A 273029-nucleotide genomic window follows, 5' to 3' on the forward strand; every position below is an offset into this window, starting at 1 on the left:
TTTTCTATAGAAATAAAATAAAATAAAATGTTGACAAAATTTTCTATAGAAATAAAATTTTAACAAAATTTTCTGTAGAAATAAAATTTTGACAAAATTTTCTATAGAAATAAAATTTTGAAAAAATTTTCTATAGAAATAAAATTTTGAGAAAATTTTCTATAGAAATAAAATTTTGAGAAATTTTTCTATAGAAATAAAATTTTGAGAAAATTTTCTATAGAAAAAAATTGACAAAATTTTCTATAGAAATAAAATTTAGAGAAAATTTTTTTATAGAATTAAATTTTTGAGAAAATTTCAATAAATTCAATATCTTTTTAAATATAAATTAAATTAATTAAAACATTTAAAACTCGACACATTTATATTTCTAGGGATATTTGTACACTCAAAAAAATTACGCTAATAGGAGAGATCATGCAAATACTGAAATAAACTTCTTAACTAAAATAATAAAACATTTCTTTAAAAGAAAAAAAAAAAATAACATCGTTTTCATACTGACCGCAACATTTTCAAAAAAGGATTTTTTAAATATAGTAGACTTTTGGTAAAATTTTCTTCAAATTTTCGAAGACGTGAAATAAGACAGGAATATACAAAAAATGTGTTTGGTTCTTAACAATATGTTTGGGCCACCATTTTAAAACCTACGCACTTTACTTTAGTCTGTTTTAGCAGACTTTATTCCATGAGTGTACTTTATATAAAAGTGTTTGACCGAAAAATTATCCAAATACCTATTATCACTTACCAGAGAATTATAACCTTTTGAGAAAACACACATTTTTTTAGTTTTAATGTTGGGGACTTTTTATTGCTTTTTTCAAAAATTTATTTTTACATTTTTTTGTAGGATTTCTTTTCTATTGGATTTTTTTTGGCTTCTTCATTTTATATATATATATACCTTTTGCTTTTTCCATACAATTGATTTTGTATATATAGGTGTTTATATAACATGTTAGTTGTTATCATTATATATGAATATATGGTTTCTGTTGTTGTATATATATGCATTTTTGTTTTAATATAATGCAAAGGCAAAAATAAAAAATTTTAAAAAGTAATAGAAGACATTAGTTTTATATTTATTTTTTCACATATTTTATTCGTATATTTATATTTTTGTTGGAAGTTAGTACATCTGTGTATTTTTGGGAGATTTTTTGGGGAAAACAAAGAATATTGTTTTGCTTACAGCGTCAGTATATGACACATATGAAGCTCTATTAGTTTTGATTTTTGTTTAATAGAAAAATTTTACTAACTAATAATTAAAATAAATAATAGTTCACATTTATAGTTTTATAGTATGCAAATGTTGTTAATTGTAAAAAAAAGAAAATTATAAAATAATTAAAACAAAAATTCAATTATAAACAATCAATTCAATAGCTTGTTTTATAAAAATAAAAACTTAACATAAATGTTCGTAAGACTAAATTCATCAACCTTGTTAACAGAAATTAGATATTGCAAAACAGATAGTTATAATGTTTAAAAACTTTTAGTTATAGTTTTCTTTTTTTTTTTTGTATTTCTCTATGAGCAATTAGAACTTTTTAAAAAAGTGTGTGATTTGTTGGTTTAGTTGTAGTTGTTTTTTTTTTTGTTTTTTTGTAAAAAAAATGAGCACATTCATTTTAATTTACAATCGTTTTATTAAATTATATCGTTCGTTTAGTACTTGTTTTTTTATTTAATATTTACTTTATAAAAATCAACAATAAAAATGTTAATTTCCCTGTGTAGAGATAAACAGGTTTAATAAACCCAAAATAAATGGTTTTACTTCTCTTGTTAAATTAATACTTCAATCAATTTCTTTAAGAAATGTTTACAATGTTTTACAATTGGGTTTTGTTTTATAGGTCTTGTCAATAGAATTTCGAAAATTTTGTTGTTTTCTTTTTAGACTACCAAAGAGAAAGCAGTAGTTTTACTACATAAATATTAGCTGCTTCTTTCAATTATTTTTTATTTTTTTAATATAGGTACAAATACACATATTTTTTATATAAAAAAAAAAAATTAAAATATGTATCATTTCTTATGGCTAGATATTTTTTTATTTTCAGTTTAATTTGTTTTTCGTTTCATTGATTTGTATAGGCATCCTCTATAACCGTAACCTCATATAAATAGGCTTTTTATTTATAAATATCGTTTTGTTTCACTAAGAATTAGAAAGAAAAGAAGTTATTTTTCACAAAAATACTTCCAAGAAATCATTTTCATATATCTTTCAATTTTATCTATCACACATATTTTTTTTTTTACAAATAAGAAGAAAATTTTTAGATGTTATTCACAAGCTTTTTCATCTTATAAGCAATTTCTGCTATTTTTTCTTCTTCTGTAAATTTTCTCTTCTTTGTTTGTATTTTGTATCGAATTTTAGAGTATAGTTTTAGGCGGCATATTTAAATTTGTCCCTTCTCTTGTTCTATATATCTCTATTTCTCTTTTTTGCGTTTGTCATTATAAAAGAGAATTAATTATATCTTCTCTTTTCATATATATTTTTTTAGTCTTATTGCTGTCATATCTTGGAAGCATAATAGATTTTTGATTATCTTGTGTCGTTTTTCTTTTTTTTATAAAAACAATTTGGAAACCTTTATTAATGTTATTATTTTTTAGTATGAAATATGAGGAAAATTATAAGGCAAAAATATTAAAACAAATCTATAAGATTCGAAATTTCGATTTAAAAGTTCACATAAGTCATAATTTATATGTAAAATAAAAAAAAATAAAAACAATTTTAACAGGATATTTTCTGCTAAATAAAAAAATTATCTCTGGTGAAATATTACGATTTATTCAAAAAATATATAATTAAAATTTTTGTAGAATTTGAAAAAATAAATTCTCAGGCTTTATTTCCACACTTAAAAAGTAGAAAATTATAGAAAAATTTATTTTATTATTATTTTATTTTTATTATTTATTATTATTTTATTTTTATTATTTATTATTATTTTATTTTTATTATTTATTATTATTTTATTTGTTTGTTTCCATACAAAACATAAAGGTTTCGAAAATTCCTTCTATATATTTCCACACTTAGAAAATAGAAAAATATAGAAAAATTTATTTATTTTTTTATTATTTATATTTTTTATTATTATTTTATTTTATTTTTATTATTTATTAGTATTTTATTTTTATTATTTATTATTATTTTATTTTTATTATTTATTATTATTTGATTTATTTAATTATTTTCCATACAAAACATAAAGGTTTCGAAAATTGCTTCTATATATTTCCACACTTAGAAAATAGAAAAAATATAGAAAATTTATTTATTTTTTTATTATTTATTATTGTAATTTTATTATTTAATTTTTATTATTATTTCATTTATTTATATATTTTCCATACAAAAGGCTTCGAAAATTGCCTCTATATTTAAAAAGAGAAATGTCGAGATATATTTATTATTATTTTATTTTTATTATTTATTATTTTATGTATTTAATTATTTTCCATACAAAACATAAAGGTTTCGAAAATTCCTTCTATATATTTCCACACTTAGAAAATAGAAAAATATAGAAAAATGTATTTATTTATTTTTTTTATTATTTATTTATTTTTTTATTATTTATTTATTTTTATTATTTATTATTTTATTTTATTTTTATTATTTATTAGTATTTTATTTTTATTATTTATTATTATTTTATTTTTATTATTTATTATTATTTGATTTATTTAATTATTTTCCATACAAAACATAAAGGTTTCGAAAATTGCTTCTATATATTTCCACACTTAAAAAATAGAAAAAATATAGAAAAATGTATTTATTTTTTTTATTATTTATTATTGTAATTTTATTATTTAATTTTTATTATTATTCCATTTATTTATTTATTTTCCATACAAAAGGCTTCGAAAATTGCCTCTATATTTAAAAGAGAAATGTCGAGACATTCACAAATTTCGTATTTTATTTTTTTATTACTTATTATTTTATTTTTATTATTTACTATTATTTTATTTTATTTCTATTGTTTATTTTTTTATTTATGTATTTTCCATACAAAAAAATAAAGATTTCGAAAATTGCTTCTATATATTTAAAAGAAAAATGTCTCGAGATAATTCACAAATTTCATGTGGAAGATTAACTTCGATAAATGTAAAATAAATACATTTTCATTTTATAATATTTTAGTTCCTGTACCATTTATAAAAAAAAAAAAAAAAAAACATTTATAGTTTTCTAAAAGAAAATATCCATTGAAAAAACTTCTCTTATTCAAAGGCCTATAAATTTATTGGCTTCACATTGCCCCATTAGACCACAGTTGATATATATAAGATTCTTTTAGAAAAAATTTACAAAAATTATTATAATCATCAAACATTTACAAATAATCGCTTTGGAGTACATGTTCTTCAAAAGTACTGTCTCCATTCATCACATATTGGTTTTAAAACCATAAAAAAAAAAACTCACCGGAATTTCACAAAATTCTGCAAAATCCTTAAAACGCCATTTTAATTCTTTTCTCATATCATTATAGCATTTTTTGTTTGTCTCAAATATATCATTATAGATTCTCTTGTGTTTCAATTTTTCCTTTTTGTGTTTCTTCGAAGATATTTCTCTTCTTGCTCTTTCTTCTGGAGAGCCTGGGCGGCCCTGGGGAAACACAATAAGGTTTCATTTTTCATTTCTTTGCATTTTATGCAAAAGACATTTGTTTATTTCATTTGTTTTTATTTGCTCCACTTTTTGTTTTACTAATGTTCTTCTTCTTCACCATTAGTTTGAGTTTCTAATGTTGTGGCCTGATCTGGTTCAAAACCATTTGCTGTAAGGGTTCCCAAACCACTGCTGTTGTCATTGCTTGTGATACCACCACCACCACCACCATTTTTGATTAAATTCTGTATCTCATTTATTATATTCTTATCCTGATAAAACAAACGAACTATATTCAAAGATTCACTTGATTTTAAAAATTCTAATTGGAATGTTTCGGAGAAACGCATATCAACAAAGTGGGAGAATTGTTGTTGCACCTCTACTGTTTGGGGACAGGTGGAGTCCAATGAACAATGTTTGCTATAACGTTCAAATTTCATTAAATCTTCGGGCAATTTACGGAATTTATCGGTTACAGAATTATTGCCAAAATCTATGTAATGAACTTCACATTTATTATCATCTAGACACGATACGATTTCGGCCCTGTAATATGCCCCATCTTCGGGAAATTCTGCTGCACACAAATCTCCAATGGTTAAATCGGTAAATGGTTCAAATGCCGTCTCAGCATCCAATAGAATATCAGTAACTTTCTCCAATGCGGTCACATCTTTGGACATTTGCACAAAGAATGATTGTGGTGAATTCACATGAATTATGCTACAATCATGTAATTCGGGTAGTGGTGAGAAAGCTTCCTCGATATTTACATCAGTGCTTTCGACAGCCTTCTTTAATTCTTCAGCCAAATCTTTGTAGTTTACTTGCAATTTCACCGTATGAAGACGTTCTTCCCCATTCACTTCATGTTCTTCAATGTCAAAGTAATCACCAAAATGACTTTCGAGTAATGTGGCAAAACGTTCTTCCAACACCGATTCACTAACATTTGCGGGTATTACATTCAGTTGACATTTCAAGGCCATTGAGGGTATGGTTCTTAAATCTTCAGACATTTCACGTATCTCTGTTGTGGTTATGGTATTGCCATAGTCCAATAGGAATACCTCATAGCCATTATCAGCAGCCAAGATTTTTTCAATACGACCTCTATAATAGCAATTATCTTCAGGGGCATAGGCTATGCATACGTTTTGAAGCTCGGCTTGTTTTATGACATTGCATTCCGCCTTAATTTTCGAGACATTCAAAGATTTTGCCAATTGTTCCATTTTGGGTAGACTCGATTTTAGTTGTATATAAAAATGTGAAGGCGATATGGCATGGGTTATTAAACAGATCTTGGAGGCCTTTAGTAATTCTTCTTCTGTCATCGTGGCAGATGGCGATGATGATTCTTGAGTCACTACAGTCTGCGTGTTACGATCCAGACCCAATTGTTTGTTCAACAAATCACATAGATTATCCGAAGTATTCAAAGCCAAAACCTTTACAATAGCTGGAGTATTTTTTGCCTCTGATTCATTAATTATACCCACACGAGCTTGACCTTCCCATTGATTTATTAGATTGTTAAATATTTCCGTGGCTATCGATCCAAATTGTAAAAATTTCGAATAATTCTCCAATTGACAGTGTTTGGCCAATTGTTGGATATTAAGCAAATCTTGGGGTAATGCCTTAAGTTCAGTGGTTACAGCCTCATTACCAAAATCAATAAAGAGTACACGATATTGCTTCTCCGGTAAACACTCCAAGATTCGAGCTCTATACAAAGAATTATCTTCGGAATAAACTGCAGCACATAGCTGATCCTTGCTGGGATTTTCCAATACTTCCATATGGGTAGAATTTATAGTCTGGGTCATATCCTCCAAACGTTCAGAATCACTAGCAAATTGTACATAAAAATCACATGGAGAATTGACATGCGAAATATAGGCATGTAGACATTCTATCTCACATACCGATGTCTGAAGACTGGAGGTATTAAAACTGGAACTCATCACCATTACATCGGATATTATTTCAGGTTTTTTCTCACACAACTCTTCCAATTCGTCATTGATGTTTTGGCCATCAATGAGAAGATGTACAAGGGCATGATCTTTGGCAGGTTCTCTTAGTTCAACACTGAAAATTGTCTCTCCCGTAGCTGCAATTTCCATAAACTTCTGCTCTGCCGATTCGGACCAACATTTACAGCCTTCGGGTACCTCTAGAGCACATTTCTTTGATAATGGTGGTAATTCAGCGATTTCCTTAGATATTTCACGACACTCTGGACTAATACTTGTATTACCATAATCGATGAATAACACCTCATAACCATCACCAACCTGCTTCAATAACTTGGCCCTATACCACATTTCATCGTCAGGAAAGAGGGCAGCCACAATCTTATATTTCTCGAATTTCTCCAGTTTCTTTAGATTTTCATTGTCTGCCAAATAGATTTCAATTAATTCCAAACATTTTGAATCCTTTTCGTATTGTATGTAGAAATCTGCGATGCCATTGACATGGGAGATATAACACAACAATCCTGATTCCACCGACTCCAAAGGCTTGGCATATCCATTTTGTATGAGATTTTCGGTGATATTGACCCCATCAATGAAAAGATTTACATAACTCTTCTTTGACTTTCCACCATGTGTTATGAATTCATAGTTCAAGACCTTGTTATACGAATCGTTGAATATGCCATTGGCAGCATCTTGCCAATCCAAAGTGGAATTGGGTCTGATTGGCAAAGCACAAGCAATGCATAAAGGTTCGACATCGGGGAAACAAAGCATTTCCTTTAGATCTGTGGTATCGGTCACACAGTCGGTGTTACCGAAATCGATAAACTGTAAAACCATTAATTCAGCATCCAAGATTTTTGCCCGGTACCATTGTTTATCCACGGAATACATGGATATGCAAAGGGCTCCATTAATAACACGCATTAGTGGTGGCAAAGAGCTGGCAACAATTTGTAGATTTTCCTGGAGTTTTTGTAATTCCTTAACCTTATCCATTGGATGAATGAAAAATTGTGCTGGATTATCACAATGAGCCAAAACGGCATGTTCCCAATCGGCGAAGGGATCTACAACAGGTTCGGGTACAGGTTCTTTAACTGGCTCCTCTACAATGGCTACTGGTTCTTTAGTAGGCGATTTAGGTGGAGCTTCCTTTTCCACATTCTTTTCAATGGGTTCGGCTTTAGGAATTTCTTCAGGTTTATTGGCTTTACGAGGTACTTCTATTGATATCTGTGATTTCTCCTTTTTAACGCTCTTTTCTTCAGCTTTAGTGGTCACTGCCTTATCTTTCTCGCTTTCTGTTTCTTTGCCTGCAGCCTTCTTTTTCTTGGGTGAAGCTGTCTTGGATTTCTTACCACCTTTATCACTCGAAGACATTGCCGAAGATGATAACTCATCTTCTTCATCCTCAATGGTTAGATCGACACATTCTATATATTCCAATTGATTTGGTTTCTCTTTCTCCAACAACTTGCGCATATAATCCAAATCACGAGATTTGATCAATTTCTGCTCCTTCAATATGTCAATCATATTTTGTCCATCTGCCATTATAAGTTCTGCAATTAAGTGATTATTCTTGACTTCCAAACACTTGACTGTAATCTCTTGGTCTAAAGTTAAGCTGGTCAATTGATTTATTACAGCTATGTCCGTCTCATTGTTGGCTGCAGAGCCAGTATTTGCATTGTTTCCTGATTTTTTACCCTTTTGTTTATGTTGTGCCTCAGCCGATAATGTCTTCAGGGGTAAATTTATTTCCAAACCATAAGCATTCCTGTTTGCATAAAATTTCTCATCCAATTGCTTGAGATTATTCTTCTCCACAGTTTCAGTATTACCATAATCGATGTAGTAAACCTCAACGGGGCCCTCAGGAGTTTTATTACTTACAATACGTCCACGATACCAATTACCATCGCTACCTTTGGCAGCACAAATCTTTTCGGTTTCAAAAGATTGCAATGGAAGACCTTAGAGAAGAATGGAATGAAAGTTGGGAATCATAGAAAATATATGAAATATTTGCAAAAATACCTTCATTTTCATAGTGATTGTACATATCATCCAAAAGCTGAGCCATTTCCATTTCTATTGCCACAATTTGCCCGTATACTCTATACGCGGATGGTACAAAAACAACACGTATTTTAAAAGTCTCCAAAAGTATGGGTGTGGTGCAAATATACCAGGGTATATCTTCTTTCAGCAGGGGCAACAAAGGTCGTAGATGAAGCCTGCAAGGAAAATAAAAACAAATAGTATTTTAAAAATTAACTAAAATCGACGACCCACATTTTATAAAAATTTAAACAAGATTCTAATATTTACATCTTTTCTAAAACACGGCCCAATGAGATAGAAAAGACAAATTTTAACCAAAAATAAACTGAAACAAAAAATTGCCAAAAATCTTCCGGATCGCTGTATACAAACAGAAAGGAATGTCTCCACTGTGGCCAAATGGAAAAAGATGGGGTTCCAGATTTATATGTGAAAGATACATCTTTTATTCCTCTATCCGATGGTAAAAACGGATATGGCATAATATGTTTAAGAGTCTCAATATATGGGCTCGAAACAAAATTGAGGCAATGCTCCTCAAAAGAAATGTGACTACTGTGGCCAAACGGAAAATTATAGGGTTCCAGATTTATATGTGCTTTATCCTATGGGGTATGGTACGCATATTCCAAAATGTGTTTGGGTTTCTCAATATATGGCCTGGAAAAAAGTGGAGGCACTGTTCCTCGGGAGATTTGTGACCACTGTGCCCAAATGGAAAAAGATGGGTGTTCTAGATTTATATGTGAAATATAGATCTTTTGGTCCTCTATCCGATCATAAAAACTCATATTCCAAAATGTGTTTGCGAGTCTCAATATATGGCTTGGAAATAAGTAGAGGCATTGCTCCTCGAGAGATATGTGACCACTGTGACCAAATGGAAAAATGTGAGTGTTCTAGATTTATATTTGAAAGATAGATCTTTTGGTGTTCTATCCGATGGTAAAATCGTAGAGGCACTGTTCCTCGAGAGAAATGTGACTACTGTGACCAAATAGAAAAAGATGGGATTACAGATTTATATGTGAAATATAGATCTTTTGGTCCTCTATCCGATCGTAAAAACTCATATTCCAAAATGTGTTTGCGAGTCTCAATATATGGCTTGGAAATAAGTAGAGGCATTGCTCCTCGAGAGATATGTGACCACTGTGACCAAATGGAAAAATGTGAGTGTTCTAGATTTATTTGTGAAAGATAGATCTTTTGGTGCTCTATCTTATGGTAAAAACGCATATTCCAAAAAGGTGGGTGTTCTAGATTTCTATTTGAAAGATAGGTCTGTGTTTGGGAGTAGTAGAAGTAGAGGCACTGCTCCTCAAGAAAAATGTGGCAACTGTGGCCAAATAGAAACAGATGGGATTGCAGATTTATATGTGAAAGATAGACCTTTTGGTCCTTTATACGATGGTAAAAACGCTTATTCCAAAATGTATTTGTGAGACTCAACATATGGCCGGCAAAAAGTGGGGTCACTGCTCCTCGAGAGAAATATGACCACTGTGGCTAAATGGGAAAAAAAGGAAAGATATATCGTTCGTTCCTCTATCGGATGGTAAAAACGCATATTCCAAAATGTGTTCAGTAGTCTCAATATATGACCTCGAAACAAAATGGAGGTACTGCTCCTCGAGAGAATGTGACCAACTGTGGCCAAATGGAAAAAGGTGGAGTTCCAGATTTATATGTGAAAGATAGGTCTTTTGGTCCTCTATTCTATGGTAAAACAAGTAGGGAAAGTCTAAAGTCGGGTGGGGCCGACTATATTATACCCTGCACCACTTTGTAGATCTAAATTTTCGATACCATATCACATCCGTCAAATGTGTTGGGGGCTATATATAAAGGTTTGCCCCAAATACATACATTTAAATATAACTCGATCTGGACAGAATTTGATAGACTTCTACAAAATCTATAGACTCAAAATTTAAGTCGGCTAATGCACTAGGGTGGAACACAATGTTAGTAAAAAATATGGGAAACATTTAAATCTGAAGCAATTTTAAGGAAACTTCGCAAAAGTTTATTTATGATTTATCGCTCGATATATATGTATTAGAAGTTTAGGGAAATTAGTCATTTTTACAACTTTTCGACTAAGCAGTGGCGATTTTACAAATGGAAGGAAAATGTTCGTATTTTGACAATTTTTGTCGAAATCAGAAAAACATATATATGGGAGCTATATCTAAATCTGAACCGATTTCAACCAAATTTGGCACGCATAGCTACAATGCTAATTCTACTCGCTGTGCAAAATTTCAACTAAATCGGAGCAAAAAATTGGCCTCTGTGGTCATATGAGTGTAAATCGGGCGAAAGCTATATATGGGGGATATATCCAAAACTGAACCGATTTCACTAAAATTTGGCACACTTAACTACACTACTATTTGTACTCCTAGTGCAAAATTTCAACCAAATTGGGGTAAAACTCTGGCTGCTGGGTCCATATTAGTGCATATCGGGCAAAAGATATATATGGGAGCTATATCTAAATCTGAACCGATTTCTTCCAAAATCAATAGGGTTCTATTCTGACCCAAATTAGGAACATGTGCAAAATTTGAAAGCGATTGGACTTAAATTGCGACCTAGACTTTGATCACAAAAATGTGTTCAAAGACAGACGGACGGACAGACGGACATGGTTATATCGACTCCGGGACCCATCCTGAGCATTATTGCCAAAGACACCATGTGTCTATCTCGTCTCCTTCTGGGTGTTACAAACATATGCACTAACTTATAATACCCTGTTCCACAGTGTGGCGCAGGGTATAAAAACGGATATTGCAAAATGTGTTTGTGGGTCTCAATATATGGCCTGGAAAAAGTGGAGGCACTGATCTTCGTTTCTGTTTATATTCACAGAAAAATATTTCAAAAAAATTTTTCCAATTTAACCCTCTAATGCCCAATCCCGCCTTTAGGCGGTCTTCATTAAATCAGGAAGCTTTTAGCTGTTCATGAGGCTTTGCAGGATACACTGAATTTTTTTCTTGTTTAGTTTTCTTGCTTTTGTATCGTTAACATTGAATATTTAATTAGCTGGCAAAAAATTGGGGCATTCTAAAAAAAATATTCTATTAAAAATTTAATTGAATCAACATTTTTTTTTTAATTGAAACAAAATTCAATCACTAAAATTAATAGTATAATTTAATTTAATTGACTGTCAATTAATTTTTTAATTGATACTATCATTTCTGTGGTTGAAGACATTTCAATTAATTTCGTGATTGAAGACAAAAAATATTTTTTTTGTGTGTTTAATTAAAATTTATGTCAAAAAATTTTGTATTCATTATATAATTCATTTTTTCACATATAGGTGGCGCTGAAACGAGTATTCATATACGGATTTATTTCCCCCTTACATCTTTTTCCTTGGGATTATATACTTACACTTTATTATCATTGACATCTTTGACATTCAAAACACACGATTTGCCAACATAGAACTGTTTAAATTTCTTGGCCACATCCTGATTGGATTTAACAAAACGTACATCGTCATAGGAACACAAAACCTCAATGTGTTTCATATTATCACAGCCATAAAAAGGTATTTGAATTTTAAAATTAAGCATATCTTTGATATAAGATATTTTAGCACGTATTTGTTGGCCAGCCAATAAATCCAAACGTAGTTCTGTAAAAAGAAGAAAAAAAAACAAAACTTAGTCAGCACAAAGAAAAAATACACAAACTAGAAAACAAACCTGGACAAATTTCAGTAATCAAGCCTTCTGTCTTCAAAGTTTCCTTTAGCGATACCTTATTCACAATAACATTAACAAAATACAAATCACTTTGGCTATTCTTTTCAATGTATTCACATTGTAATGTGATACCATGAGGTAAATATTTATCCATTCGATCAATGATATACAAGTGATCATAGTTGGAAACAATGCCATCGAATCCACACAAATAGGCCATTATGGGATATTCAGAGAATTTCTTTTCCACAGGCCATATATCCTCAGAGGTAACGGTGTACATGTTACCAAAATCAACAAAATGTACTTTGTACTTGCGTAACATTTGATTACAGGCCACAACGCGAGCCCGATAGATAATGTTGTCCTTACGTTGACGGGCCATTACATAGGAGCCAACACGCAATTGCAATTGTTGCAATGGTAATTTGCTATAGAACTGTTGGATTTCTTTCATAAAACGCTCAAAATCGTTAGATCTCGATTTCAATTGAGTATAGAATTGATGTGGTGATATCCACCATGATATAATGACATCTTCACGGCATGGTGTATCCAATTGTTTTACGGGGAATGCTTTATTTAGGGGAACAAAATTGTGTACGGATTGTTGGGCTGGTGCCTTGTCCTTTGGAGCAGCTGTATTATTTTCTTGAGATTTCTTAGATGTTTCACTGGCAGTATCAGTGGATTTTTTGGAAGTTTCACTGCCATTGAAAGATTTATTTTGTTGAGATTTCTGCTGTTGTTGTTGTTGTTGATTGTTGTTATTTGCATTTGCCACAGGCTTCTGTGAAAATCCTTGTGGGGCATTTTGAGGCCTTTGTTGTTTTTGTTGTTGCTGCTGTTGATTCTTGTGTTTATTTTGGAATCTTGGCGGAGTATTGGAGGATATTGATTTATTATGACTATAATTACTAGCCGTGCTTCGTTTATCACTTCCTATGGAATTATTGGAACTGGGCAAATGTTGTTGTTGCTGCTGCTGCTGTTGCTTATTGGGATAATTTTTGTAGTAATTATGTTTACGTTGCTGCTGCTGCTGATTTTGATGATTGCCATGTTGTTGATTTTGGTTTCTAAACTCACTAGAAGTGGATCGTGAATCTCTGGTATCAGTCATTGAACTATGCGAACTATTTTTATCCCACTCTGTAGTAGACATGGAGCCCTGATAGCTTTGATTATGCCGTTGATTTTGTTGTGGCTTTTGTTTATTTTGTTGTTGTTGTTGCATACGCAATTCTTCACTATGAACTGTAGTCGAATTTAATATATGACCCCCTTTGCCCTTGCTGCTGGAATGTACCGAAGTAACATCGGTGGACGATGCTATTGAAGGTGTCTTGTGATGGCCATTTTCCCCCAAAGATTTTGGATGATGATTGCTATTCAAATTGAAATCTTCCTTTTCCAATGATAGATACTGTTCAAAGGGCATGGACAATTTATACAATTTCTTCATGACATTCAAATCTTTGGTACAAAGATTAACAAGATTTACACCGTCGGGTTGTATGCGAAATACTTTGACAGTAAATGATCTACGCTCCCGATTCGATTCTTCGGCCAACATTTCAAATTGTGTTGTGGCCAAGGCTTTGTTTAATTCGTTGTTTTCGAAACCCTTAAGGCAACATTGTACCGCCTGACGTGGCAACTTCAAATGTTTCTCCGCTATGGTACTCAAGAGATTTTTGGTTACTTGTTGTTCATAGCCAAAATCAACATGTCTCACAATAATTGCTGTAGCATCGGCTCTCATGACCTCAGCACGATACCATTCATTCTCGTATTTCACTATACAAGGAGCTCCCAAGGGCAAATGATTGGGAACATTTTGATTTTTATTGTAGTACAAAAACATATCGTCCATTAGCTTTTCAAACATGGGTATGTTGTCAACTTTTTGAACATAGAAATTCTTGGGAGAATCGATATAACGAATTTCCACTATCTCATTGGATCTTAAGGGTTCAGCCTTGGCATAGACCAAACGGGTCTTCTGTATTTGCTTCAGGACATGCAGAATATTTTTATCCTGCAAATAAAGTTCACAATATTGAACCAAGGGTGGACCTTCCAATGGCATAACTTTTAATTTGCAATTCTTATAGATAACCAACTCCCTGAAGGCCTTCTTTAAACTGTCATCTATGGGCTCTAGCTCCTTATGACTGGACAGGGAAAAACGTATGGCAAAAGCTTTGTATTTCAAAAATTCATCGGGTATTTCATATAAATCACTATAGCGCACAATTTCAGCATTGCCATAATCGATATAGGCTACCTTACAGGCGGGTGGTTCAACGCCCGTTATTAAGGCCCTATACAATTGGCCATCTTCAGAGTAACGTGCTATACATGCCGTCCCAAGCATGGGTTTGTCGGTAAACTCTTTCAATTCCACCTTTTCGATACGGTTCATCATGTCGGTTAGATCATCTTGATGCGACATTAATTGGACGGAAAATAGGAAGGGACCATTTTCGACAAAACTAACACTGACATCATACACTTGACCGACAACCAAATGATTTGATTTGAATGTAGCCGGCGATGTACGTCTTGGCGGTGAAAGTGGAGTTGTTACAGTCGCTGTATGGGGTACACCACTTATGGTACTGAGGGATTGTTGTTGGTGCGAAAGATGTTGGTGTGCCTGTGGTGGTGGAGGTCTTTGGTAGCGTGCATTATATACATTAAATTGTGGCACAGAGTTTGGCATAATACCAGGCAAACCATTGTAGCTGGCGGGTGTGGCAGTGACTAATGACTGATGATGTGGTTGTTGTGGTTGGGAAAAATGAAGACCCGTAAAAGGAATGCGATTGTTTTGTACATGAATGCCTAAAAGAAATACAATGCATTTTTAAATAAAAGTCTTAATGAAATAGAGATTTTCAGATATGCTGGTAATAGTTACCTTGCATCATTGATCGTAAGTTACCAATGGATTGTGGCATACGTGGTTGAACTGGTCCAGACTGGAAGAGAAAAACAATGTATTAGTTTCAAAGGAAGGAAGTGTTAGGGTCGCAAGAGCTGTAGATAATCACCTAAAACAAGACGAAATTTTATTTTGAGCCTAATTTTGTGCAGCAAACACACATTTGTTTAGTGTGATATTTTACAATGTTTCCGATAGCTCAGACGACATTTTTCGAAATACACGAGTACAAACAAGAAAACTTGCTAATATTCATTGGAATAATATTTGTGCAAAGCAAGTACATTTTTTTTGGTTTAGATTCAGAGAGAAACGCATGGGTCTTACAAGGGAGAGTATAATAGTTGAGGCAGCAATTCCAATCCATTTCAACCTATTTCTATAGGGTGGTGAATATTTATTTTAGGAATTCTAATCTAACGATATTTTTTGGGTGTATAAATATGTGCCGGGAGAATTTACTCACAATGGCTCGTATGAAATGACACGAAAATTTAAATTTTTAAAGAAATTGAATTTTGTCTATAGCAAAAATTTTGTCAAAAGTGAAGATGGTGGAGCGGTAGGCATTGTAGGGTAATTTATGTATTAATGATTAGTATTGATAACTTTACAATTACTATTAATGTATTACTACTTTTAAGAACAATTTTGACAAAATTTTCTATAGAAATAAAATTTTGACAAAATTTGCTATAGAAATAAAATTTTGACAAAATTTTATTTCTATAGAAATAAAATTTTTGACAATAGAAATACAATTCTGACAAAATTTTCTATAGAAATAAAATTTTGACAAAATTTTCTATAGAAATAAAATTTTGACAAAATTTTCTATAGAAATAAAATTTTGACAAAATTTTCTATAGAAATAAAATTTTGACAAAATTTTCTATAGAAATAAAATTTTGACAAAATTTTCTATAGAAATAAAATTTTGACAAAATTTTCTATAGAAATAAAATTTTGACAAAATTTTCTATAGAAATAAAATTTTGACAACATTTTCTACAGAAATAAAATTTTGACAAAATTTTCTATAGAAATAAAATTTTGACAAAATTTTCTGTAGAAATAAAATTTTGACAAAATTTTCTATAGAAATAAAATTTTGACAAAATTTTCTATAGTAATAAAATTTTGACAAAATTTAGTATAGAAATAAAATTTTGACAAAATTTTGTATAGAAATAAAATTTTGACAAAATTTTGTATAGAAATAAAATTTTCTATAGAAATAAATTTTTGACAAAATTTACTATAGAAATAAAATTTTGACAAAATTTTTTTATATAATTAAATTTGGAAAAAATTTTCTATAGAAATAACATTTTTACAAAATTTTCTACAGAAATAAAATTTTGACAAAATTTTCTATAGAAATAAAATTTCATTTCTCTAGGAAATTTTGTCAAAATTTCATTTCTATAGGAAATTTTGTCAAAATTTCATTTCTATAGAAAATTTTGTCAAAATTTTATTTCTATAGAAAATTTTGTCAACATTTTATTTCTATAGAAAATATTGTCAAAATTTTATTTCAATAGAAACTTTTGCCAAAATTTTATTTCTATGGAAAATGTTGACAAAATTTTATTTCTATAGAAAATTTTGATAAAATTCCATTTCTATAGAAAATTTTGTCAAAATTTTATTTCTATAGAAAATTGTGTCAAAATTTTATTTCTATAGAAAATTTTGTCAATTTTTATTTCTATAGATAATTTTGTCAAAATTTTACTTCTATAGTAAATTTTGTCAAAAATTTATTTCTATAGAAAATTTTATTTCTATACAAAATTTTGTCAAAATTTTATTTTTATAGAAAATTTTGTCAAAATTTTATTTCTATACAAAATTTTGTCAAAATTTTATTTCTATACAAAATTTTGTCAAAATTTTATTTCTATAGAAAATTTTGTCAAAATTTTATTTCTATAGAAAATTTTATCAAAATTTTATTTCTATAGAAAATTTTGTCCAATTTTTTTTTCTATAGAAAATGTTGTCAAAATTTTATTTCTATAGTAAATTTTGTCAAAATTTCATTTCTATAGAAAATTTTTATAAAATTTCATTTCTATAGAAAATTTTGATAAAATTTCATTTCTATAGAAAATTTTGTCAAAATTTTATTTCTATAGAAAATTTTGTTAAAAATTTTATTTCTATAGAAAATTTTGTCAAAATTTTATTTCTATAGAAAATGTTGTCAAAATTTTATTTCTATAGAAAAATTTGTCAAAATTTTATTTCTATAGAAAATTTTGTCAAAATTTTATTTATAGAAAATTTTATTTGTATAGAAACGTTTGTCAAAATTTTATTTGTATAGAAAATTTTATTTCTATAGAAAATTTTGTCCAATTTTATTTTTATAGAAAATTTTGTCAAAATTGTATTCTATAGAAAATTTTGTCAAAATTTTATTTCTATAGAAAATTTTGTCAAAACGGCTACTGTTGTTTTGTAAACTTTTTCTGTAAAAGTACCCAAAACATTTTTTGCACTTTTTCTATAACTTTAAGGAAAAATCTCATGAGTTGTAAAGAATCGTCTCTTTGTATTTCTATAGAAAATTTTGTTAAAATTTTATTTCTGTAGAAAATTTTGTCAAAATTTTATTTCGTGTTTGTTGTTGATATTGTTGACCTTGTTATTTTAATTTTTATGATTTTTTATCTCATAATCTCGGCTATAGGTCTATAAATTAAACTTGAAATTGTTGGTTTCTTGTTTTTTTTATTTTCCGATATTTCGGTTGACTTCGTCAGAAACGTTTTCAAGGCTACAAATTACAAAATTGTACAAAAATTAATTACAAAAATGTCTTGTTACTTCGCTGTCTGTTTTTCTACTGGTGATTACTTTCTCTTGTGTGTTTGTATCGTATGCCGATATATTCTCGCGCAGTTCTCAATATCTTTCTTATAATTTATTTCTATAGAAAATTTTGTCAACATTTTATTTTATAGAAAATTTTCTCAAAATTTTATTTCTATAGAAAATTTTCTCAAAATTTTATTTCTATAGAAAATTTTGTCAAAATTGTATTTCTATAGAAAATTTTTTCAAAATTTCATTTCTATAGAAAATTTTGATAAAATTTCATTTCTATAGAAAATTTTGTCAAAATTTTATTTCTATACAAAATTTTGTCAACACGACTACTGTTGTTTTGTAAACTTTTTCTGTAAAAGAACACAAAAACATTTTTTTCCACTTTTTCTATGACTGTAAAATCTCATGAGTTGTAAGAGTCGTCTCTTTGTTTCTAATTGTAAATCCATAATGCCTTCAATTCAATGTGGTATGCGACAGTGCAATTAAGGAAATTACTACTTCCAACTCCGGAAACCCCTAAATATTTCAACACAATACCATCATATTTACTATTCATATGGCATTTTGTTTAGAAATTTTACATCTGTGAATCATTTGAATCCACACAAATTATCAAAAAATAAATAGAAAAATATGTGTAGTTTTTCCACAACACTTACCATCATAATACTTCGCATATTACCATGCTGAGCTGCTGCAGCCATATGCATATGCTGTTGTTGGTGTTGCAAATGCGGATGTTGCAATTGCTGTAGACGAGCCGATAGTGGAGTCCCAGCAGGAATTTGTTCGCGCATCTGTGGCTGATGACTTACACCTGTTGCTCCAATGCCAATTTTGTTGGAAGCAGCCGCAGCTGCTGCGGCCACACCAACCACTCCATTGTTATTATTGGCAGCAGGCGTCTTGTGTTGTATTGGCATCTGATGATTATGATTTTTGTTGTAATAATTATTATTGTTATTATTTGTGGTCTTATTACTACTAGGATTATTCGTATTCATATTTAGTGTTGACATATTATTATTGTTGAGAACAGCCGCAGCAGATGTTTGGGGATTTGGTTTAAAAATTTTCATAAAATTTTCAAATAATAAATCGTTGGTAATGGGTGCACCCATTTTCTTCTGATGTATTAGAAATTCAGCAATATTGAAGTCTTTCCATTTCATTGTAATGAATTTAAATTGATTAAACTATTAAAATAAAATAATTACGATTTCGATTAGATTCTCATTAGAATTGCTGGTTTGTTTGTAATGTTATGGCGCACTTACTTCCTTTATAATGGAAACTTCTACTGTATGATGGGAAATCATGCGTGTCAATTCATCCAATTGTGATTTCTTCCAATCTTCGCAAATACCCAAAACTATGTATTGTGAAGACATAGCTGGTATATTCATCAATTGTTCGGGTTGTTGTGGAAATAGCAACTGTAATGAGAACGGCAAACAAATTATAAAATCAATCAAATGATCATTAGCACAATTATATCTATGTCTATCGAAAGATTAAATTAATCAATTAAGTAACGCGGAGAAAAACCTTCAAATGTTTAAAAAAAAATAAAAATAATGACTAAGTAGGTGTGTGTAGCTAGAAATTTGGAAACTGTATTTCTAGATTTTTTTCCTCCGACTTAAATTTAATTTTTTTTAATAATAAAATTTAAGTTTTTTGATATGTGGCATTGAAAGACTATGGCCAAATGGACCTATGGGTGTAACATTGAGAGTTGATTGACTGATTCAGCTTCTGAACGCTTTTACTTACGCCAAAACGAAATCAGGACTAAAGAACTGCTGATAGAGTAAGACGAGTTGGCCCATTCAGAATTCTTACCACACTACAGAACGGTAAGAATTCTGAATGGCGCCAACTGAGTTGAAGGAGATAAGATAAATAAATAATTGAGTCAATTACTACCTTTGCAAGCACTTTACCCTTTTCAAGTCATAACGTTCCAAGTTGAGCACTAGACCCACCTCTAAATATGCTCGAAGTGAGCTTGGAAAGGCAATTTACCAGGCAAACCGATATGAAGTGAGCGTCAAGATACAAATGTCTCGATAGCGTGGATTATCCCACCTCAGTAATGCTGGTGACATTTCTGAATGTTTCAAAGCTTCTCTAAATGGTTTCACTGCAATGTAGAACGCCGTTCGGACTCGGCTATAAAAAGGAGGTCCCACGTGATTGAGCTTAACATAGAATTTGGCAGCACTCAGTGATAAGAGAGAAATGTTCACCACTGTGGTATCACAATGGACTGAATAGTCTAAGTGAGCCTGAAATATCGGGCTGCCACTATACCTAACCCAACCTAATGCTTCACGACTTAAAAAAAAAGGATTTATACTCCGTCATAATTATAAAAATATGTTATTATCTTGGAATTTTAAAACTGACATATTGTACAAAAGTCTATTGTGTTAATTTTATCTTACTTTTAATTTGAAGTTTATTACGTCAAATCTTGATTATAATTATTGTAGCACACACACATTACCCTTTTTGTCTTCCCAATGCATACGACATCGAAATTATCGCATTTACATTGAGGATGACGACAACATAGTGGCATTCGTTGCCATTTAAAGTTTGGTTTCATGCAATCTCAGAGTGGGTGCATAAAATCTATGGCGCAAGTATTTTTTGTTGCTCAACGTGGCTTGTTTCCTCCTATTTCTTTGTCACATACCATTGCCAATCATTTTTGTCGGAAGTTTTGAATTTCATTAAGGGGAAAAAATTTTCAGTTAGCCACATATGGATGTGTACCTAAAAATTTTATACAATGTGGCCACTGAGCAAGCAATATGAAATAGAATAAAATATTTCCAACTATTTTATTCAATGCAATCTATATATAATCACAAGTTAATTGTTTTTATTCGTCTTTGTATTGTTTAGGAACTTTATATCAATCTATATTGTAACGTTGAAGCAAAAAGTGAAATAGAATAAAATGTTTCCAACTATCCAAAGCAACCTACATATAATCACATATAATTATTTTTATTTGTCTTAGTACACAGAAAAAAAATCACGAAAATTTTTCCAACTAAAGTCTTAAGTGAGTTGTAAAAAATATTCAATTCAATATTTAATTGATTCAACAAATTTTTCAATTGAAACAAAAATCAAATTGAATCAATTAATTTTTTAATTTATACTATCATTTCTCTGGTTAAAGACATTTCTATTAAAAAATGTAATTGGATCAATTAATTTAGTGATTGAATCAGAAACAATTTTTTTGTGTGTATTGTGTAGCAGGGATGGAAAATACAATTTTTAAGAAAGTACAAAAAATGTATTTTTTTGAGCCAAAAAGTACTTGTCACTAAATTTCAACAAAAATTCCATTGGAAGATTATTGCCAAGAGCTCCTTTAGACTGAATTTTAAAGAAACTAATAATGAATTTTGAAGAAAACTTACAAGGACTAGTATTGTAATCACGGTTGCCACAGTTGTACTTCATGGTAGAGGTGTGCGCGTGACACGAAATTCTCTTGACACACGGGTGCATCACGTGAGTCGTGAACAAAATCTAAAGCAACTCTCTCTCTGAATGGGACTAAAACAGATATGTCGTGCGTGAGAATTAAAATCGGTTCGTGAATGTGCGTGAATATAATCAAGGTTTAATTCACACTCGTATGTGAACTGAAATTAATTTAGCTCTCAAACTGTATTCTATATTTTAATTTTGTTTATCTTTGCTGATATCAGTTTGGAAAATATCGTGGGTCTCGTCAATTTATCGTGAATCACGTGAATTGTCGTGAATCGTGCGTGAACGTGAGTCTTTAAAAGTAGTTCGTGCGTGAGTACAGGGTTTCATTTCGTGAATGTACGTGAGTGGGATTGGCTACCACTCGTGTCGTGCGTGAGCGTGCGTGAATAAATATTTTGCTTCGTGAATGTGCGTGAGTGTGAGAGAAATTTCAGTCACGCGCACACCTCTACTTCATGGTACTTCATAAATTTTCTGTAGATAAATAAAAATAAATTTCTAAAGAAATACAATTTTGACAAAATTTTCTATAGAAATAAAATTTTGACAAAATTTTCTATAGAAATAAAATTTTGACAAAATTTTCTATAGAAATAAAATTTTGACAAAATTTTCTATAGGAATAAAATTTTGACAAGATTTTCTATAGAAATAAAATTTTGACAAAATTTTCTATAGAAATAAAATTTTGACAAAATTTTCTATAGAAATAAAATTTTGACAAAATTTTCTATGGAAATAAAATTAACATTTTTTTTACCGATTTGCATTTCTACCGATTTGCACACTTGGCAGTAGTACAGCCAGTACAATTAGATTCCTCGTGCAAAATTTTAAGCAAAACTTTGGCTTCTTTCTGCAGAACCAAAGTTTTGCTTAAGGAGTCTAATTAGTAGTACAGTCAAGTGTGCAATATTTGGTGGAGATCGGTTCAGATTTACATAGCTCCCACATATACATATCTATTGTCCGATATACTTACATGGCCACCGGAAACTAAATGTTCACTCTGAGACCACAGTTTTACTCCGATTTAATTGATGCACAGGTAGCAAAATTAACATTCTAGCTACACATGCCGAGTTTGATTGAAATCGGTTCAGATTTAGATATATGCCTCATATATATCTTGCGCCCGATATGCACTTATATGGCTTCAGAAGCCAGACTTTTTCTCTGATTTCCTTCAAATTTTGCACAAGAAGTATATTTGATAGTGTCGTCAAGTGTGCCGAGTTTGATTTAAATCGGTTCCGATTTAGTTATACCCCCAATTTAAACCTTAAACCTTAATAACCTTTGAACTAATTGTGATATCATTGACTTTTATTGATTTTTGCAGGGTAAATTGCTTTAAGAAATATTGCTGAATATACAATTCCCAAAATTGGTATCAAAAATTCCCAAAATCCCAAAGTAGGGGATTTTGGAGAGTAGTTGGAAAAACGTTATTTTTGTAATTTGCATATTTCTCAGCTGTTTATTGCATATTTCTCAGCTGTTTATTGGTTACGACAGAAAGAATGTATGTGCCTTTTTCCAAAAAAATGGTCAAATTTCGATTTTTTTTGATATTCTAATTTGTGGACTTTACAACTTTTAATCTAAAGCACAATCCCTACAAAATTCTACGAATGAAGAAAAAAAATTACAAATCCCCTCAAAAATGGAACAAAAAAATAAATTGTGTGGCCCATATCTTTCGAACAGTAAAAGATAAACGCACACGCACGCACGCGAACTTTTTTGTAGAGCTTTACAAGTTTTATACAGCAAAGAAAAAAAATCATCGAAATCGGTTCAAAATTGCGGAGTTGACAGCTAAGACAAAATTTCATACCCCCGAGATGACCAACTTTCAACGCCTACAGGTCAGCCCGTGGACCCACTAGGGATCCACAAATTTGCAACTTTAGAGGAAAACACCTCAGCTCTCATACATCTATTGATATATTTGTGCGTTCAAAAGTTGCATAATTATTAAAAAAAAAAAAAACATTTGGAACCATCGTGTATTGGTAGATTATTTTTGTCTGAAGCTTCGACCGTGACTGTAATGGTTCGCATTATTTTTGTACGCGATCGATATAGAAAGAACACAATTGTCGTCTTCATCTTCAATGGCAACCTTCAGAGCCTGACCAAGGCCCATAGCTCTCCAAAAGTGGATGAGGCAGCAAAACCAATTCTGAAACATTTTGTTTATTCAGGGATCCAGAATCTGTGTATGACTCCTGCTAACTCATACACTCTTAGGGCAGACAAATATTTGACCAAAAGGAGTGACAAATATTTCACCAAAAGCATTTTTGAAATATCTGGGATACCATTTTAGGAAAACACTCCTATCTTGATGTTATAAAGGGTGATTCTTTTGAGGTTAGGATTTTCATGCATTAGTATTTGACAGATCACGTGGGATTTCAGACATGGTGTCAAAGAGAAAGATGCTCAGTATGCTTCGACATTTCATCATGAATAGACTTACTAACGAGCAACGCTTGCAAATCATTGAATTTTATTACCAAAATCAGTGTTCGGTTCGAAATGTGTTTCGCGCTTTACGTCCGATTTATGGTCTACATAATCGACCAAGTGAGCAAACAATTAATGCGATTGTGACCAAGTTTCGCACTCAGTTTACTTTATTGGACATTAAACCAACCACACGAATGCGTACAGTGCGTACAGAAGAGAATATTGCGTCTTTTTCTGAGAGTGTTGCTGAAGACCGTGAAATGTCGATTCGTCGCCGTTCGCAGCAATTGGGTTTGTGTTATTCGACCACATGGAAGATTTTACGCAAAGATCTTGGTGTAAAACCGTATAAAATACAGCTCGTGCAAGAACTGAAGCCGAACGATCTGCCACAACGTCGAATTTTCAGTGAATGGGCCCTAGAAAAGTTGGCAGAAAATCCGCTTTTTTATCGACAAATTTTGTTCAGCGATGAGGCTCATTTCTGGTTGAATGGCTACGTAAATAAGCAAAATTGCCGCATTTGGAGTGAAGAGCAACCAGAAGCCGTTCAAGAACTGCCCATGCATCCCGAAAAATGCACTGTTTGGTGTGGTTTGTACGCTGGTGGAATCATTGGACCGTATTTTTTCAAAGATGCTGTTGGACGCAACGTTACGGTGAATGGCGATCGCTATCGTTCGATGCTAACAAACTTTTTGTTGCCAAAAATGGAAGAACTGAACTTGGTTGACATGTGGTTTCAACAAGATGGCGCTACATGCCACACAGCTCGCGATTCTATGGCCATTTTGAGGGAAAACTTCGGAGAACAATTCATCTCAAGAAATGGACCGGTAAGTTGGCCACCAAGATCATGCGATTTGACGCCTTTAGACTATTTTTTGTGGGGCTACGTCAAGTCTAAAGTCTACAGAAATAAGCCAGCAACTATTCCAGCTTTGGAAGACAACATTTCCGAAGAAATTCGGGCTATTCCGGCCGAAATGCTCGAAAAAGTTGCCCAAAATTGGACTTTCCGAATGGACCACCTAAGACGCAGCCGCGGTCAACATTTAAATGAAATTATCTTCAAAAAGTAAATGTCATGGACCAATCTAACGTTTCAAATAAAGAACCGATGAGATTTTGCAAATTTTATGCGTTTTTTTTTTAAAAAAAGTTATCAAGCTCTTAACAAATCACCCTTTATTTCGAGTATGAGCTAAAAATCTTCGCTGGTTTGACTGTGGTGACGAATTCTTCTTTTTATTTCAGTCAAATATTTGCCCATTGTGACCATACCGTTAGACTTATTAATATTCTCATGTTGTCAGTCAGGTGAAGTTTGCAAAAAAAAAAAAAAGACGGATAACAAGATAATCAATCACTTCTGGTTCGGCTCCGGCCGAAAGTATGCTAAATAGTGGAGCCCCAACATTCTTGTGGTCACAGCTTTTGGTGTTCGGTGGTAAATTATGTATGAGAGCTCAAAAGCAATCATCCAATAATAAAAAGATTTCATATTGGTAGACTATCATCATGTGGAGGCTGGGACCCTGAGGTCTGTGACATTTTTACTACGTTGGTTTAGGTGGTATAGGGGCAGCCCGTTATTTCAGGCTCCCATAGATTACTTTATGTTTAAATCAATCGCAGGGAACCTCAATGTTATAGCCGAGTCCGAACGAGATGTCACATTAGTCATGAGACCTCTTACAAGTTTGACACTCAATGTATTTGGTTCGGCACGAACAAGAGATTCCTAGTTTTTATTTTTAGATAACATTAGCCAAAACATTTGAAAGGGCTTTTTTTGGCAGCTAAATTCTGTAATTCACGAAGACGGGAAGGATAACATACCGATGGAATAATCAAGTTGCGACAAGTTTCAAGCTGTCGAACAGTGTAGAATATTCAAGTCAACTAAAACTCTAAAGATTCTCCATATTATAAAAAATTGGTTGTCAAAAAAAAAAAACACAGCCTGCCTTTTTAAACTATGTCGATACTGATAATTACCAAAGTTCATACTATAAAAACAAAAGCAAAAAAATAGTATTTGATCTATTTCTTTCAAAATACCTATGTTATGTTATGGCATATTTTAAACCATTAAAGGTAATTAAAAGGTTTCGATAACAACAATACGACAGACCATGTTTCCGAAACTACTTAAAACATAAAAGCATTAAAGATATTCAAAAAAGGCCATTGAAAGTTCGATTTTCATAATCAAAATGCTCACACGACAAACGAAGGTGCAATCAATATGTTCACGTCACATACAATCACCCAATACGATATAATTGTGAACAGCAAAGATATATACAAAAGCACTAGAAAAGAGCAGACTTAACTAAACAGTACACAATACGAATATTAATTAATAATTGAGTCGATGATGCATAACAGCAACTATTTACACACATCGGCTATATGAGACGAACGAACACAATCAATCAATTGTTACTAAATTTAAAGTCAAGCTGTAAATATGATAATCCGGCAATGATTAATAATAAATTTACAAAAATAGAAACAAACTCTACTCATAGTATCAAACACCAAGAAATTTTCTATAGAAATGAAATTTTGACAAAAATTTCCTATAGAAATGAAATTTTGACAAAAATTTCCTATAGAAATGAAATTTTTATAAAATTTCCTATAGAAATGAAATTTTGACAAAATTTCCTATAGAAATGAAATTTTTATAAAATTTCCTATAGAAATGAAATTTTGACAAAATTTCCTATAGAAATGAAATTTTGACAAAATTTCCTATAGAAATGAAATTTTGACAAAATTTCCTATAGAAATGAAATTTTGACAAAATTTCCTATAGAAATGAAATTTTGACAAAATTTCCTTAGAAATGAAATTCTGACTAAATTTCCTATAGAAATGAAATTTTGACAAAATTTCTTATAGAAACGAAATTTTGACAAAATTTATTATAGGAATCAAATTTTGACAAAATTTACTATAGAAATGAAAATTTGACAAAATTTCCTATAGAAAAATGAAATTTTGACAAAGTTTCCTATAGAAAAATGAAATTTTGACAAAATTTCTTATAGAAATGAAATTTTGACAAAATTTCCTATAGAAATGAAATTTTGACAAAATTTCCTATAGAAATGAAATTTTGACAAAAATTTCCTATAGAAATGAAATTTTGACAAAAATTTCCTATAGAAATGAAATTTTGACAAAAATTTCCTATAGAAATGAAATTTTGACAAAATTTCCTATAGAAATGAAATTTTTATAAAATTTCCTATAGAAATGAAATTTTGACAAAATTTCCTATAGAAATGAAATTTTGACAAAATTTCCTATAGAAATGAAATTTTGACAAAATTTCCTATAGAAATGAAATTTTGACAAAATTTCCTTAGAAATGAAATTTTGACTAAATTTCCTATAGAAATGAAATTTTGACAAAATTTCTTATAGAAACGAAATTTTGACAAAATTTATTATAGGAATCAAATTTTGACAAAATTTACTATAGAAATGAAATTTTGACAAAATTTCCTATAGAAAAATGCAATTTTGACAAAATTTATTATAGAAATTGAAATTTTGACAAAATTTCCTATAGAAATGAAATTTTGACAAAATTTCCTATAGAAATGAAATTTTGACAAAATTTCCTATAGAAATGAAATTTTGACAAAATTTCCTATAGAAATGAAATTTTGACAAAATTTCCTATAGAAATGAAATTTTGACAACATTTCCTATAGAAATGAAATTTTGACAAAATTTCCTATAGAAATGAAATTTTGACAAAACTTCCTGTAGAAATGAAATTTTGACAAAATTTCCTATAGAAATGAAATTTTGACAAAATTTCCTATAGAAATGAAATTTTGACAAAATTTCCTATAGAAATGAAATTTTGACAAAATTTCCTATAGAAATGAAATTTTGACAAAATTTCCTATAGAAATGAAATTTTGACAAAATTGACAAAATTTCCTATGGAAATGAAATTTTGACAAAATTTCCTAAAGAAATGAAATTTTTCAAAATTTCCAACAGAAATGAAATTTTACAAAATTTCCTATAGAAATGAAATTTTAACAAAATTTCATATAGAAATTAAATTTTGACAAAATTTCCTATAGAAATGAAATTTTGGCAAAATTGACAAAATTTCCTATAGAAATGAAATTTTGACAAAATTTCCTATAGACATGGAATTTTGACAAAATTTCCTATAGAAATGAAATGTTGACAAAATTGACAAAATTTCCTATAGAAATGAAATTTTGACAAAAATTTCCTATTGAAATGAAATTTTGACAAAAATTTCCTATAGAAATGAAATTTTTATAAAATTTCCTATAGAAATGAAATTTTGACTAAATTTCCTATAGAAATGAAATTTTGACAAAATTTCCTATAGAAATGAAATTTTGACAAAATTTCCTATAGAAATGAAATTTTGACAAAATTTCCTATAGAAATGAAATTTTGACAAAATTTCCTATAGAAATGAAATTTTGACAAAATTTCCTATAGAAATGAAATTTTGACAACATTTCCTATAGAAATGAAATTTTGACAAAATTTCCTATAGAAATGAAATTTTGACAAAACTTCCTGTAGAAATGAAATTTTGACAAAATTTCCTATAGAAATGAAATTTTGACAAAATTTCCTATAGAAATGAAATTTTGACAAAATTTCCTATAGAAATGAAATTTTGACAAAATTTCCTATAGAAATGAAATTTTGACAAAATTTCCTATAGAAATGAAATTTTGACAAAATTTCCTATAGAAATGAAATTTTGACAAAATTGACAAAATTTCCTATGGAAATGAAATTTTGACAAAATTTCCTAAAGAAATGAAATTTTTCAAAATTTCCAACAGAAATGAAATTTTACAAAATTTCCTATAGAAATGAAATTTTAACAAAATTTCATATAGAAATTAAATTTTGACAAAATTTCCTATAGAAATGAAATTTTGGCAAAATTGACAAAATTTCCTATAGAAATGAAATTTTGACAAAATTTCCTATAGACATGGAATGTTGACAAAATTTCCTATAGAAATGAAATTTTGACAAAATTTCCTATAGAAATGAAATTTTGCCAAAATTTCCTATAGAAATGAAATTTTGACAAAATTTCCTATAGAAATGAAATTTTGACAAAATTTCCTATAGAAATGAAATTTTGACAAAATTTCCTATAGAAATGAAATTTTGACAAAATTTCCTATAGAAATGAAATTTTGACAAAATTTCCTATAGAAATGAAATTTTGACAAAATTTCCTATAAAAATGAAATTTTGACAAAATTTCCTAAAGAAATGAAATTTTGTCAAAATTTCCAACAGAAATGAAATTTTGACAAAATTTCCTATAGAAATGAAATTTTGACAAAATTTCCTATAGAAATGAAATTTTGACAAAATTTCCTATAGAAATGAAATTTTGACAAAATTTCCTATAGAAATGAAATTTTGACAAAATTTCCTATAGAAATGAAATTTTGACAAAATTTCCTATAGAAATGAAATTTTGACAAAATTTCCTATAGAAATGAAATTTTGACAAAATTTCCTATAGAAATGAAATTTTGACAAAATTTCATATAGAAATGAAATTTTGACAAAATTTCCTATAGAAATGAAATTTTGACAAAATTTCCTATAGAAATGAAATTGTGACAAAATTTCCTATAGAAATGAAATTTTGACAAAATTGACAAAATTTCCTATAGAAATGAAATTTTGACAAATTTTCCTATAGAAATGAAATTTTGACAAAATTTCCTATAGAAATGAAATTTTGACAAAATTTCCTATAGAAATGAAATTTTGACAAAATTTCCTATAGAAATGAAATTTTGACAAAATTTCCTATAGAAATGAAATTTTGACAAAATTTCCTATAGAAATGAAATTTTGACAAAATTTCCTATAGAAATGAAATTTTGACAAAATTTCCTATAGAAATGAAATTTTGACAAAATTTCCTATAGAAATGAAATTTTGACAAAATTTCCTATAGAAATGAAATTTTGGCAAAATTTCCTATAGAAATGAAATTCTGACAAAATTTCTTATAGAAATGAAATTTTGACAAAATTTCCTATAGAAATGAAATTTTGACAAAATTTCCTATAGAAATGAAATTTTGACAAAATTTCCTATAGAAATGAAATTTTGACAAAATTTTCTATAGAAATGAAATTTTGACAAAATTTCCTATAGAAATGAAATTTTGACAAAATTTCCTATAGAAATGAAATTTTGACAAAATTTCCTATAGAAATGAAATTTTGACAAAATTTTCTATAGAAATGAAATTTTGACAAAATTTTCTATAGAAATGAAATTTTGACAAAATTTCCTATAGAAATGAAATTTTGACAAAATTTCCTATAGAAATGAAATTTTGACAAAATTTCCTATAGAAATGAAATTCTGACAAAATTTCCTATAGAAATGAAATTTTGACAAAATTTCCTATAGAAATGAAATTTTGACAAAATTTCCTATAGAAATGAAATTTTGACAAAATTTCCTATAGTAATGAAATTTTGAAAAAATTTCCTAGAGAAATGAAATTTTGACAAAATTTCCTATAGAAATGAAATTTTTGAAAATGTTGTCTATATAAATGAAATTTTGATGAATTTCTTATAGATATGAAATTTTGGCAAAATTCCTACAGAAATAAAATTTTGAGATAAATGAAGAATGGATTTATGGTGAATGCTATATGCCATAAGTTAATATTTTTCTATCGCAACCATTAGCTATAGTGTGTATCTGAAAATCACAAAAATGTATTGGGGTGTGAAAAATGTTTTCAAGTTTTCTACATCGATACCATTTTTTTTATAAAAAAACGCAGTCCGGAATTTCTACTCTATTTTAACAAAGTGTCTTCTATTTTCTTGCTGTTTACAACTAATAAATGCAATTTAATTTATAATTCTTTGTTTTCCCAGTTTACAGTTCATATTGGTGCCATCATTATTACCTAGTTTCCCATATTTGCACATCTAATACAAACACGTATGCACAAAAGTTTTTTTTTGTTACCAATTTAAATAACAAAAGAAATCCGCCATTCATTTACACTTACCTCAAAACTGACCGCTGTGGCAGTGCAGCCGTAATCGATAATATCTAATTCCACTTTTGGTGGTGTTTGTGCTGTTGGGGTGGCTGTGTTGATGACTTTTGTAATGCGTGAACGGACAAATTCAAAATCTGCCGGTGCGGCACCGTTGACACGTTTGTATAGACACATGGCACCCGGTAATAGAAGGGCCTGTTGTCTAGCCACTGGCCATGACGGTTCAATTGTATAGCATGTTGTTAATACCTTTTGCACCTGTAACAAAAAACAAAAAGGTTCACTTTATTAACTATCATATATAAAATTTGTCGCAACAGATTTGATAATGTATTCTATTAATTTGGAAAACGAATGAGTCGAGTCACAAATAATAAATACCAAAAATCTACCAAATTAAAAAAAACTAAAAAAATCATTTATATGGGAAATTTTGTCAAAATTGCATTTCTATAGGAATTTTTTGAAAAAAAATCATTTCTATAGGATTTTTTTTCAAAATTTCATTTCTATAGGATTTTTTTAAATGTCATTTCTATAGGAAATTATCGAAAATTTTCATGTCTACAGGAAAAATTTCATTTTTATAGGAAAATTTTGAAAATTTCAGTTTTTTAAAGACCTGTCAGCATGCTGCTCTCAGAACTGCAACAGGATCCGGGCCAACATCAAACCACAATTAGATGTTGTCAAAGCAGTAAATCCTGGGTTTCTATCGCAGCAATCATCCAAAATACCATCTTATGGATAGACAACCACCACCCAGGAATGTAAGTGTGGGAAGCTACAATAGTACAATAGAGACCTCCAACGACAGACAAGAGTAGTTTTGGCCCAAATGAGATCAGGCAAGTGTGGCCGCCTTAATTCGTCTGCTATAAATGGTGAATAGCAATATAAGACAAATGGTCACCAAAAGCAAGTTTACAAGACCTACTCTTTTTCATTAAAATTCACATAACCAAAACTTAAAGCTGCTGCTCACAAATTCTTTATTTGACGTCTTCAATCGAGATCTAACATTTACATCACTCTGATAATCGATATAGGTTGGATGAAATTTGATAGATCCCGCCATAATTCATAGGCATACATCGAATTGCCATAACTATTTATTAAACACAACAACACTCACGACCTTATTGATCCCATAAGAATATCCAATCTGGCTGTATACAATCGACCTCAATTTCATGCAACAACAATAACAGAATATTATTTATTTAATCAACCAACATCCTTCTGGACAACATGTTATCAACATATTATCGCTCAAAATATTGGAGCTTTTCACAAAAGACCGCCCATATTGACACACATCCATTGATGACAATCAGAAAAGCAACATAGACTGCATAGGTATTTTGACAAAATTTTCTATAGAAGCAAAATTTTGACAAAATTTTCTATAGAAGCAAAATTTTGACAAAATTTTCTATAGAAATAAAATTTTGACAAAATTTTCTATAGAAATAAAATTTTGACAAAATTTTCTATAGAAATAAAATTTTGACAAAATTTTCTATAGAAATACAATTTTGACAAAATTTTCTATAGAAATAAAATTTTGACAAAATTTTCTATAGAAATAAAATTTTGACAAAATTTTCTATAGAAATAAAATTTTGACAAAATTTTCTATAGAAATAAAACTTTGACAAAATTTTCTATAGAAATAAAATTTTGATAAAATTTTCTATAGAAATAAAATTTTGACAAAATTTTCTATAGAAATAAAATTTTGACAAAATTTTCTACAGAAATAAAATTTTGACAAAATTTTCTACAGAAATAAAATTTTGACAAAATTTTCTACAGAAATAAAATTTTGACAAAATTTTCTACAGAAATAAAATTTTGACAAAATTTTCTATAGTAATAAAATTTTGACAAAATTTTCTATAGAAATAAAATTTTGACAAAATTTTCTATAGAAATAAAATTTTTACAAAATTTTCTATAGAAATAAAATTTTGACAAAATTTAGTATAGAAACAAAATTTTGACAAAATTTAGTATAGAAATAAAATTTTGACAAAATTTTCTATATAAATAAACTTTTGACAACATTTTCTATAGAAATAAAATTTTGATAAAATTTTGACAAAATTTTCTATAGAAATAAAATTTTGACAAAATTTAGTATAGAAATAAAATTTTGACATTTTCTATAGAAATACAATTTTGACAAAATTTTCCATAGAAATAAAATTTTGACAACATTTTCTATAGAAATAAAATGTTGACAAAATTTTCTATAGAAATAAAATTTTGACAACATTTTCTATAGAAATACAATTTTGACAAAATTTTCTATAGAAATAAAATTTTGACAAAATTGTCTATAGAAATAAAATTTTGACAACATTTTCTATAGAAATACAATTTTGACAAAATTTTCCATAGAAATAAAATTTTGACAAAATTTTCTATAGAAATACAATTTTGACAAAATTTTCTATAGAAATAAAATTTTGACAAAATTTTCTATAGAAATAAAATTTTGACAAAATTTTCTATAGAAATAAAATTTTGACAAAATTTTCTATAGAAATAAAATTTTGACAAAATTTTCTATAGAAATAAAATTTTGACAAAATTTTCTATCGAAATAAAATTTTGAAAAATTTTCTACAGAAATAAAATTTTGACAAAATTTTCTACAGAAATAAAATTTTGACAAAATTTTCTATAGAAATAAAATTTTGACAAAATTTTCTATAGAAATGAAATTTTGACAACATTTTCTATAGTAATAAAATTTTGACAAAATTTAGTATAGAAATAAAATTTTGACAAAATATAGTATAGAAATTAAATTTTGACAAAATTTTCTATATAAATAAACTTTTGACAACATTTTCTATAGAAATAAAATTTTGATAAAATTTTGACAAAATTGTCTATAGAAATAAAATTTTGACAACATTTTTTATAGAAATACAATTTTGACAAAATTTTCCATAGAAATAAAATTTTGACAACATTTTCTATAGAATTAAAATTTTGACAAAATTTTCTATAGAAATAAAATTTTGACAAAATTTTCTATAGAAATAAAATTTTGACAAAATTTTCTATAGAAATAAAATTTTGACAAAATTTTCTATAGAAATAAAATTTTGACAAAATTTTCTGTAGAAATAAAATTTTGACAAAATTTTCTATAGAAATAAAATTTTGACAAAATTTTCTATAGAAATAAAATTTTGACAAAATTTTCTATAGAAATAAAATTTTGACAAAATTTTCTATAGAAATAAAATTTTGACAAAATTTTCTATAGAAATAAAATTTTGACAAAATTTTCTATAGAAATAAAATTTTGACAAAATTTTCTATAGAAATAAAATTTTGACAAAATTTTCTATAGAAATAAAATTTTGACAAAATTGTCTATAGAAATAAAATTTTGACAAAATTGTCTATAGAAATGAAAATTTGACAAAATAAAATTTTCTTGATAGTTTTTGGTAAATTTTTTTCCAAATTTTGGTAAATATTTTCAGGTAGCTACGATAGGCTTTTAATATCAGCTAACAGTAAGTGAATATATCTTCTCCCTAGTTAACTTGAAGTTCGAACTAGCTTATGGAAAATTTAGGCAAGTTGACAAATAGCTCCATGCTACGGTTTAAGCCTTTGACTACCCAGCAAAAAAAAGTGTCGCCAAAAAAGTAATGAAAATGTTCTTTTTGGATCCAGAAGTGGTGCAAAATTGACGCAGAAGCGATGAATTTAACATGGGCTTGTCATAAGACGGAAGTCCTCCATTTCAACAGCCGATGCACTGAATTTGCATCACTTCTTTAGGTGTGATCCGAATTCAATGCTTTGGATGTAAATTAAAAAATTCTGTGATATTTTGTCAAATAAATAATTTTTATAACTTTTAATGGATTCTAATGCTTGTCGGAAACGTTAGACTTCAAATATTTTCAAAAATTCACAATTTTTTCAGATTGGATTTAGCATTTTTTCAACAAAATTTAAATTATTTGTATCATTTTATGAATTCTTACTCTATTTTTAACATATTTGAAACAAAAAAAAATTTAAATTACCCATTAAAAGTATGAAAAAACCAAGTTATAAAAAATTGAATCAAAATAACTTCCTGGGTAGTTAAAATAAAGAACATCATTGGGAGTGCATCTTCTGGAAGTGCTTTTAAAGTTGAGCTTTTGGAAGAACTTCCAAATTTTTTTGGTGGGTAGCTGATGGAAAATTTAGGCAAGTTGACAAATAGCTCCATGCTACGGTTTAACCCTTTGACTACCCAGCAGAAAGTGTCGCCAAAAAAGTATTGAAAATGTTCTTTTTGGATCCGGATGTGGTGGAAAATTGACCTCAAATATTTTCAAAAATTCACAATTTTTTCAGATTGGATTTAGCATTTATTCGACAAAATTTAAATGATTTGCATCATTTTATGAATTCTTACTCTATTTTTAACATATTTGAAACAAAAAAGTTAAAATTACCCATTAAAAGTATGAAAAAAACCAAGTTATATAAAATTGAATTAAAAGAACTTCATGGGTAGTTAAAATAAAGAACATAATTGGGAGTGCATCTTCTGAAAGTGCTTTTAAAGTTGTGCCTTTGGAAGTACTTTCAAATTTTTTTGCTGGGTACCTATGTCCATTTAAGAGAACTTTCGAAAACGACACCAAACTTAGTTTTGATTTATTTCTCGTTGTTATTTTAAAGTAGAGGGTCTTTAATCTAAACGACCTATAAATATTTCCTATAGTGCTCACTAAACTGAAATGCATTTTTATAAACTTCTTTAACAATAAACGAAAAATACGAATTTTGAGACTATTTTTCCACTGTAAGACTATGGTAAAGGGACATTCATGGAAGTGTTAAACCAATATTTTTACGGATTTCTTTTATTTTTTCTCAACCTTTGATAGATATAATAGCGGAAATAGCGCCTATTTTCGTAAGGTCGTTTGGTCATAATTCAAGAATTAAGTTCTCAGAACAAACTCATATAGCGCTTGAACTAATTCAGGTAGGTTTTCAAAGTTATAATTTCTTCTACATGTTGTTATTACTAGATAAAAAAAGAAGACAAATTTAAGTTTTTAATATTAGGTAGTGAAAGGATCGTGTTCGTTATCTAAAGTAGCACTAACGGAGCCTCATGAAAATGGGGGTTAGACTTTCCAATCCGTTGTTATATCATAGATGGTGCAGTTCTCTCTTATCTATGAGTGTTACCCGATTCTATTGTACATTACAAAACAATTTGGATACAAAAATATTCATCCTGTTCTATACTGCAGTTGTCTTATGATTATGACCTTATATTCTCATATCAAAAACCGATCAGAAAAAAATATTACGAATTGATCTACATACCTGGTTACGCACTACAGTCATGGCATCGGGGTTAAGGTGACCGTTGATCTTCAAATACGGTCCCAAAGAGTCGACGTGTGTAATATAGAGACGTTGTTTGCGCTCATTGCTGCTACTTGCCGTCATCGAAGACGATGCTGATGATGACGTTGATGCAGAGACTGGAGGTTGTACCGCCGCCGTGCCAGCCGACGATGGTGCTGTTGCAGTTAATCCCTGGGTGGTGCTCATTGTAGAAGGGGGATATGAAGTTGCGGTCGTCTTGCGATCTCAAAACGAACTGTTCTTTTGGTGAAGTTATTTCTGGCTTCGATGCAAGAATATGAAAATTATTTTCTTTTTAGTTTTTTTTTTTCTCAACAGTATAATATGCTTCACGTTTCACGTTATCCAGCAAGCATTCTTTATACATATAAGAGAACAAGGAAATGTGATGCCTTCGTTTTTAATGGAAAGCAAGAAACTCGGTGAGCTGAGCTGTTATTGCTTTTCTCAAGTGCGTCGTTTTGAGATGATCGTCCCCCAGTTTGTAGTCGTTGATTTTCTGCTAAGTTTGAGTTTTTTATGCTTCGTTCGCTTCTTTTTCTCTGCAAAAACAACAAAAACAAATAACACAATGAATTCAAATTGTTATAGCAATGGAAGAAACCGCAAATGTTTAAACATACTTTATGTTTACGTCTACTAATAAAACCAAATAAATTAAACAAACCGTTTGAATTGAAAGAATGTAGTTCTTTGGACTTCTCTAAATACTTTTCTAATATTTGCTTAAAACTCCTTTGGCATGCCACTATTGACAAAATTTTACCCGAAACTAAAAAATTTAAAAAGTACCGTTTGATTTCGAACATCTATATCGAAATTGAAACGATGACGGATGAATAACAGGAAATTAAGAATTGTGACATTTTAATATAGAGCAGCAAAATTATGTCCAGGTAGTGTAAATGGCTCATCAGATTCGAAAAAGAGTGCATAATGTGAACGTAATATAAAATCTAAATTGTAGCCCATTCACATTAGGCTCGAAATCTGATTTGAAATTCCCTTTTTATCAAGCAAATTAAATTTGAAATCTAGTTAAAGCGGATTTTGAAGTGTAATCTGAATGTTTTCTGGTATTTGAAATCTTTTTGTGTTAAAAACGGCAATTTTAATATCTCGATAATTTATATTTTGTGCATAGTGCGACAGAATCCCTTATAACCAAAAAAAATTAAAAGAAATATCGCAACGTAAGTGGCACTACAACAAACGCCAACTATGATGGAGAAATGTACCAAAAAGTACGAAATGTACATGAAAATATTTTGCATCACTACTGTTACAAGAGCCACTTTGATATTTTATGAAATACCAAGAGCAACACTACCAGCATTTCAAAGTTTGATTTCATCCAATCGCTACCACAGACTCGTAAGTGGCACTACAACAAACGTCAACTGTTATCCGCTTTACATATTATCAGTTATTCCGACGGAATGTCGGTGTTTGTAAAGAATCTTACAGTGTGTCGGATCTATAGGACTTGTCGGCGATGACTAAATAATCGGTAAATGTGTTATCGATCCCATAAACATGCAGCAGTATCGATTATGCCTTTGGACTTAACTTATAATGTGTACAATATATGGAATATGTTCGACACGAGCACTGTCGTCCAGAATAACTGATAGTCCGTAAAGCGCATAATGGGGAAATGTAACACAAGTATTTTGCCATCACTATTGTTACAAGAACCATTTTAAGATTTTGTAAAACACCAAGCGCATATAGCTTCTTATTGTAAAAAAAATAATAAATAAAAAATAAATTATTTCCCTGCCAACATTTTTTGAATTTGGGGGCGCTTCAGAGAATCCCCACTACGTCGAAAACAGTCGTATACGAGATCCAAAACTCCTCGGAAAAGCGCCGTCACTATTGAGAAGTTGTACCACGCTAAGTTACTTCAAAAAAGTATCGCATGAGTGCAATTACTAGGAGCCCTTCTGGATACATTTAGAAGGACGCCAATAAGAGCCCCTTCAAACAATCAGAGCAAGTGCATTTTAGATAGTTGTAAAAGAATCATTGTGGTCAAGTAAAACACGATTGTGTAGATGTTTATTAATTTTATGAAACATTTATAAATTCTCATAAATATAACATTTATACGGCTATCATATCACATTTAACACATTTTTATGCATAAATAAGAGATTGATGTTGAGTTACAAGTTGTAAGTTAAATGTTGTAGCGTCTATCAGCCAGTACTTTTATTCCCAATGGAGGCAGCGTGTCTGGAAAAATATTTGAAAACTATCAATTTATTCCATTTGGAAAGTCAAAAATTGTTCACCAATTTACTTTTCACAATTTTAAGCGTAATAACTATGTTTTCAGCACTTTATTTTCGTTTTCATTGAAATAAATTATAATAAGCCAGTTGCGCTTGGTGTTTTACAAAATATAAAATTGCTCTTGTAACAATAGTGATGGCAAAATACTTTCATGCGAATAGTGATGGCAAAATACTATCACAGTTGGCGATTGTTGCAGTGTCACTTACGAGTCTGTGGTAGCGATGAGGATGAAATGGAACATTGAAATGCTGGCAGGGTTGAATAAAAACCACAACTAATTAGTTACGTTTAAAATTGTAAAACCAGATAACCGGCTATTCGATGTAAAGGTACTAAATAACCGATTGTATTGTGTAGCTAACACTTCTACCTATTCGTCAAAGTCAAGCAGCTATCTCTAGAATAACCGGAGATATTAGTCATTATATATTCATATCCGGCTTAAAAAATTATAAATTAAAAAAAATAGCGCGAATTTTTTGGAAAAAAATCTCCTACGGCGTTACGGAGTAAGATACTCCTACAATTAGAAATATTGACCTGATACTACCCACGTCCGGTTTAAAAAGAAAAATTTTAAATGTTGTAATTTTATACTTTAATTTTATTTCACATTTAAAAACAAAAAAAATATTTTTTGAAGCGCATTGTTGCATTTATAGACACAGCCGATGTTATAACAGCATTTTTCAAATTTCGTGTACTTCCCCATTTTTGCTTAGTGATGTGGCTTTAGGAACAATCAGTTCATTCAAACCCGCATTCCATAACCGGTTTAAACCATATCTTTTTCATTCAACATTTCAACTTCAACTTTCAAACAAAATTGAATATCCCTGCCAACATTTTTTGAATTTGGGGGCGCTTCTGAGAATCCCCACTACGTCGAAAACAATCATATACGACATCAAAAACTCGTCGGAAAAGCGCCGTCACTATTGAGAAGTTGTACCACGCCAAGTTACTATGAAAAAGTTTCTCATCAGTGCAATTATTAGGTGCCTATTTAGATCAATTTCGAAGGACGCCAATAAGAAACCCTGCAAACTATCAGAAAAAGTGCATTTTAAGGTAATTGTAGAAGAATCATTGTGGTCAAGTAAAACACGATCGTGTAGATGTTTATTGATTTGATTAAACATTTATAATTTCTTATAAATATAACATTTTTCGGTTTATCTCATCACATTTAACATAATTTTTTGCATTAATAAAAGAATGATGTTGAGTTTTAAGTAGCAAGTTACATATTGCAGCGTCTATCAGCCAGTTTGTTTATTTTCGATGGAGACAGCGTGCCTGGAAAAATATTTGAAAAACGATCACTTTATTCTATTTGGAAAGTCGAAAATTGTTCACCATATACCTTTAACAATTTTAAGCGTAATATCTATGTTTTCAGAACTTTATTTTCGTTTTTATTTAAATAAAATATAACAAGCTGGTTGCGCTTGGCGTTTCACAAAAAAAATGGCTCTTCTAACAGTAGTGATGGTAAAATACTTTCATGTACATTTTGTACTTTTTGATATGCTTCCCACATCATAGGTCGCGATGGTTGTGGTGACATTTACGACTCTGTGGTAGCGATGAGGATGAAATGGAACTTTGAAATGCTGGCAGGGATAATGCGTTTTGTAAAATTCTTTTTTTTCACGGCTAAAATTAAATTCATCATCAAATATCTCCGCTTCTAACAGAGATATCAGCCTGAACTTGACTTTCACGGATATGTAGAAGTTTTAGCTTTCCCTCTTTCCAGCTTCAATTGCTTTGCTTAGTCGACAACCCTGCCAATATTTTTTGAATTTGACGGCGCTTCTGAGAACCCCCACCACGTCGAAAAGAATCGTATACGACATCCAAAACTCGTCACTATTGAGAAATTGTACCACGCCAAGTTACTGAAAAAGAGTACCGAATGAGTGCAATTATGAAGTGCCTTTTTTAATAAATTGAGAACGACGCCAATAAGAGCCCCTTCGCACTATCAGAAAAAGTGAATTTTAAGGTAGTTGTAAAAGAATCATTGAGGTGAAGTAAACACGATTGTGTAGAAGTTTATTAATTTAATTAAATATTTATAAATTTTTATGAATATAACATTTATACGACTATAACATCACATTTAACATATTTTTTTTGCATTACTAAAAGAAAGATGTTGGGTTACAAGTTGCAGCGTCTATCAGCCAGTGCGTTTATTCTCGATGGAGGCAGCGTGTCTGGAAAAATATTTGAAGAACTGTCACTTTATTCCATTTGGAAAGTCAAAATTTGTTCACCAATATACCTTTCACAATTTTAGGCGAAATAACTATGTTTTCAGCACTTCATTATCGTTTTTATTTGAATAAATTATAAGAAGCTAGTTGCGCTTGGTGTTTCACAAAAAATAAAATTGCTCTTGCAACAATAGTAATGGCAAAATACTTTCATATACATTTCATACTTTTTCATACGCTTCCCCCATCACAGTTGGCAATTGTTGCAGTGTCACTTATGAGTCTGTGGCAGGGATGGGAAAATGCAGTACTATAGTACTTTTTTCAAACCTTTTTCACCCCGGTCAGTACACTAGTACCCCCGCGAATGATTTAGTACCTTTTGTGTAGACATTTTTGAGTCGATATCAGATTTATGGTACAATAGCTTTGACAAAATATTTTAATATTTTGAGAAAGTCTTTATCAACCTTATTTGCTAATAGTCTTTTACAAATGTGGCATGTGGGAAGAAAATCTAGATTTTGTAAAAGACATAGTCAAAAACAGGATTTTATTGAACTTCAAGAAAGTTTTAGTCGAAAAAAGAATGCGATTCTATATTATCGATTTTTTATTTCGGTAGAAAATGTTGTCAAAATTTTATTTCTATATAGAATTTTTGCAAAATTTTATTTTCATAGAAAAGTTTGTCAAAATTTTATTTCAATTGAAAATTTTGTAAAAATTTTATTTCTATAGGAAAATTTTGCAAAATTTTATTTCAGTAGAAAAAATTTTGCAAAATTTTTTCTATAGAATTTTTTTGCAAAATTTTTTCTATAGAATTTTTTTGCAAAATTTTATTTCTATAGAAAATTTTTGCAAAATTTTATTTATATAGAAAATTTTGTCAAAATTTTATTTTCTTTAAAATTCAGTCTCTTGACAATAATCTTCCAGTGAATTTTTTGTTGAAATTTAGTAAAAAGTACCTTTCCGCTCAAAAAATACCTTTTTTGTACTTTCTTAAAAATTGTATTTTCCATCCCTGGTCTGTGGTAGCGATGAGGATGAAATTGAACTTTGAAATGCTTGCGTTCCTTAAATCTCTTTCATGAGGGAGTACCTCCTTTTGATGTCGTTACCTTAAGGCCGGTGCTCTGTTCGGTTTTCGCATTGAGACTCCATACAAAACCAAAAAAATGCGAAAAACTAGCGAATTTTTTTCCATTTGTAGTGCTTTGTTTTTTTCGATTTGAAAATCTGACGTTTACAGCATGGCGCCATTTGCAATGTGAATAAAGAAATAATTTATTAAAACTATTTGTGTGAGTTTAAAACGCAAAAACGTATCACATTTTTGTTCCGAAAATATACAAAGGATCAAAGGAGTAGCAGATCAATTGCCAAAGGAAAAATAATATGTTAATTTTGTAAGAGCAAGCAGCAACCACCAACCACATTACCTAAATAAACACCGCTTTCTATGTGCGAAATAATGATTTCTATAAATTTTTTCGCCATAATGAACATAGTACCGGCCTTTAGGGAAGGTTCGACTTGTCAAATTATCGCAACCTGTCGATTCGTTTACTGGTCTACTAATTTGGCCTAACTCTTCGTCATTGCCCAAATTTATAACTTCAGCCGATACCCGTCGACAAGGCCCTGAAGTTAGCAACCCCGTGGATGACTTTGAATTTCGCTGGATGGTGACTTAATTTACCACCACACTTGAAAGTCGTAATAAGTACTTATTACGATGAAATAATCCGCAATTAAAAAAAGTCCGTTCAGTTCGAAGATTGAATGACGAATCCCATAGACAATAATAAAGAATTACTCCCCGTGATCTGTTTTCGAATCTCAAAACCCAAAAATTTCAATTTTTGTATTATCTTCGATTCAATTATTTGCCTAGAAGAACATTTGCTTTTCCTATTTGGAAAATAAAAACCAGAACACTTGTCAAGAAGATGACTTAAAGATGTAAATATCAATTAGTGTAGAATAACCATTGATGTAAAATTTCCACACAAATAAAAAACTCTTGATATTTGAATATTGACCTCAATATACATGTGTACAAGTACATATGTCTTTATATCGATGAAAACAAATGTATGCGTGCATATAAAGTTCTTTGTATCAAAACCAGCAAATACAGAATTCGTCATCGTGTAATCTCTATAACATGTTTACAAACATTACAAAGCTATCGTAAACAGCTGATCAAAGCATCGAGATATGCATACAAACAAATGATCTTGACACGAAGAGAAGAAGTAGAGAGTAATTGGAAAACACGCCCGAATGACCGACCTACTCTTTTTTATATTACTTAATTCATTCACATATTTGTGAAGAGTTGCGTTTATAAACCATGCTCCCCGCATAGTTTTTGTGTCTGTGTTTGTTTTCCCTACCCATAGATACTCTCGCGCTCGACGTTTCCCTTGAATGTCATATAAAAACATGTGTATGGGTTTCCACATTTTTTTAAATATAACAAATAATAAATTGGTGATTTTGCTTATTTACTATGGCGAGTAAAAATTACTTTTTGTGTAAAGGTCAGTATTATATTAGCTTTTTGCGTTCATATTTTTGAGGTTACTTTATAAAAAAAGTTCAATATAAAGCATATAAATTAACTCAATTGATGTGCAGTTTCTTGTTCCTCTAGATTTCAGCAAAACTTTACAGGAATATGTTTGTTTTCATTTATAATTTTGATTATTTCCGGAAAAGTAATCGTGAAAAAAAGCGATTTTCAGCTCGAAAACCGAACATGGTACCCATCTTATGCGCTAGACTATAAGTTCATCCGAACGGAGTGTCTGTGTTTGTAAAGAACCTTACAGTGTGTCTAATTGCTAGGAATTGTCGGTGTTAACTAAATAATCGAAAAGTGCGTTATCGATCACATTAGCAATAAACTTATAATCTGTACGGCTCAGTTCTGTCTATAAATATATGATTTATATATTTTTAAGAAACTTTCATCGAAAAGGGGGCTAATCACGGCATTCGATATCGAGAACTTTTAATCGAAATCTAAATTTTTCGGATCACGGTATTCGATATCGAGTTTTTTTTTTGATCGACAATTTTTTCGATTGGTAAATTGCAAATTCCGTGACAACATAACGATTCTGGACCACCTTGTAAGAATAGTGAATGATGAAGGATTCCACAGGCAAAAAGTTTTAAGACGGCAGACAATTGTAAAGCGATATAATTGACGTTGACGTGCCACCAAAAATTATTTTCCATTTGAACGCTTCCTTCGTCAGCCGAAATCGTCCATTGAGCCTCCAAAGGTGACTTTTTAACAAGTCCACACCATTCCAAACCCATGTACTTACACCAATAACAATGCGCACTTTTATTCCTTATTTGTCGCCGAATTATTTTATATTTATCTCATCCTCCAATTAGGAAGGAATTCGGAGGAATGTAAAAAGAGATATGGGTCCATAATATATAATGCAATACAATTTACTTTTTACTTTGAAATCTTCATTCTATTTTGTGCCGCTAACTTAATTTTATCATTTCATTTTGTTCTGCTTCGTTTTTTGCTGTTGGCAATGCTAGAGAAATTGCATCAAATTTCGATCGAATGCCGTGATCCAAACTTTTAATCGTATCGACAATTTTTTCGATACGATTATGAATTCGATATCGAATGCCGTTATTAACCCCCAGATCATATAGTGCGGCGTATATCTGGGATATGTCTCGAAAAGCTAGGGTTCGGTAAAAAAGAGTTATACGAAACCGGCGAAAAGGAGTTTGTATGTGAATGCGTGAAAGACAATAATACATACATTTCTGGGCAATATCTGAATGGTATTATTTTAGCCAGAAAACTGAATTAGAGCCTGGGAAGGTAAACATGCTAGCGAAAAAGGGATATTAATCCAAATATAACGCTATGTATACACGAGAAACTAATTAGATCATAGTGGATGGGAAGTGGAACAGAAGAATTTTGATACACGAAGAAAATTAAGTTTTTCAATTAAATAATAACGAAACACAAATAACGAAAAACAACAAAAAAATTACAAACATGTGTGGAAAAAGCACCGTCAATGCAACATTTGGTGTGACGCTTGTCAGACGCATTCAGAAGGTTTCAGCTTTCTCGAAGCGCATTTGAACAAAAATTCGTTCAAAACCCACCTTAATTAAGTGTACAACTGCAAACAGTGTGTTTATTTTCATTGTAGATGTAATGTTTTCACATATTTTGCCATGTTCCTATATATGGAACGAGATCTTTCTTTCGCAATTCAAAGGAAAGGAAATTGACTTGGGTTCCTCTATGTCGAAAGGCAAGCCACTTCATATCCCAATAAACACAGAATGAGCGTTTTTCAAATGGAACAACTTTTCAGTTTGAGGGTAAATATAATTTTCAACATAAATTCAACTTGACTTGAAATAGCTCATCTGCAATACATCTTCAAATTGTTTGCGAATTACTTCCAATTTGCCAAAATGTTGACGAAATCTTTGAAAAGGTGTTGAATATGAATTGAGAAAACTTTGACAAAACACTACCCTAAAATGCAACGAAAAAACCATGTGGTTTTCAATACTTATTTGTGCAACGAAGTTCGTGGTCAATTGCAAGAAATAAAAAAAATTGGAAAATTTTAGACAAATAACCAAATAGTATATAAAAATAGGTAAGTGAAAATAAAAAATGAAATAAAACTTTAAGGAAGTCACTAAATGTATATCTCTTTGCAGAAAACTAAAATTATGGATTCTACGTTCTTGAAAACATTAAAAAGCTGAACAATGAAAAAAAGGTGGACAATTAACTGGAACTGCTTCAAATAGTTTATAATAATTGGTACGTCAATACGAAAAACTAAATCAACACTTTAAAGAAGTCACTAAATTTAAATCTCTTTGCAGAAAACTAAAATCCTTGGATGCTACATTCTTGCAAACAATAAGAAGCTGACCAATGAAAATTGAGTGGCTTATCGACAAGAAAAAGTTTCCAGAAACATTACAAGTGCAACCAATTAAAATTGTTAAAAACAACAAATTGTTGAAATCAACAACTTCTGGATGAAAATGTGCATCACATCGTCAGTTTAATTCATATGCTATTATCAGTTTAAAATGGATAGTTTGTGAATTCCTTCTGCTGAAAATCAATTCTCACACGCGGTCCAGTACGTTCCTAATTTCAAATTGCTCGCATGTTAATAAAACGAAGGAACCAAAAGGAAGGAAACCGAATTATCAATGCAAAAGTGTTTACTATATTTAAGATATTTAAAGTTTTGTTGTTTGTTTTTTTTTTGTTCTTATTTGTTGACGAAAAAACCACATGGTTTTCAACACTACTTTGGACAACAAAGTTCGTGGAAGAAATAAAAAAATATGGAAATTTTTTAATAATCAATTGAAATTGCTTATAATAATTGGTAAGTAAAATTAAAACACGAAATGAAAACTTTAAGGAAGTCACTAAAATCAAATCTCTTTGCAGACAACTAAAATATTTGGATGCTGATTCTTGGACACATTAAGAGACTGGCCGATGAAAAATGATAGTGGCTTATCGAGAAGAAAAAGTTTCCATAAATCAAAGTGCAACCAAAAAAACTTGGTATTTATTCTTTTCCATATCAACAACTACTGGATGATAATTCGCATCACATCGATAGTTTAATTTACATCGCATCATCGGTTTAATTTGTTATTTTGTGAATTGAAATTGCTGGAAATTTATTCCAATTATCTAGTCATCAAGTTCCTGAAAATTGCCAGTATTTTAATAACAACAATTTTGTAAAACCAACGTTCTTGAGGAAAACACGAAGTACGTGGTCAGTTGGAAGAAATACAAATTGGTAAGTCAAAATAAAAAGTGAAATGAAAACATAATGGAAATCACAAAACTCGATTGTTTTGCAGAAAACTAAAATTATTGGATGGTATATTCTTGGAAGATGTTGGCCGATGAAAAACCGATGAAGGGAACAACAAAGAAAAGTTTTCAGAAAACTTACAAGGTGCAACCAATTAAAACAAAGTGCAACAATTCCTATATCAAGAACTTCTGGATGAAAATGTGCATTACATCAATTTACATCCCGTCATCAGTTTGATATTTTGTGATTTCCTCTTGCTGGAATCTATTCTAACACACAAGCCAGCAAGTTCCTCGATAGTAATTATTTCAAATTGCCAGGATATTAATTAATAGTTATTTGACACCAACATTATGGAGGAAATGGAATTATACATGTAAAAATGTTTAAGATATTTAAAGTTGTATTCATAGTTTTATTTATTAACACGTTTAATAAGATAATTACATTTTTTTTGGTATTATATTATTATTTTTATATATTATTAATGTTATTTTTAAGATTATTATATTTGTTAACGAAAAAAATAATAAAATTTACAAAATCTCTAGAAATTTAGTATTGACTTTCAGTTAGAACTAGGATTGACTTTCATACAAATTGTGGTTTGAAAGTATTCGCAACAATGCTATTTTTTTATTTTTATCACATTGAAAACTGTTTGAGAAATTATTGAGTAGCGATGCATTTCAATTTGAGGATTACAATTGAGAAATTATTGCTATTGTGTTGAATTTTACTGTTGAGGGTAATGTCTGTTTTTTGTTGAGAACGCGATTTTCTCAACAATTTCTCAACTTGAATGTTACCCTAATCCTTTGAAAAAATGTTTGAAAAATTATTGAATTTTAGTATTTTTCAAACGTTTGTGTTTATTGGGATATTGTTGATGAGTAGGAAATGATCATTGGAATAAATTTTCAGAAAAATTTGAAAATACACATTTTTGAAAATCAACGTATTCCCATAAAAACGAACGATCCAAAATAGAAAACCCCAAATTGATTCGAATTGGAGTGACTGGTTTTTTGTTCGATTTACATAAACAGGGTATTTATGTTGACGAAAAACCAATGGAACCCAATTGTTTTATCCAATTTATAGCCCATTCACATTATTCGCCGTCCACACAATAAGTTTATCCGGAAGACAGTGTTCGTGTCGAACATATCCCAGATATTGGCCACACCATAAGTTATGTCCGAAGACATAATCGATACTGCTGTATGTTTATGGGATCGATAACACATTTACTGATTATTTAGTCATCGCCGACAATTCGTATCGATTGGCCACACTGTAAAATTCTTTACAAACACTGACATTCCGTCCGGAAAAACTTATAACCTGGACGACGCATTACGCTCGAAATCTAATAAAAGTAGATTTGAAATCCCTTTTTTTTTTTGAGGCAAATGAAATGTGTATGAGGTTTTAGTTTAAAAGTCGGTATTAATTGTAATTATTAATTAAATTTAAAACTATCGTATACGACATCCTAATCTCGTCGGAAAAGCGCAATAGTGAAGTTGTACCACGCCAAGATACTACAATAAAGTATCGCATGAGTGCAATTATTAGGAGACTTTTTGGATTTATTTAGCACGAAGCCAATAAGAGCCCCCACGAACAGTCATACCAAGTGCATTTTATGATAGTACAACTATCAATGTGGTCAACTAAAACAGGATTATTTAGAGCTTTATTATTTTTTTATTAATGTAAAAATTCTTCCATGTATAACATTTATACGTCTAAAATCACATTGCACATAATGTTTTGTATTAATAAAGGGATGTGTTGCGTTAAAAGATGCAATTCTGCTGATGTACCATCGCCAGCCAGTGTGTTTATCCTTCATCAATGCAGCGTGCCTGAAAAAAAAATCACTTTATTCCATTTGGAATGTCGAAAATTTTTCACTAATATACCTTTCACAATTTTAAGCGTATTAACTATGTCGGCACTTATTCTTTTGTTTTTATTCAAGTAATTTACAAGGAACTAGTGATGGCACTAGCGAAACAATAATTGAGGGGAACTTTTTTCGCACCAACAAACAGAGTACCGGCCTTAATGTGTTATCGAACATAATTTCCCTACCAGCATTTCAAAGTTCCATTTCATCCCCTTCGCTATCACAGTCTCGTAAGCGACACTGCAACAATCACCAACTGTGATAGTATTTTGCCATCACTATTCGCATGAAAGTATTTTGCCTTCACTATTAGGGCTGTTTTCTTTTAGCACTGGATACCCTAAGCCTTGAAGGACTAAAAGAAAACAGCCCTGCCAACATTTTTTGAATTTGGGGGCGCTCCTGAGAATCCCCACTACGTCGAAAACAGTCGTATACGATAACCAAAACTCCTCGGAAAAGCGCCGTCACTATTGAGAAGTTGTACCACGCCAAGTTACTACAAAAAAGTATCGCATGAGTGCAATTATTAGGAGCCCTTCTGGATACATTTAGAAGGACGCCATAAGAGCCCCTTCAAACAATCAGACAAAGTGCATTTTAAGATAGTTGTAAAAGAATCATTGTGGTCAAGTAAAACACGATTTTTAGATGTTTATTAATTTTATGAAACATTTATAAATTCTCATAAATATAACATTTATACGACTATCACATCACATTTTTATGCATTAATAAGAGATTGATGTAGCGTTACAAGTTGTAAGTTAAATGTTGTAGCGTTTATCAGCCAGTACTTTTATTCCCAATGGAGGCAGCGTGTCTGGAAAAATATTTGAAAAACTATCACTTTATTCCATTTGGAAAGTCAAAAATTGTTCACCAATTTACTTTTCACAATTTTAAGCGTAATAACTATGTTTTCAGCACTTTATTTTCGTTTTCATTGAAATAAATTATAATAAGTCAGTTGCGCTTGGTGTTTCACAAAATATAAAATGGCTCTTGTAACAATAGTGATGGCAAAATACTTTCATGCGAATAGTGATGGCAAAGTACTATCACAGTTGGCGATTGTTGCAGTGTCACTTACGAGTCTGTGGTAGCGATGAGGATGAAATGGAACATTGAAATGCTGGCAGGGAGAGTACTCGTTTATCCAGGACATCTCCAAAAATATGCAACACTGTCATCAGCTGTTCAAAAACAATCACAGAAAAGAAGTGAAATCTTGCATTTTTAATTTATGAAATGCTCAAATTAGTAATAAATATTTACTGATGCGATTATTTATGACACTATACCACTTTGAATTTCATGTTTTTCGATAAATTAGTCACAATAAAGTGCTATTGTGAATCGATGAAGCGTCACTTTATCAAAACACAATCTGGCAAGATCGGCGCGACTTGCACTGATGAGATGTTCTGGATAGAACACCAGTGCAACGATGTTCTGGATAGCCCTATTGTTACAAGAGCCCTATTGTTACAAGAGCCATTTTATATTTTGTGAAACACCAAGCACAACTAGCTTCTTTTAATTTATTTAAATAAAGATGATAATGAAGTGCTGAAAACATAGTTATTTCGCTTAAAATTGTGAAAGGAATATTGATGAACAATTGTTGACTTTCCAAATGGAATAAAGTGATAGTTTTTCAAATATTTTTCCAGACACGCCGCCTCCATTGGGAATAAAATCACTGGCTGATAGAAGCTACAACATGTAACTTGCAACTTGTAACTCAACATCAATCTTTTATTAATGCATACAAATATGTTAAATGTGATAGTCGTATAAATGTTATATTTAAGAGAATTTATAAATGTTTAATAAAAATAATAAACATCAAAACAATCGTGTTTAACTTGACAACAATGATTCTTTTACAACTATCTTAAAATGCACTTTGTCTGATTGTTTGAAGGGGCTCTTATTGGCGTCCTTCTAAATGTATCCAGAAGGGCACCTAATAATTGCACTCATGCGATACTTTTTTGTAGTAATTTGGCGTGGTACAATTTCTCAATATTGACGGCGCTTTTCCGAGGAGTTTTAGATATCGTATACGACTGTTTTCGATGTAGTGGAGATTCTCAGAAGCGCCCCCAAATTCAAAAAATGTTGGCAGGGATGTTATGAAAATACTGACTGATCGATTTACGTCAGCTTTTCAACTCGAAAAAAAAACAAAGTATCACATGGAAAAAATTTCGCTAGTTTTTCGCATTTTTTGGTTTTGTATGGAGTTTCAACGCGAAAACCGAACAGAGTACCGGCCTTTATAAAAAAATCTTCCAATGTTTACTGTTTTGTTTGCAATCAAATCAAACTGTTACATCCGCAAATGGACGATATTTCAATTTTTTGCAAATGTGAACACTTGAAATATTGGTTCAAAACATCGAAATTTCGTCCCTAGTGTGAACGTTATATAAAATTTCATCAAGCCTTTTATTGTGACCAATAATTTGCACATGTTTTTAATTTGAGTTATTGGCAACCCTATGACAATGCAAGTGTCATATGTTTGTTTACTTACCGTAAGCCTAAGCGAAGATAGAAATTCTGAATATAAAGCAGATAATTGTTATCAATGTAGTAATGATATACTATGATTGGGTGGATGCTGAATCGTTGTTTATTTTTTGTGTATATGAGACACCTTATCGAAACTGCAACAACGAAGGGATTGTTGACTTTAAGACACGGATGTGGGTAGCTTTTGTAAGCTCGCCCACAGATGAATATTACAAATACAAAAGTACGTAAGTATTCCTCCAGTTGAGTTTTTTCCAGATACTTTACTAAGTGCAATCGTACACTCAGATTGCTACAGATCTTTTCACCAAAAATATGCACTGATTTTATCGTATATTTTGATTAAGATATGTAGTTAGATCTTTGATCTCTATATTATATCTTTTGTTCACTTCTTTTTTCTAATAGATTTCACAATTTTCGAACAATTATATGCATAATTTTTTTTAGGATTATTATTAAAAATATTTTTATTTTATTTTCTTTTGTTTTTTTTCGTTTAACTCGCTTTTTTGTTATTGTTTATCAATTGATTTCACACGCACACACTCTCGCATAGTTTGTTTCTTTGCTTGTTTGGTCAATTTGGTCATTTATGTGTGGGTTTTGTTATGATGAATATTTTGGAAGTATCTGCCTCCTCTCGCACAGCTGTAGATTTTTTGTTTTGTGGTTTGGATTTCTCTCTCTTGTTTTTGCCTTATTACTTTTTCTTATATTTTTCTTCTTATTTAGCTGTGCTAATTATTCATCATTTCTCGCGTTTCGTTTTGCTGGTGTGTGTGAGTGAGTCGAAGATGAAAAATGTCGTCGTGGATTAAATATTTCACTAAAATTAATTCAGTTTTTTTGTTGTTGTTCTTGTTTAATAATTCAGTCTTTTAAGTTACAGTTATAACAAACAAAAATAAAAAAGCAATCGCACAAATATCACGTTTCGTCTTTCACGAAAGTATTTTTTAGATTTTCTTTGATTTTTTCTACATCAGCCAAAGAAAAAAAGTGAAACGTACGTTTAAGAGACCCCGACCCGTACAATTAGAGCGCCTCTACAACAAAACTCTTCATCACTGCACATATACACTGATCATATATCGTTACGTGCAAATGGTACGTTTTCTTTTTCGATACCGCAAGGCGTAGATAAATGGTTGCTCCCACTTTCACGTGGAGTTAATAAGAAAAAAATTCTCGTAGTTTTTGTAGTTTCATTAATGCGTTATTGTGTTTTCTTCACAACACTTCTTGGTGCTCTTCGTTTGTTGTCTTTCTTAAATAACACACGTTTATGCGAGATATAAAATGCAAAGTCTTATTAGATTTTTGGTTAGAAAAATGAACGAACTAAAAAAAGAAATGTAAAAAACTCCGTTTTTTGTTTTTTAAAGCGCAAACTATTAACACACGTCTCCCCTTCTCATAGAAAAATTGAAAGACGACTGACTTTCAATATTGAGAACTACTATCTGGTTGGTCATGAATTGTTACGGATGATGGGCGAATTACACTAACACATATAAGCGAAAATGCCACATAGATACAAATTTTCACAAATACCTTAGCCCAAATGCCACATAGATACTCATATTTACAACTACATATTCTTTCTGTATGTCATTTTAATGTATAGTTAGTCGAACGGAAATCATGTCAAGTAAATGCATAACGGGGATAACGTAATGTAATTTTTGATATATATAAAACCGATATACGTCAAGTCAGAATAGTTTCAATTTTCTTTTAGGGGCGATTTAAAAACTACTGCTCATATTCATTTCATTTATTAAACAATTTAGTAGTAGCTTAATTCCCTTATTTACTATTGTCCAAAAATATTGTTTCTGAGTGTGAAGGGAGCAGATTCTAGAAAAGTTGAGTAAGAGAAATAGGTAATCGCTTCCCTGTCTCATAGAAATAAATAAATAGAGCAAAAAAAATTACTGACAACATTTCAGACAGATAGGGCTTAGATTTTGGAAGCAGAATGGTCTCCGGATTTATTATGGCCATCCAAAAATGGCTATCACTGAGGATAAAGTGACAAAACTCCACGATTTCAAATTGGCGGAACTTATGTATGCGATGGGGAATAGTCTAAAGCAACTTTTTTTAAAGTAAATATTCTTTAAAATGGATTAAAACGGCCAAACTTGAAATTAGTAGACTGAATAAATAAATGCCCACCTTATTAGATCATTTTAAAAGCAAAACAACGAAATCAAACCTCGGATCGTAAAGACTTCCCCTTTCACAGTATTACCTGTTCTCAGATCTTAAAATAATGTTAATTGCAAAGAAATTTCCGAATGCAGAAAAACAGAAAACAAACTTCATAACAGGTTGGCTGATAAGTCCCCGGTCTAACAAAGAAAAACACATAGTTCCTTTCAAGAGCGATACAACAATAATAACGACCTTCCAAAGTTTTTGATACAATTTTGGTAGTACTCCTTCGGTTTTGCCTCAAAATAGTCCTCAGTTTCGGCGATCAGTTCATTCATTGCAGCCAAATTTTTTCCCTGCGAGCATCCTTTTGAGTTCTGAGAACAAGAAAAAGTCGCTGGGGCCAGATCTGGAGAATACGGTGGTTGGGGAAGCAATTCGAAGCCCAATTCATGAATTTTTGCCATCGTTCTCAATGGCTTGTGGCACGGTGCGTTGTCTTGGTGGAACAACACTTTTTTCTGCTTCATATGGGGCCGTTTTGCCGCGATTTCGACCTTCAAATGCTCCAATAACGCCGTATAATAGTCACTGTTGATGGTTTTTCCCTTCTCAAGATAATCGATAAAAATTATTCCATGCGCATCCCAAAAACAGAAGCCATTACTTTGCCAGCGGACTTTTGAGTCTTTCCACGCTTCGGAGACGGTTCACCGGTCGCTGTCCACTCAGCCGACTGTCGATTGGACTCCGGATTGTAGTGATGGAGCCATGTTTCATTCATTGTCACATATCGACGGAAAAACTTGGGTGTATTACGAGTTAACAGCTGCAAATACCGCTCAGAATCATCAACATGTTGTTGTTTTTGGTCAAATGTGAGCTCGCGCGGCACCCATTTTGCACAGAGCTTCCGCATATCCAAATATTGATGAATGATATGACCAACATGTTCTTTCGATATCTTTAAGGCCTCTGCTATCTCGATCAACTTCATTTTACGGTCATTCAAAATCATTTTGGGGATTTTTTTGATGTTTTCGTCGGTAACCACCTCTTTCGGGCGTCCACTTAACATGCGGGCAATTTGAAATTAGGAACGTACTGGACCGCGTGTTAGAATTGATTTCCAGCAGAAGGAATTCACAAAATATCCATTTTAAACTGATAATAGCATATGAATTAAACTGGCGATGTGATGCACATTTTCATCCAGAAGTTGTTGATTTCAACAATTTGTTGTTTTTAACAATTTTAATTTGTTGCACTTGTAATGTTTCTGGAAACTTTTTCTTGTCGATAAGCCACTCATTTTTCATTGGTCAGCTTCTTATTGTTAGCAAGAATGTAGCATCCAAAGATTTTAGTTTTCTGCAAAGAGATTTAAATTTAGTGACTTCTCTAAAGTGTTGATTTAATTTTTATATTGACGTACCAATTATTATAAACTATTTGTAGCAGTTCCAGTTAATTGTCCACCATTTTTTCATCGGCAAGATTTTTAATGTTTTCAAGAACGTAGAATCCATAATTTTAGTTTCCTGCAAAGAGATATACATTTAGAGACTTCCTTAAAGTTTTATTTTCACTTACCTATTTTTATAAACTATTTGGTTATTTGTCTAAAATTTTCCATTTTTTTATTTCTTGCAATTGACCACGAACTTCGTTGCACAAATAAGTTTTGAACACCACATGGTTTTTTCGTTGCATTTTAGGTTAGTGTTTGGCCAAAGTTTACTCATATTATCTTCAACGCCTTTTCAAAGATTTCGTCAACATTTTGGCAAATTGGAAGTAATTCGCAAACAATTTGAAGATGTATTGAAGATGAGCTATTCAAGATGAATTTATGTTGAAAATTATATTTACCCTCAAACTGAAAAGTTGTTGCATTTGAAAAACGCTCATCCTGTGTTTATTGGAAAAAATATCTGAAAAACAATCACTTTATTCCATTTGGAAAGTCAAATTGCGTTGGGAAGCTATGTTTTATACTACAGAACCATTTATTATAATATAGCATTTCTGATGAAAACTTTTAATAATAACGTTGACAACACTGTTAAAGTCGAATGGTTGCAAAAAATCGGCACATGGAAAATTGTTATGAAAAGGAATGATATACAAAAAGAGAATCAAAAGAAGGGAAAAACTAGTGTTGCCATTACAGTCGATGAAATTTTGACGTTTTTGGGAGATTTTGTGCGAAAATTGTGCGGAATTCCACAAACCAAAATTGCTGGCAACAGTGAGTGTAACACATATTTCTCGAATATTTTTTATAGTTGAAATCCGAAAACAACAAAAACTATTGGCAAATTGAATTGCAAAATTTTTCTGCTGTGAATTAATAACATGACAGCACCACGTCGTTTACGCAAGGAACTAACAGATTTGCAGCAATGTCAATTGAAATCCTTTCGTGAAATTAACACCGACGATGATAACCTCTTGCGTTGGACGGGTCTCATTGTTCCCGACAACCCACCCTATAACAAGGGAGCTTTTCGCATCGAAATCAACTTTCCGGCCGAGTATCCCTTCAAGCCGCCAAAGATCAATTTCAAAACAAAAATCTATCACCCCAACATAGATGAAAAGGGCCAAGTATGCCTGCCCATCATCAGCACGGAAAATTGGAAACCTGCCACACGTACAGATCAAGTTATACAGGCTTTAATAGCTCTCATTAATGATCCGGAGCCGGAACATCCTCTACGTTCCGATTTGGCCGAAGAATTTCTGAGGGATCGAAAGAAATTCATGAAAAATGCTGAAGACTTTACACGGAAGAACAGTGAGAAGAGACCAGCTGATTAATGTTGAACCAGAAACTTGAAGTGACAAAGAAATGAAACAAACAAATAAAAAAATTAATTACTTAGAAAAAAGACTTCATAAGAAAATGCAAGTAACAAAACCACACAAGAAAAACAAAACATTTGCAAATAAAATGTAAGCTAGCTTTGTCCTTGGATGTGAGTGTATGTCTCACCAACCCTCTTCAGTCAGTCCAATTATTATTATTTGTTTTAGAAATCAATACTGATTAAGAGAATGCTAAGAAACAAAATCATCGTCATCATTTACTTAGTCCCCCCTCCTTCTCATGGAATACAACTACCAAGCCTCGTATGGTTTCTTTTGCAAAATTTTTCCTAAACTTAGAAATTATATATACCCCTCCATTCTTTGTATGATTATTTTATAATTGTATCGTAAAGTTTAACAAAATTCAATACAATTCAGTAAAAAAGAAGAAAAACCAAATTGTATTACAAAATACAGTTCACAAAAGTAATGAAACAAACTACAAATAATAAACAATTTTAATAAAAACTAATCTTGTGATCTCTGTATTATGCCATAAAAAACAAACGAAAATTTCTTTGAGGTTATTTATGTCGGGATTTTGTGGGTGCCAAGAATGAATGATGGACGGGTCCGGGAAGTACTTTTCGCAGTGAAGGTGAATGACTTCAGGTACGAGTGATTCTATTATCTGAACTCATCATAAGAACAGACCAAAAAGACACAGGCATACATAAACATACATTGATGATGACTAAGCCATTTTCATACAATTATTTGCGTATGAATTATAAAAGAGCTGCATAAAATTGTCTCGCAAGATGGTGAGCAATATACATGAGCGTATTGATAGACGTCATCCTCTTTTGAAATTTCATTTGTGAAAAACCATTTGGAGATGTCAAGGTGATTATATTTTCTTTTTGCACCGTGACAAACTTATTACAACAGTTGTTTTATTTTCAAGGTCATTTCAATCAAACTTGTCCCCTGTGTATGGGAAAACCCACAATCAACAAAAGCACAAAATGGACATCCTCCTCCTTGCTGATCTTAACGGTTATTTTATTTCCTAGAAATTTGAGAATATAGGCCACCAAATCCTCATCAACACTGCCCACTCCACTGCAATTTGTTATAAGGTCCGCGGTAAAGTGAAGGTTCCCATGTCGTTTTGCCGGCAGCAGTTGGGGTGCTGACACAGAAACTTTGTTGACTACCTATAAGGCAATTGGCCGGTCAGTGGTACACAAGTGTGGACACCTCAGACAAATGGCACGCAGTGATATAACATACAAACCAGCCAGTATGTTGCCCTTGCAACAGGATGTCTCCGCACTACACACCTAGATCATTTTTGTATATGGAGACCGAAGGAGGATCGCAATGCGAAGATACAACTATGTAATATGTTATCAAAGCTGTATCTCTTCGGTTGTTATCGTAGTAATTATGCAAAGTGCCATCCTACGGTTGATCTCTATTATCTAGAGCGTGAGATCCAGCGCTACAAACAGAGCAATAGATTAGTTACCATACCAGGCAAGTCTGAACAGGATTCATAAGGTTACTGTAGCTGAAGCGGTGATATGCTACAAGGTTAATCTTGTTCTCGGTGCCACCGTCCATAGCACCGGAGAGAAGACACTTTCCACGGCAGTTTTGGCCCAATTAAAATGAGGCAAATTTCGACAAAATTTCTTATAGTAAATAAATATTGATAAAATATTGAAAAAAAAAATCATATAGAAAAAAATTTTAGCAAAATTTTCTATAAAAATGAAATTTTGACAAATAATCCTATAGAAATTAAATTTTAAAAACATTTCTTTTAGAACCGAAATTTTAGCCAAATTTCCAATAGAACTGAAATTTTGACAAAATTTCCTAAAGAAATGAAATTTTGACAAAATTTCTTATAGCAATGAAATTCGACAAAATTTCCTTTAGAAATTAAATGTTGACAGAATTTCCTATAGAAATTAAATTTCGACATTTCCTATAGAAATGAAATTTTGACAAAATTTCCTATAAAAACGAAATTTTGACAAAATTTCCTATAGATATGAAATTTTGAAAAATTTCCTAAAGAAATGAAATTTTGACAAAATTTCTTATCGAAATGAAAGTTTGATAAAAAATCCCATAAAAACTAAGTGTTGACAAAATTCCCTATAGAAATTAAATGTTGACAAAATTTCCTATAGAAATTAAATTTCGACAAAATTTCCTATAGAAATTAAATTACGATAAAATTTCCTATAGAAATGAAATTTTGACAAAATTTCGTATTGAAATGAAATTTTGACAAAATTTCCCACAGAAATGAAATTTTGACAAAATTTCCTATAGATATGAAATTTTGACAAAATTTCCTATAGAAATTAAATTTTGACAAAATTTCCTATAGAAATGAAATTTTGACAAAATTTTCTATAGAAATGAAATTTTGACCAAATTTTCTATAGAAATGAAATTTTTACAACATTTCCTACAGAAATGAAATTTTGATAAAATTTCCTGAAGAAATGAAATTTTGACAAAATTTCCTAAAGAAATGAAATTTTGACAAGATTTCCTAAAGAAATGAAATTCTAACAAAATTTCTTATAGAAATAAAAGTTTGAGAAAAAATCTCATAAAAACTGAATGTTGAATTTCCTATAGAAATAAAATTTTGACAAAATTTCCTATAGAAATTAAATGTTGACAAAATTTCCTATAGAAATTAAATTTCGACAAAATTTCCTATAAAATGAAATTTTGACAATCTTTTCCTATAAAAATAAAATTTTGATAAAATTTCCTAAAGAAATGAAAATTTGACAAAATTTCTTATAGAAATGAAAGTTTGAGAACAAATCCAATAAATACTAGATGTTGACAAAATTTTCTATAGAAATGAAATTTTAGTAAAATTTCCTATAGAAATGAAATTTTAGCAAAATTTCCTATAGAAATGAAATTTTGACAAAATTTCCTATAGAAATGAAATTTTGACAAAATTTCCTATAGAAATTACATTTTAACAAAACTTCCTATAGAAATGAAATTTTGACAAAATTTCCTACAGAAATGAAATTTTGACAAAATTTCCTATAGATATGAAATTTTGACAAAATTTCCTATATAAATGAAATTGTAGCAAAATTTCCTATAGAAATGAAATTTTGACAAAATTTCCTATAGAATTGAAATTTTGACAAAATTTCCTATAGAAATGAAATTTTCACAAAATTTCCTACAGAAATGAAATTTTGACAAAATTTCCTATAGAAATGAAATTTGGACAAAATTTCCTATAGAAATGAAATTTTGACAAAATTTCCTATAGAAATGAAATTTTGACAAAACTTCCTATAGAAATGAAATTTTGACAAAATTTCCTACAGAAATGAAATTTTGACAAAATTTCCTATAAATATGAAATTTTAACAAAACTTCCTATAGAAATGAAATTTTGACAAAATTTCCTATAGAAATGAAATTTTGACAAAATTTCCTATAGAAATGAAATTTTGACAAAATTTCTTATAGAAATGAAATTTTGACAAAATTTCCTATAGAAATGAAATTTTGACAAAACTTCCTATAGAAATGAAATTTTGACAAAATTTACTACAGAAATGAAATTTTGACAAAATTTCCTATAGAAATGAAATTTTGACAAAATTTCCTATAGAAATGAAATTTTGACAAAATTTCCTATAGAAATGAAATTTTGACAAAATTTCCTATAGAAATGAAATTTTGACAAAATTTCCTATAGAAATGAAATTTTGACAAAATTTCCTATAGAAATGAAATTTTGACAAAATTTCCTATAGAAATGAAATTTTGACAAAATTTCCTTAGAAATGAAATTTTGACAAAATTTCCTATAGAAATGAAATTTTGACGAAACTTCCTATGGAAATGACATTTTAACAAAACTTCCTATAGAAATGAAATTTTGACAAAATTTCCTATAGAAATGAAATTTTGACAAAATTTCCTATAGAAATGAAATTTTGACAAAATTTCCTATAGAAATGAAATTTTGACAAAATTTCCTATAGAAATGAAATTTTGACAAAACTTCCTATAGAAATGAAATTTTGACACAATTTCCTACAGAAATGAAATTTTGACAAAATTTCCTACAGAAATGAAATTTTGACAAAATTTCCTATAAATATGAAATTTTGACAATATTTCCTATAGAAATTAAATTTTGACAAAATTTCCTATAGAAATGAAATTATGACAAAATTTTCTATAGAAATGAAATTTTGACAAAATTTCCTATAGAAATGGAATTTTGACAAAATTTCCTTAGAAATGAAATTTTGACAAAAATTTCCTATAGAAATGGAATTTTGACAAAATTTCCTATAGAAATGAAGTTTTGACAAAATTTCCTATAGAAATGAAATTTTGACAAAATTTCCTATAGAAATGAAATTTTGACAAAATTTCCTAAAGAAATGAAATTTTGACAAAATTTCCTATAGAAATGAAATTTTGACAAAATTTCCTATAGAAATGAAATTTTGACAAAATTTCCTATAGAAATGAAATTTTGACAAAATTTCCTTAGAAATGAAATTTTGACAAAATTTCCTATAGAAATGAAATTTTGACGAAACTTCCTATGGAAATGACATTTTAACAAAACTTCCTATAGAAATGAAATTTTGATAAAATTTCCTATAGAAATTAAATTTTGACAAAATTTCCTATAGAAATGAAATTTTGACAAAATTTCCTATAGAAATGAAATTTTGACAAAATTTCCTATAGAAATGGAATTTTGACAAAATTTCCTATAGAAATGAAATTTTGACAAAAATTTCCTATAGAAATGGAATTTTGACAAAATTTCCTATAGAAATGAAATTTTGACAAATTTCCTATAGAAATGAAATTTTGACAAAATTTCCTATAGAAATGAAATTTTGACAAAATTTCTTATAGAAATGAAAGTTTGCGAAAAAATCCCATAAATAATAAATGTTGACAAAATTTCCTATCGAAATGAAATTTTAGCAAAATTTCCTATAGAAATGAAATTTTGACAAAATTTCCTATAGAAATGAAATTTTGACAAAATTTCCTATAGATATGAAATTTTGACAAAATTTTCTATAGAAATGAAACTTTGACAAAATTAAATTTCGATAAAATTTCCTATAGAAATTAAATTTCGACAAAATTTCCTATAGAAATGAAATTTTGACAAAATTTCCTATATGCTTAGTACTAAGTTCGTTTCTGCGAAAAACGAATATCTTCATATATCTCCGTAAATAGGGTCTCAAACCCACGGATGTTAACTTATTTATGCGAAATAATATGCCTGCCTATTTTTTCGTGCGAAAATTCCAGGGTTGTTTAAATATGTGTCTGAAAATGCTTAAAACCAAGATTTCGCACATATTCCGCGCTAACGTTTTTTATATGTAGTATAAAAGTTTTTCGTACGAAAACGTGATCTTAGTACTAGGCTATAGGAATGAAATTTTGACAAAATTTCTTAAAGAAATTAAATTTTGACAAAATTTCCTATAGATATGAAATTTTGACAAAATTTCCTACAGAAATGAAATTTTGACAAAAATTCCTATAGATATGAAATTTTGACAAAATTTCCTAAAGAAATGAAATTTTGACAAAATTTCTTATAGAAATGAAAGTTTGAGAAAAAATCCCATAAATACTAAATGTTGACAAAATTTCCTATAGAAATGAAATTTTGACAAAATTTCCTATAAAAATGAAATTTTGACAAGATTTCCTACAGAAATGAAATTTTGACAAACTTTCCTAACGAAATGAAATTTTGTCAAAATTTCCTAAAGAAATGAAATTTTGACAAAATTTCCTAAAAGAAATGAAATTTTGACAAAATTTCTTATAGAAATAAAAGTTTGAGAAAAAATACCGTAAATATTAAATGTTGACAAAATTTCCTATAGAAATGAAATTTTAGCAAAATTTCCTACAGAAATGAAATTTTGACAAAATTTCCTACAGAAATGAAATTTTGACAAAATTTCCTACAGAAATGAAATTTTGACAAAATTTCCTACAGAAATGAAATTTTGACAAAATTTCCTATAAATATGAAATTTTAACAAAACTTCCTATAGAAATGAAATTTTGACAAAATTTCCTATAGAAATGAAATTTTGACAAAATTTCCTATAGAAATGAAATTTTGACAAAATTTCTTATAGAAATGAAATTTTGACAAAATTTCCTATAGAAATGAAATTTTGACAAAACTTCCTATAGAAATGAAATTTTGACAAAATTTCCTACAGAAATGAAATTTTGACAAAATTTCCTATAGAAATGAAATTTTGACAAAATTTCCTATAGAAATGAAATTTTGACAAAATTTCCTATAGAAATGAAATTTTGACAAAATTTCCTATAGAAATGAAATTTTGACAAAATTTCCTATAGAAATGAAATTTTGAAAAAATTTCCTATAGAAATGAAATTTTGACAAAATTTCCTTAGAAATGAAATTTTGACAAAATTTCCTATAGAAATGAAATTTTGACGAAACTTCCTATGGAAATGACATTTTAACAAAACTTCCTATAGAAATGAAATTTTGACAAAATTTCCTATAGAAATGAAATTTTGACAAAATTTCCTATAGAAATGAAATTTTGACAAAATTTCCTATAGAAATGAAATTTTGACAAAATTTCCTATAGAAATGAAATTTTGACAAAATTTCCTATAGAAATGAAATTTTGACAAAACTTCCTATAGAAATGAAATTTTGACACAATTTCCTACAGAAATGAAATTTTGACAAAATTTCCTACAGAAATGAAATTTTGACAAAATTTCCTATAAATATGAAATTTTGACAATATTTCCTATAGAAATTAAATTTTGACAAAATTTCCTATAGAAATGAAATTATGACAAAATTTTCTATAGAAATGAAATTTTGACAAAATTTCCTATAGAAATGGAATTTTGACAAAATTTCCTTAGAAATGAAATTTTGACAAAAATTTCCTATAGAAATGGAATTTTGACAAAATTTCCTATAGAAATGAAGTTTTGACAAAATTTCCTATAGAAATGAAATTTTGACAAAATTTCCTATAGAAATGAAATTTTGACAAAATTTCCTAAAGAAATGAAATTTTGACAAAATTTCCTATAGAAATGAAATTTTGACAAAATTTCCTATAGAAATGAAATTTTGACAAAATTTCCTATAGAAATGAAATTTTGACAAAATTTCCTTAGAAATGAAATTTTGACAAAATTTCCTATAGAAATGAAATTTTGACGAAACTTCCTATGGAAATGACATTTTAACAAAACTTCCTATAGAAATGAAATTTTGATAAAATTTCCTATAGAAATTAAATTTTGACAAAATTTCCTATAGAAATGAAATTTTGACAAAATTTCCTATAGAAATGAAATTTTGACAAAATTTCCTATAGAAATGGAATTTTGACAAAATTTCCTATAGAAATGAAATTTTGACAAAAATTTCCTATAGAAATGGAATTTTGACAAAATTTCCTATAGAAATGAAATTTTGACAAATTTCCTATAGAAATGAAATTTTGACAAAATTTCCTATAGAAATGAAATTTTGACAAAATTTCTTATAGAAATGAAAGTTTGCGAAAAAATCCCATAAATAATAAATGTTGACAAAATTTCCTATCGAAATGAAATTTTAGCAAAATTTCCTATAGAAATGAAATTTTGACAAAATTTCCTATAGAAATGAAATTTTGACAAAATTTCCTATAGATATGAAATTTTGACAAAATTTTCTATAGAAATGAAACTTTGACAAAATTAAATTTCGATAAAATTTCCTATAGAAATTAAATTTCGACAAAATTTCCTATAGAAATGAAATTTTGACAAAATTTCCTATATGCTTAGTACTAAGTTCGTTTCTGCGAAAAACGAATATCTTCATATATCTCCGTAAATAGGGTCTCAAACCCACGGATGTTAACTTATTTATGCGAAATAATATGCCTGCCTATTTTTTCGTGCGAAAATTCCAGGGTTGTTTAAATATGTGTCTGAAAATGCTTAAAACAAAGATTTCGCACATATTCCGCGCTAACGTTTTTTATATGTAGTATAAAGGTTTTTCGTACGAAAACGTGATCTTAGTACTAGGCTATAGGAATGAAATTTTGACAAAATTTCTTAAAGAAATTAAATTTTGACAAAATTTCCTATAGATATGAAATTTTGACAAAATTTCCTACAGAAATGAAATTTTGACAAAAATTCCTATAGATATGAAATTTTGACAAAATTTCCTAAAGAAATGAAATTTTGACAAAATTTCTTATAGAAATGAAAGTTTGAGAAAAAATCCCATAAATACTAAATGTTGACAAAATTTCCTATAGAAATGAAATTTTGACAAAATTTCCTATAAAAATGAAATTTTGACAAGATTTCCTACAGAAATGAAATTTTGACAAACTTTCCTAACGAAATGAAATTTTGTCAAAATTTCCTAAAGAAATGAAATTTTGACAAAATTTCCTAAAGAAATGAAATTTTGACAATATTTCTTATAGAAATAAAAGTTTGAGAAAAAATACCGTAAATATTAAATGTTGACAAAATTTCCTATAGAAATGAAATTTTAGCAAAATTTCCTACAGAAATGAAATTTTGACAAAATATCCTATAGAAATGAAATTTCGACAAAATTTCCTATAGAAATGAAATTTTGACAAAATTTCCTATAGAAATGAAATTTTGACAAAATTTCCTATAAAAATGAAATTTTGAAAAAATTTCCTACAGAAATGAAATTTTGACAAAATTTCCTAGAGATATGAAATTTTGACAAAATTTCCTATAGAAATGAAATTTTGACAAAATTTCCTATAGAAATGAAATTTTGACAAAATTTCCTATAGAAATGAAATTTTGACAAAATTTCCTATAAAAATGAAATTTTGACAAAATTTCCTACAGAAATGAAATTTTGACAAAAATTCCTATAGAAATGAAATTTTGACAAAATTTCCTATAGAAATGAAATTTTAAAAAAATTTTCTGTAGAAATGAAATTTTGACAAAAATTCCTATAGAAATGAAATTTTGACAAAATTTCCTATAGAAATGAAATTTTAACAAAATTTTCTGTAGAAATGGAATTTTGACAAAAATTCCTATAGAAATGAAATTTTGACAAAATTTCCTATAAAAATGAAATTTTGAAAAAATTTCCTACAGAAATGAAATTTTGACAAAATTTTCTGTAGAAATGGAATTTTGACAAAAATTCCTATAGAAATGAAATTTTGACAAAATTTCCTATAAAAATGAAATTTTGAAAAAATTTCCTACAGAAATGAAATTTTGACAAAATTTTCTAGAGATATGAAATTTTGACAAAATTTCCTATTTATTTATTTGACAAAATTTCCTATAGAAATGAAATTTTGACAAAATTTCCTATAGAAATGAAATTTTGACAAAATTTCCTATAGAAATGAAATTTTGACAAAATTTCCTATAGAAATGAAATTTTGACAAAATTTACTACAGAAATGAAATTTTGACAAAATTTCCTATAGAAATGAAATTTTGACAAAATTTCCTATATAAATGAAATTTTGACAAAATTTCCTATAGAAATTAAATTTTGACAAAATTTCCTATAGAAATTAAATTTTGACAAAATTTCCTATTGACATGACATTTTAACAAAACTTCATATAGAAATGAAAGTTTGACAAAATTTCCTACAGGAATGAAATTTTGACAAAATTTCCTATAGATATGAAATTTTGACAAGATTTCCTATAGAAATGAAATTTTGACAATATTTCTTGTAGAAATGAAAGTTTGAGAAATCCCATAAAAACGAAATGTTGACAAAATTTCCTATAGAAATGAAATTTTGACAAAATTTCCTATAGAAATGAAATTTTGACAAAATTTCCTATAGAAATGAAATTTTGACAAAATTTCCTATAAACTTGAATTTTTGACAAAATTTCCTACAGAAATGAAATTTTGACAAAATTTCTTATAGAAATGAAAGTTTAAGAAAAAATCCCAAAAATACTAAATTTTGACAAAATTTCCTATAGAAATGAAATTTTGACAAAATTTCCTATAGAAATGAAATTTTGACAAAATTTCCTACAGAAATGAAATTTTGACAAAATTTCCTATAGATATGAAATTTTGACAAAATTTCCTATAGAAATGAAATTTTGACAAAATTTCTTATAGAAATGAAAGTTTGAGAAAAAATCCCATAAAAACTAAATGTTGAAAAAATTTCCTATAGAAATGAAAAATTTCCTATAGAAATGAAAAATTTCATTTCTGTAGGAAATCTTGTCAAAATTTCATTTTTATAGGAAATTTTGTCAACATTTAGTATTTATGGGATTTTTTCTCAAACTTTCATTGCTATAAGAAATTTTGTCAAAATTTCATTTCTATAGGAAATTTTATCAAAATTTCATTTCTATAAGAAACTTTGTCAAAATTTAATTTCTGTAGGATATTTTGTCAAAATTTTATTTTTATAGGAAATTTTGTCAACATTTTGTATTTATGGGATTTTTTCTCAAACTTTCTTTTCTATAAGAAATTTTCTATAAGAAATTAAATTTTGACAAAATTTCCTATAGAAATGAAATTTTGACAAAATTTCCTATTGAAATGACATTTTAACAAAACTTCCTATAGAAATTAAATTTTGACAAAGTTTCTTATAGAAATGAAATTTTGATAAAATTTCCTATAGAAATCAAATTTTGACAAAATTTCCTATAGAAATGAATTTTTGACAAAATTTCCTATAGAAATGAAAATTTGACAAAATTTCCTATAGAAATGAAATTTTGACAAAATTTCCTATTAATATGAATTTTTGACAAAATTTCCTACAGAAATGAAATTTTGACAAAATTTCTTATAAAGGGTGATTTGTTAAGAGCTTGATAACTTTTTAAAAAAAAAAAAACGCATAAAATTTGCAAAATCTCATCGGTTCTTTATTTGAAACGTTAGATTGGTCCATGACATTTACTTTTTGAAGATAATTTCATTTAAATGTTGACCGCGGCTGCGTCTTAGGTGGTCCATTCGGAAAGTCCAATTTTGGGCAACTTTTTCGAGCATTTCGGCCGGAATAGCCCGAATTTCTTCGGAAATGTTGTCTTCCAAAGCTGGAATAGTTGCTGGCTTATTTCTGTAGACTTTAGACTTGACGTAGCCCCACAAAAAATAGTCTAAAGGCGTCAAATCGCATGATCTTGGTGGCCAACTTACCGGTCCATTTCTTGAGATGAATTGTTCTCCGAAGTTTTCCCTCAAAATGGCCATAGAATCGCGAGCTGTGTGGCATGTAGCGCCATCTTGTTGAAACCACATGTCAACCAAGTTCAGTTCTTCCATTTTTGGCAACAAAAAGTTTGTTAGCATCGAACGATAGCGATCGCCATTCACCGTAACGTTGCGTCCAACAGCATCTTTGAAAAAATACGGTCCAATGATTCCACCAGCGTACAAACCACACCAAACAGTGCATTTTTCGGGATGCATGGGCAGTTCTTGAACGGCTTCTGGTTGCTCTTCACTCCAAATGCGGCAATTTTGCTTATTTACGTAGCCAACCAGAAATGAGCCTCATCGCTGAACAAAATTTGTCGATAAAAAAGCGGATTTTCTGCCAACTTTTCTAGGGCCCATTCACTGAAAATTCGACGTTGTGGCTCGTTAGTCAGTCTATTCATGATGAAATGTCAAAGCATACTGAGCATCTTTCTCTTTGACACCATGTCTGAAATCCCACGTGATCTGTCAAATACTAATGCATGAAAATCCTAACCTCAAAAGAATCACCCTTTAGAAATGAAAGTTTGAGAAAAAATCCCATAAATACTAAATTTTGACAAAATTTCCGATAGAAATGAAATTTTGACAAAATTTCCTATAGAAATGAAATTTTAGAAAAATTTCCTATAGAAATGAAATATTGACAAAATTTCCTATAGAAATGAAATTTTCGCAAAATTTCCTATAGAAATGAAATTTTTACAGATTTTAACAAAATTTCCTGTAGAAATAAAATTTTGGCAAAATTTCCTATAGAAATGAAATTTTGTTATTTGGAGAATACAACAAAATCAGTTGAATCAGTTGAAATAAATAACTTCTCAATTCGATTATAAAACTTAACCTATAGGCTTTGATTTTATTTATTATTAAAAAAAAATACTCATTATGTATATGACTAAAATTATATACACAAGAATTGCTATTCATAAAAGTAACTATATACAATAAAAGTTTTTATAATCAACAAGATGGTGTTTTTATAATGGCAGATAGTTGCCCTTCGATTTTTAAGTCCTTATGTACACGCCTACGCATAGGCACGAATATAGATCTCCATCGTTTTAAATAAAAATATCGTCGTTTTCCCACTGTGGTGAAAAAAGCTCTCTTCTAAAATACATCACAACGTTCCATTATACTTTTTTTAATAGATCAAGTATTTGTTTTTATTCATATTTCCTTGGAATATCACACATTTGATGTGGTCTGTGTAAGACTGCTTGATACAACGGCTGCCGCAAAAAGGGGAGGCGGTGCTGATTGTGAGTGTGTTGGGAGTGTTGAATCAGACGAAGGCGTGGCTGTGGCCATTAAACTTGAAGCATTTAGAGATGTTGAAGATGCATTTGGATCAATTTCAGAGTATGGGGGCACTGATAACCTTGTTTCAGTTGTATTAACACTGGCATTTGAGGCTCCCATTTCGGCTGTGTTTGTTGTTGTTGTTGGCGGTGGTGGATTCATGCTGGTCATACGCATGACTTCTTCATAGGAGGGTAAATCCTTATCATCCTTTTCCAATTGTGCTCGAATGCGTGCGGCCTCTACACTGTTGGGTTCAATGAAGAAGATATCATTGTAACGGCTCTCTCGACTATTCTCATCGTGTATGGTGAATACGTTGCCTTGGCGATCTGAAATGAGAATGAACAATAAAAATGGTGAGTAAGTGGTTTTGAAGGTGAAGTTTTATTACAAAATAGGAAGGTTAATACAGCAGTCCGATAGTTCTTCCTATTCTTTTGTGAAAATTATCCCATATTAAGCACTAAATATCACAAAATAGAATGCTCGGATTTGTTCTCACCAGCAATTTTTTTGTTCGTTTCAAATCAAAAGAAAACAGAGCTAAAGCATAGGTACTCATACAATATTACAAGATAGGAAAAAATAATCAACTTTTTTATTAAAACAATCAAAAAATTCATCACAAAATAGTTAAAATGATAATAATAAATAGAAAAAAAAGAGATCAATTACTTGTTTAATCAAGTATATTTTTATACCCTCACACAATAGCATAGGTGGTATATTAGGTTAGGTTAGGTTATGTGGCAGCCCGATGTATCAGGCTCACTTAGACTATTCAGTCCATTGTGATACCACAGTGGTGAACTTCTCTCTTATCACTGAGTGCTGCCCGATTCCATGTTAAGCTCAATGACAAGGGACCTCCTTTTTATAGCCGAGTCCGAACGGCGTTCCACATTCCAGTGAAACCACTTAGAGAAGCTTTGAAACCCTCAGAAATGTCACCAGCATTACTGAGGTGGGATAATCCACCGCTGAAAAACTTTTTGGTGTTCGGTCGTAGCAGGAATCGAACCCACGACTTTGTGTATGCAAGGCGGGCATGCTAACCATTGCACCACGGTGGCTCCCTAGGTGGTATATTAAATGTGTCATTTCGTTTGTAACATCGAAATAGTGGTCTCAGCCACCATAATTATATACACTCAAAGCGATTGCCATCAAAAGAATAATCCGTCCGCCAAGCTATCGACTTGAAACTTGTTTTTATTGTAGGTTGGATGGTATTGCAAATGGCCTTGACAGACATAATTACATATATGGCAGATATCGGACCATAATTACATATATAGCTCCCATATAAACCGATCCCCTAGAGCTTCCACAAGGAGCAATTTTCATCCGATCCGGTTACGAAACAGTTTTTGCAAGAATTATTCAAAACGTCTTTATATAGAAATGCCTAAAAACTATAGAATATTTTGTCAAAATTTTATTTCTGTAGAAATGTCAAAATTTTATTTCTATAGTAAATTTTGTCAAAATTTTATTTCTATAGACAATTTTGTCAAAATTTTATTTCCATAGAAAATTTTGGTCCATATCGATCCATAATTTATATAGCTCCCATTCAAACCGATCCCCTAGATATGATTTCCGGAGCTTCCACGAGGAGCTATTTTCATCCGATCCGTTTACGATACAATATTTGCAAGAATTATTAAAAACGTCTTTATATAGAAATAAGAATCGAAAAGTTAAGAAAAAATTATTTTTTTTTAGTTTATCCACATTCATTTAAATGAAATTGGACATACTGACATTTCATCACATCTCAAGAACAGATGAGAGATGAATTAAGCGGATGCCTAAAAACTATAGAAAAATTTGTCAAAATTTTATTTCTATTGAAAATGTTCTCAAAATTTTATTTCTATAGAAAATTTTGTCAAAATTTTTAATTCTATAGACAAATTTATCAAAATTTTACTTCTATAGAAAAATTTGTCAAAATTTTATTTCTATAGAAAATTTTGTCAAAATTTTATTTCTATAGAAAATGTTCTAAAAATTTTATTTCTACCGAAAATTTTGTCAAAATTTTATTTCTACAGAAAATGTTCTCAAACTTTTATTTCTATAGACAAATTTTGTCAAAATTTTATTTCTATAGACAAATTTATCAAAATTTTATTTCTATAGACAAATTTATCAAAATTTTATTTCTATAGAAAATTTTGTCAAATTTTTTTTTTCTATAGAAAATTTTTTAAAAATTTTATTTCTCTAGAAAATTTTGTCAAAATTTTATCACCATAGAAAACTTTGTCAAAATATTATTTCAATAGAAAATTTTGTCAAAATTTCATTTCAATAGAATTTTTTGTCAAATTTTTTTTCTATAGAATTTTTTGTCAAAATTTTATTTCTACAGGAAATTTTGTAAAAATTTTATTTCTATAGAAACCTTTGTCAATATTTTATGTCAATAGAAATCTTTGTCAAAATTTAATTTCTATAAAAAATTTTGTCAAAATTTTATTTCTATAGAAAATTTTGTCAAAATTTTATTTCCATAGAAAATTTTGATCCATATCGGTCCATAATTTATATAGCTCCCATTCAAACCGATCCCCTAGATATGATTTACGGAGCTTCCACGAGGAGCTATTTTCATCCTATCCGGTTACGATATAATATTTCCAAGAATTATTAAAAACGTCTTTATATAGAAATAAGAATCGAAAAGTTAAGAAAAAATTATTTTTTTTAGTTTATCCACATTCATTTAAATGAAATTGGACATACTGACATTTCATCACATCTCAAGAACAGATGAGAGATGAATTAAGCGGATGCCTAAAAACTATAGAAAAATTTGTCAAAATTTTATTTCTATTGAAAATGTTCTCAAAATTGTATTTCTATAGACAAATTTTGTCAAAATTTTTAATTCGATAGACAAATTTATCAAAATTTTACTTCTATAGAAAAATTTGTCAAAATTTTATTTCTATAGAAAATTTTGTCAAAATTTTATTTCTATAGAAAATTTTGTAAAAATTTTATTTCTCTAGAAAATTTTGTCAACATTTTATTTCTATAGAAAATTTTGTCAAAATTTTATTTCAATAGAATTTTTTGTCAAAATTTTTTTCTATAGACAAACAAATATAATTTTTTTCTATAGAATTGTTTGTCAAAATTTTATTTCTATAGGAAATTTTGTAAAAATTTTATTTCTATAGAAAATGTTGTCAAAATTTTATTTCAATAGAAACCTTTGCCAAATTTTATTTCAATAGAAATCTTTGTCAAATTTTTATTTCTATAGCAAATTTTGTCAAAATTTTATTTCTATAGAAAATTTTGTCAAAATTTTATTTCCATAGAAAATTTTGATCCATATCGGTCCATAATTTATATAGCTCCCATTCAAACCGATCCCCTAGATATGATTTACGGAGCTTCCACGAGGAGCTATTTTCATCCGATCCGGTTACGATATAATATTTCCAAGAATTATTAAAAACGTCTTTATATAGAAATAAGAATCGAAAAGTTAAGAAAAAATTATTTTTTTTTAGTTTATCCACATTCATTTAAATGAAATTGGACATACTGACATTTCATCACATCTCAAGAACAGATGAGAGATGAATTAAGCGGATGCCTAAAAACTATAGAAAAATTTGTCAAAATTTTATTTCTATTGAAAATGTTCTCAAAATTGTATTTCTATAGAAAATTTTGTCAAAATTTTTAATTCGATAGACAAATTTATCAAAATTTTACTTCTATAGAAAAATTTGTCAAAATTTTATTTCTATAGAAAATTTTGTCAAAATTTTATTTCTATAGAAAATTTTGTAAAAATTTTATTTCTCTAGAAAATTTTGTCAACATTTTATTTCTATAGAAAATTTTGTCAAAATTTTATTTCAATAGAATTTTTTGTCAAAATTTTTTTCTATAGACAAACAAATATAATTTTTTTCTATAGAATTTTTTGTCAAAATTTTATTTCTATAGGAAATTTTGTAAAAATTTTATTTCTATAGAAAATGTTGTCAAAATTTTATTTCAATAGAAACCTTTGCCAAATTTTATTTCAATAGAAATCTTTGTCAAATTTTTATTTCTATAGCAAATTTTGTCAAAATTTTATTTCTATAGAAAATTTTGTCAAAATTTTATTTCCGTAGAAAATTTTGGTCCATATCGGTCCATAATTTATATAGCTCCCATACAAACCGATCCCCTAGATATGATTTCCGGAGCTTCCACGATGAGCTATTTTCATCCGATCCGGTTACGATACAATATTTGCAAGAATTATTAAAAACGTCTTTATATAGAAATAAGAATCGAAAAGTTAAGAAAAAAATAATTTTATTTTTAGTTTATCCACATTCATTTAAATGAAATTGGACATACTGACATTTCATTACATCTCAAGAACAGATGAGAGATGAATTAAGCGGATGCTTAAAAACTATAGAAAAATTTGTCAAAATTTTATTTCTATAGAAAATGTTCTCAAAATTTTATTTCTATAGAAAATTTTGTCAAAATTTTTAATTCTATAGACAAATTTATCAAAATTTTATTTCTACAGAAAATTTTGTCAAAATTTTATTTCTATAGAAAATTTTGTCAAAATTTTATTTCTATAGAACATTTTGTCAAAATTTTATTTCTATAGAAAATTTTGTCAAAATTTTATTTCTAAAGAAAATTTTATCAAAATTTTATTTCCATAGAAAATTTTGTCAAAATTGTATTTCTGTACAAAATTTTGTCAAAATTTTATTTCTGTAGAAAATTTTGTCAAAATTTTATTTCTGTAGAAAATTTTGTCAAAATTTTATTTCTATAGAAAATTTTGTTAAAATTTTATTTCTATAGAAAATGTTTTCAATTTTTTTTCTATAAAAAATGTCAAAGGTTACACGCAGAGAAGGAATATGATCACCTCAAACATGTTTCAAGAGCAAAATGTTATTTTTGTATGGTGACCATGTAACATGTTTGTCACTAAAATGTTATTTTCTCCTCAAATATAACCTACTTGCCGAAATCAGATACATGATTTCCGAGAAAATAACATGGTTGCGAAAACCATGTTACATGGTCACCACCCAAAAATAACATTTTGCTCTTAAAACATGTTTGAGGTGATCATATTCCTTCTCTGGGTGTAGTTTTATAGAACATGTTGTCTAAAGTTATTTGTATAGAAAATGTTATAAAAAATTTATTTCTATAGAAAATTTTGTCAAAATTGTATTTCCATAAAAGATTTTGTCATCATTTTATTTCTATTCTATAGAATACCAAAATTTTATTTCTATAGAAAATCTTGTCATTTTTGTTTCTATATAAAATTTTGTTAAAATTTTATTTCTTTAGACAATCCTGTCAAAATTTTACTTCTATAGAATATTTTGTTTATTTTTACACAAATTATTGTCAAAATTTTATTTCTAAAGAAAATTTTCTCAAAATTTTACTTCTATAGAAAATTTGTCAAAATTTTTTATGTCAAAACTTTATTTCCATAGAAATTTTTATTTCTAAAGAAAATTTTGTCAAAAATTTATTTCTACAGAAAACAGTTTACCAACATGGATTACGCGATATTATTCAAATCTACGGATACTCCCGATTCCGTACGCGAAAAAACAATCTAGGTGATATATTTAATATATACTATACGATGACAAAATTCTCTTTCAATACTCTTGCATCAGACTAAGAATTTATCTGACAACCCTTCTAGTAACAACCATTGAGCCCATTAGCAGAATACATATTTGCACCAGTTTCAATATGTCTCTGTGAAAACGGAACATAGAGAGAAACATATGGTTACAAAACTACCCATTTTATCCTTTTTATTTTTTTAAGAAAAAATATCCTCATATTAAAGTTAATTTGAGTGGGATATTTACTTTAATTAATTTTTCCATTCCGATGGCAGGCCACAAATATTTAAAAATCAATATCTCTCCCGGAACATTCACTATATTGCTATTTTTGTTTTATCGTCGATATCCAATTTGTCAATCATTTATCTTACTTAGTCTTTCTCTAGCCCGAGCTTCCAATTTGGAACTTTTGAATACGGCCAAATAACCGAAATAACAAAAACATGGCAAAATTAATAGCACCATTACAGCACAAATTGTATAGATGTTGAAAAAGCCCATTACTCTTGCACATGGACCCTTATCGACTGATCCTAGAATAGCAACCCAGTAGAATTTCGTAGAAGGTAGAGGTCGTTGTGCAGTGATAATAAATCGTTTCATTATTGTTTTTAAATTGTACAGCTTTGGTAATCTTCAGATAAGATTAGTTATTTATGGCATTCTGGTAAATTTGTGTTCTCTTAAATGTTGTATGGTCTCTTTTTGGGTCTTCCTATCTCTTAATCGAGTTTTTATTTATCAATGAATAATAGGTGTGTTTTTGGGTTAAACGCGAGATATTTATACTGGCAATCAACTTCAGGTTGCTATCATTTCTAAAGCGCTCTGAGAGATATATTTCAATGACAGTCCATTTCATTGCTTAGCAGCTAACACGCAAATTTTTTTTTTTTCTGATTCAATCACCAAATTAATTGATCCAATTAATTTTTTAATTGAAATGTCTTCAATCACGAAAATTATAGTATCAATCACAGTTTTAATTGGGCATAGAAAAAATTCTTGATTAAAAAATTAATTGATTTTGTCAGCAAATTTCAATTAAGTTTTTAATTGATTCAATTAAAAATTTAATTGATGTTGATTGCAAAACTCAATTAATTTATTAATTAAAAAAGGTAACTATCTTTAATTACTTTTTGAACTGGCTTAGAGTTTTTATTTGGATTAACAAATGATTGTTTGAAATACATTTTTAATTAAAAATTAAAAAAAATCAGCACTTTTTTTAACTGAATTAGTCTTCCGAATTTGATTAAAAAGTTAATTGTATCAATTAATTTTTTAATTAAAAATTTTAAAATTTTCTATCATTGACTTAATTAACTTAATGTTTCTATCATGATTAAAAAGTTAATTGTATCAATTAATTTATTAATTGAAAACATTTTCAACTTCAATTAACTTTTTAATTGGAAATATTTTGGTGATATTTTTTTCTGTGAACAAAAGCATTTTGATCTATTGTATTTAAAAATAATGTTATTCGTGATGAAATTCAAGGAGTTGTTTTGCTTTCATTGAAGTGGTCAGTTATCGAATTTGGGTTTCTTCAATGAGAAGCCATTCCAAATTGAACAGTTTGTTAAAAAGGACAATGATCGGCAAAGAGGTCAGTTAAAAATTTACCCCTTCAATTGGCCACCAGAACTTCAGCGAGCTAATTAAAATTATAATTTAACACTTAGGCCCCCAAAATAAAGTTCTGTGTCAGTTTATATCCCAAATGACACATTCCAAAAGGATTTTTTTTAAATTAATTTCTATAAGAAATATTGTCAAAATTGCATTTTTTTAGGAAGTTTTCTCAAAATTTCATTTCTATAGAAAATTTTTTCAAAATTTCATTTCAAAATGAAATTTTGTCAACATTTCATTTCTATAAGAAATGTTGTCAAAATTTAAATTCCATTGGAAGTTTTCTCAAAATTTCATTTAAAAAAAAAATCTAAAACTTGCATTTCTATAGGAAATTTTGACAAAATTACATTTCTATAAGAAATTTTTGCAAAATTTAATTTTTATAAGAACATTTTGCAAAGTTTCATTTCTATTAAAAATTTTTACAAAATTTAATTTTTGTAAGAAATTTTTGCAAACTTTCATTTATATAAGAATTTTTTGCAAAATTTCATTTCTATAGGAACTTTTTGCAAAATTTCAATATTTTCAAAATTTCAAAATTTTGTCAAAATTTCATTACTAAAGGAAATTTTGTCAAAATTTCATTTCTATAGGAAATTTTGTCAAAATTTCATTACTAAAGGAAATTTTGTCAAAATTTCATTTCTATAGGAAATTTTGTCAAAATTTTATTTCCATAGGAAATTTTGTCAAAATTTCATTTCTATAGGAAATTTTGTTAAAATTTCATTTCTATAGGAAATTTTGTCAAAATTTCATTTATATGGGAAATTTTGTCAAAATTTCATTTTTAAAGGAAATTTTTACAAAATTTCATTTCTATAGGAAATTCTGTCAAAATTTCATTTCTATGGGAAATTTTGTCAACATTTCATTTCTATAGGAAATTTTGTCAAAATTTAATTTCTAAAGGAAATTTTTTTGTCAAAATTTATTTTCTATAGGAAATTTTGTCAAAATTTCATTTCTATAGGAAATTTTGCTAAAATTTCATTTCTATAGGAAATTTTGTCAAAATTTCATTTCTATAGGAAATTTTGTCAAAATTTCATTTCTATACGAAAATTTGTCAAAATTTATTTTCTATAGGAAAATTTGTCAAAATTTATTTTCTATAGGAAATTTTTTGTCAAAATTTCATTTCTATAGGAAATTTTGTCAAAATTTCATTTCTATAGGAAATTTGTCAAAATTTCATTTCTATAGGAAATTTTGTCAAAATTGCATTTCTATAGGAAATTTTGTCAAAATTTCATTTCTTTAGGAAATTTTGTCAAAATTTCATATCTATAGGAAATTTTGTCAAAATTTTATTTCTGTAGGAAATTTTGTCAAAATTTAATTTTTATAGGAAATTTTGTCAAACTTTCATTACTATAGGAAATTTTGTTAAAATTTTATTTCTATAGGAATTTTTGTCAAAATTTCATTTCTACAGAAAATTTTGTCAAAATTTCATTTCTATAGGAAATTTTGTCAAAATTTCATTTCTATAGGAAATTTTGTCAAAATTTCATTTCTATAGGAAATTCTATAGGAAATTTTGTCAAAATTTCATTTCTATAGGAAATTTTGTTAAAATTTCATTTCTATAGGAAATTTTGTCAAAATTTCATTTATATGGGAAATTTTGTCAAAATTTAATTTCTAAAGGAAATTTTTTTGTCAAAATTTATTTTTTATAGGAAATTTTGTCAAAATTTCATTTCTATAGGAAATTTTGCTAAAATTTCATTTCTATAGGAAATTTTGTCAAAATTTCATTTCTATAGGAAATTTTGTCAAAATTTCATTTCGATAGGAAATTTTGTCAAAATTTCATTTCTATAGGAAATTTTGTCAAAATTTCATTTCTATGGGAAATTTTGTCAAAATTTCATTTCTATGGGAAATTTTGTCAAAATTTCATTTCTATGGGAAATTTTGTCAAAATTTCATTTCTATACGAAAATTTGTCAAAATTTATTTTCTATAGGAAAATTTGTCAAAATTTATTTTCTATAGGAAATTTTTTTGTCAAAATTTCATTTCTATAGGAAATTTTGTCAAAATTTCATTTCTCTAGGAAATTTTGTCAAAATTGCATTTCTATAGGAAATTTTGTCAAAATTTCATTTCTTTAGGAAATTTTGTCAAAATTTCATATCTATAGGAAATTTTGTCAAAATTTCATTTCTGTAGGAAATTTTGTCAAAATTTCATTTTTATAGGAAATTTTGTCAAAATTTCATTTCTATAGGAAATTTTGTCAAAATTTCATTTCTATAGGAAATTTTGTCAAAATTTCATTTCTATAGGATATTTTGTAAAAATTTCATTTCTATCGGAATTTTTTTTCAAAATTTATATAGGAAATTTTGTCAAAATTTCAATTCTATAGGAAAATTTGTAAAAATTTCATTTCTATAGGAAAGTTTGTCAAAATTTAATTTCTATAGGAAATTTTGTCAAAATTTCATTTCTTTAGGAAATTTTGTCAAAATTTCATTTCTATAGGAAATTTTGTCAAAATTTCATTTCTATAGGAAATTTTGTCAAAATTTCTTTTCTATACGAAAATTTTTCAAAATTTCATTTTATAAAAAACTTTGCCAAAATTTCATTTCTATAGGAAATTTTATCAAAATTTCATTTTTAAAGGAAATTTTTACAAAATTTCACTTCTATAGGAAATTTTGTCAAACTTCCCTTTCTATACGAAATTTTGTCAAAATTTCATTTCTTTAGGAAATTTTTTCAATATATAGGACATTTTTTTATTAAATTTCTAAAGGAAATTTTGTCAAAATTTCATTTTTATAATTTAGTTTCTATAGAAAATTTTGTGAAAATTTAATTCTATAGAAATTTGTCCACAATTCATAGACAATTTGTCAAAATTTAATTTTTATAGAAAATTTTGTCAAAGTTTCGTTTCTATATGAAATTTTGTCAGAATTCCGTTTTTATAGGAAATTTTGTGAAAATTTAATTTATTGATCATATGAGTTTGTGCCTGCTAGCGTTTATCTGAATTCTGTGTTTCACACTCCATATGTACTTGATTTAAAATTCTATTCTTTCAGGATTTGCGTGGAATTTTCGAGGTTTTGGGGGGTGGTCACGAATTAACGATTTTTTCGCTGTCCTACGAGTTTAGCAGATACGAGCAAAACAAGTGTTTCATATAGCAATTTCGTTTTTTTTACGAGTTGGATGGAATTTTCGAGTTTACGAATTAACCACATTTGTGTTCTACGATGTTTCTTTTAGGTCAAATTTCTATAAAAAAAAAAACAAAATATCATGTATTTTGTTTTTAAATAATGTAATTAGATTTCCACTAAAAAGTGTCTCCATTTTTGGTTAAATTACAATATTTACCATTTGCTTGTATTTTTTTCGCACACGCATTATATACACACAATGCCAAAACGAGAATAACGATCAATAGAGTAAAAAATGTCAATAATATTGATAAGGATGACGAAACTTCAGATGTGTCAGTCATTTTCTTCTGCTTTGGAAAAAATCCAAAATTATATCCACACTCTTGGCCGAGTTAAATCGTTGTACTATTTTGCTAAAAATGTCATTATTAATCATTGGCTGCAATAGGTAGAATTTGCTTTCTATTCTCGTGATAAGATTAAAATTTAGAACTTGCCAAAATAGAAAAAAAACATCAAATCGTATATCAAAATTAAATATTGGTCATTGTATTAGAAATCTGTGTAATTGGTTTTTGATAAGTGTTCGTTGTGAGTGGGAAAACTCCTTTGAAGTAGGCGAATATACACTAAAAAAAAAAAATCATGGAGCTCAAAAAGACATTTGTATTTATATCAAACAATTTTGGTATTGATTGTGAGTCAAAGAGAGAATTAAAAAAGTTGTTGAACCAATTAAATTTTGAATTGAAAATTTTTTAAATTCATTTAAAATTTTAATTGGAAAAATATTGGTGACATTTTTTCTGTGTGGGGAATTACGTTCAAGAAAATTTTATAACGCTAATAGATATTAAACTAAACGAAGAGATTCGACTTTAAAATGTGTTTTTTGAATGAAAGAAAATGTTGCTGAATCGAGTTCAAATTATCATAAAAGATTGGAAATAAATCTTCAATAAAATTAAAATTGTATTTTTTACTTTACTATAAACCTAAAACATATCTAACAAGTATATACAGCAGTAAGTTCGGGCAGGTCGAATTTTAAATACCCACCACCATGAATCACATAAAACAGTTACCTTTGAAAACTCTTAATATATAGGAATGATTAAACAATGCCCTGATTTGAAATCTAAAATCTATAGATTTGGAAATTTTACTTTCAGTTTCTATACCCTCAAGAAGTGAAATCGGTCTATATGGAGGTCTTACCAAATGGAGCGATAAAAACTAAATCCGTTACAATTTCAAGCAAACTAGGGTTTATATAAGCCCAAGGAGATAAACCAGGAAACCAGTCCATATGGGTGCTATGCCAAAAATATGCACCGATACACAAAATTCAGCACACCTAGTTGTGGTTCTGAGTAACCTACAGAATTTAGACCCAAATCGAAGGGCGGGTTTATAAGGGGGATTTATCAAAACCAATACCGATACACAATTTATTCAGAACACCTTTTTATGGTCCCCAAAACCCTCTAGATTTCAAATTTCAAGCAAATAGAATAAAAACTACGGTTTCTAGAAGCTCAAGAAGTAAAATCCATGAGATCGGGCTATATGGGGGCTATATCAAACCATAGACCGATACACACCATATTCGGCACACCTGTTTGTGGTCCTAATATACCTTCAGATTTCCAATTTCAGGAAAATCGAATTGAAAATGCGGTTTCTAGAAGCCCAAGACCCCAAATCGCGGGGTCGGTTTATATGGGGGCTATACCAAAACATGGACCGATATAGCCCATCTTTGAACTTGACCTGCTTGGAGACAAAAAACGAGTTTGTGGAAAAATTAAGCGAGATATCTTTATTATTGAAAGCTGTAGCGTGATCACAACAGACATCCAGTTAGACAGACGGAAAGAAGGACTTGGTTATATCGTCTTAGAATTTCTCCCTGATCAAGAAAATATATACTTTATATAGTCGGAAATCGATAGGGAGCCACCGTGGTGCAATGGTTAGCATGTCCGCCTTGCATACGCAAGGTCGTTGGTTCGATTCCTGCTTCGACCAAACACCAAAAAGTTTTTCAGCGGTGGATTATCCCACCTCAGTAATGCTGGTGACATTTCTGAGGGTTTCAAAGCTTCTCTAAGTGGTTTCACTGCAATGTGGAACGCCGTTCGGACTCGGCTATAAAAAGGAGGTCCCTTGTCATTGAGCTTAACATGGAATCGGGCAGCACTCAGTGATAAGAGAGAAGTTCACCAATGCGGTATCACAATGGACTGAATAGTCTAAGTGAGCCTGATACATCGGGCTGCCACCTAACCTAACCTAACCTAACCTAGTCGGAAATCGATATTTCGATGTGTTACAAACGGAATGACAAACTTATTATATCCCCATCACCATTCTATGGTGGTGGGTATAAAAATGGGAGATGTCCTTCAAGACTCTAACCTAAATTTCAGGATGCGCAATTTACACAAAATTAAGTTATTATAATTATTAAACAAATGCAATTTTAATTGAAAGAAATCATTTTATAATCATTTTTGATTTAAAGAAATTGCCCTTAAATTAACTGAAATATAGAATCTTTCGATTTAAGATAAAAACGCTTCAAATATAGGCTAAGACTTGTTTTGAGGATGTTGTATCTTTGGTTTAAATTTTTTTGAAATTAAGAAAACAATTTTTCCATTGAAGTATGTGTTATTATTTGTAATTTTAAAGCTACGAGTACATGGGTCCCTAAGAAAATCATATTTTTTATTTCAAATAAGTCGAATCTTTAGCTCGGAATCAATACCAAAATCTTTAAGGTAAGGTCAAAATCTTTGTATCCAAGTAATTTTTTTTGAGAAATTTCCTAAAAATTGATAAAAATACAATATTTACCATTTTCTTGAAGGTTTTTGCAACACAAATGATATACACACAATGCTAAAGCGAGAATAACTATCAATAGTATGAAGAATGCCGATAATATTGATAGGAAAGAGGGAACTTCAGATGGGTCTGCCATTTTCTTCTGGTTTTTTGAAAAAATCTGAAATGATACACTGATAGGCCGAGTTAAACCGTTGTACTATTTCGCTAAGAACGCCATTATTGTTCATTGGTTGCAATAAATAGAAAATGCTTTCTACTCTTGCGATAAGATTAGAATTTGGAACTGACCAAAAATATATAAATATCAAATCGTACATCAAAATAAAATATTGGTCATAGTATAAGAAATCAGTTTAATTGTTCTTTTTTTTTTTTTTTGATAAGTGCCCTTTGGGAAAACTCTTTGGTGTGGGTGTATCTAAACTGAAAACTGATCACAGAGATCTAAAGAAGTTTGTATTTATTTTAAACAATTTAAAGAAAGATTTGGCTCATAATCCATACCAAATCAAGACAATTTTAAAACGCTAAGGGTATTGTCACAGTAGACAAATATTTCACCAAACTGAGTGTCAAACATGTTTCAAGGACCATTTCCGAAATCTACCGTTGTATACCGTTTCTGGAAAATATTTCTATCGTGATGTTATAAACCGACGAATTCTTGAAATGAAATACAAATACTTTTTCGATATTTTTCTATAAGAATTAAATTTTTACCACACACAGTTCTCTCATATTTACCATTTCGTTGTATTTCTACGTTACGGTAGTAGTACAGGCATGCTGTTAGTATAAATAAAAGTCCTACAATTATTAATATAACGGCTACAAATGTATAGTCAGACATTTAAATATTTTCTCGAAACTTGATATATCGGTTAAATATCAACATGTTACTACAGTACATTGAATTATATATTGTGTATATATATAAGAATATTTAATAAAATTTTATAAACTTGGTCTATTCCCTTTGACGATAAGGGAAATTACCTTACATTTCCAAAGAGTGGTATTAGCCCAAACCGCGATAACTTCTATAATTATTCGTTCATTGCAGCGACATCTAGAGCAAATAGAGGCCATTAGTAAAGGCAACAACCACATAACTGAGGAGAATTGCGATAAGCGAGTGATCGATTGCAACATTTATCGATTATCGACCAGTACAAGCAATATTAGGGCTGTTTTCTTTTAGCACTGGATGCAACATTTGTATGGGCTATCCAGAACATCGTTGCACTGGTGTTCTATCCAGAACAACTCATCAGTGCAAGTCGCGCCGATGTTGCCGGATTGTATTTTGATAAAGTGATTCACAATAGCAACTTATTGTGACTAATTTATCAAAAAACATGTAATTCAAAGTGGTACAGTGTCATAAATTATCGCAGCAGTAAATATTTATTACAAATTGGAGCATTTCATATATTAAAAATGCAAGATTTAACTTCTTTTCTGTGATTGTTTTTAAACAGCTGATGACAGTGTTGCATATTTTTGGAGATGTTCAAACTTTTATTTATATAGAAAATTTTCTCAAAATTTTATTTCTATAGAAAATTTTCTCAAAATTTTATTTCTATAGAAAATTTTGTCAATATTTTATTTCTATAGAAAATTTTGTCAAACTTTGATTTGTATAGAAAATTTTGTCAAAATTTTATTTCTATAGAAAATTTTCTCAAAATTTTACTTCTATAGAAAATTTTGTTAACATTTTATTTCTATAGAAAATTTTGTCAACATTTTATTTCTATAAAAAATTTTACCAAATTTTAGTTTATAGAAGTTTTTGTCAAAATTTTATTTCTATAGAAAATTTTGTCAAAATTTTATTTCTATAAAGTATTTTCTCAAAATTTTATTTCTATAGAATACGTTGTCAAAATTTTCTATAGATAATTTTGTCAACATTTTACTTGTAAAAAATGTTCTCAAAATTTTATTTCTATAGAAAATTTTCTCAAAATTTTATTTCTATAAAGAACTTTCTCAAAATTTTATTTCTATAGAAAGTGTTGTCAAAATTTTCTACTGAAAATGTTGCCAAAATTTTCTACTGAAAATGTTGCCAAAATTTTCTATAGAACATTTTGTCAAAATTTTATTTCTATAGAAAATTTTGTCAAAATATTATTTCTATAGAAAGTTTTGTCAAAATTTTATTTCTATAGAAAATTTTGTCAAAATTTTATTTCTATAGAAAATTTTGTCAAAATTTTATTTCTATAGAAAATTTTGTCAAAATTTTATTTCTATAGAAAATTTTGTCAAAATTTTATTTCTATAGAAAATATTGTCAAAATTTTATTTCTATCGAAAATTTTGTCAAAATTTTATATTTATAGAAAATTTTATCAAAGTTTTATTGCTATAGAAAATTTCTTCAAAATATAATTTCTATAGAAAATTTTGTCAAAATTTTATTTTTATAGAAAATTTTGTCAAAATTTTATTTCTATAGAAAATTTTGTCAAAATTTTATTTCGTTATTGTTGTTTTTGATCTCAGCTTAAAGCCATGCATTGACTAAACTACATGTGTAACTTAACCAACAGAGGAAAAGTATGGTTGTCAAATCTATTTGGACAAAGCCTTATAGACTGCAAGATGGTTGGATGTACAGCTGTTTCGGAATTACCACATTCCTCATCAGCATTCTCTACTTGCAGCAAAACTATCAACCAATTATCAGAATAAATTCGGGTAATTCACTCAACCCAAAGTGAACTGCACTTGAACCTTCCGAAAAAAAGGTTTGATAGTCGGCTACTGCCTAAACAAATTTGCAAGCATATCTCTTTTCCTTTGCCAAACTCAAATCATCGATTTGAATGTAGTTGGCTGGGTTTGTTTTTGAGCGTGCTTCCTCTATCTTCATTCGTTTTATTTGTTATTGTTGGCTTCTCTTCAATCGTTATTGTTGTTTTTGATCTCAGCTTAAAGCCATGCATTGACTAAACCACAAGTGTAGCTGTTGGTTAAGCTACACTTGTAGTTTAGTCAATGCATGGCTTTAAGCTGAGATCAAAAACAACAATAACGATTGAAGAGAAGCCAACAATAACAAACAAAAAAAATTATTTCTATAGAAAATTTTGTCAAAATTTTATTTCTATAGAAAATTTTGTCAAAATTTTATTTCTATAGAAAATTTTGTCAAAATTTTATTTCTATAGAAAATTTTGTCTAAATTTTTTATAGAATTTTTTTTATAGAACATTTTGTCTAAATTTTATTTCTAAGAACATTTAGTTAAAATTTTATTTCTATGGAACATTTTGTCAAAATGTTATTTCTATACAAAATTTTGTCAAAATTTTAGTTGTAGAGAAAATTTTGTCAAAAATTTATTTCTATTGAAAATTTTGTCAATATTTTATTTCTATAGAAAATTTTGTCAATATTTTTTTTATAGAAAAGTTTGTAAAAAATTTATTTGTATAGAAAATTTTGTAAACAATTTACTTGTATAGAATATTTTGTCTAAATTTTTTTTTTTATAGAACATTTTGTCTAAATTTTATTTCTAAGAACATTTGGTTAAAATTTTATTTCTATGGAACATTTTGTCAAAATGTTATTTCTATAGAAAATTTTGTGAAAATTTTATTTTGTATAGAAAATTTAGTCGAAAATTTATTTCTATAAAAAATTTGATTTCTATAGAAAATTTTGTCACAAATTTTATTTCTATAGAAAATTTTGTCACAAATTTATTTCTATAGAACAATTTGTCAAATTTTTATTTCTATATAAAATGTTTTCAAAATTTTATTTCTATTGAAAATTTTTTCAAAATTTTTTTTTCTATAGAAAATTTTATCAAAATTTTATTTGGATAGAAAATTTTGTCAAAAATTTTATTTGGATAGAAAATCTTAGTTGAAGACCAAAACATCGAAATTTCTACCAATCTACCAAACAGTAAAAAACTACAATTTTTGGTAGAATTCTTACTCTACTCACTTAACTATAAGGACAAAACAACTTTCTAGCAGAGAAATGCGTCTTATATGCTAAGCAAAATTCGCATTCGTTGTTTAAGGACATGAAATGATACATTTCTTTTAACTTCCGAACCAGACAATTTCAATCAGTTGGTGTAATACCACTACCATTGCGAAATGTGTTGAACCATTAATATTGATTTTTGTGAAATGATTGTTGAAGTTATCCAATTTGAACGATCAGCTGATGTCTAGATTGGCGTTATGGTAAGTTTAAATGCAAACAACTATTGTGGTTGGGTAAATAAAGAGAGATAAGAAACATTTACATATTTATAAAATTTTAAAAATATTTACTATTCACATATCTTATATCTAGAACTTATTACGATTCCGAACGAGAACTTTGTACAATATATCCATTTTTTTCAAAATCAATACAGAAGGAACTATTATGAATTTAGATTTAAATATAATGTAATTGTATTTTTTTTTTTGTTTGAAATATTATTTTGATACGTACGTATTATGGGTATTAAAATTTGCAGTAATACAAATATCAACACAATCAAGATGACATAACCCAGAATAAATATAGCTAATGAATCCATTCGATATTGAAAATTACGATGAGTTTTTTTCCGCACTAATATTTTTGATTTAAATCTCAACGAAATTAATATAATAACTGACCGTAAGATTTAAAGATATATTTTGTGTAACATTTGAATATCTGGAGAAAGCACTCGTAATATATTTGTCTATATTGTCTGTTATATTTCTCAAATGATAATAACATATACACCCATACTGTGATAAGATTACAATACTGAGGCGTTGTAAATAATGGTCATAGAATAAACATGGATGAGCGGCGTAATACAGCTATTATCATATTTTTCTAAAAAAAAAAACAAAACAAAGACAATGTAGCATGGAAAAATTTACATCTTTGAGTGACGTGTCTGGATATTTGTCGCAACAATTTTACATATTTTTTTTTTGTATTGAAATTATCCCAAGAGAACCATCATAAGACTAAAGGGCTTTTAACCCATTTTTGTGTTTTTCACATTTGGCTGTATTTTCCATTAATCACCTGTGGTTACAAGAATTGAATAGAATATCAGTAATAATTTCATGAAGCAACACCTTCCAAGCTTTCAACACAAAAAAAGTCTGATTCAATCAAGAAATTAATTGATCCAATTCATTTTTGTAATCAAATGTCATCAATCACAGAAATGATAGTATCAATTAAAAATTGATTGAAAGTCAATGAAAAAATTAATTGATACTATTCATTTTGTGAGTGATTTTTGTTTCAATTAAAAAACTTGTTGAATCAATTAAATTTTTAATTGAATATTTTTTAAAACTCAATTAAGATTTTAATTGAAAAAACAAAATCGTGAATTTTTTTCTGTGAATAGGAAACCCCTAATGCTACTTTCACTTCTCGATACCAAAACAAGTAAGGAAAGTCTAAAGTCGGGCGTGGCCGACTATATTATACCCTGCACCACTTTTTAGGTATAAATTTTCGATACCATGTCACATCCGTCCAATGTGTTGGGGGCTATATATAAAGGTTTGTTCCAAATACATACACTTAAATATCACTCGATCTGGACAGAATTTGATAGACTTCTACAAAATCTATAGACTCAAAATTTAAGTCGGCTAATGCACTAGTGTGGAACACAATTTTAGTAAAAAAATATGGGAAACATTTAAATATGAACTAATTTTAAGGGAACTTCGCAAATATATATATGTATTAGAAGTTTAGGAAAATTAGAGTCATTTTTACAACTTTTCGACTACGCAGTGTCGATTTTACAAGGAAAATGTTGGTATTTTGACCATTTTTGTCGAAACCAGAAAAACATATATATGGCAGCTATATCTAAATCTGAACCGATTTCAACCAAATATGGCACGCATAGCTACAATGCTAATTCTACTCCCTGTGCAACATTTCAATTAAATCGGAGTTAAAAATTGGCCTCTGTGGTCATATGAGTGTATATCGGGCAAAAGCTATATATGGGAGATATATCTAAATCTGAACCGACTTCAACCAAATTTGGCACGCATAGCTACAACGCTAATTCTACTCCCTGTGGAAAATTTCAACTTAATCGGAGTTAAAAATTGGCCTATGTGGTCTAATGAGTGTAAATCGGGCGAAAGCTATATATGGGAGATATATCTAAATCTGATCAGATTTCAACCAAATTTGGCACGCATACCTACAATGCAAATTCTACTCCCTGTGCAAAATTTCAACTAAATCGGAGCAAAAAAGTGGCCTCTGTGGTCATATGAGTGTAAATCGGGCGAAAGCTATATATGGGAGCTATATCTAAATCTGAACCGATTTCAACCAAATTTGGCACGCATACCTACAATGCTAATTCTACTCCCTGTGCAAAATTGCAATTAAATCGGAGTTAAAAATTGACCACAGTGGTCATATGAGTGTAAATCGGGCGAACGATATACATGGGAGCTATATCTAAATCTGAACCGATTTCAATAAAATTTGGCACACATGACTACACTACTAATTGTACTCCTAGTGCAAAATTTCAACCAAATTAGGGTAAAACTCTGGCTTCTGGGACTGTATTAGTCCATATCGGGCGAAAGATATATATGGGAGCTATATCTAAATCCGAACAGATTTCAAAAAAATTTTGCCACACTAGACTATAGTACTAATTGTACTCCTAGTGCAAAATTTCAACTAAATTGGGGTAAAACTCTGGCTTCTCGGGCCGTATTAGTCTCTATCGGGCGAAAGATATATATGGGAGCTATATCTAAATCTGAACCGATTTCAAAAAAAATTGGCACACTAGACTATAGTACTAATTGTACTCCTAGTGCAAAATTTCAACCAAATTGGGGTAAAACTCTGGCTTCTGGGACCGTATTAGTCTCTATCGGGCGAAAGATATATATGGGAGCTATATCTAAATCTGAACCGATTTCTTCCAAAATCAATAGGGATCTATTCTGAGCCAAAACACATACTTGTGCCACATTTGAGGTCGATTGGACTAAAACTACGACCTAGACTTTGATTACAAAAATGTGTTCACGGACAGACGGACATGGCTATATCGACTCAGGAGCCCACCCTGAGCATTTTTGCCAAAGACACCATGTGTCTATTTCGTCTCCTTCTGGGTGTTGCAAACATATGCACTAACTTATAATACCCTGTTCCACAGTGTGGCGCAGGGTATAAAAACAAAACAAATTTCCAAAACCTACCTCTTTGTTGGCTATTCGATTTCATGCACCATATACGCCATACTACCAAAATAAACTAAAAAATTATTATTTAAAAAAAAATTTAGAAAACACAATAAGAGAATTCACACGACATACAGCGATAATCAAACATAATCCCACAGTCATAAATATAACAACCAAATGGGCATAAGTATCACGGTCTGCACTTGGATTCGACATTTTCGTCGAACAAAACCCAAGAAAGGATGTATGAGAAATTCACAAAAATTTGCCAAACCGAATAAAAGTTTTTAAAATCACAAACTGAAAAATAGCAAACAACTACTTGGGGTTATTATCCACGAGCCGTACGATACGATAACAAATCGAATGCTTTGTATTCAATATATACCAAGAAGTCTAGATAAGATATCGACTTGACTTTGGGAGAGAATCAATAGTATTTCATTTCTCTCAATATATATTTTTCTTCCCACTGCCCATTTATTGTCTATAACAGTTCAATCTAATATAGCAACAATCTGAAGTGTGAAATTAGGAGATTATATTAGGAGAGTTCTTGGAAATGCATTAATGGAGAATCGCTTGGGGGAAGTACCTTTTAAAATGAGTTCGGACTGTGCATTAGAAATTTTATTCTATCTATGTTGAAAATCCACAGTTGTGCTTTCTCGCGATTATTTAATTTAAGGAAAAAGTTTGTTCGGATTGGCTGTCGTTGTTACGAATTATGGTCTTCAAAGTGGTTCTTTGGTATTTTGACCTATTGCCGGTGAAGCGCCATCTTGAGATATTTGAGATCTGCAAGTATTTTAAGTTAGCAAATTTTGATCTATATTTTTCCTAGAGCTAGACCGAAGAATCGGCTTCGGCATTTAGCCAAAAATCGAAAATCGGCCTCTTGACGCCGAAGGCCGATTATGGATTTTGGTCGACTTTCGGTCAAGTTCTAATTGGTCTATGGTTTGATATAGCGTGTGTCCCAATTTTCATCCGATTTGCTTAAAATTTAAAATCTTGAGATCCAAGAGGAACTATGCCAACTGACAACAAAATCAATGATAGAAAGAAATTCAGAAATATAATTTTTTCTTACAAGTCCTCAAAAGGACCAAAATGGAAAAAAATTTGAAAATTTTACATGTTTTACAAAATTCTGAAAAAAATAACGTTACTTTTCAAAAATAGCAACATATTAGTTTTTTTTTTAAGATGAAAACTAACAAAAAAATGAAAAGTTGACAAACTATCTCAATAGCCGTGGGGACCAACGTTAGAGACCTGTCAGTAGGTTCCGTTTCACCCGATTTGCCTAAAATTGAAATCTAGAGGTATTTTAGAACCACAAATATATGTGCCGAAAATGGGGTGTATCGGTCCATGTTCTGGTATAGTCGCCATATAGACCGATCTCCCGATTTTACTTTTTGGGCTTCCAGGAACCGTATTTTTTATCCGATTTGTCTGAAATTGGAAATCTAGAGGTATTTTAGGACCTCAAATAGGTGTATCGAAAACGGTGTGTATCGCTCCATGTTTTAGTATAGCCCCCATATACTCGTCAACCGATCCCCCGATTAGGGGTGTTGGGTTTCTAGAAACCGTAGTTTTTATCCAATTTGCCTGAAATTTTAAATCTAGAGGTTTTTAGGACCACAAATAGGTGTGTCGAAAATGGTGTGTATCGCTCCATGTTTTGACATGGCTCCCATATAGACCGATATCCCGATTTTACTTCATGGGCTTCTAGAAAACCTAGTTTTTAGCCGATTTGTCTGAAATTGGAAATCTAGAGGTTTTTTAGGACCATAAATTTGTTTTCAGAAAATGGTGTGTATCGGTCCATGTATTGGTATATACACGCAAAGAAAGAAAACGTTTGGAAAACGTGTACCGAAAACGTTTTTCTTTTGTTAGCGTTTTTTTTGAATTTTAAACTTTTATCACTAAAAAAATTGGTTTGTTACAAATTTTTATTTTTTCAATAAAAACAAGTATATACGGCCGTAAGTTCGACCAGGCCGAAGCTTATGTACCCTCCACCATGGATTACGTAGAAACTGCTACTAAAGACTGTCATCCACAATCGAATTACTTGGGTTGCGGTAACACTTGCCAAAGGCACGGTATCTCAAAACTTCCTAACACCGTCTTCTAAATTGCAAGTTAGTTCATACGTGGTACATATTAGACAAGAAAGGTATATATAGATAAGTCTGCAAATAATTACGAATCGATATGGACTTTTGCGCGGTAACTAGAGAGCCAGAATCGAGATATGGGGGTGGCTTTATATGGGGGCTTTGTACAATTATGAACCGATATGGACCAATTTTTGTGTGATTGGGGACCAGTTTATCTGAGGGCTATATATAACTATAGACCGATATGGACCTAGTTTGGCATGGTTGTTAGCACCATATACTAGCACAATGTGCCAAATTTCAACCAGATCGGATGAATATTGCATCTCCAAAAGGCACCGGAGGTCAAATCTGGGGATCGGTTTATATGGCGGCTATATATAATTATGGACCGATATGGACCAATTCCTGCATGGATGTTAGAGACTATATACTAACACCACGTACCAAATTTCAACCGAATCGGATGAAGTTTGCTCTTCCAAGAGGCTCCGGAGGGCAAATCTGGGAATCGGTTTATATGGGGGCTGTATATAATTTTGGACCGATGTGGACCAATTTTTGCATGGTAGTTAGAGACCATACACTAACACCATGTACCAAATTTCAGCCAAATCGGATGAATTTTACTCTTCCCAGAGGCTCCGGAGGTCAAATCTGGGGATCGGTTTATATGTGGTATATACAATTATGGACCGATGTGGACCAATTTTTGCATGGTTGTTAGAGACCATATACTAATAACATATACCAAATTTAACCGAATCGGATGAATTTTACTCTTCCCAGAGGCTCCGAAGGTCAAATTTGGGGATCGGTTTATATGGGGGTATATATAATTATGGGCCGATGTGGACCAATTCCTGCATAGATGTTAGAGACTATATACTAACACTACGTACCAAATTTCAACCGAATCGGATGAAGTTTGCTCTTCCAAGAGGCTCCGGAGGTCAAATCTGGGGATCGGTTTATATGGAGGCTGTATATAATTTTGGACCGATGTGGACAAATTTTTGCATGGTTGTTAGATACAATATACTAACACCATGTACCAAATTTCAGCCAAATCGGATGAATTTTACTCTTTCCAGAGGCTCCGGAGGTCAAATCTGGGGATCGGTTTATATGGGGGCTGTATATAATTATGAACCGATATGGAGCAATTTTTGTATGATTGGGGATCGGTTTATCTCACCTAGTTTGGCATGGTTGTTAGCACCATATACTAGCACAATGTGCCAAATTTCAACCAGATCGGATGAATTTTGCATCTCCAAAAGGCACCGGAGGTCAAATCTGGGGATCGGTTTATATGGCGGCTATATATAATTATGGACCATATGGACCAATTCCTGCATAGATGTTAGAGATTATATACTAACACCACGTACCAAATTTCAACCGAATCGGATGAAGTTTGCTCTTCCAAGAGGCACCGGAGGTCAAATCTGGGGATCGGTTTATATGGGGGCTATATATAATTGTGGACCGATATGGACCAATTTTTGCATGGTTATTAAAGACCATATATTAACACTACCTACCAAATTTCAGCCAAATCGGATCCCATATGCTTCTCTTAGAGGCTCCGCAAGCCAAATCTGGGGGTCCGTTTATATGGGGGCTATACGTAAAAGTGGACCGATATGACCCATTTGCAATACCATCCGGCCTACATCAATAACAACTACTTGTGTCAAGTTTCAAGTCGATAGCTTGTTTCCTTCGGAAGTTAGCGTGATTTCAACAGACGGACGGACGGATGGGCGGATGGATGGATTTCACCACGACCCAGAATAACATACTTTATGGGGTCTTAGAGCAATATTTCGATGTGTTACAAACGGAATGACAAAGATAATATACCCCCCATCCTATGGTGGAGGGTATACAAATTATTTTTGAACCAACAACACAGTCCATTTCGTTTATATCAAGCACTGTTCTTTTCTGTCTTTAAAAAGACACATTTTCATAATAAAAATTTAATATAGTAGTATGTAACCTTTTCGGGATCTTCCGAACATATCTGAAATATATGTAAAAAAAAACTTTTTGGTGTTCGGTCGAAGCAGGTATCGAACCCAGGACCCAGGCTCGTGGGCGCCGCAAACTATGCTATAGAAATATAACTTATAACGATAATTTTTTATTGATGACAATAACAGCTACTTAGCCTAGTGGATAGCGTGTTGGATTACAAACTGTATGGTCCTCGGTTCGATTCTCCGTCCAGGCGAAAGGAAAAATTTTAAAAATTTGTAAAATTGAATAATTTCTTCTACATTGTTTGCATAACAGAAAAAGGTGATAAGAACTAAAAAAAACCTCGAGGAAGTGAGAAAGATGTGAGGGAAAATGCAATTAGCCAGGTTTAGGCTTATATAAATCGTGATTTTTTGTAAGGCCGATTTCACTTCTTGAGGGTATTGTAGGCGCACTATCATGAAAATTGCTTGAAACTGAATGGAAAAATTCAGATTTTAGCTCTCGTATCCATTTGAATAATGGATTTTGCACCCACCCCAACCATGTTTCAAGATCAAAATGTTATTTTTGGATGGTGACCATGTAACATGTTTGTCGCAACCATGTCATTTTCTCGGAAATTATTAATCTGTTTTCGGCGAGCATTTTGCTCTTGAAACATGTTTGATCATATTCCTTTTCTGCGTGTATATTTCAAATCAAGGCGCTATTTAATTTTTTTGTTGCACACTTACACGAGATGTTTATGATTCTTCTAAATCTCAAATAAAACTGGTTCTTATAAATGTAGAATCTGATCTAGTCTTCATAGGTAGAATATTTAAATTTATCTTCGGGAAGCGTATTGGTTGAACTGATCTGCTTAGGAGAATATCTGTTATCAAACCCCCTTGAAATTCTATGTATTATCAAGTAATCCACCACGACGAAGAGTTTTCAAAGGAAACTATTATATTTGATTCATGGTGGTGGGTATTTAAGATTCTTGCTGCATATAATTGTTTTATATAAATTATTACCATTATCTTTAAGAAATACCTTGAATATTAGGTATTTAAGTATTGTGATTGTTGCCAAAAATAAACACAGATATAAAATAAATACCGCAAGTGATTGATCCATATTATAATAAAATGTCTTTTTCTTTAAAATATTCTGTTGTAAAAATTATTGAAAATATATGTAAAAATATTATTGAACAGCCGGTATGCAAGACGATGGGGGTTACAAGAGTTACAAAATGCACTAAGTCTGATAAAATTGCGAAAAATAGCATAGGGTTTAGATTTGTAAAGGCTCCATGGAAAGATAAGATATAATTGAAGACTTTCATTATTTACATTTAATAGTTGTCATGGAAAAAAACTCCAATCTAAAATAGCCACTGATAGACAAGCACTTAGGTTTTTCATAAAGGCCACCTCTTATATATATTTTTTTTTATAATTCATTTCATTAATGTATAACTTCAACATTACAGTAGAAAGATTATACAACACAGCAAAAAGAAATACGTCGTCCGAAAATTGAACTTAATTATACTTCACATTTTGAGATTTCTACAAAGCGTTGTTAAAACCAGGAAAATTTAATGCCCTGGTATAATTTTTAACTACAACTCATAAAATTGCACCCTATCATAGACGGAAAAATGAACTAGAAGTAAAGAAAAACAAGTATATACGGTAGTAAGTTCGGCCAGGCCGAATCTTATGTACCCTCCACCATGGATTGCATATAAACTTGTACTAAAGACTGTCATCCACAATCGAATTACTTGGGTTGCGGTAACACTTTTCGATGGCACCGTCTTCTCAATTGTAAGTTAGTCCATACGGGGTATATATTAAACAAAAATAAAACAAGGCCGATTAAATACGTATATAATTCAGTTTGACAAAATTTTCTAAAGAAATGAAATTTTGACAAAATGTTCTATAGAAATAAAATTTTGACAAAATTTTCTATAGAAATAAAATTTTGACAAAATTTTCTATAGAAATAAAATTTTGACAAAATTTTCTATAGAAATAAAATTTTGACAAAATTTTCTATAGAAATAAAATTTTGACAAAATTTTCTATAGAAATAAAATTTTGACAAAATTTTCTATAGAAATAGAATTTTGACAAAACTTTCTATAGCAATAAAATTTTGACAAAATTTTGTATAGTAATAAAATTTTGAAAAAATTTCCTATAGAAATAAAATTTTAACAAAATTTTCTATAGTAATAACATTTTGACAAAAATTTCTATAGAAATAAAATTTTGACAAAATTTTCTATAGAAATAAAATGTTGACAAAATTTTGTATAGTAATAAAATTTTGACAAAAATTTCTATAGAAATACAATTTTGGTAGATTATTTTTGACAAAATTTTCTATAGAAATAAAATTTTGACAAAATTTTCTATAGAAATAAAATTTTGACAAAATTTTCTATAGAAATAAAATTTTGACAAAATTTTCTATAAAAATAAAATTTTGACAAAATTTTCTATAGAAATAAAATTTTTACAAAATTTTCTATAGAAATAAAATTTTGACAAAACTTTCTATAGCAATAAAATTTTGACAAAATTTTGTATAGTTATAAAATTTTGACAAAATTTTCTATAGAAATAAAATTTTAACAAAATTTTCTATAGTAATAACATTTTGACAAAAATTTCTATAGAAATAAAAATTTGACAAAATTTTCTGTAGAAATAAAATGTTGACAAAATTTTGTATAGTAATAAAATTTTGACAAAAATTTCTATAGAAATACAATTTTGGTAGATTATTTTTGGGGATCGGCTATATATAATTATATACCGATATGGATCAATTTTTGGCATGGTTGTTAGCGGCCATATACTAGCGCAATGTATCAAATTTCAACACGAACTAAATTACAACCGGATCGGCGGAATTTTGCTCCTCCAAGAGCTCCAGAGGTCACATCTTGGGATCGGTTTAATTAATATAATTATGGACCGATATGGACCAATTTTTGCATGGTTGTTAGAGATCATATACTAACATCACGTACCAAATTTCAACCGGATCGGGTGAATTTTGCTCATCCAAGGGGCTCCGGTCGTGGGTTCGATTCCTGCTACGACCGAACACCAAAAAGTTTTTCAGCGGTGGATTATCCCACCTCAGTAATGCTGGTGACATTTCTGAGGGTTTCAAAGCTTCTCTAAGTGGTTTCACTGGAATGTGGAACGCCGTTCGGACTCGAGTATAAAAAGGAGGTCCCTTGTCATTGAGCTTAACATGGAATCGGGCAGCACTCAGTGATAAGAGAGAAGTTCACCACTGTGGTATCACAATGGACTGAATAGTCTAAGTGGGCCTGTTACATCGGGCTGCCACATAACCTAACCTAAGGGGCTCCGGAGGTCAAATCTGGGGGTCGGTTTATATGGGGGCTATATAATTATGAACCGATATGGACCAATTTTTGCGTAGTTGTTAGAGACCATATACGAACACCATGTACCAAATTTCAGCCGGATCGGATGAAATTTGCTTCTCTTAGAGGCTCTGCAAGCCAAATCGGGAGATCGGTTTATATGGGGGCTATATATAATTTAACCGATGTGGACCAATTTTTGCATGGTTGTTAGAGACCATATATTAAGACCATGTACCAAATTTCAGTTGGATTGGATGAAATTTGCTCCTCCAAGAGGCTCCGCAAGCCAAATCTGAGCGTCGGTTTATGTGGGGGCTATACGTAAATGTGGTCCGATATGGCCCATTTTCAATACCATCCGACCTACATCAATAGCAACTACTGATGCTAGGTTTCAAGTCGATGGCTTGTTTCGTTCGGAAGTTAGCGTGGTTTCAACAGACGGACGGACATGCTTAGATGTACTTAGAATTTCAATACGACCCAGAATATATATACTTTATGGCGTCTTAGAACTATATTTATATGTGTTATAAACGGAATATACCCCCATCCTATGGTCGAGGGTATAAAAATCATTGGAGCCAAATCATGATCATTTTAACCATACTATAGTTCATTCTTACTATTTTCGGGAATCGTAAGAAAAGTTTCTTTTGCTTTAGTTCATATTGAACTTATGTCTACGGTCATTGGACTTGTACTCAAACAAAGGAAAATTGCACAGGACTGTGGCAAAAATTAGAAAAAAAATAATAAAATTTAACTACAAACAAATAATTCTTTTTGGAAAAAAGTATGTTAAATTTAATGTTAGTTTAATTACGGAATTTTTTTCGGTGTGTAGTCATGGCTTTTAAGAGCTTTTGTAATTCAGAAATGAAGAAGTCCATAAGACTCAATTAATGTAATTTAATTTATTTAGAATTGAGTCCAGTTAGGATTTAATTTAATTGATTTTTATTTAATTAATTTTAATTTAATTTTTACCATCGTCAAACGGAAATTTTGCCGAATTCGAATATCGAAATATGGGGGATACAATTCTTTGCTATTTTGACATTCTAAATTCATAACCCTATTATGTATCTCTCATGTAAAGTGAAAACTCTGTACAACTCACACCATTTTGGTTTCTTTGTGCATGAACATTGAAATATTTACCATTATCTCTGTATATTCTGCGAGCTTTAATACATTTATGAATTATAATTAGAAGAAATCCCAAATATAAAATGGTTATTGCAAATAAGAAATCCATTGTATTGAATACACTTTGAACATTGAAATTCAATTCAATTTTTATTCCTTTCGTATCCGATTAAAAAACTACACTAAGTTATTGTCGATTTGCAGAAACTACAGAATGATCAGAATTTCCAAAGTCAATTGAAAGATAAGATATGATGGCTACTGTAAATTGGTAGAATAGCAACAATTACAAAATTCACAACACAGTCAAAGTCAAGAAAATAAAACAAACATTACAAGTATAATAGAGCTAGACATTTAACTCAATTAATGTTTTCGAAATCAAGTCCTTTATAGGATTTGTAAGAAATCTATATACACAGAAAAAAGTAAGCTATGTTATGAGAAAAATGAACTAAATTGAACAAAATTCCAGCAAAAAAATTTGGAAGGCACAACTTTAAAAGCACTCTCAAAAATATCCCCCCAAAGAGGTTCTTTATTTTAATAACCCACACACAAATTTTTTCTGATCCAATCACAAAATTAATTGATCCCATTAATATTTTGAAGACATTTCAACTTCAATCACGAAAATGATGGTATCAATCAATGTTGGGCGTTAAACATATACTTCATTAAAAATTAATTGATTTCATTAGCAAATTTCAATAAATTTTTTAATTGATTCAATTAAATTTTTAATCGATGTTGATTGCAAAATTTCCTTAGTAAAAACGAAACTATTTTCAATCGTTATACAAAATTTAAATCACTTGTTATAACTATTTTTAAAACTTTTTAGTTTTATTCAAAAATTGATTGTTTCCAAAAAATTTAATTAAAAAGTAAAAAAAACAAAAATATTCATAATTTTTTAACTGACTTACTCTTTCGAGTTTGATTAAAATGTTAATTGTATCAATTAATTTTTTAATTGGAAATTTAAAAAATTTCCTTCGTTGACGTAATTGACTTAATGTTTCTAGTTTGATTAAAATGTTAATTGTATCAATTAATTTTTTTAATTGAAAAGTTTTCAACTTCAATCAAATTTTTAATTGGGAATATTTTGGTGATATTTTTTCTGTGCTGGAAGTTCTTTTAATTCAATTTTATTTGAAGTGACTGTTTTCATATGTTCAATGGCTAATTTTAACTGTTTTTGTTTCATATATTTTAAAAAGAGAGTAATACATAATAAAATAATACAAATTATTTTGATTTTGTAAAAAAAAAAATGTGAAACCTTTCTAGAAAAATTGTGAATTTTTGAAAATGTTTTAGGTCAAAGGTTTCAGACAAGCCTTATAATGCATTAAAAATCATAAAAAATTATAAAATGTTAAATTAATCGCTTCTGCGCCAATTTTGCATCATTTCCAGATCAAAAAAGACCATTTTTCACTACATTTTTGGAATCGTTTTTTTGCTGGGTTGTATTTCAAATTTTGGAGGGACCTCTACTATTTGAAAATTGAAGGAAAGTTGTCCTATTTTCTTGAAATTTTCAACGAAGGAGTGGTTTCTAAACTAAATTTAAGTGTTCGATATGTTGCTGGGGAAGAAGACGTCCTTTTTTAAGAAAATAAGATGAAATGTAAAATTTTGAAAATTTATTTTTAGGTAGTCAACTATCTAAAAATAAATTTTCAACTTTCCCCAACTTTGCTCGATGTATTTTTTTAAAAATTGTGGAAACCCTTAACATATCCGATTTACTTGAACGTGGGGAACGTGGGGAGAGCTTATGAAATTAATAAATGGTACATGATTTTTTGATATTTGCGAGGGGAGGGGGATCTTCCGACAAGTTACAAATTTAGGGCACACAATTAGTTATTCCACAGAGAAGTAGGAGAATGATCGGTGACCACGGTTGCCACAATTGGCAGATTTTTTACTGTTTGGCAGATTGGTAGTATGTGCAAAAAATTCCTCTCCACTAAGATGTGCTTCACAAATTTTCTATAGAAATAAAATTTTGACAAAATTTTCTATAGAAATAAAATTTTGACAAAATTTTCTATAGAACTAAAATTTTTGACAAAATTTTCTATAGGAATAAAATTTTGACAAACTTTTCTATAGAAATAATATTTTGACAAAAAAAAAATTTTTTTGACGAAATAGAAAAAATATTTTGACAAAATTTTCTATAGAAATAAAATTTTGACAAAATTATCTATAGAAATAAAATTTTAACAAAATTTTCTATAGAACTAAAATTTTGACAAAACTTTCTATAGAACTAAAATTTTGACAACATTTTCTATAGAAATAAAACTTTGACAAAATTTTCTATAGAAATAAAATTTTGACAAAATTTTCTATAGAACTAAAATTTTGACAAAATTTTCTATAGAACTAAAATTTTGACAAAATTTTCTATAGAAATAAAATTTTGATAAAATATTTTATAGAAATAAAATTTTGACAAAATATTTTATAGAAATAAAATTTTGACAAAATATTCTATAGAAATAAAATTTTGACAAAATTTTCTATAGAAATAAAAGTTTGACAAAAATCTCTATAGAAATAAAATTTTGAAAAACTTTTCTATAGAACTAAAATTTTCTGTAGAACTAAAATTTTATATAGAACTAAAATTTTGACAAAATTTTCTATAGAAAAAATTTTCTATGGAACTAAACAAAATTTTCCATGGAACTAAAATTTTGACAAAATTTTCTATAGAAATAAAATTTTGACAAGCTTCTCTATAGAAATAAAATGTTGAAACATTTTCTATAGAACTAAAATTTTAACAATATTTTCTATAGAACTAAAATTTTGACAAGATTTTCTATAGAACTAAAATTTTGACAAAATTTTCTATAGAAATAAAATTTAGACAAAATTTTCTATAGAACTAAAATTTTGACAAAATTTTCCATAAAACTAAAATTTTGACAATGTTTTGTATAGAACTAAATTTTTGACAGCATTTTCTATAGAAATAAAATTTTGACAAAATATTCTAACATATAGAAATATAATTTTGACAAAATCTTCTATAGAAATAAAAATTTGACAAATAGAGGTTTTTTGGTAGTTTCCGGTAAATTTTCCTCAGAATTTTGGTAGATTATTTGTGGCTCAAGTGGCAACCGTGTACGTGACACAATTTCAGTACCTAAGATTAAACTTTCGTGGGAGATTATCCGATTGAATTGAAGGAAATATGGAGTGTTTTACGCTCGATAAGTAGGATACTTAATTTTCGAGTATTTTCGGGTATGGTAGATTTATTACTGCTTGGTAGAATTTCCAAAAACATCCTCTCCCACTAAGAGATAATTCCCAAATTTCCTATAGAACTAAAATTTTGACAAAATTTTCTATAGAAATAAAATTTTGACAAAATTTTCTATAGAACTAAAATTTTGACAAAATTTTCTATACAACTAAAATGTTGACAAAATTTTCTATAGAAATAAAATTTTGAGAAATTCTTCTATAGAAATAAAATTTTGAGAAATTTTTCTATAGAAATAAAATTTTTACAAATTTTTCTATAGAAATAAAATTTTGAGAAATTTTTCTATAGAAATAAAACTTTTATAAAATTTTCTAAACTAAAATTTTGACAAATTTTCCATAAAACTAAAATTTTGACAAACTTTTGTATAAAACTGAAATGTTGACTAGATTATTTTTGGGTCAAGTGGCAACCGTGTACGTGACACAATTTCAGTATCTAAGATTAAACTTTCGTGGGAGATTCTCCGATTGAATTCACAGGATATATAGAGTGTTTTTACGCTAGATAAGGAGGGTACTTAATTTTCGGGTATGTTTAGGGTAGCAGTACTTTTGCTTGATCAACCATACTTGAAATTCGCAGGAAAGATTGAGGATGGTCTAACGACTGGAATACAGTACACAATTATTGCATATTTTGCCCAACTCTCGATTTTTTTTAATTCACACAGAACATAGAAGAAATAAAGTATTTGATTTATTGCCGAACTCTGAGTGGGGAGAGATACTACTCCATTGCGCTACACATTTAAAACTCCACTAATTTTGTCCAATTTGACTGAAATTGAAAGGTGATGTAAGGGGTAGCCTAGAGATCGTAATCGAAATTGAAACGTCGGCCTCTTTCACAGTATTTTGAATTAACAATATCTTTAGAATCACAATATAATATGGGCGAACATACAATAATGAAAAAGGTTGTGTAACATCAAGGCAACATATTTTTGGCGAAACGAAATCACGGTTAGTTTCAAAGATTCAATAATAGCAGTATTATTTTTCACATAATTCCTAAATTAGGAAAAACTACATTCTTACCACGACGTTGCCTTTCAGCGGAAATTCGTTTACGACGAGCCAAAAAAGTTACTCCAAAAATAAAGAAAAACATAAACAATGTCCATGCAAGGTACCATACAAGTGCCATTAATGATTCCGCGGCCATTTGCTGGTTTTAATTTTTGCGCGTCGTCAGAGAGAGAACAATATATTTGCTATACGAACTATGTTGGCAAACTGTTTTGAAATTAGAAGTGAATTTATCAAATATTTGCCACGAGAGAATTAGCAGAAAATGATAAGGGAATAATGACAGGTTAAATCAATAAATCATACAAATCAACATTTTATGAATCGATTATTAACGCGATTTAGTTTAAAGAGAAGCAATAGAGAACATACAAGGAATACTGGTATACAAGAAAGATCATAGCAATATGCAATTTGATAGAAATAACTCTAGCTAGAACGTCATTTAGCAAGAATAAAAGAAAAACATAAAACCTATAGTGTATGGAGAAAATTCCTGCTATTCTATTCTTCAATTTATCAGACACAAATATTTCTGCCATAACAAGGAATCAAGGAATCACTAAATTTGCTATAATTTTCTGGCACCTTCACCATACTAGTTTTCTTTTCAGAGAAAAGAAATTTTAAACAAAAGAAGATTTCATGTGACGCATGTTTCTTTTTTCCTAAGCAAATAAAACAAGTATATACGGCCGTAAGCTCGACCAGGCCGAATCTTATGTACCCTCCACCATGGATTGCATAGAAATTTGTACTAAAGACTGTCATCCACAATCGAATTACTTGGGTTGCGGTAACACTTGCCGATGGCAAAGTATCTTAAAACTTCTTTACACCGTCTTCTCAATTGTAAGTTAGTACATACGGGGTATATATTAAATAAAAGTAAAACAAGGCCGATTAAATACGTATATAATTCAGTTTGACAAAATTTTCTATAGAAATAAAATTTTGACAAAATTTTCTATAGAAATAAAATTTTGACAAAATTTTCTATAGAAATTAAATTTTGACAAAATTTTCTATAGAAATAAAATGTTGACAAAATTTTCTATAGAAATAAAATTTTGACAAAATTTTCTATAGAAATAAAATTTTGACAAAATTTTCTGTAGAAATAAAATGTTGACAAAAATAGTATAGTTCTATAGAAATAAAATTTTGGTAGATTAATTTTGGGGATCGGCTATATATAACTATAGACCGATATGGATCAATTTTGGAATGGTTGTTAGCGGCCATATACTAGCGCAATGTACCAACTTTCACCACGTACCAAATTACAACCGGATCGGATGAATTTTGCTCCTCCAAGAGCTCCTGAGGTCACATCTGGGGATCGGTTTAAATGGGGGCTACATATAATTTGGATCGATATGGACCAATTTTTGCATGGTTGTTAGAGACCATATACTAACAGCACGTACCAAATTTCAACCGGATCGGGTGAATTTTGCTCATCCATGAGGCTTCGGAGTTCAAATCTGGGTATCGGATTATATGGGAGCTATATATAATTATGGGCCGATATGTTAGAGACTACATACTAACACCACGTACCAAATTTCAACAAAATCGGATGAATTTTGCTCATCCATGAGGCTGCGCAGGTCAAATCTGGGGATCGATTTATATGGGCACTATATATAAAATGGATATATGGACCGATGTGGACCAATTTTTGCATGGTTTTTAGAGACCATATACGAACACCATGTACCAAGTTTCAGCCGGATCGGATGAAATTTGCTTCTCTTAGAGGCTCCGCAAGCCAAATCGCGGTGTCGATTTATATGGGGGCTATATATAATTATGGACCGATGTGGACCAATTTTTTCGTAGTTGTTAGAGACCATATACGAACACCATGTACCAAATTTCAACCAAATCGGATGAATTTTGCTTCTCTTAGAGGCTCCGCAAGCCAAACCGGGTGATCGGTTTATATGGGGGCTATATCTAATTATGGACCGATGTGGACCAATTTTTGCATGGTTGTTATATTAAAACCATGTACCAAATTTCAGCCGGATTGGATGAAATTTGCTCCTCCAAGAGGCTCCGCAAGCCAAATCTGAGCGTCGGTTTATATGGGGGCTATACGTAAAAGTGGTCCGATATGGCCCATGTGCAATACCATCCGACCTACATCATAACAGGGAGCCACCGTGGTGCAATGGTTAGCATGCCCGCCTTGCCTACACAAGGTCGTGGGTTCGATTCCTGCTTCGACGGAACACCAAAAAGTTTTTCAGCGGTGGATTATCCTACCCCAGTAATGCTGGTGACATTTCTGAGGTTTTCAAAGCTTCTGTAAGTGGTTTCACTGCAATGTGGAACGCCGTTCGGACTCGGCTAGAAAAAGGAGGTCCCTTGTCATTGAGCTTAACATGGAATCCCTTGTCATTGAGCTTAACATATTTGATTAAAATTAGTTAATTGAGTTGAATTAAATGAAATCAATTTACTATAACCAAATTTATTCATCTTCTCGGTCTGAGAAGGCTCGAGTACACAGAACATATATCACCAAAACATTTCTAATTGAAAAGCTAATTGAAGTTGAAAACGTAATTGATTAAACACCATGTAAGGAAAGTCTAATGTCGATCGGGGCGACTATATTATACCCTTTACCACTTTGTAGAGCACAATTTCTGATACCATTTCAAATCCTTCTACATTGTTGGGAGCTATATAATTTAAATCTGAACTAATTTTACAAAATTATTTTACATTTCTACAAAATTTCTAGACTTAAAATTTAAATTGGCTAACGTAAAATTGCATTTATGATTTATCAGGCTATGTATGGTCGATCACAATTTCTGATACCATTTCAGATCTTTCAACTTTGTTGGGAGCTATATAATTTAAATTTAAATTAAATTAAATTTACTAAAACTAAATTAAATTATTTGGACATAATTTTAATTTAATTAAAATTAAAATTAATAAAACTCAATTAAATTATTTAGATAAAATTTTAAAAATGAATTTTATATTAATCTACTTTAAATTAAAACTATCAAAAATATTTTAAAATAATTTAAATTAATATATAATTCATTTTTAAAATTCTATCCAAATTAATTAATTGAGTTTTAATAATTTTAATTTAAATTAAGTTAAATTAATTGCATTATATTCCTAGATAATTCATTTTAAAAAGTATGTCCAAATAATTTAATTTAGTTTTAATAATTTTAATTTAAATCATTAAAACTAACTTAATATTGTTTATAATAAGAAATGTACTTTCATTAAATTTAATTAAATTTATTATATTTTTAATTTTAAAAAAGTATTATCTATTTTAAAAATAATTGTTCTCATAATTCACATACCTTCTGTAGTGGCAATGGATTTGCGACAAATCCTTTTTCTTGCTACTAAAATCAGCTTTAGAAATATAAAATGTAGATATATTTAAACAAATTTTCACAATTGAATATTTATTAAACTTACTAAAATTAAAACATATAACAATAGCAATGAAAACGATGCAATCATATAAGCCGAAGGGTTATCAAAAATCTCCAAATCATCATTATCTCTCTTGTTGTTGCTATCGATATTTGTATGAAAACTTTCCCAGTTATTGTGAAATAAAATATGTGCCATCTTCTAATAATTGAATTTTCATTAATATTATATTATTAATAACTTTCTTGTTGTTTTTGTTGATAAAAATGAGTTCGTTTTAGTAATAGAAATGTTGTTCTTTTAACTTGACACAAGAAATACCAAATGTTATTCATTTTCTTATTTACTAATTTAACGAATTAGCCATGGCACTTAAAATATCATGTTGATTGTCGTACACATACAATCAAAAAGACGATTTGCAGATAAGATTGCCTTTAAATATAGTGTAGAGCAAGAGTAGGTCTCTAAAAGGTAAATATTGTGACTTTGATATGGTAGAATTGTTTTGAAGGGTATTTGAATTTTGTGCTTATATATATTTTTTGCTTTTATAAATGAGAATAAAACTTTATGTCAAATTTATGAGAAAGGGGGATGTTACAATGTAATATTTTTTTAAGGGAATTTTCTGTAGTTCATCTACTATCAGTTGTTAAATGTGTATATGTAGCTTCAAAATTTTGCGCAATGCAAAATATTTCGTGGAAACTTGGGACGTATAAACGGCAATCGAAATACGAGGGTTGTCTTTTATATTTCGAGATTAGAGAAAAAAATAAATACTTTTGGTGGGTTTGGCTAATCTTCAATACAGATGACTGCTGTTTACTTTCGGGCTCATTGACGGAGCTTCATCGCCAAAAAAATTAAATTTAAGTTCATCGATTGATCGACTGTTATGGAGTCGAAATCCAACTCGAAAGTTGTAAAAAATAATTGCACGAATATTTTTACGATTAAATTCTATTTTTGGGGCGAGATGAATCTTTTATGTTACTACTAACCATTCTCTTTGGGCTAGTGGTGTTCCAACATTTCCAACTATGTTTAGTCGAGAGTTAGAAATAATTTTATATAGAAATAAAATTTTGACAAAATTTTATATAGAAATAAAATTTTGACAAAATTTTATATAGAAATAAAATGTTGACAACATTTTCTATGGAAATAAAATGTTGACAAAATTTTCTATAGAAATAAGATTTTGACAACATTTCTATAGAAATAAAATTTTGACAAAATTTTCTATAGAAATAAAATGTTTACAAAAATTTTCTATAGAATTAAAATTTTGATAAAATTTTCTATAGAAATAAAATTTTGACAAAATTTTCTATAGAAATAAAATTTCTATAGAAAAATTTTCTATAGAAATAAAATATTGACAAAATTTTCTATAGAAATAAAATTTTGACAAAATTTTCTATAGAAATAAAATTTTGACAAAATTTTCTATAGAAATAAAATTTTGACAAAATTTTCTATAGAAATAAAATTTAGACAAAATTTTCTATAGAAATAAAATTTTAACAAAATTTTCTATAGAAATAAAATTTTGACAAAATTTTCTATAGAAATAAAATTTTGACAAAATTTTCTATAGAAATAAAACTTTGACAAAATTTTCAATAGCAATAAAATTTTGACAAAATTTTCTATAGAAATAAAATTTTGATAAAATTTTCTATAGAAATAAAATTTTGACAAAATGTTCTATAGAAATAAAATTTTGACAAAATTGTCTATAGAAACAAAATTTTGACAAAATTTTCTATAGCAATAAAATTTTGACAAAATTTTCTAGAGAAATACAATTTTGACAAAATTTTCTATAGAAATTAAATTTTGACAAAATTTTCTATAGAAATAAAATTTTGACAAAATTTTCTATACAAATAAAATTTTGACAAAATTTTCTATAGAAATAAAATTTTGACAAAATTTTCTATAGCAATAAAATTTTGACAAAATTTTCTATAGAAATAAAATTTTGATAAAATTTTCTATAGAAATAAAATGTTTACAAAATTTTCTATAGAATTAAAATTTTGATAAAATTTTCTATAGAAATAAAATTTTGACAAAATTATCTAAAGAATTAAAATTTTGATAAAATTTTCTATAGAAATAAAATTTTGACAAAATTATCTATAGAATTAAGATTTTGACAAAACTTACTATAGAAATAAAATTTTTTGACAAAATTTTCTATAGAAATAAAATTTTGACAAAATTTTCTATAGAAATAAAATGTTGACAACATTTTCTATAGAAATAAAATTTTTACAAAATTATCTATAGAAATAAGATTTTGACAAAACTTACTATAGAAATAAAATTTTGACAAAATTTTCTATAGAAAAAAAATGTTGACAAAATTTTATATAGAAATAAAATGTTGACAACATTTTCTATAGAAATAAAATTTTGACAAAATTATCTATAGAAATAAGATTTTGACAAAATTTTCTATAGAAATAAGATTTAGACAAAATTTTCTATAGAAATAAGATTTTGACAAAATTTTCTACAGAAATAAAATTTTGACAAAATTTTCTATAGAAATAAAATTTTGACCAAATTTTCTATAGAAATAAAATTTTGACCAAATTTTCTATAGAAATAAAATTTTGACAAAATTTTCTATAGAAATAAAATTTTGACAAAATTTTCTATAGAGATAAAATTTTGACAAAATGTTCTATAGAAATAAAATGTTGACAAAATTTTCTACAGAAATAAAATTTTGACAAAACTTACTATAGAAATAAAATTTTGACAAAATTTTCTACAGAAATAAAATTTTGACAAAATTTTCTATAGAAATAAAATTTTGACAAAATTTTCTATAGAATAAATTTTTAACAAAATTTTATATAGAAATAAAATGTTCACAAAATCTTCTGTAGAAGTAAACCTTTTTTCTATAGAAATAAAATATTGACAAAATTTTCTATAAAAATAAAATGTTGACAAAATTTTCTATAGAAACAAAATGTTGACAAAACTTACTAAGAAAAAATTTTGACAAAATTTTCTATAGAAATAAAATTTTGACAAAATTTTGTATAGAAATAAGATTTTGACAAAGTTTTCTATAGAAATAAAACTTTGACAAATTTTCTGTACAAATAAAATGTTGACAAAACTTACTGTAGAAATAAAATTTTGACAAAACTTATAACAGAAATAAAATTATGACAAAATCTTCTAAAATTTTAACAAAATAGAAATAAAATTTTGACAAAATTTTATATAGAAATAAAATGTTGACAACATTTTCTATGGAAATAAAATGTTGACAAAATTTTCTATAGAAATAAGATTTTGACAACATTTCTATAGAAATAAAATTTTGACAAAATTTTCTATAGAAATAAAATGTTTACAAAAATTTTCTATAGAATTAAAATTTTGATAAAATTTTCTATAGAAATAAAATTTTGACAAAATTTTCTATAGAAATAAAATTTCTATAGAAATAAAATTTTGACAAAATTTTCTATAGAAATAAAATTTTGACAAAATTTTCTATAGAAATAAAATTTAGACAAAATTTTCTATAGAAATAAAATTTTAACAAAATTTTCTATAGAAATAAAATTTTGACAAAATTTTCTATAGAAATAAAATTTTGACAAAATTTTCTATAGAAATAAAATTTTGACAAAATTTTCAATAGCAATAAAATTTTGACAAAATTTTCTATAGAAATAAAATTTTGATAAAATTTTCTATAGAAATAAAATTTTGACAAAATTTTCTATAGAAATAAAATTTTGACAAAATTGTCTATAGAAACAAAATTTTCTATAGCAATAAAATTTTGACAAAATTTTCTAGAGAAATACAATTTTGACAAAATTTTCTATAGAAATTAAATTTTGACAAAATTTTCTATAGAAATAAAATTTTGACAAAATTTTCTATAGAAATAAAATTTTGACAAAATTTTCTATAGAAATAAAATTTTGACAAAATTTTCAATAGCAATAAAATTTTGACCAAATTTTCTATAGAAATAAAATTTTGACCAAATTTTCTATAGAAATAAAATTTTGACAAAATTTTCTATAGAAATAAAATTTTGACAAAATTTTCTATAGAGATAAAATTTTGACAAAATGTTCTATAGAAATAAAATGTTGACAAAATTTTCTATAGAAATAAAATTTTGACAAAACTTACTATAGAAATAAAATTTTGACAAAATTTTCTACAGAAATAAAATTTTGACAAAATTTTCTATAGAAATAAAATTTTGACACAATTTTCTATAGAAATAAAATTTTGACAAAATTTTCTATAGAAATAAAATGTTCACAAAATCTTCTGTAGAAGTAAACCTTTTTTCTATAGAAATAAAATATTGACAAAATTTTCTATAAAAATAAAATGTTGACAAAATTTTCTATAGAAACAAAATGTTGACAAAACTTACTAAGAAAAAATTTTGACAAAATTTTCTATAGAAATAAAATTTTGACAAAATTTTGTATAGAAATAAGATTTTGACAAAGTTTTCTATAGAAATAAAACTTTGACAAATTTTCTGTACAAATAAAATGTTGACAAAACTTACTGTAGAAATAAAATTTTGACAAAACTTATAACAGAAATAAAATTTTGACAAAATCTTCTAAAATTTTAACAAAATTTTCTATAGAAATAAAAGTTGACAAAATTTTCTATAAAAATAAAATTTTGACAAAACTTACTATAGAAATAAAATTTTGACAAAAGATTCTATAGAAATAAAATTTTGACAAAATTTTCTATAGAAATAAAATGTTGACAAAATTTTCCATAGAAATAATATTTGGACAAAATGTTCTTTTTCTAGCAAAAACTGGTAGATTTTTTGCTGTGTGGTAGATTGGTAGAACTATTGTTGATTTGCTAAATTTTTCAAATTATTTCTGTAGAAACAAAGTTTCTACAGAAATACAATTTTGACAATTTTTTCTATAGAAATCAATGTAACAAAATTTTCTATAGAAATAAAATTTTGACAAAATGTTCTACGAAATAAAATTTTGACAAAATTTTCTATAGAAATAAAATTTTGACAACATTTTCTATAGAAATAAAATTTTGACACAATTTTCTATATAAATAAAATTTTGGCAAAATTTTCTATGGAAATAAAATTTTGACAAAATTTTCTATAGAAATAAAATGTTGACAAAATTTTCTATAGAAATAAAATTTTGAAAAAAAAATTATAGAAATAAATTCTTGACGAAATTTTCTATAGGAATAACATTTTGACAAAATTTTAGATTTTTTACTGTGTGGTACACAGAACAAAATTTCATGAAATTTTTTTCAAATAATAATCTTAATTGAGTTTTAAAAAATACTCAATTAAATACTTAATTGATTCAACAAATGTTTTAATTTAAACAAAAATCAATAACAAAAATTAATTATATAAATTAATTTTTTAATTGGATCAATTAATTTTTTAATTCATACCATCATTTCTGTGATTGAAGACATTTAAATTAAAAAAATAATTGGATTAATTAATTTCGTGATTGAATCAGAAAATTTTTTATGTTTAAAGTTGTAAAACTATTGATGATTTGGTAAACTTTGCAAATTATCCTTCACAAAGTTTTTATAGAAATACAATTTTGACAAATTTTTCTATACGAGTATAAATAAAATGTTAACAAAATTTTCAATAGAAATAAAATTTTGACAAAACTACTATAGAAATAAAATTTTGACAAACTTTTTTAGAGAAATAAAATTTTGATAATGTTTTCTAGAGTTTTAAAATTTTGACGAAAGTTTCTACAGAAAAAAATTTTGACAATATTTTCAATAGAAATAAAGTTTTACTAAAGTTATATAGAAGTAAAATTTTATCAAAATTTTCTTGAGAAATAAAATGTTGACAAAATTTTCTATAGTTGTAAATTTTGACCAAATTTTCTACAGTAATAAAATTTTGACAAAAGTTTCTAAAGAAAAAAATTTTTGGCAAAATTGCTTCAAGATAACATTTTAAAATTTTTTGTAGTTTTTTTTTGGCACTAGTGGCAACCGTGATTGGTACCCCCTCGTGTCATATATGTCAGTTATCCTGGTTGATGATATGTTTTGACATTATTATTTTGACATGAAAATAGATTTTGTATACAGTCATTATCAATAAAAGAAGCATCTTGTTCCAATGTGGATGCAATCCATAACGAATATTTCCATTTAGTGAATGCCACTAATTCTCGAATCTTAGATCTCTCATTATGTAAATTATTTATTTTATTTTTTAGTTCCTTTTTTGAATAAATAGTACTATGTGGTCATTCATTCATTCATTTACCTCTAGCTTGACAAGGTCGACGGCGACGGTGTTGTTGCAATTGTGGACTCCAGTATTCCAGATAGATCCACATAGAGAAACGTAAACAAAAGCAAACGACAGCACATGATAAAAATATCATAAAAAATGCCGATAAATACAATAAAACGTCTTTCATTTTTCACACTTTAAACTTTCTCAGCACGTTTAGTTCTTTCTTGTACAACTTAATTATGTTTGAATTATTAAGAAAAAAATATTGCGTTACAATTTGTTGATAAAAATAAAATTCAATAATCCAATAAAATTCTTTTAGAAATAAAATGATAATAAAAAATTCACTTTTCTTCCCACTTTTGTCTTTGATGGGGAGTTGTGCGTTATTGAAGCGATTTTTAAAATAGAATAGAGAAATATTCTTTGGTTATTATCATCAAACTGAGGTTTCGTTTTCATGTTTTTTTTTTGTTTTGTGAATTTTCTTCAAAACAAAACACATAGGCTCGCACACACCTATATCCATATAAATCACACGTTACTCAAATGTTTGTTATTTTCTTATCTTTTTATTTTATATATTTCAACAACTACCTGTTCATTTTGACTCTTGCTGTTTTTTAGTGTTGGTTGATGTTACTTTGGTGCCCCTGAGGCAAGAAGGTGGAAGACGGTAGCTATTGTGTAAAATGGTGCGCAAAAAATATTATCGCTCATACTACAGTAGGCATTAACCGGGCCCCGAATGCCAACGAAATATTATAATTAATACAAAAAGGGACTGAATTCGATTAGGCGAAAGCTCACATACACCAAATTTTTAATTGAAACATTTTAATGGAAATATGCCATCAATATTTCAATTTGAAAAAATACTAAATTCAAAAATTCTAATTCAATTATATTGAACACGGTAGCGAAAGGGCTATATAAAATGCATGACCCTCTGTATGCAAGAAGGGAATTGTAGCCATATTACGACGAGCTAAACCTGGAATCGGACAGCACTCATTGATAAGAAGTTCATCAAAAAATATATTTTGCAAAATTATATTTCTAAGAAATTTTGTCAAAATTTTATTTCTATAGAAAATATTGTCAACATTTTATTTGAATAAGAGTTTCGTCAACATTTTATTTCTGTAGAAAATTTTGTAATTTTTTTTTCTGTAGAAAATTTTGTAAAACTTTTGTTTCTATATAAAATTTTGTCAAATTTTTATTTCTATAGAAAATTTTATCAAAATTTTAATTCTATAGAAAATTTTGTCAAAATTTTATTGCTATTGAAAATTTTGTCAAAATTTTGTTTCTATAGACAATTTTGTCAAAATTTCATTTCTATAGATAATTTTGTCAAAATTTTATTTCTATAGAAAATTTTGTTAAAATTTTATTTCTATAGAAAATTTTGTCTAAATTTTATTTCTATTGTAAATTTTGTCTAAATTTTATTTCTATAGAAAATTTTGTCAACATTTTATTTCTATAGAAAATTTTGTCAACTTTTATTTCTATAGAAAATTTTGTGAACATTTTATTTCTATAGAACATTTTGTCCACATTTTATTTATATAGAACATTTTGTCAAAATTTTATTTATATAGAACATTTTGTCAACATTTTATTTCTATAGAAAATTTTGTCAAAATTTTATTTCTATAGAAAATATTGTCAAAATTTTCTTATATAGAAAATTTTGTCAAAATTTTATTTATATAGAAAATTTTGTCAAAATTTTATTTCTATAGAAAATTTTGTCAAAATTTTATTTCTATAGAAAATTTTGTCAAAATTTTATTTCTATAGAAAATTTTGTCAAAGTTTTATTTCTATAGAAAATTTTGTCAAAATTTTATTTCTATAGAAAAATTTTTCAACATTTTATTTATATAGAATATTTTGTCAAAATTTTATTTATATAGAATATTTTGTCAAAATTTTATTTATATAGAAAATTTTGTCAAAATTTTATTGCTATAGAAAATTTTGTGAAAATTTTATTTCTATAGATAATTTTGTCAAAATTTTATTTCTATAGATAATTTTGTCAAAATTTTATTTCTATAGAAAATTTTGTCAAAGTTTTATTTCTATAGAAAATTTTGTCAAAATTTTATTTATATAGAAAATTTTGTCAACATTTTATTTCTATAGAAAATTTTGTCAACTTTTATTTCTATAGAAAATTTTGTGAACATTTTATTTCTATAGAAAATTTTGTCCACATTTTATTTATATAGAAAATTTTGTCAAAATTTTATTTATATAGAACATTTTATCAACATTTTATTTCTATAGAAAATTTTGTCAAAATTTCATTTATATAGAAAATTTTGTCAAAATTTTATTTCTATAGAAAATTTTGTCAACATTTTATTTCTATAGAAAATTTTGTCAACTTTTATTTCTATAGAACATTGTGTGAACATTTTATTTCTATAGAAAATTTTGCAACATTTTATTTCTATAGAAAATTTTGTCAACTTTTATTTCTATAGAAAATTTTGTCAACATTTTATTTCTATAGAAAATTTTGTCAAAATTTTACTTCTATAGAAAATTTTGCTAACATTTTATTTATATAGAACATTTTGTCAAAATTTTATTTATATAGAACATTTTGTCAAAATTTTATTTCTATAGAAAATTTTGTCAAAATTTTAGTTCTATAGAAAATGTTGTCAAAATTTTATTTCTATTGGAAATTTTGTCTAAATTTTTTTTTATAGAAAATTTTGTCAAAATTTTATTTCTATAGAAAATTTTGTCAAAATTATATTTATATAGAAAATTTTGTCAACATTTTATTTATATAGAAAATTTTTCAACATTTTATTTATATAGAAAATTTTGTCAAAATGTAATTTCTATAGAAAATTTTGTCAAAATTTTATTGCTATAGAAAATTTTGTCAAAATTTTATTTCTATAGAAATTTTTGTCAAAATTTTATTTCTATAGAAATTTTTGTCAAAATTTTATTTCTATAGAAAATTTTGTCAAAATTTTATTTCTATAGAAAATTTTGTCAAAATTTTATTTCTATAGAAAATTTTGTCAAAATTTTATTGCTATGAAAAATTTTGTCAAAATTTTATTTATATAGAAAATATTGATTTATTTTGAGGATTTTGCATTTTTTTTTTATTTTGGAATTAAGAAAACATTGTTTACTTTGAAGTATCTGTTTTATTTCTATAGAAAATTTTGTGAAAATTTTATTTCTATAGAAAATTTTGTGAAAATTTTATTTCTATAGAAAATTTTGTCAATATTTGATTTCTATAGAAAATTTTTTCAATATTTTATTTCTATAAAAAATTTTGTCAACATTTCTAATATGTCTTTTTTTTAATCTTTAGATTTAAATTAAAAGCGCTTCAAATATTGATCTATTTTGAGGATTTTGCAATATTATTTTTTTGTTTGTTTTTGGAATAAAGAAAACATTCTTTATTTTGAAGTATCTGTTGTCAAAATTTTATTTCTATAGAAAATTTTGTCAAGATTTTATTTTTATAGAAATTTTTGTCAAAACTTTTAGTGCTATAGAATTTTTTTTCAAAATTTTAATTCTAAGGAAAATTTTGTCAAAATTTTATTTCTATTGAACATTTAAATTAATTATTTTTTTTAAGTTATAGAGGAATCTATGAGATAATGCCTTTCATTTGATTTGCAAACTCATTTCTGTACTCCAATAGCATCGAGAAATTTTACTTCTCATTTCGGGCAATTTGTTGATAAGTGCTTCGAATCGTATAAAAATGGTGTTGTAGAAACCATAGTCAAGTAGGAAGATGGGTTTATATTTGAGGACCTAAAATACCTTTAGATTTCTAACTTCAGGCAAATTGGATAAAACTGCTGGTGTTTGAAGGCTCAATAAGTCATATCGGAAGATAGGTTTATATGGGCTCTATACCAAAACTTAGACCCATACACACGTATTGAGAGTGCTAAAATACCACTTGATTTAAAACTTCGGGCAAATCGGAATAAATTACAGTGTATATAGACACTCACGAAATTTAATTGGAGGGGTCGGTGAATTTTTTGCAGACAAAACACGAATCTGTGCCAAATGTTAGAACGATAGGAGTTTGTAGCGTGCTTACAACAGACAGACGGAAATAATTCATAAATATACTTTATATAGTCGGAAATTGTTCGATGTATTACAAACGGATTGGTACTAACATATGGCGGTTGGTATAAAAATTGCTTTAAAACGCATTGAAATTATTAAAGTTCACTACAAAAATTAATATTACTTTTTATTATTAACATCATAACATTCTCTTTAATTTTCAATAAACATGCAATAATTTAAAAAAAATATATTTTTTTGAGTACCCATTTATTTGTGTAATCTGATATAAACGAATTATGGTTGCGTATTAGTTATTTGATAGGAAAAATATTACATATACGTAGGGATGACCATGAATATTACCGCATCCTTTATTTTTACATATTTAGACCCTTCTCGTAGAGGGTCTAAATATTTGAGAACTTATAATACCTCTAGATTTCTAATTGCAGCAAAATTGGATAAAAAATGGTGGTATCTAAAGGCTTAAGAAGTCAAACCGCAATATAGGAAATATTGGGGGGAAATACGAAACCATGGACCTATATACACCTTATCCGTCAAAGCTATTTAGGGACCTACAATATCTCTATTATTTTAAGAAACCAAATCGGGAGTATGCTTATATGGAGGGCTATATAAAAACGTGGGCTTTATCATAACAATAATATGTGTCAATTCTTAAACAAACGATAGGAGACTGTTGATACTATCCTATGGTTTCGGGTATAAACATTGTTTGAATCTGTGCCAAATATTAGAACGATAGGAGGGTGTAGCGGGAACAGAATATATGATCAAGAATTCATATATACTTCGTAGCATATCTTCCTCTTTAATTTGAAATAAACATTTCATAATTTTTCCCAAAATATTACATTTTTTTTTGTGTACCAAACTAACAAAACTCCCTTGGGCTATGTTCACACTAGGCAAATATTTCACCAAAATGAGTGTCTAATATTTTTCCAGAATCATTTTCCAAATATCTGGATACGATTTTTGGAAAATAATCCTACCATGATGTTATATATCCCATATGAGCTGAATATGTTTTCTGGTTTAACTGTGGCGACGTATTCTTCTTTGATTTCTGTCAAATATTTGCCCAGTATGACCTTAGTATTAGTCGCGAAATTTGATATAAACGAACCATGGTTGCGTATTATTTATATGATGGGGAAATTATTACGTATACGCGGGGATGGTCATGCATCCTTTATAGCTTTCTCTCCTCATAACTAATACACCACGACTGTGGTGTAAATGCAAAGATTTCAATAATTTTGTCTCTTAAAGGTATAAGTACACTGAAAAAATATTGTTCTGAAACACCAAAAGATTAGGTATCCATAATATTACGGTACTAAACTTCCACAACATTAAGGACATTTTTTAATTAAAATAAAAAGAAATTAAAACAAAAAAATAAATAAAATATAAATAGTTTATAAAATTTTGTTTCAAATTTTTACTTAATTGTCTTAAAAAATAAAACAGTTTCAAATATAAGATTCTGTTCTTTTTTTTAATTAATAAAGTTTTTGTAGTGCCAGTAATAGTTTAAATTTTGTTAAATCAATACCAAATCCCTTAAGTGTAGATCCAAAAGTTGTAACCCAAGTAAACTTTTTTTTTTGAAGTGTAGGGTATTCGTATTGTCTACTTCAATAATTCATTTTCCCATTTATCTTTCCTTTGCTTCTACCTACTTCAACAGGCAGTTTAACGTCCAGTCAAGTGATATGTGTGATAAGATTGCAACGATATCTACTCGAAAGCATCCACACAACTTTAACTGCAAACTAGAGATGAGCATGTGACACGAAACTGTAGTGACTCGATTGAATCACGTGAATCGGGAATAAAATTCCAAGTAACTATTGTGAATGTCCCTAAATCAAATATGTCATGCGTGAGCATGAGTGAACCAAAAAATCGATTCGTTATTTTCATGCTCACTATCCAACTCAAACTCACAAAAAAAAACTGAAGATTAAATTCTTGCCCGTATGCCAATCACATCTTTCATTTGAATAATTTACATTAATTTCGTTGGCATATTCTATGCATGCTATTTTGTTATTAAATTGTCCGATTTGCTTGAATTTTTCAGCGAAAAACTTAAACTACCCCCCATTTACTTGAAATTTGACCAAAATGAGTGTCAAATATTTTTACAGAACCATTTTCCAAATATCTGGATACGATTTTTGGAAAATAATCCTACCATGATGTTATCCAATATGAGCTAAATATGTTTTCTGGTTGGGCTGTAGCGACGGATTATTTTTTGATTTCTGTGAAATATTTGCGAAAATCTGATATTAGCGAACCATGGTTGCGTATTAGTTATATGCTGGGGAAATTATTAAATATACGCAGGGATGGTCATGCATCCTTTATATGGTGTAAATGCAAAGATTTCAATAATTTTGTCTCTTAAAGGTATAAGTACACTGAAAAAATATTGTTCTGAAACACCAAAAGATTAGGTATCCATAATATTAGGATACTAAATTTCCACAACAATAAGGACATTTTTAAATTAAAATAAATAGAAATTTAAGAAATAAAATATAAAATTTTGTTTCAAATTTTTAATTAAAAAATAAAACAGTTTCAAATATAGGATTCTGTTTTTTTTTTTTAATTAAAAAAGTGTTTGTAGTTCCTGTAATAGTTTAATTTTTGTTAAATCAATACCAAAAGTTGTAATCCAGTAAACTTTTTTTTTGAAGTGTAGGGTATTCGTATTGTCTACTTCAATAATTCATTTTTCCCATTTATCTTTCCTTTGCTTCTACCTACTTCAACAGACATTTTAACGTCCAGTCAAGTGATATGTGTGATAAGATTGCAATGATATCTACTCGAAAGCATCCATATAACTTTAACAGCAAACTAGAGATGAGCACGTGACACGAAACTGTAGTGACTCGAGTGAATCACGTGAACCGTGAATAAAATTCCAAGTAACTATTGTGAATGTCTCTAAATCAAATATGTCATGCGTGGACCATAAAATCGATTCGTTGTTTTCATGCTCACTATCCAACTCAAACTCACAAAAAAAACTCAAGATTAAATTCTTGCCCTATGTCAATCACGTCTTTCATTTGCCCTATGTCAATCACGTCTTTCATTTGAATTATTTACATTAATTTCGTTGGCATATTCTATGTTCGGTATTTTGTTATTAAATTGTCCGATTTGCTTGAAATTTTCAGCGAAGATTAGGGATGACATCTAAACAAATATTGATATTCAACTATGATTCGGATAACACGAAAGCTCTGTGACATTTATTTTTTATTTGATTATTTTCTGTAAATGTTAAAAAAATGTATTTGTCTTACGTTATGTTAGCGAATAAGAAAATCCCCCATCGAAACGCTGTATGATAAAAATGGAATAAATTAGTACCCAGCAAAAAAAGAGCTTCCAAAAGAGTAGTTTGGATCCCCAATCTGTGATCCGGAAGTAGTGCAAACTTGGATCATCTCCAACGAATTTTACATGGGCTTGTCATAGGACGGAAGTACTCCCATTTTGGATCCTTTGCATTGCTTTAGAAGTTGTGCCCTGGAAGTTAATTTGAATGAAGAAATTTAAAAAGAGAAAAAAATTTTTTTTTTCAACCAATTTCACTTTTTTTTTATCCATATGTTTTATTACAATATTATTTTCCTATTATCTAATTTCTACAATTTGAAAAACTTTTTCGCTCCGACCAGGGATTGAACCTGGGTTTGCTGGCACCATAACAGAACGCCTTAGCAAACTCAGCCACAAACGCCATTGAACACAAAGCGACGAAAGGTCAATTCAAATATGATCGTAATACGACACCAAGGAATAACATTCTAATTGCTTCTCGAGATGTTCTTTATTAGTATGAACGAAAAAATAAGAAACGCAGGTTCAAATCTCACCAGCGGCAATTTTTGTATCAAATATTTTTCTAAAAAAATATTTTTTTATGCTATGCATCGTTTTTATTTTTTATTTTCGGCATATATTTTCGTATAAATATATATTAAAAATTCTCGTAATTTGCAAAACTTTCTCAAAAGAACTTCCATGGAAGCGAAAAAGTCAAACGGCACAGGTTCAAATCCCAGCGGTGATAAAATTTTTTGTTTTATTATTATTTATTTACTTTTTTTTAATTTTCTATTTTTTTATTAGTTTTCTATTATTTTGTAAAATTTAATTGTCCAAAATTTGCACTTAAAATAGCCTGATTGCGTTCTTTCTAATACTTGTCCACAAGGACTGCATCGGAAGTAGAAAAAAAACATTGGGGGAACCCAAGATGCGCTTTAGAAGAAATGTTTGTGTACTTGTCCAAAAGGACTGCATCGGAAGTGGGAAAAAATCATTGGGGGATCCCACGATGCTCTTTAGAAGAAATGTTTGTGGACTGCATCGGAAGTTGGAAAAACTCCATGGGGGATTCTAGGATGGGCTTTAAAAGAAATGTTTGTGGAACAACTTCCAATTTTTTGCTGGGTATTTTATACGCAAATAAAATACCTGACTTTAAAAGCCAAAAAATAACAGAAGAATCTAAAAGGATCCGTTACTTTATTGTTCGATATTCTTTATTCTTTAAAGAAAATTTTGCGTCGAGGAGGTTACCAAATTTATATATATATATATATATATATATATATATATATATATATATATATATATATATATATATATATATATATATATATATATATATATATATATATATATATATATATATATATATATATATATATATATATATATATATATATATATATATATATATATATATATATATATATATATATATATATATATATATAATTTTAATTTCTATAGATAATGTTTTCGAGATATTATTTTTTATAGAACATTTTGTCGATATTTTATTTCTATGGAAAACTTTGTCAATATTTTATTTTTATAGAAAATTTTGTTAAAATTTTATTTCTATAGAAAATTTTGTCAAAATTTTATTTCTATTGAATATTTTGTCAAAATTTTATTTCTATAGAATATTTTTCAATATTTTATTTCTATAGATAATGTTTTCAATATATTATTTGTTTATAGAAAATTTTGTCGAAATTTTATTTCTATAGAAAATTTTGTCAAAATTTTATTTCTATAGAAAATTTTGTTTCTATAGAAAATTTTTTCACAATTTTATTTCTATAGAAGATTTTATCAAAATGTTAATTCTATAGAAAATTTTGTCAAAATTTTATTTCTATAGAAAATTTTGTTAAAATTTTATTTCTATAGAAAATTTTGTTAAAATTTTATTTCTACAGAAAAATTTATCAAAATTTTATTTCTATAGAAAATTTGGTCAAAATTTTATTATTTGTCAATATTTTATTTCTATACAATATTTTGTCAATATTTTATTTCTATAGATAATGTTTTCAATATATTATTTTTTATAGAACATTTTGTCGACATTTTATTTCTATAGAAAATTTTGTCAAAATTTTACTTCTATAGAAAAATTTGTCAAAATTTTGTTTCTATAGAAAATTTTGTCAAAATTTTATTTCTATAGAAAATTTTGTCAAAATTTCATTTCTATAGAAAATTTTGTCAAAATTTATTTCAAAAATTTTGTAAAAATTTTATTTCCAAAATTTTGTAAAATTATAGAAAAGTTTTTACAAAAAATATATTTCTATAGAAAAGTTTATTTCTATACGAAGTACCTCATAGTTGAAGGGAATACCTTGCAAAATCTATCAAACCATCAAAAATTCTACCAAACAGTAAAAAAATCTACCATTTTTGGTAGAATTCTACCAACCAACTGTGGCAACCGTGCTGGGGACTGATTGGAATAGTGATATATCTAAATTTCTTTTATTTGCTTGAAATTTATAGGGACCATGGAAAATGTTATGAAATGAAAATTGAAAGTTTACCGATTTTCTTGAAATTTTCACACACTGAAAACAAAAAATGTTCACATACAAAAAAGCATGTCCTGTTCCAAAGATTATACTAATGATATTGGTATTGATTCCGCGCGAAAGAAGCGGAGAATTGATAAGGATATTTTAAGATAAAATTGTCTTTTAAATTAAAGTTTTGCGTACTTGATTCTCAGGAAACAAATATTGAGGGATGCTTTTGAGATATAATTCTCTATAAAATTTAAGTTTTGTGTACTTGATTCTAGGAAAAGATATTAATTTATAGGCTTTTTCAGTTTTTTTTCTTCATGTGTTCTCAAAGTTCTTTAAAACTATGTTAACGACAAAATTAATTTCCAAATTCTACTGCAAGTAGAAATTATGCTATGTTTTAAATAAAAAAAAACATCTTAAAAAAATTTTCTGAAGTTTTATGATTTTTTCTGAATTTTTAAAGCTAATTTGACCTTAGTCAAACAATATTTTCTTTAATGTAAAGATACACAGTTTAAGTCGAAAAAGAGAACAAAACGAATTCATTGAAAAGTATATCAACTTTTGGGCAAGAAAAACACAATTTGTAGCGGAGAAATGCGTCTTCCATGCAAAATTCGGATTCGTATTTTAAAGATATAAAAGCTTTGGTCTCATGGCAATATTTTTTTCTCTGTAGGAAGGTGCTCTCTAAATGGGAACTACTTACTTATTTTTTTGATATTTGTAAGGGAGAGAAAGCTCATATTTTTATTATTATATCCTTCGAAATATTCTGTTAAGGATAGGATTGACTAGAAAATACGATAATTTTTTTTAGTCTCTTAGTTTTAAAAAGTCAGAAAGACACAGCGAAGCGTCCGGATTTGTCTAGTAGACAATAAAATGCATATACAAAAAACAAAACACGTTTTTGCGTTAGCGGCAACAACCACCCAAGGAATCGTTAAATGATAATCTTACCGGAATATTTTCATTGACCCCCAAAAAAAAAGTGTAATGTTTACTTTGTCTAGTAATTTTCTGTTTACATTAGAATTTTTAGAAGAACATTTTTTTTATCTAGAACTGAAGTAAATTGACCTTCATCCAAGTTGGTTTTATATTAAAAAAAAAAAAAACTGTAACAAACACTATGATAAGATATTTCAACCTTACCACCGACAGAAGGTCTACCAACAAAGTGTCTTCATGTATGTTCACAATAACTCTTGTAAGAATTCCATTCATTACATACCACTTTCGTTGAGTTCTCGATTGAGGCGCCAAGTTTTATACAAACGTATAGCCAGCTAAATTTGATGTATTTTAGAACAAAATATAACAAACAAAAAATTTATAATTTTTCTTTCAATGAATATTTTAACAATCGCTCACATACTATAGTTAATTGGTAAACAGCAAAAACAATAGCCAATGCTACCAAATAGATAATAATATTGGCAACAGCAGACATGTTTTTTGTTGTTCTTTTTATTTGGTAACAAAATTAAAAGTTTTTTTTACATTTATTAAATTATTTTTGTCGATTTTTCTATTAATTGCTTTTTTTAGTTTTCTATTTTTATGGAACACAAAATAAATCAAATATTCGCCGATAAAAAATGAAAAGCACACTTTTGTGTATAGCACGATTTGCCAATAGACTAGTAGCAAATTTTGTTGGCAAGGAATTAATTCTAAATGAGTTGGGCATGCCTTCAAAATCCATAAAACGCAATCGCACACACTCGCGCACTAACCTATACATACAAATCCTCACAATATTGCCATTTACAATGGAGTGTATGTGTGTGTTTGATGGTGTGGAATTTTGTGGCCTACCCTCGATAAGATAATCGAATTTTTTTAGTTATTCGTTTTAATTTTGATATCATTGCTTTTAGGGCCTCCTTTCCATCCATCCATCCATCAGTGTCGTAGGTTTTTGATGAATCCATCAAATTACCTCATGAGTGTCAATAGGTTTCTGGAAATGTGGAAGGGTTAACTCTGATAACTTCAACACATTTATCCACTTTTAAGCTATATTATATAATAGATAAAATTTTGCTTAACCATGGTACACTCAAAAAAAAAAGTTTACTTGGATCCAAAGATTTTGACATTCCATTAAGGATATTTAGTGACCTATCTGGCTTTAAATCAAGGACCAATAAAATTAAAATTAGGATACAGATCTCATTTATCAAATTTTCATTCTCTTTTCGAGGTTTATTAATAAAAGTACTCGCGTACAAACAAATGCCAGTTTAAAAATCCAAATTATAACGGAAAAAAATGTTTTCTTAATTCCAAAAAACTTTAAACCAAAGACGCTAAATCCTCAAATTAAGTCTTAGCCCATATTTAAAGCGTTTTTATCTTAAATCTAAAGATTCAATATTTCATTTAATTTAAGGATAATTTCTTTAAATCAAAAATGTGTTTCTTTACTTTAAGGAAAATTAGCCTTAGTTAAAAGACATGTGACTTTAACGAAGGAACGAAAATTTGTGTCCTAAATATAATGAAAACATTTTTGAAGCAAAGATTATAAACTTTATTTTAATTAAAACGTCATTATTTTAAAGAAATTTGTCCTTAATATTTTGTAAATCTCGCTTCCTAAACAATAGGTTGCGTAATCTTTAATATCGCGTAAATATGTTTTCAGTGTACAAAGGGCATATATCTAACTTGAGCCGATTTACTTGAAATTTTCAGGAAATTTAGAGGGATCGTATAGTGAAACAAGAGCACTTTACTATCATTGACCTACACAGAAAAAAAAATATTTTTTGTCTCCAATCACGAAATTAATTGATTAATTTTCAATTGAAATTTCTTCAATCACAGAAATAATAGTATCAATCACCAACGTCAATTAAAAAATGAATTGATCCAATTAAAAACATAATTGTTACTATTAATTTTCATGATTGAATTTTATTTCAATTAAAAAAATTTTAGACCCAATTAATTTTTTCATTGAAAATTTTTTAGAATTCAATTAAAATTTTATTTGGAAAAATGTTGATGATATTTTTTTGTATGTTGTAAACATAGAATGGAGTAGCACTCATTGTGGTTTGTGCCATTAAACCTAACCTAACCTATCCTTACTTTCTCATATTTGATTGCAGATGAGGATCTCATCCCTGCCAGACTTTATGAAAAACTATCTTACATAACTTGCAATCTACGATTTATTTGAAATTATGTATGATCTTTTGACAATTATATACCCAAACAAGTGAGTAAAGTAAAAAGTAAAAAAAGCGCCGTCTCTGGTAATGGTGTGGGCAGTGGGATCAAAATAAATGCCGAAGAGTATCGGGACAAATGTGCTAAAACAATACTGAAGGTCTGGGCAGACAAACATTTCAACTGTAGACCATGGACATTCCAACAGGACTCAGCTCCATCGTACTCGGCACAAGTCAACCATGAATGGTTTAAAACGTAGCTTCCTCGCTTCATTTCTACCGCCGAATAGCCCCAAAAATGTTCTTATCTTAATCCGTTGGACTTGTGAGCCTGGGCATTTTGAGAAGTAAGGTTGGCACTAAAAATATACGAAAGTGACGATCATCTCTAGACGGCTCTTCGCTGAGAATGGGCCTTTTGGAGAGTAAGGATGGCACCACACTGAAAAAAGCCCAGTACCAAAGATTTTGTCTTTACGCTAATGATTTTGGTATTGATTCCTATCCAAAGAAACAGGTGATTAAAGTAAGGATACATTAAAAAAAAAAAAAAAAAAAACAAGTATATACGGCCGTAAGTTGGGCCAGGCCGAATCTTATTTACCTTCCACCATGGATTGCGTAGAAACTTCTACGAAAGACTGTCATCCACAATCGAATTACTTGGGTTGTGGTATCTTAAAACTTCTTAACATCGTTTTCTAAATTGTGAGTTAGTCCATACGTGGTAGAGAGCCAGAATTGAAATAAGGGGGTCGCTTATATGGGGGCTATATACAATTATGAACTTGATATGGACCAATTTTTTGTGATTGGTGATCGATTTATCTCAGGGCTATATATAACTATAGACCGATATGGACCTAGTTAGGCATGGTTGTTAACGGCCATATACTAGCACAATGTATCAAATTTCAATTGACACGTATGAATTTTGGTCTTCCAAGAGGCTCCGGAGTTCATATATAATTATGGACCCATATGGACCATTTTTTGCATGGTCATTAAAGACCATATACTAACACCATGTACGAAATTTCAGCCGGATCGGAGGCTCCGCAAGCCAAATCGGGGGATCGGTTTATATGGGGGCTATATATAATTATTGACTGATGTGGACCAATTTTTGCACAGTTGTTAGAGACCATATACTTACACCTGTACCAAATTTCAGGCGGATCAGATGAAATTTGCTTCTCTTAGAGGCTCCGCAAGCCAAATCGGGGGATCGGTTTATATGGGGGCTATATATAATTATGGACCGATGTGGAACAATTTTTGCATGGTTGTTAGAGATCATGTGCTGACACCATGTACCAAATTTCTGCCGAATCGGATGGAATTTGCTTCTCTTAGAGTCCACGCAAGCCAAATTTGGGGGTCCGTTTATATGGGGGCTATACGTAAAAGTGGACCAACATGGCCCATTGGCAATACCATCCGACCTACATCAATAACAGCTACTTGTGCCAAGTTTCAAGTCGATAGCTTGTTTCGTTCGGAAGTTAGCGTGATTTCAACAGACGGACGAACGGACGGACATGCTCAGATCGACTCAGAATTTCACCACGACCCAGAATATATATACTTTATGGGGTCTTAGAGCAATATTTCGATGTGTTACAAATGGAATGACAAAGTTAATATACCCCCATCCTATGGTGGAGGGTATAAAAACAAGTGAGTAAAGTAGAAAATCGGGCGGAGCCGACTATATCATACCCTAAACCACCTCTATGGTCAAAATATGGTTATTAGGGCAAATTTTTCAATATCATGCAATACATATATATGGGAGCTATATCTAAATCTGTACCGATTTGGATGATTTTTTGCAGGTTTGGTTGATACCACAGAAGGTTACCTTTTGATAAATTTGAGTAAGATCGGTTATTAAATAGGGTTATTTTGGTAAAAAAAATAGTATTGTTAGGGTAAATTTTTGAAAATCGGGCGATACATATATATGGGAGGTATATCTAAATCTGAACCGATTTGGATGATATGTTGCAGGTTTAGTTGATACCACAGAAGGTTGCTTTTTTTTTACTTTACTTAATTTGAATAAGATCAGGTAATAAATAAGGGTTTCATGGCCAAATTTGGGAAAATCGGGCGATACATATATATGGGAGCTATATCTAAATTTGATCCGATTTCTTTCAAATTCAATAGCGTTCGTCCTTGTGCCCAAAAAATACCCTGTACCAAATTTCATCCAAATCGGTTAATAATTGCGACCATACATGGAGAGATGGACGGACGGACACCAAGCGCTAGATCGACTCAGGAGGTGAATCTGAGTCGATCGGTATATATTTTATGGGGTCTAAAATCAATATTTCTGGTAGGCACATTTTTTGGCAGATCAAAGTTATACCCTGACCACTATGTGGTTTAGGGTATAACAAGAGTCCTTTATACACGTGTTAACGACAACTTAAATTTCCAAATTTGGATACACAATAACAGGTTGGCTGACAAGTCACCGGTCTGACACATATATGGCGTCGCTACTATTAAATGCATATTATTCTTTTGTTATGTAGTACCAACCTTCAAATGATTCGTGTCAAAATTAGATGTAAGTCAATTAGTTTGTGAGATACAGCGTCTTTTGTGGAGCAACTTTTGTTATTGTGAAAAAAATGGAAAAAAGGAATTTCGTGTTTTGATGAAATACTGTTTTCTGAAGGGAAAAAATACGGTGGACGCAAAAACTTCGCTTGACAATGCGTTTCCGGACTCTGCCCCAGGGAAATCAACAATAATTGATTGGTATGCAAAATTCAAGCGTGGTGAAATGAGCACGGAGGACGGTGAACGCAGTGGACGCCGGAAAGAGGTGGTTACCGACGAAAACATAAAAAAACACAACATGATTTTGAATGATCGTAAAATGAAGTTGATCGAGATAGCAGAGGCCTTAAAGATATCAAAGGAACGTGTTGGTCATATCATTCATCAATATTTGGATATGCGGAAGCTCTGTGCAAAATGGGTGCCGCGCGAGCTCACATTTGACCAAAAACAACAACGTGTTGATGATTCTGAGGGGTGTTTGCAGCTGTTAACTCGTAATACACCCGAGTTTTTCCGTCGATATGTGAGAATGGATGAAACATGGCTCCATCACTACACTCCTGAGTCCAATCGACAGTCGGCTGAGTGGACAGCGACCGGTGAACCGTCTCCGAAGCGTGGAAAGACACAAAAGTCCGCTGGCAAAGTAATGGTTCCTGTTTTTTGGGATGCGCATGGAATAATTTTTATCGATTATCGTGAGAAGGGAAAAACCATCAACAGTGACTATTATATGGCGTTATTGGAGCGTTTGAAGGTCGATATCGCGGCAAAACGGCCCCATATGAAGAAGAAAAAAGTGTTGTTCCACCAAGACGACGCACCGTACCACAAGTCATTGAGAACGATGGCAAAAATTCATGAATTGGGCTTCGAATTGCTTCCCCACCCACCGTATTCTCCAGATCTGGCCTCAAAAGACCTCAAAAGGATGCTCGCAGGGAAAAAATATGGCTGCAATGAGGATGTGATCGCCGAAACTGAGGCCTATTTTGAGGCAAAACCGAAGGAGTACTGCCAAAATGGTATCAAAAAATTGGAAGGTCGTTATAATCGTTGTATCGCCCTTGAAGGGAACTATGTTGAATAATAAAAACGAATTTTGAAAAAAATGTGTTTTTCTTTGTTAGACCGGGGACTTATCAGTCAACCTGTTATATTCGGCACACTTCTTTATGCTCGAAGAATACCTCTAGATTTCCAATTTTAGGCCAATTGGGTAAACATGACGGATTCTAGAAGCCCAAGAAGTAAAATCGGGAGATAGGTCTGTATGGGGGCTATACCAAAACATGGACCGATACTCTCCATTTTCGTTACACCCCTTTATGGTTCTAGAATACCGCTAGATTTCCAATTTCAGGCAAATTGGATAAAATCTACGGTTTCTAGAAGCCCAAGAAGTAAAATCGGGAGATCGGTCTACATGGGGGCTATATCAAAACATGGTCCGATAATCACCATTTTCGGCACACCTCTTTATGATCCTAGAATACCTCCAGATTTCCAATTTCAGGCAAATTGGATAAAAACTACGGATTTTAGAAGCCCAATGAAATAAAAACGGGAGATCGGTCTATATGGGGGCTATATCAAAACATGGACCTATACTCAATATTTTCGGCACACTTCTTTATGGTCCTAAAATACCGCAAGATTTCAAATTTCAGGAAAATTGGATAAAATCTACGGATTCTAGAAGCCCAAGAAGTAAAATCGGGAGATCGGTCTGTATGGGGGCTATATCAAAACATGGACCGATACTCACCATTTTCGGTACTCTTCTTTATGGTCATAGAATACTTCTTGGTTTCCAATTTCAGGCAATTGGCCGCCCAAACCGGGCGACCGGTTTATATGGGAGCTATATCAAAATCTGGACCGATATAGCCCATCTTCGAACACAGAAAAAAATATCACCAAAATATTTCCAATTAAAAAGTTAATTGAAGTTGAAATTTTTTTCAATTAATAAATTAATTGGTACAATTAACTTTTTAATCAAGATAGAAACATTAAGTTAATTAAGTCAATGATTGAACATTTTAAATTTTTTAATTAAAAAGTTAATTGATACAATTAACTTTTAATCAAATTCGGAAGACTAAGTCAGTTTATGATGATGATGAACATTTTTTTTAAATTTTTAGTTAAAATTTTTTTTTCAAACAATCAATTGTTAATCCAAATAAAAATTCTAAGCCAATTCAGAATGTAATTGAAAATAGTTACCTTTTTTAATTAATAAATTAATTGAGTTTTGCAATCAACATCAATTAAATTTTTAATTGAATCAATTAAAAAATTAATTGAAATTTGGCAATGAAATCAATTAATTTTTTAATCAAGAATTTTTTCTATGCCCAATTAAAACTGTGATTGATACTATCATTTTCGTGATTGAAGACATTTCAATTAAAAAATTAATTGGATCAATTAATTTCGTGATTGAATCAGAAAAAAAATTTTTTGTGTGAACTTGACCTGCGAGCTGACAAAAGACGATTCTGTGCCAAATTTCAGGACGGTAGCTCCATTATTGAAGACTGTAGCGTGATTACAACAGACAGACAGACAGACGGACAGACGGAAATGCTTCTTAGAATTTCTCCCTGATCAAGTATATACTTTATATAGCCGGAAATCGATATTTCGATGTGTTACAAATGGAATGACAAACTATCACCATCCTATGGTGCACTGAAAAAAAAGCATACCCGGTTCCAAAGATTTTGTCTTTACTTTAAAAAATTTGGTATTGATTCCGAGCCAAAGAAGTGGAGAATACCAGTAAGGATACTTTTAAGACACAATTCTCTTTTAAAATCGGTTTTTGTGTACATGCTTCTAGGAAGCAAATTTTAATTTTTCGCCTTTTCAGCTTTTTTTCTTCATATGCTATCAAAGTCCTTTAAAAACAAGTTAACGACGACTTTATTTTCCAAATTAAGACTCGACTTCTAGTAGAAATTATGCTGTGTTTCAAGTAAAAAACGTCTTTAAAATAAAGTGTTGAAAAACATGTCCTATATTTGAACGATTTTTTTCTTTGTAGTCAAGATGCAAAAAGACAACAAATTTAAAGACAATTTCATTAAATTTAAAGATTTTTTCTAAATTATTAAAGTCAAGTTGACCTTAGCCCAAACATTTTTTCTTTCATTTTATGATATCCATTTTTAAATCAAATCACTTAATTATAAGGACAATACGACTTCATTGAAAAGTTTATCGACCTTTGGTCAAGGAAAAAAACTTTATACTAGAGAAATGCGTCTTCTATGCTAAGCAAAATTTGCATTCGTATTTTAAAGACATGAAATCTTTGACTTCACGACAATATTTTTTTCAGTGTGGTGGATATAAAAGAGAAACAGTTTATACACAAATGAAGTAAGAATGAGAGGTTTGCGCGTGACACGAAATTCTCTTGACATGCGTGAATCATGTGAGTCGTGAACAAAATCCAAAGCAACTCTCGTGAATGGGACTAAAATAAATATTTCATGCGTGAGCGTGCGTGAGAAATAAAATCGGTTCGTGAATGTGCGTGAATAAAATTTCTGCAAAATCACGCTCACGAAAATAATCAAGATTTAATTAACACTCGTACACACAAAAAAATGTCACGAAAATTTTTCCAATTAAAATTTTTTTATAATTTTAATTGAGTTTTAAAACATATTCAATTAAAAATTTAATTGATTCAACAATTTTTTTAGTTGAAACAAAAATCAATCACAAAAATAATAGTATCAATCCATTTTTTAATTGGATCAATCAATTAATTTTTTAATTGATACTATCATTTCTGTGATTGAAGACATTTCAATTAAAAATTTATTGGAACAATTAATTTCGTGATTGAATCAGAAAAAAATTTTTTGTGTGCATGTTAACTGAAATTAATTTGGCTCTCGAACTATATTCTATTTTTGAATTTTGTTACCTTTGCTTATTTCCGTTTGGAAAATATCGTGTCTCGTGAATTTGTCGTGAATCACGTGAATTGTCGTGAATCGTGCGTGAACGTGGGTCTTTAAAAGTAATTCGTGAGTGAGCGTGCGTGAGTACTGGTTTCATTTCGTGAATGTGCCTTAGTGGGATTGGCTACCACACGTATCGTGCGTGAGCGTGCGTGAATAAATATTTTTCTTCGTGAATGTGCGTGAGTGTGAGTGAAATTTCAGTCACGCGCACACCTCTAGTATGAATGATTTGCTAAATTCGTATATCTCACAAAGTAGTTCAAATTTTCTAAAATTTGTAAGTTTCACCAAAAGTGCGTCCATCTTGAACTTCACATGGAGCTAAAGACATTTTCCATCCCATTTTTTATACCCTCCACCATAGGATGGGGCTATATTAACTTTGTCATTCCTTTTGTAAGACATCGAAATATTGCTCTCAGACCCCATAAAGTATATATATTCTGGGTCGTGGTGAAATTCTGAGTCAATCTGAGCATGTCCGTCCGTCTGTTGAAATCATGTTAACGTCCGAACGAAACAAGGTATCGACTTGAAACTTGGCACAAGTGGTTGCTATTGATGTAGGTCGGATGGTATTGCAAATGGGCCATATCGGTCCACTTTTACGTATAGCCCCCATATAAACGGATCCCCAAACTTGGCTTGCAGACCCTCTAAGAGAAGCAAATTTCATCCTATCCGCCTGAAATTTGGTACATGATATTGGTATATGGTCTCTAACAACCATGCAAAAATTGGTCCACATCGGTCCATAATTATATATAGCCCCAATATAAACCGATCCCCCGATTTGGCTTGCGAGGCCTTTAAGAGAAGCAATTTCATCCGATCCGGCTGAAATTTGGTACATGGTGTTAGTATATGACACAAATACGCTCATATGTTACGTTCTTAGTACGTATAACCTCAAAAATGTCAAGCTTTACGATAGTGCTCTCAGTTGGCAGATTGCAACACTAGGGTTGTCCAATCCCGCTAAGTAAACGACAACCCTCGTAACGAACGTCTATTGTCCAAGTATTTGACATCGGTACTGTAAACAGTTGCAAAGTATATCAATTGAACTAAATCAGCACCTTCAGTTAACACTGAGAAAATAATATCGACTGCTGTGTCAGCTACTATATTCCTATATCTTCTATCCGGCATAAAATTCAATTAGTTTTTCATACTAACCATCATAGAAATATCCATCCACATATAATTGACGATTATGATTACCTCTATTATTGGAGCGTTGACCTCGTTGGGCAGCAGCTTGTCTACGTCGATGCTCCGTTCCAAAACCGCAATATTCCAATATAAACCACAGGATAAACTATAGTGAATGTCATGGAGGAAGGGGGGAAACAGCTTAAATGGAATACTTTTAGATGTCACAACCAAAACATTTACCCTTAATATTAGAAATACCACCGGTAGACCAAGGAAAATGACGAAAAACACCACCATATACATTGCAAGAATATTCATGTTGATTGATTTCAAAAGCCGTTTTTTTGTTTCTATGAAGCGAATACAAAATGTTACAAGAGATTTTGAGATTTTAACGTTCTATTGGAATGCATGCTCGCACTGCATATATCTGAAATATGGTTTATTTAACCCGTGCCGCGCGATTTCGTTTTTTTTTTTGTATTTTGTTTGTCTTGAGAGTTCAGTGCTGTACAAATAGACCACCAATAAAACAAGAATGTTGACAAGTCTTTGAATGGCAACGATATAATATTCGTATTCACATATCGTCTACTCTGTTTTACACCACTTCTTCTTTTTATGGGTATGTCATTCATGGATTTGGCTACAATGGAATATGTGCCTCTATCATGTATACCTAGGTCTCTATATCTATGGTCACCCGTAGATAAGATTATAAAGTAATCAGACAGGGTGACACAGTGGTGTTGATGGCATTGGTGGTGATCGGAATTTCTCTTTCTAGAAATCAAAGAAGCATGTGTAAACAATGTGACACAGTGGGAGAATATTTTCAAAAATTAGACTAGGATGGTAAAAATTTTATCATCTTGAAAATATGCTTATATGATATATACATATGTTAGGTCCAATACACCTTTTGTAGATAATGAAGGTTAGGTTAGGTGGCAGCCCGATGTATCAGGTTCACTTAGACTATTCAGTTCATTGTGATACCACATTGGTTAACTTCTCTCTTATCACTGAGTGCTGCCCGATTCCATGTTAAGCTCAATGACAAGGGAACTACTTTTTATAGCCGAGTCCGAACGGCTTTCTACATTGCAGTGAAACCACTTAGAGAAGCTTTGAAACCCTCAGAAATTTCACCAGCATTACTGAGGTGGGATAATCCACCGTTGAAAAACTTTTTGGGGTTTGGTCGAAGCAAGAATCGTACCCACGACCTTGTGTATGCAAGGCGGGCATGCTAACCATTGCACCACGGTGGCTCCCAAATGGTAATAGATAATGAAGGACTCAGATTCGTTTCCTGAAATTGCTTGTTTGTGTTCCAATTTTTTCCAATTTCTAAAAAAATCGATCTTAATAATTATACACTTCCTTTTGGCAAAGAATGTAAATGATCTTACAATCTCCTTAAGTGATGTACGCATTTGAGTGTTTACTCATGCATGGTATGCGTGTTATGACCTCAATCACTCTCGTACTCACGAACGAGTAACGACACAACATGACTCCGACATTTTCTAAAGAACACGTCTTGGGTCACTTTAGTAGGGTTACTCTCATAGACAGGACCTAATGAACCACTCTAGGACAACCGCTTAACGACCTGCCATAATTTCCACTCGTCTGACTGCTGACATATTTATTTCAGTGACAGTTCATATTATTGTTTACAAGCTTACAAAATAATTTCGATCTATTTCCTTCAGAAATAGAGTTCGTAGTGATGGAAGTGTGATTGCTTTATATTCGGTTGGTAAACCACAAGTGGCAATCGTTCGTTCCTCGTACCATTACATGTTACCGTGTTGCATCGCCTCCAAAAGTGGTAGAAAACTGTAACAACACCACAAATGATCCGTATGTGAATGTCAGGTTTGATCGGAAAAAAATGTTAGTGAGCTGAACACATTTCGAGAACAAATGCAACACATTGAAAAATGACTGAAGCCAAAGAAATTTCTAATAGCTCCCTGATGCACAAAAACAGATGGAAATGGAAAGAGCCAAGGAGTTGCTTCGCTTGTACTATAGTGATCAGTTGGCGAATGTGGTTTTCTCCTTTGCTAATTGAACAGTTTGAGAATAAATATAATCGGGTTTAGTTGTCAACGAGATCAGCTAAAAATCATCACATCAGAACTCAAGCACCGCCGATGGTAATGCGCGCTTTAAGGACCGATGGTCCGCCTATGCTCCTCCCATATTCATCAACCGTGTGATTAATATAAATGCCGAATATTTTCGGACAAATGTCTAACGATGTCCTGGGCAGACAAACACTCCTTCCGCCGACCACGGACATTCCAACTACGAGGGCAGTTCCGAAACTCCTTAGCCTAGCACAAAAAGCGCGGTATAAACAGAAAAAAGTTAAGTGTTTTGGAAACATCCATCTCTGTTATGAACACATGTTAAATTTTTTTGATCTGGCAACTCCTTCATATAGAAACAGGTGTTCAAAAAAGGCGCATCCGCAATTTTTTTTACAATGGAAAATTAGAAATGCGTGCTGTCATTAAATATTTACATAAAAAAAGGTTTATCGGGACAAGAAATTCATAATGATATGGTGAATGTGTTAGGTGAAAGTGCTCCTTCATATGCAACAGTAAAAAATTGGGTTGCTGAATTTAAACGTGGTCGTACAAGCATTGAAGATAAACCACGTAGTGGAAGTCCAAAAACAGCAACAACATAGTGCATGATATGGTATTAAATGATCGACGAATAAAAGTGCGTGAAATTGCTAATATCATGGGCATCTCAACCAGTGATGCCATGCGTAGGGAAAAATTCTTTTTTGTAGGGATTTTTTCCTAAAACTACATCTGTTGGGAAAAAAGGACAGATTTTTCATTTTTTCTACAAATGTAGGGAATTTTTCCAATTTCCAGAGTTCTCTACATTTTGCACCAAGAAGAGTACTTTTCCTTAATATTCCAGGTATTTGAAGATCCAACATATATGGTAGTCAAAGCTTCAACTAATGGAATACGCAATTCACCGCTAACGATGTTATTGATTTTATTTAGAAAAGTTCAGCGGTACCGTTAACAGATGTTTTTGCATTGGTATTTAATTACAAATGCGTAAATAGATTTCATTTGCAGGAATTAACGCTTCCATTAAGGTTCATAAAAGGTGATGGCTTCCTCAACTTGGTGCCTCTCAATATTTTCTAATACAAAGGTCACTTGCAGTGCATACGCGGATTCGTGTTCATAAATTTAAATATTATACAGGGAAAAATAAAGGGAATTTTTAGGAGCCGCGTAGGGAATTTTCAAAAAACTTCATGGCATCACTGATCTCAACTGATCGAGTCCATTTAATTTTGCATGAAGAACTACAGATGAAAAAGCTTTCTGTAAGATGGGTGCCACATTTGTTAACAGTCGATCAAAAACCCATAAGAATGAACATTTCTCAAGCTTGTTTGGATCGTTTTAAGCGAAATAAAATGGATTTTAAGCGTCGTTTCATAACTGTTGATGAGACATGGATCCACCACTATACTCCAGAGACAAAAGAACAATCCAAACAATGGACTGAAGCTGGAGGAAGTGCCCCAAAAAAGGCAAAAACAATTCAATCAGCTGGTAAGGTTATGGCAACGGTTTCTTCGGACTTCAAAGGTATTTTATTGATTGACTATCTACAAAAGGGTAAAACAATAAATTCAGAGTACTATTGCAACCTTTTGCATCAATTAAATGTACAAATTCGAGAAAAACGTTCTGGTTTACAACAAAAAAAAATACTTTTTCATCAAGACAACGCACCAGCGCACAAGAGTGTTTTAACAATGGCTAAAATCAACGAATTAAAGTACGAGTTGCTTGATCACTCACCTTATTCTCCTGATTTAGTCCCCAAATCTAAAAAAATCCTTGCTGGCAAGCGTTTTACCTCAAATGAAGCTGCAATTACAGTTGTAAACCACTATTTTGAAGACCTTGAGGAAAGCTATTTTAATCAAGGGATAGAATTGCTAGAAAAGCGTTGGACTAAGTGTATTGAAGTTTCAGGAGAATATTACTGAAAAATAAAAATATTTTTGAAAAACTAACTATTCTCTTTCATTGATAGGCTAAGAAGTTTCCGAACCGCCCTCGTAGAGGTGTGCGAGTGACGCGAAATTGTCGTGACACGCGTTCGTTCCCAAAAATCCCAAATTTTAAATTAAAATTCTTCGCAAAAATCCCCAAAACATTTTTGACAACTTTTTATGAAAAAAAAACGAATATACTATACTGGAGAAAATCCGTAATAATTTAAAGATTGGAACAAATATAAAATGTTTGTTATGCCAGTTTGCGATGTACAAAAAATGAATTTCATATAAACCATTATTCAGCGTGGGTTAACCCCTTATATTTGCTGACATTTCTGAGTATTTCAAAGGAGCCACCGTGGTGCAATGGTTAGCATGCCCGCCTTGCATATACAAGGTCGTGGGTTCGATTCTTGCTTCGACCAAACACCAAAAAGTTTTGCAGCGGTGGATTATCCCACCTCAGTAATGCTGGTGACATTCCTGAAGGTTTCAAGGCTTCTCTAAGTGGTTTCACTGCAATGTGGAACGCCGTTCGGACTCGGCTATTAAAAGGAGGTCCCTTGTCATTGCTCATTCCCGGTTGAAAAATGTCGTGAGGCACGTGAATTATCGTGAATCCTGCGTGGGTTTGTAAAAATGGTTCGTGCGTGAGCGTGCGTGAGTACAGGTTTGCATTTCGTGAATGCGCGTGAATGTGAGTCGCTACCACACGTATCGTGCGTAAGTGTGGGTGAAATTTCTCTCGCGCACACATTTCTAATTCCAACGAAGAATGATTTAAGAAAGGTTCCTCGCTTCATTTCTATCACACAATGACCAAAAATCAGTTGGATTTTTACGCCTGGGCAATTATGGAGACTAAAGTTGGCACTAAAAAATACCAAAGTGTTGACATCTCAAAGCGACGCTTCGCCAGGAATGGGTCAAAATATTGCAGAGCCACGCAGTATAGTATAGTATTTCCCTGGCTCTTGTCCACAAATTTGGATGCTTTCGTTCCCAAAAATCCCAAATTTTAAATTAAAATTCCCCGCAAAAATCCCCAAAACATTTTTGACAACTTTTTATGAAAAAAATAAACGAATATACTATACTGGAGAAAATCCGTAATAATTTAAAGATTCGAACAAATATAAAATGTTTGTTATGCCAGTTTGCGATGTACAAAAAAGGAATTTCATGTAAACCATTATTCAGCGGTGGATTATCCCCTCAGATTTGCTGATATTTCTGAGTATTTCAAAGGAGCCACCGTGGTGCAATGGTTAGCATGCCCGCCTTGCATACACAAGGTCGTGGGTTCGATTCTTGCTTCGACCGAATACCAAAAAGTTTTGCAGCGGTGGATTATCCCACCTCAGTAATGCTGGTGACATTTCTGAAGGTTTCAAGGCTTCTCTAAGTGGTTTCACTGCAATGTGGAACGCCGTTCGGACTCGGCTATAAAAAGGAGGTCCCTTGTCATTGAGCTTAAAATTTAATCGGGCAGCACTCAGTGATAAGAGAGAAGTTCACCAATGGTCAGAATAGTCTAAGTGAGCCTGATACATCGGGCTGCCACCTAACCTAACCTAAAGTTTCTCTAAGTGGTTTCGTTGCAATATAAAATGCCGTTCTCACTCGGCTATAAAAAAGTAGGTTCATTGTCATTGAGATAAATATAGAATCGGGCAGCACTAATTGATAAGAGAGAAGTTCACCACTTGTGGTATCACAATGGACCGAATAGTCTATGCGAACTTAATATAAAGGGTTGCCACTACATATATTAAAACCAACATACATAGAATGAAAACTGTATTAAAAAAAATCTATATTATAACAAGTATATACGGCCGTAAGTTCGGCCAGGCCGAATCTTATGTACCATCCACCATGGATTGCGTATAAACTTCTACTAAAGACTGTCATCCACAATCGAATTACTTGGGTTGTGGTAATACTTACCGATGGCAAGGTATCTTAAAACTTCTTAATATCGTTTTCTAAATAGTGAGCTAGTCCATTCGTGGTATATATTAAATAAAAAAGATATGTATAGGTAAGTCTACAAATAAATACGAATCGATATGGACTTTTGGACGGTACGTAGAGATTCAGAATTGAATTATGGATGTCGCTTATAAGGGGGCTACATGGTTAGGTTAGGTTAGGTGGCAGCCCGATGTATCAGGCTCACTTAAGACTATTCATTCCATTGTGTTACCACATTGGTGAACTTCTCTCTTATCACTGAGTGCTGCCCGATTCTATGTTAAGCTCAATGACAAGGGACCTCCTTTTTATAGCCGAGTCCGAACGGCGTTCCACATTGCAGTGAAACCAATTAGAGAAGCTTTGTAACCAGGGATCCGGAGCGGAGCGGAGCAAGCCCTTTTTTTGCCGGAGCGGGAGCGGAGCGGGAGCGGCATTTCTAAAATCCGGAGCGGAGCGGGAGCGGAGCGGTTTCCAAATGAAAAACCGCTCCGCTCCGAATAAAATATTACTTGAATGAAATGTGTAACTTTGAAATTACACTGTGTAGGTAATTTCAAATTTAGCTAGTACTTAGCGTAGTGTGAGTAAACGTTTAAACTGTACGATATGTATTTTTGTACGTACGTACATTGGGGAATACACAACGTGTTTTTTTAGTAATTGTTTTCAAAAACGGCAAATGTCAAAATATATCTCTAGTATGTGTTGTAAAAGTAACAACAGTACTTTCGATCAATTTCATCCCGTATTACTACAAAGATGTTTGTAATGAACGTCAAATAAATGCAATTAAACGATCTTATTTATATTTAATTTTTTAGTTTTCTACACTGAAAAAAATATTGTCGTGAAGTCAAAGATTCAATGTCCTTAGAATAAGAATGCAAATTTTGCTTAACATGGAAGACGCATTTCTCTAAAATAAAGTTTTTTTTTCTTGTCCAAAAAGCAATAAACTTTTGAATGAAGTTGTAATGTCCTTATAATTAAGTGATTTTACTTAAAAATGTGTATCATAACATGAAAGATAAAATGTTTGAGGTAAGGTCAACGTGACTTTAATAATTAAGAAAAATTCTTTAAAATTAATAAAATTGTCTTTAAATTTGTTTCCTTTTTGCATCTTGCCTACAAAGCAAAAAATCGTTAAAAATAAGACATGTTTTTCAACACTTTATTTTAAAGACGCTTTTTACTTGAAACATAGCATATTTTTTACTGGAAGTCGAGTCTTAATATGGAAAAAAAATAACTCGTTAACTCGTTTTTAAAGGATTTTGATAACAACTGACGAAAAAAATCTAAAAAAATGAAAAATTAACATTTGCTTCGTAGAAGCAATTACATAACCCCCAAATTTAAAAGAGAATTACGTCTTTAAAGTATCCTTACATGTATTCTCCGCTTCTTTGGCTCGGAATTAATACCCAAACTGTTAAAGTAAAGACAAAATCTTTGGAACCGGGCATACTTTTTTCAGTGTAAGGACATTCATATTTGCTTTACTATTGTACTATATCCTAGCATTCTCTTATTTCTGATATTAGTTCTCGAAAATTTAATTAAAATTATGGATAGTTTCAATTTTGGTTGAAAAATGTGCGCATATACATTTATTATACAATAAAGGGGAAAAAAGCGAAATTAGGTAACACTAGATCTGAGTAAGAATATTCGTAGGTATACCACGGACTGATGTCGACGGAGGTTGTTGCAAACATAAACATACACACACACACACATTACAAATATAACAAAACCTCTTCTCTACGTCTGTTGCAAAAAAAAAAAAAAAAAAACTTTCGGAGAGTAGTTACTTCTACTCTGTGTATAGACTTTCAATTCAAATCAGCGTTGCCGTTTTGGTCCGATCGGACCAAAATTGGTCCAAAAGATTTCTAATTTTTAAATTTGGTCCGATGGTCAGACCAAACAGAATTTGGTCCATTTTGGTCCATTTTCATAAATTTGGTTTCTATCACATATTAAATAGTAGATGGTGCACCGCAAAGAATATTGTCGGTAGGCCAAATATTTCACATGCTTAAAATACGAATACGAATTTTGCTTAGAATAGAAGACGTATTTCTCTGAAAAAAAGTTTTTCCTTGTCTAAAAGTCTCTAAACTTTTCAATGAAGTCTGTTTGTCCTTATAGCTAAGTGATTCGACATAAAAATGTGTATCCTAACATGAATGCAAATTTCGTTTTAATGAAGTCAAAATGGATTTAATATTTCTGAAAAAATCTTCAAAATTAATAAAATATTTCAACACATTGTTTTAAAGTCATTATACCCTAAACCACATAGTGGTTAGGGTATAATAAGTTTGATCTGCCAAAAAATGTGCCTACAAGAAATATTGATTTTAGACCCCATAAAATATATACCGATCGACTCAGAATCACCTCCTGAGTCGATCTAGCGCTTGGTGTCCGTCCGTCCATCCGTCCGTCTGTCCATGTATTCGTTGTTCACAGGATTTCGGTCGCAATTATTAACCGATTTTGATGAAATTTGGTACAGGGAGTTTTTTTGGGCACAAGGACGAACGTTATTGAATTTGGAAGAAATCGGATCAAATTTAGATATAGCTCCCATATATATGTATTGCCCGATTTCGACAAATGGGGTCACGTTGCACTTTTTTTACTAACCGATCGTCGTCAAATTTAGCACAAAATAATCTTCTGTATCACCCTTTAAGTCTGAAAATTTCATCGAAATCGGTACAGATTTAGATATAGGTCTCATATATATGTATCGCCCGATTTTGTCAAATTAGGTCATAAAACCCTTATTTATCAACTGATCGTACTCAAAGTTGGCGAAATGTAATCTTCTATAGCACTAACTATATGTGCAAAAAATCATCGAAATCGGTTCAAATTTAGCTATAGCTCCCATATATGTACCGCCCGATTTTTCTAAATAAAATAAAACTCAATTGAACAAATAATACAATGTTTGTGCTATAATTTTCTCGAAGAGGAGCGGAGCGGAGCGTGGAGCGGAGCGGAGCGATTTTTTTTTTTCTCGGAGCGGAGCGAGGAGCGGAGCGGTTTTTTTTTCTCCGGAGCGGGAGCGGAGCGGAGCGAAAAAAATGGACCGCTCCGGATCCCTGTTTGTAACCCTCAGAAATGTCACCAGCATTACTGAGGTAGGATAATCCACCGCTGAAAAACTTTTGGTGTTCGGTCGAAGCAGGAATCGAACCCACGACCTTGTGTATGCAAGGCGGGCATGCTAACCATTGCACCACGGTGGCTACCAGGGCTGTGGAGTCGAGCCAATTTTGCTCGACTCCGACTCCGACTCCGACTCCAGCATTTTTCATCAGCTCGACTCCGACTCCGACTCCGGAGTCGACTCCGGGTAATATAACTAAATCTCATTTTAATACCACTAATTTGTAGTTCTATTGTGGGGGTACCGTAAGTGGATCGATATAAAGTATCGTATTTATTTATGTGTGCAAAAAAAATGTCTTAATTTCACATTAGATGCCAATTAAACTCTATATTTCAAATTTAGAGCAATGTTTAATAAATAAAATAATGCTATAAATATCCATCATAATATGAGAAGATACCAAAAGTATATGTATTTGTGACCAAAATTATTGATACTATCTCAAATCCTTTAAATTTGTTGCGAGCTATATAAAGGTTTATATTCCCATATGCATGAATTTGAATCGATTTAGACAAAATTGTATATACTTCTACAAAATCTATGTACTTTATGTAATTTTGCAAAATTTTCTATAGAAATAAAATTTTGCAAAATAGCATATTCTATAGAAACAAAATTTCGACTAAATTTTCTATAGAAATAAAATTTTGACTAATTTTTGTATAGAAAAAAAATATTTCTATAGTAATAAAATTTCGAATACATTTTTTATAGCAGTGAGCATCAGTAAGAAAAAAATTTTGAAAAAATTTACTATGGAAATAAAATTTGACAATTTTTTCTTATAGAAATAAAATTTTGAAAAACTTATCAATAAAAATACAATTTTAGAAAAATTTTTGTGTAGCAAATAAAATTCTGCAAAATATTCTACAGAAACAACATTTTGACTAAATTTTCTATTGAAATAAAATTTTGACAAAATTTTCTATAGAAATAAAATGTTGACCAAATTTTCTAATAAAAAATCTATTACTATAAAATTTTGGCAAAATTTTCTATAGAAATAAAATTTTGACTTAAATTTTTATAGAAATAAAGTTATCAATAGAAATAAAATTAAAAAAAAAATTGTGTAACAAACAAACTTTTGCAAAATTTTCTATAGAAATAAAATTTGGCAAAATATTCTATAGAAACAAAATATTCTATAGAAATAAAATTTTGACTAAATTTTCTATAGAAAAAATATTTCTATAGTAATAAAATTTTGAATAATTTTTTTATAGAAATAAAATTTTGACAAAATTTGCTATAGAAATAAAATTTTGACAAAACTTTTTATAGAAATAACATTTTGACAAAATTTTCTATAAAAAACAACTTTGAAAAAATTTTCTGTCAATATTCCACATATGTATTTTGCCTTAAAATAAAATTAAAAAAAAAATAATTTTGGGCATTAAAATGGATCGATCCAGCCCATCTGCTAGTCTAACATTCTAGGAAACATCAAAAGATAGCCGTAATTGGAAGTTGATTTTCATTTACAATCATGCTGTACATTGATCGAATGAATAACGCAATGGAAACTAATTTGCGTAAAAACTTGCTTAGTTACAAAAATGTGAAGTGTATTAAAAAATTTGGTTTAGCCGGAGTCGGAGTCGAGCAAAATTTTCACGACTCCGACTCCGACTCCGACTCCAGCAAAATCTTCAGACTCCGACTCCAAGACTCCGACTCCGACTCCGGCTCCACAGCCCTGGTGGCTACATACAATTATGAACTTTATATGGCCCAATTTTTGTGTGATTGGGGATCGATTTATCTGAGGGCTATATATAACTATAGACCGATATGGACCTAGTCAGACATGGTTGTTAACGGCCATATACTACCATAATGTACCAAATTTCAACTGACTCGGATGAAATTTGCTCCTCCAAGAGGCTCCAAAACCAAATCTCGGAATCGGTTTATATGGGGACTATATATAATTATGGACTGATATGGACCAATTGCTGCATGGTTGTTAGATACCATATACTAACACCACGTACCAAATTTCAATCAGATCGGTTGAATTTTGCTTCTCAGAAAGGCACCGGAGGTCAAATCTGGGGATCGGTTTTTGTGGGGGCTATATAATTATGGACCAATTTTTGCATGGGTGTTTGAGGGCATATATTAACACCACGTACCAAATTTCAACTGAATCAGATTAAATTTGGTCTTCCAACACACAAAAAAAATTTTTCTGATTCAATCACGAAATTAGTTGATCCAATTAATTTTTAATTGAAATGTCTTCAATCACAGAAATGACAGTATCAATTAAAAAATTAATTGAAGGTCAATTAAAAGGTTAATTGATACAATTAAAAAATTAATTGATACTATTATTTTTGTGATTGATTTTTGTTTCAATTAAAAAATTGGTTGAATCAATTAAATTTTTAATTGAATATTTTTTAAAACTCAATTAAAATTTTAATTGGAAAAATTTTCGTGAAATTTTTTTGTGTGAAGAGGCTCCGGAAGTCAAATCTGGGGATAGGTTTATATAGGGGCTAGATATAATTATGGCCCGATATGGATCAATTCCTGCATGGACGTTAGAGACCTTATACTAACACCACGTACCAAATTTCAACGGAATCGGAAGAATTTTGCTCTTCCACGAGGGGATCGGTTAATATGGGGGCTATAACATATATAATTATGGACCGATGTGGACCAATATTTGCGTAGTTGTTAGAGACCATACAGTTACACCATGTACCAAATTTCAGCCGGATCGGATGAAATTTGCTTCTCTTAGAGGCTCCGCAAGCCAAATCTAGGGATCGGTTTATATGGGGGCTACATATAATTATGGACCGATATGAAACAATTTTCGCATGGCTATTAGAGACCGTATACTAACACGATGTACCAAATTTCAGCCGGATCGGATGAAATTTACTTTTCTTAGAGGATCCGCAAGCCAAATCTGGGGGTCCGTTTATATGGGAGCTATACGTAAAAGTGGACCGATATGACCCATTTGCTATACCATCCGACCTACATCAATAACAACTACTTGTGCCAAGTTTCAAGTCGATAGCTTGTTTCGTTCGGAAGTTAGCGTTATTTCAACAGACGGACGGACGGACGGAATTGCTTAGATCGACTTAGAATTTCACCACGACCCAGAATATATATACTTTATGGGGTCTTAGAGCAATATTTCGATGTGTTACAAACGGAATGACAAAGTTAATATACCCCCATCCTATGGTGGAGGGTATAAAAATGCATTTTTAAAATATATGTCAAGCATCTCAATAAGTGTCTAAGTTTACGGCATTTTTGACGTATGGTAACATACGTCGTAAATGTATGTCAAATACGTCATAGATTTTCGTAATTAATGCCAGTATGGATGCGCTGAAAAAGCCATTGGCAGATAAAATTCGTGCAACCCTTAGAGCAAAAGGGAATAGGTTCTCAAAGTTGTACTTCCACACATTTTGTCATTTGAATCAATAAAAAATATTTTATACAAACTTTAGTTAGTTTTCTAATCATACCATGATCCTCTAAATTATCTCTGATGTCTGAAGTCTCAGCATTTCTCCCACAATGCAGTGCAGCAAACCACGCATTGCGTCTTTGATGGTCACAATCAAGTGGACGACATAATTTCTCCAATCTGGCACTACGAATGTGACAACAAAAACAAATGATGGGTAAGATCACAAATAGGAAGATAAATCCAATAATGTAGTACACCAAGTCATTCATGTTGGATGGGTAGAATTAATAGAAAACTGCCACTTTATAAATTTTGATATCTGGATCTTCTGGATGTAAGGAAAATAATTCTCCATGCTATTCCATACTCTGAATTTTTTTGGGATATTTCGTAATTAATTTCCACTTGTATTTTTCTGCTCTCTCTGTCTCTATCCCCGTATTGTGGGTAATCTTTGATAGGAACTTAGTCTAAATATGTCTAATTTAATACTAATTGTAGGTGTATTATTGATTTGTTTGCCTATTGAATTGTTGAAGAGTATAATTTGTTCATAGTGTGTTTTTGTTTTTGTTGTTGATTTGTTTTTATTTACTTCCCTTTTTGGATTGTTTTCCATTCACCAACAAAAAAAATCTATCAATCGGTGCCATTTTCTCCCCTCGCAAATTCTTTGAGAGAGTGTAGGAGAGTTGAAGATAGTTTGCAAGATATAGAATAAGAGAGAGAGAGAGAGAGATGGAGAACACACTCGTATATTTACCTCACATAACTAAAGCCCATATCACTTTGTTATCCCCACTGATAAGATTATAATGGACATATCAGTAAATACGAACTAGTACCCTCAAATCACCCTTTTTTTTCTCTGAGAACGAAATTTTTGCGTATTTTGTTGACGAATCAAATACGGGTGTTATTATACACATCTCATTTTATGATGCGACTTCATAACTATGAGATGTCATATTTATACTGGTACATAAAGGCAGAATGAAAAAGCACTATTTTTTATTTCTGGCAGAATGTTCTTGGAAATGGTTAGCATGTAATAATACAACCCAATATCGAGACACAAACAATGGTGTTTTAACTCCTCTCAGTAATGCTGGTGACATTTCTGCATATTCGACAGATTGCAAGAAAGTGAACTCTCATTGATCTAAACAATCACATATAGTCACCTGGTGGTTGGCACTTCAACCATCATACCGTACATAAACGTTCGATCGGCGTCCTTTGTGCCAAATTCCGATGAAAGGTTGACCCACCTTAAGTTCTGAGACAGTAGGACGATGGCGAAGCTATGGGATATGAAGACACATCAATATGCTGTCCCTCATACAACGGATGAGTTACACTTAAACTAGTAAATAAAGGGCATATACCACAACTGACGAACATTACAGTTAGCATAAAGAGCTTCGTTCTGAAGATTTGTGTCAACACAGAAAAGAGGTTAAAAATGAAGTCCTCTTTGTCCCGGAGCTGCAATAAGTCTGTTTATTTACCGTGAAGGGAGCCACCGTGGTGCAATGGTTCGCATGCCCCCCTTGCATACACAAGGTCGTGGGTTCGATTCCTGCTTCGAACGAACACCAAAAAGTTTTCCAGCGGTGGATAATCCCACCTCAGTAATGCTGGTGACATTCTTGAGGGTTTCAAAGTTTCTCGAAGTGGTTTGCAATGTGGAACGCCGTTCGGACTCGGCTATAAAAAGAGGTCCCTTGTCAATGAGTTTAACATGGAATCGGGCAGCACTCAGTGATAAGAGAGAAGTTCACCAATGTAGTATCACAATGGACTGAATAGGCTCAGGCTCACTAGACGCCTGATACATCGGGCTGCCACGTAACATAACCTAACCTAACCTACCGTGAGCAAAATCAAAGGCCTGGCGTTCATCGTAAGCAATGTACCTTTTTTCAAGATTGGAAATACAAGGGTTGTCAACGAAGGAGTCAAACAGAAACCGAGGCTAAGTCGGAAGGTAGGGTTAGTTAATAAGTGAATCCTAAAAGTCTATCCTATGGGAGGGAGTATGATAAAAGTTATCCAGATCAACTTCTACAATAGAAGCCACCGTGATGTAATGGTTAGAATGCCCCCCTTTCATACACAGGGTCATGGGTTCAAACGAGCAAACACCAAAATGTTGTTTAGCTGTGGACTATTCTTTCTCTCATTACTGTTGATGACATTTCTGGGCGCTTCAAAGTGGTTCCACCGCAATGTGGAAAGCCGTTCAGACTAGGCTATAAAAAGGAGGTCCCTTGTCATTGAGCTAAACATAGAATCAGACAACACTCATTGATATTACAATGGTCTGAATAGAACCTCACATAACCTAACTTCTACAATAAGATCACAAGGTGAATAGTGAATTGCATTTGCAGGAGGTCCATAATGATGAAATTTCTCTCCAAAATCATATGTAGTCCGAGACCATTGTCGACGATATGGGGAATAGAAAGGAATCAGTTGAGGAAAGCATAAATCTCTTAATGAATACATTGTGGATCGCATGAAGTCAACATCACGATCAATATAAAGTTGGAAACTCCAAAGATAACTCTTTGTCAAAATTTCATTTCTATAAAACATTTTGTCAAAATTTCATTTCTATAGGATTTTTTTTTCAAAATTTTATTTCTATAGGAAATTTTGGTAAAATTTCATTTCTATAGGAAATTTTTGGCAAAATCTCATTTCTATATGAAAAATTGTCAAAATTTCATTTTTATAGGAAATTTGTCAAAATTTCATTTCTATAGGAAATTTTGTAAAAATTTCATTTCTATAGGAAATTTTGTCAAAATTTCATTTCTATAGGAAATTTTGTCAAAATTTCATTTCTATAGGAAATTTTGTCAAAATTTCATTTCTATAGGAAATTTTGTCAAAATGTTATTTCTATAGGATTTTTTTCAAAATTTTATTTCTATAGGAAATTTTGGAAAAATTTCATTTCTATAGGAAATTTTGTCAAAATCTCATTTCTATAGGAAATTTTATCAAAATTTCATTTTTATAGGAAATTTGTCAAAATTTTATTTCTATAGGAAATTTTGTCAAAATTTCATTTCCTTAGGAAATTTTGTCAAAATTTCATTTCTATAGGAAATTTTTGGCAAAATCTCATTTCTATAGGAAATTTTGTCAAAATGTCATTTCTATAGGATTTTTTTCAAAATTTTATTTCTATAGGAAATTTTGTCAAAATTTCATTTTTATAGGAAATTTTTGGCAAAATCTCATTTCTATAGGAAATTTTGTAAAAATTTCATTTTTATAGGAAATTTGTCAAAATTTCATTTCTATAGGAAATTTTGTCAAAATTTCATTTCTTTAGGAAATTTTGTCAAAATTTTATTTTATAGAAAATTTTGTCAAAATTTTATTTCTACAGAAAATTTTGTCAAAATTTCATTTCCATAGGACATTTTGTCAAAATTTTATTTCTATAGAAAATTTTGTCAAAATTTTATTTCTATAGAAAATTTTGTCAAAATTTCATTTCTACAGGAAATTTTGTCAAAATTTCATATCTATAGGAAATTTTGTCAAACTTTCATTTCTATGGGAAATTTTTTAAAAATTCATTTTTATAGGAAATTTTGTCAAAATCTCATTTCTATAGGAAATTTTGTCAAAATTTCATTTTTATAGGAAATTTTGTCAAAATGTCATTGCTATAGGAAATTTTGTTAAAAATTTATTTCTATAGAAAATTTTGTCAAAATTTCATTTCTATAGGATTTTTTTTTTTCAAAATTTTATTTCTATAGGAAGTTTTGGCAAAATTTCGTTTCTATAGGAAATTTTGTCAAAATCTCATTTCTATAGGAAATTTTGTCAAAATTTCATTTCTATAGGACATTTTGTCAAAATTTTAATTCTATGGAAATTTTTGTCAAAATTTCCTTTTTTTTTTGGAAGTTTTGTCACAATTTCATTTCTATAGAAAATTTTGTCAAAATTTAATTTTTATAGGAAATTTTGTCAAAATATCATTTCTATAGGAAATTTTTGGCAAAATCTCATTTCTATAGGAAATTTTGTCAAAATGTCATTTCTATAGGATTTTTTTCAAAATTTTATTTCTATAGGAAATTTTGTCAAAATTTCATTTTTATAGGAAATTTTTGGCAAAATCTCATTTCTATAGGAAATTTTGTAAAAATTTCATTTTTATAGGAAATTTGTCAAAATTTCATTTCTATAGGAAATTTTGTCAAAATTTCATTTCTTTAGGAAATTTTGTCAAAATTTTATTTTATAGAAAATTTTGTCAAAATTTTATTTCTACAGAAAATTTTGTCAAAATTTCATTTCCATAGGACATTTTGTCAAAATTTTATTTCTATAGAAAATTTTGTCAAAATTTTATTTCTATAGAAAATTTTGTCAAAATTTCATTTCTACAGGAAATTTTGTCAAAATTTCATATCTATAGGAAATTTTGTCAAACTTTCATTTCTATGGGAAATTTTTTAAAAATTCATTTTTATAGGAAATTTTGTCAAAATCTCATTTCTATAGGAAATTTTGTCAAAATTTCATTTTTATAGGAAATTTTGTCAAAATGTCATTGCTATAGGAAATTTTGTTAAAAATTTATTTCTATAGAAAATTTTGTCAAAATTTCATTTCTATAGGATTTTTTTTTTTCAAAATTTTATTTCTATAGGAAGTTTTGGCAAAATTTCGTTTCTATAGGAAATTTTGTCAAAATCTCATTTCTATAGGAAATTTTGTCAAAATTTCATTTCTATAGGACATTTTGTCAAAATTTTAATTCTATGGAAATTTTTGTCAAAATTTCCTTTTTTTTTGGAAGTTTTGTCACAATTTCATTTCTATAGAAAATTTTGTCAAAATTTAATTTTTATAGGAAATTTTGTCAAAATATCATTTCTATAGGAATTTTTGTCAAAATTTCATTTCTATAGGAAATTTGATCAAAATTTCATTTCTATAGGTAATTTTGTCAAAATTTCATTTCTATAGGAAATTTTGTCAAAATTTTATTTTATAGAAAATTTTGTCAACATTTTATTTCTACAGAAAATTTTGTCAAAATTTCATTTCCATAGGACATTTTGTCAAAATTTTATTTCTATAGAAAATTTTTTCAAAATTTCATATAAGAAATTTTCTATAAGAAATTTTGTCAAAATTTCATTTCTATGGGAATTTTTTTAAAAATTAATTTTTATAGGAAATTTTGACAAAATCTCATTTCTATAGGAAATTTTGTCAAAATTTCATTTTTATAGGAAATTTTGTCAAAATGTCAGTTCTATAGGAAATTTTGTTAAAAATTTATTTCTATAGAAAATTTTGTCACAATTTCATTTCTATAGGATTTTTTTTTCAAAATTTTATTTCTATAGGAAATTTTGGCAAAATTTCGTTTCTATAGGAAATTATGTCAAAATCTCATTTCTATAGGAAATTTTGTCAAAATTTCATTTTTATAGGAAATTTGTCAAAATTTCATTCCTATAGGAAATTTTGTCAAAATTTCATTTCTTTAGGAAATTTTGTCAAAATTTCATTTCTATAGGATTTTTTTTCTAAATTTTATTCCTATAGAAAATTTTGTCAAAATTTCATTTTTATAGGAAATTTTGTCACAATTTCATTTCTATAGGAAATTTGGTCAAAATTTCATTTCTATAGAAAATTTTGTCAAAATTTTATTTTATAGAAAATTTTGTCAAATTTTATTTTTATAGGAAATTTTGTTAAAATTTTATTTCAATAGAAAATTTTGTCAAAATCTTATTTCTATAGGAAATTTTGTCAACATTTTATTTCTATAGGAAATTTTGTTAACATTTTATTTCTATAGAAAATGTTTATGTATATAGAAGATTTTGTCAACAGTTTAATTATATAGAAAATTATGTCTAATTATGTCTAAATTGTCATCTCTAATTAAATTTTCGATCAAAAGCCGATTGACATTTCATCCACTTTGAAATGTATCAAAGTGAATATTTAAAATTACTAACAGTCGACATTGAGTTATTGATTTTTTAGCAAGAACTTGATTAAAGTTGTATATCTCTACTACGTTTGTTTTGATTTAAGATTATAGAAAATCGGATATACGATTAGTTTTTATAACGAACCATGTAAAGAAACATACCAAAGGCAAGTATAGAGGCTGGATGACTTCTTTGCTGACTAACATTCCCTCGATTTTGTGTAGACGTATCATTATTGTGATGCCTTTTTTCTTTATAGTAGGCATTAATGAACTACAAAAAAACAAGGGGAAAAATTAAAATCCTTATTATGTCTTGGAAAAATTACACAAATTCGTTTACCTTTAACAGAATACACAGTAATGGTAAGACCAAAAAAATCAGGAAAAATGCGATAAGGAATGATCCGTTTTCTCTCATTCTTACCACGGATCTAGTTAAGTTATGGAACTGCGTTAAGGAATGACTAACTTTGGCACCAAACATTTTTCGTATGTAAATTTTAAGGCTTATCTTTACTTTGTTTTAGAATTAATTGGAATTTTTCTATCAGTTATTTTTTCAATTATGTAGAGAATCAACGTAAATGACAAATTGTTCACATTCGGATCTAATAAAATCGATGTTTATGGACAAGATAAGAGTTCCGTGTTTTGGAACAATATAATTGGGTAAATTGGTAAAGTTCAATGAAATTCATTTAAACAATGAATTCATTAGGATAACATAGGGTATAGTGATCCAACAGTGGAAATGCGTTTTTAACCCGGGCAGTGTTATCATCGAAAATTTCAAAAAAGTAGCAAAGAAGTGTTATCCGCAGTAAACTATGACACCTACAAAATGGGTGCCAATTTTTATACCCTCCACCATAGGATTAACTTTGTCATTCTGATTGTAATACATCGAAATATTGCTCCAAGGCCCCATGAAGTATATATATTCTGGGTCGTGGTGAAATTCTGAGTCGATTTAAACATGTCCTTCCATTCGTCCGGCCGTCTGTTGAAATCACGCTAACTTCCGAACGAAACAAGATATCGACTTGAATCTTGGTATAAGTAGTTGTTATTGATGTAGGTCGGATGGTATTGCAAATGGGCCTTATTGAAACAATTTTACGTATAGCCCCCTTATAAACCGACCCCCAGATTTGGCGTGCGGAGTCTCTTAGAGAAGCAAATTTCATCCGATCCGGTTGAAATTTGGTACGCGTTGTTAGTATGTGGTCTCTAACAACCATGCAAGAATTGGTCCACATCGGTCAGTAATTATATATATAGCCCCCATGTAAACCTATCCCCCGATTTGGGGGATAGGTTTATATGGGGTATAGGTTGCGGATCCTCTAAGGGAAGTAAATTTCATCCGATCCGGCTGAAATTTTGTACGTAGCCTCCATATAAATCGATCACCAGATTTGACCTCCGGAGCCTCTTTGAAGATTAAAATTCATCTGATCCAGTTGAAATTTGGTACGTGGTGTTAGTATATGGTCTCTAACAACCATGCAAAAATTGGTCCATATCGGTCCATAATTATATATATAGTAACAGGTTGGCTGATAAGTCCCCGGTCTGGCACATAGATGGCGTCGCTATTATTTTTATATAGTACCAACCTTCAAATGATTCGTGTCAAAATTTGACGTCTGTAAGTCAATTAGTTTGCGAGATAGAGTGTCCTTTGTGAAGCAACTTTTGTTATTGTGAAAAAATGGATAAGAAGGAATTTCGTGTTTTGATAAAATGCTGTTTTTTGAAGGGAAAAAATACGGTAGAAGCAAAAACTTGGCTTGATAATAAGTGTCCGGACTCTGCCCCAGGGAAATCAACAATAATTGATTGGTATGCAAAATTCAAGCGTGGTGAAACGAGCACGGAGGACGGTGAACGCAGTGGACGCCCGAAAGAGGTGGTTACCGACGAAAACATAAAAAAAATCCACAAAATGATTTTGAATGACCGTAAAATGAAGTTGATCGAGATAGCAGAGGCCTTAAAGATATCAAAGGAACGTGTTGGTCATATCATTCATCAATATTTGGATATGCGGAAGCTCTGTGCAAAATGGGTGCCGCGCGAGCTCACATTTGACCAAAAACAACAACGTGTTGATGATTCTGAGCGGTGTTTGCAGCTGTTAACTCGTAATACACCCGAGTTTTTCCGTCGATATGTGACAATGGATGAAACATGGCTCCATCACTACACTCCTGAGTCCAATCGACAGTCGGCTGAGTGGACAGCGACCGGTGAACCGTCTCCGAAGCTTGAAAAGACTCAAAAGTCCGCTGGCAAAGTAATGGCCTCTGTTTTTTGGGATGCGCATGGAATAATTTTTATCGATTATCTTGAGAAGGTAAAAACCATCAACAGTGACTATTATATGACATTATTGGAGCGTTTGAAGGTCGAAATCGCAGCAAAACGGCTCCATATGAAGAAGAAAAAAGTGTTGTTCCACCAAGACAACGCATCGTGCCACAAGTCATTCAGAACGATGGCAAAAATTCATGAATTGGGCTTCGGATTGCTTCCCCACCCACCATATTCTCCAGATCTGGCCCCTAGCGACTTTTTCTTGTTCTCAGACCTCAAAAGGATGCTCGCAGGGAAAAAATTTGGCTGCAATGAAGAGGTGATCGCCGAAACTGAGGCCTATTTTGAGGCAAAACCGAAAGAGTACTACCAAAATGGTATCAAAAAATTGGAACGTCGTTATAATCGTTGTATCGCTCTTGAAGGGAACTATGTTGAATAATAAAAACGAATTTTCACAAAAAAAAATTGTTTTTCTTTGTTAGACCGGGGACTTATCAGCCAACCTGTTATATGCCCTTGATCCATATCGGTCTATCCATATCCCAGATAAACCAATCCCCAATCACCCAAAAATTGGTCCATATCGGTTCATAATTGTATATAGCCCCCACATAAAGCGACCCCCATATTTCAATTCTGGCTTTCTAATCTTCAATCCCTTTGAATAGCGTTAGCCCGCTTTGAATTCAATGCATACAATTTTAAACCGCGGCCAAAGGCTAGAGTGATCAAAACCGGTCGGTGAAAACCGGTTGACCGGTTTTTTGTTTTGCACCGATTGTCGGTTTTGTATAAAATCCCATTTTCGGTGGACCGGTGTTTTTAATATCACAAAAACCGGGTTTCGGTTTTTCTATTTTCAATGTAAACTGAAATAAGAAAACATCCCGAATGTATTTTCTGCGCTGTTCCAACTCGTTTCTGAACACTTCCAACATTGTATTCGTCCAAGATGTCAAATAAAATACGTATGAACAAGAAAAATTTTAGTTGTCGAGATTTCAGAAATGTTCACAAAAAGTAAATGGAACCAAAAAATAAAAAACAAAAATCAACATTTTAATGTTTATCTACGGTATTGTTGCCGCAACTACGGTCAAGGAATTTTATTTTTACATTAAAACATTGAAATATTTTCTCTTCATTTGTATTAAATTAAGCGTTTTTCTCCTTTTAGGTGGGTATTAAGTTCGAGCTTAGCCGCTAAAATCGTCATTTTTTCACGATTACTTTTCTTTAATAATCCATTTTAAGGAAACAAACTTTGTTAAAATTTGCTTTGGGCTATTCCCCATTAAGTTATAATGAAATATGCAACAAATATGTATAATTTTATGCCTTTTTTACTGATTTAGTTTTCACTTTAGTGAAAAAATGACGATTTTAGCGGCTAAACCCACCTTTTGGGGAAAAAACCGGTTGGACCGGTTATGCCGGTTATTTAATTTTTAAAACACCGCCCACCGGTTTTAAAAAATTTTACCATGTTTTAGAACCGAGAAAACCCGACTTAAATAAAACGGATTTTGGTCATTCTACCAAAGGCGTTCACTTTCTTTTCATTGTGGACTCTGTCCATAGGACAAAATCTTGAACGCCGGTCAAGGGCCATCCATCCTTTTCATTTTGATTTTGCGTTAATCATCTTTGGATCTATCCATAGGAGAAATTCTTAAATCTCGCCATTCATATCACTTAGCATTCAGGATAGACCACTTTGGACTCCTTCCAAAGGTAAAAGTTTGAAACCCCGGCCGAAGGCCAGCCAAGCAAAAACAAATCTGTTGTTAATTGTAACAAACGAGGGTTTCATAATGCAAACGTATAGATAAATAAATATAAATAAAACAAAATGAAGTCTTATCATACAATTTTATGGGGTTCTACTTTACTTAGCTTTGAGGCTCTTGGGGTCCATATTCATAGGACCGTGTTATGTTAGGTTAGGTTTAGGGAAAGCCCGATATATCTGGCCCACTTAGAATATTCAGTCCATTGTGATGCCACAGTGGTGAACATCTCTCTTATCACTGGATGCTGTCTGATTCTATTTTTATCTAAATGACAAGGGGCCTCTTTTTTATAGCCGAGTCCGAACGGCGATACACATTGCAGAGAAATCTTTTAGATAAGCTTTAAAACACTCTGAAATGTTTCAAAGCTTCTGGGATTGAACCCATGACCCTTTGTATGCAAGGTAGACATACTTTGTACCACGGCGGCAGTGTTGCATTGGTTCAAAAACTTCGTCAAAAAACGGTAACAATATCAGAAATGATACAAAAAAATTTGATCCAAATCCATGCCGCAATGCTAGAAAATTTGCTGGTAAGCTGAACATACCGCGAGAATTGATGTAACACTTATTAAAAAGTGAGCTTGAACTAAACCCATTGGAGTTCCAAAAAGTGTAAGACCTAACCGGTGCACCAAAAAAGTTAGGACTGGAAAGAGGCAAGAAGTTGCTTCGTTTGCATGAAAGTGAAATGTTACTGAATTTGGTTTTCTCCAATGTGAAGCCATACAAAACTGAGAATGGGGACGAAATTTTTGAGTTGCGAGCATAAGGATTTGAGGTGGGGACTTTCCAAAAATTTAAGGATTTTTGTGGGGATTTTTTTCCGAAATAGAAAATAGGGTGGAAATGGAGTATTGGGCCTAGCTTGGCTGAAACATTTTTTAAAATTGCGAAATCATTTCGTGAATACTCGCGTCTAAATGTTGCCTCTTATCAGTGTTCATAACTGATTTGGGTAACATATCCCATAAATAGAGAAATGATGAAAATGCATCAGCTTCGTATGGATATACCAAAAAATTTTATTACTTGTGTATTTATGGTCACATTCCTCGACCATTGGACGAGACGAACACCGAAATCTCGATCTTATTGCAGCTCGCAAGCTAGTATACCAAAAATTTTTTATTTTTTCTATTTTTAATTTTTAGCGGTTTTCTTTATTTTTTTCATAATAACTTGTCAAAAATTTATTGGGGATTTATGTGAGGAATTTTAATTTAAATTGGGGATTTTTGGGAACAAAAGCACCTTAATTTGGCGACAAGAGCCTGAAAAATACAGCCGACACTGACGATGGGGTCAAAAAAAAAAAACCGAATATTATCGTACAAATGTCCTAAAGACAATTCTGAAGCCCTGGGCAGACAAACTTTTCGGCGGCCGACCATGTACTTTCCAAAAGGACTCAATCAAGAATGGTTTAAAAATTTGTTTCCTCGCTTCATTTCTCCCATATAATGACCAACAAAATCTGGGAAACTCAATCCGTTGGACTTTTTCACCTGAGTCATTGCTAGATAGTAAGCATGGAATTGAAAAAGACCAAAGATCGATCATTTCAAGGAATGGGCCACAATATGGCAAAGCCACTTTCGTTCAGCTTGTGATTTTGTCGGCCATATTTCATGCTAAAGGTAGCCAATTTGAATAAATCTAAGGGTATGACCACTAGGCAAATATTTGACCAAATGTCAAACTTTTTTCCAGGACCAACTTCGAAATATTTGAATACCGGTTTTGGAAAATAATCCTAGCATGATATTATATATTCAATATGAGCTAAAACTGTTTGATGGCTTTGGCTAAGAATTCTCTTTTGATTTCTGTCAAATATTTGCTTAGTGTGACGACACCGTAGGTTAGGTTAGGTTAGGTTATGTGGCAGCCCGATGTATCAGGCTCACTTAGGCTATTCAGTCCATTGTGATACCACAGTTGTGAACTTCTCTCTTATCACTGAGTGCTGCCCGATTCCATGTTAAGCTCAATGACAAGGGACCTCCTTTTTTTATAGCCGTGTCCGAACGGCGTTCCACATTCCAGTGAAACCACTTAGAGAAGCTTGAAACCCTCAGAAATGTCACCAGCATTACTGATGTGGGATAATCAACCGCTGGAAAACCTTTTGGTGTTCGGTCGTAGCAGGAATCGAACCCACGACCTTGTGTATGCAAGGCGGGCATGCTAACCATTGCACCACGGTGGCTCCCTGACCACACCGTAACATGATTTGAAAAATGCATGTTATTTCCGACACTTTTGCTTTTAAACAATAAAATTAAAAAACACGTTAATTGGATGCGAGCTGCTTTGCATTTTTCTATGGGATATTGAAAAAATATAGCAGCACATATTTTCACAAGGAAATCTAATAAAAAAAAACACCACAAGATATAAGGCTCAAATACGTCATATAAACAACAACGAGCCAAATTAAAAAACAAAAATTACATTAAAATTGCATTGTTCAGTAGCTACCAAAAATTAAGGAGAAATATGTTAACAGACGCAAAGACGTATAGACCTATTAATGTTTGCATACTTTCAGGCGAATAAAAATACTATAGTTCTAAAGTATTCAACGCAATAGACAAAATATTGGCAGTGTTTTTTGAAGAAAAAAAAATATAAAATGTCCAAAAATATTTTCCAAAAATGTCCTTCAATAGAATTTCTTACATTTGATTATAACCACATTATGAAAAAATTTTAATCCGGACGAAGTGAAGCGTTCCACTGATAAACCGCAAACAATGGAAGTCACACGCCGTTGTTTTGATGGATCTATTTTTCACAATTAGTCGCAATTTCAAATTTAATGTCAATCAAATTTAAAGTGATTTTCTAAATCAAAACGCAATTTGCACAAATTCCTTTGCACTTTACTTACCCTCATCCGAAGGTGATGGCGATGATCCCGGTGGATCAATACGAATTTGTCGAATAATACGTCTTCTAACACCAGGTGTTCGTTGATTTTCACTGACTGCCAATGAATGGCACATGACTGAGCAACAAATCTAGGATTAATTGTGTCAGTTTTTATTTTTATGGAGATGGTAAACAAAAAAATTGTTTAACTAAAAAAAAAATCATTATGAAATTCAAAAACTTACTCGTATAATTGTAAAGGCGGCTATGACCACAAGTAACCAAAGAAAATATGTTGCCCATTCAGCCATTTTTCGAAGTATAAAATATTTTAATTTTGCTGTTTTTTTATGAAATTTATATTTAGTTAAATTATTGACCTACAACGGTCTACTTGTTTAGATTATTAGATGTTTATATCGATTTCGGCAAATTCAAATGACTGTTGTTGAATTTTCTCCCCCATTCTCTCTGTTGCTGAATTTTTCGGAAATACAATTTTATGAAAACTTAAAACAAAACGATAAAGCTTTATCAAATCACAAAGGGTGAGTTGAATATTGAAATCTAGCCGAATTATGTGTACACTATTTTCACATCGTAAATAAATACTTATTGTACCTGTAAAGAATTTTTATTCTTCATATTGGAGAAAAACAAAATCGAACTGCCGCATAACATAACCATATACCAAGACTTTACACTCAAGAAAAAACTACTTGGATCCAAAAATTTTGAATTTCTCTTAGGTTAGGTTAGGCTCACTTGAACTGTTATGTCCATTGTGATATCACATTGGCGAACTTCTTTCTTATCACTGAGTGCTGCCCGATTCCATGTTAAGCTCAATGACAAGCGACCTCCTTTTTATAACCGAGTCCGAACGGCATTCCACATTGCAGTGAAACCACTTAGAGAAGCTTTGAAACACTCAGAAATGTCACCAGCATTACTGAGGTGGGATAATTCACCGCTGAAAAATTTTTTGGTGTTCGGTCGAAGCAGGAATCGAACCCTCGACTTTGTGTATGCAAGGCTGGCATGCTAACCATTGCACCACCGTGGCTCCTTCCCTGTAGGAGTTTGGTATCGATTCCGAGCCATCTTTGGGTTCTTTAAAGATTTTTTTTTGGAAAACTACGCTCAAATAATAGTGAAGCCAACATGAATTAAATTTTTTTTTAAATTTAGAAAATTTTAACTAGCTTTATTACACTCAAAAGAGATTTGACCTTTCTTAGGGATATTGGTACATTAAAATGCATTTTTATAAACTTTAACAAGAAACGAAAAATACGAAAATTTAAGACTATTTTCGTATTATTTTCGTAAGGTCATTTGGTCACAATTCAATAATCAATTTCTCAGAACAAACTTATATAGCTCTTGAACTAATTGAGGTAGGTCCTCAAAATCATAAGTTTTTTTCTACATGCCGTAAAAGTAAACGAAAAAAAGAAGACAAATTAGAGTTTTTACCATTAGGTTTAATGAAAGGGTTAACAAAGCAATTCAATACAAATAAATACCATTCCAAATTATACACTCAAAAAACTCAACAGGAAGGAAAATTTTTGTTCCTTTTTTAAAATTTAGGTTAATTAAAAAAAAATTATTATACGTTTTTCTTCACTTGTTAAAGAAAATTTTGAAGTTTGAAGGAAAAAGTCCAAAAATTTCTTTAGTACATGAGTTCATGATGCGTAAAATATACAGATTTTATGAAATTCTGAACTATTTTGTGGGAGACACGATTTTGTAACACTCTAGGCTTATGTTGTGTATAATTACCCAAAAACTGATTAAAGTCAAGAAAACTTTCTCAAAATATTATAATTCTATGAACTAAAATATAACCAACAACTTAAACAAAAAAATATTCATATAAATAATCTCATGTGTAGAAAATTTTATTTATGCATAGGTATGTATACAATATTTTTATAATATTAAATTGAGCCGACGGGCTTTTTGGGCAGCAAATAAATCAATGACATCTTCAGTCGGCACATTTATTCGGCGATGAACCGACAATAATGCCAATCCATTGAGTCTACTCTCGCTAGTCGAATTTCTAAGATACGTCTTTAATCTCTTCATTGTTGAAAATGAGCTTTCGGATGAGCACGTAGTAACTGCAGGGATGGAAAATGCAGTACTAACGTACTTTTTTCAATACTTTTTCACCCCGGTCAGTACCGAGTACCTCCGCGAAGGATTTAGTACCTTTTGTGTAGACATTTTTGAGTCGATATCAGATTTATGGTACAATAGCTTTGACAAAATATTTTAATATTTTGAGAAAGTCTTTATCAACCTTATTTGCTAATAGTCTTTTACAAATATGGCAAAACAGACATGTTCATGTGGGAAGAAAAATCTCGATTTTGTAAAAGACATAGTCAAAAACAGGATTTTATTGAACTTCAAGAATGTTTTAGTCGAAAAACGAATGCGATTCTATATTATCGATTTTTTATTTCGGTAGAAAATGTTGTCAAAATTTTATTTCTATATAGAATTTTTGCAAAATTTTATTTTTATAGAAAATTTTGTCAACATTTTATTTCAATTGAAAATTTTGTAAAAATTTTATTTCTATAGGAAATTTTTGCAAAATGTTATTTCTATAGAAAAAAATTTTTTTCTATAGAATTTTTTTGCAAAATTTTATTTCTATAGAAAATTTTTGCAAAATTTTATATCTATAGAAAATTTTGTCAAAATTTTATTTTCTTTAAAATTCAGTCTCTTGACAATAATCTTCCAGTGAAATTTTTGTAGAAATTCAGTAAAAAGTACCTTTCCGCTCAAAAATACCTTTTTTGTACTTTCTTAAAAATTGTATTTTCCATCCCTGAGTAACTGGCAAAGTGACCAAAATTTTTAAAAGAATATGCACGTTTCGAAATATCTATTTATGCACTCTCTAAGTGCTTCCATCGCTGAATTAGGCAGGTTCTTTTCGCAGGTTTTGCGCCATTTCATTTACACATGTGTGTTTGGTTGTTTCGTTGTTGTTGCTATGGCCAAACAAAGCGAGTCATGTTCACAAAAAGAACAACAAACACACATAAAAAGCAGAAATACATTTTCCAAAAATGAAATTTTTGGTGCGAGAACAAAAACAATTTGTTTTCTTCGACCGTCGTTTGACGGGCTTTTCAACTAGTATTCTATGATTTGTGCAAGTTTTATAGGTAAGCGTTTTTCAAAATAAAACCTCCAGCTTTTCTTCAACATCTTCGATAAGATTTTTCTATGCAGCTAAAAATATATATTTATTTATAAAGGGTGATTCTTTTGAGGTTAGGATTTTCATGCATTAGTATTTGACAGATCACGTGGGATTTCAGACATGGTGTCAAAGAGAAAGATGCTCAGTATGCTTTGACATTTCATCATGAATAGACTTACGATCTGCCACAACGTCGAATTTTCAGTGAATGGGCCCTAGAAAAGTTGGCAGAAAATCCGCTTTTTTATCGACAAATTTTGTTCAGCGATGAGGCTCATTTCTGGTTGAATGGCTACGTAAATAAGCAAAATTGCCGCATTTGGAGTGAAGAGCAACCAGAAGCCGTTCAAGAACTGCCCATGCATCCCGAAAAATGCACTGTTTGGTGTGGTTTGTACGCTGGTGGAATCATTGGACCGTATTTTTTCAAAGATGCTGTTGGACGCAACGTTACGGTGAATGGCGATCGCTATCGTTCGATGCTAACAAACTTTTTGTTGCCAAAAATGGAAGAACTGAACTTGGTTGACATGTGGTTTCAACAAGATGGCGCTACATGCCACACAGCTCGCGATTCTATGGCCATTTTGAGGGAAAACTTCGGAGAACAATTCATCTCAAGAAATGGACCGGTAAGTTGGCCACCAAGATCATGCGATTTGACGTCTTTAGACTATTTTTTGTGGGGCTACGTCAAGTCTAAAGTCTACAGAAATAAGCCAGCAACTATTCCAGCTTTGGAAGACAACATTTCCGAAGAAATTCGGGCTATTCCGGCCGAAATGCTCGAAAAAGTTGCCCAAAATTGGACTTTCCGAATGGACCACCTAAGACGCAGCCGCGGTCAACATTTAAATGAAATTATCTTCAAAAAGTAAATGTCATGGACCAATCTAACGTTTCAAATAAAGAACCGATGAGATTTTGCAAATTTTATGCGTTTTTTTAAAAAAAAAAGTTATCAAGCTCTTAACAAATCACCCTTTATAAAAATATTCATTCATTTCGGGGGGGGGGGGGGGTTGATCCCCCTCATCCTCCCCCTGAATACGGCCTTGCCACAGAAGGTCACTTTGTGTAAAATTTGAGTACGATCAGTTAATAAATGAGGCCCCTATGGTCAAAAATAAGGTTATTAGGGGCAAATTTTTCAAAATCGCCCGATACATATATATGGGAGCTATATCTAAATTTGAACCGATTTCGATGAAATTTTGCCCATACAGTTAGTGCTATAGAAGATTATATTTAGCCAACCTTGGTTACGATCGGTTGATAAATAAGGGTTTTACGGCTAAATTTTTCAAAATCGGGCGATACATATATATTGAGCTATATCTAAATCTGAACCGATTTCGATGAAATTTCGCACATACAGTTAGAGCTATAGAACATTACATTTAGCCAACTTTGAGTGCGATCGGTTGACAAATAAGGGTTTTACGGCCAAATTTGACCAAATCGGACGATACATATATATGGGAGCTATATCTAAATCTGAACAGATTTCGATGAAATTGCGCACATACAGTTAGAGATATAGAAGATTGAATTTAGCCCACTTTGAGCACTATCGGTTGATAAATAAGGGTTTTACGGCCAAATTTGGCAAAATCGGGCGATACATATATATGGGAGCTATATCTAAATCTGGATCGATTTAGATGAAATTTTGCAGACTTGAAGAACGATGAAAAAGATTACGTTTTGCAAAATTTGGTGACGATCCGTTTGAAAACAAACGCAACGTGACCCCATTTGTCGAAATCGAGCGATACATATATATGGGAGCTATATCTAAATTTGATCCGATTTCTTCCAAATTCAATAGCGTTCGCCCTTGTTCCCAAAAAACTCCCTGTACCAAATTTCATAAAAATCGGTTAATAATTGCGACCGGAATCCTGTGAACAACAAATACATGGACAGACGGACGGACGGACACCAAGCGCTAGATCGACTCAGGAGGTGATTCTGAGTCGATCGGTATATATTTTATGGGGTCTAAAATCAATATTTCTGGTAGGCACATTTTTTGGCCGATCAAACTTATTATACCCTGACCACTATGTGGTTTAGGGTATAAAAATCAATTAAAAATGTATACCCTGTTTCTGTATGTCGAACGGAAACCCAGTCGACTGAAAAGCAGTCAGTCGAATTCGAATCAATTTGAGTTTATCTATTTTTGAAAGTTCATATCGTTTGTATGAGAGTACATTGATTATCAAAAATGAGTATTTTCAAATTTTTGGCCTGAGAATTGATTCAAATCTCAAAATTGTTTTTACTTTTTTCTTGACACTTATTGTATATTTTCGTTTGGTACTCGACAACAAAATATGAAGTGACTTGCCTGTCGACATAGAGAAACCCAAATATTTTTTTTCATTTGAAATACTCTCGTTCGACATACAGAAACAGGGTATTAATCTATTCAGTAAACGTTTTAATTGAAACAAAAATCAATCACAAAATGAGCTGTATCAATTAATTTTCGTGATTGAAGACAAAAAATATTTTTTATGTTCCTATCTTTAATCCAAAGATAGCTCAGTTAATTTAACGACTATTTCTTTAAATCAAAAATGTTTTTCTTTACTTTAAGGAAAATGTTCCTTATATAACATAACAGAAAATTGTTTGAAGCACAGATTATGAATATTATTTTAATTAAAATTTCTTAATTTTAAAGAAATTTGCCTTTAACATTGTATCGATTGCATGTCCTAAAACTGTAGGTTTCATAGCCTTTAAAGTAGTGAAAATGTTCTTTTTGGATCCGGAAGTAGTGCAGTATTGAAGCAGAAGCGATGAATTTAACATGGTCTTGCCATAGGATGGATTCAGAGCAACGGCTGTTGAGTTGCTATGAATTTGCATCACTTCTTAAAATGTGATCCGAATTCAGTGTTATAGATGTGAATTAAAAAATTTTGTAATATTTTGAGAAATAAATAATTTTAATTTTTTTTTTTATGATTTCTAGTGCATTCTAATGCTTGTCTGGAACGTATGACATCGAATATTTTCAAAAATTCGCAATTTTCCTAGAATGGATTTAGCATTTTTTCGGCAAAAATTAAACAATTTATACCATTTTATTAATTCTTTATCTGTTTTTAACCTATTTGAAACAAAATAAATTTATTTTTCCATTAAAAATATGAAAAAAGCGAGTTGTAAAAAAATTGGCTCAAATGAACTTTCTGTACAGTTAAGTTAAATAACATCTTTGGGAGGACATTTTTGAAAGTGTTTGTAAAGCTGTGCCTTTAGAAAAACTTCCAAATTTTTTTTTGCTGGGCCCATATTATGAAATATTTTTTTCAGTCTGTAATATATCGAGATAAATTTAATTTAAATTTAATTTTTCCATTAAAACTATGAAAAAAGCGAGTTGTACAAAATTGACTCAAATGAACTTCCTGTACAGTTAAATTAAATAACATATTTGGGAGGACATTTTTGAAAGTGCTTCTAAAGTTGTGCTTTTAGAAGAACTTCCTATTTTTTTTTGCTGGGCCCATATTATGAAATATTTTTTTCAGTCTATAATATATCGAGACACAGAGATCTTCATTCGACTATAATTTTGTTAAAAAAGAATTTTTTGTAATATTAACATTTAAAATTATTAGTTCTTGAAAAAGAATTTTTATATGACTTATTTGTTTAATGTCACCAACCTATGCCCATTATCAATATGCTTTCCGAAAGCTACAACGATTTGTCAATTTTCAAAGAAAAATTCAAATAAAAAAATTTGGCGGCGAGAGAGTATATACATAAATTTTTTTATCAGTAAAATTTATTTCGAAGATTACTTTTGTTGACAAATATCGAACAACAATTTAAGTTATTGAGTTTGATTTATAAACAATTTTATTTTGCCGTTTTGTTTTTTTTTTATTTGAGAATATTAAAAAAGAAGTAAAAGCAATAGCTAAACAAAATTTTGCAAAGTCAAAAGTAACAGTAGGAGGGAAAGTATACAACGAAAGAATTATTTTCATAAAAAAACCGACTTTTCTTTCAATGAAATTTGTTCCTCAAACTCTCAAAAAAATGTGAATCCCATATGGCACTAAAGCCAATTTAATTATATTTATACCCTGTTCCACACTGTGGAACAGGGTATTATAAGTTAGTGCATATGTTTGCAACACCCAGAAGGAGACGAGATAGACACATGGTGTCTTTGGCAAAAATGCTCAGGGTGGGCTCCTGAGTCGATATAGCCATGTCCGCACCCTCACAAAAAATCGCTTCTGTAACATATACTCCCAAACATATTTTGCTTCAAGCATATACATTTTTGGGTATTGCCCAAACATTTATATGTTTGATCTCTACCAATATATAATATGTTTGAAAGCATATTGGTCTAAACAATATATGTTTGGGTAGTCTAAGTTCCAAACATTTTGTATTTTTGCATCCAAATTCAATAATGTTGTCTTCCAAAAAACAGTATGTTATTATGTGAACATATAATATGTTTGGAAGCATTTTGCACCCAAAAATATTATATGCTTAAAAAAAATTCTCCCAAACAATATTGTGCTCAAAATTGTATTTATTTATTTATATATTTACAATCATAATGAATTATGAAAATAAACAGGTAATATAGGTGCTAACAACATAGGTTTTCGACCTGAATGCTCAAAATTTTATTTCTGCCCAATTGTATATTCCCCCACATCTTTCTCACTTCCACGAGATTTTTTAGTTCTTAGCACCTTTTTCTGTAATACAAACATTGTAGAAGAAATTATTCAATTTTATGATTTTTTTTATTTTAATTTTACCTTTTGCCGGACGGGGATTCGAACAGCGGACCACACAGTTTGTAAGGATCAAAGAAGTAGCTGATCAATTGCCCAAGGAAAAATAAAATGTTAATTTTGTAATAACAAGCAACAACCACCAACTTAATTCAATATCGCTCCCTGTTAAATAGGGCTCCAAGCTACTAAACACATATATGTTTATAGGCTATTTCTAAATTAATATATGTTTGCATCCAAGCATATTATATTTACAAACATTTTATGTCCCAAACATAATATGTTCTAACATATTAACATATATGTCCCAAACATGTTATGGTAGTTTATGAACATTATATGCTTGCACTCAAAAATATTGTGTTTAAATATTTGTGTTCCAAACATATAATGTTTATAGCCAAATATATGAAAAACAGTCTTGCGTCTGTCCGTGAACACATTTCTAAGTCTAGGTCGCAGGTCGCAATTTGGCACAAGTATTTGTTTTGGCTCAGAATAGATCCCTATTGATTTTGGAAGAAATCGGTTCAGATTTAGATACAGCTCCCATATATATATATTTCGCCCGATATGGACTTATATGGCCCCAGAAGCCAGAGTTTTACCCTAATTTGGTTGAAATTTTGCACAGGGAGTAGAATTAGCATTGTAGCTATGCGTGCAAAATTTGGTTGAAATCGGTTCAGATTTAGATATAGCTCCAATATATAGCTTTCGGCCGATTTACACTCATATGACCACAGAGGCAAATTTTTTGCTGCGATTTAGTTAAAATTTTGCACAGGGAGTAGAATTAGCATTGTAGCTATGCGTGCAAAATTTGGTTGAAATCGGTTCAGATTTAGATATAGCTCCAATATATAGCTTTCGGCCGATTTACACTCATATGACCACAGAGGCCAATTTTTTGGTCCGATTTAGTTGAAGTTTTGCACTGGGAGTAGAATTAGCATTGTTGCTATGCGTGCCAAATTTGGTTGAAATCGGTTCAGATTTAGATATATCTCCCATATATAGCTTTCGGCCGATTTACACTCATATGAACACAGAGGCCAATTTTTATCTCCGATTTAGTTGAAATTTTGCACAGGGAGTAGAATTAGCATTGTTGCTATGCGTGCCAAATTTGAAATCGGTTCAGATTTAGATATAGCTCCCATATATATGTTTTTCTGATTTCGACAAAAATGGTCAAAATACCAACATTTTCCTTGTAAAATCGCGACTGCTTAGTCGAAAAGTTGTAAAAATGACTCCAATCTTCCTACATATATATCGAGCGATAAATCATAAATAAACTTTTGCGAAGTTTCCTTAAAATTGCTTCAGATTTAAATGTTTCCCATATTTTTTTACTAACATTGTGTTCCAGCCTAGTACATTAGCCGACTTTAATTTTGAGTCTGTAGATTTTGTAGAAGTCTATCAAATTCTGCCCAGATCGAGTGATATTTAAATGTATGTATTTGGGACAAACCTTTATATATAGCACCCAACTCATTTGACGGATGTGATATGGTATCGAAAATTTAGATCTACAAAGTGGAGCAGGGTATAATATAGTCGGCCCCGCCCGACTTTAGACTTACTCCTTACTTGTTTATTTTATGAATTGTATTTTCTTTGGATCCATAAACTTAATTTGTTTGAGTTACCCAAACAACTCCATGAATCTCATAGAAAATATCAGATATAGTGGTATTATCTCTTATGTCAAAAAAAAAAAATTGGAGGTTCTTCCCAACTCATAATATTATTTTTTTGAGATAATATATATAAAAAAGCATGTGATTTGAGCGAATATCGCAATAAATTTAAATTTTCTGAATTTTATCTAATATAATGCATGATGAGGACAAATAAAGTACTAGAAATTAAAAAAAATATATATTTCAAAAGTGGTCGATCCTTTTCTTGGCACACGTAGAATTTGTGATAAAATAGCCCAGCAAAAAAACTTGGAAGCTTTTCTAAAAACACAACTTTAAAAGCACTTCCAAAAATAACTTTCCAAAGATGTTCTTTATTGTAACTACACAGAAAGGTCTTTTAATTCATTTTTTTTTATAAATCGCTTTTTTATCCATTTTAACTTTTTTATTTCGAATAGGTTAAAAACAATGTAAGAATTAAGAAAATGATACAAATTATTTAAATTTTAACGAAAACAAGTATATACGACCGTAAGTTCGTCCAGGCCGAAGCTTATGTACCCTCTCCCATGGATTGCGTAGAACATCCACAATCGAATTACTTGGGTTGCGGAAACGCTTGCCGATGGCAAGGTATCTTAAAACCTCCTAACACCGTCTTCTATATTATAAGTAAGTCCATACGTGGTATATATTAAATTAAAAAAGACCGATTAAATACGTATATAATTCAGTTTGACAAAATTTTCTATAGAAATACAATTTTGACAAAATTTTTTATAGAAATAAAATTTTGACAAAGTTTTCTATAGAAATACAATTTTAACAAAATTTTCTATAGAAATAAAATTTTGACAAAATGTTCTATAGAAATAAAATTTTGACAACATTTTCTATAGAAATAAAATTTTGGCAAAATTTTCTATAGAAAGAAAATTTCAACAAAAATTTCTATAGAAATAAAGTTTTGAAAAAATTTTCTATAGAAATAACATTTTGACAAAATTTTCTATAGAAATAAAATTTTGGTAGATTATTTTTGGCTCGAGTGGCACCCATGATTATGAACCGATATGGACCAATTTTTGTGTGATTGGGGATCGGCTATATATAACTATAGACCGATATGGACCAATTCTGGCATGGTTGTTAAAGACCCTATACCAACACCATGTACCAAATTTCAGTCGGATCGGATGAAATTTGATTCTCTTTGAGGCACCGCAAGCCAAATTGGGGAATCGGTCTATATTAGAGGTATGCACGTGAGTAATAGTTTACTCACGCTCACTCACGCACAATATTTTTTGGTAGGACTCACGCACACTCACGAAAAGAAAATTTGTCCTCACGCACGAAAACGTCGTGACTTACGAAAAATATCGTGACTCACGAAAAATATTATGAATCACGAATAATTTTCGTTAGTCACGGCAATTTCGTGTCACGTGCACACCTCTAGTTTATATGGGTGCTATATATAATTATGAACCGATGTGGACCAATTTTTGCATGCTTGTTAGAGACCATATACTAACACTACGTTCCAAATTTGAGCGGATCGGATGAATTTTGCTCCTCCAACAGGCTCCGGAGGTCAAATCTGGAGAACGGTTTATATGGGGGCTATATATAATTATGGACCGATATGGACCAATTCTGGCATGGTTGTTAGAGACCATATACCAACACCATGTACCAAATTTCAGCCGGATCGAATGAAATATGCTTCTGTTAGAGGCTCCACAAGCCAAATCTGCGTATCGGTTTATATGGGGGCTATATATAATTATGGACCGATGTGGACCAATTTTTGCATGGTTGTTAGAAACCATATACCAACTCCATGTACCAAATTTCAGCAAGATCGGATGAAATTTGCTTCTCTTTGAGGCTTCGCAAGCCAAATCTGGGGATCGGTTTATATGGGGGCTATATATAATTATGGACCGATGTGGACCAATTTTTGCATGGTTGTTAGAGACCATATACCAACACCACGAACCAAATTTCAGCCGGATCGGAAGAAATATGCTTCTGTTAGAGGCTCCACAAGCCAAATCTGGGGATCGGTTTATATGGGGGCTATATATAATTATGGACCGATGTGGACCAATTTTTGCATGGTTGTTAGAGACTATATACCAACACCATGTACCAAATTTCAGCCGGATCGGATGAAATGTGCTTCTGTTAGAGGCTCCACAAGCCAAATCTGAGGGTCCCTTTATATGGGGGCTATACGTAAAAGTGGACCGATATGGCCCATTTGCAATACCATCCGACCTACATCAATAACAACTACTTGTGCCAAGTTTCAAGTCGATAGCTTGTTTCGTTCGGAAGTTAGCGTGATTTCAACAGACGGACGGACGGACATGCTTAGATCGACTCAGAATTTCACCACGACCCAGAATATATATACTTTATGGGGTCTTAGAGCAATATTTCGATGTGTTACAAACGGAATGACAAAGTTAATATACCCCCCATCCTATGGTAGAGGGTATAAAGATGGACAATCCATTCTAGAAAAAGTGTGAATTTTTAAAAATATTTGATGTCAAATTATGCCGGCAGCATTAGAATGCATTAAAAATCACAAACAATTATAAAAATAATTTTTTGCCAAAATATCACAAAATTTTTTAATTTACATCTAAAACATTGAATTCGTATCATACCTTAGGTTAGGTTAGGTATAGTGGCATCCCGATATTTTAGACTCACTTAGACTATTTAGTCCATTGTCATACCACAGTGGTGAACTTCTCTCTTATCACTGAGCACTGTGCGATCCTATGTAATGCTCAACGATGAGGGACCTCCTTTTTATAGCCGAGTCCGAACGGCGTTCCACATTGTAGTGAAACCACTTAGAGAAGCTTTGAAACACTCAGAAATGTCACCAGCATTACTGAGGTGTGACAATCCATCGTTGAAAAACTTTTTGGTGTTTGGTCGAAAATGGATTTGAACCCACGACCACGGCGGGCATGCTAACCATTGCACCACGATGGCTCATACCTTAAGAAATGATGCAAATTCAGTGCAACGGCTGTTGAAATGGTGGACATCCATCCTATGACAAGCCCAAGTTAAATTCATCGCGTCTGGGCCAGTTTTGCACCACTTCCGAATCCAAAAAGAACGGCGACGTTTTTTTGCTGGTATACTAACACACCCCATGTCTTCACATAGAGATAGAAATCGAAAAACAAAACAACAAGATTTGATTCTTAATAATTTTCTTATTTTTCAAATAAAATCCGAAATAACACCCTTTCACTCCCTTAATAAACCTAATGTTAAAAACTTTAATTTTTATTTTGTTTTTACGTGCAATTTTTGTTCTACATGCTGTTAGAATACAAATTGTAACTTTGAGGACCTACCTCAATTACTTCAATAGCTACATGAGTTTGTTCTGAAAATGTGACTCTTGAATTGTGACCAAATGACCTTTCGAAAATATATATAAATAACTTAGAAGTGTGAGAAAAAAATACAAAAAAGAACTCGAAAAATATCTGTTATGTCCATTTACTGGAGCATAGAGTAGAAAAATGGTCTCAAACATTCGTATTTTTCGTTTATTGTTAAAGAAGTTTATAAAAATGTATTTAGTGCTCACGAATATGGAAAATATTTATAGCTTATTTATATTGAAGCCACTACTTTAAAATAACATCGAGAAATAAATCGAAACTAGGTAGGGAGATAAAGTTTGGTGACGCTTTCGAATGTCCTCATAAGTGGACATCGGTAGTCAAAGGATTAATGCATCGTATGCTTACAAAATATGACTTCCGCCCTATAATAAACCCAAGAAAAATTCATGGCTTCTGATCCGATTTTGCAACACTTCCGTTTTCCAAAAAGAACATTTTTATTCTTTACATTTGAATTTACGGTCATTTTAGCAGTGTGTTTGTGTGTGTGTGTGTGTGATGAAGACAATGTTCTCAATGATGAATTATTGATACAGTATGCAATTCTTTGGATACACATATATTCTATATTAAACAAAAATCTTCCATTGTTTGTGAACAACAAAAAAATCTTTCAGAGCGTGAATTTACACAAATAACTGTTTACAGTGCTTTAATAGCTTATCAGCTACAAAAATATCAAATTAGGATCATTTACTGCTAGCAACAAAGTTTATTCAACTCCGTGATGAGGAATGTATTAAAAGTCAGTTTAAGATATCTGCATCAATTGAACATTTCGAGCAAAAAAAAAAAAAATAATATATATTAAATATAATGACTCAGTACGGCATATGCTGAAAATATAACAAGTATATAAAGCAGTAAGTTCGGCCGGGCCGAATCTTAAATACCCACCACCATGAATCAAATATTATAGTTTCCTGTGAAAAATTCAGGGGGATTTGGTGACAAGCAGATCAGTTCAACCAGTACACTTCCCGAAGATAAATTCAAAGATTTTACCTATGAAGACTAGATCAGATTCTGGATTTATAAGAACCATATTTGTTTGAGTTTTAGAGGAATCGTAAACATCGTGTGCAAGAAAATGAAATGAAAATGAAATAACGCCTTCATTTAAAATCTAACATCTGTAGATGTTTACCCCCAATTCAGTTTCAAGCAATTTTCATTATCAGTGCACATGGACCGATATTCACCATTTTCAGCACACCTCTTTATGTTCCTAAAATACTTCTAGATTTAAAATTTCATGTAAATTTGATAAAAACTATGGTTTCTAAAAGCCCAAGAAGTAAAATCGGGAGATCGGTCTCTTTGGGAGATAAACCAAAACATGGACCAATACACGCCATTTTCGGCTCTCATATTTAAGGTCCTAAAATACCTGTAGATGTCTCATTTCAGGCAAATTGGATAAAAACTACGGATTCTAGAAGCCTAAAAAATAAAATCATTTCTTGCACACCTATTTGTATTCCTAAAAACCTCCAGATTTTCGATTTCAGGCAAAGTGGAAAACAATTACGGTTTCTAGAAGCCCAAAAAGTAATATCGGGAGTTCGGTCTATCTGGTGGCTATATCAAAACATGGACATATACTCACCATTTTCGGCATACCTTTTTATGGTCCTAAAATACCTCTAGATTTCAAATTTCAACCAAATTGGATAATAACTACGGATTCTAGAAGCCCAAGAAATAAAATCGGGAAATCGGTCTATATGGGGGCTACATAAAAACATGGTCCGATACTCATCATTTTCAGCACACCTCTTTAGGGTTTTAAAATACCTCTAGATTTCTAATTTCAGGGAAATTGGATAAACCCTACAGATTTTAGACGCCCAGAAGTAAAAACTGGAGATCGGTCTATATGGGGCCTATACCAAAACATGGACCGATACTCACCATTTTCGGCACTCCTCTTTATGGTCCTAAAATACCTCTAGACTTCAAATTTCAACCAAATTGGATAATAACTACGGATTCTAGAAGCCCAAGAAGTAAAATCGGGAAATCGGTCTATATGGGGGCTATACCTAAACATCAACCGACAGTCACCATTTTTGGCATACCTCTTTATGGTGCTAAAATACCTCTAGATTTCCAAATTCAGGCGAATTGGATAAAAACTATCGAATCTAGAAGTCCTAGAAATATAATCGGGAGATCGGTCTATATGGGGGCTATACCAAAACATAGACCGATACTAACCATTTTTGGCGCACCTCTTTGTGGTCATAAAATACCTCTAGATTTCCAATTTCAGGCAAATTGGATAGAAACTGAGGTTTTTATAAGCCCAAGACCCCAAATCGGGAGGTCGGTTTATATTTGGACTATATCAAAACCTGGACCGATATAGCCCCTCTTCGAACTTGACCTGCCTGCAGACAAAAGACGAGTGTTTGCGAAATTTCAGCACGATTGCTTTATTATTGAAGACTGTAGCGTGATTACAAAAGACAGACAGACAGACAGACAGCCAGACAGACAGACGGACATGGCTATATCGTCTTAGAATTTCTCCCTGATCAAGAATATATATACTTTATATAGTCGGAAATCGATATTTCGATGTGTTACAAACGGAATGACAAACTTATTATACCCCCGTCACCATTCTATGGTGATGGGTATAAAAAGAAACTGTTGTACGATATCATCATGAAGGAAATCATCCCTTAAAAGAAAAGTCCTAAATTTGAAAAAAAAACAACTTTACGATATTGAAAACAAAACAAGTACTTGTTTTAAGTCTGAAGGAAAAGTTCACTTAGTCTCCTCAACAAGAACTAGATCAACCCCAAGACCAGTACAGGACTAACAGGTTGGCTGATAAGTCCCCGGTCTGACACATAGATGGCATCGCTAGTATTAAATGCATATTATTTTTATATAGTACCAACCTTCAAATGATTCGTGTCAAAATTTGACGTCTGTAAGTCCATTAGTTTGTGAGATAGAGCGTCTTTTGTGAAGCAACTTTTGTTATTTTGAAAAAAATGGAAGAAAAAAAATTTGTGTTTTCATAAAATACTGTTTTCTGAAGGGAAACAAGTATATATGGCCGTAAGTTCGGCCACGCCGAAGCTTATGTACCCTCGACCATAGATTGCGTAGAAACGTCTACTGAAGCCGATGGCAAGGTATCATAAAACTTCCTAACAACGTAATATATACCACATACGTGGTATATATTAAACTACAAAAGGACCGATTAAATACGTATATAGTTAAGTTTAAAATTTCTATAGAAATAAAATTTTGACAAACTAAAATTTTGACAACATTTTCTATAGAAGTAAAATTTTGACAAAATTTTCTATAGAAATAAAATTTGGAAAAAATTTTTGACAACATTTTCTATAGAAGTAAAATTTTGACAAAATTTTCTATAGAAATAAAATTTGGAAAAAAATTTTCTATAGAAATAAAATTTTGACAAAATTTTCTATAGAAATAAAATATTGACAAAATTTTCTAAAGAAATAACATTTTGACAATGTTTTCTATAAAAATAAAATTTTGGTAGATTTTTTTTTGTCTCGAGTTGCAATCATGATTATGAACGGAAATGGACCAATTTTTGTGTGATTGGGGATCGGCTATATATAACTATAGACCGATATGGACCAATTTTGGCATGGTTATTAGCGGCCTTATACTAACACCACGTTGCACATTTCAACCGGATCGGATGAATTTTGCTCCTCCAAGAGGCTCCGGAGATCAAATCTGGGGAACGGTTTATATGGGGGCTATATATAATTATGGAGCGATATGGACCAATTCTTGCGTGTTTGTTAGAGACCACATTCTAACACCATGTTCCAAAATTCAACCGGATCGGATGAATTTTACTCCTCCAAGAGGCTCCGGAGGACAAATCTGGGGATCGATTTATATGGGGGCTATATATAATTATGGACCGATATGGACCAATTCTTGCATGGTTGTTAGAGACCATATACTAACACCACGTACCAAATTTCAACCGGATCGGATGAATTTTGCTCCTCTAAGAGGCTCCGGAGGTCAAATACGGTGATCGGCTTATATGGGGGCTATATATAATTATGGGTCGATGTGGACAAATTTTTGCATGGCCATTAGAGAACATATACCAATACCATGTACCAAATTTCAGCCGCATCGGATGAAATTTGCTTCTCTTAGAGGCTCCGCAAGCCAAATCGGGGGATCGGTTTATATGGGGGCTATATATAATTATGGACTGATGTGGTTGGTAGAGACCATATACTAACATCATGTACCAAATTTCAGCCGGATCGGATGAAATTTGCCTCTCTTAGAGCAATCGCAAGGCAAATTTGGGGGTCCGTTTATATGGGGGCTATACGTAAAAGTGGACCGATATGGACCTGTTTTTGCATGGTTTTTAGAGGCCATATAATAACACCACGTACAAAATTTCAGCCTGATCGGATGAAATTTGCTTCTTTTAGAGCAATCGCAAGCCAAATTTGGGGGTCCGTTTATATGGGGGCTATACGTGAAAGTGGACCGATATGGACCTGATTTGCATGGTTTTTAGAGACCATATAATAACACCACGTACCAAATTTCAGCCTGATCGGATGAAATTTGCTTCTTTTAGAGCAATCGCAAGCCAATTTGGGGGTCCGTTTATATGGGGGCTATTGGTAAAAGTGGACCGATATGGCCCATTTGGAATACCATCGGACCTACATCAATAACAACTACTTGTGCCAAGTTTCAAGTCGATAGCTTGTTTCGTTCGGTAGTTAGCGTGATTTCAACAGACGGACGGACGGACGGACATGCTCAGATCGACTCAGAATTTCACCACGACCCAGAATATATATACTTTATATGGTCTTAGAGCAATATTTCGATGTGTTACAAACGGAATGACAAAGTTAATATACCCCCATTTTATGGCGGATGGTATAAAAATATGGTGGAAGCAAAAACTTGGCTTAATAATGAGTTTCCGGACTCTGCCCCAGGGAAATCAAAAATAATTGATTGGTATGCAAAATTCAAGCGTGGTGGAATGACCACGGAGGACGGTGAACGCAGTGGACGCCCGAAAGAGGTGGTTACCGACGAAAACATCAAAAAAATCCATAAAATGAATTTGAATGATTGTAAAATGAAGTTGATCGAGATAGCAGAGGCCTTAAAGATATCTAAGGAACGTGTTGGTCATATCATTCATCAATATTTGGATATGCGGAAGCTCTGTGCAAAATGCAAAAGCGAGCTCACATTTGACCAAAAACAACGTGTCGATGATTCTGAGCGGTGTTTGCAGCTGTTAACTCGTAATACACCCGAGTTTTTCCGTCGATATGTGACAATGGATGAAACATGGCTCCATCACTACACTCCTGAGTCCAATCGACAATCGGCTGAGTGGACAGCGACCGGTGGACCGTCTCCGAAGCGTGGAAAGACTCAAAAGTCCGCTGGCAAAGTAATGGCCACGGGTTTTTCGGGATGCGCATGGAATAATTTTTATCGATTATCTTGAGAAGGGAAAAACCATCAACAGTGACTATTATATGGCGTTATTGGAACGTTTGAAGGTCGAAATCACGACAAAATGGCCCCACATGAAGAAGAAAAAAGTGTTGTTCCACCAAGAGAACGCACCGTGCCACAAGTCATTGAGAACGATGGCAAAAATTCATGAATTGGGCTTCGAATTGCTTCCCCACCTACCGTATTCTCCAGATCTGGCCCCAGCGACTTTTTCTTGTTCTCAGACCTCAAAAGGATGCTCGCAGGGAAAAAATTTGGCTGCAATGAAGAGGTGATCGCCGAAACTGAGGCCTATTTTGAGGCAAAACCGAAGGAGTACTACCAAAATGGTATCAAAAAAATTGGAAGGTCGTTATAATCGTTGTATCGCCCTTGAAGGGGAACTATGTTGAATAATAAAAACGAATTTTGACAAAAAAGATGTGTTTTTCTTTGTTAGACCTGTTACTCTTCACTAGTATTTATCACCTTCTTTAAATTACATTAAAAAACTGAATCAAGCTATCATAAAATTTTAGAAAAGCTAGTAGGACTCGTCCTGTTGCTAACATCATCTAACGGAATCCTATAGTGCGCATACAAAGCAAGAAATAATGGATTACTTTTTACTACATCTGATAGAATGAACCATATCTGCAAAATCTTCTGTACTACAATATTTCTCTCGAATATGATGAATACCCCAGTGCCAGAATAGTTCGGCCATCTATTTCATACTTCGATATTCCTTGGTAAATTACAGTAAATATGATTTTCTTTATTCGCTTTTATCACTTTTAAGTTATTTATTTAATTTGATATTTACTAACCTCGCATTCCTACGCCAACATAATTCGGTATCATATTATCATGGACCCATGTACAATGAAGATTACATAAAAATTTTGCCAATAACTAAAAATATTGGGTAAAGATCAAGAGTAATATTTTACTTAAACATTAAGGCATGAACAAAATTTCCGCGAGTTTTTGTTGTACTTACTTTCATTAGAAATATAGCAAATGTAAGTAAGATAAAATCAAGACAATAAACGTAAAATAAATCCATACAAAACAATTTTTAATTTTTAATAAGAAATGACAATAGAAAATCAAGCAAACAAAAATACTCCAATATAATGTCAATGTAATTGTTTTTTGTGTTTTTTTTCGTATTTGTGACAAATTAATAAACTGAGAGAAATACTTTGACATTTTCATTGCTATACATTATACAAGTGATTAACTGCAGTTTACAGTCATGTTTTCAGTTAAATTTGCCATAATTCGAATAATTTAAAAAATGTAATAAATTAAAAAAAAAATATTAAATTTTTGGTGCTATTGGAAATTGTAAAAAGTAACTAGATAAGGATATATAAACCGGTTAAAATATTAGCTTCTAAGGAGAACTTCGATATAGTAAGCGTCACTGGAAAAAACTTTAAAAAAATATTATTTTTTTTAAATAAAAATATTTTTCTTTTTAAATTGGATATGGATATAAATTGTTTAATATCTCCGATTCGCGGATTTTTGTTCAAAACCGGTTAATATTTTCGGTTCAAGGAAAATTTAGATGTAGTAAAATCTAAATATTTATGCATCTCTAGATTTTGAATTTCATGCACATTGGATAAAAAGTGTAATTTCTATAGGCCCAAGACGTCAAATCGGTAGACCGGTTTATATGGGGGCTATAGCAGTGCTGCCGCTAGTGAAAAATTGAGTGAAGTAGATTTTGGAAAAAAGTGGAGTAGATTGAATAAAATTGAAGTAGTCCGTCTGTTGAAATCACGCTAACATCCGAACGAAAGAAGCTATCGACTTGAAAATTTCATCCGATCCGGCTGAAATTTGGTACATGGTGTAAGTATATGGTCTCTAACAACTATGCAAAAATTGGTCCACATCGGTTAATAATTCAATGATTAAAACCGCTATGTTCATCGTAATTAAAGGAATAGGAAAAACAATTAGGTAATATGGGGAAAAATTTAAAAATTTGAAGCAGAACAAAAAGTGAAGCAGATTTTTGGAAGAAGGAGTGACGAAGTAAATTTTGTGAAAATGAAGCAAAATACTTCGATTGAAGTAGTAGCGGCAGCACTGGGCTATAGCAAAACATGGACCGATATACATCATATTCGGCATGCTTTTTTATGGACCTATAGTTCCTCTGGATTTCAAATTTCAGGCAAATCTGATAAAAATATTGCGGTATCTACACTGAAAAAAAATATTTACGTGATATTAAAGATTACACTACAAAGATTACGAAATTTACAAAATATTAAGGACAAAATTTCTTTAAAATAATTAAATTTTAATAAAAATAAAGTTTATAATCATTGCTTCAACAATTTTTATACACACCACCATAGAATGGTGACGGGGGTATAATAAGTTTGTCATTCCGTTTGTAACACATCGAAATATCGATTTCCGACTATATACGGTATATATATTCTTGATCAGGGAGAAATTCTTAGATGATATAGCCATGTCCGTCTGTCTGGCTGTCTGTCTGTTGTAATCACGCTACAGTCTTCAATAATAAAGCAATCGTGCTGAAATATAGCACAAACTCGTCTTTTGTCTGCAGGCAGGTCAAGTTCGAAGATAGGCTATACCGGTCCAAGTTTCGATATAGTCACCATATAAACCGACCTCCCGATTTGGGGTTTTGGGCTTATAAAAACCTTAGTTTCTATCCAATTTGCCTGAAATTGGAAATCTAGAGGTATTTTATGACCACAAAGAGGTGTGCCAAAAATGGTGAGTATCGGTCCATGTTTTGGTATAGCCCCCATATAGACCGATCTCCCGATTATATTTCTGGAGCTTCTAGAATCGATAGTTTCTATCCAATTCGTCTGAAATTGGAAATCTAGAGGTATTTTAGCACCATAAAGAGGTGTGCCAAAAATGGTGACTATCGGTTGATGTTTAGGTATAGCCCCCATATAGACCGATTTCCCGATTTTACTTATTGGGCTTCTAGAATCCGTAGTTATTATTCAATTTGGTTGAAATTTGAAATCTAGAGGTATTTTAGGACCATAAAGAGGTGTGCTAACAAATGGTGAGTATCGGTTCAGGTTTTGGTATATCCCCCATATAGACCGATCTAACGATTTGGGGTCTTGGGCTATAGAATCCGTAGTTTTTATCCCAATTGCGTAGTTCTTATCCAATTTGGTTGAAATTTGAAATCTAGAGGTATTTTAGAACAATAAAGAGGTGTGCCGAAAATGGTGAGTACCGGTCCATGTTTTGGTATAGCCCCCATATAGACCCATCTCCAGTTTTTACTTCTTGGGCGTCTAAAACCTGTAGTTTTTATCCAATTTGCCTGAAATTAGAAATCTAGAGGTATTTTAAAACCCTGAAGAGGTGTGCTGAAAATGATGAGTGTCGGACCATGTTTTTATATAGCCCTCATATAGACCGAACTCCAGATTTTATTCTTGTGCTTATAGAAACCGTAGTTTTTATCCAACTTGCCTCAAATTGGAAATCTAGAGGTATTTTAGGACCATAAAAAGGTATGCCGAAAATTGTGAGTATAGGTCCATGTTTTGATATAGCCATCAGATAGACCGATCTCCCGATATTACTTTTTGGGCTTCTAGAAACCGTAATTATTGTCCACTTTGCCTGAAATAGAAAATCTGGAGGTTTTTAGGAATACAAATAGGTGTGCAAGAAATGATTTTATTTTTTAACATAGGCTTCTAGAATCCGTAGTTTTTATCCAATTTGCCTGAAATGAGAAATTTACAGGTATTTTAGGACCTTAAATATGAGAGCCGAAAATGGAGTGTATTGGTCCATGTTTTGGTTTATCTCCCAAATAGACCGATCTCCCGACTATACTTCTTGGGCTTTTAGAAACCATGGTTTTTTATCAAATTTGCATGAAATTTTAAATCTAGAAGTATTTTAGGAACATAAAATGGTGAATATCGGTCCATGTGCACTGATAATGAAAATTGCTTGAAACTGAATTATAGTTTCCAGATTTTACTTCTGGTAATCATTTTAATAATGGGGGTAGAAATCTACAGATGTTAGATTTTAAAACAAGGCGTTATGTTATTTCATTTCATTTTCTTGCACACTTGCACACGATATTTATGATTCCTCTAAAACTCAAACAAATATGGTTCTTATAAATTCAGAATGTGATCTCGTCTTCATAGGCAAAATCTTTGAATTTATCTTCGGGAAGTGTACTGGTTGAACTGATCTGCTTGTCACCAAATCCCCCTGAAATTTTCACAGGAAACTATAATATTTGATTCATGGTGGTGGGTATTTAAGATTCGGCCCGGCCGAACTTACTGCTTTATATACTTGTTTTTATTAAATTTAGGACACAAATTTTGTAAATTTTCGTCCCTCTGTTAAAGTCGCATGTCTTTGAACTAAGGCTAATTTTCCTTAAAGTAAAGAAACACATTTTTGATTTAAAGAAAGTGTCCTTAAATTAACTGAAATATTGAAACTTTAAATTTAAGATAAAAACGCTTCAAATATAGGCGAAGACTTATTTTGAGGATTTTGCGTATTTGGTTTAAAGCTTTTTTTGGAATTAAGAAAACATTTTTTACTTTGAAGTATCCGTTATAATTTGGATTTTTAAACTGGCATTTGTTTGTACGTGAGTACCTTTATTAATAAACCGCGAAGAGAGTATGAAAATTTGATAAATGAGATCTGTATCCTGATTTTAATTTTATTTGTTCTAGATTTAAAGCCAGATAGGTCGCTAAAAAAATTCATTATTTTAAAGAAGCCGCATCTTTGGCTCGGAATCAATACCAAAATCCTTAAGGGAAGGTCGAAATCTTTGGATCCAAGTAAACTTTTTTTTTGAGTGTAGAAGCCCAAGATGTCAAACCGGGAGATCGGTCTATATGGGGCTTTACACTGAACAAAATATTGTCGTGAGGTCAAAGATTTCATGTCTTTAAAATACGAATGCAAATTTGGCTTAGCATAACCAGGGTTGGCCTGTCACAAACTGTGACTTTTGCGACATACATTTGCGACGGTATAATACGTATGTCGCAAAAGTCGTAAACCTACTGTAGAAAACCAATTTTGAATAGAAGAAATCCTGAACATTTTTTAATTTAGTTTGACAGCATTCGCTGTGAGTTTCTGCAGAAATTTGTGAAAGTTTTCCCATGGTCAAGCCTATTTTCTTAGGTGGTATCGAAATTCCCGTTGGTGAGTGTGCAAAATACCGTGGGGTTATATTGGACAGGAGACTGAACTTAAAGCTAAGAAAGGACGAGAAAATCCACGGTTACCCTGTACTCGTGCAAAAGGCAATAGGGAACTGGGGGACTAAAACCGAAAATTGTGAACATTCCTAAGAATTGAAACTTCTTCGCACATACCATCGTCTTGGATATCATCGTATTCGCTGCCTAGCTGACGCGACTAAAGTATTTTCAGTTTGCGACTTTTGTTACTTTTTCTACATTTACGACGCGTATGTGACGTTTACGACGTTTACAACTTTGCGACAGTCGCAAACCTAAAAAAGTTTGATACAGACCATCTCTGAGCATAACAGACGCATTTCTCTAATATAAAGATTTTTTCCTAGTCCATAAGTCGATAGACTTTTCAATGAAGTCGTATTGTCCTTATAATTAAGTGATTTGCTTTGAAAATGGGTATCATAACATGAAAAATTGACTTTAATAATTCAGAAAAATTCTTTAAAATTAATTAAATTGTCTTTAAATTTGTTGTCTTTTTGCATCTTGACTATAAAGCAAAAAATCGATCAAAAATATGACACGTTTTTCAACACTTTTTTAAAGACGTTTTTACTTGATACATAGCATAATTTCTACTGGAAGTTGAGTCTTAATTTGGAAAATAAAGTTGTCGTTAACTCGTTTTTAAAGGACTATGATAGCATATGAAGAAAAAAAGCTGAAAAAACCAAAAATTGAAATTTGCTTCCTAGAAGCAAGTACGCAAAACCCAAATTTAAAAGATATTTTTGTCTTAAACGTATCCTTACTTGTATTCTCCGCTTCTTTGGCTCGGAATCAATACCAAAGTTGTTAAAGTAAAGACAAAATCTTTGGAACGGAGCATGCTTATTTTTCAGTGTACCAAAACATGGACCGATTCACATCATATTCAGTACACCTATTTATAGACATACAGTACTTCTATATTTAAATTTCAAATCGGATAAAAATTAGGTGTCTAAAAGCCAAATTGGGGGAAAAAATTATTTTGCAAACATTTATTTCTTAGAAAATTTTCAAAAAACTTTATATCTATAAAAAGTTTTGTTAAATTTTTATTTCTACAGAAAATTTTGTCAAAAAATTATTTCTATAGAAAATTTTGTAAAAATTTTATTTCTATAGAAAATTTTGTCAAAATTTTATTTCTTTAGAAAATTTTGTTATAATTTTATTTCTATAGAAAATGTTGTCAAAATTTTATTTCTATAGAAAATTTTGTCAAAATTTTATTTCTACAGAAAATGTTGTCAAAATTTTATTTCTATAGAAAATTTTGTCAAAATGTTATCGAAATTTTATTTCTATAGAAAATTTTGTCAAAATTTTATTTCTATAGAAAATGTTGTCAAAATTTTATTTCTATAGAAAATGTTGTCAAAATTTTATTTCTACAGAAAATCATGTCAAAAAATTATTTCTACAGAAAATTTTGTCAAAATTGTATTTCTATAGAAAATTTTGTCAAAATTTTATTTCTATAAAAAAAATTTGTTAAAATTTTATTTCTTAGAAAATGTTGTCAACATTTTATTTCTATAGAAAATTTTGTCAAAATTTTATTTCTATAAAAAATTTTGTCAAAAAATTATTTTTACAGAAAATTTTGTCAAAAAATTATTTCTACAGAAAATTTTGTCAAAGTTTTATTACTACAGAAAATGTTGTTTTTCTACAGAAAACTTTGTCAAAATTTTATTTCTATAGAAAATGTTGTCAAAATTTTATTTCTATTGAAAATTTTGTCAAAATTTTATTTCTATAGAAAATTTTGTCAGAATTTTATTTCTTTACAAAATTTTGTCAAAATTTTCTTTCTTTAGAATATTTTGTCAAAATGTAATTTCTATAGTAAATTTTGTCAAAATTTTATTTCTTTACAAAATTTTGTCAAAATTTTCTTTCTTTAGAATATTTTGTCAAAATGTAATTTCTATAGAAAATTTTGTCAAAATTTTATTTCTTTAGAAAATTTTGTTAAAATTTTATTTCTATAGAAAATTTTGTCAAAATTTTATTTCTATAAAAAAATTTTTGTTAAAATTTTATTTCTTAGAAAATGTTGTCAAAATTTTATTTCTATTGAAAATTTTGTAAAAACTTTATTTCTATAGAAAATTTTTTCAAAATTTTCTTTCTTTAGAATATTTTGTCAAAATGTAATTTCTATAGAAAATTTTGTCAAAATTTTATTTCTTTACAAAATTTTGTCAAAATTTTCTTTCTTTAGAATATTTTGTCAAAATGTAATTTCTATAGAAAATTTTGTCAAAGTTTTATTTCTACAGAAGATATTGTTTTTCTACAGAAAACTTTGTCAATATTTTATTCTATAGAAAATTTTGTTAAAATTTTATTTCTTTAGAAAATTTTGTTAAAATTTTATTTCTATAGAAAATGTTGTCAAAATTTTATTTCTTTAGAAAATTTTGTCAAAATTTTATTTCTATAGAAAATTTTGTTAAAATTTTATTTCTTTAGAAAATTTTGTTAAAATTTTATTTCTATAGAAAATGTTGTCAAAATTTTATTTCTTTAGAAAATTTTGTCAAAATTTTATTTCTATAGAAAATTTTGTCAAAAAATTATTTCTACAGAAAATTTTGTCAAAGTTTTATTTCTACAGAAAAATATTGTTTTTCTACAGAAAACTTTGTCAATATTTTATTTCTATAGAAAATGTTGTCAAAATTTTAATTTCTTTAGAAAATGTTGTCAAAATTTTATTTCTATACAAAATTTTGTCAAAAAATTATTTCTACAGAAAATTTTGTCAGTTTTATTTCTTTAGAAAATTTGGTCAAAATTTTATTTCTATAGAAAATTTTGTCGAAATTTTATTTCTATAGAAAATTTTGTCAAAAAATTATTTCTACAGAAAATATTGTTTTTCTACAGAAAACTATGTCAATATTTTATTTCTATAGAAACTTTTGTCAAAATTTTATTTCTATAGAAAATTTTGTCAAAATTTTATTTCTATAGAAAATTTTGTAAAAATTTTATTTCTATAGAAAATTTTGTAAAAATTTTATTTCTATAGAAAATTTTGTCAAAAATTATTTCTACAGAAAATTTTGTCAAAGTTTTATTTCTACAGAAAATATTGTTTTATACAGAAAACTTTGTCAATATTTTATTTCCTCAAAAAATTTTGTCAAAATTTTATTTCTTAAGAAAATTTTGTTAAAATTTTATTTCTATAGAAAATGTTGTCAAAATTTTATTTCTATAGAAAATGTTGTCAAAATTTTATTTCTATAGAAAATTTTGTCAAAAAATTGTTTATACAGAAAATTTTGTCAAAGTTCTATGTCTACAGAAAATATTGTTTTTCTACGGAAAACTTTGTCAATATTTTATTTCCATAGAAAATTTTGTAAAAATGTTATTTCTATAGAAAATTTTGTAAAAATTTTATTTCTATAGAAAATTTTGTAAAAGTTTTATTTCTATAGGAAATTTTTTCAAAATTTTATTTTTTATGCAAAATTTTATTTCTGCAGAAAATTTTGGGCCGATATACATCATATACGGCTTACTTACACACAATTTTTTTTTTCTGATTCAATCACGAAATTAATTGATCCAATTAATTTTTTAATTGAAATATCTTTAATCACAGAAATGATAGTATCAATTAAAAAAATTAATTGACAATCAATTAAAAATTAATTGATCCAATTGAAAAATTAATTGATACTATTAATTTGTGTGATTGAGTTTTATTTCAATAAAAAAAATTGTTGAATCAATTAAATGTTTAATTGAATATCTTTTAAAACTCAATTAAGATTTTAATTGGAAAAATGTTAGTGAATTTTTTTTCTGTGTATGGACCCAAACTACCTCTGGATTTCAAATCTAATATAAATTGCGGTATCTAGAAGCCCAGGAAGTCAAAACGGGAGATCGCTCTATATGAGGCTCTACTAAAACATGCACCGATTCACACCATATTCAGCACACCTATTTATAGACATAAAGTAGCTCTGTATTTAAATTTTAAATCGTATAAAATGTAGGTGTCTAGAAGCAAAATCGGGAAAACGGTCTATTTGGAGAATCAGCCAAAAGATGGCTAGATTCACACCATATTCGGTACACCTACTTGTGGACTTACAGTGAATTTCAGGATAATCATATAAAAAATTCCGTGTTTAGAAACTAAAGAAGTCAAATTGGGAGATCGCTCTCTATATGCCAAAACATGGAGCGATTGACACCATATTCGGTATTTATTGACCTAAATTTCATGCAAATCGGATAAAAATTGTGGTGTCTAGATGCTAAAGACACCGAATCGAGAGGTCGGTTTATGTGGGATATTGTAGACAAAAAATGAGCCTGAGCAACATTTCAGCGCGATAGATTTATTATTGAAGCGTGATTACAACAGACAGCCAGACGGATATCGTTATGTCATCTTAGAATTTATCCCTGTGACGTGATAATATTCCTTCTCTTAGTGTACAAAGAATATGATCACACCCAGCAATAAAATTTGGAAGTACTTCTAAAGGCACAACTTTAAAAGCACTTCCAGAAATGTTCTTCCAAATATGTTCTTTATTTTAACTACTCAGGAAGTTCTTTTAATTCAATTTTTTATAATTCGCTTTTTTCATATTTTTAAAGGGCAATTTTACCTTTTTTGTTTCAAATATGTTAAAAACAGAGTAAGGTTTAATAAAATGGTACAAATTATTTAAATTTTGTCGAAAAAAAATTTCTAAATTCATTCTAGGAAAACTGCGAAATTTTGAAAATATTTGAGGTCAAGGGTTTCAGACAAGCGTCAGATTGCATTAAAAATCATAAAAAATTATAAAAATTAATTATTTTCCAAAATATCACAAAATTTTTTAATTCACATCCAAAACACTGAATTCGGATCACACTTAAAGAAGTGATGCATAGTCAGTGCTACGGCTGTTGAAATGGTGGACATCCGTCCTATGACAAGCCCTTGTTAAATTCATCGCTTCTGCGCCAATTTTGCACCACTTCCGGATCCAAAAAGAACATTTTCACTACTTTTTTGGCGACGCTTTTTTTGCTGGGCAGTGTTATCAAGTGTGGGAAAGAGAATTAAACTTTGATCCTTGCATGTGCTTAGATAGCTTTCATTGAACTTAATGAATCCAACTATTATTTTTTATTGCGAGCAACAGATGCCTTATATTTTTATCAGCATTCTGACGAACGTATGTGTAACAGAAAACACTCACCTGTTCTTGCGAAACAATGACGATTGTAATACAATGAATCTCGTGTGGTATTAAAATGATGACCATCTGCTTGATTTACTTCGCTACCAAATGAAAAGCCCTTATAAATAATCTATGGAGGCGGAGGGAATACGAGTCACATAATTGCGAAAATTAATCAGATTTTTTTTGTTTACTTACGATAAACAATAATACCATCAGAAATGTCAAATAGATTATGTCACTTATATACATTTTTGGTATTTTTCTATACAATTGCAACAGTTGTAAAAAAATTATTTATTTATTAACCACTCGGCAAATGTTTGGAGTGCTCCAAATTTCTGAAGAATTTTCAAAACAAAAGGAATGTTAAATAGTTTACTCGTACTCTTCTCTTCTTTAAATGCCTATTAATTATCTCTGATATTTGGTATCCAAAGATGTTTAATTCTTATCTTATCGCCGTATTGTTTGCAGCTTGGTCTCAAAGCTTTTGCCGTTTATCTCTGTACAAACAGAGATGATGACATGAAATGTTAAACTATAAATGTTAAGAGTTAACATTGGCGTTTGCATTTCAGCTTTGCTTTCTTGTACGAAATGCCTTAGAGTTCACCTAAAAAGCAATGAGCTTTAAGAAGCAATAATTGGAAAAGTTTTTTGCTTGGGAGGAAGGTAAATATTTTTGAAAATTGTATTCATTTCAAATCAATTGATTTCAAAGATAATTTAAGCGAGTGGCTATAGGCCAATTGCATGTTTTAAAGGCACTTGAAATTAACCGATAAATTTATGGTAGAAGTTACTCTTAATCGAGAAGAAAGACATACCAACAGAATATGAATGGGTATCTGTAGATCATCCTGCCCCTGAATCTATACTGAGAATAGTATAGAGTTGCTATCATATCTAAACAGCTTATTTGGAAGCTTACAGATTTATTCAAGTGACCGTTAAATTTGTTGTTTACAATCCTGTAGAAGCACGTTGATCTATTACAATCAGAAATAAAGTTATTCGTCATTGAATTCAAGGGTGATATTAGTGGCAACTCGCTATTTCCGGCTCACTTAGACTATTCAGTCCATTGTGATATCACAGGTGGTGGACTTGTCTCTTATCACTGAGTGCTATCCGATTCTATGTTTAGCTTAATGATAAGGGGTCTCCATTTATAGCCGAGTCCGAACGGTGTTTCACATTGCTGTGAAACTACTTGGAGAAGCTTTGGCAGCCTATATAATCCACCGCTGAAAATTTTCGAAACTGCAATTGAACCAATGATCACTGTTACCACTCGAGCCAAAAATAAACTACCCAAATTTGGAGAAAATGTTACCAAAAAACTACCAAACAAAAAAAAAATATTTTGCAAAATTTTATTTCTATAGAAAATGTTGGCAAAATTGTATTTCTTACAATATTTTGTCATAATTTTATTTCTATAGAAAATTTTATCAAAATTTTATTTCTATAGAAAATTTTGTGAAAAAAGTAAATTTTATTTCTATAGAAAATTTTGTCAAAATTTTAGTTCTATAGAAAATTTTGTGAAAAAAGTAAATTTCATTTCTATAGAAAATTTTGTCAAAAGTTTATTTCTACAGAAAATTTTGTCAAAATTTTATTTCTTTAGAAAAAATTGTCAAAATTTTATTTCTATAGAAAATTTTGTAAAAATTTTACCAAAAAACTACCAAACAAAAACAAATATTTTGCAAAATTTTATTTCTATAGAAAATTTTGCCAAAATTGTATTTCTTAGAAAATTTTATCATAATTTTATTTCTACAGACAATTTTATCAAAATTTTATTTCTATAGAAAATTTTGTCAAAATTGTATTTCTATCGAAAATTTTGTCAAAATTTTATTTCTATAGAAAATTTTGTCAAAATTTCATTTCTATAGAAAATTTTGTCAAAATTTTATTTCTATAGAAAGTTTTGTCATTTTTATACCATGCGCCACACTGTGGAACAGGGTATTATAAGTTAGTGCATATGTTTGTAACACCCAGAAGGAGACGAGATAGACTTATATGGCCCCAGAAGCCAGATTTTTGGCCGAATTTTGCACTAGGAGTACAATTAGTAGTATAGTCAAGTGTGCAAAATTTGATTGAAATCGGTGCAGATTTAGATATAGCTCCCATATATATCTTTCGCCCGATATGGACTAATATGGTCCTAAAAGCCAGAGTTTTGGCCCAATTTGGTTGAAATTTTGCACAGGGAGTAGATTTAGCATTGTACCTATGCGTGCCAAATTTGGTTTAGATTTAGATATAGCTCCCATATATAGCTTTTGCCCGATTTACACTCATATGACCACAGAGGCCAATTTTTTGCTCCGATTTAGTTGAAATTTTGCGCAGGGAGTAGAATTAGCATTGTAGCTATGCGTGCCAAATTTGGTTGAAATCGATTCAGATTTAGATATAGCTCCTATATATAGCTTTTGCCCGATTTACACTCATATGACCACAGAGGCCAATTTTTTGCTCCGATTTAGTTGAAATTTTGCGCAGGGAATAGAATTAGCATTGTAGCTATGCGTGCCAAATTTGGTTGAAATCGATTCAGATTTAGATATAGCTCCCATATATATCTTTCGCCCAATGTGCACTTATATGGACCCAGAAGCCAGAGTTTTGGCCCAATTTGGTTGAAATTTTGCACAAGGAGTACAGTTGGTAGTAAAGCCATGTGTGCCAAATTTGATTGAAATCGGTTCAGATTTAGATATAATTTCCATATATATTTCTCGCCCGATATGGACTTATATGGCCCCAGAAGCCAGAGTTCTGGCCCAATTTGGTTGAAATTTTGCACTAGGAGTACAATTGGTAATATAGTCATGTTTGCCAAATTTGATTGAAATCGGTTCAGATTTAGATATAGCTCCCATATATATGTTTTTCTGATTTCGAACAAAATGGTCAAAATACCAACATTTTCCTTGTAAAATCGCCACTGCTGAGTCGAAAAGTTGTAAAAATGACTCTAATTTTCCTAAACTTCTAATACATATATATCGAGCGATAAATCATAGATAAGCTTTTGCGAAGTTTCCTTAAAATTGCTTCAGATTTAAATGTTTCCCATATTTTTTTACTAAAATTGTGTTCCACCCTAGTGCATTAGCCAACTTAACTTTTGAGTCTATAGATTTTGTAAAAGTCTATCAAATTCTGTCCAGATCGAGTGGTGCAGTGTATAATATAGTCGGCACCGCCCGACTTTAGACTTTCCTTACTTGTTTTATTTCTATAGACAATTTTGTCAAAATTATACTTCTATAGAAAATATTATCAAAATTTTAATTCTATAGAAATTATGTCTAAATTTTATTTCTATAGAAAATTTTGTCAAAGTTTTATTTTGTCAAATTTTTATTTCTATAGAATATATTGTCTAAATTGTATTTCTAAAGAAAATTTTGTCAAAATTTTATTTTGATGAAAAATTTTCTCAAAATTTTATTTCTATAGAAAATTTTGTAAAAATTTTATTTTTTTATAGAAAATTTTGTAAAAATTTTATTTCTATAGAAAATTTTGTCAAAAATTTATTTTTATAAAACATTTGGATAAAATTTTATTTCTATAGAAAATTTTGTCAAAATTTTATTTTTATAGAAGATTTTGTCAAAATATTATTTCTATAGAAAATTTTGTCAAAATTTTATTTTTTATAGAAAATTTTGTTAGAATTTTATTTCCATAAAAAATTTGTTTCTAAGAAAATTTTGTCAAAAATTTATTTCTATAGAACATTTTGATAAAATTTTATTTTTATAGAAAATTTTGTCAAAATTTTTTTTCTATAGGACATTTTGTCAAAATTTTATTTTTTTCAGAAAATTTTGTCAAAATGTGATTCTATAGAAAATTTTATTCCCATCGTAAATTTGCCCAAAATTTTATTTCTATAGATAATTTTCTACAAATTTTATTTCTATAGAAAATTTTCTCAAATTTTTATTTCTTTTGAAAGTTTTGACAAAATTTTATTTCTATAGAAAATTCTAAAATTATATTTCTCTAGAAAATGTTGTCAAAATTTTATTTTTATAAAAAATTTTCTCAAAATTTTATTTCTATAGAACATTGTGTTAAAATTTATTTTTTTTATAGAAAATTTTGTCAAAATGTTATTTCTCCAAATGTTATTTCTGTAGAAAATTTTCTTCAAATTTTATTTCTATCGTAAATTTTCTCAATTTTTTTTTCTATAGACAATTTTCTTAAAATTTTATTTATATAGAAAATTTGATCAAAATTTAATTTTTATAGAAATTTTGTCAAGTTTTTTATCTACAGAAAATTTTGTCAAATTTTTATTTCTCTAGAAAATTTGTCAAAATTATATTTCTCTAGAAAATTTTGTCAAAATTTTATTTTTATAAAAAATTTTCTCAAAATTTTATTTCTATAAAACATTGTGTTAAAATTTATTTTTTTTTTATAGAAAATTTTGTCAAAATGTTATTTGCATAGAAAATTTTGTTTCTAAGAACATTTTGTCAAAAATTAATTTTTATAGAACATTTTGATAAAATTTTATTTCTATAGAAAATTTTGTCAAAATTTTATTTTTATAAAAGATTTTGTCAAAATATTATTTCTATAGAAAATTTTGTCAAAATTTTATCCCCATCGAAAATTTGCTCAAAATTTTATTTCTATAGAAAATTTTCTAAAAATTTTTTTTCTATAGAAAATTTTCTACAAATTTTATTTCTATAGAAATTTTTCTTCAATTTTTATTTCTTTCGAAAGTTTTAAAAAATTTTATTTCTTTTGAAAGTTTTGACAAAATTTTATTTCTATATAAAATTTTCTCCAAATTTTATGTCTGTAAAAAATTTTCTTCAAATTTTATTTCTATCGTAAATTTTTTCAAAATTTTTTTTTCTCTAGAAAATTTTTTTCCTTTGTTGGAGAGAAATGTTTTGCAAAATCTACCGAAACATCAATCTACCAAACACTAAAAAATCTACCATTTCTGATGGAATACGACCAACTGCGCCAACCGTGATCTCAATGTGGGATTTAAAGTTTTGCTTCTGGGGCATTTTTGAGAGTAAAGTTGACACTAAACAATACCAAAATGTCATTCATCTCAAGACGGCGCTTCACCGCGAATGAAAGACATTTTATTTTTCTTAGTACCATATTCAAAGGGCGAACGTGGAAGCGGTGAAAATGTTACATATTTATCAGAAAAAAAGACTCAATCATATTCCCATTTGCTGTTCGAATATGATTGTGACGATAATTTTTCTTCTCGAGAGAAATAGTATAAGTCATTTCACTTTTGAGGAATTATTTATTATTAGTACTTACCCCCAACACTGGATCGACGAGTTCTTGAACTTCTTCCAGTTTTCTGACATAGGATCTTTATAAATATCTAAAGGAAAAAAACAGAAAAGAACCACCATCATTCATTCGTTGATTTAAATAGTGAAGATTACATTGATACAGAAGCTGGTATGTATAAATATTTACTGCCACAATTTGTTTTAATAATTGTTGTTTACCCTTAAAATCAGGGCCATGGCAAAAACCAGAAAAATGTAATAGAATAGACTGAAAACCATGATTAACAATTTCTTTTCGCTTTTTGTTGCAATAGGATTTGATTTGTCTTTTTTTCGTGTCGGATAATTTAATTCCTTTATACACGGATATTGCAGCAAATATGTAGGTTTATTGCTCTATGAACAAAGTTTATTGTTCTTTATAAACAATTCAACAAAATTGTACTGATGTGAAAACAAATTCTCATTTTGAATCAACAATTGTTACTAGAGTTTGGCCGGTGTTTTGACGATTACTTGAAGTGCGAATAATCTTATCGATCAGTGGAAACATTATTCTTCCTACCAATACAGCACGAATATCGAGTGTATACTCGGTCGTAAACTCTCACGCATATGGTAGCTATCTATGGTCATATCAATTAGTTGCGTCCAAAGTAAACTAAGTCTAGAAGCATTTATAATTGGGTTAGGTTGGGATATAGTGGCAGTTAGATATTTTCGCCCCACTTTGACAGTTTCCACATTGTGTTAGCATATATGAGAAAATATTCGTATATGTTAACTCTTCTGTTGGAGCAACCAGATTATCAGCAATGTCATTGTTCAATAATCCAACAATACTTGTAAGCTCGCCTATCAGGCAACGATCCATTTTAATAAATACCAGCAGTGATGACTCACTTCCAGAGAACATTAGTAACTCACAACTTTGTCAAAATTGTATTTCTTTAGAAAGTTAGGTCAAATTTTTTTCTATAGAAAATTTTATCAAAATTTTATTTCTATAGAAAATTTAATCAAAATGTTATTTTTAAAGAAAATTTGGTAAAAATTTTATTTCTTTAGAAAGTTAGTTCAAATTTTTTTCTATAGAAATTTTTATCAAAATTTTATTTCTATGGAAAATTTTATCAAAATGTTATTTTTATAGAAAATTTTGTAAACATTTTATTTCTATAGAAAAATTTGTCAAAATTTTATTTCTATAGAAAAATTTGTCAAAATTTTATTTTGTTGCTTTGTTTGTTGAGGAATGTGGTAATTCCGAAACGTACGTCCATCCAACCATCTTGCAGTCTATAGGGCTTTGCCCAAATAAATTTGACAAACATTATTTTCCTCTGTTGGTTAAGCTACACTTGTAGTTTAGTAAATGCATGGTTTTAAGCTGAAATCAAAAACAACAAAATGATTCAAGAATGACTAACCTACAAGTGCAACTTAACCAACAGAGGAAAGTATGCTTGTAAAATTTATTTGGGCAAAGCCCTATAGATTGCAAGATGGTTGCATGTACAGCTGTTTCGGAATTACCACATTCCTCATCAGCATCCTCCATTTGCAGTAACACTATCAACCAATTATCAGAATAAATTCGGGTAATTCACACAACCCAAAGTGAACTACACTTGAACCATCCGAAAAAATGTTTGATAGTCGGCTACAGCCTAAACAAATTTTGTATAGAAAATTTTATCAGAATTTTATTTCTATAGAACATTTTGTCAAAATTGTATTTCTATAGGAAATTTTGTCAAAATTTTAACTCTCCCCAAATTTTGTCAACATTTTATTTCTATAGAAAATTTTGTCAAAATTTGTATTTTATAGAAAATGTTGTCAAAATTTGTTTTGTATAGAAAATGTTGTCAAAATGTAATTTCTTTAGAAAATTTAATCAAATTTTTATTTCTATATAAACTTTTGTAAACATTTTATTTTTTTTGGAAAATTCTGTCAAAATTTTATTTCTATAGACAAATTTGTCAAAAATTTTATTTCAATAGAAAATGTTGTCAAAATTTTATTTCTTTAGGAAATTTTGTCAAAATTTTATTTCTAAAGAAAATTTTTGTCAAAGTTTTATTTCTATAGAAAATTTTGTCAAAATTTTATTTCTATAGAAAATTTTGAAAAAATTTATTTCTATAGGATATTTTGCCCGCATTTTATTTTTATGGAAAACGTTTGTCAAAATTTTATACACTTGAACCTTCCGAAAAAATGTTTGATAGTCGGCTACTGCCTAAACAAATTTTGTATAGAAAATTTTATCAGAATTTTATTTCTATAGAACATTTTGTTAACATTTTATTTCTATAGAAAATTTTGTCCCAATTTTAACTCTCCACAAATTTTGTCAACATTTTATTTCTATCGAAAATTTTGTAAAAATTTGTTGTTTATAGAAAATGATGTCAAAATTTGTTTTGTATAGAAAATGTTGTCAAAATGTCATTTCTATAGAAAATTTAATCAAATGTTTATTTCTATATAAACTTTTGTAAACATTTTATTTTTGTTAGAAAATTTTGTCACAATTTTATTTCTATAGAAAAATTTGTCAAAAATTTTATTTCTATAGAAAATTTTGTCAAAATGTTATTTCCATAGAATATTTGGTCAAAGTTTTATTTCTATAGAAAATTTTGTCAACATTTTATTTCTATAGAAAGTTTTGCCAAAATTGTATTTCTGTGGAAAATTTTGTCAAAATTTTATTTCTATTGAAAATTTTGTCAAAATGTTATTTCTATAGAAAATTTTGTCAAAATTTTATTTCTATAGAAAATTTGGTCAAAATGTTATTTCTATAGAAAATTTTGTAAAATTTTTATTTCTATAGAAAGGTTTGCCCAAGTTTTAATTCTGTAGGAAATTTTGTCAAAATTGAATTTCTATAGAATATTTTATCACAATTTGATTTCTATAGAAAACTTTTGTCAAACATTTATTTCTATAGAAAATTTTCGCAAAATTTTATTTCTATAGGAAATTTTTTCAAAATTTTATTTCTATAGACAAATTTGTCAAAAATTTTATTTCAATAGAAAATTATGTCAAAAATTTATTTCTATAGAAAATGTTGTCAAAATTTTATTTCTTTAGAAAATTTCGCCAGCATTTTATTTTTATAGAAAATTTTTGTCAAAGTTTTATTTCTATAGAAAATTTTGTCACAGTTTTATTTCTATAGAAAATTTTGTCAAAATTTTATTGCTATAGAAAATTTTGTCTAAATTTTATTTCCATAGAATATTTTGTCAAAGTTTTCTTTCAATAGAAAATTGTATCAAAATTTTATTTTTATAGAAAATTTTGTCTACATTTTATTTCTATAGAAATGATTAAATGATGATTAAATTTTATTTCTATAGAAAATTTTGTCAAAATTTTATTTCCATAGAATATTTTGTCAAAGTTTTATTTTTATAGAAAATTGTATCAAAATTTTATTTCTATAGAAAAATTTGTCAAAAATTTTATTTCAATCGAAAATTATGTCATAATTTTATTTCTATAGAAAATGTTGTCAAAAATTTATTTTTATAGGAAATTTTGCCAGCATTTTATTTTTATAGAAATTTTTTGTCAAAATTTTATTTCTATAGAAAATGTTATCAAAGTTTTATTTCTATAGAAAATTTTGTCAAAGTTTTATTTCTATAAAAAATTTTGTCAAAATTTGATTGCTGTAGAAAGTTTTGCCAAAATTTTATTTCTAGAAAATTTTGTCAAAGTTTTATTTCTATAGAAAATTTTGTCAAAATTTTATTTCTATAGAAAATGTTGTCAAAGTTTTATTTCTATAGAAAATTTTGTCAAAATTTTATTTCTATAGAAAGTTTTTTCAAAATTTTATTGCTATAGAAAGTTTTGCCAAAATTTTATTTCTAGAAAGTTTTGTCAAAGTTTTATTTCTATAGAAAATTTTGTCAAGGTTAGGTGGCTCTCCGATATATCAGGCTCACTTAGACTATACAGTCCATTGTGATACCGCAGTGGTGAACTTCTCTCTTATCACTGAGTGCTGCCCGATTCCATGTTAAGCTCAATGACAAGGGACTTCCTTTTTATAGCCGAGTCCGAACGGCGTTCCACATTGCAGTGAAACCACTTAGAGAAGCTTTGAAACACTCAGAAATGTCACCAGCATTACTGAGGTGGGATAATCCACCGCTGAAAAACTTTTTGGTGTTCGGTCGAAGCAGGAATCGAACCAACGACCTTTTGTATGCAAGACGGACATGCTAACCATTGCACCACGGTGGCTCCACAAAGTCAAAGTTTTATTTCTATAGAAAATTTTGTCAAAATTTTATTTCTATAGAAAATTTTGTCAAAATTTTATTTCTATAGAAAATTTTGTAAAATTTTTATTTCTATAGAAAGGTTTGTCCAAATTTTAGTTCTATAGGAAATTTTGTTAAAATTTAATTTCTATAGAATATTTTATCAAAATTTGATTTCTGTAGAAAACTTTTGTCAAAAATTTATTTCTATAGAAATTTTTCGCAAAATTTTATTTCTACACTGTTAGAAAAATATGTTTTTCATATGTTCCGATATAAACAAAATGTGTTTCGGGCACAATTTTTAAACACAATATATTTAAGTGCAAACATGTAATGTTCCTACACTAACACTAAATGTTTGGGACATCTATATTAATATGTTAGAATATACTATGTTTGGGGCATGAATGTTTCATAAAAATCATATGTGTGAATGCAAACATATATAAATTTCCAAATTTCAACTAAACATACATAAGTTGTGATATTTTATTCAAAGCGACAGAGAGAGTATAGAGAAAGAAATAGAGATGGAAACCGGGAGAGTTGACGAAAGAAATCAACATAACACAGCGAGAGAATCAAAAGAGAACAATTTCTGTGAAACCGCTTGTATGTTGTTTCGGAAAACTGTTTTATGATAAGGCCAAAAATTTGATATGCTTAAGTCTAAATATTATTTAATTTGAATAAAGAGAATAGACATTCGGAACCAAGAGAATAGATATTTGAAAAACAAACAGCATATGTTTTCGCCTTGAGAGCAGCATTTTATGTATGTGCGGACATGTGTTTTGTTTGTCATTTGGGCACAATTTTTTTCTTGGTTCGTTAAAAGAAGTCAGGGGTCTTCATAAATATAACGAAAGGGCACTATACTCTTTTTAGAGTTGGGACAGTAAAATGAAATAAGGAGGAAATAGTGAAAAATTACACAGTAAAATGTATAAAAACAAAGTTTAGTTCCTCTTTATTAATAAGTAGTCCACGAGGAGTTGACGGACACCTTCAAATATAAAAAATGGTCCTCGGTTCGATTCTCCGTGCAGGCGAAATGTAAAATTTAAAAAAATTATAAAAGTGAATAATTTCTTCAACATTATTTGTATTACAGAAAAAGGTGCCAAGAACTAAAATATTTCGTGGAAGTGAAAATTACGAGTATGTTAGGCAATGAGCACAATCGTCTTTGGGAAACATTCTTCCAAGCATATGATATTTTTGGGCTCAAAATGCTTCCAAACATATAATATGTTCACATAAAACAAACATATTAATGTTTCGGCAGTATCCAATAATATATGTGCTTCCTGCAAAATATGTTTGGAACATATGTTAAAGAAGCGATTTTTTTTAGGGTGTATAGGAAATTATGTCAAAATTTAATTTATAGAATATTTTATCAAAATTTGATTTCTATAGAAAATTTTCTCAAAATTTTATATAGTATAGAAAATTTTGTCAAAAGTTTATTTCGGTTTAGTTAGGTTTATTAGCTTTCACTTCATTTTCTTTTAATTCCAATGTCTATCGTAAAATTACTAAATACACTTATCCCTCTTTTGAATTAGGGGTTTCACTATTTAGGTGCAAATTAGTGAATGAAATTAATGAGAGTAGGAAGCAATGAGAAACGCATTCATTTGTCCATATATCTAATTTGTCTAGTTATAATATTATGACGGTGGGTAATAAGATAAGAAGCTCTTACGTTTTTTTTTTTTGCCACGATTACCTATCAATTCAGCTAGTTAGCTTTCATTTGGATAGTCCGCGAATTGTGACAGACAAGCGACTCATTAGATTGTATTGATATTTTGATTGATAGTATATACCTAGATTACGTTACAACGATTGATGTACACAAACGTTTTCATCGAATTTCTTGTTGATGATGAGGATATACAAAGTATTGGAAATACAATGGATGCCAAAGATTGATTGCAAATTAGAATAGGTTCATGCACGAAATTGTGCACAGTTAACAAAGATATCAACATAACCATTTTTTCCAGTTTGTATGGAAATCGAAGTGAAATATGGAATCTATATGTATTAAACATTTACATCTGAAACAATTTTTATCAAATTGAAAGAGGCTTTGTTATTGCGACAAAGAAGTGTCTTGGCGAATGGGCAATACATGCGACCTGTTCTGCGATTACAATAATACTTGGAACACACAAAAAAAATTTTCTGATTCAGTCACGTAATTAATTGATCCAATTAATTTTTTAATTGAAATGTACTGAAGTATGGTAACTTCAAATCAATGCCCTTATATTGGATTTGCAGATGAATTTATGGACTGCGAGATCTTTTCTGGCCTCAATCAAACAACTTGTGGTGATTCCTCAAGGCAGAAGTTTAAGGAAACCCATACTTCAGATCATGCGATTAAAATGGACGCAAGGAATTTTTGAAGACAAAAGGTTAATATCGTCGAATGACTTGCCAACGCCTTTTACCGCAATCGACAAAGACAGCCTTCTGTGTTAACAAAGGCCATTGAACGATATAGTTCGAAATCAGAAATAGAGTCAAATTGAAGAATTCATTGTCCTATGTTAAGTGCAAGAAGCATTTCAGACCTAAGCGCCCGCAGTTAATAACCTGTTTGTTTTCTATGATCCATAGACATTAATCGAGAAGAATAAAATACAATCTAGACCACAAACACATGCACGGATATATGTTCCAAATTTGGGGGAATTTGTTTGCTCTATAGCACCACATTTGCCTTGTCTACGATCTGATCTGAGTCGTTTGAAAAATAAATATAATTTTCAGGTATTTTAGCACATTCCCGTACAAAGTGTTTCTTCATTCACTTTGATATATTTCGTAGTTCTTAGCTTGCACTCTAAAATGGTCCACAAAGGAAAGTCCATTGGATTGCAATCTAGTGAACTATACATCTTCCGTATGGACGAATGAAAGCATGGGCCATGGCTTAGTAGCCACTTTTTGCTTAAATATCCCAGCAAAATAAATGGAAGTGCTTCTAAAGGCACAACTTTAAAAGTACTTCAAAAAATATCCTCCCAAAGATGTTCTTTATTTTAACTACTCAGGAAGTTCTTTTAATCAATTTTTTGTAACTCGGTTTTTTCATATTTTTGAAATTTTAACTTTTTTTGTATCAAATAGGTTAAAAACAGAATAAGGATTAACAAAATTAAAAAAACAGAATAAGGATTAGAAAATAATGCTAAATGCATTCTAGAAAAATTGCCAATTTTTTTTAAATATTTTATGTCAAACGTTTCAGAAAAGCGGTACAATGCTTTAAAAATCATAAACAAATTATTTATTTGGCAAATTAATGCAAAATTGTTTAATTTACATCCAAAACACTGAATTCGGATTACACCTTAAGAAGTGCTACAAATTCAGTGCAACGGCATTTGAAATGGTGGACATCCGTCCTATGACTAGCCCGTTTTAAATTCATCGGTTCTGCGCCATATTTGCTCCACCTCCGGATCCAAAAAGAACATTTTCACTACTTTTTTGGCGACGCTTTTTTTGCTGGGATGCTTTATTCGCCGGTGATGAGTCTTATTGGTACATCCATGTTCTACGATTAACAATAGCAATCAAAATATTTTCGCGTTCAGTAACGCTACCAGTGACTCATGAACATTTTCGTGATTCGTGCGTGAGTCGTGAGTCACGCTCATGACAACAGCGTGAGTGTGCGTGAGCGTGATTAACAAACCAAAATGTCGTGCGTGAGCGTGAGTCACGAGAATAATATCTTCGTGAATTACGAATTACACTCACGAAAATATTCCTGCTCACCAACATAAAACGCTTAAGAGTTAAATTCAATTACAATTTTAGTGACACCTGGGATGTTAAGAGTTTAATAACACTCTCGATTTTAAAAATGCTCATGTTTTCAGTCACTTCGGTAAGGTAAATTAATCATAAAATTATTCGTGAGTCACGATATTTTTCGTGAGTCACGGTATTTTTCGTGAGTTACGGAAGTCACGTGCACACCTCTAGTTTGAACCCTATGCACGCAAGGTGGGCATGCTATCCATTGCACCACTGTGGCTCCTATTTTTATACCCTCCACCATAGGATGGGGGGTATATTAACTTTGTCATTCCGTTTGTAACACATCGAAATATTGCCCCATAAAGAAAGACCCCATAAAGTATATATATTCTGGGTCGTGGTGAAATTCTGAGTCGATCTAAGCACATCCGTCCGTCTGTTGAAATCACGCTAACTTCCGAACGAAATAAGCCATCGACTTGAAACTTGGCACAAGTAGTTGTCATTGATGTAGGTCGGATGGTATTGCCAATGGGCCATATCGGTCAACTTTTACGTATAGCCTCCATATAAACGGACCCCCGTATTTGGCTTGCGGATCCTCTAAGAGAAGCAAATTTCATCCGATCCGGCTGAAATTTGGTACATGGCGTTAGTATATGGTCTCTAACAACCATCCAAAAATTGGTCCACATCGGTCGATAATTATATATAGCCACCATATAAACCGATCTCACGATTTGGCTTGAGGATCCTCTAAGAGAAGTAAATTTCATCCGATCCGGCTGAAATTTTGTATATAGTGTAAAATCATATGGTAGTATATGGTCTCTAACAACCATGCAGGAATTGGTCCATATCCGTCCATAATTATATGTAGCCCCCATATAAACCGATCCCCAGATTTTACTTCCGGGGCCTCTTGGAAGAGCAAAATTCATCCGATTCACGAAATTTGGTACATGGTGTTAATAACAGGTTGGTTGATAAGTCCCCGGTCTAACAAAGAAAAACGATTATAACGACCTTCCAATTTTTTGATACCATTTTGGTAGTACTCCTTCGGTTTTGCCTCAAAATAGGCCTCAGTTTTGGCGATCACCTCTTCATTGCAGCCAAACTTTTTCCCTGCGAGCATCCTTTTGAAGTCTGAGAACAAGAAAAAGTCGCTGGGGCCAGATCTGGAGAATACGGAGCCTTTTGGAGAAGCAAAATTCATCCGATCTGATTGAAATTTAGTACATGGTGTTAGTATATGTTCTCTAACAACCATGCAGGTATTGGTCCATATAATTCCATAATTATATATAGCCCCCATATAAACCGGTCCCAATATTTGGTTTTGGAGCCTCTTGGAGGAGCAAATTTCATCCGAGTCAGTTGAAATTTGGTACATTGTGCTAGTATATGGCCGTTAACAACCATGCCTAACTAGGTCCATATCGGTCTATAGTTATATATAGTCTTCAGATAAATCGATCCCCTATCACACAAAAATTGGTCCATATCAAGTTCATAATTGTATATAGCCCCCATATAAGCGACCCCCATATAACAATTCTGGCTCTTTAAGTACCGTGCAAAAGTCCATATCGGTTCGTAATTATTTGTAGACTTACCTATACATAAATTTTTTGTCTAATATATAACACGTATGGACTAACTTACAAGACGATACCATAAGATACCTTACCATCGGTAAGTATTTCCACAACCCAAGTAATTCGATTGTGGATGAGTCTTTCGTAGAAGTTTCTACGCAATCCATGGTGGAGGGTACATAAGATTCGGCCTGACCGAACTTACGGCCGTATATAATTGTTCACCTTGATGTATTTGAGCTCGCAATCCCACTATTGCGAATTTGAAGAATAAGAAATACAAAACAAAGACACAGATGTAGTGGAATTACCCGAAGTGTAAAATCAAGAAAACTTGCGCCTGAGGTTTAATACCAAAAGTATTTAGTTGATATTTCACAGGAAAGCCAACATTACAGAATAGATGAATGTCCAGAGACTTACGCTCAAATAAAACTAAGAATTGATAGCGTGAAATGGATGACAATATAAAGCCTTTACAATCGATATGGGAATTTCGAATAAAAAAGGACGAACATTAACAAATGACATAACAGGTTGGCTGATAAGTTCCCGGTCTGACACATAAAGGGTGATTTGTTAAGAGCTTGATAACTTTTTTTTTTTAATAAACGCATAAAATTTGCAAAATCTCATCGGTTCTTTATTTGAAACGTTAGATTGGTCCATGACATTTACTTTTTGAAGATAATTTCATTTAAATGTTGACCGCGGCTGCGTCTTAGGTGGTCCATTCGGAAAGTCCAATTTTGGGCAACTTTTTCGAGCATTTCGGCCGGAATAGCCCGAATTTCTTCGGAAATGTTGTCTTCCAAAGCTGGAATAGTTGCTGGCTTATTTCTGTAGACTTTAGACTTGACGTAGCCCCACAAAAAATAGTCTAAAGGCGTCAAATCGCATGATCTTGGTGGCCAACTTACCGGTCCATTTCTTGAGATGAATTGTTCTCCGAAGTTTTCCCTCAAAATGGCCATAGAATCGCGAGCTGTGTGGCATGTAGCGCCATCTTGTTGAAACCACATGTCAACCAAGTTCAGTTCTTCCATTTTTGGCAACAAAAAGTTTGTTAGCATCGAACGATAGCGATCGCCATTCACCGTAACGTTGCGTCCAACAGCATCTTTGAAAAAATACGGTCCAATGATTCCACCAGCGTACAAACCACACCAAACAGTGCATTTTTCGGGATGCATGGGCAGTTCTTGAACGGCTTCTGGTTGCTCTTCACTCCAAATGCGGCAATTTTGCTTATTTACGTAGCCATTCAACCAGAAATGAGCCTCATCGCTGAACAAAATTTGTCGATAAACACATTTCGAACCGAACACTGATTTTGGTAATAAAATTCAATGATTTGCAAGCGTTGCTCGTTAGTAAGTCTATTCATGATGAAATGTCAAAGCATACTGAGCATCTTTCTCTTTGACACCATGTCTGAAATCCCACGTGATCTGTCAAATACTAATGCATGAAAATCCTAACCTCAAAAGAATCACCCTTTAGATGACGTCGCTAGTATTAAATGCATATTATTTTTATGTTATATAGTACCAACCTTCAAATGATTCGTGTCAAAATTTGACGCCTGGAAGTCAATTAGTTTGTGATATAGAGCGTCTTTTGTGAAGCAACTTATGTTATTGTGAAAAAATGAAAAAAAAAGGAATTTCGTGTTTTGATAAAATATTGTTTTCTGAAGGGAAAAAATACGATGGAAGCAAAAACTTGGCTTGATAATGAGTTTTCGGACTCTGCCCCAGGGAAATCAACAATAATTGATTGGTATGCAAAATTCAAGCGTGGTGAAATGAGCACGGAGGACGGCGAACGCAGTGGACGCCCGAAAGAGGTGGTTACCGACGAAAATATCAAAAAAATCCACAAAATGATTTTGAATGATCGTAAAATGAAGTTGATCGAGATAGCAGAGGCCTTAAAGATATCAAAGGAACGTGTTGGTCATATCATTCATCTATATTTGAATATGCGGAAGCTCTGTGCAAAATTGGTGCCGCGCGAGCTCACATTTGACCAAAAACAACAACGTGTTGATGATTCTGAGCGGTGTTTACAGCTGTTAATTCGTAATATACCCGAGTTTTTCCGTCGATATGTGACAATGGACGAAACATGGCTCCATAACTACACTCCTGAGTCCAATCAACAGTCGGCTGAGTGGACAGCGACCGGTGAACCGTCTCCGAAGCGTGGAAAGACTCAAAAGTCCACTGGCAAAGTAATGGCCTCTGTTTTTTGGGATGCGCATGGAATAATTTTTATCGATTATCTTGAGAAGGGAAAAACCATCAACAGCGAAATCGCGGCAAAACAGCCCCATATGAAGAAGAAAAAAAGTGTTGTTCCACCAAGACAACGCACCGTGCCACAAGTCACTGAGAACGATGGCAAAAATTAATGAATTGGGCTTCGAATTGCTTCCCCACCCAACGTATTCTCCAGATCTGGCCCCAGCGACTTTTTCTTGTTCTCAGACCTCAAAAGGATGCTCGCAGGGAAAAAATTTGGCTGCAATGAAGAGGTGATCGTCGAAACTGAGGCCTATTTTGAGGCAAAACCGAAGGAGCACTACCAAAATGGTATCAAACAATTGGAAGGTCGTTATATCGTTGTATCGCTCTTGAAGGGAACTATGTTGAATAATAAAAGCGAATTTTGACAAAAAAATGTGTTTTTCTTTGTTAGACCGGGGACTTATCGCATAGATTACGAAAATATTTTGCACCAATTGCAAAGCTAACAACTATAAAAACATTTTGACCGTTGGCGTACAACTGAGGTACCATTTTCATCGAATGAACGTCATACCGTCGTTTCTCGTAAATATAGTCTTTATACTGGTCCAAGCAGAGTCCAAAGTGCTGGAAGGAAAAGATGAATCTGTTTTTGTCGAATATTGGTTTTAAAAGATCTATGCACGACTAGGAATCGGATACAACATATATTCTGCTTTATGTAGATGATTTGTTAATTGCAAGTAAAAAATTAAAAGAAATCAAGAACTTAAAAATGGAACTGTCAAATCAATTTGAAATGTCCGACTGCGAAAATCTCAAGTTATTTCTAGGCACTTAAAAAAATTACATTTGTGAGGATAGTGTAATGGAGTTGTATCTAGAAAGCAACATTGACAACATTTTGAAAAAGTTTGGTATGGATGAATGCAAACCTGTTACCAACCAATGGAAAAAAGTTGTTATTTTGCCTGAATCTGAATAATGTACCTATCCGTGTAGACAACTGTTAGGGTGACTGATGTACATAATGCTATGTGTTCGTCCTGACATATGCTTTCTTAATGGATATTTGGCCCGTTTCCAGCAAGAACCAAAGGAAATACATTGCAAAATGCTGAAGAGGATTCTGAGGTACCTTAAAACACAATAAAAATAGTTTCCTTTTTGAATACATATCATGTAACTTCCATTCGGAATTGTCCACTACACCGAATTTATAGCATACTTGTCAACGGTTGTGATCTCACCCAAACTGCCGCAGAAATTTTTTTTGAACTTCTCCCGATAGTGCTAATGACCCTCAGCATTATAATAATTGTTCCAAAGGGTCCTCCCATTCTTTGTATAACTTAGCTAGTTTACAATTATAATTGGTTGATCCAACTCAATATAAAACGTATTCTTTCCAAATCACAGACACAACCTCTACAGCGAAAAGCAGCCAGATTTAATTGTCCTACCTACTGAAAGTCACAACATGAAATATTACAATAAATGACCTTCAATGCATATTATGGGTAGATTCGAATAAAACCGTTAAAATGTTTAAATTAATTTCAACTAATTATAGAGACAAAAATATCAACTATCACCGCCATAAAAATAACAACCGCAACGAGAGCAACAATTGTTGCAATGACATAAAAAACACACAGACCGAATTAATTTTGTAGTGCACAGGGAAATAATAAAATAACACATAAATTCACAGATAGAAGAAACAACAATAATAAAAAGCCACCAACAACCATCAAAACTACCAGAAACTTTTAGTACTTAGATTATAGTTGTAAACATGGTAATTTGTTCGACATAAAAATTATAACAACAAACAACGCAGTCAAAAAATTAAAAAAAGGCAACCATCGAAATACATTTTTTCGGAAATACCCCACCACAACGCATAAATGTCAATGGGATCTTAAAACAAGTGGTCACAAGCTCTAGCTTGGCAACTGATTAAAGAAAGGTTTATGTCTCCAGATTTGTATCATACAATCGTCGTTAAAGTGCCCTTAAAATAAACTAAGTTGAAATTAAACCAACACAGAAAATAATATTATAATTTTTGAGCTAACAACAATTGTTGTTACAGAAAATTTTTAAGTTCAACAAAATTTTTGTTGATATAACAAAATGTTTGTTGATATAACAAAATTGGTTGCTAAAGTGACTAAAATCGTTATTGTATTTACAAATTACGTTGTTAGCTCAAATTTAAACATAATTTTAATTGTATTGACAATCAAATTAATTGATATTTTTTTGTGTGAAGTTAAATTAATTATATTAAATTATCATTCGATGGGAAATGGGATTAGAGAACAAAAAGAAATATCAAACAAAATCATTGAAAATCACTTTATAGTTTTTCAAAATATTCTCCATTACGATCTATACACTTTTCTATGCATTTGAACCAATTGTCAAAGCACTTTTGCTACACTGATTGAGGTGTCTCCAAAACATGCATCCAGAACGCATCAACCACTTATTCAGGTATCGAAAAACAGTAACCTTTTATTCGGTGCCAAGTAAGGACTATACGGCGGATGATCCATCAAATCGATGTTTTGAGTGCTCCCAAAATGCAGCTGTTTGAGCCCATTTATGAGACATTGCATTGTCATGGAGAACATTTTACAAAAAACCAATCAAACAATAAAATCTCATTTTACAAAATTTCATTTCTATAGAAAATCTTGTCAAAATTTATTTCTATAGAAAATTTTGTCACAATTTTATTTCTGTACAAAATGTTTTCAACATTTTCTATCAATACAAAATTTTTTCAAAATTTTATTTCTATACAGAATTTTGTCAAAATTTTATTTCTATACAAAATTTTGTCAAAATATTATTTCTATAAAAAATTTTGTCAAAATTTTATTTCTATAGAAAATTTAGTCAAAATTTTATTTCTATAGAAAATTTTGTCAAAATTTTAGTTCTATAGAAAATTTTCTCAAAATTTTATTTCTATAGAAAACTTTTTCAAAATTTTATTTCTATAGACAATTTTCTCAAAATTTTATTTCTATAGAAAACTTTTTCAAAATTTTATTTCTATAGACAATTTTCTCAAAATTTTATTTCTACAGAAAATTTTGTCAAAATTTTATTTCTATAGCAAATTTGGTTAAAATTTTATTTCTATAGTAAATTTTGTCAAAATTGTATTTCTATAGAAAATTTTGTCAAAATTTTATTTCTATAGAAAAATTTTTCAAAATTTTATTTCTATAGAAAAATTTGTCAAAATTTTGAATGTATAGAAAATTTTGTCAAATTTTATTTTTACGAAAATTTTATTTCTGTAGAAAATTTTGTCAAAATTTTATTTCTATATAAAATTTTGTCAAAATTTTATTTCTATAGTAAATTTTGTCAAAATTGTACTTCTATGGAAATTTTTTTTCAAAATTTTATTTCTATAGAAAATTTTCTATAGAAAATTTTCTCAAAATTTTATTTCTATAGAAAATGTTGTCAAAATTTTATTTCTATAGAAAATGTTGTCAAGATTTTATTTCTATTTTTTCTAAAAATTTTCTCAAAATTTTTTTTCTATAGAAAATTTTCTCAAAATTTTATTTCTATAGAATTTTTTTTCAAAATTTTATTTCTATAGACAATTTTCTCAAAATTGTATTTCTATAGAAAATTTTCTCAAAATTTTATTTCTATAGACAATTTTCTCAAAATTTTTTTTCTATAGAAAGTTTTCTCAAAATTTTATTTCTATAGAAAATGTTTTCAAAATTTTATTTCTATAGAAAATGTTGTCAAGATTTTATTTCTATTTTTTCTAAAAATTTTCTCAAATTTTTTTTTTTCTATAGAAAATTTTCTCAAAATTTTATTTCTATAGAATTTTTTTTCAAAATTTTATTTCTATAGACAATTTTCTCAAAATTTTATTTCTATAGAAAATTTTCTCAAAATTTTATTTCTATAGACAATTTTCTCAAATTTTTTTTCTATAGAAAATTTTCTCAAAATGTTATTTCTATAGAAAATTTGGTCACAATTTTATTTCTTTAGAAAATTTTGTCAAAATTGTATTTCTATGGAAAATTTTTTTTTCAAAATTTTATTTCTATAGAACATTTTGTCAACATTTTATTTCTATAGAAAATTTTGTCAAAATTTTATTTCTATAGAACATTTTGTCAACATTTTATTTCTATAGAAATTTTTTCCGAATTTTATTTCTATAGAAAATTTTGTCAACATTCGATTTCTACAGAAAATTTTGTCAAAATTTTATTTCTATAGAAAATTTGGTCAAAATATTATTTCTATAGAAAATTTTGTCAACATTTTATTTCTATAGAAAATCTTGTCAAAATTTTATTTCTATAGAAAATTTTGTCAAAACTTTTTTTCTATAGAAAATTTTGTGAAAATTTTATTTGTATAGAAAATTTTGTAAAAATTTTATTTCTATAGAAAATTTTGTCAAAACTTTATTTCTATAGAAAATTTTGTGAAAATTTTATTTCTATAAAAAATTTTGTCAAAATTTTATTTCTATAGAAAATTTTCTCAAAATTTTATTTCTATAGAAAATTTTATTTCTATTTTTATGTTAGCCTGATATCAATGCAGGCTGGTTCAATGTCCAAATCATTTAAACTATAAATTATTACAATATTTATTCGAGATTATTGGACAGGAAGATTAAGGGAATTGACATCATTAAGTTACTGAAAAGAAAATGCCAGATACCCATCTCGCAAGCCTGACTATACATATATGTTTCAGTGTTGGCCCCTACACATTTCCATAGTCTTTAGCGAGATCTGGCCGGGTGAGATGACTAAATTTGGTTCTTTTATGTTAATTTCTTATGAAATTTACATACGGGAATTATTTTTCACAAATTTAACCATTTTTCAGCCGCCCTGTGCATCATCTTTTTCGTACAACTTTACAATCCCTTAATCTTATTTTTAGATTTCGATTTGTTACTACACTAATGTACCAACAAATCGAAATCTATTTTTAAAGACATTGCTGAATTCACCTGATTGGCGAACGATCACACAATGTCTTGTTTCTAGTCAACAACAATTACTGTGATAACTATATGAAACTGGTTTCTAAGGACACAACAACAATTCTAACGACAATATTAGTAATGTTTATTCCTTATTTACGACGGGCTCCTCGTAGCTTACTATTTTTATGTTAGCCTGATATCAATGCAGGCTGGTTCAATGTCCAAATCATTTAAACTATAAATTATTACAATATTTATTCGAGCTTATTGGACAGGAAGATTAAGGGAATTGACATCATTAAGTTACAGATCTTCCTGTCCAATAAGCTCGAATAAATATTGTAATAATTTAAAATTTATTTCTGTAGAAAATTTTCTCAAAATTTTATTTCTATAGAAAATTTTTCAAAATTTTATTTCTATATAAAATTTTGTAAAAACTTTATTCCAATAGAAAATTCTCTCAAAATTTTATTTCTATAGAAAATTTTTCAAAATTTTATTTCTATAGAAAATTTTGTCAAAATTTTATTCCTATAGAAAATTTTGTCAAAATTTTATTCCTATAGAAAATTTCGTCAAAATTTTATTTCTATAGAAAATTTCGTCAAAATTTTATTTCTGTAGAAAATCGTCTCAAAGTTTTATTTCTATAGAAAATTTTCTCAAAATTTTATTTATATGGAAAATTTTGTTTTTGCTGTAAGTAGAGGATCCTGATGAGGAATGAGGTTATTCCGAAACGTGTGTCCATACAACCATCTTGCAGTCTATAGGGCTTTCCCAAATAAATTTGACAAACATTATTTTCCTCTGTTGGTTAAGCTACTTTTGTAGTTTAGTCAACGTAATGGTTTTTAAGCTGAGATCAAAACAACAAACAAAATTTTATTTCTATAGAAAATTTTGTCCAAATTTTATTTCTACTGGAAATTTCGTCAAAATTTTATTTCTTTAGAAAATCTTCTCAAAATTTTATTTCTATAGAACATTTTCTTAAAATTTTTTTTCTATAGAAAATTTTCACTACATTTTTTTCTATAGATAATTTTCTCTAAATTTTATTTCTATAGCAAATTTTTTCAAAATTTTATTTCCATTGGAAATTTTCCCAAAATTTTATTTCTATAAAAATGTATAAAGTACCTCTTAGGAATATTTTGAAAAATCTACCAAAACATCAAGAATTCTACTAATCTGACAACCGTGAAAGTAATCCCTCTTCGGTGGCTGGTTTCCTGATTTCTTGTAAGACAACTGGCGAAAAAATTGTTGTGTACCACTCAGAATTGTGAAACCACCAGAAAAGAACGATTTTTTTCTTTAATTTTAGAAAATTTAGGTTAATTTTAAAAATTTTGAACTTAAATATAAACGACGAAATTGCGCCGATAACACAAAAGTAAGTAAATAAAACAAAAACAGTGACTTTTCTCAAAAAATTTCCAACACTGGCTCCACTAAGCCTAATATTGTCTCAATATCACGATAGGTTACATGTCGAAATTAGTTCACACACAGCATCGATGGTTTCCGGAACAAACACTGACTTTGGACGGCCTTCACGAAATTCGTCTTGGAGTGAACTACGACCTCTGTTGAATTCACCATACTTCACCATTCACCATAATCGATAAACACTAGTCCTTGACCGAGCTCCTTCGCCAGAACTTGAATTAAGTTCATCGATGCACTGTTGTTGTATTAAAAATTAAAAAAAAAAGATTTCCGCTACCGTGACTCGAACCTGTGTTTTCTGCACCATACGCGTTAACAGTCGCCTTAGCACATTGCACCACCGAGGGAGTTGTCATAATAACGTCTAACGATTATTTTTAGACTTTTCATGGCCAACGAATGCCATTCATGAAATCGTGAACGCCCGTGGACGAAATTGTGAACATTCCGTTTTGATTTTTTGTGAACGTTTCCGTTTCATTCACGTTCACGACTATGGAACGTAATTTTTTTATTAGTGTATAACCTCAAAAATGTCAAGTTTTACGATAAAGCTGTCAGTTGGTAAATTGCAACACTAGAACTGCCCAATCCAGAAATATAAAAGGTACTCCTCGTATTACGAAATACTCCCTAGGTTCGGTATTTGCTCTGACCTAGTTTATATATAATGTTTGTGTCTTAAGTCTTTTGTACTCACCACTACAATTTCCAATGATAACAACTGCAACCCATCTGCGTGATTAATTAAACTGAAGATGTTCACAAAGAGTGACCATCTATTTTTATGAATAGTCTTTCAAATAAACAACCCTGTGACGAATTATTTGTTATTTGCCAAAGAAATCAACTCAAGCAAAAAGTTTGCCTAATAAGCCGCCAAATGTATCCATTTCTTTACACGCTCACTACTCACTTCATTCATGTAAGCATTCATTCATGCAGGTGGCTTGTCTTTGGTCACACATTCATTTCATCGGGGTGGCTATTCCATTCATTCTTTTGTATTTTGGTCTATTTTTGTAATTTTCGCATGTATTTCAAATGGAATGGACAAAGTAGCAATTCGTCCAGCCATAATGGGCTTTATTGGTGGGGTCGGTCTTTATGTGACATAATATCAAGTTGAAGCGTGCATTATTTCCAAATCTGGCGTATTTGTTTACACTTTGTATTTTGCCTGGAGTCTATAGACCGATTTGTAATAGACGCGGTCGAAGTAGTAAATAACAAAAATTTCCAAATAATTTATTCAAAGGGATTAGGAAAAACGTTTTTCATATTAGGATAAACATCTTCAAATCTGCATTCACTGTTCTTCTTGTTTTCCGGACTGAACAAACGTGACAGCATTTCGTTTAGGACATGACCCACGCAATTCCGGAATTCCAGGGTCTCAGATATCTCATGGGCGGTCTCCCAAAGTGGTATCGTGAATTTTTGTATAAAATAAGTGATTGTCCTAAATATTATGAGGTGAAGTCAATTCTTCCGTAAGTATTACTCTGCAATTCACCCAACAGAACAAGCTAATTGACAGTTCTTTGGAACTGTGCATGTTTTTACGTTATAGTCTTAAAACTAATTTCATTCAAAAATATACGTTATGTAAAATAAATCCCATAATACGAGATCATCGAAATTAATCTGTTCACTCAAAAAATAAGCACTGAGTCTAATAAATTTCAAAATTCTAGATCATCTTCCAACCCACTCTAATAAATTAGTATATGTTTGTGTCTTAAACTACACAGATTACATGAATACCTTAGCGAATTGTGAGCACATTCGTGATCACTTGATTTCAAATGAAAATTGCTAAATATTTGTGTAGAAAATTGAAACAGTAGACCCTTTTGAGGTATAATTTTTTATATGTTAATATAAAAATCTTCTGAGTTAAAAAGAAACAGGTAAACCTTAAAAAACATGTTAAAGGTACACATGTACTTTTGGGCCTATACAACACTTAATTCCATTTGACAAGCAAATTAATTAAAAGTTTCGATTTTGTAATGATCATGACATAAATTTGGTAGATTAATCTATAATGGCATAATCGATATTGGCCATGGGTTATATTTGCAATATAGAACCTGGGATATCAACACGCAACACTTTTGTGTAAAATCTAAGGTGTTTTCCTATAAGTTGGCAAGGTTTTGGGGTTTGATGAGGGTCCTCGGACTTCTTGCCTATGGGCAATTTGAAGTTTCGGTTTACGGGAGCCACTGTAGTGCAATGATTGGCATTCCCACCGTGGATACACAGGTTCGTGAATTCAAACCCCGTTTCGACCAAACGACAAAGTTTTTCAACGGTGGAATATCCCCTCTCAGTAATGCTGAGTGTTTCAAAGTTCTTCTACGAGTAAGTAGTTTCAATGCAATGTAGAACGCCGTTCGGGCGTTCACCACTGTTGTATCGCAATGGAAGCCACCGTGGTGCAATGGTTAGCATGCCCGCCTTGCATACACAAGGTCGTGGGTTCGATTCCTGCTACGACCGAACACCAAAAAGTTTTTCAGAGGTGGACTATCCCACCTCAGTAATGCTGGTGACATTTCTGAGGGTTTCACAGCTTCTCTAAGTGGCTTCACTGGAATGTGGAACGCCGTTCGGACTCGGCTATAAAAAGCATGGAATCGGACAGCACTCAGTGATAAGAGAGAAGTTCACAACTGTGGTATCACAATGGACTGAATAGTCTAAGTGAGCCTGATACATCGGGCTGCCACATAACCTAACCTTACCGGGCTGTTACTATACATAACCTTCAGCTTTTGGAGAAATTCTTGTTTATTTTATATACTTACACCTAATTTTCTTTCGATAGTAAATCTCTTTGGAGAAATCTCATCATTATTTGAATTAGTTTCCTTTTAGCTATGATTTGAAATTAGATTTTTTGTGACGGTCTAATTCTGGCCCACTGTGTTAGTGACCCCCTACCTTGTGTCCACATTTATTTTTATAAGGGTTGCCTTTGTTATTTCGGGATTATAGAACAAAAACAATTATTAAATATCGAAAATCGCCCAATTAACCTCCCAGCAAAAATAAAATTGTTCTCCCAAAGATGTTCTTTATTTTAACTACTCAGGAAGTTCTTTTAATTCAATTTTTTGTATCTCGTTTTTTCAAATTTTTGAAAGGAAATTTAATTTTTTTTTGTTTCAACTAGGTTTAAAACTGAATAAGGAGTAATAAAATGGTACAAATTATTAAATTTTTTTCGAAAAAAAATCATAAATCCATTCTAGAAAAATTGTCAATTTTTGCAAATATTTGATTTCAAACGTTTCAGACAAGCGGTAAAATGCTTCAAAATGCATAAAAAAATATAAAAATTATTTATTTGGCAAATTATTGCAAAATTTTCTAATTTACATCCAAAACACTGAATTCGGATTACACCTTAAGAAGGGCTGCAAATTCAGAGCAACGACATTTGAAATGGTGGACATCCGTCCTATGACAAGCCCGTGTTAAATTCATTGCTTCTGCGCCAATTTTGCGTTGTTCTAGTGGTACGAATGCGAGATGTCGAATTTTTCCGATAATTTGTTTGGAAGTGCTTCATTCGCGAATAACTTTTGGTGGATGTGAGTCATCTTGAAACCACGATTGCCACTAATGTATGAACAATTTAAGAATATTTGACCAAATTTGAAAAAAAAAATATTTTTTTTTTTGAATCTTTTGATCTAATTGTTGTGATTAAAATTTAAAAAAAATGTTTTTTTCTTCGAAAGAAATCTTGTATTATTTTATTATATTTAGTTTTTTTTCAGCATTTGTAGTATTAGATATTATGATCCCTCCTTATCACAATGGACTGAATAGTCTAAGTGAGCCTGATACATTGGGCTGCCACCTAACCTAACCATGATCCCTCCTTTCAGTGACAATTTTGTGCTGTATAAATACCTTGAATTGTAACTGTGTCAAATTGTACATGTTTTAATGATTGTAGCTTGCACCATCAAGAAAATATTACTACTTCTTACAATGAACTTTTATAGTGTGACGTTACACGCAAATTGAAATTTTTAAAGATATTGTATATAAAGAAAATTTTGTCAAATTTTATTTCTATAGAAAATTTCTAGCAAAATTTTGTCGAAATTTTATATTTATAAAAAATACTAGCGTAATCCGGCCCGCTTCGCTGTGCCTCTCAAAGCATATTTTCGTTAACTTAGTTAACCATATGATTCGATCTGAAAACATATTCGAAAATATTTGAACTCTTTTAAGGAGTAGGGTCAGGGGAAGTCTGACACAAAAACTAAAGTATTGATTAATCACTCCATGGTTTCCACACACGTTTCCCGTACATTTCAAAAAAATCTGACTACTTGCTTTTTCGTTTGTATACAGAAATAGAGCGGTTATGCAGATGTAAAACGGACCGGCTTAACAAACGTCGGGTAGAGGTGGTCCCTTTCAATCAATTCTTTTTTTATTATAGTTCTGTATAAATATCGTTGGACAATATTCTACATTTCCTGTGAATTTCAAGCATGGTTTGTCAAGGGGAGGTATACTTCTCCTCAACATACCGTCCAATAAATCGGAAAAAGTAAAAGTACTTAAAAATTGACCATATTAACATTTGTTAATGTGTTGGACACGGAGAACATGCCTATCCCAAACATATACCGAAAAATGAAGCACCCTCTACGTTGCCTGTCAACTTCACGTAATTTTAAGTTTTTTACTTAAAAATGTCCGACAGAAGCCTGTGGAAAAGTCATAAAATTATGTACCGAGTTCCCATTTAGCGACAATCCTCTACTTTCTATTTAAAAAAAAATCAGGCAAAAGGGAACCCCCTTCCTTCGCTCCTCCCCGACCAGATATCGTAAATTCACGTACCCTATATTCAATTCACAGACTACCCAACTTCCCTATTACCTTTCCCCAAGCAGACATCATGTGCCCTGTATAAATGTCATTTCATCTTCTCCCAATTTCAAGTAAATCGCAGAAGGTTAGATTTTGCCTGCTACTTCCCTGCAAATTCCAAGAAAATCTATAAACTTTTCTTCAAGTTTCATAGTGTGAGGCAAGAAGAAGGTTCCCGTCCAAATACCCAAAAATCAAGAACACCATATTAATTATTTTTAGAGGAGGTCTACCTCCCCGTCCCTATATCGAAAAATGATATAGCGTATATTGTGTAGACGTCCCAGAAAATCTCAAGCAAATTATAAACCCAATTTTTACACAGCAGGGCAAGGGGAGTCCCCTCTTCACTTCCGAATATCACAAAATCAGAAATATCGAAAAATAAAGTAGCTGTTCTTTGCCTACACGGTTGAAAAAGACTGTTTTTCATATGTTTGGCTATAAACATTATATGTTTGGAACACAAATTTTTAAACACAATATTTTTGAGTGCAAGCATATAATGTTCATAAACTAGCATAACATGTTTGGGACATATATGTTAATATGTTAGAACATATTATGTTTGGGACATAAAATGTTTGTAAATATAATATGCTTGAATGCAAACATATATTAATTTAGAAATAGCCTATAAACATATATGTGTTTAGTAGCTTGGAGCGCTATTTAACAGGGAGCGATATTGAATTAAGTTGGTGGTTGTTGCTTGTTATTACAAAATTAACATTTTATTTTTCCTTGGGCAATTGATCAGCTACTTCTTTGATCCTTACAAACTGTGTGGTCCGCTGTTCGAATCCCCGTCCGGCAAAAGGTAAAATTAAAATAAAATAAAAAATCATAAAATTGAATAATTTCTTCTACAATGTTTGTATTACAGAAAAAGGTGCTAAGAACTAAAAAATCTCGTGGAAGTGAGAAAGATGTCGGGGAATATACAATTGGTCAGAAACAAAATTTTGAGCATTCAGGTCGAAAACCTATGTTGTTAGCACCTATATTACCTGTTTATTTTCATAATTCATTATGATTGTAAATATATAAATAAATAAATAAAATTTTGAGCACAGTATTGTTTGGGAGAATTTTTTTTAAGCATATAATATTTTTAGGTGCAAAATGCTTCCAAACATATTATATGGTCACATAATAACATATTGTTTTTTGGAAGATAACATTATTGAATTTGGATGCAAAAATACAAAATGTTTGGAACTTAGACTACCCAAACATATATTGTTTAGACCAATATGCTTTCAAACATATTATATATTGGTAGAGATCAAACATATAAATGTGTGGGCAATACCCAAAAATGTATATGCTTGAAGCAAAATATGTTTGGGAGTATATGTTACAGAAGCGATTTTTTGTGAGGGTGTAGACACCCCTTTCAACCTTCCGTGAAAATTTCAAGCAAATCGTATAATTTTGTTCCCATCTTCAAAAAGTCGGACAAGGGGTAGGTCCCCCTTCCCGTCCAAATATTAAAAAATCAGGTACCCCGTAATAAATGCATAACCTCACGGCATGTTCCCTGTAAATCTTAAGTAAATTAGAGAACTTTTGTTTTTTTACTGTACTTTAAACAAAAATCGTATAAAGGGGTAGTCCACCTCCGCGACCAAATATCAAAAAAAAGTCTAGACACACAACTAACCTTCCTTGGAAATTTCACCCATATCGGAGAACTTTGACCCAATTTTGAAAAAGTCGGGTAAGGAGGATGTCCCCCTCCCCGCGCCAGATGTCAAAAAAATGAGCTACCTAATTTTCACCACATGATTACCCTCTACGTTCTCCGAACATTTTTCATGTGAAAAAATAAAATTATTTTATAACAAAAGCAACTGCAATGAATTCAAATTATAAATTTTTGTAATGTGCGCTGTATGCAAAAAAAATATATTTCCCCCCTTTCCGCACAGAAAAAAAATTCTCGAAAAATTTTCCAATTAAAATCTTAATTGAATTTTAAAAAATATTCAATTAAAAAATTAATTGATTCAACAAATTTTTTAATTGAAACAAAAATCAATCACACAAATTAATAGTATCAATTAATTTTTTAATTGGTTGTCAATTAATTTTTTAATTGATACTATCATTTCTGTGATTGAAGACATTTCAATTAAAAAATTAATTGGATCAATTAATTTCGTGATTGAATCAGAAAAATTTTTTGTTGTGTGCGGTGAAATTTTTCTTGAATTTTGCATATCTATAAACCTCATAGAGCCCGAGACATTTCCAATGAATGCAAAACCGTAAAAATCGGTTCGTGCGTTCTGGAGTTATTGCGTCAGGAAAGAAAACCCGACATATTTTTATACCCTCCACCATACGATGGGGGTATATTAATTTTGTCATTCCGTTTGTAACACATCGAAATATTGCTCTAAGACCCCATAAAGTATATATATTCTTGGTCGGGGTGAAATTCTGAGTCGATCTGAGCATGTCCGTCCGTCTGTTGAAATCACGCAAACTTCCGAACGAAGCAAGCTATCGACTTGAAACTTGGCACAAGTAGTTGTTATTGATGTAGGTCGGATGGTATTGCAAATGGGCCATATCGGTCCACTTTTACGTATAGCCCCAATATAAACGGACCCCCAAATTTGGCTTGCGATTGCTTTAAGAGAAGCAAATTTCATCCGATCCGGCTGAAATTTGGTACATGGTGTTAGTATATGGTCTCTAACAACCATGCAAAAATTGGTCCATATCGGTCCACTTTTACGTATAGCCCCTATATAAACGGACCCCCAAATTTGGCTTGCGATTGCTCTAAAATAGGCAAATTTCCTCCGATCAGGCTGAAATTTGGTACACTGTGTTATTATATGGTCTCTAAAAACCATGCAAAAATTGGTCCACATCAGACCATAATTATATCTAGCCCCCATATAAACTGATCCCCCGATTTGGCTTGCGGAGCCTCTAAGAGAAGCAAATTTCATCCGATCCGGCTGAAATTTGGTACATGGTGTTGGTATATGTTCTCTAATGACCATGCAAAAATTGGTCCACATCGACCCATAATTATATATAGCCCCCTATGGATCATAAATGATTAGTTGCATTTGAATTAAAATGTGTTTTGATTTATTTTGGTAGCAGAACTCAAGGAAAACACAGATAAGCAGATTTAGCCCAACATTTCCTTCATTTTCTTCATCCCCAAAATTATTTCAAAACCTTAAGGTTTGAAATGTTGTCCTACGCTTACCTGTTCACTTGGCAATAACTGTCCACACAAGACATCATCGCTATTGTGGCACTTTTAGTTTCGGCTATGATAAATAAAGACGCGATACCATTAGCATCTGGTTTGAGATACTCCTCCACATCTGAGTAAATCATGTGGCCATCGTCGCCGTGGTCATACCAATTAAAGTGAATGCTCTGCTCTATTTATTGTAATTCCCATAAATTACTCAAAACCTACTGCCCCCTTTTTTTCTTACGCCACTACACTTTCTATCCATTGCATTTCGGCAAGGGCCGACAAGGGGTCGACCAAATCAATGTTGTAGAGACATAGAGTGAAGTAAAACAGCCTAAACGAAGCCTGCGTCCAAATGACCGAATACATGACCACTTTTCCTTAGTCGTCTGGTGATAATGTGCCCCACCTGGTTTAGTTTTTGTTTTGTGCGGTTTCTTCTCTTGCTCCTCAATATTTCAGGCAAACAGAAAGCCTGCAGTGAGCTTTATTTTTACTTCGATTAATGTCGTTGATGATGATGTGTTGACGTTTATTGAAAGGGATTTTCCGTGGGGTTAGTTTTTATGTTTCAATTGCCTGGTTTGTGTCTCTACAAAAGTGATCTTTTGCACTTTCAACTTGCACGCCTTGCTTTTAATGACTACCTTGGTTTAATGATTTTTTTGAGGGGGAAATAATATTAGCATGAACCAAGTGTATAAGCCAATGAATAAACAAGCTGATGAAATGATATTGGGAATAATATTTAATTCGAGGTAACACCATTGTCAATTGGGTTAATAATAAAAAAAACGTAGATAAAAATTTACTTTTTTCAAGGCCTTGGGTGTTTAATTTAGATTAAACTCTTTTTATTTTTCTTTTAAAATAATTTTGACAAAATATTCTATACAAATATACTTTTGACAAAATTTTCTATAGAAATAAAATTTTGACCACATTTCCTATAGAAATGAAATATTGGCAAGATTTTCTATAGAAATAAAATTTTGACAAAATTTCCTATAGAAATAAGATTTTGACAAAATTTTCAATAGAAATAAAATTTTGACAAAATTTCCTATAGAAATAAAATGTTGACAAGATTTCCTATAGAAATAAAATTTTGACAAAATATCCTATAGAAATGAAATTTTGACAAAATTTCCTATAAAAATGAAATTTTGACAAAATTTCCTATAGAAATGAAATTTTGACAAAATTTCCTATAAAAATGAAATTTTGACAAAATTTCCTATAGAAATGAAATTTTGACAAAATTTTTTATAGACATAAAATTTTGACAAATTTTCTATAGAAATGAAATTTTGACAAAATTTTCTATAGAAATAATATTTTGAAAAAAAAAAATTTTTCTTATAGAAATAAAATTTTGACAAAATTTCCTTTAGCAATCAAATGTTGACAAGATTTCCTATGGAAATAAAATTTTGACAAATTATCCTATAGAAATGAAATTTTGACAAAATTTCCTATAAAAATGAAATTTTGACAAAATTTCCTATAGAAATGAAATTTTAACAAAATTTTCTATAGAAATAAAGTTTTGACAAAGTTTCTTATGGAAATGAAATTTTGACAAAATTTCCTATAGAAATGAAATTTTGACAAAATTTTCTGTAGACATAAAATTTTGACAAATTTTTTATAGAAATGAAATTTTCTATAAAAATCAAATTTTGACAAGACTTTCTATAGAAATAAAATTTTGACAAAATGTTCTATAGAAATAAAATTTTGACAAAATTTTCTATAGAAATAAAATTTTGACAAAATTTTCTATAGAAATAAAATTTTGACAAAATTTTCTACAGAAATAAAATTTTCTACAGAAATGAAATTTTTTATTTTGTTTTGATCTCAGCTTTAAAACCATTGCGTTGACTAAACTACAAGAGTAGTTTAACCAACAGAGGAAAGAATGTTTATCAAATTTATTTGGGCAAAGCCCTATAAACTGCAATATGGTTGGATGGATGCACGTTTCGGAATTACCACACTCCTCATCACACACAAAAAAATTTCACGAAAATTTTTCCAATTAAAATTTTAATTGCGTTTTAAAAAATATTCAATTAAAAATTTAATTGATTCAACAAATTTTTTTAATTAAAACAAAAATCAATCACAAAAATATAGTATCAATTAATTTTTTAATTGGATCAATAAACTTTTTAATTGACCTTCAATTAATTTTTTAATTGATACTATCATTTCTGTGATTGAAGACATTTCAATTAAAAAGTAATTGGATCAATTAATTTCGTGATTGAATCAGAAAAAATTTTTTTTGTGTGCAGCATCCTCTACTTGCAGCAAAACTATCAACCAATTGTCAGAATAAATTCGATGAGAGATCAAAACAACAAATATGATTGAACTACAAACCAAAAATGAAAACAAAAACAAATAAAATTTTGACAAAATTTTCTATAGAAATAAAATTTGGACAAAATTTTCTACAGAAATAATATTTTGACAAAATGTTCTATAGAAATAAAATTTTGACAAACTTTTCTATAGAAATCAAATTTTGACAAAATTTTCTAAAGAAATAAAATTTTAACATAATTTTCTATAGAAATAAAATTTTGACAAAATATCCTATAGAAATGAAACTTTGACAAAAATTTTCTATAGAAATGAAATTTTGACAAAATTTTCTATAGAAATAATATAAAAAATTAAATTTGACAAAATTTCCTATAGAAATAAAATTTTAACAACATTATCTATAGAATTAAAATTTTGACAAAATTTTCTATAGAAATAAGATTTTAACAGAATTTTCTCTAAATTAAATAAATTTTGACAAAATTTTCTATAGAAATAAGATTTTGACAAAATTTCCTTTAGAAATAACATTTTGACAAAATTTCCTTTAGAAATAAAATTTTGACAAAATTTCCTTTAGAAATAACATTTTGACAAAATTTTCTATAGAAATAAAATTTTGACAAAATTTCCTTTAGAAATAACATTTTGACAAAATTTTCTATAGAAACAAAATTTTGACAAAATTTTCTATAGAAATAAAATTTTGACAAAATTTTTTATACAAATAAAATTTTGGCATAATTTTCTATAGAAATTAAATTTTGACAAAAATGTTCTATAGAATTAAAATTTTGACAAAATTTTCTATAGAAATAAGATTTTGACAAAATTTCCTTTAGAAATAAAAATTTGACAAAAATTCCTTTAGAAATAAAATTTTTACAAAATTTTCTATAGAAATAAAATTTTGACAAAATTTTCTATAGAAATAAAATTTTGACAAAATTTTCTATAGAAATTAAATTTTGACAAAATTTTCTAAAGAAATAAAATTTTGACAAAATTTTTTATAGAAAAAAAATTTGGACAAAATTTTGTATAGAACTAAAATTTTGACAAAATTTTCTATAGAAATAAAATTTTGACAAAATTTTCTATAGAAATAAAATTTTGACAAAATTTTGTATAGAAATAAAATTTTGGGAAAATTTCCTATAGAAATTAAAGTTTGGGAAAATTTCCTATAAAAATTAAATTTTGTAAAAATTTCCTATAGAAATGAAATTTTGACAGTAATGTTCTATAGAACTAAGATTTTGACATAATTTTCGATAGAACTAGAACTTTATTTATTATAGATGTATATATTTTTTTAACAATAAGTAAATTAGTTTTATAACTTGAGTATTACTATACTGTTAGAAAACATGAAATAAATAAATTAAAAAAAAAACAAGTAAGGAAAGTCTAAAGTCGGGCGGGGCCGACTATATTATACCCTGCACCACTTTGTAGATCTAAATTTTCGATACCATATCACATCCGTCAAATGTGTTGGGGGCTATATATAAAGGTTTGTCCCAAATACATACATTTAAATATCACTCGATTTGGACAGAATTTGATAGACTTCTACATATCTATAGACTCAAAATTTATGTCGGCTAATGCACTAGGGTGGAACACAATATTAGTAAAAAAAAAAAATATGTGAAACATTTAAATCTGAAGCAATTTTAAGGAAACTTCGCAAAAGTTTATTTATGATTTATCGCTCGATATATATGTATTAGAAGTTTAGGAAAATTAGCGTCATTTTTACAACTTTTGGACTAAGCAGTGGCGATTTTACAAGGAAAATGTTGGTATTTTGACCATTTTTGTCGAAATCAGAAAAACATATATATGGGACCTATATCTAAATCTGAACTGATTTCAACCAAATTTGGCACGCATAGCAACAATGCTAATTCTACTCTCTGTGCAAAATTTCAACCAAATCGAAGATAAAAATTGGCCTCTGTGGTCATATGAGTGTAAATCGGGCGAAAGCTATATATATGGGAGATATATCCAAATCTGAACCGATTTCAACCAAATTTGGCACGCACAGTTACAATGCTAATTCTACTCCCTGTGCAAAATTTCAACCAAATCGAAGATAAAAATTGGCCTCTGTGGTCATATGAGTGTAAATCGGGCGAAAGCTATATATATGGGAGATATATCCAAATCTGAACCGATTTCAACCAAATTTGACACGCATAGCTATAATGCTAATTCTACTCCCTGTGCAAAATTTCATCTAAATCGGAGTTAAAAATTGGCCTCAGTGGGTAAATGAGTGTAAATCGGGCAAAAGCTGTATATGGGAGCTATATCAATATCTGAACCGATTTGGCTGATATTTTGCAAGTTTTTCGAGACCCATAAAATATTCGGATGTACGGAATTTGAGGAAGATCGGTTGATATACACGCCAATTATGATCAGATCGGTGAAAAATATATATCTGAACCGATATATATCTGAACCGATTTTTTCAATCAATAGGGATCGTCTTTGAGCCGAAACAGGACCCTATACCAAATTTTAGGATAATCGGACTAAAACTGCGAGCTGTACTTTGCACACAAAAATACATCAACAGACAGACAGACGGACATCGCTAAATCGACTCAGAATTTAACTCTAAGCCAATCCGTATACTAAAAGGTTGGTCTATGATTACTCTTTCTTGGCGTTACATACAAATGCACAAACTAATTATACCCTGTACCACAGTAGTGGTGAAGGGTAAAAAAACTATTTTGCGAACAATATTTTTGACAGTCAAATTTCATGCAATTTATGCTGGTGCCACTAATGCCCTAATGTTCTCTCAATCTCGCTATATGCCGCATGACGATCTTGAAATATCAGTCGGCGCGTTCTGAGTACGTATAATCTCGCTGATTTCAAGCTTTACGATAGAGCTATCAGTTAGCCAATTTCAAAACTACGATTTCCCAATTCCGAAATGTAAAACGCAATCGTCGTACGAAGTCCAATCCAACGTTCCAATATAACCCTCGTAATTCTGAGTCGATTGATACCTAGAATCAGTATTTCTAGTAAATAAATAAAAGTTGTTGTATTCGTATCTTCCAAAAAAATATGTGGGAAATGGTGTAAATGGGCAACAACTATCAAAAAATGAAAGTATTTAAATTTTGTTTAATTAATTGAATTGCATATGGAATTTAAAGAAAACAATTAATTATCAACAAAACAAAAACCACAAGTGTCTATAATGAAGTGAATACCGAGAAATAAGACCAAAAACCAAAAACCGAAAATAATAAAGAAAACCCATAAAAATTGTAGCTCCAAATGAAAATAATGCAATTTCAATTAAAATTGATTAAAGTTCAAGGTTATTGGGGAATACTTCACATTTTTTCCCCTTCTCCAAACAAAAACCCAGCATTGTTCTTATATGAATCAATACAATTTGGTATAGATCTAATTAAATGTATATCAGTATAAATCGAGATTGTTAAAGAAATAATAATTGCACCATAAAAACAAAAGGCTACAGTTACTGGAAGAAACGAAATCAAATTTAAAATAATTTTGATGATAAATTTAAGAATCATTTGATACTTCATGCCACACCTAAAATTGCAGTGAATGGTAATTGTAAGTAAATGACGCAATAACATCAGGAGTTGCACTCTATTATTTCCTATTATTGATTGGAAAATTAATTGATTGTACTAAGAGGATGTTGGAAGACAATAAACACGCTTTATCGTATACTGAATAATTAACCCACATCTGCTCTCCTTTAATCTTATGAATTGTAATGATTATTAGGTTGAACCGAATTTAACTGAGTTGAGGTAAATTAAACAGAATTTGGTTTTTCCAATTCAATTGGAGTAACTTCAGATGACGTGAATAGTATGAAAAGTGACTTGAGTGGTATCTTGTCCAATGACTGCCCGATGTATAAATGTACCCCACGAGTGTGAGTGGTTGTTTACACTCGTGGCTTTCGAGGGCCGGTTCGGAAACTTCTTAGCCTATCAATGAAAGATAATAGTTACTTTTTCAAAAATATTTTTATTTTTCAATATAATCTCCTGAAACTTCAATACACTTAGTCCAACGCTTTTCTAGCAATTATATCCCTTGATTAAAATAGTTTTCCTCAAGGTCTTCAAAATAGTGGTTTACAACTGTAATTGCATCTTCATTTGAGGTAAAACGCTTGCCAGCAAGGATTTTTTTTAGATTTGGGAACAAGTAAAACTCACTAGGAGCTAAATCAGGAGAATAAGGTGGGTGGTCAAGCAACTCGTACTTTAATTCGTTGATGTTAGCCATTGTTAAAACACTCTTGTGCGCTGGTGCGTTGTCTTGATGAAAAATTATTTTTTTGTGTTGTAAGCCAGGACGTTTTTCTCGAATTTGTACATTTAATTGATCCAAAAGGTTGCGTACTATTGCATTTATTGTTTTATCCACTTGCAGATAGTCAATCAATAAAATACCTTCGAAGTCCCAAAAAACCGTTGCCATAATCTTACCAGCCGATTGAATTGTTTTTGCCTTCTTTCATTTTCATTCTTATGCGTTTTTGATCGACTGTTAACAAATGCGGCACCCAGAAAGCTTTCGTCTGCAAAATTAAATGGACTCGATCATTTGAGATTCCCATGATATTAGCAATGTCACGCACTTTTATTCGTCGATCATTTAATACCATATCATGCACTATGTTGTTGCTGTTTTTGGACGTCCACGACGTGGTCCGTCTTCAATGATTTTACGACCATGTTTAAATTCAGCAACCCAATTTTTTACTGTTGCATATGAAGGAACACTTTCACCTAACACATTCACCATATCATTATGAATTTCTTGTCCCGATAAACCTTTTTTATGTAAATATTTAATGACAGCACGCATTTCTAATTTTTCCATTGTAAAAAATTGCGGATGCGTCTTTTTTGAACACCTGTTTCTATATGAAGGAGTTGCCAGATCGAAACAAATTTTAACATGTGTTCATAACATAGATGGAAGTTTCCAAAACACTTAACTTTTTTCTGTTTATACCGCGCTTTTTGTGCAGGGCTAAGAAGTTTCCAAACTGCCCTCGTATATACTTTATGGGTTTGGAGACCAATATTTCAATTTGTTACAAACGGAATGACAAAGTTAGTATTCCACCATGCTACACTGAAAAAACAGTGAACCCACCAGGAAGAAAAATTTCGGTTAATTTTAGAAAATTTTGAATATTTTTACAAAATTTTAACTAAACAGTGTAACAAACGCTGGCATCACGCTGATGTCATAAAAATAAGTAGATAATTTTCGACAAATTCAAGAAAATTTATTAGACATAATTACGTTTTTTCACTTGTTAAAGAAAATTTTGTAGTTTGAAGGAAATAATTGGAGTTCAAAATTGCAAGAATGTCTTTAGTGACATACGAAGTTCATGATGAACGTATTTGTAGTAAAATTTACAAATTTAAAGAAATATTGAACTATTTTGCGGAAGACACGAATTTAGTTAATCTTTATCCTTCATTTGTGTATATTTTTTTCCTCGGTTTTAGTTAATTTGACTAACGTACACAAAAAATTATTAGAGTAGAGGAAACTTTCTCCAAACATAATAATTCCATGAACTAAACGAAAGTTCAATTGGCTTTAGTGAAATAGAGAGTTCACTTTTTTTTTTTGAGTGTATGGTGAAGGGTATAACAATAGCACATAGGATTTGGAAGAATTTCACTTGTATTTGAAGACGTACCAGTGATCTTACCACATGGAAAGAAGATTTTTTTTCTGAGGAACGAATTTTTAGACAAACTATTTCATTAAATGTAAATTAAAACAAGTAAGTAAAGTAGAAAGTCGGGCGGGGCCGACTATATTATACCCTAAACCACCATTACTGAATTAGTAATCATAAGCCTTTGCGGGTTAACATTGATATAGGTCTGGGAGATAAACCGCAGTTGGACATTTAAGAAAATTAAAAAAAGCGTTGCCAAGTTATAAAAAATTGAATTAAAAGAACTGGGTAGTTAAAATAAAGAACAGCATTGGGAGTGCATCTTCTGGAAGTTCTTTTACAGTTGTGCCTGTGGAAGAACATCCAAATTTTTTTGCTGGATGTTTATGGGTGCTTTGTCTCAATCTGACTATAGCTCATAGTCAGTGTTGCCAGGGAAAATGTTCGGTTTACCCTACAAGGAAAAAAAAAGTTCCCTACTTTCCCATACGTTCCCAAACAATTTTCCCTACAATATTTTTCGTTAAATTTAAACAAATTTTACAAAATAAAAATGATTTTAAGTACTTTATTACCTTAAAAAATAAAAATTCAACGTATATAACCTAAAAATAAATTTGTATTACCACCACGGTTGCCACAGTTGGTAGAATTCTACCAAACAAAAAATTTGAAAAAAAAAATTGCAAAAAGTTTCTATAAACAAAATTTTTTGAGAAATTTTTCTATAGAAATAAAATTTTGATAATAAATTCTATAGAAATAAAATTTTGAGAAAAAATTCCATAAAAATAAAATTTTGAGAAAATTTTTTATAAAAATAATATGTTGAAAAAAAATTTCTATACAAACACAATTTTGACAAAATTTTCTATAGAAATAAAATGTTGACAAAATTTTCTACAGGAATAAAGTTTTGACAAAATTTTCTATAGAAATATTTGTTTGCTAGATTTGTGGTAATTTGTGGTAATCTTAAAATTTTGTTAGATTTTTTTTGGCACGAGTGGTAACTGTTGTTACCACACATTGTTAAAGATCAAGTCTTGCCGGCTCCTAATTTCCTCCTCTAGAGCCACCAAAATGTAAAAATTATTACAAATTGTGTTGAGTGAAAATGTCCCTACATTATGGACCTACGTATTACAAGACGCTAAATATTACAAAAAACCTACATATAAGGAATTTCCCCTAGTTCTAGCAACACTGGCTGTAGTTGATATTGCACCTACGGGGTTAGTATGCCCTAATATTGAGCCCATTATTAAAAAAGAGAAAATCGCTAAATTAGTGTGGGTAATAAATCCAAATTTGTAAAAATCGAGCAATATTCTTATGTTAGAGCTACAACTACGTATAAATACGATCGCCTAGTACATCAAAATTTGAAATTTGAGTAACATTGGTTAATAAATAAGAGTAGTATGGCCAAATTTGGGAAAATCGAGCGATGCATATATATGGACGCTATATGTAAATCTGAACCAATTTACATAATATTTTGCAGGTTTGATTAATACCACAAAAGGTTACCATGTGCGAAATTTGAGTAAGATCAGTTAAGAAATAGGGCCTCTATGGTCAAACATAAGGTTATTAGGGGCAAATTTTTCAAAGTCGGGCGATACATATATGGGAGCTATATCCACATCTGAACCGATTTCGATGAAATTTTGCACATACCGTTAGTACTATAGATGACTGGATCTAGCCAACTTTGAGTAAGATCGGTTAATAAATAAGGGTTCTATGGCCAAATTTTGGAAAATCAGGCTACACATACATATGGGAGCTATATCTCAATCTGAACCGATTTCGATGAAATTTTGCACATACAGTTACTGCTATAGAGGATTACATTTGGCCAACTTTGAGTACTATCGGTTGATAAATAAGGGTTTTATAGCCAAATTTAGAAAAATCGGGCGGTACATATATAGGGGAGCTATAGCTAAATCGGAACCGATTTCGATGATTTGTTGCACATATAGTTAGTGCTATAGAAGATTACATTTATACAACTTTGAGTAAGATCGGTTGATAAATAAGGGTTTTGTGGTCAACTTTGGGAAAATCGGGCGATACATATATATGAGAGCTATATCTAAATCTGAACCGATTTGGATGAAATTTTGCAGACTTGAAGGGCGATGAGAAAGATTATTTTCTGCCAAATTTGGTGACGATCCCTTTGTAGAAAAACGCAACGTAACCCCATTTGTCAAAATCGGGCGATACATATATATGGGAGCTATATCTAAATTTGATCCAAATTCAATAGCATTCGTCCTTGTGCCCAAGAAATTACCTGTATCAAATTTCATCAAAATCGGTTAATAATTGCGACCGGAATCCTGTGAACAACAAATACATGGACAGACGGACGGACACCAAGCGCTAGATCGACTCAGGAGGTGATTCTGAGTCGATCGGTATATATTTTATAGGCTCTAAAATCAATATTTCTGGTAGTCACATTTTTGGCAGATCAAACTTATTATACCCTGACCACTATGTGGTTTAGGGTATAAAGATCAGAGAGGGCGCACTATGTTGATAGAACTTAAAAGATAGGCTATTGCACTCTCAATCTTCGATAATCATTGATTTTATCGAATTCGTTGTAGAAATTTGAAATGTTGAAGATTTTAGGAATACAACGCAAATGCTGGAAAGGAGATCATAACGAAAAAGTCGGAACTAAAATTAAAAATTTATACTGACTGTATTACACAATTAGTAGGACAAACCCACATTCCCTTAATGCCATGTTACATCTATTGCTTTTATACATATTGGGCAAACAGTTAGCTTGAATAGCCGTTATAAGACCATGCGAGCCAACCCTGTGATCAAATCATTGGGACATTGCTGTCACAATAATGCCCCAACTGCCTATCATAGTGGATGATACTCTGGCGAAAATCCTTTTAGAAAAGTAATTCGAATTTGAAATGCACAATAGTAAAGTATAGTTTTCAGGGACTTCTGGGAGTAGAAATTACATGGATTTCTATACCTATCGTTCCAGATTATATGGCGAAGTAGATTTTCGTGACTACTGAAAGGATTTGGATTTTTTTGTTACTTATGTTTTCCAATGTCACATCTCCGATTGTTTTTATACGCTTCACCACTACTGTGGTACAGGGTATAATAACTTTGTGCATTTGTATGTAACGCCAAGAAGGAAAAGTCTAAGACCCATCGTTTAGTATACCGATCGTCTTAGAATTACATTCTGAGTCGATTTAGCGATGTCTGTCTGTCTGTCTGTCCGTCTGTCTGTTGATGTATTTTTGTTTGGAAAGTATAGCTCGCAGTTTCAGTCCGATTGTCCTAAAATTTGGTATAGGGTCCTGTTTCGACTTAAAGACGATCCCTATTGATTTTGGAAAAATCGGTTCAGATTTAGATATAGCTGCCATATATATTTTTCACCGATCTGGTCATAATTGGCGTGTATATCAACCGATCTTCCTCAAATTCCGTACATCCGAATATTTTATGTGTCTCAAAAAACTTGCAAAATATCAGCCAAATCGGTTCAGATTTAGGTATAGCTCCCATATATAGCTTTCGCCCGATTTACACTCATTTGCCCACAGAGGCCAATTTTTTGCTCCGATTTAGTTGAAATTTTGCACAGGGAGTAGAATTAGCATTGTAGCTATGCGTGTCAAATTTGGTTGAAATCGGTTCAGATTTAGATATAGCTCCCATATATAGCTTTCGCCCGATTTACACTCATTTGCCCACAGAGGCCAATTTTTAACTCCGATTTAGTTGAAATTTTGCACAGGGAGTAGAATTAGCATTGTTGCTATGCGTGCCAAATTTGGTTGAAATCGGTTCAGATTTAGATATAGCTCCCATATATAGCTTTCGCCCGATTTACACTCATATGACCACAGAGGCCAATTTTTAACTCCGATTTAGTTGAAATTTTGCACAGGGAGTAGAATTAGCATTGTTGCTATGCGTGACTAATTTGGTTGAAATCGGTTCAGATTTAGATATAGCTCCCATATATATGTATTTCCGATTTCGACAAAAATGGTCAAAATACCAATATTTTCCTTGTAAAATCGCCACAGCTTAGTCGAAAAGTTGTAAAAATGACTCCAATCTTCCTAAACTTCTAATACATATATATCGAGCGATAAATCATAAATAAACTTTTGCGAAGTTTCCTTAAAATTGCTTCAGATTTAAATGTTTCCCATTTTTTTTAATAACATTGTGTTCCAGCCTATTACATTAGCCGACTTTAATTTTGAGTCTGTAGATTTTGTAGAGGTCTATCAAATTCTGCCCAGATCGAGTGATATTTAAATGTATGTATTTGGGACAAACCTTTATATATAGCACCCAACACATTTGACGGATGTGATATGGTGTCGAAAATTTAGATCTACAAAGTGGAGCAGGGTATAATATAGTCGGCCCCGCCCGACTTTAGACTTTCCTTACTTGTTTCTTTTTACAAAAGCCTATGATTTACCCAAATCTTACATATATATTAAGCACTTGTCATAGTAGAAAATATTGCTGGTGTTTAATTTTTGTCTTAACGCATTCCAAATTTTAGTCTTGCTTTATGGACTATAAATATCAAAGTTCATAAAAACAATTCATGTCTATGCAAATGTTGTAAATGAAGATTTTCTTATCTTTCAAATCAAACGTATATGACTGGTATTTAAAATTTTCATTCAACCACAAAATCACAATGAAAATTCTTAGTTTATTGTTCGGAGAACGTAGTATTTTTAACTTCCTATATCCGGCGCTAAGAAACATTTTTTTCATTTACTCCAGAAAAATTATCATATTTGTTGGTTAAAAGATATTATCGATATGACTGTGCTTCACGAAATGCTTGGGTTCTAATGCGTGATACGGAAGCTTAAGAACACCATTAAAATTTAATTTAATCTAAAACAGTCACTCACAATTCTACGGTCATTTAAGCAAGCGTATCACAATTATAAGATCACAATTTCAAGATAATTCATCATCAATGGCATCACCAGCAACAGGTAGCTGATTCAGACTAAACCTTTTGCTCGTAGTAAATAATCTCTGTGTGAATTCATAACAAGATTATGATTGACACAGGTCTTGCGTTTTAGGAATTAAATCAAACCTATACTCACGGAAAATTATAGAATGGATTATTAAAAATAAAAAAAAAAATTAAATGCTGTTTGATTTAGGTTTAGCGTTTTTTACTTTTTGTTTGTAAGAATTCTTCTCACAACTTTTATAACTGGCCGCTAACGGACAGTGGTAATATTAGTCCATGTTTGAAATGTTTTTTTCGCTTTAATTAATTGTTTTTTGTTTTGTTTTTTTTTTTTTAACATGGGATAGGTTTAACATTTTGCAGTGAAATATTAAAACTTGTTTTGGTGTACATACTGGTAATATTGTACAAATTTAATAAATGTTCATATCTAGAAAAATAGATTTTAGATTGGCGCTTGTTATGTTTTTACTGGAGGTGTGAGTGCACATCTTATTTACGCAAACTGGTTATTTTTTGTAATTAGTTAAAATTATTGTCAATATGAGATTTAAGAAAATATGACTACTAAGCGAATAACTACTAAAAGTTTCCTTTCACATTGATGAAATTAAGGGATTTTTTGTGATTCCATCAATTATTATAAATAATAGAAATAAAATATTAATATATAACAGAAAGAGTAATAATAATAGAAACGTATCATTTAAATTAACAGGTTGGCTGATAAGTCCCCGGTCTAACAAAGAAAAACACATTTTTTGTCAAAATTCGTTTTTATTATTCAACATAGTTCCCTTCAAGAGCGATACAACGATTATAACCACTTTCCAATTTTTTGATACCATTTTGGTAGTGTACTCCTTCGGTTTTGCCTCAAAATAGGCCTCAGTTTCGGCGATCACCTCTTCATTGCAGCCAAATTTTTTCCCTGCGAGCATCCTTTTGAGGTCTGAGAACAAGAAAAATTCGCTGGGGGCCAGATCTGGAGAATACGGTGGGTGGGGAAGCAATTCGAAGCCCAATTAATGAATTTTTGCCATCGTTCTCTATGACTTGTGGCAAGGTGCGTTGTCTTGGTGGAACAACACTGTTTTATTCTTCATATGGGACCGTTTTGCCGCGATTTTGACCTTCAAACGCTCCAATAACGCCATATAGTAGTCACTGTTGATGGTTTTTCCCTTCTCAAGATAATCGATAAAAATTATTCCATGCGCATTCCAAAAAATAGAGGCTATTACTTTGCCAGCGGACTTTTGAGTCTTTCCACGCTTCGGAGACGGTTCACCGGCCGCTGTCCACTCAGCCAACTGTCGATTGGACTCAGGAGTGTAGTGATGGAGCCATGTTTCATCCATTGTCACATATCGACGGAAAAACTCGGGTGTATGACGAGTTAACAGCTGCAAACACCGCTCAGAATCATCAACACGTTGTTGTTTTTGGTCAAATGTGAGCTCGCGCGGCACCCATTTTGTACAGAGCTTCCGCATATCCAAATATTGATGAATGATATGACCAACACGTTCCTTTGATATCTTTAAGACCTCTGCTATCTCGATCAACTTCATTTTACGGTCATTCAAACTCATTTTGTGGATTTTTTTGATGTTTTCGTCGGTAACCACCTCTTTCGGGCGTCCACTGCGTTCACCGTCCTCCGTGCTCATTTCACCACTCTTGAATTTTGCATACCAATCAATTATTGTTGATTTCCCTGGGGCAGAGTCCGGAAACTCATTATCAAGCCAAGTTTTTGCTTCCACCGTATTTTTCCCTTCAGAAAACAGTATTTTATCAAAACACGAAATTCCTTTTTTTCCATTTTTTTTTGCACAATCACAAAAGTTGCTTCACAAAAGATGCTCTATCTCACAAACTAATTGACTTACAGACGTCAAATTTTGACACGAATCATTTGAAGGGTATAAAAATAATATGCATTTAATACAAGCGACGCCATCTATGTGTTAGACCGGGGACTTATCAGCCAACCAGTTAAGTTGTAAAAAATATGTTAATATAAATAGATTTAAAATAAAATAAAACATTAATAGAATCATATCATATTATTAATTTGAATTTAACTATAAAATATTACTACCCTCCCTCTATGAATTGCGTACAATGTTCTACTAAAGACTGTCATCCAAAGTCGAATTGCTTCGCTTATGGTTGGCAGTTCCTTTGGAAAGTTGTCTTAAACTTCTTAACATTGTCTTCTAAACTGTCCAATTTATATGGTGGCTAATTATATACACCCAGAGAAGGAATAACATATGATCACAGCAAACATGTTTCAAGAGCACCATGTTACTTTTTCACAGTGACCATGTAGCATTTCGGTCGCAAAAATATTCATTTCTCGTCAAACATAACATGCTTTCCGAAATCAGATACATAATCTCAGAAAAGAGAACATGGTTTCAACAAACATGCTACATGTTGTCCGTGAAAAAGTAACATTTTGCTCTTGAAACAGGGTTGGAGTGATCATATTCCTTATCTGCGTGTATATATGGACCGATATGAACCAATTAATAGCGAACATTTACAGACATTACTTACCAATTTGTAACCGGGCAGGATGACATTTTCTCCTCCAAGGGGCTCTGGCAGTCAATTCTGGGGATTTATTGGCCGATGTGGACCAATTTTTATATGGTGATTAGAAGACATATAATAACATCAAGTACAAAACCGGATCCTCAAGGAGGCTCAAGAAGTGGGTATCGCGGGTATATGGGGGTCTATATATGGACCGATACACAGAGGCTCCAAATCGCTTTTTTTGGAAATAATTCTGCAACTTTTGAAAGGATAAAGATATCAACATCAGAGATGGTCTGTATCAAACTTTTTTAGGTTTGCGACTGTCGCAAAGTTGTAAACGTCGTAAACGTCACATACGCGTCGTAAATGTAGAAAAAGTAACAAAAGTCGTAAACTCAAAATATTTTAGTCGCGTCAGCTAGGCAGCGAATTCGATGATATCCAAGACGATGGTATGTTCGAAGAAGTTTCAATTCTTAGGAATGTTCACAATTTTCGGTTTTAGTCCCCACATTTTCCCTATTGCATTTTGCACAAGTACCGTGGATTTTCTCGTCCTTTCTTAGCTTTAAGTTCAGTCTCCTGTCCAATATAACCCCACGGTATTTTGCACACTCACCAACGGGAATTTCGATACCACCTAAGAAAATAGGCTTGACCGTGGGAAAACTTTCACAAATTTCTGCAGAAACTCACAGCGAATGCTGTCAAACTAAATTAAAAAATGTTCAGGATTTCTTCTATTCAAAATTAGGTTTTCTACAGTAGGATTACGACTTTTGCGACATACGTATTATACCGTCGCAAATGTATGTCGCAAAAGTCACAGTTTGTGACAGGCCAACCCTGATCAACATAATTTTTCTTTATTTTCTTTGTGTGAAAGCTGAGGTGTTTTCTTCTAAGTTTGCCATTTTGCAGGTCCCTAGTGCGTCCACGGGCTGACCTGTTGAAAGTTGGTCACCTCGGAGGTATGAAATTTTGTTTTAGCTGTCAACTCCGCAATTTTGAACCGATTTCGACGATTTTTCTTTGCTGGGTAGAACTTGTAAAGATCTACCGTTCGATTTCCACCGAACACATGCACAGAAAAAAACATGTTTAGACATGGTTGCCGCATCCATTTAATGCTTATTTAGAGTATATAATTGTCGTGAAAACTATGTCTTGTGTATTTGTAAAAATAAATTTCGAGCGGAGAAAAATATATGTTGGCAATAAGCATTTAAATGGTTCTCAAATGCCGCAAAAATGTTCTATTATTTAAATGATAGAATTTGAGACCATTACAGGGTCGAAAAAATCATGTACCTGACCACTCAATTTTTTTACTTTTCTGCAGGGAAAAAAGTATTTTTATAGGTTACGTATAGACATGTCTAGAACCATTACATGGCCATAAAGACCATGTACATTGTTTTCGTGACCATTTACTTTTTTAATTTTTTTTGCATCGAAAAGAATTTTATATAAAAACATTGAGCAGGTACACACGATTTTCATTTTGCGCATCAGTAGTGTATTGATTACTTCTTGGAATGAACGGAGAATTCGGAATTACTGTGTTTTGTATTCATTTATTTATTCAGAAGTGGCACGTGGTTTTATGTGAACACAAAAAAGGAAGCGTAATTTTGATATATGGTATAAAGTATTTTTATTTGCAGTTCCATGATATCTGCGTTGGTACATTTGATGGGCACGAAGTAAATATGGAATGATCACTCAAAATAGAGTGTGTAAAAATATGTGATGTTTGCTTGCACGACATTATAAATACAAATAAACAATGAATTAGTTTATAAATAAATAAAAACAAATAAATAAAGTTAATTTTGTGTTTTCTCAAGTGGCGTCCTTTTTTCGACGACGAAAAAAGTTTTTTTTATAAGGATCAAAACATTTTAGGTTGTGATCATGTTCTTTTAACTGTAAGAAAAACATTTTTGACGAATACCATAACATTTTAGATAGTGAACATTGTATTTTGATTCAAACAAAATTCTTTTTATCAATATAATAACATTTTAGATGCGGACAATTTTATTTTTCTTAGAACCATGTTCACTGAGCCAACATGTGAAAATGTTACATGGTCGCCGCAAAAATAGCTCCTATCATATTATTTTGCTCTTCGAATATGATTGTGACAATCATGTTTCTGCTCTGCGTGCACTTGACTGTACTACTAACAAGACTCCTCGTGCAAAATTTCCATAGGCAGTTATTAGCATGGATACCACGTCTGGTGGACACGGTTGTCACAGTTGCTAGGATTGTACCAAATAGGGTAGATTTTTTTATGGTTTGGTAAATTGGTAGAATTCTTGATGTTTTGGTAGATTTTGCAAAATATTCCTCTCCAACTAAGAAATACTTCCATTTTCTATAGAAATAAAATTTTGGGAACAAAATTTTGACAAAATTTTCTATAGAAATAAAATTTTGACAAAATTTTCTATAGAAATAAAATTTTGACAAAATATTTTATACAAATAAAATTTTGACAAAATTTTCAATAAAAATAAAATTTTGACGAAATTTTCTATAGAATTAAAATTTTGACAAAATTTTCTATAGAAAATAAATTTTGACAAACTTTTCTATAGAAACAATATTGTGACAAAATTTCCTATAGAAATGAAATTTTAACAAAATTTCCTATAGAAAACAAAACTTGTAATAAAATTTTGACAATATTTTCTATAAAAATAAAATAATTTTCTAAAGAAATACAATTTGGCAAAATTTATAGAATTATAGAACTATAGAAATAAAATTTTGACAATATTTTCTATAGAAATAACAAAATTTCCTACAGAAATGAAATTTTGACAAAATTTTCTATAGAAATAAAATTTTCTATAGAATTAAAATTTTGAGAAATTTTCTATAGAAGTACAATTTTGCCAAAATTTTCAATAGAAATAAAATGTTGACAAAATTTTCTATAGAAATGAAATTTTGACAACATTTTCTATACAAATAAAATTTTGACAAAATTTTCTATAGAATTAAAATTTTGACAAAATTTCTATAAAAATAAGATTTTGGCAAACTTTTCTATAGAAATACAATTTTGACAAAATTTTCTATAGATATAAAATTTTGACAAAATTTTCTATAGACATAAAATTTTGACAAAATTTCTATAGAAATTAGATTTTGACAAACTTTTCTATATAAATAAAATTTTGACAAACTTTTCTATATAAATAAAATTTTGACAAAATTTTCTATAGATATAAAATGTTGACAAAATTTTCTATAGATATAAAATTTTGACAAAATTTTCTATAGATATAAAATTTTGACAAAATTTTCTATAGAAATAAAATTTTGACAACATTTTCTATGGAAATAAAATTTTGACAAAATATTCTATAGAAAAAAAATTTTGACAAAATTTTCTATAAAAATAAAATTTTGACGAAATTCTCTATATACATGAAATTTTGACAAATTTTCTATAGTAAATAAATTTTGACAAACTTTTCTATAGAAACAATATTGTGACAAAATTTCCTAAAGAAATTAAATTTTGACAAAATTTCCTATAGAAAACAAAACTTGTAATAAAATATTGACAATATTTTCTATAAAAACAACATAATTTTCTAAAGAAATAAAATTTGGCAAAATTTATAGAATTATAGAACTATAGAAATAAAATTTTGACAATATTTTCTATAGAAATAACATAATTTCCTATAGAAATGACAAAATTTCCTATAGAAATAAAATTTTCTATAGAATTAAAATTTTCACAAAATTTTCTATAGAAATAAAATTTTGACAAAATTTTCTATAGAAATAAAATTTTGACAAAATTTTCTATAGAATTAAAATTTTGACAAAATTTCTATAGAAATAAGATTTTGACAAACTTTTCTATAGAAATAAAATTTTGACAAAATTTTCTATAGAAATAAAATTTTGACAAAATTTTCTTTAAAAAAAAATTGACAAAATTTTCTATAGAAATAAAATTTTGACAAAATTTTCTATAGAAATAAAATTTTGACAAAATTTTCTATAGAATTAAAATTTTGAGAAATTTTCTATAGAATTAAAATATTGAGAAATTTTCTATAGAAATAAAATTTTGACAAAATTGTCTATAGAAATAAAATTTTGACAAAATTTTCTATAGAAATAAAATTTTGACAAAATTTTCTATAGATATAAAATTTTGACAAAATTTTCTATAGATATAAAATCTTGACAAAATTTTCTATAGAAATAAAATTTTGACAAAATTTTCTATAGAATTAAAATTTTGAGAAATTTTCTATAGAATTAAAATTTTGAGAAATTTTCTATAGAAATAAAATTTTGACAAAATTTTCTATAGAAATAAAATTTTGACAAAATTTTCAATAGATATAAAATTTTGACAAAAATTTCTATAGATATAAAATTTTGACAAAATTTTCTATAAAAATAAAATTTTGACAAAATTTTCTATAGAAATAAAATTTTGACAAAATTTTCTATAGATATAAAATTTTGACAAATTTTTCTATAGAAATAAAATTTTGACAAAATTTTCTATAGAATTAAAATTTCGACAAAATTTTCCATAGAAATAAAATTTTGACAAAATTTTCTATAGAAATAAAATTTTGACAATGGCACTAGTGGCGACCGTGCTGGTGAACCATTACGAAACATCGGAATCATATACAGAAATTCCACAGAATAAAGAGGATGGCTCTTATTTATATGACTGGTGCAATGATAACAACAGCTGTGGTGATACTCATGAGACTGAAGAGCCTGAAATCGCTTTGAGACGCAGACTGCAGGCACACCGAACTCATTACATCATTTGGGCAAAATATAAGAATAGACTTTGTGGTGACTCGGCATATATATGAGGGTAAGTTTAAATTAATTATTTCCTGTATTGAGGATTGGGAAGAAAGGCGTTAACATTTGGAGATATGAACATCTCCAATCTAACTTAATCTAGTAGACATATACTAGCACCACGTGCCAAATTTTAACCGAATCGGATAAAATGTGCTCCTCCAAAAGGTTCCGGATGTCAAATCTGGGGATCGGTTTGTATGAGGGCTATATCTATAAGTGGTCCGATATGGCCAATTTGCAATGACATCCGAGCTAGAAGACGATAACTTATCTCGTTTGGAAGTTAACGGTTTATACATACGGACGGACGGACGTCGCTAGATCGACTCAGTATTATATACTCTATCGAGTCTGATACCGATATTCCCATGTGTTGGAGGGTATAAATATTAAAAAAAAAACTCACTTACAGTGTTTTCTTTTAAGAAAGCATATTTTAGAAAATGTGAACATTTTCCCCTTTTGTTCATTTATTTTTTTTTCTATAAAATAAAAAACTGGTATATATTAATCAAATGTCACGTTCGTTTCTTGAGTCTTTCGTCCTATAGAAAATAGATCACCATTACCCCCTATTTTCTAGTTAGTTATCAATGAATATAATTCTACTATTAATCACATTTTTGTCGAGTACTTAGCGCTTTATTTTGCTGCTATGCCCAAGTCTATGGCAGTGACTTGGAATTTTAATTGTCATTTCTCCACAATAAGTGAATGTATTGCATAATTAATTGATACAATAAAATGTCTCTTTAATTGCTACCAATATTGGGTACTATTCCATTTCATTGCTGTCATTTGTCTATTTTGCGATTTTAATTGGGTCAATAATGCCATTGTAAAAAATATTTACATTTATAAGGGTTTGTGCGTAAATAACTGACAAATTTATTTATTTATGCTAATTGCAAGAAATCATTCGAGTCATGATTCATTAGTCAGTTGGCTACTTGGTCGATGTCAATATGCCACTAAGGTAGACTGTTGACAAAATTATGTGTCACTTCCTATGTTTATTGAATGAAATGCATATAAATCTCAATACCGCATTTATAATATGTAAGTGTCAAAGAAAAGAAATTCTGGATTTGGATAAGAGAAACAATTTTGTATTCTTAATGTAAGGAAATATAGGGAATTTTTATTAAGAATTTTAAAAATATTAAATATACAGCCTTAATATTTTAATATAACTGATTGTTCCATTCAAGGGTGATGTATTGGTCATAGGCACGCTTTAACTTTTCGATACCAGTTTTGTATTTATTCTATTATTCAGAATAGGACTATGTTTCGGCAAAGAAACGAGCGTTCAATTGAAATCTAAGGACTAATCACTGTGACCAGATGTTGTTGAAGATGTGGAAGCAAGTCGAAACCCATTTATTCTATGGATTTGTGCGTTTTGGTATTTAATAAGTACAAATAATTCAATTTTAAATTCAAATTATAAAAGATATTTTAAAGTAAAAAATGTTTTATTCTAATTTATAACAATAAGTGGGTTTTCCTTCCTGACGCAATAACTCCAGAACGCACGAACCGATTTCCACGGTATTGCTTTCATTGGAAATGTCTCGGGCTCTATGAGGTTTATAGAAAATAAAATTCAAGAAAAGTTCAATGGAAAAGCGGAAAAATCTTATTTTACATACAGCGCCATCTCTGATGCAACTTCAGAACGCACGAACCGATTTCCACGGTTTTGCATTCATTGGAAATGTCTCGGGCTCTATGAGGTTTATAGATATGCAAAATTCAAGAAAAATTTCACCGGAAAAGGGGGAAAATATTTTTTTTTGTATACAGCGCATATTACAAAACTTTATAATTTGAAATCATTGCAGTTGCTTTTGTTATAAAATAATTTTATTTTTTCACATGAAAAATGTTCGGAGAACGTAGAGGGTAATCATGTGGTGAAAATAAGCTACCTCAGTTATTGACATCTGGCGAGGGAGGGAGACATCCCCCTTGCCCGACTTTTTCAAAATTGGGTCAAAGTTCTCCGATATGGGTGAAATTGTCTAGACTTTTTTTGGATATTTGGTCGCGGAGATGGACCACCCCTTTATAGGATTTTTTAAGGTACAGTAAAAAAACAAAAGTTCTCTGATTTACTTGAGATTTACAGAGAAAACGCCGTGAGGTTATGCATTTATTATGGAGTACCTAATTTTTTAATATTTGGATAGGAAGGGGGACCTACCCCTTGCCCGACTTTTTGAAGATGGGAACAAAATTAAACGATTTGCTTGAAATTTTCAGGGAAGGTTGAAGGGGGCGTCTAGGCAAAGAACAGCTACTTTATTTTTCGATATTTCTAATTTTGTGATATTCGGAAGTGAAGAGTGGCCTCCCCTTGCCCTGCTGTGTAAAAATTGGGTATATAATTTGCTTGAGATTTTCTGGGATGTCTACACAATATACGCTATATCATTTTTCGATATTCACGCAGAGAAGGAATATGATCACCTCAAACATGTTTCAAGAGCAAAATGTTATTTTTGTATGGTGACCATGTTAGTGACCTGTTAGTACAAGTAGAAACAAAAGAAAAATTAAAGTTTTTAACATTAGGTTTATTTCGGTAGTGAAAGGGCTGTGTTAATTAAATATGCTTCGAAAGGCGCAGCGAAGCGGGCCGGGTTACGCTAGTTATATAAAAAAAATTAAACCAAAGGTGGTAAATACTCAAAATAGAAAATATTATATTAGAATGGGTCATGCATGTATCAATAAATATTCTCTTCCAGTAATTTATTTTAATTTTATTTTCAGCTTTTGAAGAAAACGCTATCAAAGTCCTTTAAAAACGAGTTGACATCAACTTTATTTTCCAAATTAAGACTCGACTTCCAGTAGAAATTATGCTATGTTTCAAGAAAAAAACGACTTTAAAATTAAGTGTTGAAAAAACATGTTTGAATGACGTTTTGCTTTGTAGTCAAGATGTAAAAATACAACAAATTTAAAGACAATTTCATTGATTTTAAAGAATTTTTATGAATTATTAAAGTCAAGTTGACCTTAGCCCAAAATTTTTTTTCTTTGATGTTATGATACTCATTTTTAAGTCAAATAAGTCAATTATAAGGACAATATGACTTCACTGAAAAGTTGATCGACTTTTGGACAAGGAAAAAAAACTTTATATTAGAGAAATGCGTCTTCTATGCTAAGCAAAATTTGCATTCGTATTTTAAAGACATGAAATCTCTGACCTCACGACAATATTTTTTTCAGTGTAATTAACAAAATTATACAAAATTTCTTATGTAATCTAAAATTTATTAATTATTGAAATAGTTTTCTTCGTAAGCTTGTCATATTTCCTAGACAGTATTTTATTTTTATTTATTGCAGTATTGTGTGTGCTTCTTAGCCCAAATGAAGTCATAACTTCCTACATCCGCTCTACGAAGTTTTATCAAATTAATGACTTTATAAACTCCATTACGTGCGTAACTTGATTAACAAATCTTTTTTAACTGCCGTATTATGGGGATAATTTGGAGTCTATTGTGTAAATTCAAAAATAAATATTTGGTAGTTAATGGTCATGATATTGCCGTATCTGGCGATATAGTGTTTCAAATTTCTTATTTTCACCATTTCATTTCCTCAAAACTTCAAACAAATCACTTCAGCCCTCTCTAAATATACCCAGAATATACCAATAATCAAATAAACAATATTTAAATTAAGCGAGTTCTTCAAAGTAATATGGTCAAGTTAATATAGCAGATAAATTCAATATTTCAATATTTTCAATATGAAGAAGCATGCCCGGTTCCAAAGATTTTGTCTTTACACTAATGATTTTTGTATTGATTCCAAGCCAATGATTTTGGTATTGATTCAATTCTCCGAAGTAAAACCGAGGATTGAAATAAGACAGAAATCTCTTTCAAATTAAAGTTTTGCGTACTTGATTGTAAGTAACAAATTTTAATATATTCGTTTTTTTTTCAGTTTTTTCTTCAAGTGATATTAAAGTCCTCATAAAGCGTGCTAGCCATAACTTTCAAATTTAAAGACAATTTCATTAGTTTGAACCATAAAGACAAATTGACCTTAGTCAAAAAATTTACTTTCATTTTAAGTAGAATCGCCTAATTATAAGAACAAAACGACTTCACAGAAAAGTTTATCGTCTCTATGACAAGAAAAAAACCTTACATCAGACAAAAAATTTACTTTCATTTTAAGTAGAATCGCCTAATTATAAGAACAAAACGACTTCACAGAAAAGTTTATCGTCTCTATGACAAGAAAAAAACCTTACATCAGAGAAATGTGTCTTCTATGTTAAACAAAAAAACGTATTCGCACTTTTAAGACATGAAATCTTTGGCCTCACGGCAATATTTTTTTTCAGAGAATTGGTAACGACTTCAAAAAATTAAAATCGTGTGTTTACACAGGGCCGTTTACATGGATGTATGAACCGAAAAAGGGTAATAAAGAGTTCTGAAACCAGAACCTTTTTCCGACCATATTAAATTGGACGATTTTTGAGAATAAAGTTTAAAAATTGGAACACCGTGTTTGACTATCTGGTAAAGCTCTTTTTCACACTTTGACAAAAAATAATATAACAGGTTGGCTGATAAGTCCCCGGTCTAACAAAGAAAAACAAATTTTTTGTCAAAATTCGTTTTTATTATTCAACATAGTTCCCTTCAAGAGCGATACAAAGATTATAACGACCTTCCAATTTTTTGATACCATTTTGGTAGTACTCCTTCGGTTTTGCCTCAAAATAGGCCTCAGTTTCCGCGGTGTTCATTGCAGCCAAATTTTTTCCCTGCGGTGGGTGGGGAAGCAATTCGAAGCCCAATTCATGAATTTTTGCCATCGTTCTCAATGACTTGTTGCACGGTGCGTTGTCTTGGTGGAACACCACTTTTTTCTTCCGTTTTCTGCCGTTTTGCCGCGATTTCGCTGTTGAATTATTCCATGCGCATCCCAAAAAACAGAGACCATTACTTTGCCAGCGGACTTTTGAGTCTTTCCACGCTTCGGAGACGGTTCACCGGTCGCTGTCCACTCAGCCGACTGTCGATTGGACTCAGGAGTGTAGTGATGGAGCCATGTTTCATCCCTTGTCATATATCGACGGAAAACCTCGGGTGTATTACGAGTTAACAGCTGCAAACACCGCTCAGAATCATCAACACGTTGTTGTTTTTGGTCAAATTTGAGCTCGCGCGGCACCCATTTTGCACAGAGCTTCCGCATATTCAAATATTGATGAATGATATGACCAACACGTTCCTTTGATATCTTTAAGGCCTCTGCTATCTCGATCAACTTCATTTTACGGTCATTCTAAATCATTTTGTGGATTATTTTGATGTTTTCGTCGGTAACCACCTCTTTCGGGCGTCCACTGCGTTCACCGTCCTCCGTGCTCATTTCACCACGCTTGAATTTGCATACCAATCAAATATTGTTGATTTCCCTGGGGCAGAGTCCGGAAACTCATTATCAAGCCAAGTTTTTGCTTCCACCGTATTTTTCCCCTTCAGAAAAATTTTATCAAAACACGAAATTCCTTTTTTTCCATTTTTTTTACAATAACAAAAGTTGCTTCACAAAAGACGCTCTATCTCACAAACTAATTGACTTACAGACGTCAAATTTTGACAATCATTTGAATCATTTGAAGGTTGGTACTATATAACAATAATATGCATTTAATACTAGCGACGCCATCTATGCGTCAGACCGGGACTTATCATTTAGTGACTTCTGTAATAAGTCAAAAACAAAAGACTTAAGAAACAAACTTAACACATGGCAACATTGATGCGATAGTCGCACTAGAAACCAAATAAAAACAGGTAAGTAAAGTCTAAAGTCGGGCGGGGCCGACTATATTATACCCTTCACCACTCCTTAAAATTTGTTTAGAGTTATTATGATGGTTTATATTCCCATATTCAAATATCTATATCTTAACCGATTTGAAGATATGTGGTCTATTGTGGGTTATGGTATATTATTTGGCCATGTCGGAGCCTTATTTAAAACTTAACCATTCTGTGGAAAGTGTGGCATTACAGTGTCTAGGATACGATTACGATAATGGGAAATCATCATAGAATTTTGTGTACAATGTGGATATTTTGGCCATATTTGTATAAACCGGAAGAACAACTATATTGAGGATTTATTTAAATCTAAACAGATTTCAACCAAATTTGGCACAATTAACGATACTAATAAATGTACTCCTTGTGAAAAATTTGAAGCATGTCAGGGCAATACTCTGGCTTTTGAGGTCATATAAGTTCAAATCGGACGAAAGATATATATGGGAGCTATATCTAAATCTGAACCGATTTCAACCAAATTTGTCACACATAATGATACCATCGTGCAAAACTTGAAGCAAATCACGGCAAAACTCTGGCTTTTGAGGTCATATAAGTGCAAATCGGACGAAAGATATATATGGGAGCTATATCTAAATCTGAACTTATTTAAATCAAATTTACCAAGCATTGGTGGAATATCAATACTGCTCTCTATGCAAAATTTCACGAAAATTTGTAGTAAACTTTGGCCTCTGTGGTTTTTCGAGACTCATAAAATATTCGGATGTACAGAATTTGAAGAAAATCGGTTGATAAACACGTTAACTATGACCAGATCGGGGATAGGTTAGGTTAGGTAGGAGCCCGATATATCAGGCTCACTTAGACTATTCAGCCCATTGTTATACCACAGTGGTGAACTTCTCTCTTATCACTGAGTGCTGCCTGATTCCATGTTAAGCTCAATGACAAGGGACCTCATTTTTATAGCCGAGTCCGAACGGCGTTCCACATTGCAGTGAAACCACTAAGAGAAGCTTTGAAACCTTCAGAAATGTCACCAGAATTACTGAGGTGGGATAAGCTACCGCTGAAAAACTTTTTGGTGTTCGGTCGTAGCAGGAATCGAACCCACGACCTTGTGTATGCAAGGCGGGCATGCTAACCATCGCAACACGGTGGGATTAAATATATATGGCAGCTATATCTAAATCTGAACCGATTTTTACCAAAATCAATAGCGATTGTCTCTGTCCCAAAAAACCACCCTATGGCAAATTTGAGGACGATCGGACTTAAACTGCGACATGTACTTTGCACACAAAAATACATGAACAGACAGACGGACGGACGGACATCGCTAAATCGACTCAGAATTTAATTCTAAGACGATCGGTATACTAAACGATGGGTCTCAGACTTTTCCTTCTTGACATTACATACAAATGCACAAACTTCTTATACCCTGTACCACAGTAGTGGTGAAGGGTATAAATATGATTGTAGTCATCACATATTAACAACTATTTCAAGTGATCGTTATACACAGGCCAAGTACACTGAAAAAATATTGTCGTGAGGCCAAAGATTAAATGTCCTTAAAATACGAATGAGAATTATTCATAGCATAAAACACGCATTTCTCTGATATGAAGTTTTTTTCGCCTTGTACAAAAGTCGATAAACTTTTCAATGAAGTTGCTTTGCCCTCATAATTAAGTGATTCGACTACAAACTGGGTATCCTAACATGGACGAAAATATCTTTTTATTAAGGTCAACTTGGTTTTAATACTTCTGAAAAAAATCTTCAAAATTAATGAAATCGTCCGTACATTTGTTAACTTTTGGCATCTTGGCTACAAAGTCAAAACGCTTTTAAAAATCGGAGATGTTTTTTAACACTTTCCTTTAAAGATGTTTTTATTTGAAACATAGAATATTTTTTACTTGTAGTCGAGTTTGTATATGAAAATTAAAGTTTTCGCTAACACTTTTTAATAAGCTTTGATAGAACATGAAGAAAAAAACTGAGAAAATTAAAGAAATTAAAATTTGTTTCATAGAATCAAGTACACAAAAGGGTCTTATTGGCGAACAAATTGTCAAAAAATCAATACGATAAAAAGTGTTTGCAATATTTACAGCCAATTTCTCATATGCGAAAGTATGGTTTTGGTGGAAGTTCTTCCCAAGTTATTTCATTTAACGTACCACCAAAAGGATGGTTTCTATAGATGGTCTTATTTTCACTTCACAAGAAGTTATTTTTAGATGAAAAAATAAATTTTTTACGCAGTTTTCGTAGTAAATTAAAATTTCCTAAATCCTAGTTTTCCCATTTAAAATTAATTTGTCTTGAGCCAATTTTACACCACTTTCGAATCCAAAAATAACATTTTTACATGCTACGCTTTTTGCTGGGTAAGGATACAAAAGTTGAACATCTAACTTTTATCGAAGTAATGTTTATTTTTTGGAAAAATAAAGTAGAACAGTCGAAGTCAACTTTTTATAATATTCAAATTCGACTGATTCGCACTTGATTTTTTAGAAAATAAGGGACAATAAAACTAGTGATACAAAAATCGAACAAAGTACAAAACTCGAAATCGACCTTTTCTACACTCAAGTTCAACTAATTGACATTTAATTTTTTAGAAAACCATGTAAAATCGAATAAATAAACTAATTGACTTTTGCACCAAAATAGACCAATCGTCTTTTAACGAAATAATCGGAAAGTTGAATTATGTATTGGAAAAGGAATGCGATGAAGATCTTCTTATGCTGACAAGTCATTAAAAAGCTGATGACCTTTGTAGCCAATGCCGTTTTCTTCTCATATTATTCTTATATTATTAATTAAATAGACTTATAGTAAATCTTGTAAATAAATAAAAGTCTAACGTCAATTTGTAATTAAATAAAAAGTCGACAAATTTACAAATAGATTTTTTCAAAGTGCAAAAAGGTAAAGAAAGGGAATTAATATTTTGATTCTCATTACAACATATAATTTGAAATAACACACGCCCAAAAACTTACACGACTATATATACACTGAAAAAAAATATTGTCGTGAGGTCAAAGATTTCATGTCTTTAAAATACGAATGCAAATTTTGCTTAGCATAGAAGACGTATTTCTCTAATATTAAGTTTTTTCCTTGTCCAAAAGTCGATAAACTTTTGAATGAAGTCGTAATGTCCTTATAATTAAGTGATTTTTTCTTAAAAATGGGTATCATAACATGAAAGAAAAAAATTTTGGGCTAAGGTCAACTTGACTTTAATAATTCAGAAAAATTCTTTGAAATTAATGAAACTGTCTTTAAATTTGTTGTCTTTTTGCATCTTGACTACAAAGCAAAAAATCGTTCAAATATAGGACACGTTGTTCAACACTTTATTTTAAAGACGTTTTTTACTTGAAACATAGTGTAATCTACTGCAAGTCGAGTCTGAATTTGAAAAATTAAATTGTCGTTAACTCGTTTTTAAAGGACTTTGATAGCATATGAAGAAAAAAAGCTGAAAAAACGAAAAATTACAATTCGCTTCCTAGAAGCAAGTACACAAAACCCAAATTTAAAAGAGAATTGTGTCTTAAAATTATCCTTATTTACCAACATTTTTAAAGTAAAGACAAAATCTTTGGAACCGAGCATGCTTTTTTTCAGTGTATGTGTACATATTCCATGACAAATATCTTATCAAATTATTTTTTAAATTGTTTGATACTAGGTTAGGTTAGGTTAGATTATGTGGCAGCCCGATGTATCAGGCTCACTTAGACTATTGTTTGATACTATCAGTTTCGTTTCCTTTTTCATATTATACTCTCACTTATATTCTATTAATATTCAAGTTATCATCAATTAGCAAATCACTTCATATGGATGTGAGACTATCTAACTACAAAACTTTAAATCTCAATTTAAATTGGCAACAAATTACGTATATAACAATAGTGGAACTATAACCATAAACATATTCATATTAAGGCTCATAGATATATTGTCCGTCCATTGTTGGTGGCTTTTAAAGATAACAGAGGAGAAGCTCAGATGTTTGTAAAGCAAAACTTGTTTGAAAATTTTCCCAGCCTTCAATTGGAGATTTTGTTGTTGCTGTTTTAATTTTTTTTTCAAATGCAACCATAGGTGTTGGTGTCATAAAGTTTATAAAGTCTTGAGGTTTTTTTTTCATAGAAACCCCATCAATTCTAGCATTAGCTGCTATTACACTCAGCTGCACTCTAACTTTAATAATGAATTTGAAATATTGATGCACAATGTATTTGAATGTATAAATTTAAAATATAAAAGAATTTACATTTTCAATTTGCAGTTTTGTAAAAGATGAAGTGCACTATGAAATTAATTCTCCCACCATAAAATTGCAACAACAATAAAAAAATAATAAATATCGAAACCAATTAAAAATAAAAGCAAAATGAATAAATTTATATCGAAACAGAAACAGGTTTGCAATGCTTGCACTTTCCAGCATTATTATGATTCACACTCACGTGTGCAATTTTTTGAGAGGCAAATTAATATTGCAGCTAATAATCATTTCACTTTGAACATTTTTGTTTTGAAAACAAAACAATTATCTAAAGCAGTTACTATTAAATAATTCGTTTTGTATGTCGGTGAATGATTCAATTCATTAATCATACATATCTTGAAATACCATTTTAGTTGGCGTTTTTCCAACCCAAGCGTTTAATGAACTTTTGACAATAAAATATATGAAAATTGTATGTAGCAATGAACTTTCTATGCTAGGGACTTACTCTAAAAGCTATAAAAAATTTGTCAAAATTTTATTTCTATAGAAATTCTATGGAAAAATGTTGTCACAATTTTATATCTCTAGAAAATTGTGTCAAAAAATTATTTCTATAGAAAATTTTGTCAAAATTTTATTTCTATAGAAAATTTTTTAAAAATTTTGTCAAAATTTCATTTCTACAGAAAATTTTGTCTAAATTTTATTTCTATAGAAAATTTTGTCAGCATTTTATTCCTATCGAAAATTTTGTTAAAATTTTATTTCTATTTAAAATTTTTTCAAAATTTTATTTCTATAGAAAATTATATTTCTATAGAAAATCTTGTCAAAATTTTATTACTATAGAAAATTTTGTCAAAATTTTATTTCTATAAAAAATTTTGTGAAAATTTTATTTTTATAGAAAATTTAGTCAAAATTTTATTCTATAGAAACTTTTGTCAATATTTTATTTCTATAGAAAATCTTGTCAAAATTTTATTTCTATAGAAAATTTAGTCAAAATTTTATTTCTATAGAAAATTTTGTCAACATTTTATTTCTATAGACAATTTTATTTCTATAGAAAATTTTGTCAAAATTTTATTTCTATAAAAAATCTTGTCAAAATTTTATTACATAGAAAATTTTGTCAACATTTTATTTCTATAGAAAATTTAGTCAAAATTTTATTTCTATAGAAAATCTTGTCAAAATTTTATTTCTATAGGAAATTTTGTCAAAATTGTATTTCCATAGAAAACTTTGTCAAATATTTATTTCTATAGAAAATTGAAAACATTGTATTTCTGTAGAAAATTTTGTTTAAATTTTATTTCTATAGAAAATTTTGTCAAAAAATTATTTCTAAAGAATTTTTTGTCAAAATTTTATTTCTATAGAAAATCTTGTCAAAATTTTATTTCTATAGAAAATTTTGTCAACAGTCTATTTCTATAGAAAATTTTATTTCTATAGAAATTCTTGTCACAATTTTATTTCTATAGAAAATTTTGTCAAAATTTTATTTCTATAGAAAATTTTGTCAAAATTTTATTACATAGAAAATTTTGTCAACATTTTATTTCTATAGAAAATTTAGTCAAAGTTTTATTTCTATAGAAAATCTTGTCAAAATTTTAGTACTATAGAAAAGTTTGTCAAAATTTTATTTCTATAGAAAATTTTGTCAAGAATTTATTTCTATAGAATTTTTTGTCAAAATTTTATTTCTATAGAAAATTTTGTCAAAATTTTATTTCTGTAGAAAATGTTGTCAAAATTTTATTTCTATAGAAAATTTTGTCAAAATTTTATTTCTATAGAAAAATTTGTCAAAATTTTATTTCTATAATAAAATTTTGACAAAATTTTCTTTAGAAATATATAGAAATAAAATTTGGACTAAATTTTCTATACAAAAAAAAATTTGGACAAAATCTTCAATAGAAATAAAAATTTGACAAAATTTTCTATAGAAATAAAAATTTTATTTCAATAGAAAATTTTATTCATTTCTATAGAAAATTTTGTCAAAATTTTATTTCTATAGAAAATTTTTTAAAAATGTTACTTCTTTAGAAAGTTTCTTACTTTCTATAGAAAGTTTTATCAAAACTTTATTTGTATAGAAAATTTTGTCAATTTTTTTTTTCAATAGAAAATTTTGTCAAAATTTTATTTCTATAGAAAATTTTGTCAGAATTTTATTTCTATATGAAATTTTGCCAAATTTTATTTCTATAGAAAATTCTGTCAAAATTTTATTTCTATATGAAATTTTGCCAAATTTTATTTCTATAGAAAATTTTATCACAATTTTAGTCAAAAAATTTAGTCAAAATTTTATTCTATAGAAACTTTTGTCAATATTTTATTTCTATAGAAAATCTTGTCAAAATGTTATTTCTATAGAAAATGTAGTCAAAATTTTATTTCTATAGAAAATTTTGTCAACATTTTATTTCTATAGACAATTTTATTTCTATAGAAAATTTTATCAAAATTTTATTTCTATAAAAAATCTTGTCAAAATTTTATTACATAGAAAATTTTGTCAACATTTTATTTCTATAGAAAATTTAGTCAAAATTTTATTTCTATAGAAAATCTTGTCAAAATTTTATTTCTAAAGGAAATTTTGTCAAAATTATATTTCCATAGAAAACTTTGTCAAATATTTATTTCTATAGAAAATTGAAAACATTGTATTTCTGTAGAAAATTTTGTTCAAATTTTATTTCTATAGAAAATTTTGTCAAAAAATTATTTCTAAAGAATTTTTGTCAAAATTTTATTTCTATAGAAAATTTAGTCAAAATTTTATTTCTATAGAAAATTTTGTCAACAGTCTATTTCTATAGAAAATTTTATTTCTATAGAAATTCTTGTCACAATTTTATTTCTATAGAAAATTTTGTCAAAATTTTATTTCTATAGAAACTTTTGTCAAAATTTTATTACATAGAAAATTTTGTCAACATTTTATTTCTATAGAAAATTTAGTCAAAATTTTATTTCTATAGAAAATCTTGTCAAAATTTTAGTACTATAGAAAAGTTTGTCAAAATTTTATTTCTATAGAAAATTTTGTCAAGAATTTATTTCTATAGAATTTTTTGTCAAAATTTTATTTCTATAGAAAATTTTGTCAAAATTTTATTTCTATAGAAAATTTTGTCAAAATTTTATTTCTATAGAAAATTTTGTCAAAGTTTTATTTCTAAAGAAAATTTTGTCAAAATTTTATTTCTAAAGAAAATTTTGTCAAAATTTTATTTCTATTTTTCTATACAAAAAAAAATTGGAGAAAATCTTCAATAGAAATAAAAATTTGACAAAATTTTCTATAGAAATAAACATTTTATTTCAATAGAAAATTTTATTTATTTCTATAGAAAATTTTTTAAAAATGTTACTTATTTAAAATATGTTATCAAAATTTTATTTCTATAGAAAATTTTATCAAAACTTTATTTGTATAGAAAATTTTCAAAATTTTTTTTTCAATAGAAAATTTTGTCAAAATTTTATTTCTATAGAAAATTTTGTCAGAATTTTATTTCTATATGAAATTTTGCAAAATTTTATTTCTATAGAAAATTTTATCACAATTCTATTTCTATAGAAAATTTTATCAAAATTTTATTTCTATAGAGAATTTTGTCAAAATTTTAATTCTATAGAAAATTTTTTCAAAATTTTATTTCTATAGAAAATCTTGTCAAAATTTTATTTCTATAGAAAATTTTTTCAAAATTTTATTTCTATAGAAAATTTTGTCAAAATTTTATTTCTATAGAAAATTTTGTCAAAGTTTTATTTCTAAAGAAAATTTTGTCAAAATTTTATTTCTAAAGAAAATTTTGTCAAAATTTTATTTCTATAGAAATTTTATTTTGTTACTTTTCATGTTAGCCTGATACCGAAACAGGCGATCAACGTCCATATGCATGATTCTAATTTACAATTAATTATTATTCGAGCTTTATGAACAAAGAGCTTTATTCGTGCTTTGTGGGCAATTTTGTTAAAATTTGATTTCTGTAGAAAATTTTGTCAACAATTTATTTCTTTAGAAATTTTTGTCAAAATTTTATTTCTAAAGAAAATTTTGTCAAAATTTTATTTCTATAGAAAATATTATCAAAATTTTATTTCTAAAGAAAATTTTGTCAACATTTTATTTCTAAAGAAAATTTTGTCAAAATTTTATTTCTATGGAAAATTTCGTCAAAATTTTATTTTTATAGAAAATTTTGTCAGAAATTGATTCGTATAGAAATTTTTGTCAATTTTTTTGAAAGAAAATTTTGTGAACATTTTAGTTTTATAGAAAATTTTGCAAACATATTATTTCTATAGAAAACTTTATCAAAATTTCCCTACTCATCAACTCACAAAAAGTCGAAAGTATCTATCATATCATCGGCCCTGGTTTAAACCACTTGGTTTAATGATTAAAAATATTTGGCAAATATCAATTGGATAAAACAAACTCTGATTCATCACTTCAGGCCTCTCATTGAGAATACTTAAATACATTTCATAAGGATAAATTATAACAATTTTTGTAATAATAAAATTAAATAAAATTTACACCAACAAGTGATGTTAATCACTCTACATTTATAAGATAACAATGAGATATAGCTCCAAACAAGAAAAAAAAAAAATAAAATAACATAAAATATGATTAGTGTTAATTAAATATTTCATAATAATGCATACACGCAAAGAAAAAAAACGTTTGGAAAACGTGTACCGAAAACGTTTTTCTTTTGTTAGAGTTTTTTGAATTGCTTCGAAAATTTTAAACTTTTATCACCAAAAAAATTCGTTTGTTACAAAGTTATTATTTTTTCAATAAACAAAGTTATTTTTGAAACAACAACAGAGTCCATTTCGTTTATATCAAACACTGTTCTTTTCCGACTTTTGGTCTTTAATAAAACACATTTTACAGTTCAAAATTTAATATAGTACAATGTAATGATGAACATTTTTTTCGGAATCTTCCGAACATATGTAGAATGTATGTAAAAAAAAAAAAAAAAAAAAAAAAAACTTTGGTCGAAGCAGGGATCGAACCCACGACCCTTGGCATGAGAGTCAGACGTAGCAACCACTGCTCCACGGTGCCAAACTAAATGTTTGTTTCTGTTAAATAAACTTTGTTTATTCGGTTCGTGGGCGCCGCAAGCTATGCTATATAAATATAACTTATATGGATATTTATCTATTGATGACCATAACAGGTACATAGCTCAGTGGTTAGTGTGTTGGCTTACAAAGTGCATGGTCCGCGGTTCGATTCTCCGTCCAGGCGAAAGGTAAAAAAATTTTAAAAATTTATAAAATCGTATAATTTCTTCTACATTGTTTGTATTACAGAAAAAGGTGCTAAGAACTAAAAATCTTCGTGGAAGTGAGAAAGATGTGAGGGAAAATGCAATTAGCCAGAAAAAAAAAATTTTTTTGAGTTAGTCTTTATGAAATTGTTTTTACATCCTGGAAAAGAATAAACGTTTATCACAAAAAGTATATACTTTTCTTCCAAATACACTTCCTTACAGCGAAAAGCAAATGAGAAACGAACTTTGTTTGTCTAAAATTTCGTTTGGGAGGAAAGAATTATTTTTTTGCGTGTAGATGTAATATTGGTATATGCAGACATTTTCCTCTGATATCTCCTTTAATCGAGTTTATCCGTCATATTTCATAATATCTTTCGCCTCCAAAGAGTTTGTTACACTTCATCGACACACGGACATACAGAAGATAAACTAACGGCTTGAATGGTTGGTTAGTAACCAGTAAACATCTGGAATAATGAAGCAGCTAGTGATTAAATTCACTTTTAACAAAAAAAAACAAAAACATTGTATTGATCGGGAGAAAGACAAAGCAAGCCCAGACCACAGGCGATGGGGGTAAGTGCAGCAGCAGCCACACAAATAAAAAAAAAAGCCTAAAAGGCCTTACACCAGAAGTCATGGCAACAAGCAAATCGATCTCCATAGACGCCACACAATAGCCTCATGAGCAATAGTTGTGATGGAGGTGGCGATTTCAGAGTCGGTGGCCAACATCACTTTCTTCCAACGTTACGGTTTTGAACATTATCAAACACTTTTCAGTTTATGTTTCTATTGCCACAACAAGAAAATCATGAAAATTTTACGAAAGAAAAAAATCATAAAACAGCAATTCAAACGCCAACGCCAATAAAAGCAACCACTGCCATGTGTAACGGTCATCGGTTCCACCCGAAGAGAGATATTTCAAATCACAAAACTTAAATGAAAATGGTAACAAACTTAAAATGAATTTTATAATTTTTCATAGAGTATTACCTAATATAAAAGCGCGAATATTCATATTAGAATTATTCATGTGCACTCTTAGAAAAATATGTTTTTCATATGTTCCGATATAAACAAAGTGTGTTTCGGGCACAATTTTAAAACACAATATATTTAAGTGCAAACATGTAATGTTCCTAAACTAACACTAAATGTTTGGGACATCTATGTTAATATGTTAGAATATATTATGTTTGGGGCATAAATGTTTCATAAAAATCATATGTGTGAATGCAAACAAAAAAAAACCTGTGTTTTCGCCTTGAGAGCAGCATTTTATGTATGTGTGGACATGTGTTTTGTTTATCATTTTGGCATTATGGGCACAATTTTTTTCTTGGTTCGTTAAAAGAAATCAGGGGTCTTCATAAAAATAACGAAAGGGCACTATACTCTTTTTATAGTTGGGACAGTAAAATGAAATAAGGAGGAAATAGTGAAAAATTACACAGTAAAATGTATAAAAACAAAGTTTAGTTCTTCTTTATTAATAAGTAGTCCAAGAGGAGTTGACGGACACCTTCAAATATAAAAGCGGGCATTAAGTTCGAGTTTTGCAGCTAAAACAATTTAAAAAGTTTATTTTCTTTAAAATGAATTATTAAAGAAAAATAAAAGGCATTTTAGACCGATGGTGTTAAATACTAGTAAAAAACTGTTCACGCCTAAATAAATTTATGTTTATATTATAAAATTATTTATGTATGTTTATACTCGACTCCACGTTCTTCTTTTGTTAGTTTTTGAATTCCTTCCAAATTTTAAAGTTTTGTACCAAAAACAGTTTTTTGTTGCAAAATTGTTAGTTTTGCAATAAAAAAATAATATTTTATCCAAAAATCAGTCAATTTCGTTTATATCAAGCACTGTTAATGACTATAAATCTTTAATAACCCACATTTCGAAGTTTCATTATAAAAATTTAATATAGTATAAATATAAATGTGTAAATTAAAAAAAAAAAGTGTTCGGTCGGAGCAGGGATTGAACCCACGACCCTTTGCATGCAAGGCAGACATGCTAACCACTGCTCCACGTGGCAAAAAAATGTATGTTTCTGTTAAATAATGTTATGTTTGCATGGGCTCGTGGGCGCTGCAAACTATGCTATATAAATGTAACTTATAACGATAATTATCTGCTGGTGACCATGACAGCTACGTAGCCCAGTGGATAGTGTGTTGGCTTACAAACTGTATGGTACTCGGTTCGATTCTCCGTGCAGGCGAAAGGTAAAATTTAAAAAAATTATAAAAGTGAATAATTTCTTCAACATTATTTGTATTACAGAAAAAGGTGCCAAGAATTAAAATATTTCGTGGAAGTGAAAATAACGAGTATGTTAGGGAATGAGCACAATCGTCTTTGGGAAAAATTCTTCCAAGCATATAATATTTTTGGGCTCAAAATGCTTCCAAACATATAATATGTTCACATAAAACAAACATATTAATGTTTCGGCAGTATCCAATAATATATGTGCTTCCTGCAAAATATGTTTGGAACATATGTTAAAGAAGCGATTTTTTTGAGGGTGTGCACATGTAAATCAATTTTATATGGAGATACTTTGTTGGAAATAAACAAATTCTGATACAATGAGAAAAATATGGTAAATTCAGCCGTTCCATATGTAACATTACACATCGATTGGAGCCATAGCCCTAGACCATCGTGATGTAATTGTAACATGAGTTAAGATGAAAAGGCCTTGTAGCAATACCCACACTTAAAAACAATATACATGAATTCAAAGATTTTAACCCTTCCTTTAAGATTTAAAGATATAAGGCTTCTTTTTAATAAAAAAATTTATCTAGCTTTAAATCTAGTCTATTTTCCTGATTGACTGCTGAGAGGCCTCTATATCCTCAACGTACGCCTGTTTATGGTCCTCCGTTTTATAGCAACCCGCTATTTCAAGCTAATTTTGACTTTTCAGTCCATTCAGTAAACTTCTCTTTTAATGAGTAGTGCCCGATTTTTGTCAATGACAAAGGGCCTCCTTTTCATAGGTGAATCCGAACGGTGTTTCACATTACGATGAAACCTCTTAGAGTAGCTTTGAAACACGAAGAATTGTCACCAGCATTACTGAGAAGGGGAAATCCACCCCTGAAAAAATTTTTTGGTGCTCGGTCCAACCTTTGTATGTAAGGCGGGCATGCTAACCATTACACCACGGTTGCTCCCTTGGACCCTACTTTTTCGAAAATGATGTGGATACGAGGGTTGCCTTTTATATTTCTGGATAAGAGCACAAATCCCGAAGTATAAAAGGCAAAATCGCCATACCCTGCGCCATACTGTGGAACAGGGTATTATAAGTTAGTGCATATGTTTGCAACACCCAGAAGGAGACGAGATAGACACATGGTGTCTTTGGTAAAAATGCTCAGGGTGGGCTCCTGAGTCGATATAGCCATGTCCGTCTGTCCGTGAACACATTTTTGTAATCAATGTCTAGGTCGCAGTTTTTTGGGAGCCACCGTAGTGCAATGGTTAGCATGCCCGCCTTGCATACACAAGGTCGTGGGTTCGATTCCTGCTACGACCGAACACCAAAAAGTTTTTCAGCGGTGGATTATCCCACCTCAGTAATGCTGGTGACATTTCTGAGGGTTTCAAAGCTTCTCTAAGTGGTTTCACTGCAATGTGGAACGCCGTTCGGACTCGGCTATAAAAAGGAGGTCCCTTATCATTGAGCTTAACATGGAATCGGGCAGCACTCAGTGATAAGAGAGAAGTTCACCAATGTGGTATCACAATGGACTGAATAGTCTAAGTGAGCCTGATACATCGGGCTGCCACATAACCTAACCTAACCTAACCTAGGTCGCAGTTTTAGTCCAATCGACTTCAAATTTGGCACAAGTATGCGTTTTGGCTCCGAATAGAACCCCATTGATTTTGGAAGAAATCGGTTCAGATTTAGATATAGCTCCCATATATATCTTTCGCCCGATATGGACTAATACGGTCCCAGAAGCCAGAGTTTTACCCCAATTTGGTTGAAAATTTGCACTAGGAGTACAATTAGGACTATAGTCAAGTGTGCCAAATTTTATTGAAATCGGTTCAGATTTAGGTATAGCTCCCATATATAGCTTTCGCCCGATTTACACTCATTTTGCACAGGGAGTAGAATTAGCATTGTAGCTATGTGTGTCAAATTTAGTTGAAATCGGTTCAGATTTAGATATAGCTCCCATATATATCGTTCGCCCGATTTACACTCATATGGCCACAGTGGCCCATCTTTTACTCCGATTTAATTGAAATTTTGCACAGGGAGTAGAATTTACATTGTAGCTATGCGTGCCAAATTTGGTTGAAATCGGTTCAGATTTAGGTATAGCTCCCATATATAGCTTTCGCCCGATTTACACTCATTTTGCACAGGCAGTAGAATTAGCATTGTAGCTATGAGTGCCAAATTTGGTTCAAATCGGTTCAGATTTAGATATAGCTCCCATATATATGTTTTTCTGATTTCGACAAAAATGGTCAAAATACCAACATTTTCCTTGTAAAATCGTCACTGCTTAGTCGACAAGTTTGTTTTGTTTGTGAAATTTTATATCTAGAGGTATTTTCGGACCGTTAATAGGTGTATCCATAATGGGGTGTATCGATCGATGTTTTGGTATAGCCCCATATAGACCGATCTCGCGACTTTACTTCTTGGGTGTCTTGAAACTGTATTTTCTATCAGAATCAAATAGGTGTGCCGAAAATGGTGCATTAGCTGACTTAAATAGTAAGTCTATAGAAATCTAACAAATTTTGTCCAGATCGAGTCAGATTTAAATATATGTATATGGGAACATAATGTTTATATATAGCACCCAACACATTTGACGGATTTGATATGGTATCGAAAATGTGGATCTACAAGTGGTGCAGGGCATAATATAGTCGTCCACGCCCGACTTTAGACTTTCCCTACCTGTTTTATTTTTTACGTACGGGAATAAAAATAAGACATTCGATGTCAAATCATGAGTGTACGGCGGATGACCAATCAAATCGATGTTTTGAATGCTCAAAAACGCTGTTGTTTCAGCCGATGTATGAAGGACCGAATTGGCTTCCTGATTTCTGCAAAGACAACCGGTAAACAAATGTTTGTGTACCACTCAGAATTGACTGTTCTACATTATTCTAGTGGTACGATTACGACATGTCAAGTTATTCCGAAAAAATAACGACTGAAACTCGAAAATAGTCGAATGCTATTTACATTCGGTCTCGTACAGGTAAATCCACGATTCATCAACTGTCACGATATCATAGAGGTGTTTCGAAGCACCGCAATCGTATTTTTAGAGCATTTCTTTACAATCCAATCCACACGAGGCGTTTTTTTTTGAGCAATTGACAAATTGTGTGAAATCCAAAAATGCTCCGAAAAAAATTTTTTGAATGTCAAATTTTGATGCAATATTGAATGCGCCAACTGATGCCTAAATATGTCTCAATCTCTCTATAATTCACATAACGATCTTGCAATATTAGTTGGCGCACAACGATAATGGTTTCCGGAACAACTGATTTTGACCTTCACGATATTCGTCTTGAAGTTGAAAGAATTCACAATACAACACAGGTCCTTGACGGAACTTCATAGCCAAAAATTGGATTAAGTTCATCGATGCACTATTGTTGAGCTAATCCACTTTGGAAGTTGACAAAAATAATCGCACGGAAATGTTCACGACGTAATGCCATTTGTTGGGCGAGATGAGTTTTTATGTTGCTGTCGCAAACATCACAAATAGCTTTCATATGTCAAAACGTTCCGAGTACGCATAACCTCAAAAATGTCAAGCTTTACTATAGAGCTCAGTCAATTGGCAGATTGTAACACTAGGGTTGCCCAATCCCGAAAATAAAAGGAAACCCTCGTAGTATGGATCTGGACAACGTTGAAAGAAATTGCTCGCTGCAACAAGAATTCTCTTTTCTGAGGAACAAAATTTTACAAATCGAATTTTCTTTTGACGCGAAATGGATTTCTTTACAAAAATTTTATTTTCCTTTAAAATTTCCGTTGGGTGGAAAATGTTTTTTCTTTGTGAAGCAAAAATGTCCAGTCGAACTAGAGATCACAATTGGCCACCGAGATCTTGTGTTGTAACACCTAGCGACTTCGTACTTTGAGGCCACGTAAAAGATAACAGATCAGCATCGTTGCAAGATCACAAAGATAGAATTCGTGAGGATATCGACAACACAGAACAGTCACTTTTTCATCATTTTTTTTATAACCTCCACCATAGGATGGGGGGTATATTAACTTTGTCATTCCGTTTGTAACACATCGAAATATTGCTCTAAGACCTCATAAAGTATATATATTCTGGGTCGTGGTGAAATTCTGAGTCGATCTAAGCATGTCCGTCCATCTGTTGAAATCAAGTCTGTTGAAATCACGAACGAAACAACTTGAAACTTGGCACAAATAGTTGTCATTGATGTAGGTCGGATGGTATTGCAAATGGGCCATATCGGTCCACTTTTACGTATAGCCCCTATATAAAGGGACGATCAGATTTGGTTTGTGAAGCCCCTAACAGAAGCATATTTCATCCGATCCGGCTGAAATTTGGTACATGGTGTTGGTATTTGGTCTCTAACAACCATGCTAAAATTGGCCCACATCGGTCCATAATTATATATAGCCCCCATATAAACCGATCCCCAGATTTGGCTTGCGAAGCCTCAAAGAGAAGCAAATTTCATCCGATCCAGCTGAAATTTGGTACATGGTGTTGGTATATGGTCTCTAACAACCATGCAAAAATTAATCCACATCGGTCCATAATTATATATAGCCCCCATATAAACCGATTCCCAGATTTGGTTTGCGGAGCCTCAAAGAGAAGCAAATTTCATCCGATCCGGCTGAAATTTGGTACATGGTGTTGGTATATGGTCTCTAATAACCATGCAAAAATTGGTTCACATCGGTCCATAATTATATATAGCCCCCATATAAACCGATCCCAAGATTTGGCTTGCGGAGCCTCAAAGAGAAGCAAATTTCATCCGATCCGGTTCAAATTTGGAACGTGGTGTTAGTATATGGCCGCTTACAACCATACAAAAATTGGTCCATATCGGTCTATAGTTATATATAGCCGATCTCCAATCACACAAAAAGTGGTCCATATCGGTTCGTAATCATGGTTGCCACTCGAGCCAAAAATAATCTACCAAAAATCTACTACTTGTATAGAAAATTTTGTCAAAATTTTATTTCCAAAAAAAAAAATTTGTCAAAATTTTATTTATGTAGAAAATTTTGTTAAAGTTTTAGTTCTATAGAGAATTTTGTTAAAATTTTATTTCTGTAGAAAATTTTGTCAAATTTTTATTTGTAAAGAAAATTTTGTCAAAATTTTATTTCTATAATTTTTTTTTTAATTTTATTTCTATAGAAAATTTTATTAAAATTTTATTTCTATAGAAAATTTTGTCAAAATTTTATGTCTATAGGAAGTTTTGTCAAACTGAATTATATACGTATTAGATCGATCTTTTTTGATTTAATATATACCACGTATGGACTTACATACAATTTAGAAGACGGTGTTAGGAGGGTTTAAGATACCTTGCCATCGGCAAGCGTTACCGCAACTTAAGTAATTCGATTGTGGATGGCAGTGTTTCTACGCAATCCATGGTGGAGGCTACATAAGCTTCGGCCTGGCCGAACTTACGGCCGTATATACTTGTTTAAGCATTGATTTTGCAATGAAAACGTAAACTTTTTTGACGTTTTCTTTACCTGCCTCTATGTAAAGACTTTTCGATGAATACTAAACGATATTTTATAGCAAGTTCTACGTCAGCTGTTGATCGGTGGTACATTTGCAAATATTTGTTTGGAAATTTGTATTATTTTATTGGTATTTAATTTGTTCTAGAGCAGTAAAAATTCGGGAAATTTTAATTGCGTAAAAGAAGGATTTATATCTTCTCAAAAGAACTCTTTGTAAAGTAAAAATTAATTCCATGTTTAAAAGAGAATTTTGGATACGCATTAAACATAATGACTTAGAAAAAATGTTGTTGAACAGTCCACATCCGTATGCCTTTAACCCTGCTTTTACCATCTCAATCAGCTTCTAATATTTCCAAATTACTATAGTATAGAACATTCTATAAACCATTATTATTCGCTGAGTATAATTTTAATTCTAAAAAATTTGAATTCATAATTGAATCTCCAAAGCGTAGGAGTTGCAAATTTCATGTAAAATATTCAATGTGGTTAACATGAAATTAATAGCATTACTTTACCTTGTATTGTCTATCAATTGTAAGAGTAATTCTTAATGGATTATCTCAAAGATTCTTAGACAATTGATAGCCATCAGAATGTCTGTGATATTTAAAATTTTCGACAAGATCAGAAGTCATCGGATATTTGTTTTTAAATACAAACACTCGCATTATATGTAAGCATTGCTACACAATGACAATGAACCTGGCTGATGAAACGCAGAAAACATCGATCAGGGATCATTGCATATAAAACCATATCAAAAGACTTAAGAAGCGAACACGCATAATTGATACGAGGGCAGACATTGAATTTGACACAAACGTGGACGATGGATGATTAGCTCACAGAAACCATTATCAATGAATAACATGAATGTTCAATATTTTTTTTTGTTTTGAGGTATAATAGTTATTTGTTACTAGTAGTGTAGTTTATTTATTACAAGTTCACACTCCCATGTAATTTTTCACGCTATTACCCATGTAATGGATATATTCTTCATAGGGGGTTAGGTTAAATTGAAGGGCATTAACTACATTTTGGTTTTCTTAGATTTAATCTTCTTTAACTAAAGGTACTTCAAACATTTTTAATAAAACGTACTAAATGATGAACGGATGGTATGTACTTGAATGATTTATGTTACACCCAAGGAAAGTGAACCCACGATAAAAGGAAATGTTGTTATACCCTGCGCCACTCTGTGGAACAGGGTATTATAAGTTAGTGCATATGTTTGCAACACCCAGAAGGAGACGAGATGGACACATGGTGTCTTTGGCAAAAATGCTCAGGGTGGGCTCCTGAGTCGATAGAGGCATGTCCGTGAACACATTTTTGTCATCAGTTTTTTTTAGTCCAATCGACTTCAAATTTGGCACAAGTATGTGTTTTGGCTCAGAATAGAACCCTATTGATTTTGGAAGAAATCTGTTCAGATTTAGATATAGCTCCCATATATATCTTTCGCCCGATATGAACTAATACGGTTCCAGAAGCCAGAGTTTTACCCTAATTTGCTTAAAATTTTGCACAAGAAGAACAATTAGTACTATAGTCACGTGTGCCAAATTTTTATTGAAATCGGTTCAGATTTAGATATAGCTCCCATATATATCTTTCGCCCGATATGAACTAATACGGTCCCAGAAGCCAAAGTTTTACCCCAATTTGGTTGAAATTTTGCACTAGGAGTACAATTAGCAGTGTAGTCAAGTGTGCCAAATTTTATTGAAATCGATTCAGATTTAGATATATCTCCCATATATATCGTTCGCCCGATTTACACTCATATGACCACAGTGGCCAATCTTTTACTCCGATTTAATTGAAATTTTGCACATGGAGTAGAATTAGCATTGTAGCTATACGTGCCAAATTTGGTTGAAATCGGTTCAGATGTAGATATAGCTCCCATATATAGTTTTCGCGCGATTTACACTCATATGACCACAGAGCCATTTTTAACTCCGATTTAGTTGAAATTTTGCACAGGGAGTAAAATTAGCATTGTAGCTATGCGTACCAAATTAGGTTGAAATCGGTTTAGATTTAGATATATCTCCCATATATAGCTTTCGCCCGATTTACACTCATATGACCACAGAGGCCATTTTTTAACTCCGATTTAGTTGAAATTTTGCACAGGGAGTAGAATTAGCATTGTAACTATGCGTACCAAATTTGGTTGAAATCGGTTCAGATTTAGATATAGCTCCCATATATATGTTTTTCTGATTTCGACAAAAATAGTCAAAATACCAACATTTTCCTTGTAAAATCGCCACTGCTTAGTCGAAAAGTTGTAAAAATGACTCTAATTTTCCTAAACTTCTAATACATATATATCGAGCGATAAATCATTAATAAACTTTTGCGAAGTTTCCTTAAAATTGTTTCAGATTTAAATGTTTCCCATATTTTTTATACCCTGCGCCACACTGTGGAACAGGGTATTATAAGTTAGTGCATATGTTTGCAACACCCAGAAGGAGACGAGATAGACACATGGTGTCTTTGGCAATAATGCTCAGGGTGGGTTCCTGAGTCGACATAACAATGTCCGTCTGTCCGTCCCTCCGTCCGTCCGTCCCTCCGTCCGTCCCTCCGTCCGTCCGTCCGTCTGTCTGTCTGTGAACACATTTTTGTGATCAAAGTCTAGGTCGCAATTTAAGTCCAATCGCCTTCAAATTTGGCACATGTTCCTAATTTGGGTCAGAATAGAACCCTATTGATTTTGGAAGAAATCGGTTCATATTTAGATATAGCCCCCATATATATCTTTCACCCGATATGCACTAATATGGACCCAGCAGCCAGAGTTTTATACCGATTTGCTTGAAATTTTGTACAAACATAACACTTAGTTGTATAGTCAAGTGTGCAAAATTTGATTGAAATCGGTTCAGATTTAGATATAGCTCCCATATATATCTTCCGCCCGATATGGACTTATATGGCCCCAGAAGCCAGATTTTTAGCCGAATTTGGTTGAAATTTTGCACTAGGAGTACAATTGGTAGTATAGTCAAGTGTGCAAAATTTGATTTAAATCGGTTCAGATTTAGATATAGCTCCCATATATATCTTTCACCCGATATGGACTAATATGGTCCTGAAAGCCAGAGTTTTGGCCCAATTTGGTTGAAATTTTGCACAGGGAGTAGATTTAGCATTGTAGCTATGCGTGCCAAATTTTGTTGAAATCGATTCAGATTTAGATATAGCTCCCATATATATCTTTCGTCCGATATGCACTTATATAGACATAGAAGCCAGAGTTTTATCCCGATTAGCTTGAAGTTTTGCACAAGGAGTACAATTGGTAGTATAGCCATGTGTGCCAAATTTGATTGAAATCGGTTCAGATTTAGATATAGCTTCCATATATATTTTTCGGCCGATATGGACTTATATGGCCCCAGAAGCCAGAGTTTTGGCCCAATTCATTTGGTTCCATCTACTACCGGAATCTAACCGATAGAATTTGGTGCCTCAACCAATTGACAGTAAAATTGGCATTCACAACCAATATAATTGTATTTGTTTGTTATGACAGCCAACTATTGTCTGAAGTAACTGCCTTTTGAATGATCAGGGCAACCAATAATATTGCTGTCGGTACCCTATTTGAACCACGAATAGCATGCAAAATTATGCAAAAAAAATCATTATTAATTTTTAATAATTTATTGTTTAATAATATATGTTAATATTTAGATTAAAAAATATTTAGATATAACAATTTTTGTAGGACTAATCCGATTTTGTTGTTCCCTTCAAATCGCAATGTATCTTTCGAATTATCTTCCGAATCTATTTTGCGCTGGCAAATAATCGAAAAGTTCCTTTCCTCCTGTAGCTACCGCCAAGATTTTGTTGTTGAATGAGTTGCTCCCCCCAATGGTTTTTGATGGGTAACGTTCAGATGTCCCGAAACGGCTACCATTGCGCATACATTTAGACAAATCCATTATTTAAGATTGAAGAACTGTCTCTCAGGCTGACGAAACATAGATCCACTGGTACGCATCTGAGATCAAGGAGCAATCGAAACAATGAACTTACTTCTTTTTATTTCCTTTTGGTGATTCAGATTTTATTCGTATATACCACACACAGAGAAGAAAGTGGTTGGAATTCTGTTGTAGTTATGAACATTCTATATTTAGAAATAAAAATAGGTTGTCTATACCAATATTCTGTATCTACATGTATTTGTTCGTAACTGTAAACATTCGATGAGATTTCCAACAGATTTTCTGTCGTGCCACAAGATAAATGGTTGTGACAACCAAATCTAACTCCTTTGAATAATTTTGAGTCAAATTGGTTGATACGACCTACCGTAAGGGAATTTTTTAACTATCTTTTAGTAGCCACCATTTTCATATAGTATTCACAGCCGAATGACATTTGAAATTTTTAAATGTCAATTAATTTTGAAAATTAATTGAAATAGAACTTTTAAATCGATGCAACAAAATGGGGCACAAATGTCGATTCTTATCAGCTCTTCACCATGGATGGGGTCGGACATTACGAATGATCTATAAAGAGGATGTTTCCAGTGGACAGTGGTTTATATTCTAAATATTTTTTTAGAGAATTCAAAATAACTCCATGTACCGAATATCTAGCATGTAAAATTAAACTTGGAGGTTGTGGTTCAGCTTGCATGCCGTTTGATCCCAAAATTTGTAAGAGTCGCTGACAAGTTGAGATAAAAAATAAGTAAGGCCCGACTATATTATACCCTTCACCATTCGTTAGATCTCGCCAAGAAATTTGTGAATTGTAAGTTTTTGAACAATATTTGGCTATATTTATAGATGTCGAAGGCTTACGTATTCAATTGCAGAACATATATAAGGAGGCTTTATCTAAATCTGAACCGATTTGGTTTTGAAGAATGTGAAATCTACTCTGGGTAAAATATCAAGTCAATTGAACTAAAATCTCGTTGAATCTCGTGCATCTGTGCTCATATGCTTGTAAATCTGTCGAAAGCTATATTTGGGAGCTATACCTTAATCTGAACAGATTTCAGTGAGATCTTTTAATGGAATTTTTTAAATGGGACTACTAATATCATATCGATATTTTTCTTTTATATACATATATTCTATAATTATAAGTTTTATATCTGTGTCATATATAACAAAATTAAATAATAGTAAAATACTTAATATAAAAATTAACTTATTTCAGTAAGAAATGGATGTGGATAGCGTTATTTAGGTAGTAGGACCATTTTTTATAATTCGGTTATATGTACTCCGAGAGTTGATCGACTCAACCGAATGATGAAGGTGACAGCAGAATTTATTGGTTGACAAAATCAACTCTTTATGTCATTTAAGTCCTCTTTACCATCATTCGATTGGCAGGACCGAATTATTTGGGAGACACAACTGCGAACTGATAGTAGCTGCAACTGCCATAAGGAGGTTGGCAATAAATTCGATTGTCCCAACCAATCTGTATTCTCTGTGCATACATATTTAAACTGAAATGTAAATTTTCAAAATATTATCGATTTATTGACATTTAATATTCTACTTACCTTTTTAACAATTTTACTCCTATTGAAGTATTGATGTTGATATATCCAAATATTGGTTGCAGCAACAATCAGTTTTTAAATCTGTTGACACAACCAAATTATCTGCTGTACAGACTTTTTGTCGGGTTTGCTGACACTTTGGGAAAATAAATCAATCATCACAACAGAGCGGAACACAATGAAATTTGTTTTTAATGAATTGAGTTACAACAACCAATATTTGGTCGTTAGTAATAGCATTTGATTGCATTGATATTTTATTGGTTATATCAACCACCAAACGAAAGAAATAACAAACATATGATCCACACAACTAAAAATAATGTATCTGAACTATCTTTCTGTTATCCTGCTCGAATTCCAACCAACCATTTCTCTGGGTGCATATATATGTTTTTCTGATTTCGACAAAAATGGTCAAAATACCAACATTTTTCTTGTTAAATCGCCCATGCTTAGTCGAAAAGTTGTAAAAATGACTCTAATTTTCCTAAACTACTAATACATATATATCGAGCGATAAATCATAAATAAACTTTTGCGAAGTTTCCTTAAAATTGCTTCAGATTTAAATGTTTCCCATATTTTTTTTACTAACATTGTGTTCCACCCTAGTGCATTAGCCGACTTAAATTTTGAGTCTATAGATTTTGTAGAAGTCTATCAAATTCTGTCCAGATCGAGTGATATTTAAATGTATGTATTTGGGACAAACCTTTATATATAGCCCCCAACACATTTGACGGATGTGATATGGTATCGAAAATTTAGAACTACAAAGTGGTACAGGGTATAATAAAGTCGGCCCCGCCCGACTTTAGACTTTCCTTACTTGTTTTCATGAAAAAAAAATCATTTTTTCCAGGATTTAGATATTAAATTTCTGATATTTTAGGGTTATCCCAAATTAACATCCTTTTTCCCTCTGACTAGCTGAAATATGGTGAAATTTTAGAACTTTTTTTTAAGAAAATTACCCATAATATTTCGATGTGCTACAATCCCCAGGGATTAATTTAAAGTATAAGAATAACAAAATTTACAAATCCAAACACAAATTACTGTTCGAGGCAGTCAAACAAAAAACATACATATGTCACACGTAAACATATTCAATTGAATTGTTAATTACGGCTACAATGATCTAAATAACTCAAACATTCATCCCATTCACATTAAATTCCATCAAAGAAAGGGCGTGTATATAGGGCAAAACATATTAATTTGGCATGAACTGTAAAAAGCACATAGAAATGTTTATCAATAATTGAACAGTTATCATAAATAATCTCATGGCAATCCATTGATATTGGTGGGAAAAACGTTTTATTCATAAATGTTGTTACCAATATGCGTATAGCATTTATTAGTACATACACATACAGTATGTTTGTTGTTAAATATAACGATTGGCAAATGCTTCAATTGCAAATATGTTGTTGTTTCCATTTTTTTTTTTCAAATAGGGTTATTTTAATGCCATACACATACTATGAGTCTGTCGTAGGTAAGTGATCCAAATTTTAAGTCAAAACAAAAGACTTAAGACACGAACAGAAAACACCCAAAAGACATTGAAACTGACACCACCATCATTAACATCATCATGATCGTCATCAACTACTCATCCATATATCCATTCACATATAAAACATAAACTCTGAGAAAATAAACAGAGCCATCCAAAAAAAAATGGAACCACCCTCTTCCCTTTACAAAATAAAATTGAACTTCGTATTTTTATAGACTTCACCATAGGTAATATGAGGGTATAAAATATTGTTGTTTGCGTTTATAATGCATAGAAAAGACATCCCATTAGGAGAAACAAGGGAATCTTTTCCATTCTTTGAATTATTGACCGTTGTCTCTACTCGTGACACAAAAGTTTAACAGGTTGGCTGATAAGTCCCCGGTCTTACACATAGATGGCGTCGCTAGTATTAAATACATATTATTTTTATATAGTACCATATTATATTTTATATTATTTTTTATAGTTCGAATGATTCGTGTCAAAATTTAACGTCTGTAAGTCAATTAGTTTGTGAGATAGAGCGTCTTTTGTGAAGCAACTTTTGTTATTGTGAAAAAAATTGAAAAAAGGAATTTCGTGTTTTGATAGAATACTGTTTTCTGTAGGGAAAAAATACGGTGGAAGCAAAAACTTGGCTTGATAATGAGTTTCCGGACTCTGCCCCAGGGAAATCAACAATAATTGATTGGTATGCAAAATTCAAGCGTGGTGAAATGAGTACGGAGGACGGTGAACGCAGTGGACGCCCGAAAGAGGTGGTTACCGTCGAAAACATCAAAAAAATCTACAAAATGATTTTGAATGACAGTAAAATGAAGTTGATCGAGATAGCAGAGGCCTTAAAGATATCAAAAAACGTGTTGGTCATTTCATTCATCAATATTTGGATATGCGGAAGCTCTGCGCAAAATGGGTGTCGCGCGAGCTCACATTTGACCAAAAACAACAACGTGTTGATGATTCTCAGCGGTGTTTGCAGCTGTTAACTCGTAATACACCCGAGTTTTTCCGTCGATATTTGACAATGGATGAAACATGGCTCCATCACTACACTCCTGAGTCCAATCGATAGTTGGCTGAGTGGACAGCGACCGGTGAACCGTCTCCGAAGCGTGGAAAGATTCAAAAGTCCGCTGGCAAAGTAACGGCCTCTGTTTTTTGGGATGCGCATGGAATAATTTTTATCGATTATCTTGAGAAGGGAAAAACCACCAACAGTGGCTATTAAATGGCGTTATTGGAGCGTTTGAAGGTCGACATCGCGGCAAAACGGCCCCATATGAAGAAGAAAAAAGTATTGTTCCACCAAGACAACGCACCGTGCCACAAGTCATTGAGAACGATGGCAACAATTCATGGGCTTCGAATTGTTTTTTCTTGTTCTCAGACCTCAAAAGGATGCTCGCAGGGAAAAAATTTGGCTGCAAAGAAGAGGTGATCGCCGAAACTGAGGCCTAGTTTGAGGCAAAACCGAAGGAGTACTACCAAAATGGTATCAAAAAATTGGAAGGTCGTTATAATCGTTGTATCGCTCTTGAAGGGAACTATGTTGAATAATAAAAACGAATCTTGACAAAAAATGTGTTTTTCTTTGTTAGACCGGGGACTTATCAGCCAACCTGTTAATATCGATTTAAAAAAAAACAAACGTAAATAAATTTATGTCGACTTGTTGTATCGGGCCAAATGAATCATTAACCAAAAAATCGAAAAGTCGAGTTTGAATTGAAAGGGCAACGTGGTATAACTCTTTTCATGCTGAAAATTCATCAACAAATGAAAATACATTAAAAATAATCCCTACACTCAAAAAAAGTGAACCCTATATTTCACTAAAGCACATTTTATT

The 273029-nt window shown here is 30.5% G+C and overlaps 3 protein-coding genes and 2 long non-coding RNA genes across 22 annotated transcripts; 2 read left to right on the plus strand and 3 right to left on the minus strand.

Annotated features, from left to right (window-relative positions):
• Positions 1-789: 789 nt before the first annotated feature.
• tud (tudor domain containing protein) lies at positions 790-53096 on the minus strand. 2 transcript variants are annotated; one of them, XM_075310751.1, is made up of 10 exons: positions 51659-53096; positions 36734-37320; positions 31367-31618; positions 19539-19697; positions 18921-19457; positions 15394-15454; positions 12468-15317; positions 12151-12397; positions 8710-8909; positions 790-8645 (listed from the first exon to the last, which is right to left on the minus strand). In XM_075310751.1, the coding sequence occupies exons 2-10, from the start codon at positions 36962-36964 to the stop codon at positions 4771-4773; spliced, it is 8412 nt and encodes a 2803-aa protein (XP_075166866.1). In that variant the 5' UTR covers positions 36965-37320; positions 51659-53096; the 3' UTR covers positions 790-4770. The 2 variants fall into 2 exon arrangements, with proteins under 2 accessions (XP_075166866.1, XP_075166867.1); XM_075310752.1 differs by lacking the exon at positions 51659-53096 and adding an exon at positions 37446-37582.
• LOC142238988 (uncharacterized) lies at positions 45912-47174 on the plus strand. Of its 2 annotated transcripts, XR_012722886.1 has the most exons (4): positions 45912-45989; positions 46054-46159; positions 46225-46745; positions 46811-47174. It is a non-coding gene; the product is annotated as an uncharacterized LOC142238988 (long non-coding RNA). The 2 variants fall into 2 exon arrangements; XR_012722885.1 differs by having other exon boundaries at positions 46225-47174.
• Positions 53097-53422: 326 nt separating the features above from the next.
• LOC142238616 (uncharacterized) lies at positions 53423-55814 on the minus strand. The gene is made up of 4 exons (XR_012722774.1): positions 55693-55814; positions 55414-55579; positions 55256-55361; positions 53423-55191 (listed from the first exon to the last, which is right to left on the minus strand). It is a non-coding gene; the product is annotated as an uncharacterized LOC142238616 (long non-coding RNA).
• Positions 55815-56050: 236 nt separating this feature from the next.
• Ubc10 (ubiquitin conjugating enzyme 10) lies at positions 56051-57166 on the plus strand. Its single transcript, XM_075310306.1, has one exon. It carries the CDS (start codon positions 56179-56181, stop codon positions 56641-56643), a length of 465 nt encoding a protein of 154 aa, XP_075166421.1. The 5' UTR covers positions 56051-56178; the 3' UTR covers positions 56644-57166.
• An 11663-nt stretch (positions 57167-68829) lies between these two features.
• Positions 68830-188738, minus strand: LOC142238382 (uncharacterized). Of its 16 annotated transcripts, none has more exons than XM_075310006.1 (3): positions 188598-188738; positions 188418-188529; positions 68830-69641 (listed from the first exon to the last, which is right to left on the minus strand). In XM_075310006.1, the coding sequence occupies exons 1-3, from the start codon at positions 188649-188651 to the stop codon at positions 69196-69198; spliced, it is 612 nt and encodes a 203-aa protein (XP_075166121.1). In that variant the 5' UTR covers positions 188652-188738; the 3' UTR covers positions 68830-69195. The 16 variants fall into 16 exon arrangements, with proteins under 16 accessions (XP_075166121.1, XP_075166123.1, XP_075166117.1 ...); XM_075310008.1 differs by lacking the exons at positions 188418-188529; positions 188598-188738 and adding exons at positions 178735-178819; positions 178908-179000; XM_075310002.1 differs by lacking the exons at positions 188418-188529; positions 188598-188738 and adding exons at positions 133574-133715; positions 133793-134048.
• Positions 188739-273029: the final 84291 nt, after the last annotated feature.

This window comes from Haematobia irritans, chromosome 5, assembly GCF_050003625.1.
Source record: "Haematobia irritans isolate KBUSLIRL chromosome 5, ASM5000362v1, whole genome shotgun sequence".
Lineage (NCBI taxonomy): Eukaryota > Metazoa > Arthropoda > Insecta > Diptera > Muscidae > Haematobia > Haematobia irritans.

What these genes read in the sequence shown, in the direction of transcription:
- tud (XM_075310751.1), bottom strand. Translation starts at nt 36,964, where the DNA reads ATGAGCACCACCCAGGGATTAACTGCAACAGCACCATCGTCGGCTGGC. An exon ending in ATATGCGAAGTATTATGATG is followed by an intron (nt 15,455 to 18,920) that starts GTAAGTGTTGTG and finishes TTTCTCTTCCAG; the next exon opens with TCTGGACCAGTTCAACCACG. An exon ending in CTTACGATCAATGATGCAAG is followed by an intron (nt 15,318 to 15,393) that starts GTAACTATTACC and finishes TATTTCTTTTAG; the next exon opens with GCATTCATGTACAAAACAAT.
- Ubc10 (XM_075310306.1), top strand. Translation starts at nt 56,179, where the DNA reads ATGACAGCACCACGTCGTTTACGCAAGGAACTAACAGATTTGCAGCAA.
- LOC142238382 (XM_075310001.1), bottom strand. Translation starts at nt 75,572, where the DNA reads ATGAAACGATTTATTATCACTGCACAACGACCTCTACCTTCTACGAAA. An exon ending in TCGGGCTAGAGAAAGACTAA is followed by an intron (nt 69,642 to 75,340) that starts GTAAGATAAATG and finishes TTCTCATTTCAG; the next exon opens with ATCGCCAAGGCAACGTATTC.